General features: G+C 50.4%; 6 protein-coding genes across 45 annotated transcripts; 2 read left to right on the forward strand and 4 right to left on the reverse strand.

Moving 5' to 3' along the window:
* Positions 1-3,121: 3,121 nt before the first annotated feature.
* On the reverse strand, positions 3,122-17,094 carry SLC4A1 (solute carrier family 4 member 1 (Diego blood group)). Of its 5 annotated transcripts, XM_051640302.1 has the most exons (22): positions 15,644-15,778; positions 14,407-14,497; positions 14,182-14,278; positions 13,172-13,241; positions 12,929-13,029; positions 11,691-11,764; positions 11,338-11,515; positions 11,095-11,230; positions 10,695-10,836; positions 10,172-10,247; positions 9,424-9,608; positions 8,568-8,778; positions 8,253-8,456; positions 7,872-8,020; positions 7,201-7,395; positions 6,429-6,596; positions 6,099-6,188; positions 5,805-5,971; positions 5,441-5,694; positions 5,176-5,345; positions 4,528-4,701; positions 3,122-3,917 (listed from the first exon to the last, which is right to left on the reverse strand). In XM_051640302.1, exons 2-22 carry the CDS (start codon positions 14,422-14,424, stop codon positions 3,837-3,839), a joined length of 2,940 nt encoding a protein of 979 aa, XP_051496262.1. In that variant the 5' UTR covers positions 14,425-14,497; positions 15,644-15,778; the 3' UTR covers positions 3,122-3,836. The 5 variants fall into 5 exon arrangements, with proteins under 5 accessions (XP_051496262.1, XP_051496261.1, XP_051496260.1 ...); XM_051640301.1 differs by lacking the exon at positions 15,644-15,778 and adding an exon at positions 17,022-17,094 and having other exon boundaries at positions 8,253-8,778; XM_051640300.1 differs by having other exon boundaries at positions 8,253-8,778; positions 15,644-15,779.
* Positions 16,235-24,812, forward strand: RUNDC3A (RUN domain containing 3A). The gene is made up of 12 exons (XM_051640089.1): positions 16,235-16,313; positions 19,334-19,487; positions 21,324-21,439; positions 21,635-21,768; positions 22,344-22,429; positions 22,551-22,640; positions 22,753-22,833; positions 22,957-23,122; positions 23,338-23,495; positions 23,898-24,035; positions 24,193-24,299; positions 24,593-24,812. The coding sequence occupies exons 1-12, from the start codon at positions 16,235-16,237 to the stop codon at positions 24,733-24,735; spliced, it is 1,452 nt and encodes a 483-aa protein (XP_051496049.1). The 3' UTR covers positions 24,736-24,812.
* A 953-nt stretch (positions 24,813-25,765) lies between these two features.
* Positions 25,766-31,903, reverse strand: SLC25A39 (solute carrier family 25 member 39). Of its 3 annotated transcripts, none has more exons than XM_051640422.1 (12): positions 31,800-31,903; positions 29,783-29,891; positions 29,644-29,703; positions 28,991-29,035; positions 28,192-28,301; positions 27,998-28,065; positions 27,742-27,866; positions 27,399-27,572; positions 27,167-27,276; positions 26,807-26,888; positions 26,619-26,699; positions 25,766-26,545 (listed from the first exon to the last, which is right to left on the reverse strand). In XM_051640422.1, the coding sequence occupies exons 2-12, from the start codon at positions 29,877-29,879 to the stop codon at positions 26,427-26,429; spliced, it is 1,071 nt and encodes a 356-aa protein (XP_051496382.1). In that variant the 5' UTR covers positions 29,880-29,891; positions 31,800-31,903; the 3' UTR covers positions 25,766-26,426. The 3 variants fall into 3 exon arrangements, with proteins under 3 accessions (XP_051496382.1, XP_051496383.1, XP_051496384.1); XM_051640423.1 differs by lacking the exon at positions 31,800-31,903 and adding an exon at positions 30,559-30,635; XM_051640424.1 differs by lacking the exon at positions 28,991-29,035 and having other exon boundaries at positions 31,800-31,902.
* Positions 30,555-90,690, forward strand: MAPT (microtubule associated protein tau). Of its 23 annotated transcripts, XM_051640337.1 has the most exons (18): positions 39,292-39,361; positions 40,393-40,465; positions 62,182-62,270; positions 63,653-63,739; positions 65,102-65,188; positions 66,754-66,816; positions 69,527-70,411; positions 72,881-72,936; positions 73,908-74,087; positions 75,561-75,693; positions 76,239-76,289; positions 76,895-77,160; positions 80,257-80,349; positions 80,497-80,589; positions 84,013-84,094; positions 84,682-84,794; positions 87,003-87,150; positions 87,555-87,789. In XM_051640337.1, exons 3-18 carry the CDS (start codon positions 62,225-62,227, stop codon positions 87,557-87,559), a joined length of 2,388 nt encoding a protein of 795 aa, XP_051496297.1. In that variant the 5' UTR covers positions 39,292-39,361; positions 40,393-40,465; positions 62,182-62,224; the 3' UTR covers positions 87,560-87,789. The 23 variants fall into 23 exon arrangements, with proteins under 23 accessions (XP_051496295.1, XP_051496297.1, XP_051496293.1 ...); XM_051640333.1 differs by lacking the exon at positions 87,003-87,150 and having other exon boundaries at positions 87,555-90,690; XM_051640343.1 differs by lacking the exon at positions 87,003-87,150 and having other exon boundaries at positions 76,997-77,160; positions 87,555-90,690.
* KANSL1 (KAT8 regulatory NSL complex subunit 1) lies at positions 90,690-193,672 on the reverse strand. 8 transcript variants are annotated; one of them, XM_051640294.1, is made up of 16 exons: positions 193,639-193,672; positions 192,813-192,970; positions 172,449-173,832; positions 121,261-121,402; positions 116,240-116,344; positions 111,115-111,230; positions 109,751-109,943; positions 106,195-106,360; positions 101,225-101,410; positions 100,678-100,842; positions 100,211-100,362; positions 98,231-98,346; positions 98,092-98,149; positions 96,797-96,909; positions 94,192-94,438; positions 90,690-93,728 (listed from the first exon to the last, which is right to left on the reverse strand). In XM_051640294.1, the coding sequence occupies exons 3-16, from the start codon at positions 173,747-173,749 to the stop codon at positions 93,462-93,464; spliced, it is 3,327 nt and encodes a 1,108-aa protein (XP_051496254.1). In that variant the 5' UTR covers positions 173,750-173,832; positions 192,813-192,970; positions 193,639-193,672; the 3' UTR covers positions 90,690-93,461. The 8 variants fall into 8 exon arrangements, with proteins under 8 accessions (XP_051496254.1, XP_051496256.1, XP_051496255.1 ...); XM_051640296.1 differs by lacking the exon at positions 116,240-116,344; XM_051640295.1 differs by lacking the exon at positions 100,678-100,842.
* A 5,743-nt stretch (positions 193,673-199,415) lies between these two features.
* On the reverse strand, positions 199,416-230,186 carry CDC27 (cell division cycle 27). 5 transcript variants are annotated; one of them, XM_051640324.1, is made up of 19 exons: positions 229,962-230,186; positions 222,944-223,019; positions 219,012-219,159; positions 216,644-216,769; positions 215,622-215,719; positions 214,974-215,128; positions 214,650-214,864; positions 213,864-213,978; positions 211,124-211,257; positions 210,564-210,663; positions 209,936-210,143; positions 208,983-209,152; positions 208,108-208,260; positions 206,665-206,873; positions 205,900-206,017; positions 204,787-204,915; positions 204,120-204,194; positions 202,876-203,056; positions 199,416-200,823 (listed from the first exon to the last, which is right to left on the reverse strand). In XM_051640324.1, exons 1-19 carry the CDS (start codon positions 229,986-229,988, stop codon positions 200,741-200,743), a joined length of 2,520 nt encoding a protein of 839 aa, XP_051496284.1. In that variant the 5' UTR covers positions 229,989-230,186; the 3' UTR covers positions 199,416-200,740. The 5 variants fall into 5 exon arrangements, with proteins under 5 accessions (XP_051496284.1, XP_051496286.1, XP_051496285.1 ...); XM_051640326.1 differs by having other exon boundaries at positions 211,124-211,239; positions 229,962-230,185; XM_051640325.1 differs by having other exon boundaries at positions 208,983-209,155; positions 211,124-211,239; positions 229,962-230,185.
* Between the last annotated feature and the right edge of the window lie 759 nt (positions 230,187-230,945).

Genomic DNA, 230,945 nt, shown 5'->3' on the forward strand with positions numbered 1-230,945 from the left:
GAGGTTGTCCCTGCCCGTGCAGGGGGTTGGATCTAGATCTTGAAGGTCCCTTCCAGCCCAAACCATTCCATGATAGCAGCTGTCCATGCACTGCTGGTGAGCTCCAGCCACCTCTGTGCCACTGGCCCGGGTCTGCACGTTACCAGGGAGCTCCAGCTGGCTGGCTGCTTCCTACCAGGAAGCTCTGGCCATCTGCGTGGGCAGCTCCCCCAGGCACCTGCTGCAGGGCAACTGGGAGCAGTGGGGACCCCCCCGGGGATGCAGAATGAGTCCTGGGAATACGGGGTCAGAGCCTGGAGCTGCCTGGCTGTGCTGGCCCTGAGCAGCTGCCCGGGAACGGCCACAATCCCAGGATTTACACCCCTGTTAATACGGAAAAGGAGAAAAAACAACCCCCAAACCTGGGTGCACAGGCTGATTGGGGAGGGGGGGAAGAAGTGGCTTTTTGGGGCTTTAATTCCCAAGGGAAGGGTCAGCTGGATGGACAGACAGACGGCCCCTCCGCCACGTCCCACGGTCCTGCCTCCAGCTGGCACAGCCACCGAGGTGTGCCAGGCTGAGCAGTTAATCCCTCTGGTGAGAGCTTAAAAATACAAGAATATAGATACATTTATTCTGCATGGAAAAGGCCCTTGGCTGAGCTGGTTTTCCTGGTCTCGGTTTAGGTGGAATGTCGCTGTTTTTGGAAGAGGGAAAAACTGCAAAAGGCAACAAAAAGAAAGAAACCAACAGTATGTTTAAGAGACAAACAGGCCAAACACCTGAAAACTGGTATTTTAAATTCACTTCTTTTAACCAAAAAAGCCATTTGGGGTGGAGGGGGGGGTAGGTGCGAACACCCTGTGGTGTTGCAGTGAGATACTGCAACTGCATCTTCTTTTGGGGGTGCTTTTCTTGGCCTCCCCTCTCATTCAGTGCACAAAGTAACACAAACCCTTCCCCCTGGGTGTCCCCAGGAGCTCCAGGACGTGCTGGAGGGCAGCTTGTCCATCCAGTGATGCCACCAAACACCCCACCAGGGCTCCCCCCCTTCCAGGGGGGATGCTACAACACGACCCATCTCTCTAGCTCTGTCCTCCCCCCCCCTCCTCATTAGCAAACTTCTTAACTAACATCATATTTTTTTTCCCCTTGCAACCCTCACCCTGCTGCAGGTCCCTGCCACAAATCACCCCCCACTGGTTTTCCCTGGGTAAAGTCAAGCTTAAATGAGCTTGACCTAAATTTCTCCTTCCCACCCCCCCACCTCCCCCCTCCCCAAACCGGGCTGGATCCCGTGGCAATGACCTCACTGGCATCTCCTGGAGGATAAAAAAGCTCTTCCCGGGTGGAAAGGGAGCAGGATGGGGTGCAAGGAGATGCCCTTTCCCATCGTTTTGCAGAGGCAGGGATGGTAGGAGTGGGTTCAGCTGGTGGCACCCGGAGCCTGGTGGCACCCGGCGTGTCCTGCCCACGTGAGGCTGGCAGAAGGGACAGGCAGCTGCCAGAGCCACAGGCCTTGGGGCTGGAAAAACACCAGCCATGGACATCCCTGCCTGGAAAAACAAGGAGTAGCAGCCATGCTGGGCTTGGGGAAAAGCTGGAGATCCACGATGGGGTTGATCCCAGCCTTTGGGGGGGGATGGGCAGGAGTGGTGGCAGGTGGTGACCCCATAGACAGGCTGGGGACAAAGGGGACTGTCCCTTCCCGTGGCCCTGGTTTCAGAGCTTGGCCACGGGCAGGTGGCTTCCCTGGGGGCAGCAGCCCTGCAGATCACTCTTGTTAATGAGATTATGGTTAATCAGGGTCAATCGGGTGCCAGTGTGGTCTGGAGGTGGGGCTGGGGTCTGCTCTGTGCCCCAGGTGGGCAGTTCAGTGTGACCCCCCCCTCAGAGTGGGGACAGCCCGGCCAGGTGGGCAGCACCCTGGGGTGCAGGGTGGGGTGAGGGGGGCTGAGCTTCCAGGGATGGCCACAGGGAGCATTTGGGAATGCCAGGATGCAGCAAATATCCCAGGATGACCATTGGGAACATCTGGGAATGGCTGCAGGGAGCATCCTGGGATGGCTGTGAGGAGAATCCTGAGACACTAGGATGCAGTGAGCATCTCGGGATGACCATTGGGAGCATCCCAGGATGGTTTTGAGAAGCATCCCAGGATGGTTTTGAGGAGCATCTTAGGATGGTTTTGGGGAGCATCCCAGGATGGTTTTGGGGAGGATCCCAGGATGGTTTTGGGGAGCATCCCAGGATGGTTTTGAGGAGCACCCCAGGATGATAGAGCTGCTCTGAGCATCCTGGGGTGACCACTGGGACCACCCAGGCACAGCCAATGGATCCTGTTACTTTTGGGGGAGGCAATTCACTAAGGTGACATCCCCCCCCTCCCACCCCCTCGAATCCCCAACCAGAAAGAAAACCCCCATTTCCTTTCTGATTAACGATTAATTTCTTTATTAAAGCCTGATACAGAAATGGACGGGGAATAGAATTTAAAAAACCCCTAAAGCTTGTAACAATGTTTCTTTTGACCATATAATTAAGAAAACTAAACCAACCCAAACACGAGGCAGCCCCGGGCACGGCTGCACTTCCCCCCCCCTCCCCACTATCCCCCCTCCCACACTGATTTTGGGGTCCTCCCCACTCCAATTTATTTTTAAAAATGAGCAAATTCTCAGCCTGTTGGAGTGAATCCAGGGCAGGATCAGAAGCAGGGGGGATGCTCAGACAATTTGGGATCAATCCCAGTGGAAAAGGAACAAGAGGCAGTCAGCAAGCAAGGGAAAAATCCAGGAAAAAAAAAACAAACCTACATGGATTTAACTGAAAATCTAAAAAATGTCTAAGGAGGAATGATCCTGAGATTAATTAATGAGTGAAATGACACTGCTGGTCTGGTCTGTGGAGTTTAGGCCCTGACCAGGAATCTTTAAAAGAAGCTTTTCTAGAAAAATCTTATTTTTTTATAGAGTTTATCTATAGTTTCTTATATATATACACACACACACACACGGTGGGAGCACAATCAGCCTTTGGAAATAAATTACAACCTCCCTCCCCCCCCCCTCACTGACATCAAATATACAGATCACTCCTTGTAGCTGCTTTGGTTTGGTTTGTTCTTCCTCTTTTTGTGTTGTTTGTTTTTTTTTTTTTTGGGTTTTGTGTCGTTTTTTTTGTTAAGGTGCTTTTTTTGGGGAGCTTTTCCTTCGGATCTCACTGTCTGCCCGGGTGTGAACGGGTTGTTGTTCTTTGGGGGGGGTGTTTTTAGTATGATTGTCTTCGTGGTACGTATCTAACCCCCCCCTCTCTGGACTCTGCACACCCTGGGGATGCTGCGGGTGGTCGTTAGCACTGGGGGGTTGTTTGGGGAAGAGGAGGGTGGGCGGGGGGGGGGAGGGGGGTTCTCTGGGGACAATGAGGGGACCCTGTGTCTTCCCCCCCCCCATCCCCTCTGTGTCACCCTGCCTTCCTCCTCCCTCCTTTTCCTCCCGTTGCTGCTTGTCGTAGCCCCAGGTGGCCTTGGGGACAGGAGAGTGACATGGGACACCCTGTCATGGGGGTGGGGGACAAGCTGCGGGACCCACCCCCGTGGGACCCCCCCCCCCCTCCAGCCCGGGCGCGAAGTGCGGGCGAGATCACGAGATCCAAACTATTTTTTTAAAAAAATGGGGAAAAAAAACCGGGGGGGGGGAAGAAGATGATGAAAAAGGCTCCATTGCCGGGTGCACAGGTAGGGACCGGGGCCGTGTCCCCAAGTCCCCCTTTGTCACCACGGGGTGGCAGCGGTGGGGCTTGAAGCGGGGGGGGGGATGGGGGGGGATGTGGGGACGGGGGGGACGGGGGCCGAGCCCTTAGCTGGGCATCTGCACCTCGTTGTACACGTCTGTCCCCTCCTCCTCGTCAAATGTCACCACCGCGTCATCCGCGTCCAGCTGGAGGGACGGGAGGGGGGTCAGGTGGGGTGGGATGGGATGGGATGGGGATGGGGATGGGGATGGGGATGGGGAGAGGGATCGGGTGAGGGTGGGGACAGGAATGGGGATGGGATTGAGGACAGGGACAGTGACGGGGATGGGGACAGGGATGGGGATGGGGACAGGGATGGGGACAGGAACAGGGACAGGGAAAGGGGTGGGGACAGGGATGGGGATGGGGACAGGGATGGGGACAGGAACAGGGACAGGGAAAGGGGTGGGGACAGGGATGGGTATGGGGACAGGAATAGGGACAGAGACGGGGACAAGGATGGGGTTGAGGACACGGATGGGGAGAGGGACAGGGAGAGGAATCGGGACAGGGAGAGGGGTGAGGGTGGGGACAGGAATGGGGATGGGATTGAGGACAGGGACAGTGACGGGGATGGGGACAGGGATGGGGATGGGGATGGGGACAGGGAGGGGGATGAGGACAGGGAGGGGGACAGGTATGAGGATGGGAACAGGGATGGGGACAGGGATGGGGAAGAGGCTGGGAAGTGGGATGGGCACGGGGAAGGGGGCAGCACCGCGGTGTCCCCAGCCTGTGCCGGGGGGGGCTACGTACACATTTGAGCTCGATGTTGCTGAAGATCTTGGGCAGCAGGAAGCGCCGCAGGGGCACGGTGAGGATGAGGACGAAGGGCAGCGCCAGCGAGGCCGGGGTGGACTTCACCACCCACAGCAGCACCAGCACCACGATCTGCGTGAAGGTGAAGAGGTGCATCCGGCGGGTCCTCACCTGCGGGACCAGGAGCAGAGGGGGTCAGGGGGTGGGTCCAGCACCCCAAACCCTTCCTGGGGTGCTGGGTGATGGGTCCAGCACCCCAAACCCTTCCTGGGGTGTTGGGTGCTGGGTCCAGCACCCCAAACCCTTCCTGGGGTGATGATTGGTGGGTCCAGCATCCCAAACCCTTCCTGGGGTGCTGGGTGATGGGTCCAGCACCCCAAACCCTTCTTTGGGTGCTGATTGGTGGGTCCAGCACCCCAAATCCTTCCTGGGGTGCTGGGTCCAGCACCCCAAACCCTTCTCTGGGTGCTGATTGGTGGGTCCAGCACCCCAAACCCTTCTTTTGGGTGCTGGGTGCTTTGCCCCAAGGAGCCCAATGAAGGTCAGCACCAAAGGATGTTCTCTAGGGACCCCCAAGGAATCACAGGCAGCACCAGGGGGTGCCACAGCCCAGGACACCCCCAGGGTGACACGGGGCTCACTCACCCGAGTGACGTAGGGCTCGTCAGGGTGGTACTTGGGTGGCATCAGCAAGAGCAGGATGCGGTCAAAGAGCTGGATGCCGAAGAGGGAGGTGACCCCCATGTAGAGGAAGATGCCGAAGAGCACGGCCAGCGGGATGAACTTCAGGATGGGCTCCATGAGGATGGAGACGCCTGCGGGGGGGGGAAGGAGAGGTGAGGGCCAGCTGTTGGGGGGTGGGCACAGCCAGGCCTCGCCGCCCAGGGTGGGGGGCACCTCCCCAGCTCACCGATGAGCACGGCCACCAACAAGCCGCTGATGCGCTGCTCCTTGACCTCCAAGATCTGGGCCTTCTCACCGGGGGCCGAGGTCTTGCTCATGACGGTGAGGGCGTTGGCGTGGGTGATGGTGCGGACGGTGGTGGCGCTGAGCCAGGGCATGCCAAAGAGGGCAGCCACCCCCCCCATGGCCACGATCAGCAGCAGGTCCAGGTGGAAGCCTGTGCCCTTCACCAGCTTCCTCTCAGGTTTGCTGACGATGAGGCTGTTGGGGACAGAAGGGGAAGGTGGCAGGTCCCCTCCATCGCTGTCCTGCCAGGCACCCCCTCCCCAGCCCTCCCTTCCCTCCCTCTACCCCTTCTTCCCAGGCCTCACGTGGTGATCTGTGTCTCGAGGAAGATGAGGATGAAGACCAGGAGGGCGGGCACCACGGAGGCAAACATCATCCAGATGGGGAAGGGGGTTTTCTCCCCCGTGGGTTTGATGAACCAGCCCCGGGCCGATCCGTTGGTGACCTCCAGCCCTTTGGGGACATTCAGTTTCTGTATGGGAGCAAAGGTGGAGCAAGGGGACAGGGACAGGACACAGGGATGAGCACTCAGCTCCATGTCCCCTCGTTGGGGACACCTGTCATCCCCCCCCAGCCCTGCCCTCCCTCTGCTCCCAGACCTGCGTGTACGTGTCCTTGATGAGGAAGTCCACCAACGCCATGATGAAGATGGAGATGGGCACCCCAAAGTCCCCAATCAAGCGTCTCACCTGTGGGGACACCATGACCACACTAAACCCATCTGTGTGTTGTGTCCCCTCCACCAAGGGTGTTCCCCCACTCCCCCCATCTGTGTCCCCACTGGCATCAAAGACCTACAGAGGAGCATGCGATGAATTTTGCATGGTCTCAGCCAACCCCTTTTGGGAAACCAAGCCCCTGTTTTGCCCCCATCCATGGTCCAGTGGGGTGGGGGGACACCCATGCCACCCTGACCCCTATGTCCTCACCTTGCCAGGCAGGTAGGCACTGTTCTTGAACTTGCGGAGGAAGAAGGCCAGGAAGAAGGTGCCAGCCATGAGGACAAGGGACAGCAGTGCTGTGTTGGGCTTTGGCAGCTTGGGGTTGAGCAAGTGTTCATCACCATAGTGCTTCTTCAGGGGGTGCTGGCTGAAGATCTGGGGAGGGACAGGGACAGGGTGAGGGTGAGGGAGGACAGGGGTGGGGGAGTGGGATGGTTTCTTTCACACTCAGTTGGAAACGGGGCTGGAGCAGGGGTTGGGGGCATGAGAGGAGATAGAGGAGAGTGCTGGCTTTGCTGGGGACTGGGTGTCACCTGGGGTGTTTGGGGCTGTGGTGAGGTGCACAGGGGCACCTCAGTGTGGCGGGGTTCTGGGGTGTGATGGGGCATGTGGCCTGCCTGTCACCTCTCCAGCCCCACAAATGTCCTTGTGGGTACCCAGTGCATGGGGTGACACTGTCCCATGGCTACCAGCCACCCAAGAAGGGGCTGAGCCAGGGGATGGAGGGAGAAATCAAGGTTCCCTGGGCAGTTCCTGGGCAAAGACCATGTTTGCTGCAGCCCAGGTGGGACATCTGCCTGGGCTTCACCCCCCTGTCCCCAGGTCCCCCTGTGGAGAGAAACAGGAGTCAGGAAACCCTGAGGAAGGGGGAGCAGAGGCTGGGAGCTGGGCTCCATCCCTCCCTTCCATCCTTCACCATTTTCATGGACCACAACCCACAGCCCCCCCCCCCCCTTGCCCCACCGTGGGACCCCCTCACCGTGACAAGCTTGGAGAAGGTCTCGAAGATGAAGATAAGGGAGATGAGGAAGGAGAAGATCTCCTGGGTGTAGCGGGACAGGTAGCGCACCAGGAAGCTGCCCTCACAGGCCACCACCACCAGCACCAGTAGGATCAGCCAGAAGCCAATCCAGACCCGGCCCACGATGTACTCCATGCCATTGGCACTGCAGAACTGGAGACCCAGAGGGGATAGTCCTGTCATCCCCCTGGAGCCCCCAGCATGGGCACCCAGAGGGGCTGGAGCCCAAGGTCTCACGGTGGCCCTGCACTTCCTGCCCGGGGGCTGGGGACAGTGGCACCCCAATGTGGCTGGACTCCTGTGGGATCACCCCTGGCAGCACCCCAATGGTAGCACCTACTTGGTGTCCCCTGCCCTGATGTCACCCCTGCGGTGTCAGCTAACCAGGATGCTATCACCCAGATGGCACCACCCGTGCTGCCACCCCACCAGTGCCATCCTGCACGTGCCATCACCCCTGAGCCACCCCCCCACTCCCATCACCCCCATGTGCCATCACCCAGGTGGCAGCACCCCGTGCTTCTGCCAGGGCTGGGTTGGGGACACCACAAGCCTCCCCCCCGCCCCACACCACGCTGGGACCACCAGCAGTGGGTGGAGGGCACCCAGGGGTGCGGGGGGGCACCCACCGAGTAGAAGGCTTCCTCAAAGACCAGGAGGGGCCCCGAGAAGCCGACGACGAGGAGGGGCTGGGCGCTGAGGAGGCTGAAGAAGACACACTGCACGCAGGTGGAGATGAGCAGCTCCGACACCCCCATCATGCCCTTGGTCTTCTCACCTGGGTGCGGGACACACGCAGAGCCGGTGGGTGCCGGGGCACCCGCCCCTTCCACCCCACACTCCTCAGCACTGGGATCAGGGGGGGGCGATAACCCCAGCTCCCTCCCCCAGGAGCATCCCCGCGGTGCTGCAGGAGGTGACACCCCCTCCCCCCCGCCCTGCGCCCAGCTGGGGGGTGTCCCCGCCCCCCCGCCCCCCCCAAGGCGTCCCCAGCCTGTCCCTCTCGTTACTCAGCAAGCCTCCAAAGGTGACAGCGGGCGACAGCGCCGCGAAGTAGATGAAGATGACAGCGGCCAGACATTGGGGGCTGAGGGCGTCCTTGATGTCACTGAGATACTTGGGGTACCGGCGGCGGATGTCCCGGACCAGCCCCCCAAAAGGTCTCCCCGTCCTGCGCAGGGGGTCGTCATCCTCCGGCGCCGGCTCCTTCAGCCCTGGGGACACAAGCAGGTGGTGATGGAGGGACCTTGCGTGCAATGGGGGGGTTCCCCCCAGCCAGGGGGGTGGGGGATCCTGGGCGGGGGGTTGGGGGTTTCCCTCCATACCCAGGTCTTTCAGGAAGGTGTCTCCCGGGGCTGTCTCGGGGGGCTGGTAGCGGCGGCGGAGCAGCTGGTGCTGCAGCGGGACCAGCGCACGGAGCTGCTGCTCGCTGGGGGTCTCGGTGGGTGGCAGCACGATGCTGGCCTCCAAAAAGTCCTCCACCCCCTTCAGCAGGTCCTGGCGACTCTCAGCCAGGTAGGCGTCCCGGCGAAAGACCTGTAGGGTGGCCCGGGGGATAAAGGGTTCAGTGATCTCTGGGTGCTGCTGGGCACCAAGCAGGATTCTGAGTGTCCCCCGTGGGGATGGGGCAGGGTGGGGATAGGGGGTATGGGGGCATTGGGGCACAGGGGTCTGGGGACAGGCAGCAGGAGGACATGGGGGTATGGGGACATGTGGCTAAGGGGGGGCACGGGGAATGTAGGGCCACAGGAGCATGGGGACATAGTGGCTTAGGCACATGGGGACATTTGGCTCAGGTGTGTGGGGAGATAGGGGCACAAGGACATGGGAGAATGGGGCCACAGGGCCACAGAAGTGTGGGGACAAGGATGCATGTGGTGATGGGGACACGGGGACAGGCGTGCACGGGGACAGTGCGACCCAGGGGGATGAGGACACAAGGTGTGTGGGGACAAGGGGACACAGCAGCATGGGGACACAGGGGCATGAGCACAGCGAGGGAGGTGGCACAAGGTGGATGAGCCCTCTTAGAGGGTGCAGCCCCAGGGCTGGGGACTTCGGGGGTGCTCGGGGGGGGCTGTCATCCTGGAAGGCTGTGGTGGTGGCAGAGCTGGGGGGGGGGTGGCAGTGGTGGTGGTGGTGGCACCATTGGGGGTGGTGGCAGTGGCAGGTGAGCTGTACCCTCTCGGACATCATGGTGGCCACGGCGCGGCCGATCTCGTGGTAGCTGATGTGGGGGGTGTCGGGGCCCAGGACCACCAAGAGGAAGCGGACGGGCAGGGGCACGTCGAGGACACCGTCCAGCGTCACCGCCGCCCGCAGGCGCACGAAGGCCAAGGTCGGCTGCTCCAGGAAGGCTGCACAGCCTGGGGGGAGGATGGGATGGGATGGGATGGGGGTCACGGGGGACTGGGTAGAGGGACATGGGGACACAGGAACACAAGAGCTCCGGGATGTGGGGATATGGAGACATGGGGGACACAGGAGCATGAGGACATTGAAATGTGGGGACATGGGGATATAGAGACAAGGAGACACGGGGGTACAGGGACAGGTGTTGGGAGATGACACAGGCATGGGGACATGGGGGGACAAAAGGAATGGGACGGGGCACACAAAACATGAGGACAGAGAGGCACAGGGGCATTGGAGCATGAGAACACAGGGGCTCAGGGGTGTGGAGAGAAGGGATGTGAGGACAAGGGACATTGGGGACACAGGGCCCAGAGAGCAGCGCTGAGCAGCAGCAGGAGGCGGGGAGGGCTGAGGGTGGGGAGAGGCAAAAAGGTGCAAGAAAAGCAGCAAGTGAGCGAGCAGAGGACACCAGAGCCCCCCCCAGCCCCTGCCCACCACCCCAGCCCCAGCCCCACCACGCCCACCCCATGCCCACCACCTCAGCCCTGTGTCCCCAGCCCCTCTGACCACTCACCCACGAGGACCAGGGTGGCCTCAGCATCCTCAGGGACCTTCTCTTGGAGCTGGGGTTTGGTGGCCCCACTTGGGCTCTGTGGCATGCAGACCAGTGGCAGGAGTCAGCTGGCTGGCCTTGGTGGCTGTCCCCTGCATGTCCCTCTTTGTCCCCTGCATTTCCCTCTCCATCCCTGACGTGTGCCACTCCATCCCCAGTGTGTCCCCCTCTATACCCACTGTATCTCACTCCATCCCTGATGTGTCCCCCTCCACGTCCCCTTCCATCCCTGATCTGTCCCCCTCTGTCCCCAGTGTGTCCCCCTCTATACCCACTCTATCTCACTCCACCCCTGATGTGTTTCCCTCCATCCCAAGTGTGTCCCCCTGGACAACCAGCCTCTCTCACTCCATCTCTGGTGTGTCCCCCTCTGTTCCCTGCGAGAGGGGGCAGCAGCAGCCCTCCCCACACCCTGACCGGACCCTGTACCCCCAAACCCTGCACCCCAGTGCCCGTCTGCCCCCCACTCTGTGTCCCAGCTCGCCTGCTCGGTGCCCGCCAGCCGGCTCATCTCCAGGGGCTGGTGCTCCCGCAGCAGCGGCTGCTCCGCCTCTGCCCGGCCGGTGCCCGAGCGCTGGAGCTGCGCCGGCACCAGGGTCGCGACCGATTCGGCATCGCTGGGATGTCTAGAGCAGCGGAGAGGGGAGGGTTGTATGTGGCATCAGACGGGCCAGCGCCCCTGACCCCCCCCAAAAAAAACCAGTCCCATCCCCGCGGGTGCTTGGGGACCCCCAAACTGGGCTGCGAGGCAAAGCCGAACGGCCAAGGGGATTTTCCACCCCATGCCGGGCTCCAGCAGGACCCACCGGGGCCAGAGCCAAGCCAGACATCAGGCTCTGTGTCTGTCCCCCCTCCCGCCACGGGGCCACCAGCCCCAGCCATACTTGTGCTGCAGCAGCAGCGTCCTCAGGATGTCATCCCGGTCCTGTGGCTTGATCTGCCCCTCGTAGATCATCTGGTCAATGAGGACATGGGCAATGGCCGCCAGCGAGGTGGCCTCTACGTCAAGGAGCACGGCGCCTGTGGGGACACCGCTGTCACCAGCTGGCCGGTGTGGGGTCCTTGCTGTCATTCTGGCCCCAGCCGGGGGTCCCCACCACCGTATTGTCCCCAGCTGAGGTCCCCACCTTTGGCCAAAGCTCGGCGGATCTCCAGGAGGCTGCGGTAGGTCAGGAAGGAGAGATGGGGCTGTCCCCAGTGTCCAGCTTCCTTGAAGTCCTCCTCCAGCTTGAGCCAGTGGCTGGCCTCCATCCAGAACAGCTCCTTTCTGCTGTCCATGACCAGCTCATGCAGCTCCACGTAGCCCTGCAGCCAGAGCCGGGGTGGGAGTCAAGGTCCCCCCTGGCCACACCAGGGAATCCCCAGGAGCACCGGAGCTGCAGCTGTCCATGCCAGCACCCCTGGTGTCCCCAGGAGTTGGTCCCCAGGTGGCCACAGTCTGCCCGCCCCCGGGAATGGGGGTCCCTGGGGCAGCACCCACCTCATGGGTGTCCCGCCGGGACAAGAGCCTCCTGCTTCCTGCCGCCTCCAGGTCCACATCAGTCACCGACGAAGCTGCGAGTGGAGCCACCACCACTTTAGCTGGTCCCTCCCTGACCCCCCCCTGGGCTCTGCTGGAGGCGTCTCCCCCCATCACCCCCACCCCAGACCCACCTGGGATGTGTCCCCTGCTCCATCACCCTCACCTCAGACCTGGTTTGGACTCGCTGGACGTGTCCTTCACCCATTGCCCCATCTCAGCCCCAGCTGTGGTTTGCTGGATGTGTCCCTCCATCACCCCAGCTCCAGCCCCTTGCACCCCCCGCAGCCCACCTCCAGGACAAGGTGACAGTGCGGGGACACCACGGGGGTCAGGGTGAGGCTCACGGCCACGCTCTGCCCCACCACCCTGTCACCAGCACACCCCCAGCACCAAGCACTGCCCCTTAGACCAGGACAGGGACAGCACATCCCCGGCCAGTCAGACCCCAGGAGCTCGAGATGTCCCCATCCCTGTCCCCTGCCTACCTTCGCCCCCCTCCCCGCTCTCCCCACGGCCCCACAGCCCCAGCCCTATAAAGGGGGGGCCGAGCTCCACGCCCGCGGCCGCCCTGTGTGCACCGTCAATCCCGGAGCACTTCGCTTTTGCTGACAGTAAACACCGGCCCGGCCCCCGCCCGCCCGCAGCCACCCGGTGCTGGGGACAGGCTCACCCTGTCCCCCCCGCCCCACCGGGGACCACCGCGGTCCCCTTCCTGTCCTCGGCCAGTTCACCCAGCGGGGTGATGCCGCCGGACACACGTCCTGCTCCTGCTGGATGAAGGATGCTGTGCTGGTGGGACTGGGGACAGGGGGTGTGTGTGTGTGTGTGTGTCCCGGTGTCCCCGACGGCGCTGGCAGCGGCACGTGGGCACGAGCCTGTCCTCGTCCCGGCCGCTGCCGCCACCACCGAGCCGCCCGGCGCCGGCGGCGTTCAGCCCCAAGTGGTTCTTGTCCTCACCCCAAACAAAGACTTTATTTATCCTCAATCAGCGGGCGGTTACGGGCAAGTGGCAGCGGTCACCCCGCCGCCTGCCCCGACGCTCGGGTGACAGTCGCCCCTCGGAGCGCGGGGACACGGGGGTGGCAAAGCCGGGGCGAGCGGTACAACGAAGGGCTATGGGGGGGGGGGGGGGAGGAGGGGTTAAAAGGACAAGCCAGGGCTGGCTTTTGTCCCTTGATGTCCCCACGGTCACTCACGCTGCCCTACGCCACGGTGGCTGGCCTGTCCCGGGGGGACCCCGGCCACACGCCTCCTCCCCTCCAGGTCATAGCATCCCCGGCGGCTGGGCAGGTACTGCCTGCAAAACACACCCCGCCGGGACGAGGGGTCAGCGCCGGCACCCAGGGGTGCCAGCAGCCTCCCCGTGCTGATGCCAGCCGGGTAGGGGAGGGGGGGGGGGGGCAGCCGTGGGGCCCCTCCCCGAATTTGTGGGGACTCACCGCAGGGGCGTCAGCTCCTCGGCTCTGGCCCTCCACGCCTGCAGGGGGGACCCGGTGCCAGCGCCAGCCCCTGCGCAGAACAGGTGGCAGCGTTACCCCCTGGCTGGTGTCACCCCGAATGGGGACCTCAGGGGCTGGGTGCTGGGGGGCCAGGGTGGCCCAAGCACCCCCTCAGGGTGGCGGCTCTGAATCAACCAAGCCTCAGGCAAGGGGATGTTCTGGGGGGTGCAGACCCCTCTGAAGTCCCCTCACCTCCCTCTGGGGCTCAAGGTCATGGCCTCGAGGACCCCAGGTGTCTCCAAGCTCGGCCCCATCTTGGGCACCTGAAGCCCTCAAGCTGGAGGCTACACTTCAGCAGCTCCAGGGCTTTGGATAGAGGTGTCACTGCTTTTGGGCGATGCCACCCCGGGGGCTGCCTGTCCTGCCTGGCCACCCTGGGCTCTGAGTGAGCCCCCTGTCCATGCAACGACAGTACATCTGTGCAACACTGGCACATCTGTGCAATGCTGGCACCCATGCAGCTCTGGCACCCATGCAACGCCGGTGCCCGTGCAGCTCTGGTGCCCATGCAGCTCTGGCACCCATGCAACTCTGGTGCCCATGCAGCTCTGGTGCCCATGCAATGCTGGCACGCATGCAACACGCCTGTGCAACACTAGTGCCCTCACAACAGCTCAGTGTCAACCTGGCACCCCTGGGATGTGGTGCCCATGCAACACTGGTGCCCATCCAACATAGCACCCATGCAGTGCTGGTGCCCCTGCAACATGCCTGTGCTGCCTGGTGCCCATGCAACCCTGGCACCTGCAAAACTCTGGCACCCATGCAACACACCACCCTGAACCACCGGTGCCCCTGCAACATTGTCAGCCCCCTGTGCCACTCCCCATGCAATGCCAGTGCCACCAGCCAAGCAACACTGTCACCTCTGCACCTCTGGTGTCTGTACAACACCGGTGCCCATGCAGTGCCAACCCCATGCAACCCTGGTGCCCACACGTGCCACTCACTGCTCATTTCTCCCAGCGATATGTGGGAGCCCTTGATGCCTGGGTCCTCGTAGCCCTCGGGGTCCAGGCTCCTCCTCATCCTCTCCTCGTAGGCCTCCTGTGGGATAGAGACAAGCAGGCTCAGCAGGGACCGGCACCCCCAGGTCCTTGCCGGGGCTGTGCCGGGGACAGGAACGGGCAGGGGGAGCAGAGGCAGAGCCGGGGCTTGGGGCCGGGGGTCCCTACCTGGCCGGGCCCCTCCATGGCTCCAGGCTCGGCCCCCGCTGCCGCCTCGCTGCGTCCCGGCAGTCAGCCCGGCGGCACCATAACCCGGTCTCTAACCGGGAACGGGGGGAAAGGGAGAGAAAATACGTTAGGAGAGGCCAGGGCAGCGCTCGGTGCGCCCCGGGATGGGGGTTTATCCCCTGGGATGGGGCTGGTACTGGATGCCGGGACCATTCCCACAGCCCCTGGCCCCGTAACCCGCTCCCCGCTGGCCGGGAGGGGCCGGGGGTCCCCGGGGACGCGGTGCCCTGCCCTGTGCCATCCGCGGTGGGAACAGACGTCAGGCGACGGCAGATTCCCGGCAGCTTGCCACCGGGAACACGGCAGAGCCCCGGCAGCTTCCCACCGGGAACACGGCACCCTCCCCAGCCCACGCCTGCCCACGCACGCCTGCTGGTCCCACCGCGCCCCCGCACCCAGGGTCAGGTCCCGTGTGGACCCATGCCCAAGGACTGGGGTCCCATCTAGACCCTCACACATAGGTGGGGTCCTATCTAGACCCACGCACAGGGGTTGGGGATCCCACGCTGTCGCCCCCGGCAAGCCCCCGCCAGGCCCTTGGCAGAGCAGTGGGGTGAGAAAGGAGAAACTGAGGCACAGCGGTGCTCACAGGTGCCTCTGGAAGCGGGACGGCACGCGCACCCTGCAGCAACCCGGGGCGTGCAGGGGGGAGACCCTGCTGCCCCCCCCCCCACCTTCCCTCAGCACCCAAATCCTCTGCAGCCCCCCGGGCGGTGGGTGGGTGGTTGGAGGGGGGAAGGTGAAGCCGGTGTCTGCACCCCATCTCCCTGTGCCCCCCCCGGGATGCCCGTCCGGCCCCCCCGCAGCTGCCCCGGGGTCGTACCGGGGGAAAACCGCCAGGGGGAGCCCTGTCCCAGCACACCGCCCCCCCCACCCCTCCCCGGGGCAGCCCCGGGGGGACCCAGGCGTCCGGGCCCCCTGATCTCCCATAACCCCTCACCCCCCATGACCCCCCACCTGTCCCCCAGCCCACAGCCTCCTGGGGTGGTCCCACCAAGCTCCCTCCTGCCCCAGCCCCCTGGGGGGACGCCCCAGGTTTGGGTGGGGGGGACGGGTGGAACGGGAACTCCGGCTGCCCCCCCGGCACCGCGGCCCAGGGGGGGGTGCTCGGCGAGGAGGGTTGCAAGGTCAGGGCTTGGGAGGGGCTTTGGGGGGGACCAGCTCCCCCAGATCTCACCAGGGTGATGCCGGCGCTCGCTCCCGGCGGGGGCGGCGGGACCCGGGAGGGGGGTGTCACGGAGACCCCGTTGGGGCTGCGGGATCCCCGACGGGGACGCGGGAGCCGCGGCGGGGCCGCGGGAACCGGGACAGCTCCGGACCCGGCCTCCTCCTTCCTGCCCCGCCTGGCCCCGCAGCGTCGGCTGCCCCCGGTCCCCCCAGGCCGGTACATCCCGGGGCCCCCCGGCCCCCCCAGCCCCGCCGGTGGCTCTTGCATCAGCCCGGTGCTCCGAGCTGTGCCCCGCTGATAACGGCCGGGCCCCCGCCCCGCTCTCCCCACTGCCCCCCGCCCTGCCCCAGGGCCGGGCTGAGGGGCTGAGGGGCTGCGACGTGAGGGGCACCCTGTGCCCAGGTCACCCCGACCCGCCAGAGCAGTCCCTGTACCACCCGGCACCGTATGGAGCCCGTACATCCCACACGGGGTGTGCGGAACAAACCCCACCTCCCCGCTCCAGGCACTTCGTGTGTGCACAGTATAGAGCCCAAACCTCCCCCAGGATACCCCCCATGGGCACCATATAGAGCCCAAACCTCCCCCAGCATACCCCCCATGGGCACCATACAGAACCCGTATCTGCTGCACCACAACGTGCTCAGTATAGAGCCCATAGCTCCCACACCCGTGCATGGTATGGAGTCCATACCTCCCAGACCACACAGCTGGTGTGACTCGGGACCAGGCTGACACCTTCTGTGCCATATATCCAGTATGGCTCAGCACACAGCCTGTACTTCCCAAAGCACACATTGCACAAGCTCAGTATAGAGCCCATACATCCCATCCCATCCCTGCAGTGTGGCTGGGATCCCTCAAGCAATAGGCACCCAACGTGGCTCAGCATGGATCCCATACATCCCACGCCATCCACATGGCACAGCTGGACTCCCTCCTGCAGTGGGTACCACCACAGCTCAGTATGGATCCTATACATCCCATCCCATCCCATCCCTGCAGCGTGGCTGGGATCCTTCAGGCAGCAGGTACCCAACGTGGCTCAGCATGGATCCCATACATCCCACACCACCCATGGAATGCAGCTCAGCTCCCTCCCACAGTGGGCACCAGCCTCAGTATGGATCCCATACATCCCACACCATCCATACAGGGTGCCTGCGATTCCTTCCACAGCGGGTGTCCCCCCCCCGGGGCTCAGCATGGATCCCACACCTCCCTGGCCCACAGCATCTCCCAGCCCAGCACCCCCCCAACTGACAGCCCTACAGACCCCACTCCACGCTGGGGTCACCCAGGGCTGTTCCCCCCACCCCACCTGGCCCCACCGTTCCCCCAACCCCCTCGGGACACCCCGAGATGCCACCCGTGACCCCGCACCTACCCTTGGGGTGCCTCCGCGCCACCCCTGCCCGCGCTCTGCCCGCCGGAGAGAGCCCAAATGCCCTGAGTCACGCTCACCTCCCTAATCTTCCCCCCCCCCTCCTCGGGCTCACCCGGCCCCCCCGGGGCCCCCCGTAAACAAGGATTATCGGGGTGCAACATCTTGCGCCGTCGAGGCTGCGCCCTGCCCGTTCCCTGCCCGTTCCCTGCCCGCATCCCTTGCTCCCCCCCCCCAGCCCGGCTAGGCCAGCTCGCTCTCCCGGTGACCCCCCCAAATCACCACCCCCCCCACTATCTTGCTTACGAGGCTCCGGGTTTCCCTGCGGGGAATCCCCGGGAACCCCCCCGGGCTGTCCCCCCTCCTCCCCGCGGGTTGGGGTTTCTCTCCTTAAAAAAAAAAAAAAAGGGTGAAAAAAAAAAAAAGAAGGGGTTCCCGGGGAGGTTCCCCCCGCCTGGGTGCGGGGGGGGGGGAGGGCAGAGGGTGCGGGGTGGGGGGGGACACGGCCGGGGCTCCGTCTGTCCCCCGGGATCACCGGCCCCGGGGGGTGGGATGGGCAGGGCTGCCCCCATGCAGGGAGAGGGCTGTGGGTGCACACGTGTGTGTGTGTGCACATCTGTGAGTGTGTGTGCACATCTGTGTGGGTGCACCCATCTGTGTGTGTGCGCACATCTGTGTGGGTGCACACATCTGTCTGTGTGTGTACACATCTCTGTGTGTGTGTCTGTGCACATCTGTGAGTGTGTGTGTGCATGAGCACATCTGTGAGTGTGTGTGTGCATATATATGTGTGTGTGTGCACATCTGTGAGCATATGTGTGTACATCTGTGTGTGTGTGCACCCATGCTAGGTGCACATGAACACACACACCTGTGTGCATATTTGTATTTGCACACGTGTGTGCACACGAGCGTGCATGCGTGTGCCCGCTCCGGAGTGTGCGCACGTATTTGCACACGCGTGTGTGAGCGGGTTTGCAGAGCCGGGGCTGCACGCCTGGGAGTGTGTCCCCACCTTCGCAGCCTCCCGAGAGGGCTCCCGGCCCCCAGCCCCAAACCCCGGGATGTGGGGAAAGGCCTGGGGTACCCGAGCCCCCCCTCCTCCCCCCCCCCCCCACACACACCCCGGTCACCCCAGAGCCTGGGGACACCCGTGGGGACATCCCAGCTGCTCGTGCCCCGGCCGTGGGGTCGGGATGGTGCCGAGGGGACCCCCCGGGCTGGGCCCCGCTGGCCTGTCCCCCCCCTTGGGGCAGGGAGGGGGGGCAGCTGCGGGCTGGGCGCTCCGATAACGGCCCCGGCGTTATCTGGGGCTGCCAAGGGCCCCCTCCCTGCAGCACCCCGGGGGGTTTGGGGGTCCCTCCCCTGCGGGGTGTCCCGCTGCCCTTCAGCTGGGCGCGCTTTGCAGGGGCAGAGGGGGAGTGGGGCACCCCGGGGGGGCACAGAGGAAGGGGGGATGTGTCCCCAGGGTTGTGGCGTGGGGGGGTTGCCTCTCTGCTCAGGGTGACTCTGATTTATCCGGGTGCTGCGGTGGGGGGGGGGGACTTGGGTGCCCGTGGTATTCACCCCCCTTCCCGATTTCTCTGTCACATCAGTGGGGAAACTGAGGCACGGCACAGGAGGAAGAGCATTGTGGGGTTCCCCCCCCCCCCCCCTCGGCACAGCCAGCCCTGGGGGGGTGCGCTCCCCCACTGCCCCTGCTTTGGGGGGGGGTTTCCCACGCACCCCCAGACCCCATGGGGGGGAGTGATGCTCAGCATCCCCCCAAGGAGGGGACGTGAGGCAGGGAGGGGGCAGCCGGGGGCTGGGGGCGTGTGACCCCCCTCCCAGTTATCCTGGGGGGCTTCCCAGGGTCCATCTGCAGCCTGTGTGTGTGGGTTCCCCCCCCCCCCATAGCTCTGCCCACAGTGTCCCCACGGGTGGCAGGTCACGGCGAGGGGCTGAGTCTTGCAGAGAGAAGCCCCCCCACGAGGCGTGGGGGGGGGACACCGCTGCCCCCCACCTTCACTTTCCCCGTTATTTCCCACCCCCTTCACCTCCCCTAGGACCGATATATTTATATATATTTTTTGGGGGTGTGGGGGGGAGGCGGGGAGAGGAGCAGGCCCCTCATCCCTTTTAATTTGGGGGGGGGGGGGGGGGGGGGGGGGGAGGCGCACGGGCCCGTTGCCGTGGGTATCATCGGAGGAAAAAAGCCTGCGCGGGGTTTGGGGGGAGGGGAGGGGGGGGGGGGGGGGGAGGTGGAGAAGGGCGTGAGGGGGGATGGGGGGGGTGGGTAGAGGGGGGGGGTGAGGGAAAAAAAAAAAAAGAAGCAGGTGGCCCACGGGAGAAAGGGGCCATCGGCCGTGGCCTTGCGGCGCGGGGCGGGAGGAGCCGGCTGCGGGCTGCCATGGCTCTGGGGCTCTCCTCCAAGAAAGCCTCTTCCAGGAACATCGCCGTGGAGAGGAAAAACCTCATCACTGTCTGCAGGTGGAGGGGGGGGGGGGGGAAGGAAAAGGAAAGACCCTTTTGGGGTTGGGGGGGGTGGGGGGGTGGGGGGGTATTGGCCTGGATCTGATGGGGGTACCCCAAAATAACGGCGGGGGTGTGGGGTGAAGGTGGGGAGAAGCAGGAGCACTGAGGCTGGGGGGTGGATGGAGGTGGGGGGAGGGGGAAGGAAGAGGAGGGGTGGGGGGGAAAGGGTAAGGGGGGGTGGGAGGGCTGGGGGGGGTTCATCACACCCCCACCCCCCCCCCCGCGGCCCCTTCGCCCCGAGGGGTGGATTTATTTGTTGATGCTGGATTTGGTTGTTTTATTGGGGGGAGGGGGGGGGGTTAGAAATTGGAGCAAGGGAGGAGGAGGATGGGGATGCGGGGAAAGGATGGGGGTGGGCTTGGAAGGGGTGGTGGGGCCGGGGCGCTGGGGCTGGGGGGGCCTCGGGGGGTGCGATGGTTGCGGGGGGGGTTGGGGACACAACGACAACATGGAGGGTGCCGGGGGTGGCGGGGAGGGGCGGGAGGGGATGCGGGGGGGAGCGGGGAGTGTGGGGGGGGCTGGTGCCCGGGGCAAGCGGGGCTCCGGGGGGTGGGGGGGAGGGTTGAGGACCCCCCTGCGGGCGGGGGGCCCAGGAAGTGACGTCAGATCTTCCCCCCCCCCTCACCGCTCCGGGCGGCAGGGATGGAGGCGGGGATGGAGGATGAGGGTTGCCATGGTGATGGCCGGCTGGACCGAGGCAGGGGATGGGGGGACAGGGATGGCGTGGGAGGGGCTGGTGGGCCCTGCCTGTTCCCGGCCCCCACACACGGGGATGGGGTGATGCCCCTCCCCCACCCCTGACCTCTGGTCAGGACCTGCTTGTGTTGGGCTGTGACCAGAGCCTGGCCCCAGGGTGCTGGGGGGGACCTGAGGGGCACCAAGGCTTGGGGTGACCCACAGGTCCTGCTCTTGGGGTCTGGGGGACCCCAGGGCTTCTCATCATGGCAGGGGCACCTGCTGTCATGGCATCAGGACCCCCAGAGCTCCTTGCCATGGCATGGGGCACTTCTACACTCCACTGTCATGACATGGGGACACCCGGGTCTTGTCACTGTGGTATGGAGCACCTCCCAGACCTGCTGTCATGACATGGGGACCCCCTGGATCTCCTTGCCATGGCATGGGGCACCTCTAGATCCACCTGTCACGACATGGGGTCCCCCAGGTCTCTTTGCTATGGCATGGGGCACCTCCAGACCCCACTGTCATCACATGGAGGCCCTCCAGGGCTCCTTGTCACATCACAGAGCACCTCCAGACCCCTCATCCTGACACCAGGGTATCTCCAGACCTCACTGCCCTGCCACGAGCCACCTCCAGACCCCACTACCACGACGAGTCATCCTCCACCTGCCGTCACGGGGACCCCCAGCCTCACCCTTCCCCCCCTCAACATGCCCGTGACCCACAGATGGGGTGATCCCCACCTGCCCCATCCCTGCTGTCCTGCTGGGCTCAGCAGGTTTCACGTCTTGGGCATCTCTCCTCGGAGCACGAGCACCGGGCGGAAGGGGAAACCATCACCGCCCGCGCACGGCCGGGGAGGAAGGGGCCTTTGTTCGCCCTTCCTGGCCACTCGCACGGCGGGGGAGCAGCGGCCGCCCCGCCGGGATCCCGGGGGACACGGGGACAAGGGGGGGTCAGGGAGGCACAGCTCAGCCCACCGCCCTCTTCCTGCGCCGCAGCCAACGCCTGCAAAAGCGTTTTGCTCGCGCCCCTCGGGGGGTGCTGGGGGGGCTGTCCCTTCCCCCCCCCCCCCCCACCGTGTGACACCCGTGCCCCCCCCGCCAGGTTCTCGGTGAAGAGCCTGCTGGACAAGTACACGGCAGATCCCATCGACGACTCCTCCGAGGAGTTTGTTAATTTTGCTGCCATCCTCGAGCAGATCCTCAGCCACCGCTTCAAAGGTAACGGTGGCTCCTGGGGACAAGTGCCCGAGCAGCTCCTGGCGCGTCCCTGTCCCCATCCCTGCACCACACGGTGGATGGGGATGCATGTGGTGGCAGCTGGGAGCGTGTCCAAGCTCCAGCTTGGAGCTTCCTGGGCCGGTGGGGGTTGCCAGCACTGCAGCCCCCCCAGACACAGCCCCTGGGTCCCCGCAGGCCCCATCAGCTGGTTCAGCTCCGATGGGCAGCACGGCTTCTGGGACTACATCCGCCTGGCCTGCAGCAAGGTCCCCAACAACTGTGTCAGCAGCATCGAGAACATGGAGAACATCAGCACCTCCAGGGCCAAGGTCAGGAAGGTGCCAGCCCCAGCCCTGTCTTTATCCTTGTCCCCATTCCTGTCCCTGCCCGTTTCCATTCACACCCTGTCCCTGGCACAAGACCCCATCCCTGTTGCCATCTCCATTACACTCCCAGCTCCATCTCCACCTCCATCTCAATCCCATCTCCATCTCAATCCCGTTCTCATCCTCACCTTCATCTTCATCCTCATCTCCGTCCCATCCCATGTCTATTCCATCCTGTTCCCATCCTCCCCATTCCCATCTTTCTCAATTCCACTCCCGTTCTCATCTCATCCTCACCCCCCTCACATCACCATTCCCACCCCATCCCTGTCCCATCCCCTCTGTCCCCATCACCTCTGCCCTCCTGCAGCCCCATCTCAGCCCACAGGGTCACTGGTGTGAAACAGGAGCTGTGGGGCCCTGTGGGGGGATAATGGGGCCAAAAGCAGGTTCTGGGTGGAGACCACCCCCAGCAGGCAGGAACATGGTGGGGGGGGGAGCAGCCAAGGGTGGCATCTGAGGAGTGGCCGATGGTGGCCCTGGTCCTCAGGGTGTTCCCATGGGATTGTGCTTTGCAGGGCCGGGCCTGGATCCGTGTGGCACTGATGGAGAAGCGCATCTCCGAGTACCTGACCACGGCCCTGCGGGACACACGGACCACCAGGTGAGCAGCCTGGGCCACGGCCCTGTGCCCACCCCGGGGGGCTGGGGGTGGTGCCGGGTGGGACTGAGGGCTGTGTTGAGGAGCTGGAGGGGGCAGGTGGCACCAGGATTTACCCCTGCAGGCGGTTTTATGAGGACGGGTCCATCATGCTGCGGGAGGAGGCCATGGTGCTCACGGGGATGCTCGTCGGGCTCGGCACCATCGACTTCAGGTAGGGATAGGTGACATAGTGGGACATGGGGACCCTGCCCTGAGTGTCTCTCTCCCACTCCAGCCCCCTGGGGCTGCTCTGAATCTCTGCTCCTTCTCCTGCCACCCCTCAGCTTCTGCCTGAAGGGTGAGGTGATGGATGGGAAGATGCCCATGGTCATTGACTACACACCCTACCTGAAGTTCACACAGAGGTAAGAGCTGGGGTGGCCTCCCTGGGGTGGTGTCTCTCCCCCAACACCCTGGTGGGGCTCAGCTGGGCTCTCCCCACCCATGCCAGCCCCTTGCTGTCCCCACCGAGCCCCTGTACCCCCCAGGTACGACCACCTGAGCGAGGAGGAGGAGCGGGGCAGCGTGGAGAGCAGCACGAGTGAGGACAGCTCCCCCGACCACCCCTACCTGCCCCTGGTCACTGATGATGACAGCTGGTACAACAAGTGGCGCAAGATGGAGAAGAAATTTCGCATTGTTTATGCCCAAAAGGTACCAGGAGCTGGGATGAGACCACCTGGATACCCACCCCCCTGGGATGCTCCAGCCCAGAGCATCCTCCCACTGCATCCCTGCTTCCACAGCCTGGTGGCACCCACAGCCCTTCATGCCACTGTTGTCTTCTCCTTGTCACCCTGGGTGGCCCTGGGGACGTGGGGGGTCCTGATGGGGGGCAGCAGGGTGTTGCTGATGGTGGCCTTGCACAGGGGTACCTGGAGGAGCTGGTGAGGCTGCGGGAGTCGCAGCTGAAGGACCTGGAGGCGGAGAACAAGCAGCTGAAGCTGCGCCTGGAGGAGGTGATGGTGCAGAACCAGCTGGAGAAGAGGGAGCTGGAGGGTGTCATCCTGGAGCTGCAGGAGCAGCTGTGAGTGGGGACCTGCTGCTGCTGGGCCTGGCTGGCTGCGGGGGGGGTGTCATATGGGCTTTGGGTGGGTGCTGGGTCCCCAGTGCCCCATCGACCCTGAGGGGCAGGGTGGGTGGTGGTCCCTGGCATCCCATCTGCCCTGTGGGGTGTGACGGGTGGTGGGTTCCCAGGGTGCTTGTATGCCCTGTGGGACACAGAGGGTCCCCAGTGTCCCATTTGCTCCATGGGATGGGTGGCAGGTCTCCAGTACTCAGATGCCCCACATGTGCTGTAAGACGTGGAGGGTCCCCAGTATCCCACATGTCCCGTGGGACATGGTGGTTCCCCAGTGTCCCATCTGCTCCTGGCAGGTCCCCGGCACTCGTGGCTGTGCCGGGTGCTGAGCACCCACCTTTGCCACAGGACAGGGCTGATCCCCTGCGAGAACCCACAGCTGGCCCAGGCCTCCAAGGAGATGGTGACACCTCTGGTGAACCAGTGGCCCTCGCTGGGGACCCTCAACGGCAACGAGAGCAGCTCGGACAGCAAGTTCTACAGGAGGTAAACCCCCTCCAAGTGGGGCAGAGCCACCCTGACCCTGTGCCCCGTCCCGCCCCGGGGAGGGGGGTCTGCCCTGGCCAGGGGACAGGCAGAGGGGCTGGCCCTGGTTGCCGGGGCTGTGGTGGGCGCGGGGGGGCTCAGGGCGGTCCCTCCGCAGGAACAGCTTCGTGAGCACCGACCAGCTCTCGGCCGAGAACAGCCTCAGCTCCGACTCCCAGTGCCTGGGCGAGGGCAAGCGCGAAGGCGAGCCCTGGGGGCCCTTGGGTAAGACCCCCTCCCCACCGTAGGGTGCCCCGGGGCGGGGGGGCTCAGCATGTCCCCCCCCCCTCCCACTTCCCCTACCCGGCACGCACCCAGGCGCCTGGACCCCTCCAGCATCTCCCCTCCCCATGCTGGGGATGCTGTCCCAACAGGGCAAGGACACCCGGGTCCCCCACGGAAGGGTGGTCCCCATCCCCATCCATTCCCCACCCCCCGCGGCAGGGCTGGGCTGTCAGGCCGCGGTGCCCCCCACCCCCCCAATCCTCAGGACCCCCCCCCCCGCTCTGTGCCCGCAGGGAAGGACCCCACGCCCTCCATGCTGGGGCTCTGCGGTTCCCTGGCCTCCCTGCCCAGCTGCAAGTCCCTGGCCAGCCTCAAGTCCAACGAGTGCCTGGTGAGCGACAGCACCCAAGCCAGCCCCACCCGCAGCCCCAGCTGAGACCCCCGGCCCCCTCGCCGCCCCACGGCCCGGCTGCCCAGCCCACGGCAGAGGACTGATCTCGCCACCCCGGGACCACCGAGGGACTCGTCGAACCCACCGGAGAAGCTGGGGATGGGTGTCCCCTTCCCCATCTTGACACCCCCCCCCCTGGCCGGCACCTCGGCGCCCCAGCCTGGTCTGGAGCCATGGACCTGTTGGGATGGGGATGCCGGACCCACGGGAGCTGGGGATGGGATGGGGGGACACACAAACTGTGCTGTGGGGGGACACTGGGAGCGACTGCTGCTGGGGGGGCAGGGGAAGGGGGGGGCAGGGCCAAAAGCCCCGAGGTGTCCGTCTGTCCTGCTCATCCCTCGGGCACCCACCCGGGCTCTGCCTGCCCTCTAGTGCCCAGCCTCCCCCCGGCCCCCCCTTTGGGGACCAGCTGTCCCCCCCTTCTTGCAGCAACATCCCCACGACAGGGACAGGGCCCCCTCCTCCCCCCCCCTTTCCCATCCTCCCTCCCCGGGTTGTTTTGAGTGAATTTTGGTTTTTAATTCAGCCCCATCTGCCTGGTTGGAGCAAAAGGAATCAATAAACACAGCAAGCTGAGCTGGCCTCCGTGAGCTCCCCCGACCTGGGAAAGGGGGGAAAGACCCCCTTGTGCCCCCAGATCCCACCCCAAGCATGGATGCTGGGGGGGGAGGTTGTCCAGTGAGCCTCCTCCAGGCCCCCTCAGCAGAACACCAGGGCAGGAACATCACCTTTGGGCCAAAACAGGCCACCTAAGGGGCTGCCCCATCCACTGCTGGGGGTAGCAATGTGGTCCTGGAGTCTCCTCACCCCAAGGAGCCCCCCCATGTCAGGGTATTGGAACTGGATGATCTTTATGGTCCCTTCCAACCCAAACCAGTCTGGGATTCTATAAAAGCCCAGCAAGGACTTGGTGGCTGACAGCACCACGCCCACACAGCAGGGACACAGCTGTCACCCACGGGGGACACCTTCCACAGCCCTAAGATGTGGGAGCAGGGAAAGGAATCCCTGCCCCAAGAGACAATATTGCTTTTTATTTAAGAAAATAAAAGAAACTCCCTCCTGGAGTCCTGGGCAAGCTGGGGCAGCACCTGCCCTGGGCATGACACTAGGGCAGGACCTCACAGTGAGAGGGGCACGGGAAGAGGGTTGGTGCCAGAATGTCACCCCCGGGAGCAGCAGTGAGGTCTGTCCCCAGGCAGGGTCCCAGCCCAGGGGCCAGGGCCACCCTGAGCAGGAGAGGTCCAGAGGCTGGGAGAGGGTCCTGACGTGTCCCCTCACCATGGCAAGGGGATCCTGTGCGTGACTGGTGGTGAAGAGGGGCAGAGCCCAGGTTGGAGCAGAGAAGCCCTCGAGGGTTTGGTCCTCTCCAGAGCTCCAACTCCTGCCAAGGCTTCCAGGTCACCCCTTCCTCACCAGAGTGTCCATAAATTCAGCAGCATCCATCCAGCCTCAAGGGAGGAGCGTGGGGGACATCCCCCCCGTGTCACAGCAGCAGGCACCCGTGTCCCCCCACTCTGTGGCTGGGGAACCGGGGGGAGGCAGAGCACAACACGAAGGCACTTGGGCTTTGGCCAAGAGCTGAGTGGGGTTTGGTGCTCCCAGGGCCCAGAAGCAGGGTTGGCACTGTCCCCTGGGCCACCAGCCACATCCAGCCCTGCCCCAGCCCAGCCTCACAACCCGCGCAGCCGCCGCTCCTGGTTCAGCTTCTGGAAAAAGCTCTTGCCAAATTCGTAGGTGCTGATCATGATGGCACAGGCAGGTGCCACCTTAATGACACGGGGCAGGAAGCCTGCAAGGACAATCCCGTTAGCCCCTCGGTGACACCAGGAGACCCCAGCCCGGGGTGGGGGGCTCAGCCTTACCTGCAAACAGCCCCCGGGTGCCGGATTCGGCCCGGATGCGCCGCAGGAGCAGCCAGGTGGAGGAAGGCTTGGAAGCTGTGACTGCAGGGAGAGGGGAGTGGGTGAGGGTCTGGGGGTGCCCACCTACCAGAGGGGAGTCTTGTCTCCCTCCCGCCCCCCAGGTATCTGCCCAGAGTCTGGTCCCTCACCTGGGTGCACCTCATTGTCTCCCAGCTGGACCTGCCGCTGGGTCTTCACCACGTCGAAGGGCAGAGTCAGCACTGCAGCCACCTGTGGGACCAGGTGAGATGGGACCTCGCTGTCCCCACCCACTGGCAACTCTGTTGTCACCTCCTGGTGCCATCCCTGCCCCACCACTTGCTCCCCATGGGGCCAAGCCCCCTGCTCACAGCTGAGCGAGCCCCCCGAGTGGTGCAGACCCCAGGGTCCCAAACCACAGAACTGTCATGGTTGGAAAGCATCTCTGACATCACCGAGTCCAACCATCAACACGAAATAAACCCCCACAACCTCGGCCACCAGAGCAGGACCTGAAGAACCAAACTCACTGTGCCAGAGATGGCCCCAGAGGCAAAGCTGATCATGACAGTGGCCTCGTCCAGCCGGGCCTGCCTGCAGATCCACTCCCTCACCAGCTCGTAGTTAAACCAGTAGAGAGCTGGGAGGAGAGGAGAGACACCAGTGCTACGATGAGGCACCCCAGACACACCAACCCCACCACGGACAGGGCTGCTACTCTGGCCCATGCTCGTACCCCCCCCTCCCCATCTGCAGCCATACCTGAGAAGGGGACATCCCGCAGCACGGTGGGTCCCCAGCCCCTCCAGAGGGACATCCAGCCATCCTGAGCCACTGCTGACTGGATGCAGACCCCCAGCTCCCGGTAGCTGAGCTGCTGGGACTGCATCTTGGTGCGGATCAGCTCCAAGGGGCTGATGACTGTGACAGCACCCACTGCAACAGGGAGGACACGGGACATCAGCACCGGCTACTCCAGCAGCCACCCCAGAGCCAGGAGAGCCAGGCACCAAATGAGGGCACCAACAGCCAAGAGACCCACTGTGCTCTCCCAGAAGGATACCAGGTGGGCACAGGGGGGTCCCTGGAGAGGAGGGGTACTCACGCCTGGCGAGGGCCCCGGCCAACAAGGGGATGTGGTGCCCCCCACTCCCTGTCCGGGTGTGCAGGTAGTCCCGGAGCTGGTCATAGGTGGTGAAATAAATGACGGTGGCTGGCACAGCCATCACCCTGGCAAGGAGGAGGGGTGTGAGGGGCAGGCAGGATCCCCCCAGGGACTGGCAGGAGGTGTGGGGTGGATGCCCACGTGCCCAGGCAGGCATTAGCACCGATCCCCACCCCCAGGCAGGGTCCAAACTCACAGGGTGGGGGGCAAACCGCTCCACAGAGACCTGATGCCCTCGTAGCGTGTGATCTTCACAAAGGCATCCTGGGGAGAGGGAGGAGCACGGGGGAGAGAGGTTAGAGGAGGGAGAGGGGGCAAGTCCCACCCAGCAAAAACCCCCAGCCCCCTCTCTGGGTCCCCTGCCCCCCTGCCCGTGCCCACAGCCCCTACCAGCGTGCCGGTGAAGCGGGTGGGGGTCTTGTACCAGGCAGTGCAGCTGTTGCCGTTCTGGCAGACGTACAAATGGTCCATGAGCCCGTTGCAGTAGAGGAAACACTTCCCTGGGGCAGGAGACAGCAGCATCCCTGTTAGACCCTTCCCTTCTGCCCCCGTGTCCAGCTCCTTTGATCCCCCAAAACCATCAACTCCTCCAGGAGAGCCAGAGCCTCAATGCTCAAGCCTGGTGGGGACCAGCCTCAGAGCAGGGACAGGAGGGATAACCCTCCAACAAGGGTCTGACCACAGCCAGACCCTCGGCAGGGGACATTGAGCCCCACCACGGGGACAGGGGCATGGCAGGAGAGGTTTATGCCTCACTTGGGAGCCAGCTCCACTGGCCTGGCACAGTGGGGAGGCCAGCACAGCTGCTCCACGGTACTCCCGGGTCAGGCACGAGGACACCAAGCAGCAGGGAGCAAGTGGGGCAGCCAAGATCCAAGGGGACTTTGACATAGGGACACTACAGAGTGACAAGACACAGCAAGGACAGGGAGACCACAGCCAGCCAGGCCTGCTGCACAACAGACCCTCAGCAGACCCCCCCAAGGCAAGGACCCAGCAGAGACAGAGCAGGGCCAGCCCCAGGAGCAGCTGTGGGGCTGGGGACCACAGCAGCCCCCACACCAGAGAGGGATGTCCCCTCAGCTGGAGGAGCCTGAGCTGCCACCAGCAGGGAAGAAACTGGGATCAAGGCTTGGGAAAGCAAAGCTGCTGGTGGCAGGAGCTGCCCGGAGCCCCTGGGCGTACTCACATGTGGGTTGCTGAGCACCCCAGGGCACAGACTGTGCTGGACACACTGAAACACACAACAGGGACACGCTGAGTGGTGACACGGGGGACGTGCCACACGCATGTGCCACAGCTCAGAGCTGGGCAGTGGGACAGTTCCGTGGGTGAAGGGGCTGGATGCCCCCACAGCTGCTTCCCAAACAGGCCCTATTGTCACCAAACCAGCCCCTTGGGAGCAGCCCCAGCCTGCTGATCCCACAGGGAGGGGGACAGACTGGGGAGGGGCACAGCCCATGGGGTCCATCCTGCCCCATGGAAGGTGTGGGGAGCAGCACAGGGACAGGCAGAAAGGCAGTGGGGGGGAAAGAGGAGCAGCCAGGGCAGGCTGAGCCCTTTCACCCCACTCCCCACGGGCAGGGGGCTGCCAGGCCCCGTGCTGACCCCGCTTGGCAGCAGCACAGGGGCTCTGAGGGGGAAGGACAGAGCTGAGCATCAGCCCAGCTCCCCCAGCGGGGCCCCCCGAGCCTGTCAGGACGAGGGGCCCAGGGTAACCTGCCACCTCGTGATGGCCCCATGCTCTAGAGCCAAGAAATCCCTGTCACCAGCTCCACCAACCGAGACATCCCCAGGGGCTGCTGGCTGGAGACCCCCCCCCCCCAGCCCGAGTGGGGTTACCTTTGGAGAAGGGGGTCCTCTGGGCCTGCAGCCGGATCTTCACCACGTCCAGCGGCGTCACTGGAATGACACCCTCCCTCTAAGTCATGCTGTGCCAGCCCCCACGCCCCCCAGCTCCCCCCTGCCCCCTGCTCCTCACCGAAGAGGGAGGTGAGGATGGCCCCCGTCCCCGAGGCCAGCATCTGCTGCAGCGGCGTGATGCCCCCCCCGGGGCTCGGGGATGTCTTCTCAGCCATGACCCTGGTCCCCTGCAACACAGGGGGGGAGGGGGGGATGCTGAAGGCCAGGGGTGCTCCCAGGGGGGGGGTCCCTGCCCAGGGATGAGTGATGGCTCCCCAGGGAACACCCCCCCTTAGCATCCCTGTCCCACCAGCACGAGGACAGACGTCCCAGCTCCAGCTGTGCTATCGGCGTGGCACAGGGAGGCACGGCCCCCCCGTAATCATGCTGCCCCAGGGGGGGGCACAGAGGCTGCTCCTGGGGCTGGGCCAGCCCTGATAACACCCCCCACCCCCCCCCAGCCCCACTGCTGGCAGCAGGCCCAGCCTCACTGGTGGGGATGGTCCAGGCCAGCCTTGGGGAGGGAGGCTTGTCCCCTCCCTGCACTTGGAAAATTAAAGGACAAGAGGGAACAAGGTCCAAAGACCAGCCAGGCTGTGATGTCACCCCCACCCCAGCACTGCCTGAGGAGGCAGCAGGGCCCAAAGCTGTCCCTGGAGGGACAACACTTTGGGGAACCCCCTCCCCCTTGCACCGAGCACCCCGAAAAGGGTTCACACGTCCAAAACCTCCTGCTGCCTCCCCCACACCCTCCTGCTGCCCACCCCGGGGGGGGGGGGGGCTCAGGGGGGGCTTGGCAAGACTGCAGCCCCCGGGGCCAGCACCTCTGCCCTGGGGAAGCTGGGAACATCCCACCTTTCCTGCAGGAGGAGGACCAGGAGAAGCGAGCCCCGTGCATGCCTGGAAAACCTTCCAGGCTTCAGGAACCCACAGGTTTGTTGTGGTGGTTGTTTTGGTTTTGGTTTGGTTTGTTTTTTTTTTAAAGCCAGGGAATGCAGCAGCAGGGGGGGAAAAAAAAAAAAAGAGCCTTTCACCGTCTGACTCAGCAATTTTACAAGGTCAGAGGAGTCATAAATCTTGCAGTGATGGGCTTCGGGCTCGTTGGGTGCTGGGGAGCAGGGAACGGGTCCATCCCGGTGCCAGCCCTGCTGGGGGGGGGGTGGGCACGGATCCCAGAGGGGTCCCGTTGTTCCAGACCCAGGAGAGGAGCAGCCCAGCACCCCCAGCACGCTCCCGTTGGAAAAGGTCCTTCCCTCTGACCCGGCCCTTCCAGCAAACCCTGACACGAGGAGGAGGAGGAGGGGAAAAAACCCCAACAAACCAACCCCCGCTCTGGTTCCCACCGAACCGTGATTGAACCCCCCCCCCCCGGGGCACGGGGAGGGTTCCCCGGCCTCACCCGAGCTCTGGGAGCTGCTTTTTTAAAGGGAAAAATAAATAAGCCCCTAAAAGCGTCACCTGGAAGCCCCCCCCCCCCCCCCCGCGCTGGGTCCCTCGCTGTGATGCTCGGGGGGGAAAAACAAAACAGGGGGTGAGATGATCCCCTGGGGGGGCCAGGGGACAAAGCCCTCCCAGGGAAAAGGGGGGGACGGGCGCTGGTGTGTCCCCTGCCCTGCACAGCCCCCCCCGGCATGGCCCGGGGAGCCCCCCCCGGGGATGGGGGCACCCCCCGTCCTGCAGCCTGCACCCCTACCGAGGCTCTGCAACCCCCCCCCCCCCCCCAGCTTGGCACCCCTTCCCTCGGGGGGGGCCCCCCCAGCCCAGGGCTGAGCCCCCCCCCGCCGGGGTCTGCAGCAGCCCCCCCCCCCCAAACACTTGACCCACGTCCTCGGGGGCTGCAGCCCCCCCCCCCCCCCCCGGGGACCCCCCGCCCAGGCTCTGGGGTTTTGCAGCCCCCCTCGCGGTTCACAATCGTGTCCCCCCCCCCCCGGGGTCCCGCTCCTCCCGCTCCCTCCCAGCAAGGCCGGGACCCCCGGGGGGGGCGGGTCCGCGGCCACCTCGTACGACCCGCGGTACGGAGGGAAACCGAGGCAGCGGATCACAAGGGGGAAGGGGGGGGGGGATGTCACCGGGGGTCACCAGGGGCCCCACCCCACCTGCTCATTCCAGCCGCGTGCGGCGTTTCCCTCCGCCGGCTGCTGGGGGGGGGGGGAAGGGAGGGGGCGGCGGCGCCTTTAAGGAGCCCCATGGGCGCCTCGGCCGCGCGCGCCGGGCCGAGCGGCACTTCCGCCCGCGCGCGCGCCCCGCGCGCCCCCTGCCGGCCCGGGGGGGCGGTTGCACGTTCCACACGCTGGAGGTGCCAGGGTTGCACACTCAGTGCGGGGGCGGTTGCACGCTCAACACGCTGGAGGTGCCGGGGGTTGCACACTCAGTGTGGTGGTGGTTGCACGCTCAGCAGGCTGGAGGTGCCAGGGTTGCACACTCAGTGCGGGGGCGGTTGCACGCTCAGCAGGCTGGAGGTGCCAGGGTTGCACACTCAGTGCGGGGGCGGTTGCACGCTCAGCAGGCTGGAGGTGCCAGGGTTGCACACTCGGTGTGGGGGCGGTTGCACGCTCAGCAGGCTGGAGGTGCCAGGGTTGCACACCCGCAGCCCCCGGGGCAGCTGCTGCAGCCGGGACACCCGCCGGGCTCTGACACGAGCAGCGAAGCCGTCCCGGGCCCAGCGAGTGTGCAACATCCACCCGTCCCTCTGCCGGGAAGCGAGACCCCTGCGGGTGCAGCCCGGGGGGGTTCGGGGCTGGCCGGGTCGGGGCAGCAGCTGCCGGAGCACGAACATCCCCCCCGCAGCTCTGCGGGGAGGGTGCGGTGAGGAACGTCTGTGGCGCCAATGACAGCCCCGCACGGATCCTGCAGCCAAGCACAGTTTATTTGCATCCCTGCAAGAAGGGGTGACCTAAGCAAGCAGGCACACCCATAGCAAGGTGAATAACGCTTTATATTCCCTATTCCCCACGCAAAGTTCCCTCCTGTTTCCCCCCTGGCTGGGCACTCCAGGGTTTCCAGCCCATCCCAGGCTTCAAATTATCCTATAAGTTTCCCGCCCCTGTTTGCACATTCCATTCTAGCAGGTTACTTTTTACCTTTTAAGGTACAATTTTGACCTTTCTTGCCCCCTTGGCTGTCTTCCCAATTAACAATCTCCTGGTGTCATCCTGCCCTGAGGAGCAACATAGAAGTAGCTTTGTTCATCCTTATCTTGGGCCATAAACCCTTCTCCATGTTCAGATCCCCCAGATGGAGCCCAATTCAGTCCCTCAGTTTCTTGGGCTCTAAACCACTCTTGGAGTAATTGGAATGTGCAGATATCTCACTTATCTTAAACAAACTATTATGTTCCTAACACTAAAGTATATATATTTATGTGCTTAAACAAACTATATGTTCCTGACACTAGAATATATATATATGTGAACCAAACCCAACACTACGTTTCTAACACTAGAATGCAAAATCAACACTACATTTCATTTCTAAGAGTGGTGCAGGGTGGGTGCTCCCAGGTGCTGCCCAGCTCCTCCAGGGCGCTGCTGCAGGGAGAGGGGAGCACTGAGAGCTGCTCCCCCCCTGCTCCTCCTCCTGGGGTCTGGGGGTAGGAAGTTTGGGGGCAGCTGAGCCCTTTTAACCTGAAACAGGCTGGAGACCCTGGGGCCTGTATAACCCTGGCTGCCCCAGAGAGGGCTCGTGTGTGTGTTTATTTGGAGGGCTAGGGGTTGCACTTGGAATTTCTGGTTCTTTTCTGCTGGGAAGTGATGTGTTTGGGTTTGGTTTTTGTTTTTCCTCGCTAGTAAGCTTGAAGAAAGTGATGCAGTTCAGGCTGTGCTGTTGTACCAAGTGGTGCTGCCCTTGGCGTGGGGGGCTGAGGTGGGTGGTGTCTCCAGTAGCAGGTGGGTGACTTGGAGCTTCCCCTGGTGCTTCCACCTGCTCCTGTAAGAGCTGTGGCTTCACCTGGGGACTGTCTGGGCAGAGGCTAAAATTTTCTTGCGGCTCAAATTTCCTCTCTTGGTCCTGTATGGGAAGTGCCTGTGTTTCCTGCAGAAAGTCCCCAGTGGCCTCTTTCAGGTGGGTCTCATCTCTGGTGGTGGTTTAATCTAGAGGAGATGTTTCAAGCTCGCTTGCTCCTGGGCAGAAAGTGGCAGAGCAGGGTGATGAGGTGCTGTAATGTGAACTGATAACAGCAGATGGCTCCCCAAGCCCCTCGGAAAAACCTGGGTGGGCTTTGCCAGGGAGCCCTGCCCCAGGTGCCTGGGGCAGAAGAAGTGGGGCAAGACCACAGAGGGGCTCCAGCTGCTGTGTCCTCCAGGTAACCCGTGGGTTCCTGCTGCCTCTGTGTGCGGGTGATCCCTTCGCTGCAAAACATGTTCGTGGTGCTGCATGATGCAAAGTCTTCTACCTTTGGAGCAGGGTTGAGTCCTTGCCCTGCCTTCAAACTTCATAAATAGGCTGCACCGGTGCCTCCAGCCCTCTCTGCTCCCCTGTGGCAAGAACAGGGAAGACTTCAAGGACAGGCAATCTGCAGATGGCCACCAGCAGACTGCCCAGGGCAAGCTGAGGGCTTCAGAGCCTGCAGACACGGTGGTGGTTGGTGAATACAGCCCGTTTCACCCCAGAGTGGTGTTGCCTGTCTCTCTGCAAGACTGGCAGAGTTGTGCTGGCTGCTCACCCCCAGGAATTACGTCCCTGCTGGCATCTCTGAAGGCTGATGGAAGGGGCAGCTGATGCCAGGAGTCGTGATCAGGCTTCAGGCCTGGGTGCAGCAAGGGGCTGGGTTGAGGCTGGGAACACCCCAGGTTTGTGCTTGAGGGAGAGGAACTGCTGGGTGCACAGACCTAACAGGGACCCCAAATTCTCTGCAGGCTCTCACTGCCCTGTGGTGATGCCAGGTCTTACAAGAGTCTGGATTTTATCTGATGCGAAGCCTGGAATATAATAATTCCCCCAAGGCTGCATAAGTGAATACATCCTGTAACTCCCTAATGAGTCAACTCTGCCTCTTGCAGATAGGCAGGGTTTAAATGATCTGGAAAGCCTCTTGCAGCAGGTAATTTAGAAACAGAATAATGGTTAATTAAAAAAACATATATCCTTAGGGGTATTGGGTCTTCTCTGTTCTCTTGGTTGGTGTTGGGCTCTGTGCCTTCCATACTGCGTGGTGGAAAAGAAAAAGGAATCATCTTTTTCCAGCTGGGCAAGAGGGAAGTGTGTTAGATGATGTAGGTGCCTCGGTCTGTTTGTTTGGCCTCTCTGTTTGCTGAAGTGATCAGAGGGAAAGTGGTGAATTTGTTTTTCCTGTGCTTAGTGCAGCTGAGAGGCAAGGACCTGGCTGGCTCTTCTGCTGAGTCACAGCCTCTGTGCTGTCCTCACACCCAGGGTGTTCCTGCCTCTGATTTGCATCCTCACAGCTCTCCTGGCCTTGGTGGGGGATTGTGGGGGTGCATCGTGCCCCGACTGCCTGTGAAAATGAAACCTGAGTTGACTTGAGCTGGCAAGAGTCGTGTCTGGGTTGCAAATAACGTGCCTTTGGTTTCGACTTGTGAGGAACGCAGCCAGCTGAGCTCTAATCCCCTCTTGAGCTGCAGAGCTGGAGCTGGTGGGGAAGGTTTGTGGGCTGCCCTGGGTCATGCCCAGGGTGCTGCTGTTGCTGACAGTGAACAAGCAGGGCTGGGAAATGGCTTGTGTAACACCATAACTCCCTGCTGCCACCTCCACCAGGGTTACGAAACCCTCCTGGCTCCCTGGTCCTGTGCCATGGCCCTGCCCTGGCAAGCAAGTCTGTCTGGGACCTCCCTCAGGAAGAGGTCATCCCGTGGTCTGTCAGCATGTAGCATGGAATTGTTCCAGAAAGATCAATCCCATCTCCTTGCTGGAAAACACTTTGAAAGGGATTAACACATTTATTTTGTTCTAGGTGAACTTCAGCAGCCGGGTTGCAAAAGGGATCTGAGCAGGGCTGGAATGGCATGAAGCTAGGGCAGGAGCTGAGTGTTTATTTCAGCCAGGACCATTATGGTTTAGCAAAAGCCCTCCTTAATCTGAATTAAGTGACTGAAATGAAGCAGCCTGTGGACAGACAAGGCCCTGGGGACATCAGGCTCAAAACCACAGTAACCCAGAGTTCCTCACACAGTTGCAGGTCAATTCCCACTGCAGGGGTGAGACCTGAGAAATTGTCCTGTGTTCCATAGCACCTGCCAGGGGAAACCCTGGTATGGTTGTGAAACAAGTTAACAAGCTCACCTGTGAGGAATATGAGCCTTGGCTTATGGATGAAGAAATGGGCATGGAAGCTAAAGGCTTAGTGCTTTCCTAAAGGTTTCCTTTATAGTTTGATGTTAAAAATAGTGTCTTGTTTCCACCCAGCAGCAGAATGGGCTGAAAGGAATGGAGGGGAAGAAAGAGCCTGGACTAAGTTAGAATTGTAGGATAAATTCACAGGTCCTTATTTTCTTGTAAACAAACACAATCCCCCCCCAGCCCCGTGAACATGGAGTGGGCAGAAGAGCTCTGTGCAGTAATTCAAGTCTCAGCTTTATTCTGCTGTGCTTACAGGTAAGAAATTCACCTCCCAAGTGTTTCTCTGCAGTTCTTCTTGGCCAGTGCAGGAGCTTGTCTGTTACTGTAAAGCTTATTCCACTTGGGGCTTGGAGCTCAGCAGCACTTTGGGACTCCAAAGTGCTCCCAGCAGTTCCTGGAACATCTCAGTATTGCTGCAGCAGCATGCTGCATCCACCCAGTGCAAACCAGTGCGTGCCTGCTGGTGCAGGGAGTGGAGCTGGAGGACTTGGGTACCTGGGATGTCGTGCAAGATGAGTGTCTTGCTGCAGAGATGTGAGGAACAAGGGAGGCTTCTCCCAGTTGCTACCTCTCTGACATGGACATTCCTCCTGTGTTTGTGGCCCTGTAGGGTGTTGGTGAGGAGGAGAAGCCAGAGGAGGAACGGTCAGGACATGGTAAGAGTGGCTGTACCTGAACATCAGCTGGGATTGGCCACGGGTGCTTCCCAGCCCATGATTTCTGGGATCAGAAGGGACTCTGAGCTGGCGAGTTGAGAACCTGGGCAGGCAAATCTGAGCTTTGGGATGGCTTCAGAAAGCCTCACCCTGAGAACTTTGTGTTAAGAAATGAAGATGGGGAGTCCCTTTGGGTTTTGCTGTCTTTGAATGATGAAAAAGTCCTGCTGGAGGAGGCTCAGTTGATCTGCAGTCTCATGTTCCTGGTATATCTGTACTGCCTGTAGGAAGAGCTGCTGTTCCAGGCTTGGGCTCTGGCTGCTTGCACTGCAAGTTCAAATTGAGCTTGTTCCTTCTTCTTTCACAAGCAGAGATTCCCTTGTAGCACTGGAATGTTTATTTTACAATTCCCAAAGCAGTAGTATTTATTTATTTATTTTCAGAGAAGATTTGTCTGTCTACCCTGGGAAAATTCTCCAGCTCATTCATAGTGGGTACTTTTTAGCCAGTCTAAAGGTTTTAAAGAGCTGATTTAAAAGAGCTATTCCCCTGGTTTTAGATGCCTCACCTGTTTCTATTCACCTCAAAATAACTGTTGCTTGTTCATAAATCCAGATTTTTTCCCCCTCAATGACTGTACTTTGTACTTCTGCAATTATTGATAAAGGAGTATGATAAGGGCTTTGATTCTCCTCAGGAGTACAAGACACCTTTAAACCTTTATTCCAAACTGAGATGGATTATTCCCAGTCTGCTTTTAAAAACCCCTTATGCTGCAGGTTCCACACCTGTTTCTCTTTTTTTCCAGATTGAGCTTTGCCCTTTACAACCTGCCAGGAGCTTTTTCATGGACTGGCCATTTGGCCCTTGATTTACACCTGAATATTTCTCAGTAAATACTGCAACCTGGAGCCTGACAGAAGATTCCTCCTGTAGTTTCTCCACTCAATCCAATTACTAGGGATAGTAACCCTGTAACACAAGGCATCAGTGGCACTGAGGGGTCTCCACTGTGTCCATAAAGCTCCTGAGCACAGCCAGAACACCTTGCTGCTTTTCCAGATGAAGCAGGCAAGGTGGAGAGGTAGTTTTTGGGAGCACCATTTGTTTCTCCATCCTCTCCCTGCACTTCCAAATGCTTCAGGCTGGGTTATGGGTTGTGTTTGGCTGTGGGGAAGCCAAATGCTCCCCAGTGCCCCAGGGTGATTAACATGTTACCTGTTGACTCCTTCCCACAGGTGTCTGCTCTAATTAAAGCTGCCACCATTGTTCATTGTATAATTCTGACCTTTCTTGCCCCCTTGGCTGCCTTCCCAATCACCAAAGTGATCTACACCTACTGGTGTCATCCTGCCCCGAGGAGCAAGATGGAAGTGGCTTTGTTGGGTCTGATCTTGGCCATAAATCCTGCTCCATGTTGGGATCCCCCAGATGGAGCCCAATTAAATCCCTGTTTCTTGGACCATAAACCACCCCAGGTGTCATTGGAATGTGCAGGTATCTCACTTCTCTCTTAAACAAACTATTATATTCCTAACACTAGGGTGTATATATATATATAAAAAAGCCCCCAACAATGTGTTTCTAACACTAGGATGTGAAAACAACACTAAACCCTACACTAAGCTGCTAACGTTAGGATGCAAAACCAACACTACACTTCATTTCTAGCAGCGTGGAGCTGACCAGGGGGGGAAACCGCACCTGGATGCCACAGGCTGCAGCCCCTTGCCAGGGGGTGCTGCGGTGAGCGGGTGGCACCTTCGTGTCTGTGGGGGTTTGAGGAGAGCGGCTGAGAGCAGAGCTGGACCCGAGGTGAACCCGGCCCCCAGCGCAGGGATCTCCGTGGGACGGCAGAAACTGGGCGGGGGCCGGGCTGAGCGGGGCGGGGGCCGGTGCGGGGTCTGAGGCCAGTGCGGGGCTCGGGCCGGTGCGGGTATCAGGACAGTGCGGGGCCTCGGGCCGGTGCGGGATCTCGGGCCGGTGCGGGGTCCCAGGCCGGTGCGGCGTGTGAGGCCGGTGCGGGGTCTGAGGCCGGTGAGGGTATCAGGACGGTGCGGGGTCTGAGGCCGGTGCAGGGTCCCGGGCCGGTGCGGGGTCTGAGGCCGGTGCGGAGCTCGGGCCGGTGCGGGGTCTAGGGCCGGTGCGGGATCTGAGGCCGGCGCGGGGTCTCGGGCCGGTGCGGGGTCTAGGGCCGGTGCGGGGCTCAGGCCGGTGCGGGGCTCAGTCCGGTGCGGGATCTGAGGCCGGTGCGGGGCTCAGTCCGGTGCGGGATCTGAGGCCGGTGCGGGGTCTCGGGCCGGTGCGGGATCTGAGGCCGGTGCGGGGCTCAGTCCGGTGCGGGATCTGAGGCCGGTGCGGGATCTGAGGCCGGTGCGGGGCTCAGGCCGGTGCGGGTCCCGGGCAGGGCACGAGCGCCCCCTGCCGGGCGGGGCCCGCGCGCGCGCTGCCCGCAGACAAAAGAGCGCGGCGGCCCCTCCGCGCATGCGCAGAGCTCGCTCCAGGCGAGCGCGGGGGGGTGGAGGAGAGAGAGAAAACCGGGGCGTTCGGCGCATGCGCCGTGTGGCTGTGCGCACCCCCCCCCCCCTCCCGGCGCTCGGCGAAGGTTCCGGAGCTGGCGCGCGCCCCCCGCCCCGCCCCGCCCCGCCCCGCCCCGCCCCGCCCGCCGCTGTCACTGCCCGGCTCCGGTGCGGACACCCCGGCAGCGGCAGGTAGGGGCCCGGCGGGAAACCGGGGACGACACACCTCGGGGAGGGGGGTGCTTGTACGGAGGGACCTACCCCAGCCCACCCGGTGCTTCGGTTGTCTTCACGCTGAAAGCGTGAAACGGGTTGGAGGGGTGTGTGTGTGTGTGGGGGTGGAATTTAATCCACCCAAACCCAGCTGTTTCATCCCCAAAAACGTCCGGCCCCGCCGCCGGTTTGCCCGCTGGCCGCGGCGGGGCGAGGCGCGTCCCCTGCGGCAGCGCTGCCGCCCGGCTGCAGGTGCGGGGCGGGGTGGCCGGTCTGGAGGGAGGGAGGAGGAGGAGGAAAAAGGTGGATGATTTTCCTTTTTTTTTGCTCCGTTTTCGCCGTTTTTTTTTCTTCGCCCTGCGGCAGGTGGGGCCGGAGGGTTTTGCGGCAGGAGGGGCGGGCAGCGCCTTCCCGGCGTGGTGCCATCTTCTGCGAGGGGGGGGGGGGCGGCTGTGATGGCAAATAAAAAGATTAATTAATCAGTCATACAAATACCATGAGGAAAAGGCCTTTCAGAAAACGGAGCTGTCCACGCCCAGCCTGAAATTTTGGGGGTGGTGAACGTTATTGAGGTCACAGAGCCCCGGAGATACCTGGCTTTGTTGCATCCAGCGGATGCCCGGGGCAAGGGGTTTCGATGTTTGTGTTCCTAGTGTGGTCGCACAAGGTGGGTTCCCATGTTTGGCAAATCCCGGGTGTTTTCCAGCCCCGTGGGGTTTAGGGCTGGGTGGTGCTGCTTGCTGTAACTGGTGGTGTTGGTCCCTGGATGTCCCTCACACCTCACAGGTGTCCCTGGATGTCCCTCACACCTCACAGGTGTCCCCATCTTGTGCTGAAATTCATCCCTTGTCTCTTCAGGTAGTGCCCATTGTCCTAAAATTACACTAGGCAGGGTGTGGGGCTGATGCCCTTCTTGGGGGTTTGTCTTTTTTTCTTTCCTTTAGTTGCTGGGTATTCCTTTGCTTTAAGTCTTCATTTCACAGGTGTGAAAAGGGAATTTTTCTTCCCAGGTGTTTCCAGGCACACTGTTTGTCACACCTGCCCTGGAGCAATTAAACCCATCAGGAGAAGAAACCACTTCAGGTGAGGGATGGAGATTTCTGCCTGCATCCCTGCCTGCCATGTTAGCACAAGGGGAGGATTCAGTTAGGGAAGGTGACTTGTTTTTTAAGAAACCACCTAGAAATGCAGCCCTGTTGCTGGTTTGCAGAACGTGGCTGCCATCACTTTAAAGGGAGTTTCTCCTTCCATTTGCTGGTGGTACCACCACGCGAGGTGCAGCTCCATTTGCAGCAAGAGGCTGGTCTTGCTTAGAAACGGGCTCTCTGGAACCAGCAGCTGAGATGAGCTAAGCTGTCACTTCAGCAATGTGTGTGCAGCCTATTCCTGAGCTGTCCCTGTGTTTTATCTGGGTGGATCTGGGCAGATGTCTAATGTGTGTCTGAACGAGTGGAACAAAATTCACTACCAAGAATCACTAATTGGTTCTGTTGAGCAATGGCTGCCTTCTTCCAGCCAAGGGCTTTTCCCTTTGCTGCCAATACCTCAGATGTGGAGTGTTTAATGATTTTCCTTGTGCAGTTCAGTTTGATTTCATTTTTTTTTTTTTTTTGCATCTTTTTTCTCAAGGGGGTGAATGAAAATGGCTCTCAGGCATTTACAGGCTGCTCTTGATAGAAGAGATGTTAAAGTAATATTCTCTCTAGAAATGAGAAACTGTCTAACCTGGTTACACTGTGTTCCACCTGGACATGCAAAAATGCTTACTTTTTCTTCCAAGATGTGCAGTTAAGGAGAAAAGCAAGGTGCTGGTTGACTTAACTGTAGTGCATGGAGGTTTTCCAGGCAGCTGATTCCCACTGATAGTATTGCATGTTCTGATTCTTGCTCTAGATAGAATAATGGTGTTTGGAAGGAGGTGTGTGGCTGTGGCATGCTTCCCTGTGCCATCCCCTGGTGTTAGCAGAGGTACCTCATGCTGCTGAATGTCCTTGGAAATGAAGGCGTGTGCTCAGAGCTTTGGAATTAAGAGGCAGGTGGGGTTTGGTTTTTTGAGACCAGGCTCTGGGAAAACGTGATGCCTGTCCCATAGGTTGGTGTCCTCCATAAGGCTTGCTTGTGGCATGACAGGATCTTAAGATGGTTGAGTCTGGAGCCCATAGAGCTTAAAATGAAACACCTGGTGGGCTTTGTTTGGTTTAAAAGGTTATCAGGCCGTTGGTGTGTGTGCATGGAGGTGTACAATGCTGTGGGTCTGTCTTCATCTTGCACAGCAAGATGGCCAGAAGTTGACCCTTGAGAAACGTGAACTAAACCAGCTCTGCTTGATTTAATGAGTGAAATTGTGAAGCATGGTTGTCATAGTTTGAAGCCTTGAGATGAAGACTGTTTCTCTCTGAAAGAGAACCATTTGTTCAGCTCTGCTCTGGAACAGCTGGCTGCTGATCTGCAGCTTTCCAGGTGAACTTGTTGCAAAGGTCCCATGAGACACATCAAGATGTTGTGGTCTTTGCCTGGGAGAGCAGAGCTCTCAGCTGCTCTGGAAGGGGCAGGTGGCATTGCAGATAAGAGATGGATGTTTATCCTTCATCATCTGGGATTAGCTGGGGTGAGAACAGAAGTGACAGTATCTCTGTGTGCCCTGTGAGGAGCTCCCATGGAGATGAGATGGGTCCAGTCCCTTCAGGTGAGAAGATGGGGCTGTTAAGTGCAGTAGTATGAGTTTTGTGTCTCTCCCTCCCTCATTACTTGCCCTTTTCAAGTACTGTGTTAAGTATTTACAGATAAGGCTTCTAATTTAGTCTTCCTCACCCTACAGCAGTTCGTCTGTGTCACATTGATGGCCTCTGCTTCCAGCCTATTCCTTTAAACTGTCCCATTCCCTCTATGCTTGATGAACTTCACTTTCAGCAGGACCCAGTTGGACCAAGTAGGCATATTTATCTGTCCTGCACAAGCAGACCTGCAGCTTTCTCATTTCCTTCCCCAAAGCCATGGGGAAGCCTCCTCCCCTGGCCAGGAGAGGAGTCCTCATGGGATAAAAATGAGGGAACTGTGGCACTGCAGCTGCTATTTCAAGTTTGAGACTGGTGTTATCTAGTCAGGAATACTTGTAGCATGTCAGTGAGGTGGGTGTCTTAATCTTCTGCCTTCCCCCTTCCTCTGCTTCATTTCAAAGAACCATGTTCTTCGTTGCATGCCTGTCCTGTGTTGCATCATTGTCTTCTTCCAGGGTTTTGCCATGGGATTTGGCAGTGTTTAGGTACCACCTTGCTCCTTGCACATGTGCTAGGGCTCAGCTGGGCAGTTCTTCCTGTGTAGTAGAGGGGAGCAGAGCAGATTGCTCCTGGGTGACATTTATGTCCTCATTTGGAAGCTGGGCTTTGCAGCATCACAGGGCTGTTAGAAACAGCCATGTCAATAATGCTTTTGGGATGGTGTCTCTACTGTTTCTTCTGAAGGCCATACATGTCTTCATCAGCATGGGAGTAACCAATTGTCCTGACACTTCCAGCAGCAGGACTGTGATGGCTGTGCCAGTCAGAGTGTCTGTGTTTCTGTACAGGTGTTTGGCATTCCCAGGTGAGGTGCCAGTGCCAGGGTGTGTCCATGTCCAGACTTTCAGACAAATCCCTTTTGGTTTGTGAAACGTTGAAAATAGGATCACGAGGCAGTGTCTGAGGGGAGGTGCTGAGGGTGGCCGTTCCCTTTTTTCCCCAATAAGAACATTATTCAAAAGCTGGAAGAAAGCTGTAGATTCAAATTAATCTTGAGCAGAATAAGCTCATTTTGCCAGCCCAGCGTGCTGATGAGGTTGCTGGTTGTTGTCTCTGCATCTTTTGAGGGAGTGCTGCTCACTTAGCTGTAACAATGCTTTGACACTTGATGAATTGGTCAAGAAAGAATCGGGACACTGGCTTCCACCCAGCTCCCAGTATTTTCCAGTTTGCTTAGTTGGTTGATGAGGTCAGTTGGCTAGTAGGCTTGCTTATTGCTCCTTAGGCTGTGTGTAGGTGTGGGGCTGGACCACGAGAGTTGGAAGCTTGTAGTGAAGTGCCCTGGTGTGGTGACAAAGTTGTGGGTTCTTCACCTGGTGGTGCTGAGAGAGGTGTGTTGGGGCTGCCTCTGGAGCTGCTGGAACCCATATGGCACAGGTTTAGAAGGGTCAAGGCTCTGCACGCAGGTAGAGAAACCAGCCCCTGGGCAGCAGGGTGATGTGTTGGGCTTTCTGGGTGTGGGGCTTGCTCTAAGGTCTGCAGACCTGTGAAAAAGTGCTGTGAGCCCTTTCTTGGAAAAGCAAAATGGGCCTCTTGAGTTGTAATAGAAGGGCTGAGACTATTAAACAAGATCAGGGATGGTTGTTTCCTGTGTGTGCCTGTCCCTTAGCCAGGTAGAGAGACTCAGCATCCTGGCTGTTCCCAGCCTCTACTCAGAAGCACCAGCTGATGTCCTGGGAGAAGGACTGCAGCTCTCAGGGGATCTCAGTGCTGCACTTTGGGTTGGAGCTAGGCTGGCTTTCTAGGTTTTTCTGCTCATCCAGTGTAATCTCTGCGTTCTGCCTCAGGAGCTTGGTTTAACTCTAGTGTTTAGCCTCCAGAGGTGGGCTGGCTTGGTGTCTGGGGCTCACCCCAAGGGCATGTTCTTGCAGTTGGGGGTGTTCACCCCTAAAGGAGGCAGCGCTGGAATGCGTGGGTAGCCGGCAGGGCTCTGCCTGCCTGTGGGGACAGAAGAGAAAGGAGGTAACTGCACAAGTAATTTGAGCTGGATTGCTAATCCTTTGCAGAACAGTGCAGAGATGTTCCCACTCATCTCAAACGAGTCCTGGGCAGAGATCAGGGGGCTGTCTGGTGACAGGCAGCCCTGCCAAAGCCTTGTGGAGCACTAGGCAGGCTCAGCCTTGCCAGAGGTGCAGCTCTCAATTTGGGTCACTGCTTCTTCTTGGAGATGTGCAAGTGGTGGAGTGTCTGCTCTGTAGCTCATCACTCCCAACTGGCTTCTTAGCACAAACAGCCCTCCATCCCAAGCTGTCTTTGCAGATCATACCAGGATGAGGTGGATATAGTAGAGAATTGTGGCTCTTTAGGTAACCACTTGTGTGGTTTTTAGTGTGGGCATGGCTCTGCTGGGAGGAACTGAAGGAATCTCTGCATCTCTTCCTGCAGCAGGATGGATCCCCTCCATCTGCGAGTTGGAGCTTTGTTTCACACAGAAATCTGGTGGTTGTAGGCTGGTTTTTATAGTGCCTGTGGAGAGCATATGCAGTTTACACTGGAGTCTGGAGGAGGTGTATCTGTGCCTTTAGACTTGAGTGGATTTTCTTTGCAAGTGTAATGAGCCCTCCATGCTCCTCAGAAGTCAATCCACTGATTATTTTTTTTTCCCTTCCCCTTCCAAACAGTCTGATTAGTAAAGGCAGTGGCTCCTGTATTTGGTGTCCTTCCTTTAAATATCCATGGAAAGGGAGCACCAGGGGATACCTTCTGTTAAGCTAAAAGGATTATCACTGCAGTTGGGCTAATTATTTCCATCTTTACGGCCTCCACACTGTACCTGCCCTGACCTCTCTGCCTAGTTCAGATCCAGTATCTTTACCTCAGTGCTCGCTCTCTGCACTGGAATTGCTCCAGTGTGGCTGGTGGGATTGCACTGTCAGTGCCCTGGGAGTGCATGTGGGTTTGTCCCTGAGCTCCGTGGGTTTGTCCTGCTTCAAGTGAGCTGTGCCTGTGGTGATGCTCTGAGGCATAGAAGGAGAAAGGCTGATGTGAGGTTACTGCAGGATGAAGTGCAGTCTTAACAGACAGATTATACAAGTCCAAAGGTAGAAGGGCTTTATTAAACCCTGCAGGTCATGGGGAAACTTCAGCACTTACAAGAGAGTGGATGAAATAACTTGTATTCATAGTTTTGAACAGCCTGTGTGTGACTTTGAACACCCTGTGGCAGAGAGCTGCAGGGCTTTCTGCCACTTGTCAGCAGTTCACTTCATGGCTCCCCATCAGCTCCTGCCCCAGACTGTCTGCCTGGAAGTGCCTGATGTAATTTCAGATGGATTTCATCAGTGTGTCAAGTCACTTGCTGCAGAATGAAATTCCTTGCGGTGTTTGTCTCAAAAGAAGGTCTCTCATGATCCTTGAACACATCTAGCTCAGCAATGTGCATGTTTGTGCTGGCATGGAGATCCATTTTTGAGATAAATCAACTGTCTTCCATACATTGGAAAGAAGTTTGCTGGGATGCCCTCTTGCAGATGAAGTTGGAGAAGTAGGGATATGTTCAGAGTGGTAAAATTCTTCCCTACCTAAGAAACATTTAATCTTTTATTTGATCACAGCTGCACTTAGATCTTGGATACATTGGCTTGGTCTTACCATGAAGGTGTGTGTGCCTTGCTTGCAAGTAGCTCTGCTACTTTCTCTCAAATGTCACTTCATGTGAGCTGCTTGGTGCAGCGAACACATCTAGCCAGCTGTGCACGTTCTCAGTTGAGTTGAGGGCAAAGCAGATCTGTCAAAGTCAAGATGTGGGGCGGTGTGATGGGTGAGCCGTGTTTGTCTTGGCTGGCTGCTGTGGCTTCACGTATCCAGGTAGCAGGGTAAGCCTTTGGCAGAGGGTGACAGGGATTAATCCCCAGTGGTGGGTGCAGGGCCCATGTGAGCTCTCATCAGGCTGAGATGCAGCAAGATGTGAGTGGAAGGGGCACAAGAACAGGGGCAAAGAGATGGACTAAACCTAACTGGGGGCTGAGGACAGATGTGCATGTGTCTTCTCCCTGGGTCTCTGTCCAGGGAAGGGGCTGTTGGACCTCAGTGCCTGCAGGCACAGTGGTGGGAGGAGTGCAGGAGCAGGAGGAGGCTTTGGAGTGATCAACAGCATCTGCATGATGGCACCAGAAATACTTGTCCAGGCTGATAATGTGCTTGCACTTGGCTTCTAGGTGGCAAAATGCTTGTGTCCTGGTTTGCAGGGCTCAAGGTGAGCATGTCCATTGTGTGGGTAGTTTGAGGACACAGCAATGACAGAAGGAGTGTGCCAGATGAGACTTTCCCAGGAGAAGGGGTAATCCAGTGGGATGTACTTTCTGGAGATTGGTTTATGGCTTCAGCCCTTTGTGAACTCCCAGGCTTTTGTGTCAGTGCAGATTGGCAAGAGGAGCACCTGTATAAAAAAGGCAGCTTTTCCCTGAAAGCATACTTCATTTTGGTATGGTCAGAAGTAGAGGAAACCTAAGAGATGTGAATGGGGCTCGTGTTCCTTTCCTAATGCTGACCCACCTTGTACAAAGTGCTGACCAGCTCTGTGCAGGTGCCAAGTATTTTATTACCCTCCCACTGCAGCCCTGGATTTGATGGACTAAGAGCTGCTGGCACCAAACTACCTTTGTGGTTTAAGGTGAGACTTGTGAGGAAGGTGGCTTGTGTGGTTGTGTTACAGAGTGGAGCTTCACATGCTCTCTGCTGGTAGCTGTAGCTTGTGGTGTCAGACATCTGGTGTTAGTGAGCCCAAGGCTGGGAATTAATCTGGAGTCAGAATTACCTTTTGTGGTTCATTTTCAGCTGCCACTTAGTTTGAAATCAAGGGCAGGCTTCACCCTAAGCAAATTCTGCTTCTGAAGTTACTGCTTTATGTATCTTTATCTACTGCCTCATCAGCATGACAAACGATGCTGCCCTGGAGCTACCTGGAGGGCTTTGTAGAAGTAGCTTTTAACAATGGACATCTCCAAATTGGACACAAAACGATATGCTTTTCCATTGGCATCTTCTGGTGTAATAATGGAGAGCCTGACAGGCATGTGCAAGCAGAAGTAATAAATGTTGCTGTTGGTACAAAAATAAAAGCAGGTAAAGATCTACTGCCAGCTGAAGACCTGCTTGAGCTGTGGTGTTGCTTGTAGTCACTGTCCATCCATAAGCAAGAGAAAAGATTCAGAAAGGATGGGACTAAAATGAGTGTGTTGGACCTGTCCTGCAACAGAGTGTGACTCTTGAGGGGTTGTGGAGATGGACAAATGAAATGAAAAAAGGGCAGCTGTGACCTGGAGAAAGGAGTCTCCTCCAGTGCTCCCAGGTTTGCTCTCATCCTGAGCAGTGTGTGCATCTTGGGCACCTGCCAAAGCCAAGCACCATGCACACGTGTTGGCACGCTGTCCTGTCTCTTTTCCTTTCTCATCCATCTTTTCTGTTTCTGTCCTCTTTCCCTTCCATTCTAAGTCTTGCCTGGTGGACCCAGATCCATGTTCTTCCTGGGAGCTCCTTGGCTGAGGCAACTGGGGTGTGTCTGGTCTTTGCCTTAGGCAACTGGCTACTGGGTTGGCTGAGAGAAGATGAGGCCCAGCTCCCTTCAGGAGCACGTGGCTCCCAGCCTTGGGAATCTCTCACCTGCAGCACTGCTGAGCTGATATCACCACATCCTTCTTTTACAATTTTATAGCCTACTTTGCACCAGTTTTGCCTTTCCTGTATTTTAGTGTTAGCTGAATTACCTTGCCAGCTCCTCCCTTCCCTTAGGTTCCTGCAGGCGTGAGGGGAAGAGAATCATGAATACTATTTAATGTGAAGGCACTAATGCTTAATCTCTCAAATATGTTACTGCTTTTGTTGTGTCTAATAATAGGATCTATTGTCACGGCTGTCTGAGGTCCATGCTCCAAAGCATGTTTCATTAGTCCTCATGGAGGGGTGTTTGACTCTGTGGGTTTGTTTCCTCTATCAACATCCAAGAGCCTCTAATAAGGTGCCTGAGTTCTTAAATGGAAGAATCCTGTGCTGTGGTTGTAGCAGTGTTTGTGTGCAGGTGAAAAGCACCTTTGCTCATGGCAAAATAGCTTGAAGTGGCCTGGGTGAAATGCTCAAAAGTTCTCATGAGCTGGGCATATCTGAGTGATGCTGAAGGGAGATCATTGTGTGTAGCATGAGTTTTGGAACCAAGTGTGAATCTGCAGAGAGAAATGCCCTGAGTGCATCTCATCTGAAAATGGGCAGCTATGTAAGATCAGAGGTGGGTGAAGGTGTTGGGCCGTGCTGGGGTTTGCTTGGTGCTGCCTAATGTGGGTGTGAGAACAGAAGGCAGCATCTCCCAGGGGCAGGGGCTGGCTGCTCCTGCCTCCCTTGATAAGGAATGACAAAGAACCCTGGCTCTAGGTGTGGTCAGAGCCTCTTCAAGTAGTCTGCCTCTATTCATGATCTGCAATAAAAAGCAACACTACTGAAATACTGGGATCCCTGTTTATTCCAGAGTTTGAATGAGTGATTTAGAGAGAGCCTGTGACCTTACCAAACATGAATGGATCCCTCGTAACCTGAGAGCAGGAGCAATATTATTTTAAGCAAGAAGTAAGGCTCTGAAGCAGGCTGTCCTTTTAATCATGTCATATGTGTGACAGCAGAGCTGCATTTAGAGCTGAAAGAGGATAAAATCTCTGAGGAGACTGATTGCACCTCATTTATTTTTAACAAATGCACTAGGAAAAATTGAGCCTGAATTCCTAGACCTGGGGCTATCTTAAATTTGGACAGTTTCCACTCTTCATCCCTGTGGAAAGGAGGATGAGGCACCAACTGGGCTTTCAGCTAAGTCCCAGGGAGGATGAAATGCACATGGATTCTGATTTTTAAACTTGTTCCTCCCTTAGCCTTTGGGTTGGGAGGTGAAATGATGGTTTTACAACTCTGGCTGAATTTATGGTCTGGGTTCCCAACTGGACTGTCACTATTCATGCTGCCTGCATCTGCTTCTTGTTGCAAATCTGCTCAGTGGTTCGATAAAACTAGAATCAAGGCAAGACAGATTGCTACCTGATTGTCATCCCCAGTGGCCCAATCTGGGTGAAGACCAGCTGGAGAGAGACACCCAAGTGCTCAGTAGGGATGTGCTTTGTGTATAAAGGTTTTTATTTTCTCTTCATCCTTGCTGACTAGAAAATCCTTGTCTTGTGCCCCAGTGTGGTTGACTTGGTTGGCATGTCCAATTCCTGCCCTCCCTGTCGGGAAGTGGACAATGCACTCATTCCTAGGCTGTGCTCCCCTGCTGATGAGGGTGTTGTTTCTTGAGCTCCTCCACATTTGGATTGTTTTTTCCTTGTGCCCAGTCTGATACAGACTTAATTAAAAAACGCTGCATTCATTTTTAATAAATACTGTTGTGAACATTTTTATGGAACAGTTTTTCTACCGTTATGCAATAAAATGACAAGGGAGCTGAAAGTGTGGCAGAAATGCTTGATGAATGTCCTATTGTTTGTGTCTTTTGGCCTTAAAAGAAAAAAAATACATTCAGGAAACCCACTCTGATTTTTTGACCTGAAGTTTCTTAGTCATGGAAAGCAAAAATACTGCAGAGAAGCTAGACAGGTTAAATCACCTTCTCTGAGCCCTGTCTTGTTGTGTAGTGACTGCTGGGGTGAGGAGAAGTCCTGCTGAAGCCCTGAAAGCTTGTGAGATCTGGCATGCAGGGTTGGACTAGATTATCTCCAGAGGTTTCTTCCAACACCGACCATTCTGTGGTTGTGATCCTGTGTTTGTTTCTAGGGTAAGAAACCAGTGTGTCAAGAATGCATGACTCTTTCCTTCCCCTGTATTTATAGGGAGCCTGTCCTGATAAGGCATCCTGCTGCATTCCAGTGCTGTCAGTCACCTTTGGGATGCTGGAACTGGACACTGTGGGGCCAAAGGGTGTTTGGTGCCCAGTTTGGGTATCAAGTGGCTACAAGTAATGGTTTGGTGAAATAACTGGGCAAACTGAGCATCACTGCTTAATCCACCTGCCTGGACATGCTCCCTGCTCTCCCCCTGTTCCTGGCAGCAGCAGTGGAAGCCTCTCTGATGTATCAATCTGTAGAGCACTTCTGCACTGGTGATCTTTTCAGCCAGGAGCTCTGCAGACTTGAATCCTGTGGAAGTAAAATAGTGCTCCCTAGGAAAACTCCCGTGGCTTGGCTTCTTCCCTGGGGAAGGCTTCGTACTGCTGCCAGCGTGATGCCAGCCTCGGTGGCGTGGCAGTAGCTGAAGCAGATGGTGCTGTTGTCATCATTTTAATTTCTATCCATGTGTTGAAACAGTTAAAAATAACTTAAGAAATGAAGGCCCAATCTGAGAAGATACCTTGAATGTTTTCATCACCCTGAGTATCTCCTGCAATGTTAGCATCCACAGCACTTCCATGGTCCTGTCCCATCCACTCTGACTAGGATCACTTGCATTTGTAGGCTAGAGCTGTGGCATGAAGAATCTTGTGTATTTAATGTCTCCATTACTGTGGCAGCATTGAATACTCCCAGGCCTGCACAGGCTGTTCTGTCAGGGTGCAGTGAATTGTCAGCACTCTGAATTCAAAGGGAGAGGAGCAGCAGAGATGAAAGCAAGCAATAAACACAGACCTTGTGTCTCTTTAAAGCTGGAGACATAACCTGGAGGGGTTTAAGGTGCAGCTGGATGGTGCCTGGTGCTACCACTGTGCTGGTCTTGTGTGCTTTCCAACTCAGCTATGCTGGTGCTCCAAAACTGGGGTGAGATGAGCCATAGCACTACTGGCACACACAACTCCTGCTCATGAGGTGCTCAGTTTCTGCTGGCTTAGTGCCTTGAAGCACCTCTTGGTAGGGTGCTGGAGCAGTGCTGGTGCTGTAGAGGAACAAAGGTGGGACCAAGCAGTGCATTCGAGGACTGGCTTGTCCAATTGCAGCCTTGCTCTGCTGAGCTTGGAAGTAGAGACGTTGCCCTTTGAATCTTTCCACAACCAAAAACCAATGTTGCACTGACGTATCTACATTTTTCACCATATATTTTGGGTTCTTCCTGTGCTGCTGTGCTACAGCTCTTGGTTGAGATGGACGGGAAGTCCATTTACAGGTGTAAGTGAAGTTTCCTTCTCATTAAATTATTTTAATTTATGAGGTTTCTAGTTGCACATTGAGCTCTTTTTTCTTTTTTTTTTTTTTTTTTTTTTTTCTGTGTCAGCATCATTAGGGCCCAGCAGCATCTGCCTTTGCACAAAGAGAGGGAAGGGAAGAAAGCTGGTGTGCAGCCTGCTCACTGCTTGCACTGAGTCCAGCTGGCTAGAACAGCTTCAGGAAAGTGCAGGATGTGGCCCTTCCCAGCACAGGAAGGCTTAATCCTGCTCTGTGTCCCTGGGGGCCCTGGCTCTGTGCACTGCAGCAAAGGTAGATGGTGGCTGTTTTCTCCTACAGCAAAGGAAAAAAAAGATGAATGGAACTGGGAGGAAAGTGGCTGAGGGGGTTTCTCTCCTTGTAGTGAACTCTGCACATTTGGCACTTAAATGCAGAATATGAACTCTTCAGTGCAGAGTGTGCTGATGTTGTGTGCTCTACAGATGGCTCAGTGTTTCTGCCTGATCCCGTCTTCACACCAGGTTTCAGATGTTTCTCCAGCCCATGGCTCTGGTGCAGCAAATGGATGCTGTTGTACTGTGCCACTATGAAAGCCTGCCCAGAAAGGAAATCAGCAGAGCGTTGATTCCCACCCCAGCAGTCATTTCTGCTGGGTCCTACAGCACATGGCTGTGCTGCAGAGCAGTGGGTTGTGAAATGGAGACAGTGCTCGGGAGCTCAGGTGAGGATGAGGAGCAGAGCTGCTTGCAAGGAGTGGCTGTTCAGTAGCCTGCTGGAAACACCTGCATCTGGCACATCATCACATCACTCACTTGCTGGGCGGAATGAGTGCCTGAGAGCTCAGCTCCACCCTGCCTCATCAACCAGCATGGGTGTTCTAACACTCTCTTTGGGGGTGTTTGCTGTCTGGCTAATAAAGAGTGAGTTTGGGGGTAATTTTCAGCTCTTTGAGTGATAGAATTGCATTTCAGGAGCTCTTGGAACCCAAGAGGGGCATGACAGTGCTCAGTGCCCTCCCAAATTGTCTGTGCTCAGGGAAATGGGGGTGATCCTGTGTCTGTCAGCCTTTCCGTGCCCTGGGATGTGTTGTGGTACCCATTGGAGCATGAAATAAGTCCTGTCAGTTTGTTTCTGACCTTGTAGTAATGAAGAAAATTGTGATAACCATGAGAAGCTGCTGGCCATGCTAATCGTCCTGCTTGTGGTAGATTGCAAGTGGCCACAGACCAGATGAGCCCTGCCAGGCTCCTTCACCACCAACTGCCATGTGACAGGGACCTTCCTGGCTGCTTATCATGGGAACATCCTTAGTAATTGTTCCATGGGAGCAACAGAGGGGAGTGCAGCAGCCATCAGTGGGCATGGATCTGTTGGTCTTTCTTCAGGCAGTGCAGTCTCTCAGCAATGCAATTTCTTCCTCTTCACAGCGTAATATTTCAGCCAAGGTGAAGGAGACTTTTGATGGGACAGAACACTGTGGTGCCATCAACTGTCCTGATTCATGAAGACTCCAGCAGCATTTTTGGGAGCTTTCCTCTTTTCCCTCTCCCCATCCAGGCACACATTAGTTGTACTTTTCTGCTAGTGCTGGAAGGTACCACGCTAAGAACACGCTGACCTGTGTGCTGTTTTTCCTTCCCTGCTGGATTATTTTTGGTGGGAATGGGTAGACCAGGGGAGCAGCTCCCCCAGCAACTGGTGGGACTGTGTGAGGATTTTACCTCTTTGCTAGGCAGAGGAATTCAGCTTCATCTCAGCATGCATCACAGCCTTTGAAAGGCAGTGCAGGGAAATACTATGCTTCTACCATCTTCTGTTAAGTAAATAATGACTGGTACAAACCTGAAGGCTGCTGAGCCTGCCTTAAAACCTGCAGCAGCAGGGAAGATGCTCTGATTTCCAGCGAGTTGGGCTGAGCCTGGGATGGGAAGAGTCAAAGAGAATTAGCTGGTAAATAAGATCTCCCACCTTCTCTTTGATCCGCTCTGTGTTCAACTGCTTAAAGGCTTCCCAAGCAAGCAGGATTTTGAGGGAGGAAGGTATCTACCCATAGACCATCTTGTGGCTCTGTGAAATGCATGACTGCAAGATACTCTAGCAGGGGGCTGGGAAGAAATCCAAAGGGAGCCTTGTAAATCCCTGCCAAAGTGGCTTCTCTTCCTTCTATTCCTGAAGAGCCTGCTGAACAGACAGGGCAAGCTTTAAAACCACTGTTGCTTCCTTTTTTGCTGCTGTGTAAGCCCTGCTGATCAGAGCTTTAGTCTGGCTAAAGTTAGTGGACTTAGAGACAGCCTGATCTTGGCATTGTAGCATGGAATGAGAAGGGTGATCTGGAGAGCTGACCCCCCTGCCCCCCAGACAGTGGTTGCCCTGAAATGCCCTCCTGTACATGCACCCAGAAAGCTGGGTTAATATTTCCAGATTGCAAAACACTTGTGTGTGTTGCCTCAGGAGACTCCCAGCACAGTCTTGTGCATTTGTGCACAGCCTTGTGCACCACATTTGTGGTGCCCTTTTATTTGGGCAGAACAGTGAGATGCAGATAGAAGCATTTCTCATCTCCTGAGCCCAGCTACTCTTGCAGCTCAGGCCGTGGGCTGGAGTTGTGTGCCTGGATAATCTGGTCTCCTAATTGCCACCCTGCTTGGAGGCAGCTGCTGAACTGGGCCTAAGCTGATTTGAGATGGCAAATTCTGTTAGTTTAATTCTCAACAATGCTGAGGAACTTGTCAGCACGTGAGTATCACTTGGCTTTTCTCTAGCCATGAGCATGCCCTGGAGACCTTTGCCAGCTGGTCACCCACAGTTAGCTCATAGAGCTCTTGGCTGTGGAGAGGTTAGATTTGTAAGGGCTGTTTACAAACAGTTCCTTGAGCTCTTGTGTCTTTAAGTCCAGCTTTTTCATTCCTTTTTGGTGCTGTTTTTTCAGAATCATGGCATCTCATTGCTTGGGGCTTCTTAGCCCTCAGTGTTACCCCTCTCTCATTTCCCCATCTACTTTCCAGGCTGGGTCATATGTCACTAACTGGTGTGGGAGTTGTTTGCTGCCTGGCCTCAGGAACCTTCAGGTCTCACACAGGAGTGCAAGAAGCCAATGTGACCTGCCTTGCTGTGTTCGGGCTCCTGTGCCTCAAAGCTGTTCTGCTATGAACCCAAACCCATCTCACATCTTCATGGAAGGAGTTTTACCCCCAGGGAATTGATGTCAAAAGTTCCAGGCTCCCAAGGAATCATTTAAACTATAACATGGAAAAAATGAAGAAAGAAGAATTTTTTAGGCTATTTTTTTGGCAACTCCCTCCTGTTGGTTTAAGAGGCATTTGTCTTTGAACCTGAAGAAAGTTTTTCTAGCATCTTGATTAGATAACTTGAAACTCCAGGTAATTTCTCAGCTCACTGCGTATTAGGCAGTGCCTGCCGTTAATGACATCACCATTGATATTCCTTCCTCTGTCAGCTTCTTGGAAAAACAGTACTTGGATAAGTACACAAAGGACATGAAAAGGAAGTTACTTATAAATAATGAACAGCCTTTCAGGCTGCTGTTATTTCACAGGGCTGTCACTCCTTTTTAATTAAGATGGAATGATGCTTTTTTCAAAATCCTGTTTGTGTTTGATCATCTTTCAGAGGTAACATTTGGCTGATGTATGTTTGAATTTTCCTGTTCAGGTAACAAGAGTGGGTGCTTGCTGCCCTTACTGATTAAATAACAGAGAAGGAAGATGCTGCTGCAGCTGAGCACAAGACACAGTATCGGGGAGTCTTTAATCTGGAGTCTTTAATCTGCCCTTGCCTGGAAATGAGCTGGGTGATTGTTCAGCCTGGAGAAGAAGAGGCTCCAGGGAGACCTTGTAGCAGATTTCCAGTACCTGAGGGGGCTACAGGAGAGCTGGGGAGGGACATTTTAGAAGGACTTGTAGTGAGAGGACAAGGGGTAATGGATTAAAACTGGAAGAGGGGAGATTAAGGTGAGACGTTAGGAAGAAATTCTTCCCTGTGCAGGTGGTGAGACATTGGAACAGGTTGCCCAGAGAAGCTGTGGCTGCCCTGTCCCTGGCAGTGTTGACGGGCAGGTTGGATGGGGCTTGGAGCAACCTGGGCCGGTGGGAGGTGTCCCTGCCCATGCAGGGGGTGGGACTGGCTGCTCTTTAAGGTCCCTTCCAACCCAAACCGTGCCATGATTCTGTGTTATGATTCTATGATTTCTTGTACATTTTGTGGCTGGTGTGAAAGATGGAGCTGCTTGGTTAGACCCAGCCACGAGCACGAGTGTGCAAACTCAGCTCTCAAAGCATTGCACTCACCTTCTGCTGAATTTTCATGTTCCTCTGTTTTCTTACCAGTGTGTGGCTGGTAACCCCCACACCCAGCTGCAAACAGATCTTCCAACGCCTGGTTTATTTTGGGATTTGAGCGTATGGAAATTGAGCCATTAGTTCCCAGCCTCGTGATCCCTGGAGCTGCGCAGTTTGAATTGCTGAGACTCCCTCTTCCTCTGTGATCGGGGATAATTCCACAGCTGTGGAGAAACAGCGGCTGTGGGATTGTGTCCTGTCCATCCCTGGGCTGCAGTTGTAGCCCTGTGTGCTGCTGGGCCCACGGGTGAGTGGGGTGCAGCTGCTGACCCACTCTTCCTGGCCGGGCATTGTGGGAGCACTCATCTCCTGGCACCAGAAGGGTTGTGGGGACACGATTTTGTGCTCTTTTGTGGCAGCACTAATGATGTTGTCTGGCACAGATTATGCAAGGCTGAGTGCTGCCGAAGCACAGCTGTGTGGGCCCAGCATCTGCCTTCTTCCCCCTCTGCCACTGGGCCACTCTCAATAGGCTACGTTTTTTTTCAGCTCTAGCTTTCTTTACCTTTCATTGCCGAGAAACCTTTTGCTGAGGGATTAAGACTTCAGGCTGCCTGACTTAATTTGGGCTCTAAATCTTCCCAGGCAGAGAGTGCTGGTGGCTTTGTGTGTTTGCTGGTGGTTACCCTGAGCAGCAGCAGAATGAGGGCTCTGCTGGGCCTTGGTGCTGGTGTTGGTGTGTCCTGACTGTGCTCCAGGAAAGCATTCAGGATGCCTGTTAGCTGGCTGTGCAGGAATTGCTGCTGCAGGCTGGGCCTGGGGCTCTATGTGCCATGTGGCTTCCTGCAGCACAGAGGGCTCACCCAGCAGGAGGAATGTGCTGCTCTACAGGGGAAGTTTCTTTCCATCCCCCCCAGCTGGTTTATGGCCTATGAACAGGCCTTAAATGTGTTCTAGCTGGGAACTTCTCATGTATTTTGTTCATGTATTGATTTAATTTTCTTTTTTAATCCTCTTTTTTGTAGACTGTGGCCATTTCTTTGTGAAATAGTATTTTTAGCCCTTGTTACAGTTGGCCTTGGAGCAAGGCTGCAGTGCTTGTTTCGTTGGGACCAGTTTTCAGGTGTGTGGGTTGTGCAGGGGTGGGGGATTGCCATGAATTGAGCAGTTTTGGCTTTACTCTCCACAGTACCCCCCAGCTTTTATCTCTGCTGCCACACCAGACCAAACCATTTTATTGATGCCTTCAAGCCTGACAAACTATTTAGAAAATAATTTTTCAGGATAGGCGGTGGAAGAAGAGCAATGCTTGAACTTCTGCCTCAGTTCTGCTGGGCATGAATGTGGGATGGTGTCAGGGAGGTGGTGGCTCTGGTGTCTCCACTCAGGATGTTGCAGAGGAAGCAAGGTCAGGCTGGCCACAGGCTGGCACGAAGACCCTTGTGGATGATGGACAAAACCGCACTGGACCCTTGAGTGGTTTTGCAGGCCATGTGGGAATTGTCACATAAAGCTGATAGGCTTTACTGTCAGGTCTCTGCAACCTCCTGTGAGAGGAGTGATATTGCGTTCAGTATCTTTGCCAAACTCCACAAGGAAAATTAATTTTTTCCTCTTTAAATGTCTTGTGTACCTTGAGCTGACTCATAGCTTTTACTTCCTGACCTAAACTTCAGTGCTGTCAATGGCTGTTAAGGGTTTGCATCATTTCAATTAAGGTTTTTTCTTTCTGGATGTGTGGTCCTGCATGCTCTGAGCCCTTTGGGATGTTAATTGCTCTTCTGGCTTTTAGCCCCTAACATTTTGTGCAGCACAGGCCTGCAGGGACTGTTCTGGGGCTAGTTTCAGCCATGAAACGCTGTTCAAATGCTGTGAGCGTTGCTCCTCGTTACCACAATGTTGAGCTGAGCTGCCTGGGTCTTCATGTGCCACTGGAGCTGCACTCTCTCTGCTCCACCCATGGATCTGCAGATACCTCCAGCCCACCCTGGTTACAGCCAATTGGAATATCTGCACCTCTGAGAGTGGGGATGGCAATATTCAGCTCTGAAAAGCAGCTGGGGGTTTGGAGGCCACTGTTTAATAATCCTTAATCATTGAGAAAGCATCTCTAAGCCTGGGAGTGAAATATGCTGTGTGCCAGCCTGGGTCTCATCTTAACACTACTGCAAATGGCAAAGCAGTGGTGTTTGGTGGCAGGAGCTGCCTGAGCTCTCAGCAGTTAAACCCACATCCTGGACAAAGGGGATTTGTGCCCAGGGCCCTGACTAGGTTGCACATACAGAGCAAACACCAGAGGTACTGGTGAGCTGAGCCTGCATCGTCAGGCATCTACAGATTTCTACAGGGAAGCTGGAGAGGGACATTTTATAAGGACGTGGACTGATAGGACAAGGGGAAATGGCATTAAACTGGCAGAGGGGAGATTAAGGTGAGACATTAGGAAGAAATTCTTCCCTGTGCAGGTGGTGAGACCCTGGCCCAGGTTGCCCAGGGAAGCTGTGGCTGCCCCATCCCTGGCAGTGTTGACGGGCAGGTTGGATGGGGCTTGGAGCAACCTGGGCTGGTGGGAGGTGTCCCTGCCCATGCAGGGGGTTGGATCTAGATGATCTCTAAGGTCCCTTCCAACCCAAACCAGTCTGGGATTCTATGAAATCAGCCTGTTTCTCCTGCTCCTGTAAATAAAAACTTTCCCCCTCTTGTGTTGTACAGCTCACAGAGCCTTGATACAGCTCTGCTCTGGCAGGGTGAGCTGGGGGTTTGAAAAACGGGAGGTTTGGAGGAGCTGTTAATTATGGGATAGGCTGTTGCTTTTTAGATAGTGTCCCTGGTTAGCAAGAATAGTTCTGCTGGAAATGGATAAGATCCTTAGGAGGGTTTGTGCTTTATCTGTCACGTAGAGGGTGGTACCAAAGTTTATCTTGGTGCAGCTACCCTTGCTGTAATTACTCATTACTGAACCATTGCTTCAATGTGGGCCTGGTTTTAGACTTTTTTAGAACATTTTTTTCCCCTTAATGTTATGTTTTTCCCTAAGAGGGATTTCACTTTCTGCCACTTGAAAAACAAAAAGGATTGTCACTATAGGCTTATTTCAAAATTTAAAGTAGTTTTTCCAACGTGCAGTTTTCAGACCATCTTTGTTTAAAAAGTCTAATCTAAACGATGCAGTTTTAATAAGGTTTAAATTCTCTGTAGTCACATGAATTCATTACCTGAGTGAAAACCTGAAGCAAAGCTGAGACTTATCAACTAGAATAAAAAGGGGTTTGCATGTAGGCAATTCAGGTTTCCTTCTTGGTTTCAGCTGGACAGATGTATCCCAAAACCATGTGCTGACTGAGCAGAGCTTTTAGCTGACATCCATGATGGATGAAAAGGAAAGAAGGGAGAGAACGAAGTTCAGCATCCATTGGAGAGGCATAAAATGTCTTTATAGAGGACATTCCTGGTAAATAGGACTGTATGATTATATGGCCTATTTCACATTCTGTTGGGAGAGCTTTGCAGCTTAGAGATAATGGTGATGATGGCTCACTTGTACTTACCCATCAAATCTCTTTGTGCACTTAATGTTATTTATTTGCTTATCTGGTGCTGATGAAATTTCATCAGCCTTGTTGTAATGGGTTTAGATCCCTGCCAGGCCTTGGTGGGGGAGCTGTAGGAAATGCTCCATGAGCTGCACAGGAGGGGCAGGGCTTGTGAGGGAGGCATCTGTTGAGTGGGCATTTCTTCAGCTCAAAGCAAGGTGCTGTGGGAACCAGGCAGGAGCTGGACCCCCTTCCCTGCCCCTTGGCTCATGACAGTTTGAGGAGTTTTCGTTCTTCTCCACCCGTAACTGCTGCACAGGGTGGCTCAGGTGAAGTGATTCTGCTCCTCTGCCAGTTGAGCTGCAGACATGGCAGGAGGACATGGTGCTTCATCTGCTGGGAGATGCTTCTGCTCTCCACAGCAAACCCTGCATCAGCCCCCCAAAACCTCTCTGTCCAAATCAGTGGGCATCCAGGGTGTTTTGTGAGCGGCAGCCAGGTTTCAGATGCTCTCAGGGTCTCAGTTGTTTTTTTTGCTGGATCTTTGTGGCTTTTGGTGGTGCTTTTTTCCTTGTAAGAGAAAATGCAGCTCTTTCTCTCTTGTCTCTGAAAAATTAATGACTCCATCCTCCCCAGCCCATCTCCAGTCCTTCAGCTCTGAGGTGGCTGAATCCTGCCACACGTGGAGCTCAGTGGGAGCAGGGGCTGTCTCTGCCCAGCTGTGAGCAGCACAGTATTCAAGTCCTTCTTGCAAAGCCTGGACAGACAGCAGGATTGTCACCTTCTCTGAAACCCCTGGCCTTGCTTTGTGCTGAGAAGCCCCAGCTGTGGCAGGTCGGTGGGAAGCAGGGTGACAGATCTGTGAGCTGGCAGCCCCGTGAGCCTGTCAGCAGCTCCAGCAGCCTTTGCTGAATCATGGCTGGCTGCTGCTGTGCCAGGGCTGCACAGATGCTAAGTGCTCTGTTCAGAGGAAACGTGGAAGATCTTTGGCTCTGTCAGATCCTGTCCTTGGAACCCGCAGATGAGCCTCTGGTGGGGTGTGTGAGCTCACTAGCTGTCAAGCCAGGAGTCCTCCCTGGATGGTGTCCTAGGAAATTCTTGTCCAGAGGCAAGAAAGATACAAAAATGTATCTTTCCAGGGAGACTGGGGGAGACACTAATTGCTCTTCTCCAAAAAATCAGATGGGAGGAAGAGAGAAAAGGAGGCAAAATAAAGAAACAGCCTAATTTAAATCCGGCGCAAGAGATTTGTGAGTAGTTTGCCTCTGGGTCTGCAGTTGGGAAGCAGAGATGCTAAAATCTATAGATCTTTAGTGAAGTGAGCCTGTTAGGGACCAGCAGCTGTGAGTGGGGTAGGAACTGCTGCTCTCATCCACCTTTTCCTACTGACAGGGCAGTGTATGAGGAGAACTGTACCCAGAGCCGTGTGTGCCTTTGAGGCAGAGGTCACTTCTGTAGGTGGACACACATGCAAGTGCAGCACATTTTTGTGTCATTTTACACTTGTATTTGTGCCCAAGTTGCTTTTGTGCCCTGTACACTGGGTTAACATTGTATTTCAGTATTTGGATGCTAAGTAGACCTGTAAATAAAACCAAGGGGTGGCCAGATGAGACCAGGATATAATCAATGTGATCTTTTGATCTCTGGAGGAGGGCAGCCATATGTCCATGTGAAAGAGCCCACCATTTTATTTTTGAAAAAATTAGGTACTTCATTCTTTCCTATTTCATCCCTCCGTTTTTACAGGTGATTTCCTTTCAGGACAGGTTCTTGACCTGACTTGGTACAGTTCTGTCAAATGATTTTGTAGCTGTCTAAGTAAGAAGTTAAATTGCATAGTCATCTTGCTAAGGCTTAAAACACGCTGGGTGAGAGATCTGGTTACCAACATCAGTTTCTCTTGCCTAGTTCCATATATCCAGTTAGTTTATTGCCAGCAAACAAAACCACATGCATTTCCTTCCTTGCTGCTGGTAACCTGAGCTTCATTGCTGGATTCAGTGGCTCCTGATGGTCATGGCAAGTGTGTGATTGCACTAATAGCTAGTGATTAATCACTGCCAATGGCTGTAATTATATCAGCTATTAGGAAGTCAACTAAAAGCAATGTCTGTCCAACCAGCAAGGAGAATAAGGAGAAACATGGTCCTTGCTTCGCAGAAGCGGATGATGTTTGTCAGTGATTTCATTTCCTTTTGCACTGAGATGCACATTAGAAAAATAACTGAATTTTAGCACCTTTCTACTTCCACTCCAGTGTACAGACCTGTTTACTGTGCTTAGCCCAGGGAGTCCCTGCTCCAAATCCATCTCTGCAGAGTCCTGGTTTACTGATGTATCACTTCTGGGTTGCTTTTCAGATGATAGGTGTATCATTATAGCTGTGTGGCCCTGCTGGGTGTATCCACAGGGGCAGAAGGCATCCCTTCCTGCAGCAGCATCACACCTTGCCAGCAGACAGATTAAACTGGCAAGTGCAGGGTTTGGAATGTGCAGCAGAAGTACCTCTGCACTGTGTGGGCTCTTGGTGATCACCTGGGACCAAACTACCTGGGCAGTGTCCTGTGTGCACCAGCATGGTCATTTTGCTTAGGACGTCTTAAATTCTGTGGAATTTGATACTGCAGCTGGGCAGAAGTTGCCCGTGTTCATATTGTGATGGATGCAGTGCCTGGCAGATGCTTTTGCTTCTGCAGGAATGATTAGATCTTCTCTTTGGTGACAAGGCACTCCCTTTCCACTGTCCTCCTCTACTGGATGACCACAAAACGCGCTCCTGCTGGATTTGGAAGCACCAGCATTAGATGCTCCAGGGAGTATTTCAGCACTGGTGTGAAGCCCAATGTGTAACATGTACCTTAAGCTGAGAATTTCCTCAAGCACAATGGTGTTATTTCAGGGCTCATCAGGAAAATAGAACAAAGGAGGTATCTTCTTACAGTGGCTGAAACGGTGGTTGGTTGTTGTTGGCTGATGGCTTCCAACAGGATGTTTAATGCTCCTGGAAATTGGTTCACAAACCAAACGTGTCTGGTGGAGCAGTAGACGGGAACTCACCAGGTGAAGGTGTGTTTGGTCAGGTTTTGCCTGAGGGGTGTTTGTTTTCCCTCTCCTCTCCAGGTACCTTTGCTGAGAGACGGTGGAGCAGCGGCAGGACGTCACCATGATGGAGGATCACGCAGCCAGCCAGGAGAAGCACATCCCATCAGGTGAGCAGCTCCAGGAGGAGATGGGGGAAAGGACCTGCCTTGCCCACTGCTGAGGGAATGACTGAAGTGAGGAGAGCAAGGCCAGCCAGGTGTCCTTGGGGATGAGCAGGAGGAGCTGGTGCGTGTGTCTGGAAGGTTCCTGTGGATCAGGTGTCTGCAGCCAGTGGACAGTGGGGAGACCACAAGATGCTGTGATGTTCAGTCATAGGAAAATGCTGCTCTTGGATATCATTGCCCAGCAGGAGGAGAACAACAACCAGAGTCCAGGGACTAGTGATGATCTTACTGCTGCAGCTTTGCAAATTTGTGTTTCTGTGCTCACTCTTTAGTTTGCTATAAAAATACAGCACTGCTTTTATTTGGAGACACAGCTCAAGGATGCTGCTTGCTGCCTGCTTTTCTCACCTGCACAGGGAGAGGGGGGGGAACTGGTCAGAGAGCTCTGAGAGCAGGGGCCATGCAAGAGTCTTTTGCCTCTTATTTTAGACCTGCATTTCTCAAGAAGCCTTTCCTTTCACATTCCACCATGCGCCACAATTGGGATTGGAAACCCATATCACACCAGCAAACCTGGTGGGACTCACTCCTGGCTATGCTCCATCTAAACATCATCTTAATTTTCTTTTCTTGAGGTGCTTTGGACACAGCTTACACCAGATAAATGGATTGTCTCTGTCTTGGAGAGGATCCATAGCATCCATTCATGCTGGGTTCTGTAATGCATTTCAGTCTGACAGCTCCTCTCAGCTTGTAGCTTCAGCTTTGCACATCACAGGTTCCCAGGGATTTTGCTTGTGTTAGCTTGAATCTTCTTTTCCAAGTCATTTTCTTCAGTTCTCATTATTTGATTTGCTCACACTCCTTGCACAGAGGAGACTTGGGCCTCTTTCCCTGCTCTTCCAAAAGATGACTTTTGCAACCAAGTCTTGGCACAGTCTTGTGTTCTGCATCAAGCCCTTCACAGAGACTTGTGGTTTGCAGTGATGAGGGTGAACACATTGTGGGAGTGTTCAGCAGCCTGCCCTGGGAGGGAGGCTAATGGCTCCAGAAATGGCAGAGAGGGCAACAGTGACTCCAAAGTTGTGCATCTTTTCTGCTTTTGTTGCTAAGATCTCCTTTCCTGCTTGTGTCATGCTTTTCTGTCTCTAGCTGTACAGTTCACTGGGCTTTTCTTTTGCTGGTGGGTTTCTGCTCTTTCCTTTTGGTGGTGACACTGGTGCTTTTGGTTGGCATTTTCACGCTTTGCTTGCTTATTAGTTCAGGAGTTTTAGACTCCCCAGTCACAGTTTCTTGCTGCTGTGGATCTGAGCAATCAGACTTCATAATGCACAGGCCCTAATTTGTAGCCAAGGACTTGTTCTAAGTATTTGAATGTTTTCCAGGCTATCCCCTTCAGATTCCAGTCGATGATGGATCAGATGAGCCTGTTTCTGAAACATCTGACGCTAAGAGCACCCCAACTACGGAAGGTGGGAGCTCTTTGACTTACTGCTTTGAGACCATGATGGATGGGGTCGTGGTAAACCTTGCCAAAAGACTCGCCGTGCCGTGGTCTGGAGGGGTTTCTCAGGGGGAGTGTCTACACTCTTGGACAAATGGTCTTCACTAGTCTCATCACAAGCAATGTTTGCCACTGCAGCATGAGATGATGAGTTTTAAAGGTGGAGAGTGGGTTGGAAGGCAAGAGAAGGTGAAATTTTAATTATAGTTCAGGAAGTTGCCTTTGGTTTGTTTCCTGAAGACTTTTTACACAGTGACCATGAGCTCCTGTTAGCTCTGGGGAGCTGGGAGCAACCCCACATTGTTTGCTCCCAGGGCCAGAGGTCTGCAGTGTTGTGCTCCTCCAAGATACTGGCAGCATGTCCTGGTGGCTGTGTTTGCTTCCAGGGTTAGCTCTACCTAATATCTCTGCCCCCTCTGTATTTACGTGTTCATTAGTACAGTGTGATTCGTGCTGGAATGATGGGGGGGCCAGAGTCTATACACAAAACAAAACTTTGTGCTGATGTGAAGGTTATATTGGTAGGACTCAGGACACATCTGTGCTGCTCCAGGGTGTTATCTGAGTGCCATGTTTGTAGAAAAAACCTAATTCCAAAGTGGTCTGGAGATGTGTTCACTGTTTTAATAAACTGCACTTTTTGTGTTCCTCTGGAGGTTTTAATCCCAAATATCTGCCCCTTGGAGACTTCAGGTAAAGGCATTAGTCTGCAAAATTCATCTAAAAGGAAGATGGACAGAGATGCTGACCAGTTCCAGCCCTGTCCTGCTGGAGGTGTGGGCCAACTGATTCTTGGTGAAGCTGCTCTGTTCCTGGGAATGTGGCTCAAGAAGACAGTCCATAAAACCTGGCTAGTGCAGACTAGGATGTTGTCCCTCATTCCAGTTGGACTGGGACTTGTCATTGGGACATCCCTCTAGTAGGTAGAGACAGGTCTGTCTCAGAGCTGCCCAGAGTGTGGCACAGTCACAGTGCTTGGATGGTTTGTGAAGGTATCCCATGGGAGCTGTTCCTTCCTGCTCCAGACCAATGATGTTCCTGTGCAGATCAGGCACCAGTGACTGTCTTCAGCTTTGTATTTTCAGACAGTGTTTATGGTAAAGCCTCCAGCTGCATAAGGAATATGCTGGAGATGTGTGTGACAGAGGAGACAGCTCATTGTCCCCGTGGTCCTGGCTTTGCTGTGTCACACTTGGTTGTTTCCCTCCACAAGCACTGGCTCATGGGAGGGAGTCAGCTGCTTTTTTGAGCAAGAAGTCCTTCAGGCACGTCCTGGCATCCACAGGGCTTTGCCACTTGATGGCTGTGTGAAAGCTGCATTGTTTTTCAGATGCCACAGCACCTTTAGTGGAGGAAGGAGACCACGAGGATCAGGGTGGTGTCGAACAACACGGGGAGATCCCAGAAGGAACCACAGGTGAGGGAGACTAAGGTGCAGTTTCATCTCTTGATGCAGACAGGGCAGGGAGCTGGACTGGCTAGTGCTTAAAAAGAACACTGCCAAGCCTCTCACAGGCATGCTTTGCTCCTGATGCCTGCTTCTTTCTTCTCCATGGCCTGCAGAAATAATTCCTAGCTTACAATTGTCCTCTTGCCTTCTCCATCCTTGGAGAAACTCGCAGCCTTTTCTTCTCTTTTCCTCAGCTCCACATCTAACAATCTTTCTATCTGGTGTCCCTGTGGTGGCTTCACCTCCTGTCTCCTGCAGATTCCGGTCATCTCTGTCCCTCTGCCAGCAGCCCCATGTTGCTGGTGAGGTGAGGTGGTCACCAGAGGACCTTGCTGCTTGTCTCACTGGTGCTCTGACTCAAGCCCAGCCCCTGCAGTTGTCTCCAAAGTGGCAGGTGAAACCAGGCCACTGCAGCAGTGCTTTGGCTGCTGGTGGGTTTTAAGGATAATGCAGAGGAAGTGAAGTGGCTAATTTAGCCCGAGTGTTCTGTGGGGAATCACTGCATCTGGGCCTGGTTTTCCAGCCAGGGATGGTGTTCTTTCAGAGGTAGAGAGTGAGAAGGGAGTGAGCTGCAGCAGTGCAGGAGAGCAGAAGCTCCTGGGAGAGTCAGGTCTGTATCTGAAAAGTGAGTATGTGTCCCCTGTGTGGTAACCACTAGCTTTTCAAAGATGCATCAGGCAGGACCTGAGGAGGGTAATGGGTGGAAATGGGCTCTTGCCAATGTCCAAACACTGAAGCAAGCCCAGGCTCCCTCAGGCAGTCAGACTGTGTATCCCGTGTCCAGTTCCCAGGCTGCTGGTGGAGCCCTGGGCTGAAATGCAGTTTCTCCCCTGCTAGCAAGGATGAGCAGTCTCTGGTTCTGGATCAGACTGTACCAGGGAGCTAGGAAGAAGCAATGTGTCATGAACTCTGGAAAAAATGGAGAAAACAGAGAAGGTCCTAGTTTGCCTATAGAACTGTGATATACAAGGATAGTTGATTAAGCCAGTTAAAAGTACTCATGTAATAAATTGGAAAAGAGACAAACTGTAAATGTTGTGAAGAAACTTGTGCTTCTCCAAGGAACCAATATTCCTGAAGTGTCAGATTTGTATCAGACACACTTGGATTTGCTGCTGTCAAGTAGCCCTGGCAGAGGTCATCACAGGAAGCAAGGTAGTAGACACTTTCCTGGTGTCTTAACTCAGGTAAGAGTCAGGCATTCACATGCTGCTAGGTGGGAGTAGAAGAGGGGATATAAATGCACAAGCTTCCTTGCTCCTTAATAGCCTGTTTTCTGCACCTCTGCCTGAAGGAGCTTGTACTAACCTGCCACCCAGGATGTGTGAGTTGGTGAATCACTCCAGCACAAGCTCAATAAATCTCACTAAGATCCATCCATGGGTTGATTTCCTTTCTGATACTGCCTTGCTCATCATACAGCACTGATGGGCAGCATCAGCAGGGAGGTTGATTAATTCTCCAGACACACACTTAAACTTAATTGTTGTTTTGATCATGTTTTTCCCATTCTTTCCCTCCTCTGGGACCAGCTGAAGAGGCAGGCATAGGAGCCACCCCCAACCTGGAGGACCATGCTGCAGGAGATGCTCAAGGTTAGTGAATCATCTCTCACTGCTGCCCACACATGTGGCTGGTTTGCTGGTGGCTTGAGAATCTTCTTCTGGAGTGCAGATGCTCTGCACTGTATGAGCAGTTGTACAGTTCTCCCTGTTCCTGACAGGGGAGGGTCATACATGCTTTGAATGTTCCAACATACTCATTTCAGGGAACTGCAGCTTTCCATGCACCAAATTTCTCTTGGTTGGCTGAAGCCCTGGTGCTTGTTTGTCCACTTGCAAACCAGGGTGTCCTCCAGGCTGGAAAAGGAGTCACAGAGCCAGCAGACAGCCAGGAGGAACTGCTCAGCATTGAACAGTCAGTTTTGGACCCTGCATGTCACACATGGGAGAAGTGAATTGTTTCTCCAATTACTGTGTATCTTTCTAGCTTGAAATGTCTCAAACCTACTCACTGGTGATCTGACTTTAACAGGAAGGGTGGTGTTTTTTTCTCACCCCAGTCCTAGGGAATGTGACTGGCAAAGCCAGCTACAGTGGGCAGTGAGCATTTTTTGATTGTGTGTCAGCTCAGAGGAGTCAAGAAATGATCCAGGAACATCCTGGCTATCTGGAAAGCTTCTCCTGACCCTGCTCAGTTCAGACTTGACTGAAAACTTCAGGGTGGGATTTTCCCAAAGCACCCAGTGCTTTGACTTAGGTGTTCAAACTCACTTTGATATTGCTCTCTAATTCGGTGTGCTGGTTAAAATCTTAGTTAAACCCCATTTGTAAGGTAGTTTTCTGTGCAGTAGATGTAACAAATTCCTCCAGCTGCTTGGGCAGCATCTTTCCTCCTCACGGCTGTATTAGTGCATTTCCAGACATCCATGTCTTTGCCTTCTCAGCTCAGGGCAGAATTCAGGTTGTCTTTGCCTTCCATACACAGATGTGCACAGTTATGTGCAGTCTGCTCTCTACTGACAAAACAAAACCTCTGCTTGCCTGTCCAGTGGTTCTTGGACTAGCAACTCTTCTGGATTTAAAATAGTGGCACAACTACAAAAAAAAAAATCAAGACTGCTAGCAGGAGAGGGGTGAAGTTCTCTCTTCTGTCTGCCGTGCTCAGTCTGGTTCTGTTTCTCATCAGATTTTTAGCAAGACCTCTCTGTACTGTCCTGGGATCTTTCACTTGTCAGATATGGGGACACAGCTAGCTGGAGCTCTGATAGAACCTACCTAGGATGTTTCTAGGTTCTTATGTAAATTGTTACTTCTCTGAAAGTGGATTGAGTTGTAATAATGCTCTGCTTCCTTTTAATGGTTCTCTGTGATTCAGAAGAAAATGTGATTGTCAATCCACACACAGAGCCTTGGATATCTTTTCACTTCCATGTTGTTATTTTCCATAAGAAATTATCCATGACAGTCTGCTGGCTACTGCATGACCCCCCTCCAAGTCCTTGTGGTTATAAAAGGTGCTTCTTGAGGCCACATTTCAGATACTGCCTGTCAATAGGTGCCAATTTGGGATTTCTCTTAAACCACCATTTCTGAGGTCTTTATGTGGTACTTTCACTTAGCCATTATGGTTAAAATGGGGAGAACATTGATCAAATGTCAGTTCTTTTTCTGATCTTGTTTGTTGATCTAACAAAGCCACAAATGAAATCTCAGTACTGAAGTTCTCTCATCTAGCTCCATAGCTCACCTGATCAGTGCTCAAAAAGACCAAACAATATTTGAAGCTGGACAAGTTAATAGTATAAGATGCACATTCTTACTAGGGCAGTTGACTTTAAAGCAATTTAAGTGTGTTCAGGATGAATTCTCCATTGCTCAGTGCATCTTTACTTCACTTGAATGAATTTCTAACAAAAAAGCTCCAGCTCAACCAGAATATATGGCTTAATGCAGCAATTGTTGGGTGAAATTGTAAAGGTCTGTGTCATGCATGAGATCAGCAGTAGAACATAATTCTCTCTTTTACGGTCCCCCCAAAATAAGATCTGTGTTTCTGTGACCTTAAGTTTTGGCTCTTAAATGTCACACTTTCCTCTCTGCCCAAATGGTGGAGCCCTAATGAGTCTGAGTGGTTGCACAGTCCGAAGGCTGTGTGGCTTAATTGCAGTCCTTTCCACTGAGGCCATCAGCTCCACTGACAGTTGAAATACAGGAAAAAGAGAGAAGACATAGAAGTGCTCTTCCCCAAGCTCATCAGGAATAAGAATGTTCTGGAGAAGAAGGCAGAGATGGTTTGAGCTGTGGGAGGATATAACTGGTGCCATGGTCTGCATGGACATCTCCTGCAAAGGAGGAGAGGACTTGAAGGAGTCTGTAAGCCTGGGAAAGAGGGGAGGGTGTGGAACCTGTTTTGTTCTGGCCCTTGAGGCAAGAAGAGGTGGTCACTGCCTAGCAAACTGGTGGTCCAGTGGTGGTGTTAGATCAGAAAATGGTTGTATTCTTGGCTTCTGAAAACCCCTAGAGCTAAACTAGCTCTGAGACCAGGTCCAGCAAGGAATCTGGTCTCCCACCTGCTGTGGCTGTCATTGTTCCTGATTCCCATGGGGATCAGAGCTTCTTTCAAGGCCAAAACCCCTCTAGAAGTGAGTTGTCTCTTCAGTGGGACAATGTGGGACTTGCTTTTTTCCTCTAGATTGAGAGCAGAAATCTTTAGTCTCTCTTCAGCATTACATGTCTGACTACTCTTTGCCATGTCTGTGCTAATTCTTTGCCCATGCTTCATATCCTGCATCTTCAACTCCAGGGGAGCCAAGCTCTCCACAGCTACAGCCTGGCCCTCAGGAACGTGTGGGAGATGCAGTAAAAAGAGAAAGCCAACCCACAAAGCAGGTAGCTGGGGTTCTTCAGCAGCCTCTTCTGTCACACGAAATGAAGGCTACAAGAGCAGCTCCCACCAAAATCGAGGTCACCATTCCAATACCTCTGGATATGTACCAAAACTCCAGAGCTTCTGAAGACATCAGTGAGTTATGGGATCATCGAGGCAGAGAAGGCATTGGTGTGGATCCAGCACTGGGAACAGAGCTAGGTCGTGGTGTGCACCCTGAGGGGTTGGCAGGAGCAGGTGGCACAGATGACTCTCCTTTATGTACCAGAGCTCCTTTAAAAGAAGATGCTGGTGGATGGGAAAGAGATGAGGACCGTGATATTGATGAAACTTCTGAGCAGCATGTGCTTTCCTTGGTGGGACAGCATGTTTCACCAGGGCCTGAAATGGGCTTGTGTCCAGCAACAGCCAAGGAAGCTCTTGAAGAACATGCCATGGAAAAAAACAAGACCAAAGATGTCCTCAGAGACATACCAGGAGAGGCACTTCTTGTTGAAACTGAGTCACATGAAGCTGGAGAGGATCAGCGGGAGAGGAAACAGCCACTGGGGGGGAAAGAAGACACAGAGGTCACCCCTTCTGAAGTCATTCCCAAGAAAGAAGCAGAGCTCAGGGAGGGAGAAGATTCTAGACCCTTGCTAGAAGCAGCCAAACTCCCTGTTGAGTTAAAAGATGAGGTGGAAGACAAGGATGTTCCTTTGGAAGAGGCTGTGACAGATACAGGAGAGTGCCGGACGCCCAAGAGGAAACCCCGTGTCCCCAAGGCAGATCAGGCCATCAGTCACGTCCCGCTCCTGAAAGGTGTGTGCAACATTTGCTGCCCTGAGCTCACCTGGCTGGTGGTTTGCTCTCGACAAGGCTGCCTGAACCAGTACTTCAGCTTGCTGCCACCTCTCCAATCCTGCTGCTTGGGACATGGCCTGGACCTTTGCTGCAAACTGATCAACAAGGCGCCGCTGCTTCTCCCTCCCCCTCCTTCCCTTTTCAGTTTAATCCTGGGTGTCCTGGTGTACTTGCCAGTCCCTTATGCTTCGGTTTTGCGTCCCTTGCATGGTGCTGGCGTGTCCCTGATCATGCTTTGTTGACCTGTTTTTGGTTTGGTTTCCTTGGATCTGTGGGGTGGGCACTTTAACTCACACCTGGCACCTTCCCAGAGGAGATGAAGACCCGTGGACATTGTTCTGGCATGTTGGAGCAGGGCTAACCCAGCGTGCTGCAGCTTTGGTCCAGCAGGACACGTGCCATCTGGTTTGCATGTGTCTGATCCAGTAACTCTTTGCCTTTCCTGAAGAGGAGGGAGGAGGAAAAAGGCAAGTGAGATGGCAGATTTAACCATGGAAAAGGCTCCACATTAGTCCTGTTTCTTGTACTTTTCCCTTCAATATCTACTACTGACTGCTGCTGAAGGCCAGGTCGGAACCTTTGGCCACTACAGGCCATGTCTGATGCTCTTACAAAGCATCCTTCTCTGATCCCAGTCCTAGATGGCCTGTCCCTGGGTGGGCCAATGTGATGGCTGATGTGGGGGGTTCTGTGGGAGCTGCCTGTGTGGGGTCTGGCCCTTGGGTGCATCCAGCAGTGTGTGGGGCTGGGCTGGGAGGGCAGTCAGCCCCCAAACCTGCTGCAATCTCAGTCTTAGTTGTCTAGGAGGAAGGTCTGAGTTCACCCCTCAAAGCACAAGTATCCCTGCCAGCAAAGCAGCTCTTAGATGTTTTCTCTCTCCAAGAGCTCTTTTCCACCTTTACCGGGACTCGGAGGGATGTCACTGGGAGCCCTGCACAGTGGCCAGATGCAGGTTTTGCAGTGAGTTGTGTTAATAACCTGGGGCAGCAAGACATGCCTCAAAACCCAATGATGTCTCACCAGGTTGCACCTCAGCCCTGGCTGTCCAGGGCCTGGCCTGGGCTCTGCTTTTCATCCCAAAACCTGGCTTGGCTGCTTCCATTGCCTTGGAAATCCCACCTCTCTGGTTTGTAGCAGAGAGAAGTGTGCTCTTTGCTGCGTGGGGTTCATCAGGAAATGGTTGATGTAGCTTTTTCCATTGGAGCTAAGGCTCATTCTGTATTTCTCGTTGTCCATGACCTCATTAACCAGCAGGAAGCTTCACACACGTGCTGCAGGGCATCACAGCCTGGCTTGCTATCCCTGGCATCAGAGCCTGGAAGCCATGGCAGGTTGGGGATGCATTGCCCAGAGTCAACCAGTTTCTGATTAAATAGGAGGAATTTCTTTTAATTAATTAATGGCCTTTTCCTGACTTTGTGGCTGTTCAGCTCCAGCCTTGCTCCAGTCTGTAGTTGAAGCGAATTTGGGAAAGACAGTGCATGCAGCAGTTCTGGGGGTTGGCTGCAAGGATGGGTCAGGGTCATCCATGGGGGATTAACAACATTATTCATGTCACTGGGAAAGGGTTGACCCCTCAGGGCAAGTTTCCAAAACACTGGGGAGAAAATCAGCAGCTTTTCCTCCCAGATTAGGGAGGAATTAGCTGAAGACTGGGAAAAGGGGTTTTGTTGTGAGTGCCTTAGTACAAACATTACATCCTCCCTGTTTCTAATCTCCTAATTAGCAATCCTGCAGTCTGTTTCGCTTGTAGACTAATGCGACAACACACTGAAATATCGTCAGTCACTCTGTGCTTGATAGAGATCAAGTAGGACAGGAGCTAAAACCTTAAGACCCTGCAGGGTCTGACCCAGATCAGAGGCTCTGGGAAGGCAGAAAGCAGCGTGTCAGGAGAGATGGGGAGTAACAAGAGCCAGGTGTTTGCTGTGCAAATTTAACACACTGCACAACTTTAAATGAGATCATGGACAACCTCGTGCTGGCACGACTGGGGCATCCTTCAGTTTTAGTCTTTTTTGAATGTATTTCTTGGCATTGGGGTGTTTTGGAGAGGGAGATTGATGTTTAGGGTGGAAGGGAAGTGTTCCATCCTAAGTTGACCAGATGCTGCTGGAACTGAGTGGAGATGTGGACAGAATGGTCTCATACAGACCTTGTTCCACGTGTCTGGTGCTCCAGTGGTGACTAATGCTGCTGGTGCACAGGATAACCTAGTAACTCAGCATGTGTTTACAAGGTGGAAGTATTTCTGCAAGGAATGAGTGACTTTGTAGTGTTTCTAGGAGTAGTATTTAATTTAAAGGAGAGCAGGAACATGGAACACGCACTCAGCATGCATGCTGCTGTAGCACAGGCATCATCAACTCCCTAGAGTGTAATGACCAGTCCCAGAAAGTGTTAACTGTGTGTTTTTCTGTTTGTCAGGTCGTATTGACAGCAAAGACAAGGAAGGGACTGAAGCTGAGGAAAAGAAACCAAAGGTAAGCTAAAAATGCTAAAAAACAAAACCAGAGGTAATACTAGCCCACTGAGTGCTGTGCATGTTCCTGACTCCCTCTCCTGCTCTCCTGGACTGCAGTTGTGCCTCTTAGGAAACCTTGCCATTATTTTCCATTCTTCCATCTGTCTTTCAAGAGTGTTTTTATTTTTCATTCCTTCACCCTGATTTGGATGGTGCAATCCATGGTGGTCTTTGAGGGCAAAGGATTGAACCAAATCTAAACGAGACATGTAGCACAGGGTGTTGGGTGGGTGCTTAAAGAAATCATTTCCTCAGCCTCTGAGCAGAAAGCAACCAGTTGGCTTTACTGGGGCAAACTGGTGTGAAAGCAGACTCCAAACTGGGCTGGGCTGCACTGGGGAGAAGCACCATAAGATTGAAAAAGGCAAGATGTGATTAAAAAATTGAATTTAAATAATCTAGGCCTTGCAGATGCTTGTTCTGAGTGAGGAACAGTTTAATAGTGGGTAAATTCCAGAAGTTCACAAGTATCTGTCACACTTATTTGGAGGAGGTTTAGTTGAGCTGGTCATTAGCCTGGCTAGTGCCTGGAGGAGATAATGGACAAGCTGATGGACAGTTTAGTGGCTAAAGCATTAAAGATGAAGAATGTTGATGGTGCTGTACCTGCCAGTGGAGCACACACAGGCTTTGGAAGCAAACAGAGCAGTTCAGGTGGGAAAATGTGCTACTGGTGTGGAGGGTGATGGCAAGGACAGGGTGTCACAGGTGACACTTTCCCCAGGAAGGGGCTTGGGTGGGAGGGACAGAGCTGAGGTGCAGCCATGAGACCCCAACAGTGCTGCAGGGAGAGGGCAATACCAAACACCTGTCCCACACCCACTCCTGTATTGCACCTTCTAATCCTATTTATTGCTGGTGATCCCCTTTTGTTTCCCTCCCGAACTGATTTTTATTTTGTTCCCATTTTATTTTGTTTCCATGTTTAAGAAATCCTCACCTTCCACTGCCAAACCCCCAGGCGATAGACCCTCCATCCCCCCCCAACGACACACCTCCTCTAGCACAGCCCCTTCGAAAACACCCTCCAGCCCTGCCTCCACCTCTAAACGAGTCTCTTCTGTCACATCCCGACCTGCCAGTACAGGAACACAAGAAACAAAAGCCAAGGTAAGGAGATGGGATGTGAGAGAGGCAAAGCTGCCTTGGGCAATACCTTAAGGCATTCCTGACACTGCTTGGCTGGGCAGTCTCTCCTTGTCCCGTTCAGTGGAGAGGGTGGGTTTTGCTTCTTCCAGTGGCCATGGCCAGGCTTGGCTCCAATTTTGGTGTTTGAAGCAACTGAGTCCTTCTCACCAGCAGGTAGGACCCCTGCTCTGCAGCCAGAATTCCCATTGCTGGAGGGTGTTACCTGGGCTCCCTGAGGCGTTTCCAGGTCCCTTTATGCTTCTTGGTGCTCTGCTTTGCAGCTCTGTGTGGTGTTCTGTGGGTGCGTGGGCTGTGAACAGCAGATGTATTTGAGATGTGCCAGATCTGCCAGGTGCTCCACAGAGGACAGGGAATGCACACACATCCATGCCTCATTCTGCTGTGTAAAAAGTAGCTCGGAGTTCCCCTTTGTGGGGTTTAGTCATACAGATACACCCATGGTGAGGGAAAGGGTGGGAGATCCCAGGTCACAGACCTTGGGATATGTGGTCTTACTGTGGTAGGGATTGGGATGGCTCTGCTCTGGGTCCCTGCTGCCTTGGGACCAGTCGGCTTGGAGGACAGCTGAGAGAATTGAGGCTGTTCAGCCTGGAGAGGAGAAGGCTCCAGGGAGAGCTTAAAGCACCTTCCAGTGCCTGAAGGGGCTCCAGGAAAGCTGGGAAGAGACTGCACAAGGGCAGGGAGGTATGGGATGAGGAGGAGTGGATTAAAACTGGAAGAGGAAGATTTAGGTGAGACACGAGGAGGGAATTCTTTGCTGTGAGGGTGGTGAGAGCCTGGCCCAGGTTGCCCAGGGAAGCTGTGGCTGCCCCATCCCTGGCAGTGTTGAAGGGCAGGTTGGATGGGGCTTGGAGCAACCTGGGCTGGTGGGAGGTGTCCCTGCCCATGCAGGGGGTTGGATCTAGATGATCTTTATGGTCCCTTCCAACTCAAACTATTCCATGATTCTGTGTTTTTCATGAGCTTTTGTACACAGACCAGCATAAGAAGATGATAGTTTTGGGGAGGCTTTTCTGGAGGGTCAGCAGACAAATATATAAGCAGTTTACTGCAGTTTACACACCATGACGTGGCACAGTGGTGTGTTCAGGTGAGGATAAACGAATTGCTTTTGTTTGGGGTCTGGCACTGTGCTCCTGAATGAAGCCTCCGGTGTGGGCAGTGGATTTATTTACCTTCTGTACAAAATTCTAGCAGGACAGGAGAAACAAAATTAGAAAACAGAGAAAAGAGTTGCATGTTATTTCTTAACCAAGCCTGAGCGTGTGGTGAATAACGCAGCTGAAGCTGAGAGCTCACATGGGAGAGCAGCACGGATACTCGGCCAGTCCAGGAGTGGCTGTGCAAGGACATGTCTTGTGTGGCCCATGAGGAGTGACAGCCCATCCCTGGGCAGATCCCTCTACAACCAGCCTTTCCCCCTTGCCTCTCCAGGGCCCGGAGATGAGAGTTGGCACCAAGACGGCCACGCCGCGCTCCGCTGCCGGGCAGGCCCAGAGGAACTCCAGCAATGCCACCCGCATCCCAGCAAAGACCCCCACAGCCCCCAAGACACCTCCCAGCTCTGGTAAGTGATGGTGAGAGCAACGTGCAGCCACCTTCAAGGTGCCTCTGACTCTAGAGGTTCTGCTTTGGGGGTTGTGAACAAGGGGACATGCACAGCACTGAGAAAGGGCCTGGGAAGAGGCTGTGGTGATTCAAAGCTGCTCGGGCTCCTCACGGGACTGTGAGTGCACAGCTGGGGATGGTTCCTCTGGAATGAGCCTTTCTGGGTGCTACTTTCTCTGCTCTGTTCACACAGTTGACAGTGTGTAGGAAGATTTAGGCAGCTCCTTTTTTTGTTTTTTTATCCACCTATTCCTGTTCTCTTGACAATATTTCACAAAGACCAGGGGCAAGAGGATCAATTCTTCTATTGCAGGAGTGGAGATTAGCCCATTACTCTCAGAGAAGAACACCCCAGAAAGCATCAGACAGTGTGTATTTCCATTAAAATGGTGCATTTCAATGAACATATGTATGTTTTATACTTAACCAGAGCTGTATAAAACCTTAAATCAATTAATTTTCCAGCTTCATTATGTTTAAACATCTTTCTAATTAATTAAACAGGCAGAAAGGAGCAGAAAAAACCACCTCCTGCAGCAGCAAAGTCTGAGAAAGGTGATGTTTAAGGGTTTTATTTTCTTTTTTCATTTCTTTTCAGACTGGGGACAGTTCTAAGCTGCTGAAAGATCAGCCTGATTTAAATTTCATATAAGTTTCTAAAAATGCTTTCAAATTTCTAATAGAAAAATGGTTTTGTTTGAGTGACTTTTGTCTGTAATTTGTCATGCATGCAAATGTCATGTTTGGATGGGGAATCTTACCAAGGATACAGGCAATGAAGACCATCTTCCTTCTGAGATACTAGGAAATTGCCTTTAATCACAGTTTTGTCTCCAAAATGAAACAGAAGGAAGTGCAGCCACTTTCCCCCTGCTGATGGTCTGCACTGGCAATAGCTGGTGGGCCCTGGGATCATAGGATGTGTGGGGTTGGAAGGGATATTAAAAGGTCATCTAGTCCAGCTCCCCCTGCAGTGCTCAGGGACCTGCAGAACTAGATCAGGTTGCTCAGAGACTCATCAAGCCCGACCTTGAATATCTGCAGGGATGGGACCTCCACCACCTCTCTGGGCAACCTGATCAACCCCCAAAAGGTGGGGAAGGGGCTGCTTTCCCAGGTGGCTTATCCTGTCCTTACCTCCTTCTGTCTGCAAACTTCAGGTGAGCAGCCAAAATCTGGAGACAGAAGTGGTTACAGCAGTCCTGGCTCCCCGGGGACTCCGGGCAGCCGTTCCCGCACTCCTTCTCTGCCCACCCCCCCAGCCCGGGAGCCCAAGAAGGTGGCAGTGGTTCGTACGCCGCCCAAATCTCCAGCCTCTGCCAAGACCCGTGTCCAGCCCTCAGCTGCACCCATGCCTGACCTGAAAAATGTCAAGTCCAAAATTGGCTCCACTGAAAACCTGAAGCACCAGCCCGGAGGTGGCAAGGTAAATGTGCACTCTGCTTTCCAGGGGCCCGTCTGTAGGGACAGCGGGTGCTCACCGCTGCAGCTGGGAAGGCAGAGCCCTCCCTAGGTCAGCAGCAGCCCAGCTGGGGTCAGAGATAACAGCAGTGGGCAGGCATGTTTCAGCTCCTCTCCAGCCTGATCTGGTTTTGGAGCTTTTGGGGCTGATTGGGTTGGGTGCTTGTCTTGAAATTGCTTCCCTGGCTTAGTGCAGCACAGCTGTCCCACAGAGGGGACTGCAGAGAGCTTGTGATGGGGCTTTCCTGGAGTGGTCAGCAATGACATTCCCTCATGGTGTCCATTAGGGAGAGCAAGTTGTGACCTGCAGCCCTAACGAGGTCAGGGTTGTGTTTCTGACTCCTGTCCTGTGTGCTCTGGAGCAGACCCTGCAAGGCTGCCTCCATCTCCTCATTAGTGAGCAGACAGGGTGGTCTCCTCCCCACGAGAGTCCCAGGCTTGGCACGTGTTTCAGAACGTTGTGATTTTGGATCCAATTCTGTTGGTGAGGTTTTGGATTGTGTTCTGTGATCAGGTGCTGTCCTGATATTTGATGCAGTCTGGTGTGGCCAGAACTGGTGGCACTGTTACCCTATCAACCACTAGTACTTTTCACTCCTAGGGAGGCTGTTCAATGAGCAGCAAAGTGGTCTCTGTGCTCCACGTGCTTGGGAATGTGGGTCTGATGTTCAATCTTACAAGCCCAGCAGAAGGGAGTTGGGGTGAGGAATTGGTGTGAGCTGATTCCTCCTTGTGAGGAGCAGCAATGTGTGGTGACCCTGCTCCAGCTGGGGTGCTGGCTGCTCAGCACCCATCTGAGCTGCACTGTGTGGCTGTGTCCTGAGCCTGTTATTAAATCCTCCTTGTTGCACGGGTGGAGAAATGGAAGTTCCTGTGGCTGGTGGAGGCCTGGTGGCTCCTACACAGATGTGAAATGACAGAACTCCACATCTGTGGCCCATCTGGTCAGGAGTCCTCATGTGCTTCTGCTTGCCTGTCCAGGGGGAGAAATGCTGCCTTGCAGACCATGCTCTGCAGCTGCTAATGCAACAGAGCCATAACAATCCCCCCAAGTGCATTGCATGCCATTTTGTGCAAGGAGGTGACTCTGAATGTTTGACTTTGGCATGGGGAGAGGCTTTGAGATGGCTTCTCCTCACCAGCTGAAACACCAGTGTGCTTTTCCACTTCCTTACCTGCATTTTTCACCCTGACTGGTAATTTACTGGACAATGCACATCTTGCTTTGTACCAAATCCAGGGAGGCTCTGGAGCCTGGGTGGGACTGGTCATTGGTCCTGAGCAGAGCAGCATGTGTCCTTCCAGCTTGTCCTAGGCCCTCAGCCCTCTTGCCCACTTGGCACAAGGTTTAAGTTTTTCCTGCTGCCCCCACAAAATGCTGCTTTCCAGGGATTTTAGAAGGAACCCTTCCCTTTACTGTGAATTGGTTAAATTGGCTGCTTGTTCTTTTTAATCCAGCTTTTACCAGTTTTCTTTTTTAATTTGTTAGCTTCTCTCTCAGGCAACATGTTGTCTATTGTTGTCACTGAAAGAGTAAGAACAGCTGAAATTGGGGCAATTCACTGGGGAGAATGGCTGGATGCTCTGTTGGGGATTTTGTTGAACATGAGGCTGCCCTTAGCAGAACGATTGCAGCAGGGGCAGAAGGGGCTGTGTGCAATGGGTTTGATTTTTAGGGTGGCCAGAAGATGGGTCTGGAGCCTGATTTCCACGTGGATTTCATCCTGCCAGCCTAGGGAAGCAAAGGCAGGTGGGGCACATGTGCAGCAGTCAGCCAGGCCAGAACTCTTCCAGTGTTTCTGCTTTGAGCACTTCTGTTGTTGCTGGGTCAGTGAGTGCTGCTCTGGCAAAGCCTGGTCCAGCAGAACTGGGTCCTCATTTGCGGGGATAGTTGGTGTGAACTTGGAAAATGATGCTGGAGGTGTGTGTCAGCCTGGGGGCTTCTCAGGCTGCTAAACCAGGGCAGAGTGAGGAGCTCTCCTTGCAGCAGCAGGCTGGGGTCACACTGTCTCCTGAGGGAGCACAGGCCTTACCTGCCTGCTGTTTGTTTTTTTTTCCTGCATTTACCTCTGGTTTGTACTTAAGATAGGTTGTAAAGCCAGTCCAGTTCACACAGGGGGAAGAGCAGGGACTATTTTCATATTTGTCTTGTCTGGAATAGCTGCTCCTGTGCATGGGCCAGCTTAGCTACCCTTATCAAACCCAAACAGGGATAATGAGCCCTGAAAGGAAACAGCTCAATTATTTAGTCCAAAACTCTGTGTGTGTGGGGGAGAGAGCAGACAGGCCTTGGGCCTGGGGTGGGTGGGGTGGTGAGTTCAGCCCGGTGTGTGGTTCCCCTGGGACACCAAGCCATTCCAGCCTCTCTCCCACCTGAGGTGGTGTCAGGAATAGGCAGTAGAGCCTTTAGGGTTGGGCTGTGCTGCCGCTTTCATCACCCATCCAGGAGTTATCACAGTAGGCAGGGCCCTGCATCCCTGGCAGCCTTTGCTTTTTCTTTTTGTGACTGTAGAGGGAGTTTGAGCCCTGCACAACGCAGAGCTCAGGTGTCCTCTCCGAGGCAGTGCTGGACACACAACTCCTGCTCTCCAGCCTGCACCCCTTGGCCCGGTTTGCTTCAGCTGCTGGAATGTGAGGCCGTGTCTGTCTGTCTCAGAGAGGGAACATTCTGCCCGGCATGGAGCTGGGGCTGAGCAGGCACTTTCCTCTCAGCTCCATCCTTCCACTGGCTCTGCAGAAGCTGAGGCTCAGCCCACCTGATGCCTTCCAGCCTATTTACTGCCCAGCAAGTTCCTTGTTTTGTTCAATGAAAGAAAATGGGATGACCTGGCTTCTTCCTGGTGTTTCTGGCCTTACTAGCCAGACATATCCAGTCTCTAGCTAGACCCTGCCCACCTCCATCTTCAGTTTCCAACCTATGAGTAGACAAATCTCTGCAGCAAGCCAGAGATTCTCCTTTGCTCTTGGCTCTGGAAGGCAGGCTCCTGGTTTTAGTGATATAACTCATGGTCAAGCTGCAGATGGTCATGTTGTTTTTCACACTCTTTTCTGGCTACCAAAGGTGCAGATAATTAATAAGAAGCTGGACTTTAGCAGCGTTCAATCCAGGTGTGGCTCAAAGGATAATATCAAACACATCCCAGGAGGAGGCAGTGTGAGTACCTTCACACTTTGAATGCACTATAATAGTTCTTATTATAAGTGGCATGTTGTGTACACTAAACCACCAATGCTATCTGCAGCGACCCTGCCACCAGATAGCAATTGGTGACGTGCAATGACTCTTTTCTGGCTACCAAAGGTGCAGATAATTAATAAGAAGCTGGACTTTAGCAGCGTTCAATCCAGGTGTGGCTCAAAGGATAATATCAAACACATCCCAGGAGGAGGCAGTGTGAGTACCTTCACACTTTGAATGCACTGTAATAATCCTTATTATTAGTGGCATGTTGTATACACTAAATCTCCAATGCTATCTGCAGCAACCCTGCTGTCAGATAGGGATTGGTGACGTGCTGTCCTTTAACCCCATTAACCTCAAAGACATGGTTAGATCAACCCTAACAAGTCCTGTACATGCCCGACATGGACAGAACTAACTGACCCATGTGGAAACCATGTCTGTAACAAAATATCCTGTTAACCCAAAGGTTTTACACTACCTGGGAGGCTGGATGCCTCACTGTCTGCAGGCTGGGTGGCCTTTAGCAGGCAGTGAAGGAGTTGCTGATGCATTAGGTGGAATAGATTTATACAGCAAACACAGTCCTTGTTGCTTGATATACTGCTAAGTTGCACCTTACTCTGCACAACATGTGAAAACACAGGTATCCTGCCCCTTTCCATCAGGCAAATATGATCCAGGCAAATATTAAGCTTCTCCTTGCCCATGGAGGCTGAGCCTAAATTAATATGGAATTAATTGATTTGAACACTGCCATTCCCAATCATTCCCACATAAATAGCCAGACTCAGCTTTCAGTTACTGTGCCAGAAACCTGGAGAAACTCCATAGAGGTTGGTGGATTTACACCAGTCTCTCTGGAGACAAGAATTTGGGTCCAGGAAAGATGATGGACCAAGGAAGGAGCATCACTGAGACCCCAAACAGTGTGACCCAGAGTCTGTGATTGCCTGGTCTGTGGCCATCTGAGAAAGCTTTCTGGTACCTCTCAGATGTTCCCAATGGATTTTCTTGGTGCTGTTTTTGATCTCTGGGGATGCCCTCCCTGAGAAACTGAGCGTTGCAGAGGGCTTGGCACCTGAGCATTGAGACATAACTGGGTTTGCAACCTCCATCTTAAATTGGATGATATTCTGCATTTATTTAAGGGGTCAGAGCAGCTGCTTTGCAGAGGTCAGACCTCTGTGGAGCAGGTTCCCTGCTTGTTCTGCTCTGTCTTACCCCGGGGTCCTGCACTGGCTGGGCTGCCTGCTTACAGCAGGAGCTGGTCTTCCTCCCCAGTCACCTCTGCTGCAGCAGCACAGGGTGCTGAGCTCACCCTTCTCTCCACTGAGAGCTCACACCGTGGGTGAGCGTTGGCAGCTGCAGTGGGTTAAGAAAGATCTGGATTTGTGGCTGGAGGTTGTCACCCCTCCCAGTCTGTGCCAGCACTGCTGGGTGTGCTGGCTGACAGGGACAGCAGCAGCTCAGCTGGGAGCACAGCATGTGCTGCTGTGGCACGGGCTGTCCTGGGGGTCTTCCCAGAGAGGGGCAACAAGAGACCACCATCAAGAGATGGCCATCATGTCTCAGTCCTCCATGGCATTGCCAGCAGGGCCTGCCTGCTCAGCCAGTGCTGCTTCAAGAGGAATTTACTCTTGGTGCAATAACCTGGGGTTGGGATCTTTATTTGTTTTCCAACCCAGTGGATGCTCTTGACAGGATGATGTGTTAGGCATGACCACTGCTGATGCTGAGAGGTGGGACCCCCAGGTCTCTGGCACTGGTTTCTCAGGCAAGCAACTCAGTGCCCCTTTTCCTTCCTTGCTAAAATGGGGAAGACCCATCTCTGCTCCCCAACAGGAGGGTAAGGGTTTGTGGAGTTTAAAAAAAGGGAACTGGGATGAGAGCAGAAAGTGTTTCAGTTGCTGATTGCTTGCTCTGGAAATGGGATGTCTTTCAATCCCAGGTCCCAGTGGTTCCCAAGTTGCTCATAGCCCCTTTGGGGTCACAGCTGGGATTAGGAAGGCACCAGCTGTCCCTTTGGGATCTGTTACCTCTTGCAACTGAATCCAGCTCTCCTCCTGCCCAGTGCATTACACGTGTGATCTCTCCCCAGCTCTGTCTTGGTGTCTGTGTCTGCGATGTGCTCCTAGACCCTAGGGCTGCTTTTCTCCCCAGTCTCTGTCTCCACTTTCTGTCAAACGTGCCCTTTGGTTTGTCTGAGCATCGGAGACAAGTGGCTCGTGCAGGTGGGACGGTGGCCCAGGCCTCTCTGTTCCCCCCTCCTTTTCCTGGGGGGAATGTTTCTCAGTGGAGCACACAAGTCCAGCACCTCACTCTGAGGGTGATGGGGCCTACATCAGAACTGAGGGCTGCACCTTCACCCCAGGGGCCTTGTTGTCAGCACAGGGTGCTCAGGTTGGTGGGGAGCAGTGAGTAGGGCCAGTCCTTTGTGCTGGCTTTCAACTGTGTTGGTCTGGAGGCTGCCTGGGGGAGTCAGCTTCTCTGCAAAGCTGGCAGAGTGCTGGCACATCCTTCCCAGGATTGGTGAGAGCAGCATGTGCTCCCCTCAAAATCCAGGCTACTACTGAGAGCCAGACACTTCCCAGGGATGAGCCAACCTTGAGGTGCTGGTGATCCAGTTTCTCCTGCTCAGCACCACTAACTACAGCAACAGCTGATTCACACACAGGTGTGGGTCCAAACCCAGAGTCCAAGGTCACTTCTGGGGGTATGGGGATGTTTTCTCAACCCCTTGTCTCCTGCTGCAGCTGGTGTGTGTGTGCTGTGGTTTTGCCATCCCTGAACATGCCTGGTGGTCCCAGAGCTCTCCAGTCCGTGGTGTTTCCCAGTGTGGTGTTTAACTGCTAATGTTACACTAAACAGCTCCCCAGGAACTAATCCCTCTGTGTGTGTGTGTGTGTGTGTGTGTGTGTGTCTGGTGGGACCTGGTTGTCCCAGTCTTGAAACTTGAGGTGGAATTGCTGGAGCCCATGGTCAGAGACACAATGGGTGGCAAACAAATGAAAAAACAGAGCATAATATCATTAAATACTGTTGTGGTTCAATATATTCTAATTGCCATTTTAACTTTAATTATGTGAACTCCTACCAGATATTTAGACTTTTTTTTTTTTACTTTTTTTTTCTTTTAACCCTTATTTCCATTACAGCATTTTTCAGAAATGCATATTTTTGGTCACTCTTTTAAAAGTTCTGTGCACATTGATCATTTCTGTTCTTTCAGTTTTTGTGGACATAAGCTTTATGTTTTACACCAGAAAAGGTATTTATTTTTTATGTTTTCTCTCTGGTATATCTCCTCCTTTTTGGATGATGTGTATGCAAATCTTAATTAATTACCACTCCACTTTCTCTCTCACTTAAGCACTTTAAAATTGCCTCTACTTCCCCCCCTCTGTGGAGAGGTGATCTTGTGCATGCTGACATGTTAAGAGAGGCTACTGCACATGGGCATTAATGATCTCCCATTTCTGATGACAATTTCTTTTGTACTATTAATCTTCCTGGGGTTTAAACTGTCCTTTCCCTTGAATCCAGACCAGGTGCTGGTGTGTGTTGTGCCTCCCCCTCCCCAGGTTGCCTGTGGTGGCAAGAAGCTCATTGCCTTTTCCTTTCTTCTGTGGACAGGTTCAAATTGTTTACAAGCCAGTCGACCTGAGCCATGTGACATCCAAATGTGGTTCCCTGGGCAACATCCATCACAAACCAGGTATCCTTGGAGCATCTGGCAGCACTGGGTGCTGGTCCTTGGGAGCTCACAGGCTACATCCTGGTGTGCATCTGGAGACAGGGAGGGGAGTGCAGGGAGCAAGGGGAGGCACATGGATCAGTGACCAGAGCATCAGAGTGAGCCCTGGGGTGCTAGACACTGTTCCCAGCTCCATCACTGCCAGACCCTCTCCAGTCTGCCTGACTGCTTGGTATTAGGGGAGGGATCTGGTCTGGTCCATGGACACCTTCATCTGTGCCAACTCCTGGCTGGAGATGGGAAGAATTTAGGAATGAGTAGGAAGAACTGCTGATGTTCAGGGCAGTAAGGTTAGATCCCTACCCTTGGCTCTATAAAGCATGGGGTGTCAGTCAGCTCTGCACAGCATCCCTTGGAGAGTCTCTCTAGTCTGGTTCCCACTTGCCCTGGTTCCTAGGTTTCCCAGATCATCATAGAGTCTTGTGCTGCCATTGTCCTGCTCCTCACCCTTTGGTGGAGCCACCTCAAGCAGCAGCTCAGCCCCCAGTGCTTTCCCTCCAGCCTGTCCTGGCACAGGAGCTAATCCCACGTGTGCTCTTCTCTTCCAGGTGGTGGCCAGGTGGAGGTGAAATCTGAGAAACTGGACTTCAAAGATAAGGTGCAGTCGAAAATCGGGTCCTTAGATAACATCAGCCATGTCCCTGGAGGAGGAAACAAAAAGGTAAAGGGGCCCTGGGTGGAGAGCAGACACAGCTGAGAGCTGCAAGTGTCTGTCTGCCCTGTGGGCAGGTGTGGAGCCAAAGGGCTGTGGAAGTCTGGACTCAGAAGGTCCTGCTCACCCAGCTCATCTTTAGCCCCTGTGGCCTCTTCTCCCTGCTTGCCAGGCAGCTCCTCTCCACCAGCTCTTGATGTGGTTTGCTGCCCATGTTCTAGCATGGACACTGGAACAGGCTTCCCAGGGAGGTGATGGAGTCACCATCCCTGAATGTGTTTAAAAGAAATAGATGTGGTGCTGAGGGACATGATTTAAGCACTGAGCAGGTAGATTAGGTTATGGTTGGTGGATTTAGGTTATGGTTGGACTTGATGATCTTCAAGGTCTTTTCCAACCAGGATGATTCTGTTATTCTGTGAGGTGGGCTGTCCTTGTCCTTCAGAGGACAAAAAGAAAAGTGCCCTGCCTGGGGCTGGGCTGCTCAGCCCCTGCCCAAACACCCAGCTTGTCCCCCTGCCCATGGCAGGCAGAGCTGAGAGCTCCTGTGCTGCAGCTGCCAACCTGGAGGACATTTGGTGGAGAGCAGCCATGGCAGAACTGTGAGGGTGGCAGTTTCTGTCCCCTTCTCTGGCCACACAGATGAGTGTGAATGTTGGTGATATCCTCACCTGTGGTTTTCTGCTCTTTCTGCTGCTCTCTGAAGTCTGTGCAGAAACATGTTGTGGCTCCCACCTTCCACATTAAGGGGTGTCACCATCAGCAACTGCTTTTGCTCTCTGCCTTGCCAGGTACTCCCAGGGGAGTGGCACAAAGCTGGCAGCTCAGGGCACTGCAGAGGTGTTGGTTCCCTGATGAAAGTGGAGCATTAAAGGCTTAGCTTTATTTAGAAAAGGTGACTTTGCAGTAGGCTGTCACCTCAGGAGAAAGCTGATCTCCTCTTACTTCAAGTCTCTGTGTCCCAGCTGAGACTGAGGATGCTGTGTAGGGGCTGGTGCACGTTTCAGGGGACTTAAATTGAAAGACAGAAGCTAATCAGGTCAGGTGAAATACTGAACCTTGGGTGAGCTTGTCCTGCTGGGAGCTTTGATGGTGACTTCTCAGTAAGTCTTAGCTAAAATGTGTCTACAACCTGGTTTTGAGGACAGCAAGGTCCCCTGCAGGGGGCCAGGAGCTCAGGTAAGCCCAGAGGTGAGACTCCAGCCTGGTGACACAGGTGGTTGAATTCTCTGGGGAAAAGTGGTTTTAATCTTGCTTGTTTTTCAAACACCTTTTTTTTCTCAGTGGGAAGGGAACATCCTCTTTCAGCTCCTGTATTTGGCACTTTGTTCTTGGCCACGTTTTCTCTGTGCACCTCCCAGCTCTTCCTGGCCTCTGCCTGAGGGACTGCTTGACTTCCTTACCCTTCTCTCGCTGCTGCTACGCATCAGACCGCACTGTGCTTCACTAAGCCTGTTTTTATGATCACTATGATGGTTCTTTCATATCCTGGCACATCCACTGGGCCACAGTTTGAAGAACTTACCCTTTGGAGGGGGAATTTATTTGCTCTACCCAGCAGTGGTATCACCTGCCTCAGCCTTCCTGCCTGGCAGTTGCCCACACTCTGCCTAAATCCACACCTAGAGGAGGTTGTTGGTGTCCCTTGAGTTCAGAAGCTGCCTCAGATTGCTTCCCTTGTCCAGACCATTCCCACCTTGGCACCAGGGGCCATCCTCAGGCAGTGCTGCCCCGAGGTGGGACACTGTGTTGGCAGGGAGGGGACAGGACACAGCTGAGCCCCATCAGCCCTCCACACAGAGCATCTGTGGGTGGTTCTGCTGCCCTTTTGCCTTTCTTCCCTGTGTCTCCAGTCCCCTCCTTGCTCTGCCAGGCAAAATATTTGGACACAGAGCCCACAGCTCTCCAGGCTGAATTGCTGGGTGTCCTGTGGGAATCCGGGGTGCTCTGTGCTCTGCCAAAGTACCTGTGCCAGCACCTTTGCTGCCAGGGAAAGCTTTCCTCCCTGCCTCCAAAGGCAGTTGCTGTTCTTCCTATGAACCAGTGAATGGCCTCGTTTTTCAGATCTTTTGCTCCTCAGTTTTCTATTTCTTTTCTTCAATTTTGATCTTTTTTTTCCTTCTGGTTGACATTCATTGGATCTTGGGTTTTTTTTTTTTGTTGTTGCTGATGCGTTTTTTTGCACCTCACCGCCCTGGGCGGTTTCTTCACCTGTAGAGAGAGAAAGGCAAGGAAGACAAGACCCATCCCCAGGCTGCTCTGAGCCCGAGCCCAGACCCTGCTGGGCTCCAGTCCCTGGTGCTGGAGCCACCCACCCCCCTGGAGAACCAGCCCCCAGCCTTGCACTGGGCTGGGGAGGGCACCAGTAAGTAGCAAACCCTGTCTGCTTCCCCTCCCCTCCCTGGCCCTTGCTGGGAGAGAGGGAGCAGCACTTTGGGCTCAGCTGAGCTGTGGGGCATCCTCACAACCTGTGTAAGGGTCCCACCCCCTCCCTCAATCTCTGCTAGGGGAGTGGGAGCAGCCCAGGTTGTGCTGGGACTCACCACCACTCCTGGGAGCTTGGGAAGGACCTGGCAGCATCCCGGGATGCTCCAGTCCTGCCACCCCCTCCTGGATGTGACGTTCCTGATGCCTGGGAGCACCGGGTGTGTGTGTGGGGGTGATAACAAACTGAGCTTTCCTCCCAGCTGCACAACTGAGCAGCTTTGCAGGTAAAAATCTTCTCCAGGTGTTGCCTGCACCCTCACCCCTCCATCTCTGCCCCTGCAGATTGAGACCCACAAGCTGACTTTCCGTGAGAACGCCAAAGCCAAGACCGACCACGGCGCCGAAATCGTCTACAAGTCCCCGACCATCTCCGGGGACGCCTCCCCGCGCCGCCTCAGCAACGTCTCCTCCACTGGCAGCATCAACATGGTGGACTCCCCCCAGCTGGCCACACTAGCTGATGAAGTGTCTGCTTCCCTGGCCAAGCAGGGCTTGTGATCGGGGGCACAGCAGGGCCCAGATGAGAGAAGACAAGGAAAAGGAAAACGAAACGAAACAAAAACGGGGAAAAAAAAAAAAAAAAAAGGAAAAGAAACAAATAATAATCTGGCCTTCTTCCTCTGTTCCTTTTACAGCTGCTTCCCCATCCCCTAACTGGTTAATGATTTAACCTGCTTTTACTGTTCATTCAGCTCTAGCTCCAGGACTTCAAAATCAGTGACACTATGAGGTACAAAACCTCCTCTCCCCCTGCTCCTCGGAGCGCACAGCCCATGCCTGCCCCCCACTCCCTCCCCTTGTCCCCCCCAAACTCTGCGAGGTCCCTCACTGTCCCAGCCCTGCCCAGGGCCACCTGCCTTACCAGGGATGCCCACTGCCCCAGGGAAGTGGGGAGGGGGCTTTAGGGGGCAGCCACAGCATGACATTGACCCGAGCACCCCCCAGGGCAGTGGGAGCCCCTCATGAAGGGGCTGGGACAGTCCCACACATTACCCTAACAAGTCCTGGGCTGAAGGGCTGGCCTGCAGGCAGCACAGGCAGTGGGTGCTGCTGCCAGGGACTGCAGGGAGGTGCCCTCCCTTTCTGCATTCCATTTGCCTGCTGATTTGGAAGAAACCTTTTGTTTTTTACCTCTGAAAGACGAGATGTGTATGAAGAGAACTGCCAGGTACCCCCTAGCCCTGCTCTCAGCTCCGGCAGCTGGAGTACCGGCCAGGCCGGGGTGTCCCACTGCGGAAGGGGCTGTGCTGGAACTGCTGAGTGGATGAGTAGAGGCTTTTCCCTATTCCTTTGGCAGCCCCTCGTGTTGTAGAGTAGATTTGTCTGTATATGCTTGGACCGTGCCAGGGTGATTGTTTTCCTAAACGAGCATGTGTTTTAAAAAAGAAAAAAGTAATACGCTGTAAGTAGTTTTGAGCTGTCCAGCGAGGAGGGGCCAAGGGGGGCTTGGCTGAGCTCTGGGTTGTGCCCAGACCTGGCACTGCATGTCTGCCAGGTGGGCTCAGAGCCTCTGCCCTGCTCCCTGGGGAGGGCTGTGGGCTGAGGGGGTTGTGTCAGAGGTCCTGCCCTGCTCCCCAGGAAGGGCTGTGGGGGCTGTGTTAGGGCTTCCTGGCCCTGTGCTCTCCTCCCAGGGCCCAAGGATGTGGTGTGTGGGGCACTTGTAGCTCTCCAGGGCTGGGATGGCCCCTGGAGTTGGGTGCAGCTTGTAACATTTTTGGGTTTTGTTTCTCCCCCCTCTCCCCCAAGGTCAGCCAGTGATGGGTGAAGTGGCAGCTCCAGGCTCTGCTGGGCTCATGCTGTTGGCAGCAGGAGGAGACAACCCAGGAGGGCACGAGGGGAAGGTGTGAGGAAGGTTGTTTTGGTTTTGTTTTTTTTCTTATGCTGGTGTGGTGGCAGCTTCCCCGGGTCCCATCCTGCACGTGGGGGGGAGGCCTGAGGCTGCTCCCTGGCACTGATACCCCCCCCCCCCCCCAATCTGCACTCTCCTGGTTTGGGTTTGCAGCCCCTCGTGGTGTGTCCTCCATACAGCCCTAACAACCCGCCCCAGCCCCACACTGGGGAGAAGAGCTGATCCACTTGTGTTTCTTTCTCTGCTTGTTTTTCTGTGGACACCCAGGGAGTGTGAAGGGGTGGCCCAGGGCTGTGCTGCACCTGTGGTCATCCCTATGTGCCCGTTACAACCAAAGAGGCTGAGATGCCACCAGTGCAGCTTGCTGTGTGTCCCCTCCCTGTCCCCCATCCTCCCCCTCTCTGCCAAGAGCCACCAGCCCTGCAGTGGGGACAGAGCTGGCAGTGGGGGCAGAGGGGTGCTCAGGCTGTGCTGCAGGGAAAGGGGCTGAAACTGGTGTGAGTGGGCCAGCAAGGGGGTCTTGCAGAGGCATTGGTTGTCCTTCGGGCACAGGCTGGGTGCTGTTTCAGCAGTTAATGGGGTGGAGCAGCAGGTTCCTCCCTGGACAGGCCCCACTGCCACCTGATGCAGGAGCCTCTGTCCTGTGGCTTCCCCAGGTTCTTCTGCTGCTCTACATGGGCTGGGGGGGCAGCTGGGGAGGCTGGTTTTGGTCTGGGGAGGTGGCAATTTGGGGCTGGAGAGGGGAGGGTGTCCAACCCTTGTCTCTGCAGCCCCAGGAGCTGCTGGTCCAGCACAGCCACCAGCAGCTCCTCCCTGGCTCAGTTACTGATCCTCAGCCTCTGTCCCTGCCTGGCTCGGGTGGGATGTGGGAGCCCCAGGGTGGTTTTGTCCTCTGGAGCACGTGGGAGAGCCCGGGTTCATCACCCCAGTTAACCCTTCTGGGCTGCAGGATGGTGCGTGGCTGAGCCCTGCCCTGTGCCACCCCCTGGGACCTTCTGTGCAGCTCCGGAGGGACTCCAGGCCAGGGCTGAGCTTGTCAGCAGCCCCTTCCCCCTGCACCCCCTTCCCCCTGCACCCACCCCCTCATCTCACCTCCCCCTCCCTGGGGGGAAAGCCAGGTGTCCCAGGACAGCCCTTGCCCTCCACTGTCCCCTTCCAGCAGCCCGAGCCACATCCCCAGCCCCAACCCCACAGGCCTGAGGGTGACCATGAGCAGCTGGACCCACTGCCCCCTGGCTTTTCCTTTACTCCACACACACGCACCTCTTGGTCTGAACAGGGTTCAAACCGGCACCGAGTCAGAAGTAACCGAACCTGTTTCTGCACTCAAAAAAATATAATATTTAAAAAATAATAATAAAAATGCTTGTGACATGGAACTTCAGCATCAGCTGCTGGTGGTGCTGGCAGCCCTGCTCCCATGGGAGGGGAGGGAAGGTTTGATCTCAGTGTATCATTCTAGCTTAGCTTCTGTCTGTGGGTGTCCATAGTGTATCGTGCGTTTTAACAACTGGTTTACACTGTTGCCGTAAAAGTGAATTTGGAAATAAAAGTCATTACTACAAGAAACGGCGCCTCTTTCGCGGGGTGGGGAGGGGATGGGACTGGGCCCAATTCCAACATCCTGGAGCTCTTTGCTCCGCCACCTTCCCCAGGCCTCTCCCACCACGGTTTGCTTTGCAGATTGGATTGTTCCTGCCCTGGCAATTACTGGGAAGGAACCTGGTGCTGCCTCCTACTTCTTTGATAACCTGGTTAATCACCACCTGGCACCTTCCTGTTCTATATCCACTGGGCAACGAGGAACAAAGTATAAATTCCCTTATCTTGGAAATTTAAGAGCACCCAAGGAAGTCACCTCCCACCATGGGCTGACATGGACTAGCCAGGAGGGCAAACAGGGACCATGTGCCTGGGTGTGAATCAGCAGTAACTGGTTAAACCTGAGAATGTGAAATAAACCCAGAAAATTAAACCAAAATTAGAAAAATAAACCCCAAAATTAGAAAATGAACTCCTTACACCCCCCCAGGAGGGGCTGAGGGAGCCACACGAGGCAGGACTGGTGGCCCAGGAGCTCCCAGGGAAGCTCCTGTTGCTCCATCCCACATCCCAGACCCCACCACCGCTTCCTCTTTTCACCCCCCCGACAAGAACGTGGGAAGTCACCTTGGGAAGGACAAAAGAGGCCCCAGAAAAGTGAGTTGGGAGGGAAAGTGACCGAGCAGAGGGAAGGGCCCCTTGCCCAGCGTGTCACAAACACCTCACAGGGAAATTTCATCTGTTTTAATTTTTTTAATCTTTTCTTCTTTTTTTTTTTTTCTTTTTATTTTTTTTCTTTTTTTTTTTTTCCCTGTTTTTTTTTTTTATATAAGCACATCTGTGCTTTGCCAACAGAATCAAGACATTAACAAAGATCAGCTTCTCGGAAGAAAAGCATTTCTATATAACAAGGACATTACACAGCTCAAAGCAGGAAAAGAAAATATTTACAAAATACAAGGTGGTTTGTTTGGGATAGTGGGTTTTGTTGGGGTTTTTTTTTTGTTGGGTTTTTGTTTTGTGTGTGTGTGTGTGGGGTTGGTGTTTTTTTTTTTTTCTTTTTATAATGCTAAAAGGGTTCTTCAGAATTTTCAACCTTATAAATAGAAAAGCACTTAACGCAGAGGGAAATGGGAGCCTTGGTTTTGTGGTTTGTTTGGGGTTGTTTTTTTTTAAGAAATGACAACAAATCCTTTAAACCAGAAACAGAAACCCCCCCCAAAAAAAAAACCAACCCAAACAAAACCAAAACCAACACTAGATCATGTTGAAAATTGTGAAAACCCAACCATTAAGCAGTTTAGCTACTATTTCTTTACGATTACAAAATGGAAAAAAATAAAATAAAATGTCCTTTGTATTTTTTTCTTTTTTTTTTTTTCCTTTTTTTTGTGTTTTTTTTTTTTTTTGTGGGTTTTTTTGGTGATGTGATTATACATAAAGACAGGCACGATGCCAGCGACAGGACAGGGATCAAGAGCCACACCCTGGGGGAGCAGAAAGCGTTTACAGGTGGGAATGGTGTGTGGGATCCGGGAGTCACTGCGGGTGTGGGAGGGAGGGAAGGAGGAGGGAACAGGAGGGAACAACAGCGAACTCGGATTCAAAAGAAAATACCTGTCAGGAGGCAGCACAGTCGGACCAACGGGAAATGAAACAGACTGGACGCCAGTTCTGGGTGTGCGGGAGCGAAGCGGCGCTGGGGGATCCCCGTTCCCCACCCTCCTTCCTGCTCTTCTCTCTCCTTTGCTGGGAATAAACCCACCTGCAGGCACCATCCAGACCAGCTCCCAGGATGGGACCCTCCCTCTGCTGCTCTTGGTGCTGCCCTCAGCCCAGCTCCCCGACCCTCTGCGGGGACACAGGGGCCAGGCTCCAGCACTGGTCACAGACCCGCATTTCCCAGCTGGAAGCTGCTGCCCTGTCCCCAAAGGGATTGTCCCTGAAGTGAGGTGGGACTCCTGCTCCAGGCTGGGAACGATCCCCCCTCCCTGCCTCCCACCCAGGAGCAACACCCCAGGTGTGAACCCCAGCTTCCCAAACCCCGCTCCTCCCGTGCTGTGCGTCCAGCGGCTACAAGGATCCTTCCTTCTCCTTCCTCCTCCCCCGGGGGACGGGGCAGCCGGATCTCGGCACCGCAACCGGGCGAGGAGGAAGGAGGCAGAGGGAGGCCCTGGGGGCAGAGACCAGGGGGGTTCAGACTCACCCTTGGGGATAACCTGGAACCACAACCTAGGGAAGAAAACCGCCAGAGGGTGGAAGTGCAGAGCGAGCTCTGCACGTCAGGACAGCCAGCCCAGGTTGCAATCCCAAGACACCACTTTTCACCACTAATGTCACTCCAGTAAAACCTTTCAGGGAGAGGAGGGCAGCAGGTCAAGAGAAAAAGACACCCTTTTGCTGGAGAAAAACTATCCCTGAAGTCTGCTAGTCAGCTAAATCCTGTGCTCTAGTTTTATACACCTAAAGAAGGGGTGAGAGGAAAGGGGGGGGGGGTTGGGTCTGGTGGGCTGCTCCCCTCCCGAGGCTTCACTCCACTGGGAGGAATCTGGGGGGTCTTATTCATGTGACAAGGAAACATGGAGAAGGAGGAGGGAAGAAAAAAAAAAAAAAAAAAAAAAAAAAAAAGGAAAACAAAAAAAAAGAGAAAACAAAAAAAAGTTTCTAAACTCCTTAAATTCACTAAAAACTGTGAAAATTCCCGGCAGGATGTTTGAATATCAAACGCAGATTTTGGAAGCTTTAATGCCAAGAGTTAGTTCTGTGTGTTGGTTTTGCTCATGTCTTCCCGTACGTCTCTATCTGTGCGCCGGCCGCTGGGCTGCTGCTGCTGCTGCTGCTGTGGAGGAGGAGGAGGAGGAAGCAGGGGTCACCAGGGGGGGTCGGCTCTTGAGGCTGGCCAGGTTGGGCAAAGCAGAAGTGCCATCGGTCTCCCGGGAGGATTTACTGCCCGACGTGCGGCGGGTGCAGCGCGACAACCGGTCCTGGGGGTCGGATTGGTCCTCGCACTCTGTCCTGGGGTCGTACGAGAGTGGGAAGGTGCGTCGCTCCCAGGGCTGCACGGCCTAAAGGGAAGAGACAGCAGGTTATGGAATATCCTCTGGAAAAGCTCTTCTGCTCCCACTCCACGTGTGACTCCGGCTGCCCGCGGCGGCGCTCGGAGCAGGCAGCTCCACGGTGCAGACGTGGCTGCCTGAGCGCGGGAAGCTTTGCCACACGTGGTGGGGACACGGCAGCCTCCAAACTGAACCAGGCCCTGGAGAAACATCCTGCTGCCCGTGTCCAACAGCACCACGCTCTGCATCCCGTCCAGCCCAGCGCCTGGGAGGGACCCCCCACCTTCAGGCTTCCAAGCTGCCTCCCCACAGCCAGGAGGAGAAAACAGCCCAGTCTGAGCATCAGCTTTACCTTTAATCCCTGCCTGCAGCAATGGCTGCAGTGACACCCCCAGAGGCAGCACTTGGGACTTTCCTGCCAATCGCTGGGAACAAATCCAGAGCTGAGGGTCCCAGGGGATCCAGCACCCACCTGCTCATCCAGGCCGGCCTCGGGCGTGGAGCAACGTGTGTCCTCGCTGGAGAGGAGCCGCAGGGAGTCCCGGGAGAGGGGGGTGAGGGGCGCCGAGAGCAGCTCGGGGCTGATGGGGCTGCGCGGGGAGTGGGTGTGGGACAGCTCCGGGTGGGAGTGGCAGTTGCCCACCTCAGGGGATGCTGGCTGGGGGGTCGAGGGGTTCCCCAGCTGGGGGGTTGTCCGTCCATCTGTCGACCTGTAGGACCTGGGACAGGGAGGTGTCTGAGCGCCTGGTTTCAGTCCCAGCCACACTGCCACCCCCAGGGGGGCCCAGGCCACCTGGTGCCACCCACTGACCCCTCCCACTGTGTCTTCCTTGGAGCAGCCACGGGGACTGGGGACAGACAGGCAGGGCATGTTGCAGCCCAGAGGTCAGACTCATCCGGGCTCATCCTTGTCCCATCTCCCGTCTCAGTGCAGTTTGGCAACACTGACACTGCTCCCCAAGGCTGCACATCCCACACAGCTCCCGCGCCGCGAGGGCTGCACAAACACCACGAGGAGAAGCCACCCTATGAGATCAGACACTTCACAATCCGCTTCTCCAAGTGTTTCCACCATCCACGTGACACCAGGCAGCTCAAGAACCAGGCGTAGTGAATCAGTGACACTGGAAACGCAGCAAGATCAACAGTTGGGCATGGGAGGAGCCCTGTAAAACCCCGAGACTTCAGAAGATTGAAACCAAGAACTCAGAAGGTTGGGGCACCTACACAGGTTCCCTGATCAAACACCCACAGGAACCTGCCTGGAGGGCCCACAGCAGAGTGCAGCTCCTCAAGATGAACTGCGACAGCAAGTGGCAATCAAGGGCCACCAAGGATCAGGTCCCAAAATCTACTGGTCAAAGTGTTCACCAAAAGACACAGACCCAGCCCCAATTAGACTAATGAACCAGCTACACCAGCAGCAAGTTACAGTCCATCAGCCGAGTCAAGATGCAGCTGAAAAGCTGCTGCAAGAAAAAACCAAACTGTGCTGTTAGACATGGGAGGCAGGAAGACCAGACGACGCTCAGCAGATCTGCTGGAGCAGATGACAAAGGGGGAAACAGCAGATGACATTTAAGGGAAACGAAGAGAGTTTCCCCCAGTGTTTACTGGTATTGCCTGCCCCAGGAACCACTACAGGCAAGAAGCAAGGTCCTGGCTGAATGACAGCAACAAGAAGTCACCAGGCCCTGAGGGCTCCAACCATTTCTATGGAAAGACCAAGAACAACCCCTGGATGGGAACTGAGGGATTGAGCAAGGATCCTGCTGAGGAGGAGCAGGACGTGGTGAAGGCCAAGCTCAACTTCGCCACGTCACTCTTGGCACAAACACAGCACATCCTGTCCTGGGTTGTGCTGAGGAACATGACCAGCAGGACAGGGACACTCCCATCCACATCTCTCCCTGCTGGGGACCTGCCCTGGGATTCCCCAGCTCTGGGGGAATCTCCATCTTTGTAAGCATTCATGCCATGGCCAGACAAAGCCATGGCTAGACAAAGCCATGGCCAACATGGTCTTGTGCTGGCAAGAGCCCTGCAGGAGGCTGGACCAGAGACTTCTGTCCTTTCCCAACAGCAATCTACACTCATCAAGTCTGAATTCCCCTCAGTGACCAAGCCAGGACCTCAACACAGCATCTTTCACCAAGGTCCTGACAAGAGGGTCTTTGGAGGAACAAAGTCAAAGTGAAGTGCTGCTAAGAGATGAGAAACTGCATGAAGAAGTTTGCAGAGAAGCACCAAAATGTCCCAGACTCCACCAGCCCTGGGCCAGGCAGCTGCAGATGAGGCAGCAGCTGCACAAATGGGGAGTCTGACAAATTTGCAGAAGTTCCTGCAGAAATGACCCTGAATGATCACACACCCAACAGGGCTGAACCAAAACCACAAGCAGAGGAGGAGGGGGGCAGGGCTCTGCAGCTGCACTTCAGCTCTTCTGGCCCAGCAGAGAGGGGCTCAAAACCAGACCCACCACTGGAAATCACATGGAGAAGATACAACCTCTTCTTCTGCAGGTTTATGATGAGCTCAGCAGCTGGAAGCTGCAGTTTCAGACACCTCCTCACGAAAGATGCTGCAGAAAGGGAATCGAGGGCCAAGTGACCAGAGGAAGGTGAGGACACGGATGGAAAGTGAGAAGAAATAGCCCTGCTGAAGCCATCGAGCAGAGATGTGACACTGGGAACAACCACTGATCCTTGCTCCGGCAGGAGGGATGTCCAGCTCAGCCCTTGTTTCTTCTCCAGAGTCCTGAGCTGGTGCACCAGCCTCCACTCCTCTACAGCACCCAAAGTGCCTGAGAAAGCAGAATCCCAAGGGATGCTGCAGGAGTTGGGTTCTCTGCAACTTCACCAGTGTGTAACTTCACCCCCCCCCCCAGGTGGGCTCCTCCAGCCGCTCCTGCGGGTGGTGCCCGAACTTTTCAAAACCAGCACAAGCTTTTAACCATTTCTGATGGATCAGGCAACCCAATAAAGCCTCCACAACCAGCTCCCCAAGAGGACCCCGCTGTTGGGAACGACGTTTTGGCCGAGAGACACCCCCTGCAGCCCTCGTGCCCCGGGCTGTACCTGCTGCCGCGGCGCTGCGGGGGGACGCTGGTGCTCCAGAGCCACCGCGCCCGCTCCATCTCCTCACACTTGCCGTGCCGGGCGGCGAAGGCCGAGTCCGATAAGTCCTCGATCTGGAAAGGGGAGGGTAAAGGGCTTGGTCAGAGCTTTCATGGAACGGTCTGGGTTGGAAGGGACTTTCAAGATCATCCACTTCCACCAGCCCAGGCTGCTCCAAGCCCCATCCAACCTGCCCTTCAACACTGCCAGGGATGGGGCAGCCACAGCTTCCCTGGGCAACCTGGGCCAGGCTCTCACCACCCTCACAGCAAAGAATTTCCTCCTCATGTCTCACCTCAATCTCCCTCTTCCAGTTTTAATCCCTTCCCCCTCATCCCATCCCTCCCTGCCCTTGTCCCAAGCCCCTCCCCAGCTTTCCTGGAGCCCCTTCAGGCACTGGAAGGTGCTCTAAGGTCTCCCTGGAGCCTTCTCTTCTCCAGGCTGAACACCCCAACTCTCCCAGCCTGTCTCCACAGCAGAGCTGCTCCAGCCCTTGGAGCATCTCTATACCCTCCTCTGGACTCTCTCCTGGAGCTCCATGTTCTTTTTATGTTGGGAGCTCCAGAACTGGACCCAGTTCTCCAGGTGAGATCTCACAAGAGCAGAGTAGACATGGACAATCCCCTCCCTGGCCTTGGTGGCCACACTTCTGTCTTCTTCTGATGCAGCCCGGGACAGGGGTTGGTTTCTGGGCTGCCAGCACTCATGGTCAGCTCTTGTTGAGCTTCTCATCAACCAACTTTCTTCTAGGAAACATGCATCTATGTGCAGTTTTTCCAGCCTGAGCTACACCTTGTTGAACCAAGTCTGCATAATTCAGGAAGGGACTGAGCTCTGGACACCAAAGGAAAGCTCTTCTCCTGGGGTCAGCACTCCCAGAGGATCAAGGACATTCCATCATTATTCAGTTTAGCTAAAATAACAACTATTGCAGCATGACTGGTCATGATTTCTTGATTAGACCATTCCACAAAAATACTGTTGCCCAGAGAGGTCTCCTGACAGCAATGAGACCTCAGGCTCAGCTGTACCAGCCAGTTAACCCAACTCCTGCCCTACCACATCCTGCCTGAGAAGGAACCAACCCCAGCCTGGTTCCTGCAAGGAAACTGTGCCATTTTGTTGGAACCAAGGAAGAGACTCCACACCTCCCTGCCTAGATCCCTGTGTCCACTCCCTTCTGGTGTCCTCCATGGATGCTGTTCAGTTGTCACTAACCCCATCCCACATCAACTGGGAAATGAAACCCTTCCTACCTCCTCGTTGTCTTCATCAGGGTTGGCTCTCAGAGCACTGACGTCCACTTCACGCCAGCTGCAAGACACAGCAGAGGGGTCAGCCAGAGGGACAGCCTGGGAGGTGACACCCTGCTGGGCTGGGGGTCCTGGCACCTACCTGGGTGTGAGGATCTCCTTGTACTGCAGCTTCTCCACCCGAGTGGTGGCAGCGACGGACATGGGGATGACAATGTTGTTGATATCGAAGGAGCTTTCACCTCTTCTCCTCCTTGGCTGCAGGAACATGGAGGCAAGGACCAGGTGAGGAAGGTTAGGTCATGTTAAGTCATTGGTGTTGAAAAAGGACACGGACTCAAGGAACGGCCTTGTATGACCTTTGGAGACTTCAGAACCAACGAGCAATTTGTATCAGTTAGAATAATGGAATCATGGGATGGTTTGGGTTGGAAGGGACCCTCAAGATCATCTAGATCCAACCCCCTGCATGGGCAGGGACACCTCCCACCAGCCCAGGTTGCTCCAAGCCCCATCCAACCTGCCCTTCAACACTGCCAGGGATGGGCCAGCCATAGCTTCCCTGGGCAACCTGTTCCAGCTCTCCTGCTGGAAGCCCCTCTTCCCAACCAAAAATGCTCAGGTACAAAAAAGGGGCTGTGGTGTCCCTGTGGACACTGAAGCAAGGTGAGCAAGGGCTCCTGAGCTCCAGCCACCACCTCCACCCTGGCACCAGCCACTGCACAGCCAGGTGGGTCAGGAGGTTGATCTGGCTGATGAACTGACCCAACAAAAAGAAGTCTCCCACACAACCCAACCCTCTACTGCCAATGTGAAGAAAGTTCTGAGACCATCAGGGGAGAAGGAAGAACCATCCAGGATGGGAACAGCCCCCGCTGCTGGTGTCCCTGCAGGGGTGTAGAACCACCACTCCTGACACTGAGATAGAGGAGGAAGGTGAAGCAGCCAGCCAGGAGTTCATCTTGGGTTAGGACAGCTGCACATGGAGCCTCACAGCTTCCATCTCCATCACACTTTTGACTGGAATGGATTTTCTAAGTCAGAAATACACTCCAAGCTTCTCTACTGAAACCTGGTGGAACACTGGGTGCTCTCCTACCATCTGTCTATCCAAAAAACCTCCCCCAAACCCATGACAGCAGCACTGCTGCTAGAGTGACATGAATCCTTCTGGATCAGCTTGAATCACAAACGTGTCTTCCCAACAGTCACCTGCAATTTACCATGTTCTCCACCTCCTTTATTGAGGGAACCCAACTGGCAGGGACCTGCCAGGGCCAACCCCCAGGACTCGTGTGAGGCTGGATGAGGATGGAGTGGGTGGTCAAATACTTCCATGGCAACAAAGCAACTCCAACATGTCACTATCAACAGTCATGCCTGAAGCCAGAGACCAGACCAGTGTGCCTCCGCAGACAGGATGAGTTAAGCAACTTCTGAAGCTTGCACACAGGTGACAACTGAGGTCCCAGCCACCACTGCTGTCCCTGTTGTGACTCAGTCCCAGCCCAGTGTCACCAAGGCCATGAAGGGAAAGCCATCTCAGTGGAAGCACTGCTGGTGCTCAGCTCTTCTGCTCCTCTTCCTGGCATCCCTAGACAACTTCACAAACCAAAACCCAAACGCGGAGACAAGCCAAGGGACTTCTGAGAACAGGAGCGATGACCAGCAGTTCCTGAGCTGACAGTGAACCTGTCAGGGCAGCTGCCTGGCTCTGCAGAGCCAGCATCAACCCAGGAACCAACCAGCAGACCCAAAGTCAGAGGATAAAAATAGGGTCAGCAACCCTACCACCAGCTGAAGCCAGGAGTGAAGAGAAACACAAAGCACTCTCAAGCCTGAGATGCTTGAACTGCTCAAAAACTGAGACCCCATGATGGAGCTGAGCTCAGAAACCTCTCCATAAAGGCACTAGATCATGGAATCACAGGATGTGTGGGGCTGGAAGGGACCTTTAAAGGTCATGTAGTCCAGGGATGGGGCCTCCACCCCCTCTCTGAGCAACCTGTTCCACTGCTTCACCACCCTCATGGTAAGGAACTTCTTCCTAAGATTGGAAGATGCTTCCTAGGTACCTACAGGAAGGAAGATACTTAGAGGAAGATCTTTCCTAGATACTTACAGCTGTGCTGGAGGTGCCCTGTGCACTCGTGCTGGCTGGAGCAGAGCCCTCTGAGGAGGTGGAGAGTTGCCGAGCTATGGGGCTGTGAGGTGTGGGGGTTGCAGCTGCTGACAAGTAGCTTGGGCCACCAACGTCCGTGTGATGCTTCAACACTGCACAGGGGGGGGGGGAGGAAACCAAGAACGACATTAGCAGAGAGACAGACCGAGGAGGGTGGTGGTGGTGGATAGAAAAGGACCCTGAGCACCAGGCCAGTGCTGAGGAGAACTTGGCGTGAAAGAGAAGCACGTCCTGACGGTGGCTGCCAGCTGGAGAGGCCCTGGGGGCTGGGGGAGAAGCGGCTGGAGGGCACGAGGCGTCGCTGCGGTGGTGACAAGGCCCAAAGCAGAGGGGTCCCCCCTGCCAGGAGGCCAGAGGGGGAGAGAGGCTGGATGTGCAGCAGAGCCCAAGCTCCCCGGGCATCCTACCTTCGCTCCTCTCAGACGAGCAGTCGCGCACTCGCTTTTTGTCCCAGGCAGGAGGCTGGACAAGCGGGCGCTCGGGCGCTGCCTCGGCCTTGGGCGCGGCCGAAAGCTCGTCTAGGGGTGGTGGCCTGTGAGCCTTGTCTGCTGGGGTTTTGTGATGTGAGCGCTCTGAGGAGGGGAACAGAGAAAGAGCTATGAAAGGCCAGTTGGCACCTCTCTTTCTGTTGGCACGGGAGGCTCGGGCAGAGCTCTCCCAGCTCCGTAAAGCCAGGCAGGTTGGGCTCAACACCCTCTGGGCGCTGGAGATGAGCTCGGGGCTGGAGGAGCTGGAACTCTGCTCCTGAGAGCAGCCTCAGAGCAGCAAGAGGTCCCTACAAACAGACCAGCTCGCACTTCACACCCTGCACACACTTCGCTTCCAGCCCTGGCCTCATCCCTAAAAGCTGAATTTCAAAGGGATCCTCCTCCTCTCTCCTCCCAGGTTGCAGGGCTGTTGGGTACAAGACCAGGCCATGTTCCTGCAGATGGTGCAGGCAGGGAGGACACTTACTGGCTGCAGTGAAGAAGGAGTTCACCAGCTTGTGGCGGTCCTTGCGAGCAGGGTCAGACAGGCTGCTGGTGGGCATGGGGGCTCTGTGCTTGAGCGAGAGCTTTTTGGGAGGTTTGATTTTCTCGTAGGGTTTGTTCTGCCACTGAGACTTCAACATGCTCTGGAAGTGCAGGCTGGTCGGCACATCTGCAGAGGGACACCAACAGGGCATTCCAATTAACTCCATGGTGCACCAGAAGCTGTGGTACCATAATCCTCTCCCAGTCCCCCAGGAAGAACAGCCCTTCACAAACATACAGGCATTGACCTTAAAACCCAGGCTTGGGAGGACCTGTAATGGTTGGACCCAACCTTTCTGATCAGAAGGTCTTGGAGAGAAGTGAATTCCTACAGTATTCACAGCACAAGTATCTCCTGGCAGGAGAGTGAAGCCTTTACCACTGGAGGTATCTCATGTCCTGCCATCCCAGATCTGACTTCCAAGAACCTGAGGTATCTCAGCACATCAAACCTACAGAGCTGGGGGCCAGAGGAGAGAAATTCAACTGAAATCCTCAACCCCAGGTCAAGCCAAATGTCAACCAAGTCCTGTGTGATGTTCATCTCCCTGACGTGGCACCTCATCCAGAGGTGGAGGGAGTGAGCACACCTGAGAGGCTCCAAGAGCAGCAGCCCCACGGGTAAGGATCTGGTAACTGATGAGTTTGGAGCCTCAACTTTCTGTACATGGCACCAATCAGGGTCACCCAGAGTACCTGTCCCTGTCTAACCCCCCATCTCACAACAAGAACATGGGTGCTGCCCCAGATGTTACTTTTGCCCACATTCCTGGAGCTGATTCTCCCAAACCCCACACGTGTGTGCCCTCCCGACCTCAGCCCAAACACAAGACTGTTCAGTGTATTTCTTGTGCCAACTGGCTAAGGTCAACCATTAAAACCATTAACTGGAGTAGCAAACCACTCCAGCCTCAGGAGTCCTACCAACAAGTCTTCCTCACACACTCACAGCTTCCAACTTCAGATCTGATCACCAAATGCTGCTGCCCAAGTCTCCTCCATTGCCCAGTTCTCTTTGGAGACCAAAATTCTAGCTTGGAAAAGCACTGAAACCTTTAGTTATCAAGAGAACTACTGAGAAATGACTTTATCTTCTCCAGCTACACCTGTAAGACCATTATACACCAGCACTCCTGGGCTGACATGTCACCCCCAGCACAGACTGTTGCCAAGAGGGCACGCAGCCCCACGCGAGCTCACACTGCCACAACTAGGAGCTAAAGGCTCTGAGATGAGCACCAGCAGCACGAGCATCCCTCCCCCACATCTCCTAAGCTTACATGACATTTTCACAAGGACTTTGAAGCCACCCTGAGCAGAGCTCAGAGCTGAGCAGAGCTGAACCTGCCCAGGCCCTGCACAAGGGATAAAGCTCCTTGCTCTGCAGCAGGGGCACGGAGGCTATCAGGAGCTGCTGTGGGATTCAGAAACTGCATCTAGATCATCTCAGAGGACAAGCTGAATTGATTCAAGCCCTGCCTGCAGTCTCAACAGCTGGTATCTAAACCCCTCAGAAAATTCCACAACAATTCCAGGGCCTGGAAAGCCCCAGCAGATCTGGGCAGGCAAACAGGAGAGAGCTGGCAGGGCACAGGATGGAGTTGGCTGTAATTACTGGGGGGAATCTGACTCAGGAAAAAGCCAGGACAGCTGAATTTCCAGTAACTTGATGGTTAAAGCTCTGGTTTAGCCCCATCCCTTTGCTAAGGAAGAGCCATGACAGGGTGACAGCAGCTCTTTGGCCACCACATGTGGAGACATGTCCCAAAGAGCAGAGAGGGGCCAGGTTTTCAGGACGCTGCCAGGGAAGCTGCAGCCCCACGTGCTGAACTGGTCTGATGTTGGGAGGACGGGCCCTTCTCTGCTTATTTTTTGCTTTCTCATGAAAATTCACCCCACCCCAGCAGCCCACACAGCTGTGGAAGGAGGGGACAGGTTGAAGGGAGGGGGGGGGGAAAATGCAAGATAAAACATTGTCAGCACAAATTGAGTTATTTGCTGGCTTGCTACTGTCCTGCTGTCAGCACCAGAGTCTGTGCAGCAAGTGACAGCGTCACTATTATTCCTCCTCCTCCTCCTGGGCTGAGCAGTGCAGACCTCCCGGGGACCAGCAGATGGCAACCGGACTGAGCCCAGGAGCCCGGCTCATCCCCCCCTCCAAGGTTATTACATCATCTGAAAATTCCCAGCGAGAGGTCGGATGAGCCAGGGAAAAACAAAAAAAAGAGAGGGGGAAAAAATAATAATCTAAAGGAAGGGGACAAAGCTCTTGGCAAGCACAAGTTCAAGGGGTTAAATGTGATGCCTGCAACCCGCTTGCCAGAAGAAAAAATGATCTTTTTGCTCCTGCAGGGCCTGGCAATTTTGCCCTTGGCAAAAGGTGCCGGAGATCCCGGCTGCTGGCAGTGGAGAAGCCCCGGAGAGACTCAAAGTGAAAGTCAGCACATGCTCCCAGCTCCACAGCCAGCCTGCAGCCAACAACCCCAACTGCTTCCCCAGGAAGTCCTAACTGAGCCTCTGCCCACTGACCCAGCCAGCTGGCTTTCAAGGTGAGCCCCCAGAATAAGCAGAGAGTTGTAGAAAGGTTTGAGTTGGAGGGACCTTTAAAGATCATCCAGTCCCACCCCCTGCATGGGCAGGGACACCTCCCACCAGCCCAGGCTGCTCCAAGCCCCATCCAACCTGCCCTTCAACACTGCCAGGGATGGGGCAGCCACAGCTTCCCTGGGCAACCTGGGCCAGGGTCTCACCACCCTCACAGCAAAGAATTTCCTCCTAACATCTCACCTAATGATGTGGGAGTAATGATGGCAACTTGGGTTAGTGCTCACAGGAGGCAAGACACCTCGGTGCAGACCAGCAGGTTCCCTCCCTGGCTTCATGTTGGGAGAGAAAAGCAGCCCCATCTCCAAGCAGCAGCCCCAGAAAAACTATATTAAGCACCAGTGAATAACCCAAATTCATCTAAACACAGGGATTTCTGTACAGATGTTTTAAGCTCCACACTGTGTAGTTTTCAAAACAACGCCTGTAATCTCATGCAGCCAGAATGGATCTTTCAGCCTGTGAGCTGGTTGCAGCTGACTCTAGGAAAATGAAACTTGAATATGGGATTAAATTATTTGCCTGGTGGCCACGCTGCAGTTGTGCACAATGTTTTCTCCCCACTTCCCAGGCTCTTCAGCTGAACACCCCAGACTGAGGATTACAAATGCTGTGAAATCAGGAAATAAATTTCTGCTTCAGTTCCTTCAGCATTCCTTAAGAGAGATGTGTCTTTGGAGGGGGTGGGGATTTAGTTTTTAAAAATAGCACCAATTTACTATTTTAGTCTGCTTTAAATACAGTGCTAGTGAAAGATGCCAGATGAATTGTTCCCAGCCACTCCATGAATTTCCTACCATCACAGGAAGTTCGTGCAAAGCTGGAATTGAAACCCAAACACACACACATTGGGTTAAAAACCAGGGTTTGAACCAGGACAAGTCACTTTAGATCATCAGGAGAAGCAGAATACACACCTTCCCTTCCAGCAGCCAGGCCCTCCTGTCCTGGAAAGGGGACACTAGGATTGATATACTGCCTGGCTTTCCTGATAAAAAATTCCAGACTGTATCATTTATGGCCCAGTATTTTATGATCAGAGGAAAAAGATGACAGATGGACACCAATCTCACTCAAGGCCATAGTTTTTGGTCAAAGAACAGGCTTGTATTATTTAATTTGGCACCTTAGGAAGGAAAAGACACTGGAAACTACTGCTTTTCCCTTGGGAAAAGTCCCTACACACAAAATCTGTGAACACTTCACAGTCAAGGTTGGTTAGTTATTCCTCTCAGTGATGATTAACCCTGAAACAAGTGTCCCAAGAGGAAGATCCCTTCTTACTGCACCCTCTGAACCATGGAAGATCATTTACAACTCCTTAAAAGGTCAAAAAGAATTCCTGTGACTTAAACCAATCCACAAATAATTTCATACAGATGAACCATCTCTGTGGAAGAAGACATTTCTCGAGTGGTTTAAAGCCACCCAGACACCAGGCAAAGACCCAGGGCCCAGCACAGACTCCCAGGCACCTCTGGGTTTCCCCACCCCAAGAGGGGCTGCAGGTCATGTTCCCCTAACCCAGAGGTTCAGAGCAGAGCAGTCCCTGGGTGCAAAGCTTTCTCCAACCATCCTGCTCCAGCAAATGCCCTGCTCCTAGAAATACCTGCAGATGAACAACCTTGTAGAATCATGGAACGGTTTGGGCTGGAAGGGACCTCAAAGATCATCTAGATCCAACCCCCTGCATGGGCAGGGACACCTCCCACCAGACCAGGCTGCTCCAAGCCCCATCCAACCTGCCCTTCAACACTGCCAGGGATGGGGCAGCCACAGCTTCCCTGGGCAACCATTCCCGTGTCCCACCAGCCTCACAGTGAAGAATCAATTTCCTCCTAATGTCTCATCTAAATCTCCCTCTTTCAGAAAGTTTTAATCCATTCCCCCTTGTCCTCTCCCTCCCTGCCCTTGTCCCAAGTCCCTGCCCAGCTTTCCTGAAGCCCCTTCAGGCACTGGAAGGTGCTCTAAGGTCTCCCTGGAGCCTTCTCTTCTCCAGGCTGGACACCCCAACTCTCTCAGTCTGTCCCCAGAGCAGAGCTGCTCCAGGCCTCTGGAGCCCATCTCCAGCCCGTCTTTGTGGCCTTCTCTGGCATTGTCCCAACAGCTCCATGCCCTTCTTATGTTGGGGCCTCCAGAAGTGGTCACAGTACTCCATCTTGGTCATGCCCAAGCAGATCTACACTCCTCTAGACACCCAGGATGGAGGAGCAGGCTCCAGAGCATGTCCAAGCACCCCTTCTCACCCACCTCAGGACCCAATTTGCCAACAACCCCCTGAGGCAACTCCACGGGTGCTTTGCTCACCGTCTGGGAATGACAGGACAGGATGGATACAGGAGTCCAGCTGGGAGAGGCGTTCCAGCAGAGGGGCATCATACTGGATCTCCAGAGTGGCCGAGCCGCGAGTGCCGCAGAGGGCACACGAGGGGTTCAGGTCACAGCTGCACCGGGCCAGGCTGTTCCGATGGACCTGCAGAGAGAGAGAGAGAGTCCCTTCAACACCTCACAGCCTCCTCACACTTGGGACAGCTCACAGAAAACACCCCAAAGGCTGATTGATTTTTTAATACCTTGTATAAAACCTGCTTGTTTAGTCTGGACTCATAAAAAGATGCTTTCACTTTGCATCAACACAACTGAAAACTCTTACTCACCAGCACAGACGGTTTAACAGCTACTAAATTTGACTAAAAGTGTTTAATTTTATCTAGGTTGAAACCTCATTTATAAAAATCCATGAGGCAGAACAATTCAGTTGTCAGAGGGGGTGGTGAAAAAAGCCTTTCTGAGTTCAGCTGGGCCAGAGAGCCACCACTTTCTGCCAAGAGCTGACACTTCCAGGGACACCTTCACAGGGTGAAAAAGGGAGGGTTTAAACCTTGTTTCTTAAACCAGGACAGACTTTCCATTCACAGATTTAAAGACTTCATATAGACTTCTATTTATATAAAACCACTGCAGGCAAATGCAGAACTGGATGTAAATCCCATACAGAGCAAGTAACCCCATCAAAATGGAAGGATGTATCCAACTGGATCCTGCAGAAGTCTCTTCTGAGCCTAATATTATTAAAATAATTTCCACTAATGACCTGAATGATGGAAGAGATAATACCCTTAAGCCTTAGCAAATAACACTAAAACCGGGAAAGGCTACAAGGCCTTTGAAGGAAAGAGCTGGAATTATCTAAAATAAATAAAATTTAATTCACTGAGGAAAAATTCAACAAGTGGGTGTTTTCAGTGACCAGAGAGGTAACTGAGCAGCTCTGCCCAGAGGATCCAGTGGTGTCGTGGGTCAGAAAATGAGAATGAACACCCCACAGGGCTTTATAAACAGGGTGGTTGTGCAAGACACGGGAGGTAATCCTGCCACCCTGCTCAGCATTGCTAACATGAGCTGGAGAGAGAGCAGCACCCAGCTCTGGGCACATTTCAAGGAGTGTCTGCAACAAATGGAGAAGAAAAGAGCCAAAAAAAAAATTACAGAAGAAATATATATATATATATATATATATATATATATATATATATATATATATATATATACAGGTCCTATGTGCAAAACCAGAAAGCCTCATGATGTGTTCAGTGTAGAAGTCACCCCATTAAGAATTACCATGTCAACTTTCACACTTCAGGGAGAGGTTCTGAAGCAAGGAGGGGAGCTGACCAGTTCACCCTAGGACTTGGGCTACTGGTTAATGATTGAAATGGCAGCCAAGGCAGCTTGTATTAGAAAGGAAGGGTTGTTTGGTTTTGCTTTCTGAGAAACAAGAGCAGCTAAGCACTCCAACAGCTTGCCTAAGGAGGTTTAGACAACTGTCTGGCAGTGTGAGGATAAAGCAGTCTGCTCTGGGACATGGGGATGACTGCAGGAGATCCCTTCCCATCCTGCTTCCAACCCAAGGCAGGCTACAGACCAACTCAGCCTTTAAGCCCTTTTTCTTTCCTTGAGGAGATCTCCTAACTAAAAAATTCCAAGTGATGTTGTATTCAGGTTTTGTAAAACAGAAGGTACAGCTATGGATGATCTCTATTGAAACAGTGAACTCTAAAGTTGTTATTTCTGGTCATAGTGACTTAAAACCACTTTGTGTTAGATGGGAATACTGTGGTCAACTGGACACGGTATCTCTGGACAACGACCATCACTCAACTTTCTCTCTAATATCTAGGGAAGCCCACAGAAATGCTCTGCTCTTTGGTACATCCTTCATCCCTTGGAACTGCTTTTCTGCACTATCTCTCATTATCAAATGTATTTTAAGAATATGGTCAATAATTAACACAGAATTCCTGCTTCAAACACTGAGTGCACAAGTCAGCATCACCAGTGGGAAAGGTGATGAACTTCCAAATCACTGAAGATCTTGAAGGCAGCCACTGCAGAGGTCTATCAGAAATACCCCAGGTAAAACTGCAGATGAGTAATAAGTTAAAGCTAACTCAGCTGAGCAAGAACCTACTTTGCTCAGAAAAATGTTGCTTTTTGAGCTTTTCTTTAAAACTCCAGCACCCACAATGTGAAAACCCCTGGACTCTTGTGGTAAAGCTTGACTTGAAACATTCTGACTCAAAGGTCAGTAGTGGATTTGTCCCATCTATGGTTCTGCAATCATGAGAGCTGCATGCACAAAAAGGTTCTTATTTCCTCAATTCTTGCCTATCCTCCATCTGACAGTTTACAGCATTCCCAAGAGAAATGAAACAGAAGGAAGCATTGCCCTTCCCTCACACAGGGAATAAACTCTATTTTCACTGAACTGGAGTTCTGCAAAAGGGCAAGGGAAGACTATGTGGAGAGGAGTGTAAAATAAAAAACCTGTTGGAGAGGGTCCAGAGAAGGGCCACAAAAATGATCTGAGGGCTGAAGCAGCTCTGGAGCCAGGCTGGGAGAGTTGGGGTGTTCAGCCTGGAGAAGAGAAGGCTCCAGGGAGACCTTAGAGCACCTTCCAGTGTCTGAAGGGGCTCCAGGAAAGCTGGGGAGGGACTTGGGACAAGGGCAAGGAGTGAAAGGACAAGGGGTGATGGTTATAAACTGAAAGAGGGGAGATTTAGGTGAGACATCAGGAAGAAATTCTTCACCATGAGGGCAGGAAGGCACTGGAACAGGTTGCCCAGAGAAACTGTGGTTTCCCCCTCCCTGGAGGTGCTCAAGGCCAGGCTGGATGAGGCTTGTGCAGCCTGGTCTAGTGGGAGGTGTCCCCACTCACAGCAGGGAAGTTGGAACCTGATGATCTTTAAGGTCCCTTCCAACCTTCACCATTCTATGATAAACAATAAATTAAAACAAACCCAAGAACTGAGTCATGGCATTGAGTGATTTCCAAACTCAGGCAGTGGAAGTGAACACGATCACCCTGGCAGGCCTTTTGCAAGACATCCCACAGATGCCTGGTCAGACAACTGCAGTTTCTTTGAGCAAGTAGCAGCAAGTTCCTGGGGCTGTGTTAATTCATGTGCTCAGAGCTAAGATTTCCTGATACTTGCCTTTTCAGAGCTTCCTCAGACTGTGCCATGTTGAACTACCTGGCCTGAATTCACCCCAGGCTGGTTGGTTTTAGAAAAGCAAACCCACATCAGAGTTCAGCATCTCCTCAGGGACAGCTACTAATAGTCTTCCAACAAATTCAAAGCTTCTCCTTAATTTCTCCTCTTCTCCAACAGCCTTTGCAGCCTCACTGTCCTCCTCTTCCTCCCCATTACTTTTCCCCTCTTAATAATGACAAAACATTCCCCAAACAGGGAGACCTCTTCATGCAAAGAGCAAAACCCCACTGGACCAACACTTAAGTACCCCACCAGGCTCTTTGGTGTGGAGTTGTAGCCACAGGGTGCATCAGAGAAACAGCACAAACCTTTTTGGAAAGGGGCATGATGCTGCTTGGCCGAACGAGCCGTCGCTTCTTGCAGCTGAGCACCGGGCGGGTGCGAGCGGCCACGCACGTCCCATCCGAGGAGGAAACCATGTTCAGTCGTTGCTTTTTATGCAAGAGCTCCTCAGCTTCCTGGCCATCTCCCTGAGCATGTTCTGCCAGGCCAGGCTGAAGACTGCCCGAGAAGAGAGAAGCAGAGAGAGAAGCAGAGAGAGAAGCAGAGAGAGAAGCAGAGAGAGAAGCAGAGAGAGAAGCAGAGAGAGAAGCAGAGAGAGAAGCAGAGAGAGAAGCAGAGAGAGAAGCAGAGAGAGAAGTGAGAAGGAGAGGAGAAGAGAGGAGAGAACAGAGAGAAGAAGAGAGAAAGTAGAGAGAGAAGAAGAGGAGAACAGAGAGAAGAGAGAGGAGAGAAGGAGTTATTCATCCAACCAGCCCATGTTACCGAGTTCATGATTCAGACCGTAGCAAGCACTCTGAGCTTAAAGTGTTGCAGTTTCATGAGGCAAGAGCTTTTATTCAAACCAACTCTCATTCTTGCTTTTACTTTGGCCACTCTCCACACTCTCCCACCACTGAACCTTTGACAAAATAACCTTTGGAAGTTCTGACCAAAAAAATGGCATGTAAAGCTGGACACAGAGCAAGATCAAAACCACTCTAGCCTTGAGCAGCTTTAATCCTGGAGTTCAGCTGCCCCCAGAATTACAGCTCAGGATATTTTAACAGGTTCTCATGAGTCTAGCAAGAGACAGAGAACACATGATTTTCTAGAAAAATATTTAACCTAATGTAAACTTGATTCTGATTAATATTTGAGAATTAAGCCTTCAGAAAGGTTCAACCCTGAAATCACCATTTACCATAGAATTTCTTTCCCTTGTTTTCATTTGCCCACTTCAAGACGTTCTCAACAAAAACCAGCCTGGAGAAACAAAGAATTTTGAAAGTCTTGCTCCCCAAATCAATGGGATTTGGGTTCCTCAGTATCCCCAGAGGTTCCAGATACTTCTCCAAAGTAATTGCAAGTGGGCCACTAGTACCTCTGAATCACAGAATTATAAGTGTAAACAGTTTTGAACATGCTCACTGCTTGGCTGCCTGCAGGGCCTGTCCATGTAAACACAGCTCAGTTTGACACCATTTTCAGAGGAACAATGCATCAGAAAATCTCAAGCAGGCAATCTCCTCCAGAATGTTCCTAAGCATGATCTCCTACCATACTTTTTCAAAAAAGAAACCATTTACACCATTACTAATCTAGTTACTACCAACCAGCATGGCTGGTTTCCAATGGGACTTTGCCAAGATCATAAAAATCAAACCCTTCCCCTAATATTCAAGCAACTTACGTGTTAATAACTCCATTGACAGGTCTTGGTGCTCCACAGGGCTTGGTGGGATGGGATTCAGGAGTATTTGCAGCAGAAATACCCAAGTTCTCGAGTGGCTGGGATCCAGAAACACTCTAAGAAAGGATGAGAAAGATCATTAATTAATTAAAAAGGCTTCTTAAGTAGCCACAACTTTCTTATTCCCAGTTTCTAGTTGAAGATTCTGTGCCACAGCTGCAGATTTCCATGCAGGACTTCAAAATAAAGGTTCAGAAGTCACTGTGAGACTGGAGACTTAAGGGCTTGTTTGGGAGCAGCTCTGGCAAGAGGATGGATCCATGACAGAGCTTCAATGCAAGGACCAAAGGACTTCAGTTCCCCTCAGGCAACCACTAAGGAGCATGAAAGGCTGAGGTCTTTGAGGAGATTTTAGTATTTTTTTTCTCTCAATAGTGCAAACAAGTTCATGGCCACCTGTAAACCTTGCAGGCTCTCCTGCAGCTGGATGCTGTGCTTGGAGCCACAGGGCTGTAAGCTCCTGTCTGAGCACTCTGGGGGAAAATGGGAGGGGAGGGAGAGGAGAACAGACTTGCAAAACTGAATTTGCATTTTAACTAAATACCTGTGCAAACATGGCCCAAGCAGCACTTTAAAAAGTCTAGTGAATGAGCTGTGGTTTGGGGTATGAGCAGGACAGCTCCACGAAGCCAAATCTGCCCAATGAACACCATGCTGGAAACACCTTTTTGGCAGAGGAAAAGGGAGTAAAAACTAAGCTAAAGACATGGAGCCTCCCAGCAGCTTCTGCCTTGGGTGTGAAATACAAACCCCCTGGCTCTGCAGTGATCAGCAATTACTGCATCCCCACTGCCCTGCAAGTGACCTCAGCCTGGGGGACTGTCACTGTGCCTCCCAAGGACATGCTGGTTTTGTACCTCCTGCCAGTGAGGTTCCTGCCAACCCCAGCAGATGCCAGCATGGTCTGGTGTGTTATACCCCTGGCACTCATCATCCCCAGTCTCATCCTTAGAGACCCTTCTTTTTGGGTCTGTTGGATCTTTTTGGGTTTTTTTTTGTGTTTTGTGTTTTCCCAGACATGCTCCTTCTCGCCCTCCCCAGAGTTCAGAAACTTCATTTCCCCAGAAACTTCATTTCTTCTTTCTTGCAGCACTTCCTACACTCCCTGCCCATGTCTCTCTAGCTGGGTCTCCCCCCTGCACAGCCAACGGCAGTGGTGTGCTTCAAGTATTAGTAAAAAAGACCAAAAAAAAAGGCCTGACTTCTCTCCATAGGTGGTTGGTCACCCCCCCTGCTCGTCACATTCTCCATCTCAGAAGTGCTGCATTGATTAAAAATCTTCCCTGCAAACATTCCCCCAACTTCATGAACTAAACTCAAGCTATGGTGGGGCTGGTCTAACAGTTTCCAGAATCACAGCAACCTGACTCACCAAGGGAAGAGCAATTTCTACCACCACACTGAGCTTCTGCCTGTTTAAGGAACTGTGCTGGGTGTTCTACACTTCTGCTAACCAAGATGTTTCTCCCTGGGGGCGTGTGGAGCAGGGACAGGACCCAAACCAAGGGGCTGCTCTGATACTGCCAACCCAGACGTGGGGCAAAGACCAGATGGTGCCACAAGTGTTTCACAAGCAGAACGTGGCACCCCATGAGGTGAACTCGGTGCAGGAGCTGAAGGTTTCCCCTCTGGTTTCCCCAGGCTTGGCAGGGCTGAGCCTTCCCATGACGCTCCTGCTGGAGGCACCCACGGTTCAGGAGGGTGGGTACCCATGACTCATGAGCTCTTTTGAAATAGGGTATTTTATTTTCTTCTGCAGAAGGAGTCTTAAAGGAGGAATCTCTTCTGCAAGAGTGTCTCCAGCTTGGTGGTTCAAGAGAGTGACCTCTCTGCTTCCTGAGGAGGAGCTGGAAAGCTTCAATCCAAGGTCCATGTATCAGGAACAGCCCTGGCCCACCTTATCACGCTGAAGAAGGGGGTACCCCAACAAGGCTCTGAGATGAGCAACAGGGGCAGGAGTAGGACTGTCAGGACTGATGCCTCCAGTGTCCAGAGAAGGGCAGAGCTCTTGCACCAGCTCCTCCTGGATGCACCTCTCAGTGTGGTGCCCTTCACACGATCTGGCTGGGCAGCCAGGCTGGGATCCAGAGGAGCATTCATCACAGCAGGATGGCATTGATGCTCCAGACTGAGCTCTTCTTGTTATCAGGAAGTCTTTAGGACACCTAGGACTCTTGTAGGGCTTCATGACACTGCCTGTTGCACATGAAACCAGGAGACTGCAGACTGCCAGGGGCTCTCATGACAGTAGAGAAGTTGTGTGCTGGCACACATGACCCAACACCAGGAATGTCCTCTATGTTCCAAAAAACCCAAACAAAACCAGGCAGGTTCAGGCCTTCACCTGTTATTACCAGGTATAAACCCCCAACGCAGGGAAGAGCTTCCCTGAGACAATCCCATCAGTATCTTCCCTCATTTATTATTAACCATTTTAAGTGCACTCCCCTTGCCAGATGAGCAATACAAGCAATGAACCAACATCAACAGCTAAGTTATTTCTTCAGGGCTTCATGTAATTCCCATCCTCAGGCAAAAATAGTTATTCACGTCCTGAGCTTCCAGTTCCCAACAGACATTCCCAGGCCTTCCCTCCACTGAAGATGGGATTAGCTCCTCCAAGGGATTATCAGCCACATCCCACCTATCAAGGATGGGAGGAGGACATATGGCTGAGGACACCTATCCTGCATTCATGCTGAATGAGATCCAAAGAGGAGCTGGAGACAAGAGGGGATGGAATCCTCCCCTTCCTGCACGTTGTGGACCTGTCTCTTACTCTGCCAGTTTAAGGAAAAAAAAAAGATTAAAAAAGCCTAATTCTAAGCAGTCCAAGGAGTGCCAGAATGATAAGCACCTCTCCAGAAGAGGCCCAAGAGATACCCTTCCAGTAAGTGTCCTAATGCAACAGGAATGGTCTCTGGGCTAATCTCTGGCTCAGAGCAGATCAAGGCTCTGACTCAACACCCCACCCTTATTAGCAAGCCTAATTAAGCACAATCCCTCAGGCAGCAGGGTGCAGAAGCTGGGTGCCCAGAGGCAGTGTTTCTGGTGGCTGACACCTCCAGCAGTGCTGCAGAGCAGCAGGCAGGGAGGGATGTGTGTGTCCACCAGCAGCCACATGTGAGAAGGAATAAAAAGTCTTGTTTTGGGAGAAGTTACTCTCCAAAATGGCCAGGAGGGCTGCAGGAGTAGCCAGAAGAAGGTGGCAAGTAGGAACCTATGGCCTGCTTTAACCCAAAAATGTTGTTCTTCACTGCTCTCAGTATTATTTGTGCCACTGTTACCTCCAAGACCTGGAAGAGGGATGGGATCTCCACCCTGCCAGTGCTGCAGTAACAAAGTCCTTGTCTGAAGAGCTTATACCCAAGTGAGAGGGATGGGAAAAGGGACAAAGCAGGACATGAGTAAACACAGCAGCAGTGAGATGACTGTGAGCAGCACAACCAGACAGAACCAGCCAAGCAAGCATTTTCTTCCCCATACATCAGGTATCTACATTTTCTATTCTCTACATAGAGATGTTGTCTGAGGCAATGTAAAAACATGATTGTGTAAGTAAACAGATGATGTCTTGAGTGTGTAGGGACAAAGGCAGGTGGGACAGAGTCCTTCCATCTGCAGATTCCCAGGTGGAAAGGATACTCATGTCAAATAAACATCCTGATTTAAACGCAATAAAATATTCTTCCTACCACTGTTAAATTTGATCATTTATCTCTGTTATCAGCCTGTGAGTTACAGATTAGCTCCCAAACAACAGCCAGTTCATCAGTGCAGGAGTGAGCTTGTTCCTGAATCAAACTGAGCATGGAGCCACTGCTCTTGGAATTCTCTGAGCTCTTTTTGGGTTAAAGCATGAGAAGGGTGGGGGGACACAACAGACAGGCATCATTGCTCAAACCCAGACACTGCGTCATGCCCGTGACTCAATCATGATCTGGAGCAGCCCCTGTCATCCCAGCTCTCCAGCCTCCCCTTGCTCCTCCAGCCAAGCTCCCTTTCCAGCTGAAGCACCATCTACCATTTCAGTCGTGAGCAAAACCTGTTCACTGCAGCAAACTGCACAGCAGAGTTTTGGGCTGACCTAACCTGCTAATTGAAGACTGAAATTCCAAGCACACATCTGAAAACCCGTGTCAAGTGAGGGGACATTTTATTACAGCCACTTGTCATAACCCCCTTTGCAGTCCAGCATTAATCAAAGATCTCACAGTATTTCACTCAGTATCAGGAAAACTCCCACAAAGTCCTGCCAGTGAGAAAACACTCAAAAGTACAATTTTATGGTCACTTCTAGTGAAGTTTTTTAACTGTATCAACTACGTTGACTATTGGGGTATGAACCTCAAGCACTCCTGTTGCAGTGAAGTTCTTTTCCTCCCCAAAAGCAGCATCAGGACAGAAAAAGCAGGAATGCTGCAGCTTGGCAGCAGGAGCTGGAGCCACGCAGGGACCACCCTTCTCTTAGTACTACACCACAACTTCAAAATCCTTGATTTTTATACATCAATCTGTCCCACAGGATCAAAAGTAATCACAGCCAGGCTGAGCAGTACGATCAAGCCTTTAGTCTGTGCCCTACATTTCTGCATTAAATAATAAATACCTGGCACTCTGCATAGTTTCCAGTGCATCTCACTGAAATCATCAGTTCTCTTTCCAAGGGGTAGCACTCAGGCAGATATTAATAGCCACATCCTTAGAAGCCTTTGCTAATTGTGCTGCTCTCAGTTCGAGTTACTTTTTTGCTAGAGGGAAAGGATTAGTTAGGATTTTTAAGCTTCATAAAATGCTCATGCATATTTAAAAGGTATCCCAAGGAACTGTCTTCTAAAAGGTGTTTAAAGCCTATTGTTGATTAACCCCAAAATAATCTGGGAGGGGAAGAGACCAACAGACTGGCAATTCCCAGGTGATGTCCCACAGAGAGGTGCTTCTGCAGGAGGCCAAACACACGGTTTGAGCACCTCTCTCCACCACAGCTTCAAGGATGAACCTTCCCCAGCCAAAATTCAGGCAGGTGAAGGATCTGGACTCAGGCACTTGTGCTGCTGGCACTTACCAGCCGGTCAGCCCCAGGCTCCAGCTTCACTTCAGCACTAACAGGACGGGATGCATCATCTACTGCAGGATCAGGGGTTGATGCTTCACCAAGAACTATCAGCCCCTGGAAGAGAGGGAACAGGGATTAAGGGGGGGTCCTTGGGTCAGAGCAGGGAAACTGCACATCCATCATCCCCACACCCCACCTTGCTGCATGACAAGCCTTGCCTTCCCACTGTGTTTTTCAGACGATGCCAAACCCAACCCCCTGGCTGCCTGAATTTTCGTGACATCTAAGCTGAACCTGGAGGGGGAAGGACAGTGGTTGCAGCCAGACCACATGCCTTCAGCCCACTAGCAGTAGACAGCTCCCTCTCGGGCAGCAGTGCTGCCAGGCTGGTGCTTTCCCTCCCCAGCCTTCCCCTCCCCAGTGAGCTGCGTGCCAGCAAACCCAGGGAGAACATTTTGCTGTAGAGCAGGGCAGGAAACCACTGCTTTCACAGGACCAACTGGAACTCACCACCACAGCCAAGCAAACCATTTTGAGCAGGTGCCAAAACCTGACAAACTTCTTACTCTGAGCAGATATTTTTTTTTTTTCCAAAAGGAGTGATACTCACAAAATTCAGTAAGGAGAAAAAAAACACTGATAAACAAGCTATTGGTATAAACCTAGCAGGACAAAGCACAGAGGCAGAGCACTGACTGCTTCATCAGGCTGAACATTTGTTGTCCTGATTATGTTTTACTCTCAGTGAAGCTTTACTCTCAAGGCAGGACTGGTTTTTCTTTGAACAACCCCATGTAAAATAAAATCATTGCAATTCTGCATATTCTGAGCTCTATTATAACAAAGCAGGCTGAAATGTGCCAGGAATTAAGAGAGCTGGTGGAACCTACAGGCTATGAATATAGTCCAGGACAAAGACAAGCCAGAACAAGTTTGCATTTGGTCAACGAAGGAGCTATGGAAAGGGCTGCTCAGATTAAGAACAGGCAGAGCAGTCATCTGAGAACAATTCTGGAGGTTGCACCGTGTGTCACGAGAAAGTGAGCCTGGAAGGGAACCTGGGACACGTCATCTAGAGAGAGAAGAGAGCTACAAGGCTTCCCTCTATGTCCACAAAGTCAAATCTTACATGACTGATTATCTTCTGCCTTGACACAAATCTTTGCTACAACAGACCTGTGGCTTTCCAGAAAGATCCTGGTAGCCCACAGTTCAGAGATACTTTATTGAAAAACAGTTCATAAACTAAATACAACAGTATGTGGCCTCTGACCAGCAATGAGGAAGTAACCAGCTTCTAGAATAAGATGATGGCAATTTTCTAGAGTTTTCTAACATCCCAGAGAGGTGTTTAGTGGGTAAGAGAGGCTCTCAGTCTAAACTCAATTAAATACTGTTGTGCTTTTCCTCTTCTCTTGACAGATCTCCCTCCAAGAGCAACCCATCACACCTCAGCAAAGAGGTCAGTCACGTCCAGATGTCAGGTGTAGGAGACAGTGGACATGAAAAAGGGGGAAACTGGGACTGAATGCAGAACAGGAACCAAGGAAACTGCTTCTCTTTGATGCTCTGGGAGGCACTTCTCCTTTGCTCAGCAAGAGAATGAGATGGGGAAGCATGAGCATCAGGAACAGAAACAGCCACCAAGAACTTCTGCCTTCAGTTTAAAGGAAGAGGATGAAGGGAGCTGCTCCACGCCTCAGGAGGGAGCAGTTACTATTCTAGATGCTGTGGGTATTTGTTTAGAAGCATGTCCCTTTACTGGTGACTCTGAAGCAGAGGCAATGCTGAACGGGGCCTTCCCAGTGACAGGCACAGCTTTGGTTTTGTGCCCTTACACACAAGCTGCCCTGTCTGAGCCCACCATTCTCCACAGCATCTTCCTACTGAGGGTTGTGCTGTCTGCTTTGCCTCTAAGAGTTTTAAATCCCCATTATTTTTACACTTCTGAAAAACAGAGAGGATTTAGAAGGGCAACATCACATTCCCAGCTCCCTTTATGGAAAGGGAAAGGAGCAGCTCATCTTCTTCCAAGGTCACACAATACCTGCTTTTCACCAGCATTCTCCAAAACAAAGGAAAAAGGAAGGCTCCCTCCAATATTTATGGGCAAGTTTGCTGCTTCTATACTCCCCATTTTTAACACTAATGATGGTATTAATGAGAAGTCAATCGTAGAGGTCTCAGATAGAGACAGATAGGGAGACAGATCTCAGATGTCTCATGGTGCTGTAATAGTCAGCAGCTTCTGCCAAGGGACTGAGTGAGCAAGAGGGTTGTGACACCCATTAATGTACATCAGAAAGATATTGAGTGTCCTCAACAGCCCTGCAGAGGGAGAGCAGCACCTCTTACAGTGCCCTGAGCCCCACATACCACTGCAGACACAGGAAACTCATGTGAGAGCTGCAAATTCTTCCAGCAAGAGGCTCCTCCTCACTCCCACCCCACCCATCACGTGTTTCTCTTGACTTAGCAGCTCCAGGCAGAGCACAAGCCCTCCCCTCGGGACAGGCTGCACAAACAGCAGAGCAAAAGCTTGAAGGGAACACAGCAAACCCATCTGGGATGCTCTGGGAACAAGCTGAACCCGGGTCTCCAGAGATGATGTGCAAAACAAGCCCATCTTTAAGGAGTTTTGGTCACTCTATCTCGCCCAAGTCTGCCACTGCACAAAATTCATCCAGATTCACCTCTTATTCCATCTAAGAGTGAAACTCGTACAGATACAGGAAAAGAGAAAAAAACCTGCTGTCTGCTCCTTTCCAAACAGAGCATCTGCCACCCACACATGCAGAGAGGTGCAAAGACTCTGCATGGGGAGAACCAGCACATTGTCACACCCCATCTCAAAAAGGCCCAACAAAGCACATCTGTGAAAAGAAAACCACCTTATCGCCTTCAGGGACATCCAGTCCCTTTAATTAACTTTCCACACTCTTTCAAAACCAACATAAAATGGAAGGCTCAACAGTCTGCTATTTTTAAGTGCCAGAAAACACAACTAACTTTGAACACCCGCTCACAGGTTTGTTGTTTTCCTCCACATCTCACCAGGCTCCAAGTGACATGACCCAAATGTGCTGAAAACACAATTACTGCTGAGGACACCCAGGTAGCAGTACCTTCAGAACAGAGGGCTATTTTTGCCTGCCTGCCTTTCCTTCTCTTGCAATTTGATAAAGCAATGCATCTTTCTAAAAGGGTGCACTGGGATGTAAACTTTAATTATAAAGGTCATTAACCTAAACAAAATAATAAAATAGAAGAGCAACTTTGAATTCCTGCTGCAGCCACATTTTAACCTCATTATGGCCAAACAAGCTGGAGTTATGTTGATAGAAAAAAACAAGGTGTCTCCAAATTCTTTAATTATTGTCCTTGTACAATTTGAAGCCAAATTAATTCCAGCAAGACTCTGGTATTATTGAAACATCCACTTCTCTAGTCTCCCTTTACTTGTCCCAAGCTGCTTTTCTGAATCTTACTCTGAGTTTTTCTTTGGTGAAAACAAAGCATGTTTCATCCTTGAGCTCAAAAACACCAAGACAATGGCAGCTGGGTGCAAGCAGGGATCTTCATGAAGTCCCACCAGAAAGATGGGATATTTGATACTCACTTTCTTGTTGAGGCAGAATAGCCACTACCAAACCCTCAACATCTGACCTCTTCTGCCACTGCTCTACCTTAAATTCACATACTACTGCAGTCATGGAGTTTTTGTTTGAACAAATCAGAGCAGAGGACATCCTGTTTTCTGAAACCTCAGCTGGACTTTTCAACTTTGACACAGCACCATGATGTTCTCCTTTCAGCCCTGGAGACTGCAACCTTAGATAAAAACATGTGATGCCTGTAGCCATGATCAGGCCATTTCACAAGTCTGTCAAGTTGTCATCACCTGGTGACAACACTGACTCTTCCACTTCACTAATGAGTTTTCCCATTTCTTCCTTCACTTAACTTTCTTGCATATAAATGTTTAGCAATTTTGTATTTTATACTGAGAAACCATCTTGCATGGTTGGCTTTCTTAAGACAGGAGGAAGGTAGTTCTTTCTGAAACGGGTTCATTAATTTGACATAGAGGCCACTTCCCAGAAGCCTTTTTCTGTTCCCACCTCAGCCCTGTGTTCTGTTCAGCAAACCATGCTCTTCCACCCAGTCATTTAGAGCCCTCACTCACTCAGTCTGTTTTTCTTCTTAGCTGCATAAAGGTCCAGTCTTCCTTCCCCTGCCAGTGTTTTCTACCCACCTGGAAACCCCTCTCCCCACCAACCCCCCCACATCCTGGGAAAAGCCTCTGCTGGACTCTGAATTGCTGAGGATCTCTGAGTTGATGCAACACCACCAGCCTTCCTGCCACGAACTCCAGACATTCCTCCCCCTCCAAGGCCTGACATTTAGTCGTGCATGCCTGAACAAGTCTCAATAACAATTCCTTCCTCATCCCTTCTCTGCTCTCCCCCATTCTCCCACCATCTGAGAGCAAGTCTGCAAAAACTAATTCCTGCCACTGAGAAAGGTCAGCTCCCAGAAACAGCCTTTTTATGATACACACTCAATTTTAAGCCCCTGCTATGTGACAGGATCTGAAGCTGATTTCCACCAGTTCCCTCCCTTCCCCAGTAAGTCTCTTGTTAAGCTGTTCCTTATCCCCATCTTCAGTCCCAAAAAGAAAGACTAGGAAGGTTTTTAAAGAAAATAAATAAAATAGAGAAAGGCTCCAACAACAGGGAACAGCAACACGTATCCAAAAGCAGGTCTTGTTCAGTACCCAAAGACTGACTTTAAAGTAAGGTATTGCTCTCTTCATGTCACCAAACTGAACCAGGGAGAAGAAATTACACTCAGCCCATGCCAATCAGCACTGCAATTAGTCACAACTGTGCGCTGTGCTCTTTGAGAGATGCAAGTGGAAAAAAAGCATCAGACTTTGCACACACACTCTCCCCTGCATCAGAAAAAAAAAAAAAAAGGAGGCAGACAGAGCAAAATCCCACGTATCCAGAACAGGTCCAGGTCCTCACCTTATTGGCTCTAATCTGCTTGTAAATGTCCGTTTGCTGCCGGATTCGATATTCCAGGTCCGAGACGTGGGCTTGGAGCCAATTCCAGCGACTGACGATGGCTGCACGGTCTGCTGCCCATCTCCACTCTGCCCTTCGCCTCCTAGAAAAACAGAGAGAAGAAGGGGGGGGATTATTTGGAGTGAGATTTTCATGATGCAGTCCAGAAAAACACCCCGGCAGAACTGACAGCTCAAGAGCTACGCACTGAACAACCGATGCCATCCAGCCACTGCTGCCTCCTACCAACCCAAGCACAGGTGTGCTGGGGAAGCCCTGCCTCCCTGCCTCCCCAGAGCAATATTCAAACAACTTCTGGTGCCCAGGGACTGAAGTCCTGCCTATGCAAGTTTTAAGACTCTGTTCCATGCTTAGCTGAACCAGCAGCTCTAGCCCTACCCGGCCACACCTGCCAAACGCACTTTCCCAAGTCTTGGAGAAAACCAAACCCATCTGCTCTGCCTTCCTCCACTTAACCCCTTTAAAAATAAACCCTCTGTCATCAGGAACAAAATACGCCAGCATGTACCACGTGGCCACAATCAAAATCAGTGGGAAGTTTCATAACACACCATCCCTGGATTTGAGGAGTAACCACTGTTTGGAGATGAGCAACAGAGCGAGCAGCACCTCGCACAAGCTGCTCCCCTGCAATGAGGTGTTGCAAAGGAAAGCAGGCACCAGTGAGCTTGAGTTCTGCATCTGATGGCTTGACTGAGCAAAGGAACATCAGAAAATGAGTGAATGGCTCCTCCTGCTCTCTGGGGCTCAGAGGTGCAATGTGAGAGGTGGTGGGCATGTGTGCATGCAGGGGGGAACCCACACACTTGGAAGCTCTTGGCTGATTTCCTACCTTCTTCATCCCTGCTGTGAACATAAAGCACAGTTCTCCAGGAGCATAAACATGCTTTCACTAGTGCAGGGACCACACCTTTGCATTTTTAGGTGAACTGCTACAAAAACACCCTTACTCTACTACCACAGCCCAGGGCAGAAAGGAACACAGAGACATGAGGGTACGTCCACATCCACGGCTCCATTTTCCCACATGAAAAGCCATAATATTAGGAAAATACACTCTCAGCATCCTGATTCCAGTGGACAAATATGCCAGAGAGGAAGGAAAAAAATACCCAGAGAGGAAAGAAACCACAACATGGTGCAGAAACAAAGCAAGAGCACAAAGTGCATGCACAAATCCAGTGCCACCGCACAAAGCCTCTGCTGCATCTGGATGTTTGGCAATTAACAAATTAATCACAAAATAATTCCCTTTGCCCATATGCCCCTCCCTTCTGTAGCATTTCTGAACCCAGTGAGAGCAGACGGGGCAGGGGAGTCACAGCAATGTCCAGATTTTTCTTCCAAAACCTAACCAAGGCTTCTTCTGCTGAGATGAACCTGTTTCAGAGCTGAAACCAGTCATCCCAGCAGCAGGTGGTAAATGGGATGTGCTGCTGGAGTAGCCCCAGCTGCAGAGATGGGAGGCAACAGCACTGATCAAGCTTTTAGAAAAATCTACACCTCCTCTACATCTGCCTTTCTTTAGGTGTGCTGCTACCAAACACACTTGCCTAAAACAGGACGAGGGTTATAACAAGTTTCAAATCAACTAAGAGATGTAAAAGAGGAGGTGGCTCCTCTGAATCGTCAACAAAACCCACAAATTCACAGAATCATGGAATGTTTTGGGTTGGAAAGGACCTTAAAAGATGATAATCTAGATCCAACCCCCTGCATGGGCAGGGACACCTCCCACCAGCCCAGGTTACTCCAAGCCCCATCCAACCTGCCCTTCAACACTGCCAGGGATGGGGCAGCCACAGCTTCCCTGGGCAACCTGGGCCAGGCTCTCACCACCCTCACGGGGAAGAATTTCCTCCTCATGTCTCACCTCAATCTCCTTCTTCCAGTTCTCTCCCTCCCTGCCCTTGTCCCAAGTCCCTCCCCAGCTTTCCTGGAGCCCCTTCAGGCACTGGAAGCTGCTCTAAGGTCTCCCTGGAGCCTTCTCTTCTCCAGGCTGAAAACCCCAACTCTACAGAGCAGAGCTGCTCCAGCCCTCCCATCACCTCCGTGGCCTCCTCTGGACTTGCTCCAAGAGCTCCACGTCCTTCTTATGTTGGGGGCTTCAGAACTGGACAGAGGGAGAATCCACTTCCCAAAAACCCCTTTTCTACCCTCCATTGTCATGGATTTTGTGCCATTCAGGGAGAGATCCCTTGCAGGGTGGTGGGACCATAAAGCTTGCAAAGCATTATCCTTCTTGGAACAGAGTGAAGCATGACTGGGCTGGAGATGTGGCTTAGAGCTGCATGCTGGGGTGACGCTGGGGTGGTGCTGGCAGCTGCTCAGCCCATTGTAAACCAGATTAACCCTCTGGTCACTGCCTTGCTGGTGGCATACATCAGATCTCTACCCACCCCCATGCTCAGCTGCCTTTTGTCTCCAGCTCTGCTGACTGTAACCTCAGTGTGACCGATGGAGAATTAAGATCTGCCCTTACTGTGGCATCCAGCTACAGTAAATACTAACAATTCCACCAAACGTAAGGTCAGCGTTGATCAAAATAGAGAAGGCACTTCACACAGGGAAATACTCCAGCAGGAAGGACTTAAGCTCTTAAAAATGCTTGGAAAATAGTCTTGGAGAGGGCTGGGAGGGCTGTAGCTGTCCCTGCCCATGCAGGGGAGTTGGAACTGGATGATCTTTAAGGTCCTTTCCAACACAAACCATCCCATGACTCTGTGATTGCCCCCTGGACACGTTTCTCTGAGCATTGTTGCTCTGACTCAATTACCCACAAGATCAGCAGCGTTTTCATCTGAGTTTCCCACAAGACTTTCCAGAACACATTACTTCTCTGCTGGACAAGTTGCAGTGAAATTCTACCACATTCTTACTTCAGAAGCTAAGAACAATTTGACTGGAGAAGAGTTTTTTATTATTATTATTATTATTATTATTATTATTATTATTATTATTATTATTATTAAGAAAAGCTCTGCAATGGCTACATCTGCTTTTATGGCACCTTCAGAATCTGTGGATGCAACAGACTATCTGGACCCCTAGAAAACTGAGGACTCTGTAATCAGATCTCAGCAGTTTGTTCTCTGGGGATCCACATAACATTGGGAATTGGTTTTTAGACGTATCAAAAGCAGCTGAGAGCACCTTCAAGCTGCCAGATCCTTTCCTTGCCTCTGCAACATTACAAAGCACCCTGGCCTGCTGGAACAACCCTGCTCTCCTCCATTAAATACATCTCATTCTTTTGCTCAGATGACACAGAAATTGAAATTAAATATAAAAAACACCTTACACCCATTTAGATTCCTCAGCACCAGGGCAGCACAAGCAGCAGCAGAACTGCTCTTCACCTTAAAATCAGGACACATCCTACCCCGTAAACCCCACTGGATTTAAACCAGAAATAAACCAAGAAAGTGCAACACAGGAATGTACACTTCACCCTCTGACACCCTGCAGCAGAGGTGGAGGAGGGGAAGAGACATAATGATGGCTCAGCCACACTTTCCAAAACAGTATTGAGCATAGTGTGGCCCTCTATATTTAGAATTAAACCTTTTTCAGAGCCTGTTCAATTACACCCTTTACTGCAATGTGCTGTCAGCCACAGAAATGTTTTCCTCATGTAGATCAGCTTTTGGATAACAAATCCTGTAGCTTCTTTAGCTTTAATGTCTATGCAAATGATTGCAAGAATGGCTTTCTCAACTACCACTAGCAAGCAGCACGATGGACAAAATACAGCACTGAAGTCACCTGAAACCAAAGCCAGCCCCCCTGCTCTGGGTGGGGAGAACCCACTTCCTTTCTTTCTAAACATTAGGGGCTTTAACATGACAAGTAATACAAGAGTTGATTGCACTTGTCTGGGATGGGTTTTGGATTAAGCTGAAAGACTGGCTGCTGAGAGTGGTGTTGATGCAAATGGGCTGCATGGCTTGTCTGGAGAGGAGGCTTGTGTCTCAGGAGGCAGAGCTGGCACAGGGGCTAACGTGAGCAGCAGCAAAGCAGATAAATCCTGTGTCCTCCAAGGGAAACAGTTAATCCTGCTGCTGCTGCACGGGCTGACTGCAAGTGCCTGCAGAAAACAGGCCACAGAGGATGGCACAGGACAGCCCCTCCAGCTGGGACAGGAGGGCAAGGCTCATGAAACAGCACAGAAAATTATTTAGAAGGCTGATTATTTTAAAGAAAATAGCAATTTCCCAGGTAGACTCTTTCCCCTTCAGCAGCCCAGCTGCTGTGACACCCAGCTTGACCAACATGGACAACGTCCTGCACAGAGCAGCAGATGCTGCTTGTTGCAAATCGTGGCTGTGCAGCCTCAGCTCTCCCTGCATGGAGGGAACCTGCCCGGAAGGTGCCCAAGAGGGAGGCTGGGATGGAGGAGGAAGGACAAGCAGGGAGCTGAGCCAAGCTTAGCCCACAGGGTTATAAATACCATGGGAGGCTGCGGGGTTTCATGGGAAGGGAAGAACAGGATCCTTCTCCCCATCTGTGGCAGAAGAGCTCAAACCCTGCCCTTTGTGCCTGTGCCCTCAAACTGGTGCTGGGCTCCAGGGGTGCTGTGCCCACCTCTCCAGCAGAAACGCTGCCCAGCCTTTAGAAAACTACAGAAAGTAACTTTATCAACATGACAAATCCTCAGAGGTAAACACTTCTTCCTAAGAAACAGCAGTTTGTTTAATACGACTGTAGAAGGGCAGCAGGGGAGGAAATAAATCCCATGTTACATCAGCCCAAGTCCCTGGGATGGGCTCCAACCCTTCCCTAAGGAAAAAACAGGCCATTGTGGGTTAAAAATCACTTCTCCTAAATGACAAAGTGAACTCCAGAAAACAAACCCCACCAGCCAGGTGCTCCAGCCAGGCAGCAGTGTTCCCGTTTCAGGGTCAGAGAGGTGACTTGCCCTGGCTGGCCGGGCAGCCAGCCCCACACCACAGAACTTGGCTTTGGCTGCTTCAGAAAGGGCTGTGTGCCCTCATTTTATTTTATTTTTTTAATAAGCAATATAAATAGAGCCCTGCCAAGGAACATGGCAACACCTCAGCTGCCTTTCCATCGGTACAACCTGTGCTAGGCCCCGTTCGGTTGTCTCAGCAGTTGTGGGGCTGTAAAAGCTGTACAAGCTCCACGTAGATAAGCCCTCCCTGACACAAGCTCCACTCTGATACCTGCTCAAACCAGGCCGACACATAAAAACCAAGCCAAAGTTGTCCACAAAGCACTTCTGGGTGCAGATGCACAAAGATCTTCCCACTCCCAAGAACAGCACACCTGTGCCCTTCTCCCACGAGCAGGTTTTACATGTTGCCTTAGAGGAATTCAGGCTCCCTGGAGCTCCCTAGTTTTGTACCAGCAAGTTGTATGAGACACATGTTCATTTTGCTTCTCCTGGACCTCAGAGAAGCTGTGTTGCCTCCCTCCACGATACAACCAGTGGTGAGAAGGCCCCTGCCCACCATCAGCCCAACTTGCTTTCTGCTCAGTCCGTGCAGTGAACACCAGCAAGGTGGGCAGGGACAGCACCAGCAAACCCAGGGAATTAGAGATTAGCAGAATTATTTCCCACCAGGAGACTGCCCTACTAAAGGCCCAGCTGCAAAGTGAACAGAGCAGATTCGCCAGCTGCTGCTCCCCCATCCTGATAATGACACAGAGCAGCACAGGAAAATGAAGTTAAGACATTTCAGATTGGAAAGTTACAGGCTGGAAGGGAATGACAGATCAGAACCACTTTTAGGAGTCTGCAGTAATGAATGAGAAGCAGCTGCTGAGGTCTGGAGTGAGACACCTTCTGCCACCCAGAGCACCTCAACCAACCCAAATAATCTTGCTGTCATATAAGGAATGTCATGCTAAAGAAAAGGGTCGACGTCAGAAGAGAGAAATGGGACAGAAACACCAAAAAAACTTTTCATGCAGCCAAGCAGCCTGCATGGGGAACAGGAATGGAGATTCACTGTGCAGCAGAAAATCTGGAGAAAAGGAGAGAAGTCTGGAGAAAAGGAGGCTGAGGTTGGAGAGAGGTGGGGGTTGGTCTCTTCTACCAAGGAACAAGTGATGACAGGACTAGAGGAGAAAGTCTCAAATTTCACCAGTGGAAGTTTAGATTGAGTATGAGAAGAAACTTCTTCACTGAAAGAGTGATTAAGCACTGGAACAGGCTGCCCAGAGAGGTGCCAAATCACCATCCCTGGAGGCATTTAGAAGACCTTTAAATGTGGTGCTGAGAGACATGGGTTAGCACTGGACTCCGTAGAGCTGGGTCTTGGTGGTCTCAAAGATCTTTTCCAACCAGGACAGTTCCGTGACCCCGAGGTGCAGGGTGCTCTGTGTGCTGAGCAGAGGGCAGGGAACTGGCACACCCGGGCACACCATGGATCTGACTGTCCTCAGCTGTGCCTCTCCCTGCCAGAGCAGATACGGATGAATGGTGCAACACCAGGCAATAGGCTGCACATTTCCAGGCACCTTCCACGTGGTTCCGGCTCCTCCACTACTTACTGGCAAGTATCCAGGGGCTTTTCTGTCCCCTGAAATGCCATCACCTCCCAACACAGAGGCCATTGCTATATTTACTCTCCCCCTTCCTATGCAGCCTTTGATGGAAGAAATCATCAAAGAGCACCAGGTCTGGTTCAAAGCTCCAGATTTCGAGACTTTCTCCCAAAAGACACACAACCTCAGTCCTCAGGCAAGCTGTGTTAGCTGATCTCCTGTGATCATAGAAAGGTTTGGGTTGGAAAGGACCTTAAAGAAGATCATCTAGATCCAGCCCCACCCCTGCATGGGCAGGGACACCTCCCACCAGCCCAGGCTGCTCCAAGCCCCATCCAACCTGCCCTTCAACACTGCCAGGGATGGGGCAGCCACAGCTTCCCTGGGCAACCTGGGCCAGGCTCTCACCACCCTCACAGGGAAGAATTTCCTCTTCATGTCTCACCTCAATCTCCCCTCTTCCAGTTTAAAGCCATTTCATCTAAGAGGCTCAGCACAGCATCAGGACAGACCCCAAGAGGTACAGCACAGGACACTGCTTGAATAAGACAACTGACCATCTGTTCACCAAATAGGACTGCAGTACTGGGAATCAGGAGACTCTTGCCAGATGACCCACTACTGGGGCTCCACTGTGACAATCCTGGATGTGCCATGCTGCAGGGAGAAGGATTCAGTGTCTCACACCCAGCCAAGACACCGCAGAACTAATGTTTGACTATCTGAGGGGAAAGGAAGAGAGTGGAGACTGTCAAACAATCTTCCATGGAGCCTCCTATCAAGACTGTCTGAACAGAGCTGGTTCTTCATGGAGAACCTGATCCACTCTTGTGCTGCATGGCCAAATTCTCCTTTTCTTGGCTTGTCCGAGCCAAGTCCCCACACTGACTTGCTGGAGCCCCACCCCAGCACACCACATCCTCTCCCACCAAAGGTATGGCTCACACTGAAAACCTGAGATTTTTCCAGAGTTGTTGTCCATGTTCATCCCCTGTGGCCCTACCAGGCTTCAGACCAGTTGGGGGAGGCTGTCAAGAAAGCTGGCTAGGTGCTAGTGGTTTGCCATGAACTGCTTCTAACATCCCAGCTGGCTGGCTCTGGATTGATAACCACCTCTTGGCCCCCGTATGGCCCTTCACAAACTTGTCCTCTCCTCAAGGAACCAAGAAAAAATACACGTGTGAGATCTCACCATCAGTTCCTCACATCTCTCAGGCTGCACCAGCCAATCTGCAACTGCAGGAAGCCACAGTCCCATCCTCAATTTTGATTCTGCTCCAACATCTCTGCACAAGCTGCCTTCCTGTTCCCAGCTCTGCACTCAACTCTGCATCCCACCACTGCCAAAATCCTCAGAGTTGCACATCGTGCTTCACTGAGAGCTGCCCAAGTACCAGCTCTTGAAGCAATTCTCTGCTCTTAACCAGAAGAGGGATCTTGCTGCCAAATACAGCAAATAACAACGGGGCAGACTAGATCTAAGGTCCCATTTCCACCTGGGACAAAACCTGCCAGCAGACCACAAAAAGTAGTTTCAAATGGGACAGTTTATGACACTCAGCTGTCAAGTGCATTAAAGGGCAAATCACCCAGGTTAATTCTGCATGCTTTCCCTGCATTACCTCCCACCAGGCAGCAGCCCCAGGGCAAAGTTTAGTGACTGCAACGCAATGCTTCATGTCCACACTGGTGCAGAGCCTGCTGCTGAACAACAGCCAGATGCCAAGAGACGTTTCCTGGTTAAACCAACTCCTGCTGATTCACCGGAAACTGAAAAACATCAATATTAAACTCAGGTTCCAAAGAGCTCCCCATCCCTTTTCTCTGCTCATCTTCTGAGGGACTCAAATGCCAGGACTGAAATTAAAGTAAAACACTGGGACACGTGCTGGCAGAGCCCATGTTAGGGACACCTTATGTACCCTGGAAACCCAGCACAAGCCCAAGCAAAAAAGCCACATGCTCTGCTCACACACACAATTCTGGCAACAAAAATCTAAGCATCAACCCCCACAAGCACCACACAAATGCAACCTTCTCATTTGCTCTCATGATCTTTAATTGTGCCTCACTAAAGAAGAAAGAGACTGGCACCCAATTCAGCTGATATTTTCCAGCTTCCTGCTCCTGTCCCCATCTATTCTTCAGGTTCATTCCTCAGACCACCAAGCCTCTATACTTTTTTTTTTTTCCCTTCATACCAGTGAAAAATCAGATCTATGGGTGGAGCAAGAGTTAAACTCTGCCAAATCCACTTGCATGACAGCTCCAAGGGAGGAAGAGAAAATCCTACCAGAGCTCAAGAACAATCTCATTAGCTGATCATAACATTTCTGCCTGCAAAGAAGCCAAAGTGAACAATTTGTTCAGCTGAACACCCGCCCCCACCCTGTGGACAGAAACATCAGCTTCTGAAGGGCTCTTCTATTCACAGCATGTGCTCAGCACTCATCGAAATCTAGTTCAAACCTCAACTCGGTTCATTCATTCCCGTATTCAGGAAAAAAAAAACCCAACCAACCCAACAAACGCAAGACCTCTAGAGGCTGGGAGTAAAGAGTTATTTCCACTGTTCCTCACTGAAAAACCCCCACTGCTCGGGGGGAATTGGTGAGTACAAATGCAAAGGCATTTTTGCTGCTGAGTAGGGGCTAAGCAAGGATGCCAGGGCTTCTGCTCCAGAGAGAGGGCAGCCCTGGAAAGCTGCCAGCAGCCCAGGGGCCACGCATCATTTGCATTCCAATAAAGCAGCTCACAACTGCCCTCCTTTTTGATGAGGAGGAACCATCCAAACCACTCCACCGGCCACAGCATGCAATGCTTTGTCTACAGAGCAACCATCACTCGGATCAGGCTATGAAAAAAGGTTTGTTTTGGCATCCCTAGTTCATTTCTATTAAAAAAGAAAGAAAGAAAAAGAAAATAAATTGGCCCAGGCCAGCCATTAATGCTTGAAGTCCTGCACAGAAATCGTGGCAGGATGAGACTGCACGGCCTGTGGCAACCGTGGACAGCAAATCCAGATTTCTAATACTCCAGTTGCAGAAGGGGTGTCCAGCCCACGGGTCCCAGCATCCCCCCAACCCAAGGGATGCTCCACACCCGAGTTCATTGCTTTGAATTACCCCCTCCTGCTGCTGTAGCCAAAACCTCTGCCCCAGGTCACTCTCTTGGGGCAGTTTTCTCTCCCCAAAATATCCCCAAAACCCTTCCTAGTGGAAGTGCACCCCAAGGATGCAAGAAAGTGGTTGGATGGGTAAAACTACATCCACAAACAGATGTCCAGATGGGGAAACAAAATAAGGAAATGAAAAATACCAAAGTGAAACAACTGCCAAGGCAGGGGGGGGTGGAAGGAAGAGCAGGGGAACATCAATCCCTCCAACCTGCTCATGGCACAGAACAAAACAAAGCTACCAAACCACCTTCCTGCCTACCAAGAGATTTTGCTGGGATTCAAGACAATTTCAACTACTTTAGAAGCTGGATAACAAAAATATACTTGAATCCACCCTTTGAGAAAGAAGTTTTTCCCCTGAAGTAAAACGTCAGGGGATTACTTACGTCGTTGATCATCATCATCACCATCTATACACCTCAGCATCAGCCTTATCTTAACAAGATTTATACTTCAAGTGCAAATTGTTTCAGAAAGTGTTCTTAGAAAAGGAAGTAAAAAAGCCAATCTATTCAACTATCCTTCTTCCTTTAAAAGTAATACTTTGAAAAATCATATATGCCACCTACGGGGAATCCCAGTAAGTGGGCAGGGAACAAGCCAGTGAATTGTATGGAGATACGTGCAGGCACATGGAGCAAACAAACTGTGCTTGGTTTCTCATCAGTAAACTGAAAGTGTTAATTTTATTTACCTCCTGTTTTTAGCTCAGAGTCACACTCCTGGGGAAGCACCACCCCCATCACCTGCACAAGCCCGTAACGTTCTCGCCCCCCCGTGCCATGCTCAGGGCTTGGCTGTGGTGCAGGAATGGAGTTCACATCCAGCTCCAGAGCAGCTCAGGAACACCAGCAGCCCAGGGGGAAGCACCACGCAGCCCCAGGCATCACACAGGGCACATGGCTGGTGTGACAATGGTACAACACCTCATTCCCTGTAGCTCGGAGAGCACCAACCACCTCCTCGGGCTTGGATCCTGCAGTGGTGACTCACAAGGTGTCGGTGATGCTGAGTCACTCACCCTGTCTATGCTGGTGCCTTCTCAGTCCCATCCAGAATCCTGATGGAAACCCCTGAGAGAAACACCCAGTAGCTTTCACCGGAGCCTGGAACTGGGAGAATGGTGTCTCTAAAGGAGAGTTTTTAGTTTTATGAGCTGGAAGGATGCAATAAACATCTTCTGTTGGGATGGTGATCCCAAATACTCTTCAAGACCACCAGCAAGAGCATCTGTGGGATTTCAGACACCAGCTCCCAAGCAGGGTCAGCACAGTGTCCATACATTTTGTCCACACAACAGCAGCTCCACCACTGTTCCCATCTCATCTACAGCCCAGCCAACAGGAACCAAACCATGGCCAGGTTCAACTCAGGTATGAGAACAGATCTCAAGGGACAGAAATATTTAACACCCCTATCCACAGAGCCAACCCAACTGCATGACTTAGGTAACATCCAACAGGGTGACATAAAGAGGAAACCTTCCAAACAGGAACAAGGGAGCCAGTCACTGTGACAACAGGCAACAGTGGTAGACAATAAGGGGAGATGTTTTCTCCCACCTCCACTTGGTTCCTGGCACAGACCATGCAGTGGTTTGGACCATGCCACAGCTGCCTAGGACAAGCATTTAGAGACCTTCCTACTGTTCTTGAGAACTTGTATTCCTGTGCCTCAGTTGCCCTGCAGCAAAGGCTGCAGTTGCTCCTTGCTCTTTTCCTGGGCAAGGAAGTCACCGCAGAGACCACCAATGGTTCAGTGCTGATCTTCAGCAGGAGTCTCCTGTCAGCACTGTGCAGATGGGCAATGCCTCTACCTTGTCAACCTTCACTCAGCTTCTTTCCATTAATGGGTGAACCCCCAGGGATGTGGAAGGATGAGGGAGAAACACAAAGACTAGAAACCACCACTTCAGCCCTGGAGAACACTCCAAGCTTTTCTTGGTCTGGGTTTTTTGTTTCATCATTGTTTTTCATAAACTTCAAGGCACCCTACTGATGTTCCTCTCTACCTCATTCAATCCCCGAGACCAATGCAGAGGGGATCTTCCCCACATGCCCAACTCTCCAAGCCAACACACACACCCAGATGAGGTTCCAGCCCTCTGCTCCCAACCAGCTCACTTCACCCGGGTCCTGTGACGCTCTTGCTCCTCTGCTGCCATATCCCTACCCCTCAGGCTTGCTTAATCTCTGGCAGCTATCTCAAGGTGTCACCTGTTTTAAAAGGTCCCAGTTTGCCATGAAGCCCAGAAAACTCCCCAAAGATAAGGGCTGTGACATGGTGTACCCATTAACTATGACACGATCTCAAGGACCATCATTACCCTGATGATTCCCCTTTCTGTTGAATTCACAACCAAGGCACACACACTTGGCCAAACAGAAATCAAACAGCTCAGCCCAGCACCAGGCTCTGCTCAGCCTCAGAACTGGAGCTTAGGTAGTTTTTTCTTTCCTAGTTTCCTGAATCACAGAATCACAGCATGTCAGGGGTTGGAAGGGACCTCCAAAGATCATCGGGTCCAACCCCCCTGCCATAGCAGGACCAAAACCTAGGGTAGACCACTCAGAAAGGCATCCAGATGGGTCTTGAAAGTCTCCAGAGAAGGAGACTCCACAACCTCTCTGGGCAGCCTGGCCCAGGGCTTTGTGACCCTCACAGTGAAGAAGTTCTTCCTCATGTTGAGGAGGAACTTCCTGTGCTCGATTTTGAATCCATTGCCCCTGGTTGTACCACAGGGCACAATACTTTAAGATCTCTGCTGAAATTCTTCACGCTGGTTGCCAGGTTTGAACTTCTGTGATACTTCAAATCCAAGTGCCCCAGATCTTTATGCTCTGACATTTATGCAATGCCCCAAGCATTTATGCAGCTGATTGTCTGAAAACAGCCTTTCCATGCATGAGCTTCTCCTCAGCCCTTAGTAGCAACAATTGTCCTGTGACAATAGCCTAAAATTCTGATTTTATTCTTTCAGCTCTGCCAATGCAAGTACTTTGGCCTGTGCCTGAATCCTGTTTCATAGAATCCTAGAAAAGTTCAAGTTGGAAGTGACCTCAAAAATCATCTAGTTCCAACCCCCTACACAGGCAGGGACACCTCCCACCAGCCCAGGTTGCTCCAAGTCCCATCCAACCTGCCCTTCAACACTGCCAGGGATGGGGCAGCCACAGCTTCCCTGGGCAACCTGTTCCAAGTGTGGGGAGAAAGAGCGAAGGTGGGGGAGCAAACTGGGGACAGGAGGTGGGCATCAGAAGAGCTTGGAGATGAAGACCTGGCTGTTACACCAGCAAAACCAACTCTCCAGATGCAGAGCAGAGCAGCCAGCTGAAAAATACTTCATAAAAGAATTTGTTGGACATTTTTTCAGTATAGTTCTTCACATGCTCACAGGCAGCTCTGCAGGCAGCAGCAGAGCTCACGCTGCCAACCTGCAGAACGTGCCTGATCATCATCATAACAGAAAAGGCAAAGCAGTTTGTTACCCCTGCAGCTCCACCCAGGAGCAAGAAGGTAAAACTAAACCACCCACACAAGGTGTGACAATGCACCTTCAGTTCATTAGGAACTTTTCCCTTAAAGCTCTGATTAATATTCCATACTCAACAATAGGGACTAAGCCCCAAGATGCCCTCCTTTTCTGCCCAAAAGGCCTAAAATAGGATTGCTCAAGTTCACAACCAACTTCCAGGAGCATAACCTTCTTTTCAGTGAGTAAGGCCCTTTATCAATGTTATAATTTTGCTTACAGCAGCTTCCTAACAGGTCTGGGCTGCACAGGACAGAACAATCACTACCTTTTTTTAGATCTGTATTTTTCATGAGAGCTGCACTTCTCTCATTAGAGAGCAGAAAGGGGCAGAAGCCATAAAACAATGGGAATTTTGCTCCTCTTTTTCTCATCTTCACACTTTACGGTGGGATTTCTTCAAGAGATTTACAACCTTCCTTTGGCAAACTCAGGATTTAGGGACCAGCAACTCCCCTTCAGAGGATCCGGAGCACGGGAACACAGGCTGGCTTTACCCTCCTCACTAATGCATCAACTACAAGAGTCCAAGTAGTTTTCTTAAATTTCTTTAACAGAAGAGGTCCTGAAATACTTGACAAATTGCACACATCACAACCCCATCCTAAAGCTCTGCTTGCTGCCAAAGCACCAGAGAAGCACATGCAGGCAGATCCACTGCCAAAAGCTACACGCCAAGCATCCCCCAAAGCAGCCCTGCAGAAAAGCAGCATCCTCTCAAGAAAACATGCTACAATCAGTAAAAGCTGCTGGGAAAACCACAGTCAAGAAACACCTCCTGGGCTGGGACAGGCAGGGCTTGCAGCAGCAGTCAGTGTTTTCCAAGAAGTTCTGCTTGAGCAAACAAGCCACTTCCCAGCTCCTCGACTCCTGGATAGTGAGGCACTGAACAGGTTGCCCAGGGAAGCTGTGGCTGCCCCTGGAGGTATTCAAGGCCAGGCTGGATGAGGCTTGTGCAGCCTGGTCTGGTGGGAGGTGTCCCTGCTCATGGCAGGGAGGTTGGAACCTGATGATCTTTAAAGCCCCTTCCAACCCAAACAATTCTATGATTCACCCACTACCAAGATACCACCCTCACACTTGGCAGCACAGGACGATTTGACTTTTTGGATTGCTGCAAACCAACCTTCCCTGAAATGAATGCAGTTAAAACACAAAAAAAGAGAAGGAAGAGGGTGTTCAGCATCTTCAATTCTTCAAACAAGAGTTCAGTGCACAACAGAGAGGAGACAATCACAGCACAGAATAAACCATTTGAAAAGTTATTACACTTGTTCAACAGCAAAGCCCTTTGTATGTGTGCAAATAGAGGAGTTTGGGGGGGGAGCTCTCACTACAGACCATTAGTGGCACAATCTCTGGGGAAGCAAGAATAGAGACTATGCAAATCAGGATCTATTGTTAAAAGGGAAAATTTATTTCACATTCCTGAGCAGCAGTGCTCCTGGAGCATAACAATTGCTGAGGCCCTTCTGCTGAGTACTGCACATTTTTATGCTCCACAGTAAATCAATATTCCATAATACAGAAACTATGTTAAATTACTGCCAGTGTGAGGACAGCAGCTCCCAGCTCCAGTTCACCAACAGCATGAATACAACACCATGTCAGAACAGGACTTATACAGGACATGCTTTTCATTGTTCAGAAGAGTTTACTTAAGGCAGAATTTATGGAACTCTTCTCCAGGATGTTCAAACCTCCCGGGTCAGACCACAAGGAGAACAGCACTGGCAAAGGCACTTTCCTGATCGTGCTGCCCTCAATTTCATATAAACAAGTGCAACTACAGTCGTTCAAGCTTTCCATTCAGAAAGCACCAACAAAACTATCTCATGATACCTAAGAAAAAATACAGTTAACCTTGAACTGGAGAACTCCTTGAACCCCCCTGCCCCAGCTCTCCTAGCAAGAGCTGAGCACTCCTTCAGTATCTACCAGGCAATGGAGCTGGTGAGGATCCACTACAGGCTAACACAGGATGCAGACATTTGCCCGAACTATTTTCACCTAGTAACTTCTGATCCCCACCAACCCAAGCAGGATTGAAGTAAGGAGCCTAACAAATAAAGCACACTTTGGTTTTCCTCTTGGTTTAGCTTGCAGGTGATACAGAGTCTTTCTCCCTACAGGCACCACACTTACTAAGTAACTGATAGACCAAAGGAATGAGTTGCACTGATACTCTCCAGTCTTTCTAGGAATGAAAATGCAGCTTCAGCCTCTTCACTTTTTATTATGCAGCCGTTAAGACCTGAGGTCAAAGGGTGTTTTGTCACGGATCACAGGGAGGGAGGCTGGTTTTGTTTAACTCCACAGGTTTTGCAGCCCAAGATCAAAACGAAACTTCAGGAGAAGTGATCACACTGAGGCAGGCTTCTTCTCTAGGCCTGGGAAATTTCTGCACTACTGAAATGATCTCACTCTCCTTATCTGCTCTTTAACGTCCTGGGACGACAAGGAGAGAGTTTTGCGAACACGTCTCAAAATGCAGAATTCCAGTACAAGGTTTTTCTTCATAAATACAGCTCTGAGCACCACAAAATTAAATTGCTCTGTACTTGAACCATGAAAGCCTCTCCTTAAGGTGGTGGTGGTTTTTTTTCAGTCTTCCTCACTGCTCATTAAAGCAGGTTTTTTAAGTTCACACTGAGGTAGAAATTGAGAAAAAACACATTTTGTTTGGACCACGTAGTAAACATTAGGACAATATAGGTAGAAGGCAGGAAAAATTTGCAGCTGAAGCAGCAGCTATCATCAAAACCCAATACATCTGAAATGGGCTGGGCAGGGAGGAAGGGCGAACTAATGGATTTTAGGGAACACAGAATGAGCAAACAAAGGCAGCTCTGATGCATAACAGAATCAGCAGCACAAATTCACCCATCAGGTGCAGTCCCAAGGCTCCCCAAGCTCCCTCCTGCCTTCTTCCAGGGGGGAGGGAGAAACAGTCTGCTTCCCAAGCCCATCCAGGAGAGCTGTGCTGCAGGAGGCAGAGGGAGCAACCTGCACGTACGCAACCGCATCGCGTGCCCACTCGCTCTGGCTTGCCCTGATTTCCAAGCCTTCAAACCAAGTTGCTTCCCAGTGGTAAGAAAAATCAAAGTATGGCTTTTTTTGTGTTGTTGTTTCTTTTTTGGCCTGAAGCACAGGGCGGTCATCCCTGCTCAAAGTAACAGAAGCACCAGGTCTTTTAGGAAAAGAGGACACCCACTGAATAAAGCTGCAGATAACCCCTCTGTAGTCACAGTGTTCTGCTCCTCCGCAGAGGAGGTTGCACGACTAACTTGTACCTACACAGGCATGCCCTAACACAGTCCCCTGGAAGACAAAGATTTCCTCTTTAGTCTAAAATAGAGAGAGGATAAAGCTACACCTCAATATTAAATCTGAAGGTCATTTATTCAAGGGAAGGGGCAGCCATGCTATTTCTGGCATCAATCCAAGAGAAGTTTCCTCTCTCAACCAGAAGAGCCCTTCTAGTTAACACAGAAATAACACATTTCTGGCCTCCAAGCCCTTTATCTAAGAAATGGGATAAAAAAATTCTGGCTAAAGGACTACTACACAGTACAGAAGCGTGAAAAAGTCTAGAGAGAAGTGGAAAGAGAGAGGGAGAATGACAGGAGACCGATGTGAATCACGCTACATTCAGTTTTGCCTGGAGCTACAGAAAAAACACAGCACAAAGAAGCCAGGGAGCTTAGGGGTGGCATGAGCAGGGAGAAGGGCATCTGCTTCTGGCCACTCAGCTGTGGACAAACAGCACAAGAGATGGAAGATGAGAGGGCATAAATCAAGGAATTAGCAATTATGTTCCCCAGCACAGCATGCAGAAAGGTTTCACAGCACTGGATGAAATCCAAGACCAGGATCCCAGTAAGGATGCAGGGGTAGCTGCTGGGTTTGGGGTGGATAAGCTGGGGTCACAAGTGGGAAGGAGCTTTGAGCAGAGCTGTCATGGAGGGGTGGCTGAGGATTGCCTGAAACACAGAGCACTCAGAGGCTGCAGAAATCAAGTTTTATTTCCATTAGGAGAGAAAAAAAGGCACAATCTGCATTGTTCAACCACGTGAAACCCCTTCTGTAACAGATGCTCCAGTGCACAAAGGGCTGAAGAAACACAGGATTCAAACATCAAATGGGAGACACAAAAGAGCATCTCTGCTTTCCAAGAAAGGACCAAGCTCTGGCCAGGTTCAAGAATCTTCCAGAAAGGCAACTCCAGCCACTAACAAATATCGCTAATGAAGGGTTTTCAGGAAACTTCTCATCTCATCTGCATGCAACAAACCCACACATCGTGTCACTTCCCTCTGCTAACACTTGCCACAGCTTTCACACCAGCAGACGTCTGTCAACACCCGTGAATTTCTTGGGCATTCCTGGCTCCTTTATCAAATTTTCCATCAAATAGCTTAGTTAATGAATCTGAAAGTCCCTCTGCATGATCCCATGGAGCACAGTTTAAGAACTATTTCAGCCCTTACTATCTTCTGAACATGTTCACCAGCAGCAATTAAAACTGAGCAATTTCTAAGAACAAATTACTGATTTATCTAGCACAAGACTGCTTCAGGCCAGACCAAAGCCAGGCAGGGCCCTGTAGCTGTTTTGTGCATTGCTGTGATCAGTCTTTCCCATCTCAGTCCCTACAGACGCACCACCAGCTTCACTGGGAGCTGGCAAGTTCAGGGGAGCAGGTCATACTGGCAGTACATACATCTTACCAGTCACATATGCACTTTGTGCTACACCAACTTTTATTTTGGCCTCTTCAGGACAGCTGGGACAGCAGAAAGGAGTATTTCACCAACCACAGACCTGAGGGTAGGATCAGAGCCACTTCCATGGGGCTACAGAGGTGTGAGGGCTGTCCTGTACGCCCCTCCCAAGTGGCAAGGCACAGGTAAGAGGTGGCACACACCTCAGCTGAACAACAGAATCTGGATGAACTGCTAGGAAGTGATGGAGGCAGAAAGGACTGAAGGCTCCACTTGGCAAGGAAAGGCTGGGAGCTGAGTCATGGGGGTGGACATCCTCTCCTCCACCCCGGCTGGATGTGCTGCCCTTTGGCCCAAGGACAAAATGCGCTCAGCACAAGAAACTGGGAGTGAAAAGGGGGAAAAAGGCTCATGCTTGAGCTCCACCTGTCCCCTGGACAGAGTTCAGTCTCAATGCTCTCAACTCTCTATCCTTCAACAGAGCTCAAGGCACTGTAAAAAAGGGACCTCCCCCGAAACATAGTTTTATCCACAGGAGGCCCCTGCCACTCGCCGTGGGCTGACAAAGGCCTTAATGTTGAAACTTACAGACACCCTCTTTATTTTCCTGAAAAGAGTACGGGGGTAATTCAAACCCTGAGAGAGCACACATGCCTTAGAGGGGGAAGGAAGCAAGGGCTGAATAAATCTGCAGAGAGCTCTTTTCTGCAGGGCCCAGAAAAGTGGGCACCCCCTTGCTCCTATCAGTTGCGAAGGGTAAACAAGCAACCTCTCAAAACCAGAGAGTCTGATGAAAACAGTAAATGCTTAACTGCAGCTTTTCTGCAATTGTCATTTATAGTATGTTTACATCTTCAACACAGAAACAACTGTTAGGCAAAGGTGAGTTTCTTCACTCCAAGTGTCACCAAGGAGCGAGGGGGACATCAGCACAGCCTTAAGCACTTAAGTGCTGCCTGTTCTCTTCCCAGACCTGCCTCTCAGAGCATTCTGAAGATCCACTTAGTTTCAGACCAGTACTTCAGACAAAGGAATTCCATCATATGAGCTGCAGTTCAACAACTAAAATCTAAGTTCCCCCCACCCTTCTCTTCAGACCATGTACAGGTTGCACAGCCAGGGCTAAAGAGACCACCAGCACATCCCCAACTCCACACACAACCACCACTCCTACATTTCTCCTGGTCTTGTTACAGCTTTTCATAAGACAGCACTACCAGAAGGACCCCTATGGAGGTTTTATTTTAGTATTTAACTGAAGTTTCACATGAAATATAGCTTTTCTTTCAAGTATATATATGCATGTACAAACTTTTACCTCGCTTCCCCTCTGGAGTGCTCAGAAGGGCACAGATGGATGATGTGATTGCTGAGGGCTTTGAACACGGGCTTAAAGTTAACAGGATGGAGAATCAAGTCTTGGATTTTCTCTCCAGTTCTTCTGGTAAGACATCAGCACCCCAAACTCCTCAGATGTCAACTCCCTCAATTCATGACCTGTTCACATCTCTGAAACATACTTTCACTCTATTACCAAATAGTTTCTAGGTCTCTGGTCGTACTTTAGGAAGGGGAGACAGGTTTCAGATGATAAAATCTAGATAATGCAGAGTGTCCAAATACATAAAGCCACAAGTGTGCAGGCAAATTTCTTCTACAGAACCAAAAGGCATCAGCTCATGAGAGGTCTATACAGAAGGGATGATCTATCACTGGAAGCAGAGATACGGAATTAACTCCAGGTGAGCTCCAAGGAGGAAATCCACATCTGGGCAGGAAGAACAGACAAGAAGGGTGGGAAGCTGACAGCACTGTGTGTCTGTACCTCCATGGTGAGCTACATGGGACTCAAATACTTGAATTTATTTACTACATCACATAGGAAAAACCCTCCCTTAGGGAGCAGGACACTGCAGAGACTTGACCCATGGCTGATGTGTGTCTCCTGCAACATGGCAGAACAGTGGTGAGGAGGAGGATGGTCTTACAGTTAACAAGGCTCAAAGCTGGGACTCCAAGTCCTGAATCTGCTGATTCTCTGCTCCATCACAGATTTGCCTTTTGATCCTGGACAAGTTACTTGACATCTCCTTCTCATCTATAACATGGCCAGAGGAGTTCTGGCTCACCTTCAAGAGGAGCTGTTATCTGTGGTGTATTTATTGTTCCAGGCAAAAGACTGCTTTGTACTGGAATGGATTTAGTATCACAGAAGAAATTCCACTGTAACCATCAACTTACTACCTTCTTTCTTTTAATTAAACACATGCAAAAAAAAAAAAAAGCTCCCTCTGATCAAGACAGCACACCCTCCCAAGCAGAGTGGAGGTCAGAGAGAAAAAGCAGAACAAAGGGAGGTTTTCCACCCTGTGTCATCACTAATCAGATGGTCACCCTCTCCAACTGCCAGGGCTGGAGCTTGCAGGCAATTATACCTCTTCTAAAGCAAAACGTGTGGCTTATACACACACACACAAGTTTAGAAGTGATTCTACAGACTTTATTTCACTTTTTGAAATTAAAGAAAAAGGCAAGGGGTCAGCAGCCGGTTAACAATCCACTCCTTGTAGTAACTTGTAGTAGACAAGCTATTGTTTGAGCTTTTTATTAGTTCAGCTACACGAGGCATCTCCTATGCAAATCTGGGGAGCAGGAATGTGCAGCCATTCGTGTGTCACCACTGGTTACATGCTCCTGGACACTTTTTTTTTTCTCCCCTTGTTCCCTCCCTGCAGCTCAGGTTCTTCCCAGAGAAGCTTTCACTATTTCACAAAGCTAAGGAAAGGACACGCTTTGTTCAGCAATTCCTTCTGTCCCCTCATGTTCCATTTTCTTCCCTCAATGTCTCCAGAAAAACAATTAAAAGAAACCCAAAAGCTATAGCTATTCCTCCCCTTTAGTCATCTTCAATGTTTATTAGCACATCTGACCTACGAAAGAAAACACAATCCAATCTATAACAGCCTACATCAAGGAATATTTTATCTCAATCCCTCCCCCAACCCTTTTTTTTTTTTTCTTTTTAAATCCACCCTTCCCCCAGAGCTCCGATTTCACAGCAACCTTGCCAGCTCGTGCATCAGAGACTGGCCAATAATTAGTTTTCAAAGGAAGTGGCAACATTTCCTAGATACACTTGCTGAGAAAGCCCCTGCACGGCAGGGCCAGGGAAGTCCAGTAAGTTTTCAAAATCCTGCCATCCCTTCCCAGCCACCTCTGCCTCTGGAACATTCAATTATGGGGAAAAGGAATGAAACAACATATTCTTTGGAAGTAAATGGATAGAAATGTGTGAACAAAGATCCTTAACCTCAGATGCAGCACAGAAAAGACAGATCTCTTCCCCACCGTGCAGGCAGGAAATTGAAAGGGAGCTGCCTTATCAGCCCTGCTCTGTGTCCTCCTCCCTCTCCCTCTGTTTTTTCCTTTCCTATCTCGAGCAGAAAAGCATGGACAATATAAAACCCTTTCCAGAACAAATCCAACCACACTGCATTGTTCCCCATGTGTATGGCATCATCCAACCCTGACTGTCTAAGTTTTTTTTCAGCTATTTATACAAGGCATGAAAAGAACCCAAACTCAGAATCACCTTGGTTGGCAAAGACCTTTTAGATCACAGAGTCCAACCATCAACCTACCATTGACAAGTTCTGAACTAAACCATGTCCCCAAGTACTATGTCTGTATGGCTCAAATACCTCTAGGGATGGTGACTAAACTCAAAGCACTCCTTCCTGCTACAGGAGCTGTGAGGTGGGATGTGAGGTCCTGCACAGGAGCACAAGTGTATTCAGCTCCATGAACACTTACTACAGAGAGATCTGGGGGACTGTTGGCAATTTACTGTTGTTTTTTTCTGGAATATGCAATGAAGAGCAAGAGAGGAGGCACATCAATGCTGGTTACGACTGCAGCAGCATGTTCCATCACAAGGCTGCGTGCTAAAAGCAATCTTCCTGCTTCCAGAGCTGGCTCTTGGGCTTCTGCAGTTTGAGACCAGCTGCAGCAGATCCCAGCCTTAATCCTTCAATGTGAGAAAGGCAAGAGCCTCAACTGCAGGGGATGACTGGCTGCAGCCACCCACTGACAGGTGTGGACTCAGGAACCTGGACTGGTGACAGAGCCTTAATGCTCCCCTTCATGCCAGGCATTCCTGGGACAATGAAATCACTGTCCAGAGCTTTGTAAATAAAGTTCCTCTTTGTGAAAGTTGAACTCAGGCAAGCAAGAGCTGCAACCCAAATCCAACCCCACCTCCTGGCAGGACTTGGACAGACAAATCCCAACCTCCAAGGCTTCAGCTGCAGCTCTGTCCTGCCTTGCCACTACCAGAAAATTCTCTGCACAACCCAGCTTTGAAGCCAACACCACATACATTCAAAATGACACCAGAGGAAGCCCACCAAACCCAATGGGTAAGTTGTTGGACCTGACAAATTACACAAAGAGGAAGAGGAAATAAGTCTGGTCGCAATTCGAACACTCCTCTGCAACCACTGCATAAAGGGGCTGTGCAAACACACTTCAGAAATAGGTCAGAGAAACGAGAAAGCAAATGACAGACAGATGGCACAGAGAAAGGAGACAGGGAAGAAGAAGGGGGCAAGAACATCAAAGCCAAGAATGAAGAGTCCAAGGAATTCTTCAATGAAAACCTGGTTCAGTTTCATAGCCCTGTGCTCTAAAGTCAACAAGTAGAAAACACGAACTGAAAAAAGTCTCTTTCCCTGTGGGCAGAGGCCCCATAGGTGGAAATCACATCTCTGAGCACAAGGTGCTGTTCCCCCACCAGCAACTCAAATTGAGAGGTGTCAACGTCTTCCTGGGAATGGAGCCAACGTGCACTTACAATTATGGTCTAAAGGACAGCATGAATTTAGGGCACACTACCTTTCATCTTCAACAAAACTCCTGCTGGTGCCAAGATAACCTTTGTGCAAACTCTCCAACTATCACCTGCATGCATTAAAGGAAATTCTTCTGCCAGCACATTCAGCTATCTGGCAGAAAAAGGGAGGTCTTGGTGCTTCATCTCATCTTCTGACATAATCCCAAGACACCCTTCTCCCTCCAACTCCATTTCAGTGTCTTCTGTAAACATTTGGGTTTTTCAAGCCTGAAGCTCCACTTCTGTAAAAAAAGAAAAAATCCTTTTCTTTTTAGTATTTAATTGTTTAATGTCAAGTTTTTGAAAAAAATCTTGGGTGCTCCATAGCTTCTTCACCAAGCCAATTGCATGGTTCTCATACACACAGAGCAGACAAACCACATCCTAGATGATGAGCAACTGAAAGGGAAGACCAGGAACAGGAAGCATTTTGAGTCGTTTCTGCTCAAACAACAAAAAAATCTAAATAAACATTGACTGAAGGAACAAAAAGTAGAAGACTCATCACTGACAGCAAGATGGTTTTCTTGTACTGACAGCAAATGAAAGGATTAAAACACACTTAGCACTTCTGACCATATTTAGCAGACACAAAATAATATGGGCCAGAATTACAATATTGGGTTTTTTGTTGTTTTGTTTTTTTTTCTCTAAAGGGAGTGAGTTGAAAAGATGCTTTAAAGGACTTTCTGATCACTCAGCAAAGACACTGTTGGAATTTGATCACCACTATGAAATCTTGTTAAAAAAAAAATAGGAAAAGGATCCACTCACAAGCAAGACAATATTAAGTCACCACAACAATGGACTAAAAAAAGCCATCACATCGTTATTCCAATCTGAGCTCTCTTCAGATGGCAAGTGGCAACAAAATCATGTCCACAAATACTGGTATTTGCTACACAGCTTCCCAACCCAACGGGAAGGGAAGGAACAAGAACTGATGGGCTACAACATCAAACTAAGCACATTCAAGCCAGAAGTAGAGTGGTTTTGAAAACCCATTCTAGCTCAAGCAAACAGGAATTTACTCAGCTGAATCACCCAGCCTCTACAATGATCTCTTACAAAAATTATCTCATCTGGCCTTATGATCTAAAGCTACAGGGAAAAAAGTGTTCTTGACACCATTTCTCTACGCTTGCTTTCCTTCTTTTCCTGCCAGGTCTCTCAGTATCATTTTGTCTCCTTCCAGCAGCTTTTCTGTCCCACTGCCCAGCGCATTGCGCTGCTCTATCCATCTCAGTCTTGTCCTCTCTTTTAAGTCCAGCCCCTGGAAGATCAAGATGTATTGTCCATGCACACTGTGTGCTCATCCAAGGAACATTTAAGCAGGAAATATTTTCACTCCCAGCAATGTATCCCAACCATCAGTACCCAGAAAGTACTAAGAGTATTAAAACATTCAGCTGTGCTTTGACGTGGTATTTTTGAGAGACAGAGCCAAGTGTTTGGATCACTTCATGGAATCAGCTCTATTGTGGAGGCTTTAATCCAAGGATTTCACTCTAGTTCCCATTAAATTCTCCCTCAAAAAGTACAGAGAGTAGTGACATGGCCTCTCCACTGCCCACTGCTGAACACATCAATGAAATTAGAATTTGAAAGATGGCTGGAAAAGGATCAAGAACTGCAGCTTCAGCAAATTTCCATAACTATCGGTTGCCTAAAAGCACATCTCGATTATACGTTACCCAGATGGCAAGGAGCCAGCAGAAAGCACTGACATCAGATCCAATGTATGCCACCTTCTTCAAAGAAGGCCTAAATATGAAGAAAAGTGGCAGGCAAGACTCCATTCCTTAGGCATATTTACTACTTGCCTAAATTCCTACTCCATCATCTGTTCTCAGCAGCTCGTGGAGGGCAGAAGTGGACACCACAGCTCAGCTCTGCACTGATCATCATCCTACCTCTCCAAGCTGGAAATCCTGCTGGAAGGGGATGTGATTTGGGTGGAGGTTACATCTGCTCACACATTATTAAGATGACAATCAAGAAACTAATTATGTTTGGGAAGTCACTAGTCATTGATAGCATGTCGGTGTGCTACCTGGACAGCTTCAATCAGGTCTTTTAAGTTGCGTGTGGGGGTTACAATCCTACAGCCCCATCCCTGGAAGTGCTGAAGGGCAGGCTGGATGGGGCTTGGAGCAACCTGGGCTGGTGGGAGGTGTCCCTGCCCATGTGGGGGGATTGGATCTAGAAGATCTTAAAGGTCCTTTCCAACCCAAACCAGTCTATGATCCAGCCACATGCATGGGGCGTCCCCAAATGTCTGGGCTGAGTTAGAACTGAAATACAACTGAGCTCAAATGTAGCTCAGTTATAGGTCCTTAAAAGCAATCCTCCAGCAGCTGATTGTTAAAAATCTTACTGGAAATATCATTTAAAAGACCTGTATCAGGTAACCTGTAGGTATCTGATTTATTACAGGTGATCTAAGCAGGGAGAAATTCAAATACATAGTTAGAAATCAGGAAGGTGAAACAGACTTGGAACAAGCACCTCTTCTTAATAAGCAATCCCAGTGCTTCACCCCAGCTGGAGTCATCCTCCCCAAGTCCCAGTCAAAACTAAATGAATCATATACCAAGAAAAGAGCAAACAACCGAAAGTGTCCGAGCTCCAATTCACTGGAGAATTTGATTACTCAGATTGTCCAGCAGTTAATGGAAAGACAGGCATGGTGTGACAGAGGTGACACAGCCAGACGCTGCTGGAGTCCTCCAACAAAATCAGTGTTCAGTTTTTTCCTCAAGTACACACAGAAGAACAATCTATCACAAGCATCTGTCTCCCTTTCAGACCGTTGACAAAACCAATAGCCTTTTAAAATGTACTTAGTAATAAAAGAACTTTTTTCAAAAAAGAAGAAAAAATTAAGCCTCTCTATTGATTTCATACAGCAGGGAAAGAACAGGCTGCACCCATTTTCAACTGTTAGCTCAGAAAACACATGTAAAACCAGAAAAACCATTATCTAATTGCAGCAGCACAGCATCTCTACATCTGCTCACCAGACACTCTGGATTAGGCTTTACTCAAAGGTACAGAAAGTGGGACAAAGGCAGGGGGAAGGAGGGGGTTAATAAATGTCCAAATTCATTATGCAGCAATTCTGTTCGACCACCTATTATTCAAAGATGAAGAGTGCTGACCATGTTCATTTTCATCTTCCCAAGCCTCCACAAGCTCCTGCAAAACCTGTGCCTGTCTTGAGACAAAGCAGATAAACCCCGGGGCACTGAATAAAACCTATGATCCTTCTCTGCACATTTCTGTGCTTCTCCTGGTTATATTTTAATTTTTTTTTAATAGGACAACATCCCCTATTTCAAGATTGAGAAACTGTAATTGCTTCAAAACAGCAAAGAATCCTGGAGTAACTATTCTAGACTTCACAACGCTGGTGGGAATACAGCCCTTGGTGAACACAGCTTCAAAAAGCAGCCTATGCCCTCTTCCTCTTTCAACTCTCTAAAATAAGGCTTAAGAGGAAATCTGCCAAGACACTGAAGAATAAGGCCACCTGTTCTGCTGAGTGAACTAAAGGAAGCAACAATAACCCACTAGCAAAAGCACAAAGATAAAGGTTTGTAAAGCTTCACCGCAATGCCGAGCGAGCCGGAACAGTTCTCAAGGGTGTAACACCCTGAAACGTGTCCTCTTGTCCCTGGGAATGAAAACACCCCATACCTATCTGATTCCCCCCCAAAAAAAACCCAGTGATGTGGCCTCTGGGGGTCTCAACAGAAGAACCTGCAGAGTAACTGTGTTTACTTCAACCGTTTTGCTTCCCAATTCAGTCCTTTGGTTGATTAAGTAATTACCGGTGGTATGGTAACGAGGGCAGGCCAGCTCCATGGCTTCTGGAACATGGTATTACTGCAGGGAAGCAGTCAGATCTGGTGCCTGAGCAGAGTGAGTGGAAGCAAGAGCTCACTGTTACCTCGTCATTTTACTAGAAATGACACCAGCTACTTGGACCCAATTACGACCCACATGAATATTTAAGGACTCTCACCAGAAGAATCAATCCAGTGCTCCGCTCGAATCACTTTGGAGTATGAATCACTTTACTGATCTGACCAGAAACTCAGTGACCACTGGGTTTCTGGTCAGATCAGTAAAGTGATTCATATTCCACAGTGATTGGAGTTTTCCTCCGCTACCCAGAGGAACCATCAGCAGCTATTTTTAGCACCCTTTGCCAGCCCATCCTACAAGGTGCTCCTAGTCAACATGACAGGGCCTGTGCAGATCCCAGCCTGCTCTCCAACCTATGGAAATATCAGCTAAAAGGAAGTTTAACTAACCTAGGATTTAGGCTTTAATGTTTGTGTAGTGCTTTTGAGATGAAAACACTACATGTGCTAAGCATTATCATCAAGTCTAAGGAGAGCAGACTTGGCTCTAGCAGAGATACTAGAATTACATACACACAAATTAAAATGTTTGGATCCTTTCCAGAGCAGATCATTCTGAATTTGTCTTTCTGCTTGTCAGTACACAGCTACACAAGTGTCTGCTTTTGGTAGACATGGGATAGAAATCCACACAGCCAAGTTTCAAACCTAAAACTAAATTAAATAATACCCAAACCCATTCCTGCATGGCAGAAGATTACCCTTAAAACCTGAAATACAAAAAAAAAAAAAAAAAGGCAGCTTAATTTTGGCCACAGGACACCTGCAGAGCTTGAAAAGTCTCAACTTTATGGCCCATAAAGTTTTTTGACTCCACGCTGAGACAGCACACTCCTTCCAGGAGAAGCTTGAGTGAAAAGAAAAGCTCTAAAATGTTTCACCAAAACATGACATATAAATTGGAAATATTTATATAAATATTTGTGTGGTAAGCTTCAAAATTAGGCTCAGACAAGAAGCAACCAAAGCAGTTCACAAGCTTAGATAAAAGACACGGCAGCTTGATAGAAAGCCACAGCAAGGCAGCTTTCTTCAACAGAATACTCAAGCCCAGGTCTCACTCCTGCATGAAGAAGCCTCTAGATATTGAGCAAGGTGTTCCTGGAACAGAATTCAATCTTTAACCAAAAGTTTATTTTCCTCCAGATCTCACGGTATATCACTGAGGACTCATTTATCAAATGCCTTTACAGAATTCCTAGGACTTCACAATTTTCTTACTCTTAATAAAGAACAGCCTGGCTGGAGTTGTGAATATTGTCCTTGTTGGTGAGATTGTTAAGCCTCAAGATCCAGGACTGGTATCTTGAGTAACCCAGTGCCTGGGAGCCTACAGAGCACTGGGACACCAGGCTGAGGCTGCTCCTGCAGTAACACTTCACCATTCTCTGTCTTACCGTGCTGTTTGGGAAGGGGAATAAACAAACCTTGCCACCCAGGGTACCAAGAGAAGGCAGAAAATACCAGGAAGGATGGGATGCCATCAGCTGGAATGAACAGGTTTCTTCTGGCACGAATGCAAGACGCAGGAGGGGACTGCAAGTTTCAGGGGATTAAAAAAAAAAAAAAAGGAGTTTTGCTGCCATATAGGAGGGAAATTCTGCCCTCCCACCCTCCCTTTATTTTAAATAAAGTAGAAGAAGAAATTCTTTCACAAAAGGTGCAGTTTGGCAATCTCCCCCACCACAGAAGGACCCCCTCCCTTTGCTCCCTCCTTACTGGGAGCAGCTGGGCAGAGCTGAGCTGGAACCACAGCCTGGAAAGCTCAGAGCACCTCACTGCAGGAAGGGAGCAGGAGAAGAAAGCCAGGAGGTTTGCTGACTAACGAGGAGCAGCTGGAGAAGCCAGGCAGTGTCTGGGATGAGCTGTACTCCTCAATTTCACAGCTGGAGGCTGGGAATGCACTGTGTGACCGGCCATGCGGGGCCCAGCGGCGCAGGGAGCAGGAGACAAGCCGGTACCCGTGGGCAGGTCCAGAATCCTCAGCACATCAACAAGCCAAACACACCTTGCAACACACCCAGCACCTACAGCTCTCCAAATAACAGCCGATAGGATCAAACCCAGAGCTAACCTTGGTCTAAGGGTACAACGGTCAGAGGGTGAACACAAGGAGGGACAGGCTGAACGGGACGAGCAAATCCTGGAACGCGTTTCCGACACCAGTTGGAAGAAAATCCGGAGTAGAAAAATGTGACCTTAAAGAGGAAACTTCCTGCTATCAGTTAGTCTGCCTTAATTGGAACTACCTGTTCCAACAGGGAGGGACATTAATCAATTACCTCTCCCATGTTTTACTTTTCTTATAGTCTTCTCAGATATTTTTAATATGTATGCAATATATATGTATCTCTCTATATAAAGACATGCTAGCTCCACTGGAGCTTATAATTATACCTAAAATAACAAATCCCCTAAGTTTCAACTTAAAATATCACAGCACAGAAAACAGAAGGCCAGTTTTAGGTGACAGGCACTTTGCTGATTACAGAACCTTTCAAACACACTCTCAGTTCTCTAATAAACTAATCACCAAGCAGTGCCCAGCTCGGAGCAGCTGCAGCCCTGGCCAGGGCCACGCAGGCAGAACAAGGGTGAACCACAGGCACTGAGACACCAGCAGTGTCCCTGGAGAAGAGGCTGAGCAGCTTTCTTGGAATAACAGAGGTCGAAATCCACCATTAGGATTTATCTGTGCCAGGAGGACAAGAGATAGCCATATGCAACAGGCCTGTGGTTTTACTTATTAATCTATTCAAGAGAAGGGTGATATTTAATGTTAGAAAACAATATACCTGCACATCTCCATGCCAACATCCAGCCTCTGAATTTCCACCCTTGGGCTCGAGCAAGAGCTTTCAGAAGAGCAGGGGAGCTTGTACCCTTGAGCAACTCTCAGCAGAGCTGAAGCAAGGCAGAGCATGACGTGTGTTCCATGACGTACAGAACCTGCCTCTCACACTGCCCCATCCTAAAGACATGTCAAGACCTCATCCCTGCATGAAAATTGCAACAGAAGAACACACACAAGCCCCTACTGAGCAGCTGGGAGGCTGAAGCTTATACTCCAATATACCTCACCACAACCGTTTCACATGTTTGAGTCCCAAGTTCATGATCCAAACCTCTACTACTGACAGAGGGAGCCATCCTTAACCTAATGAGAACAAGAAGATGTTCAAATATTTGCAATCACAACAAAAAAAAGCAGTTGCCAAGGCCATAAATCACGGCTGTGAGAGTTACTGAGATATTAACACTGACTTTCCTAAAAAGGAGGAAAGGGTGTGCACTAGCAAAGAACATGACAGCTTTTATACATTTTCACACACACCTCATTATGCAAGGCAGACTTAATGGTCTGAGCATCCAAGTGCTCAGGCTGTTTAAGCACAATTCTCTACAGAACAACTTCACTACAGACCTTTTTGAGTTTAAGAGGGGAAGAGGTGCGAAGTAAAATCTTCCCCACACAGTAAGAATGCAGATATCATGAAGTCTTTCTCCCATATGGATTCTCGAGTGTCCAATACGGAAATTTGAATGTACCAATTAAAGCTTTTCTTCTTTGCTGTCAGAGTAACTGGAACAGATGCAGGGGACTGGCTCTACCCAACACCTCCCAGTACTGCTGGGGAAAGAAGGTGAATGTGTAGCTTTAGGATATTTGGCAAGACACGAGCAGGACATAAAAGCAATTTATTTAAAAAATGATCACAAGCACTTGCAGCCCTAAGGAACCATCCTCCCAACGGCAGCATCCAAATCATATCCATGGTCCTTCCTGCAGAAGACAAATTCACCCTGTATGCATGAGGATGCTCTTCCACACAGCAACGATAGAAGTTTAAGGGGTGTTTTAAATTAGCCATATACAGATGATTAAGACTCACTCAAGAGGTTTTCCTAAAAGAACACAAACCATGGAGTTCATGACACCCTCAGAACTGAGCAGCAGCTATTATTTGAAGTTGGCTAAGCAGCACGACCACCAGAGGATCAGAGCAGCACTGGGACACTCAATGCGGGTTTAGATCTTCCCTGCTCTGTTGTTCTTATGCAATAGGGCTCCAAAGGGTCCCAGCCTTCCCAGAGGTCAGGAAGGAAGCCAACATCTGATCAAACAGTGTATTAACCCCTCCCATCTCTTCCAAAGGCTTTTCTTTCTAACACAGACTGAAAGAAGAGTCTTTTAATACACTGAGCTGTGCTGTTCTGCAGCGCACGAGAAAGCATTTGCTGCTGCAATGGAAAGACACTCAAAGAACAAGCTAAAACTTGTCAAGACTTTCTTAAATGTACTCAAATTGTTTCAACGACCAAAGAGCCCGCAAATGTGGCCTGTAAGACTGCAAATCTGAGAGCTCAAACAAAGAGAAACTTGTGCACTCTGCTCTACAGGAGCTCGACACAAGAAGGGTGCTCAGCTCAAGCACTGTGAGCCTTCCAGACCTTTCCCCAAGGTGCCATTCCTCATCCTTCAGGGGGAGGGAAGTTAGACCTGCATCAGATGTAGAACAGAACCATTGCACTCAGTGAAAGGAGCTTAATCTGGAGATTCCCAGGAGGTTTGTATCTCCAGCAGGGGTTTGTTGAATTAAATTCACTGCTGCTCAAGTCCAGCAGCCCGACACACCATGCGCTTCCCAACTCCTCTGTAAGCTCCTTTTTGAAAAAGGAAGATGGAGAGAGTACACATGCACAACCCCCACATGGAAGCTCAACTGCTATAAAGGGAGACAAAGTTTTATTATGTCTTCCAAGAGTTCAGTCTCCCAGGACCTGTAATAAAAAAAGCTTGACAAAACCACTCAACTGCCACCACCACCCTCCTCCCACAAACTCCCATGCAAAGAAACACCCTGGTCTTTCTCAACTACCAACTTCAGATTCAGAAGTTCCCAGGCAAAGGAATGGGTTAATCATCAACTTCATCTGAACACCCTCCAGAAAATACCACCCGTGCGATGGCTTTATGAAACCTGATTTTGACAAGCAGTATTTCTTTGCATCGAGATCCCTGCTTTGGACTCCTCAGAATCAAAGAGATGTCCAATCTTTTAAGTGTCTTGTCACCCAGTGTTAGAGCACAGGCAGTTGGCAGACATGGCATCTGAGACCATGAAAGAGGACTGGCTAGATGAACGTTGGGGCTTGTTATATGTCAAGTCAAAAGGATGCACAGAACTTGCTCTCCCTCAAACATCAGAGCAATAACAACAACAAAGGATTAAAAAATGGACAGAATTTTAGTAGAATAAATTTCAGCAGCAGATTGTGATTGTTAACTATAAACATAGTTCAGTGACTGCAATAAAGAATTGCAGAGCTACAGTCTAGGTGATTTTATTTTAAGAAGCATATAACTTCAAAGCAATGAGATATGTTCTGCTATGAAGCAGCACTGAACTTGGCTGGCTTCCCTTCCCTCTCCAAACAGAAACAAAGGAATACTGTTCTTTACCAGCAGACAGAAAATACTGGCACATATTTTCAGGGAGACACCTGTTAAGACTAGAAAAGCTCACACAGTGCAGCAGAGCTGCCCACAGCAGAACCTCAGGGTTTCACGAGGCCAAAGCATCATGACAACACCATGGGGAGGGCTCCAGATGCCACCAAGCTTCTTTTTGACCCAAATGGTTGCCTGCTCCTTCTCAACACGGTTGAGATCGTTACACAGACAGCAGAGATGTTTCACATTCACCAGGGAAGAGCTACAAGGGGATGTTCAGCTACATTTTGTAAATAAACTACCTCCCAGGGTAGCACTTTCCCCTTATTTCTCTAAGGAAAAAAATAATATCCTGCAAAACCCACTTGGGCTTTGATCAAGAAATGCCTGTACCCATTCTACTTCAAAAATAAGTTTCTGCAAGGAAACTATGCTGACTACTCCTGCTAGCAGCCTGCAGAAGCACCATCCTTGAAGAGCTCTGGCAATGGACCTACTTGTTACCACTGCAACTTGAGACACAGAACACATGCAAGAAATAGACCAGCTCTCTTTCGTAGTGCAATACCACGTACTTCATAGTCTCCAGCTTGGAGGGGAAAATAGAGGGAAAGAAGTAAAATAAAAACTGAGGTATGGCCCATGAGAGCTCAAAAGCAGCAGCTGCCAATTTTGAGAAAAAAAATCTTTCTCTCCTCAGAGTCACCAAGCCCAGACTTCCATCTTCATAAGGTGGCAAAGAACTCATGATTTGTATCCTGATATACAACCAGAACTTCTAAAAAAAGCTACAAGAAGTCTATTCTATCTTATAAATGAAGTCCTAGAAAAACTAGTCACTGCACTCAGGTTGTTTACTAACAACAAATATACTTGCAACCTGTTAATTACCCTTGAAAGCTTATTAAGTAAAGCTCATAGGCTGTTTTCTTCTTGAGACATGTCCCACCTTTAAAAGCTACTTCTAGAACCACCCTGTGCCTCTGCCATAGCATGTTACAAAAAATATAATACCAGCAGTGCAGGAGCTAGACTGTGTTGCTCTATTACCTGCTTCCAACAGCAAGGCAGCAAACTCTGACATTTGGAGCTACAAGGTCCACTATTCAAATGCTATAGAAATGGAAAGTATAAGTCTGACAGCAAGAGAATAAAAAAGGTCTTAATTGATTCCACCTTCAGCGTTCTCAGGAATTTGACCAACAACCACACAGCCCCACATGAACAGAGAGCTGCTTCACTCTATGAGAAATCCATATTAAAAATTGCATGAATCTGTAAGCAGCCTTTCTGGACAGCACAAAATCCCACCAGCAGCTTTCACAGATTCACAGAATGGTTTGGGTTGGAGGGACCTTCAAGATCATCTAGATCCAATCCCCTGCATGGGCAGGGACACCTCCCACCAGCCCAGGCTGCTCCAAGCCCCATCCAACCTGCCCTTCAACACTGCCAGGGATGGGGCAGCCACAGCTTCCCTGGGCAACCTGGGCCAGGGTCTCACCACCCTCACAGCAAAGAATTTCCTCCTCACATCTCACCTAAATCTCCCCTCTTCCAGTATCAATCCATTACCTCTTGTCCTCTCACTACAAGCTTTGCAAAGAGACTGCAAGCTCCTGGGAGTCTCTCGGATCAAGGCAAAACATCTTCAAGCCTGTTTGCAAAATGCTGTTGACAAATTCATGCAATAACAGATGCTCCACTTGCTAAGCAAGTTTTGGGTAAAGTCTGTTTTGAGGTTGGGTTTTGTTTTTCTTCGGAGGTGGGGGTTGACAGCTCTATCTTCAGCTTGTGGAGGTGAGATCAGAGGTGGCTCAGCCAAAGCAGAGTGAGCTGCAGCAGGGCTGTGGCTTTGATACCAGGCTAGTTTTGACAGCAGCACTTATCAGAAAAGTGGTAAGAGAAGTGACAATTAAGAGAAACCTCAACGAATTTCCAAAAACTACAAGCTACAAATAAGGACCACCTGAAAGGTCACAGAAGACTACTGATCTCTCTCCTCCAGCAGGCTACCAAACCAACCAAGAACTCAGCCATGTTTACGTGTTTTGCATCCTGTTACCCACATGAAGTCAGGACAGGTTTTAGAAGAGGTGTTAGCCCTTATGTTACAAAATTTCAAACAACCTCTCATCAAGAGGAGTGAAACCTACCACAAAGAGCAGATCCTCCTAGTTCTTATACCTTCTTTTTAAAGCACACTGAAACAGCTGCAGGAGCAGAGTTATGCAGTCCAGCCCAACTCCCTCTGTGCAATAAAAATATTGACATGTAGAGAAAGAGCAAGACTGAGTTTTGGATTTGAAGATATAAACCAGGTGGCATTTTTTGGAGATTTGGCTGCACTATGAGCAGCTCCTCACACATGAAGATTTCCTATTCAAATTCTCAAAATATGCTTGTTTTTACCTATTCATCTATACATAAACTTCCTGCTCCTCCTAAAACCTGCTTTAATCAAATTATATTCTGATGACATAAAAAAGAGCCTTCAGATTTCCTCCCTGAAGCCAATTAACTTAACCATACCTGTAACTAGGGAGATCAGAGCCTCAAAAATAAACTGCTGGGATTTAACAAAACAAAGAGACTACTTTAAAAGAAGCTCCTTGTTTATCACACACACACTGTGTCCATACACACACACTCCAAAATGCACAGACATCTTTCCAGGCTTTCACAACTCACTATAAATGCCTAACAAATCATTCCCAATCCCCTATAGTCCAAAACACAGCTAAAAAAGGGACTGTACATCAACATGAGAAAAAGAAAACAAGATCATTTTTACTTTTTACAGATTCAGCTACTGCTTGGTAAACTTACTGGCAACCACATTTATTTCTGTGACAGGGTTCCTGCAGCCTGTTTCTGATTCCACGTGAATTATCTTTTAGATTCCTCTTGGCCTGTTTACACATCTTTATGTAGCCACAGTACTTTAACTCATTAAGTGGCTAATGATTCCCACAAAAGAGCAGAATGCTTCTGATTCTTTATAAAAAAGCTACACAGAATGTAGTAGTAATTTAATCTCCTTTAGATAGAGATTCTGCAAGATGCCTTCTATGTCGAGGCAGCAAGCAAGAAATCAAAATAGTGAGTTCACAGCCACATTTCTGGTTTTCACATTGACTGAAAATCCATAGACTGAAAGAATAAACTGCTGCCTTGAGCAATTTCCTACCCACAGAAGTGTATTCTTCTTCGGTGTCACTAAACATTGCACTGATTTCGAGCAACTCAGCTGCTTTTAAGAACAGCAAAAAATCCAACCAACCAAACAAAAAAACCACACAACACGAAAAAACTCCAAACCCTTTCTTGCTGGCAAGGTGAATTACTGGAAGGCTCTTTCCTTGTCAAGGACAATGCAGGTTTGTACCAAGCAGACGTGGCAGGTTTGCCACCGCTACATTGCTCCTCCCTGTTGGTAATGCAAACAGGGGAGTCCTCAACCCACAACATTGGAGCAAGGGGCTGGATGGGGAGGGGAGAGGCAACCATCCATGAACAAGCTGGACAGGATGACCCCAGTGCTGCCCCACATGAGGAGAGGACAGGCAACAACCCAGGGGGTCCCCTGGTCACCACATGCATGTTTTTCAGCTCTCTACCTCCCTAAATAAAGCCCTGTGATCTGGGCCACCTCAAGCTGGTAACCCCATCAGGTTTCTACAGCCCTAGGAACCCAACACCAGCACGTCAATGGGATTCATTTCCCTGCTGGAGCTTCAAGCAATGTCATCGAAGGTGCCTTTATCACAACGTGAACAACGTTGCCCATGGCCAGATACCATGCTCAGCAGATACCCACCTCTGTGGTCTACAGAGCAGGAGAGATGCTCTTGTTCTACAGAAGATTAGAAAACAGGGCACAAGGTGGGAAGGGATACCACAGGAACAAGAACTAGTCAGAAAACACCAAGAATTGAATGATTTTATGCTAAAAGAGATGGCTCTATCTTAACTGTATCCTCCCTTTTCACCTGGATTTCCCAGAGCCAAATCAAACCACTCTATTTGTACCACCCCCACCCCTTCAGAAGTGGTTTGTGTCACACATGCTGTTGGCTGCTCCACCAGGAATTTATTTTTCTTGGATAGATTTTTCCCCAGCCCTTTCAGCAGGTTCAGCCAAGACACACTCTCTACTTTAGGACTTTTGAAAAGGACTAGATAATGTTTACTTCATGCCAAGACACCAGGCATGCAACATGGAAAAAAAAGGCTCTGTAGAGAAGAGCAAGCCAGTTCCCACCTTCTGAGCAAACTCCCCTGCAATCCAAGTACCACATTTTTGGAAGGATCTCATGCTCAGACTGATTTTATTTGCATCCTGTGTGAGGCCTGCAACAAATAACCAAAGGGGGAAAAGAAATAAATATTGGTCTGCTTCTTTAATTTGGATCCTTTGCCATCACCAGTGTGATATTTAATATCAGGCTCTGATTTGCAAGAATAGATTCTTCTAGACGATGGGATATTTTTAGAAGATGTTTTGATTGGCAGCATTGAAACATCTTGTACAAGAGGCAGAGCTTCCATCATCACCCCAACCCTCCTCAGTTTTCTCAGAAAACTCACCAAATCAGTCTCCCCAGGAGATTTTTGTAAGAGGGGTGTTGACTTCAGGAGGGTTTGCTGTTCTTTTGGGGGAGAGGGACAGGAAGAGAAGGCAGCATCATCTCCCTTCCAGTCACTGCTTTCCATGAGTTTTGCTTTTCTAGAGAAGCAAATACACCAATACCTGAAAGGGGGAAGAGCTGTTCACAACAGCATGTAACAACAGGATAAGGAGTAATGGTTTCAAGCTAGAAAAGGGTAAATTTAGGATGGACATTAGGAGAAAGTTCTTTACTACGAGGGTGGAGGACCACTGGAACAGGTTGCCCAGAGAGGTGGTGGAGGCCCCTTCTCTGGTGACATTCAAGGTCAGGCTTGACAGGGCTCTGAGCAATCTGGTCTAGAAATGTCATCCAGTCCAGCCCCCCTATGATAAGCAGGGACATTTAGAGGTCCCTTCCAACCCATTCTATAAAATACCATTTTTTAATTTTATTTTTTATTTACAAACAAGAGCAAAGCATGTCACCCTGACACATCTTCAAGCCAGAACAAGAGCCAAAAAATGGAGTTGTGGCAACTTTCAGCCAAGCAATCCATGAAAAAAGGCAGCGAATGAAAAGTTTGTAGAACTGCATCATCTTCCAGATATTAATGCTTGATAAAATTTAAAAAGGTTCACACAAAGCAAAGCACACAACACAGATTCTCAACCTATTGGGATTTCTAAAATCTGCTGCACCATTGTCAGACTGACAGCAGGTTCAACAACCCAAGATCTGATGCATAATCACACTGTGAACAAGACCACTGCCCATCAGAGCAAATTATACTGGGCTGAACCTGAGACTTAACTGCTTCACTCTTCTCCTGACTCATGGCAACAGGATTTGCACAAGACAGAAGAAAGCATCAAACACATGAGACATTCTCAAATGCATTCAAGAACTTTGCAGCCAAGCATTTCACAACAAAAGCCAACACAAAAGTAATTGTATCGGAAACAAAGAGCCATCACTGCCAGTTGGTTACTATGTGGCCTCAAAGGGTCCCAAGTGGGCTGAACTGCCAAACTACTACGTATTTTCACTTCCCCAGACCCAGAGAATTCCCAGCTCTGGAAGAGATATGACTTTTTTTTTTTTTTCATTAGCCTAGCTGGGACGAGCTGTGGTAAGAATCAGAACCTTAATGCAGCCATTGTACTTCAGTACCACCACCCTGCTCCAAGGGCGAGAAGTTCACGACAAGTAGGAGAGATTATGGAATGTTTTCACCCCAAAAAAAGAAAGACAGACCTTGGAACAAAGGGAAAATGTCCCTCTGATATTATTGTACAATCCCTTGCAACAAACGCCAAGACTTTCAGAGTGATAGCAGCCAGCACTGTGCTAACAGGCAATTACAATTATTATAAAAGGGTGTATTTAAGTGAGGGGTTTGCATGTATTTTTTTTTTACATTCTCCAAGATATTTCTGTGAGGCAAGAAACAACCTTTCTTTTGATTTCTCTACCCTAATGTGTGTCCAAAACTGATCAGAGGTACGATGGAGATGATTAATCCTCGAGGAAGTCGGGCAGCTGCTGCTCCTCATGGCAGAGGAGGAGGAGGAGGGGGGTGTGCTGCCTCCCTGCTCCACTGCATTGTAGGAGACAACAGCATAAGCCACAGTTAAGCAGATAATCACAAATTCTCAGAACCTCCTTTATCTTGCCAAGCATCAGCCAAACAAATAAAGCAAGATGCTCTTGGACCAGTTACTCTCAGGAATGAAGGGAAACACACGAGAGCTCCATTACTTCAATTAAAGCTCCCATTTTTACCAGGTCAGCAGTTCTCAAGGACAGCAAGGACTGGCACACACACACATCCCAGGATTTCTCATCTGCCCAAAAACCCCCATCACTGGGCAATAAACCTCCAACTCGCTTTAAAACTCCAGTATCTACAGGACCAGAGGGGGAGAGTGGAGAGGGGCAGAAATTATGGGAGAAAAGGCTTCACTGAACATGGAATTCTTGGAAATTTTGTTTTCACTCTTTCAAACTGGAGGGAGGATTACATCATTTTCTCCCAGGTCTAATAAATTTAAGTGAAAACAAATATTTTTCCAGTAAGACTACTACAGCAAGACCCAGGACAGGAAGATTACTTTATGTACTAGTTTGACTAGTTGAGAAATTCAAACACCTACATCAGAGAGGGGGGGAAAAAAAAAATCCTACTAGAAAGCTCCAAAAAGGGAGGGAGTTTCATTATATAAAGCAAACATTTAAAGTAGCCAAGTGCTCTGGATGCACATGGTTGTTAACAAGCAGACAAGAACTAGATTAAAGTGATTTTGAGGAATGCTGCAACATCAGAGGAAAACAATAAAGAGAGGATTCCTATGGCAGATTCACCAAGTAACACTCAGCTACAGCAACAGACTCTCATTAGTGGGGACCACTTTGTTACTGCTACAAGAGAGAGAGAGAGGATGTTCCCCCCCCAGAGCTGAGATCTTGCAGCCACCACTTGCTCTGAGCATCACAACTGAAAAGCTTCTGGGAATTTCCCACCAAAGCCTTCACAGGCACAAGAACAAGGAAGGAAAAAACCCACAGAATTTTCTCTCTGTCCTCTCCACGACTTGCATCACTGAGCATCCAGCAGTTTTCAGATACCGTCTTTGTAGGTCATGGGAAGGATAGAAAAAGGAAATGAGGTGCAAGGCAACTAGAGTTCTTGTGCACTCCAACTGCTTGATCTGAGTAGTGGGTGAACCTTGGACCAAAAGAAGCTGTTGCAGAAATTACTGAAGGACATGAAGTGGCAAACATGTACCTACTGCCCATGGGGGAGAGGGAAAAAACAAAGGGGAAATTAATTCATGTCAACATAGGGGAAAGAAATTAATACACATGGAGAACTCAAGCAAACAGTTGATAATTTTTTACTGTCTTATACAGTCATCAAAAAGCTTCATCAACCCATTTCAATTTATCACAGTGCTTGTCCTAGCACACAAATTCACCTGCTCTAGCCCAAGCAAACATTGGTAAAATAAGCAACTCAATTTGCAGAGCAGATAATCTGATTAGGGCTTACCTGTACCCAGCCTGAAGAGGCATTTGGTTTCAGGAGTTTAACATCACCAAAGCATGCCTGGTAACAGCAAGTAAGGGGGGGGAAGGCAGATCTGTGCCATGACAACTAGAATGGGTTACGAAAGCTTTTCCTCTACAGAGGATACTATTTTGAAAATCAATGTTACCTCACCAGCCAGCACACAGGAGAGTTAGCTGCAAAAATAACTAGAGCTCCTTATATTAATGAGAAATCCTTACATTAAAAAGCCCTGGATGTGAACACAAGAGCAGAGCTGATGTAGGAGTGAGAGGAGGGGCACTAGGGCACGTCTGACAAGTCAAAGATTCACACAAAAGGGTGATCGAGTACAGAACTGCTGTAACCAGAGACAGATGTAATTTCAGCCTGTTAGTAAGAATTCAAAGAACAGCTTATATTCATCAAAAAGCAGCTGGAAAAAAACCCAAAAAGAACCCAACCAGCAAAGTTACACACTTCATAAGCCAGTTTAAGATTTAATACACAAAACACTGTCAATCAAAGCCTTCAGGTAAGACTTTCTACAAGTATCATTTATTAAAAATAGGTTTAAATAACCAAGAGTTAAGTTGTTTTGGGCTTTTTGCCCATTTCCAGAGGCAGGGAGAGGGGGATGGGAGGCAGAGTGAGCGAGGGCTGGATATGGAAAGCTGTCTTTAGGCACAACATGAATCATCAGACTGATGAATTTTCTTTAAGTGGCTGACTACTACTCAGATTTATTTTCTTTAAAATGGTAAGACTTTGACCAATACATGACCAATGATCCATTAGATGACACTCAGGTGTGTATATTATGCTAAAAAATACTTGAAAATTAATCTGTACCAATTTAATCTGCCTTGACATAGGAAAAGTGGTTAATCATAATGCCTTGAAAGATTTTCTAATGTGGTTGTTCCTTCGAATGATTTTCTGCTGCCTCAGTACCAACAGCATCTTCCCTTTGGACTATCAGAAATTTCTGCAGATCAGAGAACTACCTACAACACAGAAGGAGCAGAAGGAGAACAATTTTCTTGTTTTAGTCTGAGACAGTATAAAGCCAATACCACAAAATGTTGCATACATGGAGCAAGAGCCCTGCAAGTGTTCTGCATTCAAAATGCAGATTCACAGAAGGCCAATTGTCTCATTTTTTTGAAATGGCCAGCACTGGAATAGCACAAGTCACACGGAGAAGGGCTCCAATTCACACAAAAATAGGCAGATTTAGCTGGTGCAACTTTTATTCATGCTACTGTCCCAGCCTAGGAATAGCAAGGGCTGCAAAACAGAAATATTTACCCCTTGGTCAGTGGGATGTGAGCCTGCAGCAGAAAAAGAGGCCACTAGCAACATGGAGAGCTGTTACCTCTTCACATCAAACCACCCAGATGAGGAACTGGGACCACAGCAGTTAAATTTTGTCAGAAGCACAAGATCACCAGCACCAAAGCCCTTTTGAAGCTGCCTGGCTGGCTCAGCCCTCACCTCTGGGTCAGCCCCTGCCCCAGTTCCATGTGCTGGTTATTCCTTGGTGCTGACACCCACAGCACCCAGGACAGGACATTCCCAAAGGAATGGTGACAGAGAGACTGCAGGTGAACAACAAACATCCTGCCCCAGGTGCAGAGCTCTTGTGCCAGACTTTCTTCAAGAGGGTGCATGGAAGGGACACCCAGGGCACCAGTGGCTGCTGCACCCACCTCTGAACTCATTAACCTCCTTTCCATGCATTTTTAGGGCTAGTCACTGCAGGTGATAGCAGCACACGGTGCTTGTACCACCTAAAACACAGGAGCAAGTTTAAAAACAACAAATAAAAGGCCAGGGTGCAAGGCACGGAGGTTTTTTACAATGTGGTATCTCTACCTGCAATGCAACGTACCTTTATGCGGCAGAACACAGCGAGAACTGAAGTCCACAGGCACACACAGCCCCACGAGTGACACTGCTCATCCCACCACAGGGCTCAGTGCCTGTGAGCTCACAGAGAAGGAACAGCAAGGTTTGCAACATCCAGGTGCCCAGGAACCAGCCAGGTCCACAAGCTGCTGCACTGAGAGATGTCCACTCCAATGGGCAGAAGAAACACCTTAACTACTACTCAATTTCTGATGCAGACACCAGTCAAGGGCAGGGCACAACCAGCTGTCACCATGCCCAAGCTTCGCAATTACAACTGAGAAAAATCAGGAACAACCCTTGCTAACCTCCAGCCAGCACCTGGCTGCACCCAGGGAGCACTGACAGTGGTGGAGACCAGCTCATGGCAGCTCCTTGGCCACAAGCTATTGGGGCACGGCCAGAACTCAAAAGACTTAATACCTAACAATAATAAAAAGATTCAATATCTAACTTGATAAGAGAAAACCACAGAAGGGAGACATTCACACACAGATATTTAAGCTGATCTGGAAAGTGGGGATTTCTTGCTAGGGTCCTACAAGTGATTTAATTGCAAAAACACCTGAACCACATGCCTTTTGCTGCCCTTCACTGCCTCTGTTCACCAAACCGGGCATAAATATGAGGCTGCTGACCCACAACTCTAATTTAAACAACACAAATATCCCTCTCTAAACCCTTTTTCTCCATTAAACAGGGTTTTTTTTCTGATTTATGCCTATTGCATCTACATAAAACCTCTCCGCTTATTACTCCAGGATGGATTGGATTTGATAAATGCAATGCAACGTCACCAGCCCCCCAACACCCAAAGCTCAATATTGGTCATTAAGCAGGAGCCACCAGGGAATTCACTAAATGCAGATTGCCTGTAAAGCTCTATGAGCTACTCTAGTACAAAGGCTTCTAAATGCAGACATCCAGTTTTTAACCCAACTAAGCTTACAGAGACTCCCATGAATACAAACAGGGCACTGGCTCCAAACACGTCACCAATACCATAAAAGAAGGAAACAAGATCAAGCTGCACATGGACTGGGACAAAAGTTCTTCTAAGATCAAATATTTTTTACCAACAGTTGGAGAACAAGTGACACAGAGCATTTCCAAAGCCTTACCTGTAGTATCAGAGAGGAAAGACTTTGTGGCCAACATTCCCAAGATGACTGAAGTCCTCTCATTTTTGCTGGCCAAGAGTTCAATCTACAGATGGCTGTTCACTCCAGACAACACATTAAATCACTTCCTTCTACCTTGCATCCATTTTTTTTGCTCCCAACAGAAAATACAATTTGACTTCCCTCCGATTCACACTGCCTGACATTAATATTTTAAGGTCTTCCTTTATACAAATAAAATCCCTGCAACATTTTTTACAACATCGTTATGTGTTACTATGGAAACTGCTAAAATGTCACAGACACAAGAGCTTAAAGCTCTGCTGTATAAGGAGCACCCCAATCCTCCTTATTTCCTTCTTTTGGTGATTTGAGGATCAAGTGTTTTGAGTCTAATAAAGAAAAAAGGTCACCATGATAGGGGTGGGTGTGTTTCTTTTCTTTGTATTGTTTTAAATTACTCTTTTATTAGGCAAGCCACCAAATGAAGCCACATTTCACAAACCCACCCTGTTGGGAGGCACTTCTTAAAAAGTGAAACAACTATCTGACAAACTCAGTGTTCTCAAGTACTGCATGGAGATGTCTGAAACTGCAGTGACTTGTGTGTCCAAAACTACTTCTTTGCTCCCACTTCCCAACTGCTCCTAAGCAAGAGACGGCTCAAATGACATATTTTACACAGTAAGGATGCATGTATTTAAGAGACAAAGGGAGCTGTAACTCTTTAAAATGGGCTAAAGATCTTAAAATTAAGCACTTCTGGAAAGAGCATGCTCATGCTCATTCATAAGACAGGACAAATTAATCTGCTTCAGAAGTGTCACGAGCGGTGCCAGCCCAGAGCTGCCATCACTATCGCAGGGAACATCTCGTTTTGCCATTAAGGCATCATGGTTGTACATGAGCACCAGGGAGAAAACAGCCATCTGCCAAGGTGTTCACTGACCTGACAGCTTACAACAAACAGAAGAGCTTTAAATACATCCCCGTGATGACCTCCTTGCTTGGGTACAACAACCAGCCACAGACAACTGCTGTAACAACAAAGTTGGAGGCTGCTTTTGGGGAGGCCACCTTCAACTTGACCCACCCGTAGGAAAATGTTTGAGACACCCCATCTTGGAAACAAAACCAGTGAACTTAAACTCTCAACAACAAACACAAGTCTCTGACTGTCCCCTTCTAAACACTCTTTCACTAAAGTATCACCCTCCTCACTGCTGATGTGATGCAATTTAATGCACGTTCCACACACAAATCCCAGGCACCATTAACAAAATCCCTAACTCGGCGCACCCGTGCCAGGTACCCTTCCCATAAATAGCTTGCTCAGTGCTGAGGTCAAAGCTGGAGCAGGCATTCCAGAAAGTAACCTTATCACAGGGAAGGTCGGGTAGGGGGTGGAAGAAAAGAGCTGGATGTTAGGTTAAGCAAACCATTTCGTTACACCAAAGCACACTGGCAAACCTTTCAAAGGCAGAGAGCCACAACCAGAGGGTGCTGGAGACAACTCCAGTGCAGTGGAGAACTGAACCATTCCCAGTTCCCATCTGGATCCAGACACAAGGCCAACTGCTGCACTCAACTGCAATTCAAGTCTCTCTTTCCACTTCCCAGCTGAATTATTAGTCAACACACAGGCCCTAGTTTGATTTTTAAGTCCTTCTCTTCATTCACAAATCCCGCAAGTGAAACCTAAGTCAGTTTTTAAAGTTCTCTTCCACCTAAAGCATTTTAGCCAAGGATGGCTCAGTGATGCCCTTCGCTTCTCCAAAGCCTTTGAAACAAGACACTTGCAAAATGCACCATACCCAGGGTGTGCCCAAAACACACTCCGTGGAAAAATCTGCTGGGGTAGTGCCAGTTTAGCAAGGAAAACATTTTCCCCCAGCTGGAAAAGCAGCGCAGCGCTGCTGCTGGGCTAGAACGGATCTGCTGGGGGAGAGAACAAAGGAGGGGGGGGAAGCCCATGTTACAGCATTATGAAAGCCAGTATGTCTCAGAAAGAAAAAGCACATCTGTGAAGCACACCTTAAGAATCTCTAAGTTAGTGTTTGCCATTGCTTCAGTTATAATCTTAGCTGTATTTTAATTTTTGGTCTTGTGCCAGTATGAACAAGAATAAAAACACGGCTCCATGCTGTAGCTGCTTACAGATGCACAAAAGTCTTTTTCTCTATCCCCCACGCTGGTAGATTGACTTCACTATTACAGACCAACTCCAAACAGATCCACTTCCCCTTGCTCAAACACTAACTTCAGTTTCACATGAGATTGTAGGAAAGCAGACAAGTTGCCACACTCGCTTTTTAACACCAGTTCACACTCACAAACTTCACAAACATTTTTTTCTGCTGCTCCAGATACTGTGACAGGCTTTTTCCAATGAAAAAAAACAGTAAATATTTATGTAACTCTATCCAAAGATTCACCCACAAGTCCTAAATATCTGAACTAGAGTCTGTTCTTACTCTCTGCCCTGCTTCGTAAGAGCAGGAGAGACCAAGTGTGGTTTACTGGTAGTGCCAGACACCAAATCATTTCCAGACCTGTTTCACACCCCAGACCAGCCCCACAGCCCAAGAAACAGGCAGAGAAGATCTGACTCCAAAAAGAATAACCCAAAACCCTGCAAGAACATTAAAGGCATCTGTTAGAAAGATGTAGAAAGATGCTGTTTGCATTCAACAACCCCACACCAAATTCAAGCACTTTCCTGCACCACAGCACCTGACTCCAACGTTACCCTTCACTCACAGACCTAACTCCAGGTGTTGGTTCCCTTCTGCTCCCTCTAAAACAACTGTCACTCCAGCCCAGAAGGATAAATTTAACCCAACACATCAAACTCCCTCTAGGATGAAAGCCAAAAGCACCACATCAACTGAGCTTAACTGAGTCCTGTGGATGGCAACACACCCCAAAACCACCTAACCCCCCTTCCAGACACCACTGAGGTCTGCATGAGGATTGAGACTGGAATCAAAGTGAGAAACAACCTACTAGACACCCATTGCATCCATAAAAGGTGTACTCAGGCTAACATTTCTTGGAGAAATAACTGACTCGTTTTTCTTCAGATCCTTCTCAAGCAGTGTTCTCATTTGCCCTCTTTTCTAAAAAGCAAAAGGGACTTGCAGAGTGTCCTACTTACTCTGGATACCTGATTAAGCATTTCTGAACAATGAACTGCTCTCTGCTATTCTGCTTTCAAATGCAAAGCAAGAGCATGTTCAGGATTTGCTCACTCTTCCCAAATGAAGGATGCTTGAGGGACATCTCTCTTGACCAGCACATTGCTGCTGAGCAACTCAGGTACAACACATGCAAGTTTTCATAAATAGCTGAAAAACAGGAAGTTAAGTAATGTGTGTCAGGACCTGCACATAAAGCTAGAAGTCAAGAACAAGAACACCACCACAAAAAGCCAAGCAGGCAACTGTAAAAGTCAGGAAGAGTGAAGACAGACTTTTAGGAATGTTCTGCATAAATCAAGAGTTAGTGGAATGTGTTTGTGATCATTTGGAAAAGCTTCCTTAGTCCCCACAGTGTGGGATTTGCCACCTGAATTACAGCTCCATGAAATCACGGGCCTGAGAAATGTGATTTAATAGCCCTTGAGATACAAGCTTCCATATCATGCTCTTGAAAAATATAATGAAGGGAAGAAAATCTGAATTTGTAATTCCTATTTCTCAGTCAACTGATGATAGAATCTCCCACCAGCCCAGGTTGCTCCAAGCCCCATCCAACCTGCCCTTCAACACTGCCAGGGATGGGGCAGCCACAGCTTCCCTGGGCAACCTGGGCCAGGGTCTCACCACCCTCACAGTGAAGAGTTTCTCCCAGATGTCTCACCTAAATCTTCCCTCTTTCAGTTTAAAATTATTACTCTTTACCCTATCACTGCCCTCTCTGGTGAAATGCCCCTTCCCAGCTTTCCTGGAGCCCCTTCAGGCACTGGAAGCTGCTCTAAGGTCTCCCTGGAGCCTTCTCTTCTCCAGGCTGAACACCCCAACTCTCCCAGCCTGTCTCCAGAGCAGAGCTGCTCCAGCCCTCTCATCATCTCCGTGGCCTCTTCTGGACTCTCTCCAGGAGCTCCATGTCTCTCCCGTGCTCCAGAGCTCAACGCAGTGTTCCAGGTGCTCAGGTGCTCACCAGAGCAGAGTGAAAGGGCAGAATCACCTCCCTGGCCCTGCTGCAATGACCCCTCAAACAACCACTGCTGCAAGTGCCACACACATCCCACTCCACCACAGGGCTTCAAAACTAGCACCATCAAAAGCACATATTAGTGAGAAACCTTTATTACTACCCCAAGACCAGCAGTTCTGAAATCCAAGCAGCACAATCTGACACAGTCCAGGGGAGGAGTCAACACATGGTCTCCAAGGCTGTGAAATGATTCACTCCAACACCAAAGTGCAGAGGTGTTCAGATTTCCCACCAGTAAATGGGGATAATTAAAGTGTGCTCAGGCATCATGGCCATGGGCATCATACCAACCACAACTGAACAACTGCAGGTATTGTCTGAGCCTTGTAAAGTGTGCTGTGAGAAGTTACTCACTAGGAACTTCACTTGACTCCCAGCAGCTTGGATGTAACTGCCACCGAAACAGTGACTTTCCAGATAAGAAACCTGAATGAAAACGTAAGTTCCAATTAAATATTTGTTTTCACTACCTTCTCACCATTTTTTTCCATGAAACACAGACTGCAGTTGGGGATTGCAGACACTAAATCACACACCACTCACCAGCTAATGACCATGTTCTGCTCAACACAAGTAACTAATCAGACAAAAATTGACAAATTCTGATGAAACTAACCTACAGAGAAACACAAGACAACCAAAGGACCCAACCAGCTTGAAAAAACCTACTACTACAAAGATGCATGAGTCACATGAAGTATTTCCTACTTTTATGTATTAGCACAGGGCCACAGAAACACCAGAACTTGGATGATTGGCCACATCAGGCAGAGCCCACCAGCAGCCTTCCAGCACTCGGAGGAATTCTCACGCCCTGCTCCAAACCACCTTTCCAAACAGCAGTTCCTGATCCTACCACGCTGACAAACAGCATGTGGGGCCTTTCACAGCAGCACAGGTTTCACAGATGCAGACAACTGCTGCATACAGTCACACCCAGACAAAGAAATTCAGTCCAATTCTGTACCAGGGAGGCTCTAACCTGCCTTCACCACCACCAGAGGCAAAACTCACGTCTCCTAACTCTGCCACTGCACACCCTGAAGCCACAGGTAAGAGGCTGCTAGCTGTGTAGAGCTGTGTGTTGTTCATGTGAGAGCAAACTGGATGCAATGTGATGGTCCCTGGTTCACACAAAGCTAAAAATGCAGCACAAACCAACCCTGTCTGCACCAGCTGCCTTTCCCCATCAGCTGCATGAGAACTAAAGGTCTTGTTAAACCAAGCCCATGGCTGGCAGGGCTTCCCAACAAAGGTGTAACAAGCACCTCCCTGCTTTGTTTATGCATGACATGGTGGCCTGGTTATGCACCTGAATGACAGCACCTTCCTGGGCAGCAGGTCTCCAAGTGCTTCAAAAGGAACTAAGAAGTTCCAACAGATCCCAAACGCTACTGGAAAGATGCAATTCCTTCAGAAGGTGCTGCTCTACAGCCAAGATCAGGCAGGCCAAAACAGTACAAATGCTTCAAAGTCTGTCCTTGACCAGATACTGATTCTGGAATGCCACCATGCCAGAAAAACTCAAAGGTCAGCTCTTATCTAAGCATGATGCAAACAAGCCTTTGTTTCTTTTGCATGCTTCTACTTGAACCCCAGAGGCAGTCAGTGACATGGCCACCTACAGCAAGCAAGCTAAAGACACACCATTTGTAGCACAACTCTCACTGAAGATCTAGAAGCAAGCAAGCAACTTCTTGGGGGAAGGCAGGGGCAATACCAAGCCAAGAGATGCTGACTGAAGGATGAGACAGAAGTTTTACACTCATGAAGATATTCCATCTCGCTATCAAAATTAAAATAATCAAGGCAAAAGTCTTCCCTTTAATAAGCAAAGTTAGCAAGCTGCAAAATCCGGCCATACTTGTGCAACCCTGCAAAAAAGCCTTTGCAGTTCTGTGCTCACAGGAACGTAAAACAATGGTTCTGTACAATACACTGGCCCAAGGCAGCTTCCCAGTGGAAAAGTCAGCTCTTCCCCTTCCTGCTTCTCAGCACTGCTCTGAAAAGAATGATATTTAGAAGTACTCAGATGGTTGACTTCAGGAGCTTTGCTAACAAGCACAAATGTGCATTCAGCCTCAACTCCAGTAATGCCAGAGCTCGTGAGACCCAATGTCAAAGCACTCATGCCAACAGGACAGTCAATGCTGGGAAGACTAATTACTAAATACCCACAGGCATCAACTTGAAACGAGGTTTGGTGAGCCTGGCCTAGATGCCAGTGTGCATACACACCAGCTTCTGAACCTACTGGCAACAGAAGGATCATTCTTTTTATTAGCTTCAAAATCTTGGGCTTTTTAGGAGTACTCAGGAGGCTGGGGAATGTAAAGGCATGACTAACACACGGGGCAGAAAAGTCAGCAAAGAATTTCACGCATCATGTCTCTGAATACCTCACTTCCCCTTGGGATTAAGATGAGTGGCAAAGACATTTCACTTTGCCAGACAACACATGAATCTACGAAACCCATCTATGAAACCCACAGTATGGGAAACTTAGCATTACTTTGGATAGAATTTTAATCAAATGTCTCCTCTAATAAACATAAGAATACTTAAAAATGCAGTATTACCACTAATCCCAACAGTAAAGTTTGCAGACATTATAGAACAGGGATAAAGTTATTAAACTCTCTAACAGCACAAGAACCCCTTTATGTCCAGCCAGCAGGGATCACATGCTCAGCTTCTAGCTCTGCACTGGGAGAAAGCCAAACTCGTGCCACGTTGAAGACTTCACAGACAGAAATCCCTCCCATGCTAACATCCTAAAACATGATGTGACATTTAGCTGGAATTTAATATTCAAGAGCTGTAACATCTGTTCATCAGCACTCATCCATCTGACTGTGGTTTTGGAGGATGCTGAAGTTACAAACACTGTTCACATCCACCTACCCAGTTCAGCAGGATTTGTAACACGCAGCACTCGATCAGCCAGTAACGTGACTTTAGACCCCAGGTAACAAAATACAGTTATTTCTCCACAGAGATCTGAACAAATCCCAAAAGTATATGGAAAAGTCCTGGTGACTATTTCCAGGCTTGATGGGAAAGCTGTCCACATTCTAAACAGGACCCCTGTGACTGCTGCAGGGAGCTGTTTGTCGACTGTACTTCCCAGCCTGAGGTTTAAGCTCAATAGGTCCATCAGGGTGGAAGAGATCATCTACTGATGCAAGCAAGATTTTACACAGACCAGACACAGAATATGGACTTTTAAAAAGACTTGTGCAAAATACTAAGATGCACTTCTAGGGAAAGACCTCGGGTTTAGAAGAAAAATTTCCCTTCTTCCTTGACCTGTCTCAAGACCTTTTGCCTTGATAAGGATCCTCCTCCACACACAAACTGACACCTAATACTTCTGCAAACAGCATCCAGTTACCAGCACCATGAGGCTGTTGTCGTCATTAAACACAACTCACAGGCAAGAAGAAAATTCCCAACAATCATTTTCCACACTAAAAAAGAGAACACACACTTCCAAATCCACTGGCACTTGGACCAAATCCTTTCAGAGGCTTTTTTCCAGGCAGATAGTTTGGCCAAATAATAAAAACTCCCAAGTATGCTGTCAGCTATGAAGATTCAGACTGGCCTTACTTCACATTAACTGGTCTACTATGAGGATTCTCATTGTAAAAAGACAAACAGGTCATTTTAAGGGACAGGTCCAACACTTCATGGAGAGAATATATAGTATTTGGGGTTTTTATCTGCAGCATGTTTGCACCATTCCAGCCAGCACTACCAGGACCTGCTGCTCCAGAAGAACATCAGCAACTACCGTATGCATGAACAATTTTATCCTCAACGTTGCATGTGCTGCCTGAACTAGGAAGCATGCTGCAAATCACACCACACTAGTTTTAACAATCACTTCTTTGATCTAAGCCCATCAAAAGAGAAAAGCCTTCCTCCAAAATCCAGATTTTTCCTTTCCTCTCGCTCTCCCCCCACCAGAGGTAAGCAAAGCATGTCTGCTACTTACAGTGGTACGTGGGGTTGTTCTGGGTCTGCTTTGGTCAGTTCCTCTTCTTCAACATCAGACTCTCCTCCCGAGCTGCTGTCAGTGACATCCGAGTCAAAGGCTTGCTCACTGGATCTCAAGTTGGCCATACCACTGGCTGTGAACCTCTCCAGTTCTTCTGATATTGAATCACTCTTCAAGAAGCTGCTCAGGCCTTCTGCAGTAACTGTCTCACTTGCAGCTTTCCTCAAAGCTGCTTCTGCTTTCCTGGTCAACATCAGCTGGCTTCGATGCCTCAGGGGGTCCAAAGTCGGAAGCTTGCTCAGAGTTTTCTCCAAGAAGCCACCCAACTGCTGCTGGATGTGTCTCTCCACCTGCTTTGCCTGCACCACCTGCAAGCGTTTCTGCAGCCTGCGGGCTCGGCTCTCGATGTCCGCCTGCCGCCGCAGCAACGCCCGCGTCCTCATCTCCGAGTCCAGCGCGCTGTGGTGGCCAGCCAACAGAGGTTTCTGCTCCTCCAACCTACTGCTCCCAAAGTCAGAGCGACTAGCAACGCTGGGCAACCTAGTCTCTCCACTGCCACCCTCGAGCACCCGCTGTTGCTCCGTGGAATTAAGGGAAGATTTGTTTGCAGTGCTATTATTGCTAAATGGAGTCGTGTGCTCTGCATCAAGGCTTCTGTGTGGAAGAGTGCAATTGGTCAACCCGGTCTTCAAGTCCCCCAGTTCAGAACCTCCTGCGTTATAGTCAACAGCCTGGAGGGCTGCAGAAGGAGGAGCACACTTCCCACCATTGAGAGAACTAGAGTTTTCATGGTCTTGACTGGTACTTTTGGCCAATTTCTTGGCCAAGCCATTTACAGGCGCTTGCGGGAGAGGTGGCTGGCTATTCGTACTCATGGTTTTTAGATTCTCCAAAGTGAATTCCAACACCGGTTGCCTCCCCAACAGATCACTTGTTTTCAAGAAGGACTGAGATAAGAGAGTGTGAGATTTAAGGACTGTCTGCTTGTTGAAGACTCCTTGCAGCTTCAGAGGCTCTTTTGAAGGAACAGATGTTACATCCGAGCAGAGGTAAGAGGCCACCAGCGGCTGCAGCTTGCCCAACTCTTCCTTCGTGGGGTTGTTTCGGAAATCTAAACTGGGATCCTCTGGAGCAATGGCTTTCCTTTTGGTGCCGTTGGCAGCCAGGAGGATGTTGTTGGCGTTGCCGTTGCTCTCGGCACTGCCAGGTGACAAGGTGGAGGACGGGGGAGCCAGCTTGAATCGGATGTGGTGAGCTTCAGCTGCTGCGTCAGTGAGAGCGGGCGCCATCGCAGCCATTCAGCACAGAGAGACGGGAAGTCCAGCCTCTCCCGGTGCCGAGGCCAGCTCCACTGCCTCCCACTGCCTCTCCCGAGGGCAGCCTACAGAGAGGAAAAAGAGAAAGTCAGACACTGCACTTTGAGAAAATAAAACAAGACAAAAGCAGCGACTTGTCGACGCGACGCCTTGTAAAGCCGCGCAAGCGCCACGTTCAGCGCAGCGTCCTCCCTCTGTGACCACCACCAGAGCCAGCTGGGCACCAGGAAGGTAAAAATCAAAGTACCAACATGCAAGCTGGTCCCTCAGGATCTCCCAGAGCTACTGCCAGTATGGAACTACCATCCTCATCCTTCAGTCCATCCACCAAGCACACCAGCATCCACGTAGGCCTTCATGAAGGGTCTGTGTCCCTCCCATTCCTCAATGCCACCAGCTCACCAACTTCCAACTTTAAAAGTCACTGAGCTATGTCTATAAAACAGCTTTCACTGCTTCTGCTGCCAAGTCGGGTGCATCAGAAACGACAAGTTAGAGCTGGAACATGTACTAGAGGCAGGACTTGAGGGGAACAAATCTCCATATGCTTCAACTCCCTGTGTCAAAGAAACCCCACCACCCCACACCCACTGGCAACCCCCCAACTTCCTCGAGAGCCCTGGAGTTGAAGTATTTTCCCTGGCGCATATGAAACCTGCTTTCCCAGAAGTCCATTTCCAAATAAGCCAGGTGCTTTCCGGCGTTAGCAATTCCCATTTCAAGAATATGGATAAGGATTAACCCCCCCCCACACACACACACACACCCCATGATGGAGCAGTTCTGTGCTCTATTACAGCAAGCTGTGCCTTAACTCAACTAGGTCAAAAAAGTTAAGAGAAATAACCAAAGACCTTTCATTCATATAATCACCTTCAAGTTTCCGGTCATTCATCTACTTTCTTTACCACTAGAAGTGTCAGTGTTTTTTAATGTTTTGTTTGGTGGTGGCTGTTTTTAAACAGCACTGGCATAACCCACAGCACAGGCTGTGCTAACATTGCAACAGTTACTTTATTCCCCTTTCTACTGCAAAATGCATCCAGCACTTTCACAAGCTCTTTCAATGTCAATTTAATAACAAGAAGTTGCCCTGATCTCTTGCCTGATAAGCCAATCCTCTAACTTCACATCAATTTGCATAAGCTTGCTGTAGCTGTTCATTAACACACCCCAATGACCAAATTAATATACCACTTTACAGGAAAAGTGAGGACTATCTACAGTTTGAATATGTTGAATGAGCAAAATTTCACAGCCAGTTTTGTTTCCAGCCTCATTCAGCTGTACCACAGTTGCTCCCCAGTGTCACACCAGGTGCTTCCTACTAACAAGGGACCACAGAGACACATGAGGGCTGAAAAACACTCAAATCTGAATTTTTGTGAAAAGTCAGACAAGCTAGAGAGACAAATCCATGGCCCTCATGGAGGAAAGGCCTACTACGGGACAAGCTCAAAGCTACTTGCTCTGTTTGGTTTCCACTGAGCATGCACATTGGCCAACTGGCAGGTCCTTCACCAGGTCTACCATTGAGACCATCTGCAGTCTTGTTAACTCACTTTCTCTCCAAACCCAGTTCGGTAACACAGAGGAAGAAGACAGGGCAGAAAGAACCTGAAGCTATTTTAACAGAAGTACAGAAACACCAGAGGTGGGTTCAGACTTCAGAAGTGTCCTGTTGGTAGAATTCAGCATATTTTGTAATCAACTACATCTTTTCCTTACTGAAAAAAGGATTCTGCATGCCTAAAAATTTACTACATATCAAAAAAGGCCTTTAGTCACCATTTGGGTCCATAATAAAGACTTAACATGGTGACTCAAGGGACAAGAAAAAAAAATAAGAGGAACTTGGAGGGAACTTTCCACTTGTTGCTAAGACACCCTTGGGAGAGGAGGAAGGAAGACAGTCAGAATAAAGGACTTCCTCCATTCCAGCCTCCTACCAAGATCTTCACTAGAGACATGTACACTTGGATGGGCTGTTCTCAATGGGCACTCTTGGCTCTGCAGAAACACACTGGTCTGTCTCCCAAAAGAAGGCTCTGGATCCCTGCTCTTCACCTCAGTCACCACCACAGCACAGAGAGATACCCAGAGCTGCTTAGGAAATACTGAAAAACCTGCACTTGGTGCTGAATGCCATGATTCTTGAGGAATACATCTGCACTGCAGCCATGTAAGAGCCCAGGCTGAAGGGTATTTAGAGTGTATTTGTACATCATCAGCTTCAGTTAAATTAACAGAAGTAGAGAACAGAAGCAAAACTTTCATACTGCTTTTTCTTCAGGTTAGCAAACTCACTGTAAATAGAAAGCCCTCCTTGGCTTCACTTTTAGTTGGGTGGACAGCATTTAAAAGCCTAGAATGTCTCCCTTAAGAAGAAGGCTGTGCTCTAGTAGCTTAAAGGTGACCTCCACCACTGCATGCATGATTTTATTTAGGTCCTTATAAACTCTCTGCATGCTAGACAGTACTGGTTTAGAACTCTGCTCTCCTGAGCAACCTGTGGAAAAATCATTAAGCAACAGTTGTAAGCATGTTCCCCCCTTCTGTTTATAAGTTTTGGCTGTCATTAATACCATATTACACTTGGCAGTAACATCTTCCTCACAAGGAACTGGGATGTGAAAGGGTGGAAAGGCATCTCTGAGGTAACCAAAGGAAGGAGGAATAAAGACAGGAAAGGCCACTCACACAGACACAGTCTGAGGAACTTTCAGAGAATTCTGAGAATCCTGAATTCAAATAATTCCAAGAATTACCCTGAATCTTTTGTCTGCCACAGGGACTCAAACCACACTGGCAAGTTCTCCCTAACCTGCTACCACCCACCAGGATTAGTCCTGATAGATGTGAGCACCCACAGGTCCCTTTTTTCAGCATTTCTTCTCCAAGGTTCTATGACTCCCAGAACTTGAGCCAACACGTGTGTGACCAAGAGGCTTCTCCTCCAGCAGAAGTCCTGCTGGCAGACAACCATCAGAGTAACTGGATTATCACTTCAGTTCCACCACTGCAGCACAATCTCCAGCCCTGCCTTCAACAGCCACAGCCAACCCCTCTTGGATCTTCCCAAGTGAAGTTCAGAACAAGGAGCTTCTTCTGGAAGGCCAACAAGGCATTTACATGTCTTAAGCTAATACTCAAAATCCATAAGCACATTCTTGATTTTCACCTTAAAACTAGAGCACTGCCAGAGCAGTTAGCATTAATTAACAGGAAAGATGAAAGGCTCTAGTAAGCAGGTAAAAACAGGGTAATGGTAACTCACCCATCTTCCCTCCCTTCCTAAGGAGTGCACGCAAGGCCAGTGAGCAAAGAAAGTCACCAGGCCTACTCAGGTAGCTTCACCCAAAATTCCACGTCAACTACACCAATATTCAAACTCTCATCACTTTTTTTTTAAAGCATAGAGCAGTGGGAAGAGTAGGAATAAGGTCAAGGCAACAAAGGCACATTAGAAGAGGCATGAGGAATACATCCAGGCACATCATGCCCTGGAGCAGATATTGGGTCACAGTAGCCCTGAAAATAACCCTTCAGCATGCTGACTTACTCAGATCATCTGCTTTTAAAACCCAATTTTACAACCAGACCTTGAAGGCAGAACTAAGTTTCTAAGCACATGATTTTGTGCAACACCTCAGAAAATAAGCCCAAAAATTAACATGGAAAGTTTTTGCTCTCTGAAATCTTTGTGACAAGTTTTTCAGGGGAAGAAACCAGGCACCTGTGCTCCCAGTGAAGTTCATGAGAAGATCAGGGGAGCTCCAAGTCTTGAACATGGGAAGTATCAACAGCCTCTCCTTTGCCCACCCATCTAAATACTCATTCCATTTTCATCTCCAAAAGGGCTTTCCATGCCTTCCCACCCTCCTTGCAGACACAAATGCACCCATGGTCACCTTCTCAGGCCATTGAGCCCTGCAGGCACCTGGCTACCTCTGCCTTTGAGCTCTCCCAGCAGTGCCTGGTGACACACACATCCACCTTGTCTATTTATACTCCCCAAATTACAATTTAAACCCCTGACATTGTATCCAGAATTTCTGCACACGCTGCCCAGCTTCATCAAGTGCCAAACCACACTGAGACTCCTCTTTATAGTGAAAAGACTGTCAAGCCTCCCCACTTCCCCAGATCTCCTAGGAGACACTCACCCAAACCCACCTGAGCACCCTTCTCCCTCCAACTTGCACAAGAAATGAAGACACAAGAGGAGATGGGTGGTCATGAAAAGCCTAAAGCTCAACACATGTAAAGGACAAATAATCTCTGCATTAGATGCAAGCCCCCCCTGCCCCCAACTGACTACAAATCTTCTCTACCTCCAAAGCTCTGCCCTGCCCAACTCACAGGTTTTCCAGAGGATCTGTACCCAAAGGTGCTGTTGCAGTAAAGGTAAAGCTACCCTGAAGGAAGTGAATATAACACCAGTTCCCACTTCCCCTCTCCTCCCCCACTCTGAATCAAGACTGCAGCCAACTCTTGAATCTGTGTGGTTACAAATGTCTTACAGAAAAAAACAACAAAACATGCACAACAAAAAACAAACCAAACTTGCTAGAATAAAATCCCTCTCTTGTTTCATTCTGCAACTGAAATCCATCATATGTGCTTCCAACCTCAGCAGTCAGAGCAACTTCAAATGCAGGTACTCAACACATCAATACCTTGAGCCCTAGAAATATTTCCCCCCTCAGAAATGCACATCTACCAAAAGTTACACCTATTATGCATAACAGATCCTCTACATGCCTTTTGTTATCACCTTTCAACATTTTATAGTTGCAAGACAGATGTTTACCAATTTAGAAGATTTGCATGAGAAGTAACTCTCAAAGCTTTAAGGAAACGTGACGGGCAAGTACAGGATGATAAACCTATTGATAAGCCAGCTATCACATGCAGTCTGGCAGGCTGTACACTATCTGACCTACATGTGAGAAACAGGCTTCTTAAAAATAATATTAATGAAAGAAAGCTTAAGAACATCCACAAGAACCACAGATTTTTAAAATACAAACATTACTACCTTCCACATATATTAACTCCACAGACTCGTACCTAATCTCTCTGGGAAATGCAAGAATTTTAAGAACAGCCCAGGGAATGGTATTTATGCACTGGAACAAATAAAAAAAAAATATTGCTGAGCTCCACTTTTACAGCCTTTGTTTCCAACCAGAAGCCCTCAAGATTCAACTAAAAGCTGCTGTTTCCACTTGCTGGTCTGCACAAGTGGCAGGGTCTTTTGGTCAACCCCAAACAGCAACGTGAGGCCTCCTTCTTTGGAAGAATTTTCTCTTATGCCTGTGCCTTTTCATTGGACATGAAGAAACCAAATCAGTTGCATCATCTGAGGTAGAGAAGGTTTTCTCAATAGGATGTCAGAAAGAAAAACAAAAGCCACAAAGCAGGATGAATTGCACCCAAAAAAAGTCTGGAAAGTTGTATAATTAAAAGCAAGAATGCCTTCACCTGGAAAAAGAAGTTGCTGGAGATAAATATACTCATGGCTGTTAAGTTACTCTTCAGAACAAAGCTGCTGTTTACAGTCAAATATAAAGAAATGTCGTTTAAAACACAACACTGGGACATTTGGACAAAGCAGCAGTCTGACAAGAGACAAGAAAAAAAAAACTTTAATTGTGAAATCCAGGTCTCCCTCCATCCAGTATCAGTGAGATTTTGTTTTTCTTTTGTATAATCTGGGCAAGTTGCCCAGGAAATATGAAAACCTGAACTCAGGACTCAGGGAGCAAGTTAAACAAAAAAGAAAATTGCCTTTTGATTTTCAAGACACATTCTCATTCACCAGGTGCTGTCAGGCCAACCTTTGCTCAAAAGCACAGGATAGTTACCAGAACTTTTCAACCCCCCCACCCCATTAATGGCACCACCTTAATACTTCATATTTTAAAAACAAGGCATGGATTGACATTACAAAAAGTCTTTTAGACTGCTTTGTGTTAACTGGCCATGTCGTTGAGAAGAAATAACAGAATGGAGAGGAGCAGAATGAAGTGTCTCCAATCACTAGATCCCTGCCCAATCCGCTAGACTCGTCTCCAGCTGAGTTTAAATACCTTCTTTTGAATGGAGTTCATAACACAGTTCTCCAGGACATGTATGCTCAGCTAACTGCAGACCTCAGCTTTTATTGCTCCTTGGATCTCAGAGGAGAGAGAACAAGCCACAAAGACTGCCATGGCAGCAACTAAAAACAAGATGACATGAACTCCCAAGCAGAGATACTCATTTAATAGGTGGTGATGTTCAATCACACATCACAGGTTCCTTTTTATGGGCCATAATTACAGCCTGAACTCAGGTTTGCTGTTTCTCATTTAATGCAAGGCAACTTCTCAGTCACCTTTCCCACTGTATCCTCTGTTGCTACAGACCTCAACAGGAAGTTATAAAGATTTCAGAGCGGACTCCTAACGCTTGAGAGAGCTGAAAATAAGAAATCTATAAGGTCCATCTCCTGCTAAGGCCTCTGAGGCCCAAAGTAGCCCCTGATACAGAGGGATATATTTCAATCAAACTTTTTATGAAGTGGCTACTTTTAAAAAGTATTTGTCTTTCCACCAAATCTGCAAAAAGGAAGTTTGCAGCAAGAGATGAAGGAAGAGAGGAGGTTGGGGCCTGCTCAGGGTGACAGCTACTCCCATTTCCTCTCTTCAGAGGCGATTCTGTTACCCTTTTTTCCTCATGTCATTAAATAAACAGCACAGTGTCATCATTAAATTCAGATTTGTGCTGTCAAAACTCTATCCTCCAGAATTAACTCTTGGTGACTATTAGCATATCCCATTTCTCTGTCTCATTTTCTAAACCAAGTCACACTTTGGCAGCCATCTGCTAACAGCGATTTGTGGCAGGGGGAGACACAGGTTTATCTTCCAGCTTTCTCTGAAACCTGCACAGGACCTTCTCCAAACCATCCTCTTCCAAAAACACAAGTCTGAACTCAGGACGAAGAGGACACGCAGAGGGTTTAATGGAATTATGTTTACTCAAGTCCTGCATCACCAGGCCTCTTGCTGATTGGAGTATGACAACTTCTTGCCCAGCTGAGAAAAACCAGAGAGCCTTTATTCCAACTTAAATGATTCGCTACAGAAAACTGCATCCTTGAGGACACAGCTAAGCTGCTATTTACAAGGAAGGATTCTCAAACAAAGCAGCAATGCTGAAGCCTTTGCTGCTTTTCATTCCAGATAGACATTGTATTCCTGGAAGTTGTGAGCAGGGACATGGTATTTATAAAATGCAGGAACGGAAATGGTGCTTCTCAGATCACCTGCCATTCTGACTGCTTAGAGGCTCTTTGTGATGAAATTATAAACACTTTGAAGAGAGGTATGCATGCAAAACTTACTGATTAGACCAAATAATAAGTATGTGATCCAGCTCAGATGCTTCCCCTGAATTAAACTCACATTTAGGCCTAAGTTGACCCACCTGTTTCCCACACAGCCCAGTAACAGTCAAAAAACTGCAGAATCAAGTGTTGTTAAATGGGGGTAGGCAGATCTCTCGCTGACCTACTCTCAAAAAACAGTTCAAGAAAAATATAATCTTCTAAAAAATGAAAATTAATACAGAAGAGGGGGTGGGGAAAAGGCCCATAAATCAAGTATGTGTTCCTCTCCCTTTCTCCCCCTGCCTCCCTCAGCTTTACCTTCTCCCAGCCTTGGTAGGACCTAAGAAGTCATCAGGCCTTATCTTTACTTCCCTATACATTAAGTCTTATCCTCCCTGGAAAAGTCTTTTGAGGTCCATAAGGACACGCACCACTCGCTGCCTGAGCAGAAAAAGGGTGGAGTGCTGAAACTCCAGAGACAGGCTTTGTTCGGCGTGTTCATTAGATAATGGCAGACAAAAAAAACCCCACAGTTATAAACAGGGCAAAAGGAAGTGACTTTGGTCAAAGAGCTGCTCAGTTTTCACCCCTGACTCACATGATGTCAGAATTTCACCAGTTCTCCAGTTACCGGATGATCTCTGAGAGCAAATGAGACTCAAACACAGCATTAAAAAAAATAAAAGGAGTAAAAAAAAAGGGGGGGGGAGCAAAAGAGAAACACACAGCCACATCTTCCTGGTCATCTGCTGCTTTATCGCTTCTGAGGAGGGAACACAAGTCACCCCCATTGCTAAATCATTACAAATCAGCTATAACAGTATCACAACCGAGTTCCACAATTAACTGCTCCTGCAGCATATCAATCCATTAAGCCCTACACAGCTGTGCTACCTTGGCAGTGTGGCCACAAAAATAAGAGAAAAAAAAAATACCCATCCCCGGGCTCTCCCGCGCCAAAAAAACACGCCACCCCTATCTCCTCTGAAGACACCTCGGGAAGGACAAAAAGCGTGTCCTGGTCCCATCAGGGGGTTCCCCAGCTTTGCCTTCACAACCCCCAGGTCGACTCGGCTCCATCTCCCCCTTCAGCGATTCAAAACGCTGCCCGAGTTCTCAATTAAAGAAATATAATCAGGGTGCACGGCGCTGCTTCCCCTGCCAGAGTGAACATCCAAGAGGGCTACGGCTGAGGCAGGGGAAGAACACCCGAGGTTCCTCCATGAAAACAAAGGCTATAAAAAGGACAAATATGGTTTTGAAGAGAAAACGCTTCCCTAGGAAGGGCTCCCTAAGCACGGCAGAGGTTCAGTGTCACCCAGACAGACACGTAACACCTCTCACTGCCCCCCCCCAAAAAAAACAGGGTCTGGGACTGCACCCGACTTCCCCTACTTCCCTACCTTGGAGAAACGGGCTTTTTAACCTCACCTTATTTTTAGAGGCACAAATCACACTGTACACAACACATGACATGATGTAACCGCCAGCACGGAGATGGCCCAAACCAGTTCAAAAATAATAATGGTCAGTCAAAACAAATAAAAAACCTGCAGTTCCTCCCATATCCTGACTGGTTTCATGGAAAACTACAGTTTGTCATTCAAGTGCATTTTACATAACAGGCAATATAATCTATATAGTGCCGAGGGTTTGATCCACCTGTACATTAAATTTAAAGAGCAGAGAGATGACAGCTCTGTTTGTAAGGAGGGTCTGGGGTGTTTTGGTAGAAAATAAAGCTCTTTTCCAATCAATTTGGCAGCTGTGTTTTTTCCTCTGACCCGACCCCTCGTTTCTACCCAAAAGGAGGCAAATTTCTCTCTAATCAAGCACGGGAAGAAGCTAATCCCGTGATGGAAGTAAACACAGGTACCGATCAGGGAAAGGATTTTGGGATAGCCCTGCTTCTTCCAGCTTGTTGGGAGGAAAAACAATTCCCGGATCGGCGGTGGGGGCGGGAAAAAAAAAATAAAAAAATCAATCTATAAGAATAATTTTTAAAAGCAGCCGGAAAAGTAAATGAAGGAAAATGGCTTAGCAGCTCAAAACCAAGATGAAAAACTACGCTATTGTATCTCCCGGAGAAGGGGGAACGCAGCACCGTGACACACCGGCGGTTCCCGCAGGCAGCCACCGGTGACAGCGCCGGGAACCCACCGGGACACCGGGATTACCGGGAGACCGCGACCTTCCATCTTTTCCAGGCGGATTGGGGGCCGCAGGAGCTGCTCCCCTCGGCGCGTTTTGCAAGCTTGAGGTTATGCAATTTTTATTAAATTTTTTATATATATATATTTTTTTTTCTGTTTACTTTTAAAACTTCGCGTGTCCTTCCCCCCCCCCCCCCCCCCCAACCTCATTCCCCCCCCCCCGCAGGTTAGGGAATGGTGATTCCCCCACACCCTTCCCTTCCCCCCCCCGCCCCGTTCCTCTCCCTCCCGGGGGGAGCGGGGCCGGGCTCCGCCGGCCACGTGAGGGGCCCCGGCCCGGCAGGACCCCACCGGGACCCCACCGAGACCCCACCGCCCACCCGGGCGCCTCCGGGACGGAGATTTCAATTTAAAGTGGCGCTACCCCCCCCCCCCCCCCCCCGCCCGGGGGAGCCGCAGCACCGGGGGCGGCGGGGGGGGAGTGTGTGGAAGAAGCAGGGGGGGGGGGGACCGGCGGGTCAGCCCGCCCCCGGTTCCCCCGCACTTTCCCCCGGCACCGGGGAGCGAGGAGGGGAGGTGGGGGGGTGGGAAAGCCGCCTCCCGGCGGGCGGGTAAGTTGGGGCGCGGCGGCCGCCCCGCAGCGGGGCCCGGCGGGGCGCGGCGGCGCTAACAAAGGGGCGGCGGGGGAGGCGGCGGGCGCGGAGCGGGGCGAGCGGCACTTACCACGTGACGAGCGGCGAGCGCGGTCCGGGCGGGCTCGGCCCCCCCCCCCCACAAAACGGGCGCAGTTTGCAAAACAAACCCCGAGCGAGGGGCAGCCGCGGTGCCGCAACCGGGGAGGACGCCGCCAACCCCGGCTGCAGCCCCGGCGCCCCCCCCCGCCTGCTCGGGCCCGCCCCGGCGGCAGGGGGGATGGGCTCGCCCGTCTCCCGCGGAGGGCGCAGAGCGGCGGCCGCAGTCCGGGTGAGGGCGGGCGGGTGAGCAGGGGGGGGGGCGGGGGAGCGGGCCCCCCCACCCCCGGCTTGGAGCGCTGGGCGGCGGCGGGGCGGGCCCGGCGGGACGCGGCGGAGCGGACGCTGCGGCGCTTTTCTTCTTTTCCCCGCTCCCCCCCGCTCCGGGCGAGCGCGGCGGCGGCGCGGCTCGGAAAATGGCGGCCGGGCTCCTTCTCTGCCCTCCCCCTCCCGTCAGCCGGAGAATGCACCGGGGGAGGGGAGGGGGGGGGAGGAGTGCGGTGGGGAGGGTGCGCCGCAGCGCCCCCGCCGGCCGCCGCGCGTATCGCACCCGCCGCCCGCCCGCAGCCAGGGGGCCCCGCCGAGCTCCCGCCAGCGCCGCGCCGCAGCGCCGGGCGCCCGCCGCGCGGAGGAGCTGCAGTGCGGGAGGGGCTCCCGCCGCCGCCGGGGATGGGTGGGACGGAGCGTGGGGTGCGGGGAGAGGGAGGGGGGATGGGGGGGGGGATGGGGAGGCGGGGGCGGGGCGGACCCGCCGCCTATTGTCCGCCCGCCGCGTCCGCAGCGGCGGGAGGCTGCGTGTGCACCGCCGCCCGCCAGGGGGAGCGCGCTCCCGCAGGCGCGCCCCGGTTCCGCGGGGCATGCTGGGAGATGTAGTCCCGCACCCCCGCCACGTGCGGCCGCGGGGCCCGATCCCCGAACCCCCCGGTCCCCGAACCCCTCGATCCCCCCGAACCCCCCGAACCCCGAACCCCCCGGTCCCCGGCAGCGCGGGGCGCGGCGGGAGGGCTCAGAAACTCGCCCCGTGTGAAGGGTTTTCCCTCCCCCAAACAACACTTCTTCCTCCATCTCCGAGCGGAAAAACTTCCCCTGTTTCAAGCGCTTCCCCCAAAAAAAAAACACAAAAAACCAACCCACAACAACCCGTCTCACTTTCCCATCTCCACCTGCGCTCCCGGGAGCTTTTAATTGGCTCGTTTTGCCCCCCCCGCCCGGTTCTTTATTCTCCAAAAACTCCACATTAATCCCATTTATCTCCTGCCCGGGGGGGCGGCACTGCAGGAGGGGGACACACCGCACGACCCCCTGCTCCACCGAGGGCTCCCCTGCTGGCAAGGGGGGGTCCGCGTGCTCCCAGCAGCTCTGTGCAGGGGGGGCCACAGCCCCCCACGTCCAGGGCCACCAAAAAGGCTCCCTAGGAAGTGTCACCGGGGTTGGAAACCTGGGGAGCGGCACCCGCAGCCACGCGGGGTTCCTCCCAGCCCCACGAGGACGTTTCCTCGACAAACTCCATCTCGCCACGCACCCAGGACACGCCGAGAGGCAGCAAAGAATCAGCCCGGGGCTGCAGAAGCCGGTTTCACCTCTTTGACCTTCGATTTTTGCCATCTGCAAAGGGGGGGGGGGGTGACACCGACCGTCCCCCCGCACAGCTGGAGCCAAGGGAGGCACATCCACCCACACCACAAAACCACTCGTGTTTCTGCCCGGCAAAGGCAGGTCTAGATGTCAGGTTTTATTGGCTATCCTACCCTAAAAGCAGCACACGACTTTCCCCTCACTACAGCTCTGCTGCCTCTACAGTAGGAAGGCAGGGATGCCAAGGAAAAAGGTGCTTTAAGCCACCATTTGTCTGCAAAAGGGGGAAAGCTACAGCAGTGCCTGCTGTTCCACACCATCAGAGAGGAGGGCTTGCCCTGGGGACTTGGGTTTAGAGCAAAAAAAAAAAAAAAAAAAAGAACAAAAAAATCAAGTTGAGCTTCTCCACTGCAGAGTTAGGTAAGACCACAGGCAGCACAGGCATCCTGATCTGCATTATGCAGCACACGCAGACAAGTTTCCTTGCTCCTCTTGCTTCAAATCCCACTGCCCCACAAGGGGAAAAGCAATGCTCCCCTCCTTTAAAAAGCACTTGGAGATGTAGAGTCAAGATACTATTGTTTTTTTAAAATCCTGTGGATTGATTTAACAAATCACACCACAGCTTGGGGGGGGGTTGGGTCGGAAAATCCACAGGGAACACATTTCATCAGTTTTTCTAAGGGCCTCTGTGGCCACCTAGACCTGCAGCCAGAACTAGCCCAGAGGCCAGAGTGACTAGGTCTCTGCTGACCAACACAGTGCTCAAAACTCAGCTCATACTTCAAGTGTGTCTCAAGAAAAATGTCCAACTAAGCACAGCAGTGAGACCAATGCTGGGTTTTCTGCCCTAGCAGGGAGCTGCAGAAATCCAGCTCTGCTCCTGTGCAGTCAGTCCTCCCCTCCCAGATGGCCATTCCCCATCCCAACACACACCACTGACTCCATTTCAGCAATTCCATGCAGTAAATTAAAAAAATAATAATTAGTCTAAGGACCTTCAACTGGGCTTTAAGTCAACAAAGTGCCAAGGAGGACATCAGGACACTGTGTTAACAGCAGAGAGCTGGGTCACCAGGAGAATAAATTCTGTTCTTAACACAACAGAAATTGTGCTTCTGAAAGGTGGTCACTAATAAACTCAGCAGCTTCACACCTTCTCCTGATCTGTTCCTCCCAACCACACTTGGGACAGATCTTTAGGAAGCCAGGACACAGGGCTCTACAACAGCACACAAACCTCTGATACTATTATTTCAATCTATCTTGAATTCTGTTCAACTAAAAAGCAGAAGTAGCAACAACAGCCTTTTTCTCCTGGAACAGAAGAGGGAGGGCAATCTCTCGTGGAGGAAGTTAGAAGAAATTCCTGTGCAATAAAGTCTCTAATCTTTTGCTCCCTCTGCACTGCAGAACTTTTCTGCTAATTGAGGCAAACCTCACCAAGAGCTGAGATCTGGTACAGATCTGGATCTTCCTGCAGCACAGACATATCTACAGCTTTCATCAGCCAACCTGATCTGGAGATGATGTAGCAAAAATTGCTGTGCAGTCTAAAATAATACAACACTGGCCTTTTTATAGCCCTCCCAGTCTCCATTTGCCATCCAAGCAGTGCTGCAACATCTCCTGCACCAGCCACCCTCTCACAGCTCTCTCACTACTCCTGAGGTGCCCCACGTGAAGAAGAGCAGCTCTCCCCAGCAAACCCACATTTTTACAGCACCAACCTTTACATCTCTTTGAAGTCACCTTCTTCCACAAAGTGTCAAGAACAGACAAGCCACAGGGTTTGATACACAGGGAGTGTCACATTCCCAACTGCTCACACCTGATCCCTACCTTCCCTTTCCCACACGTGCTCATGACTTCTACCTATTAATCCTCATGACTTATTGATTGTGCCTCAGGAATTTAACAGTCTCTACACAGTAAATATCCACACGATTGTACATATAGTTATATCAAACATGCTAAGGGAGATTTCTGAGCTTGCAGAGATGCTCAATGAATTTGAGAAACATCCTCAAGGGCAGAAAAGGCAACAACCCCCAAAGAAGAGAGTGATGAGACTCCCTACAGACAGAGCTGCAACTTTTGCATCCTCATTTGCAACCTCATGAGATATCCTAACACAAAGCCACAAATTCAAATGTCAGTGGCCTCAGAGGCTTCAGAAGATGCAAGACTCATTTGCTTTGACACAGATGAACTTTAGCAGCAACAAAAGGCCCTTTGCAGTGATAACTGTTCTTCTGATATTCTTCTTCAACATGAGAGAAAGTGCCCAGTGACATGAAGGCACTTCTTAGCTGTGACTGACACAGCACATCCCAGCCATCCTGAAAATGCTCACTAAGAAGGAAAAAAAGGAGCAAAGTCCTTAAAAAACAGAAGGTAAAGCCTCATGAAGGCAAACAGTGCAGAGGCTGGTAGAGCTTGGTGGCCTTGGTACTTCCCTGATCAGGGAGGTCTCTATTCTACTCATGTATCCTAAGCCTGAGCTACAAACCTGGATCTTCCTTGGGGACTTGAGATCGATGGATTAAGTTTAAGTTTGCTTGATATAAACAGGAAATTAATATACTACTCACTAAAAAAAAGCCAAGTGACCCATGTAAGAAGCAACACTGCTTGTCTGAAAGCTCCCTTGATGGTTTAGATCAAGTCAGTTGATACAGACATTCCCAATTTCAAGGACAACACGCATCCCTTGTTCTCATCTTGGAGAACATATTCTCCAACATAACATTCTCCAACATATTCTGCTCTAGAACATTGGTCCCTCTCAAGGTCACAGCTCTGCTGGCACCCAGGCTAGGGGGAAAATTATTTTAATCCGCTGCAAAGTTAAGGGACATTGGTTGTCATGACCAAATAAGCCATTTTGAATCAATTCTTGTTTCCACTGCCAAATGTATTTCAATGGTTTCCACCGTGAAATGTATTTCTATGGTTTCCATAGGGATGACAGGCTGGGAGTGTAAGACTATTTAATGAAGGTAACAAACAAACTTAATCAATGTATTCCTGAGTCCCTGCCAAAGACATTGGTCTCATCGTGTCATGCCAAAAAACACTCAAACACTCCACATTGTTGCTTCAGACCAACACACACTGTACAGAAGAGCCTGACATCCTGAAATCCTCATGGAAGTTTCTATTTGTACCAGTTTGGGGAATACAGTGAAGAATTCCCAGGAAGAAAGGCAGGCTGAGTACTCACAGTACAGCACCCTGAATTTTTAAGCTGTTAGTCTAAGTTTTATCAATTTGCAGAGGGTAAAACACCCAAATCTATGTTGAGTTGTGTATCACGCAGGTCCCCAGGAGCTGCCAACATTATCATGTTGGCTTAGAACCATTCCAAAAATGTGTATGAAACTCCAAAAGAAATCCAAGAGTAATCCTCAGATCCCATCACTTTTCTTGGGTGTTTGCTTAACAAACACCACGATGGCAGGAATTAAGGCCATGCTTTTTTATGGAAATGGGAATGTTTTGTGCAGAGTCCCTATTTCATCCCAGACCCTCAATGATGTGAGCAGCAAATTAAAAGACTAATTAGTAACTGAATTAAGGAGGTGATAGCACACTTAAAAAGCTGCATTCCTTCCATGTTATAGGTAGTTATATCATGGAAAAGAAGGAGGAAAACAAAAATTAAAGGAGAGGAGAGGAAAATGGGGTCCTGCACTAACCGTGTCAAAGCTCATGCCCTACAAAGTCATGAGAAATGAGCTAATTGAGTTTTAGTGGACAATCCTGTCAAATCTCAACACTGAAATAGACCTCATGGATTTTTTTTATAGTTACAGCATAGACATTGCAGACTTGTGTTTCCACAAGTAAGGTTCAGTTCCACTGTGTGACTAATAGCTTAAGGAAAAGTTATTTCTGCTGCACAACTCAACCCTTCCTCTGTCCTTCAGATGGAAAGTCTTCAGGTACTTTCCTTTATCCATAAGCCATGGCTAAGGCTCCCAGAACATCTTAAGATTAGATTTGCACCAAATCCTGCACCTCACACTCCCCCTCATGAGTCAACAGCAAGCGTGAGACCTCCTAAGGCCAACCTCCTGTCACCCTGACACTGGGACACCCAACCTCTGCCACAACCAAGATTAACACTAGTTTTAAGAGCCTCTGTTAATTCATCATAGTCTTCTTTTTCACACAACCTTCCTCAGATCCACTAGCAGGAGCTAGTTTCTAGGGCACTTGGAACAATTCTGTTGCTGTTTGGATTTCCAGACCTAGGGAAAAAAAATTACCACTCCATTAGTAGCTGCTTATAATTCAGTTTAATCCCCAACTGGAGCAGCAGTTTAACCAGACAGAAACACAGCTGATAACCAGGATATTGGATTATTTACTCTTCTGGTCACGCTCAGGAGTCATCTAGCATCTTGAGATCAGAGCTGTGCTCTGAGAGCTCCTGTTCCAGAGACAAGAAGACCTGCAAGTCTCTGAGTCCCCAGTTTCAGGGCTTCACACAAATTCCTCAGTCCTGGCCAAACCCACCTGCCTTCAAACCCTCTGCAGCACAGGCAGACAGGTGATAGGTGGAAAAAGCCAAGTCCCTACATGCTCTCCTTATTCATGATACTTCCTAGGACAAGACTAACACAGGAGAATTAGTCCCCACATGACTGCAGGGAAACAGCAACAAAAGCAGGAAGGCAGCGAGTCCCACCACCACAGCCCAGAGAGCTTCAGAGGAGCAGAGGCTGCATGTTTCTTCCTGTGCCTGTCAGATGTGAAGGACCAGGCAGACCTTCCTGCTCCTCTGCTTTGAGAAACCCTCCCCTCTCCTTTGAGGAGCTGCAGGTAAAGAGCTTTATAAAATGTAAGGGCTGTGCTGGAGATGTCCTCGTCTGTGACAAAACAAGCATGGCAAACTGTGACAAGAGTATTAGATGCTCGAGTCTGAGGGCAAGTCAGGGGTACAGGACACAAAAGCACTCAAGTATGTACTAATAGGAGGTTTAAAGCAATTGGCACGGGAACAGATGACACAGTCACAGACTAAAAAAAAACAAGGTCCAACTAGATCCTCACCACAAGAGGTCAATGCCTCCGAGCAAAGGTGCCGAGCGGACGTGACAGCCCGACAGGACAGGCAGCACATCCTCCTCCCTGCACCCTCCAGCAGGGTTGGCTATCCTTGTCCCACTGCCACAGCTCCTTCCCCTCGGCTCCTGCCAGCTCCTGGGAGGCAGAAAGGACCCAGCATTATCCTCCCATCTGCCCATCCCTGGCCTTCCCTGCTGGGGGAAGCAGAGCCCTTTAGCACCCTCCCAAAACCAAAGCCCAATTCCCTCTCCAGGCTGCACGGAGCAGGCACTGCCTGCAGCTTCCCCAGCCAGCAGCACCACACTCACACTGTCTCCATTTCACAACAGCTTAAGACCTCTTAAACTTTACTTTTTTACTCCTCCAAGTTTTCCAGATTGAAGCACGAGGCTAACGAGTTCACATTTGGAATCAGAATCACAAAATCATATAATGGTTTGGAAGGGACCTTAAAGATCCTCCAGTCCCACCCCTGCATGGGCAGGGACACCTCCCACCAGCCCAGGCTGCTCCAAGCCCCATCCAACCTGCCCTTCAACACTGCCAGGGATGGGGCAGCCACAGCTTCCCTGGGCAACCTGGGCCAGGCTCTCACCACCCTCACAGCAAAGAATTTCCTCCTCAGGTCTCACCTCAATCTCCCTCTCCCAGTTTTAATCCCTTCCCCCTTGTCCTCTCCCTCCCTGCCCTTGTCTCAAGCCCCTCCCCAGCTTTCCTGGAGCCCCTTCAGGCACTGGAAGGTGCTCTAAGGTCTCTCTGGAGCCTTCTCTTCTCCAGGCTGAACACCCCAACTCTCCCAGCCTGGCTCCAGAGCAGACCATCCTGCTGGACACAGCAACACCACTGTCAATTGCCATAAACCCTCATTAGTTGAAATACACTCCAAAATCCCAGGGCTGACAGCACCCAAGGGCTACACAAGCACCCACAGGGGTGTCAAGCTCCACAAAGCCACATCCTAAACCCCCATTTAGCCAATACACCAGTGTGTGGCACCTGGGAAATAAGGCCCAGTTTCCAGTGGAGCTTATCTCCCAACTTCCCACCAGTTCCAGCAGGAGGTGAAGGAACAGAGACTTCCCAGAAACGTAGTGACAACCTCCAAAACCTGTAACAGGAAGTTTTAACTCCTTTTTTAAAGCCCATGTAACAACTTACTGTTACTATGTGTACAAAGAATAAGAGCTTTTACTGTTGTAAAGGCCAACTGGAGATCAGATACCAGAGCAGATTTGTCTAAGGTCAGTGTGAAAGGATTGAGTAAAGATTTTTGGGTTTCCCATTACAAAAGAATTTGTCTAAATTCAGCCTCCATAATTGCCCTAAAGTCAGCCTGCTTTGGCTTGTAGACTTATGAAAAGAGGGAAATATCCTTCCCTTTAGATTTTATTCAGCTTCACAGAACTTGGTTGCTGGACCTAAGGTGCTGAGGACACAGTTCTTAACCTGTAATAACACCAGCAAAGTGAGAGATGACTTTTGAAAAGAGGCATCAGCAAACCCTCACCACCCTCCACTCCACACCCAAAAGCACTAAGGCCTCCTCACACATGGGGAAGCCAGAGGCTTGGAAAGGTGAGCAGGAAAACCTCTGGTTTTCATGGGACAAAGCCAAGACCACTCTGACAGGTACACACAAAACTCTTTTCACGGTGTAAGTACATATATAAGACGTTATATCAGCAAGGAAAGAGGACCCGATTGATGTAAACCTTGGGTTTAAGAGCAGACAAAATAAGGGGGAAAAACCAAAGTAGATTTGTCTTTCCCTGGGCAAGTCCCACCTTGATGTCTCAGTGCTGCTGCGTGCAAGGACAGCTAATACCAGGAAATACACACACACGCTCCCAAGAGGAGGCTACACATCTCCTCCCTGCACAGGGGCACTGCAACAGTTTGGGAGAGCAAAACCCCTCGTACAAACACAGAACGAACCCACGTTCCCAGCCACGCTCCCAGACCTCCATCTTAAAACTTACACACCTGCCGAGAAGCGCCGTGCAGGGCTCCAGACCCACCCCCTCAGAAACTGAACCACCACCTGGAAACTCTGACCTGGCAGGGCTGGGGGTGCCCTGAGCTCGGCCTGGCCGCGCCGGGGGGCACCAGGGGCGCCCGCGGGGTGGTCGTACCTTGCGGGGCATCTTGTCCAGGCCCATCCTCAGCAGCGGGGTCCGGGTCAGGCGGGGCACGGCGAGGAGGCCCCTCGGATCCTTCCAGCCTCTCCCGACACCCGCGAGAGCTGCAAGTTTCTGATTTATGTCTTCGAGGAGGGAGAAAAACCCAAGACCTGAGGAAAGAAAAGGTTGTCAGGAGAAGTGTGGGGGGGTGTGGGGTCTCACACACACACACACACGGGGGGGTGTGGGGTCTCACACACACACAGGGGGGGTGTGGGGTCACACACACGCACGCACGGCCCCGCACGCCGAGCCCGCCTCTTCCGTACCCCATGTACCTCCATCCCGGGCCCAAAGGCCGGGCCAGGGGTGCGGGGAGCGGGGGCTGCCACCCCTGAACGCTTCTAGCGAGGCCCCCGGCCCAGCTTCGCTTCCCCGGGCTAAAATGGAGGCTCGGGGCGGGAGAGGGGGGGGGGGGGGGGGGGGGGTCCTCGCTCCGCACCGAGCCGGCCCGGCCCCCCCGGGCAGCGCGGCGGGGCGGAGCTCTCCCCGGGCCCTGCGGCCGCCCCCCCCCCCCAACCCCGCAGCAAGCCCCGGCCCGCAACTCCCCGAGCGGGAGGAACCCCCCCCCCCAAGCCCCGCCAAGCCCCGCCGCGGCCCGGCTCCCGCAGCCCAAGTTGCGGGACGGCGTCGGTGGGGAAGGGGGGGCCGGGCCACTCGGCCTGGCTGCGCCCGCAGGCGGGGGAGCGGAGGGGGGGGGGGGGGGGGTGTGTGCGGGGGTGTCGGCCCCCTCGCCCTGCCCCCCCCGCCGCCCCGCACCGCCGCGCCCCGCACCTACCTGCGCCCTCCGCCAGCTCCCGCGGGGCCCTTCCGCCCGCCCCCGCGCCCATTGGCTGCGCGCGGGGCATGGGCCCTCCCCATTGGTCAGCGGCGCGTCAATCAGCGCCCGGGGGGGCGGGGCCGAGCGGTGATTGATGCGGTGCCGCGGCTCGACCCCTGCCCGGCACCCCCCCCCGCACCCCGCGACCCCCCGCACCCCCCGCCCAGCCCCCGCCCGAGCCCCCGGGCTGTTGGGCCGCCTCCCGGGGCAGCCGCGGGGCCGCACGGGCCGCGGGACCGGCGGGCGGCCTGGCCGCGGGGGAGCTGCGGGGTGAGGAGGGGGCTGCGGGGGGCCCGGCTGCCCCGCGGGTGACCGCGGATCGTCACCCACCACGGGTGCGGGAGGTCTCGCGGGGCACAGGCCACTCGTGAGCCGTGGGCGACAGGGGGTCCCGTACGGGACAGAGGAGCCCTGACCCACAGGTGACACAGGGTCCATGTCCCACAGGTGACACCAGACCCATGACCCACAGGTGACACAGGGTCCCTGTCCCACAGGTGACACTGGGCCCGTGACCCACAGGTGACACAGGGTCCATGTCTCACAGGTGACACCAGACCCATGACCCACAGGTGACAAGGGTCCACGTCCCACAGGTGACACTGGGCCCGTGACCCACAGGTGACACAGGGTCCCTGTCCCACAGGTGACACCAGGCCCACACAGGTGACACCAGGCCCACCAGCTGCTCTTCATTCTGTTGTTTCCTCTCTTGCTTTTTACTTTGTCTTTCAGCTTTTATCCCAGGGATGGGCCGAGTTTCCCTCCAACAAGAGGCACGACTCCACCTCCCGTAGGCCAAGGAGAAGACAAACTCCTTTGCTTTTTGCTGAGGTTCCTTCTGTGCAACAAGGGTCCCCGTTTTCCTTTGGGACAGCAGAGAGGATGTTCGAGGTGCTCTGGATACACCAACAACAGCATCAACCTCAGGGATGACACCCTGGGCCTCAGTGCCCTGTTCCTCCCAGGAATCCCTGGGATCCCACATCCAACATCTGAGCAAAGGTGAGTTCTGCTGGATGGATCCAAGGAAGAAAGTCCCATTTCTGACTCCTGAAACAAGCTCAGCCCTGATGGGTTTTAGCTGTGGGTTCTTGCCCCTGCACCTCCTCCAAGTCCAGGTAGGTCCATCCACAGGATGATGGACACCACAACACCCTGAGGTGTAGCTGAATTCACTCATCTTTGAGAGGCAGGAGACCCCCTCCTCTGTCAGAGGATCACCATCCACACATGATTTGATCCAGTCTTTTCCCCTGCAGCAAGTATCTTCAGTTTTAAAATACAACATGAATTTTTCCACCACCACTCCTGCTGCAGGGTGGATGGACACGGGAGGAACTTCTGGCCCGACCCAATATAGTGGCCAAACTCCTCTAATTCGAAATAAAACCTCAGAGACACCCTGACCCAACACCCACCTCTGCCTCTCCTTCCCTGGGGAAGGTGGGTTTCCTATGGTGGTTGCAACCAGGCTGTTTTTCCTGGTTATCCAGGAGAACCCAGAACATCCCCCAGGGATTGCCAGGAGCAGCAGTTTGCCTCAACAAAGTGCTTTAAAAGTGGGTGCAAAGTGCCCTCCACTCTGGGTCTGAGAACCACCCACCAGAAAGTGCCTTTTTCTAAATCTGCTGAGACACACGAGGAACCAAGAGAGGCAGAAAGTGGCAAAGAAAATCCTCTGGCCTTCTTAAATTCACTTTCCCCACAACAAAGACTTGTTGGTGTTCCACACACACGTGGAGAAACTGCTGGATGTTGAAACAGCAGATTTTTAACTGATGAAATGTCTGGATGTAAAAATTGTCAGAAAGAAACTTGTGGCTCCTTCCTGGACGTGGTTTTTCTGGGGTGGTTTTGATGGAATTTACCTTCCAAAGTGTTGTTTTCCTGATCTGGGAAGCATTTCTAATCCTTCCTTTCAGGATATTTGAAATCCTTCCCAACCCTTAAGGCCAAATAAAATAGTCTGGGCCAGGAGGGCAGGTTCCAGATGAGAATGGGCCAGAGTATCACATGAGGGGGGGGCTGGAGCCCACAAAGCCCCGATGGATGGACGAGGAATGCAGTCAGAGTCATGGATGTTTGGACACCAGTGGACACAGAAGCCACCAGTGTCCACGTTCACCTGTGCCATGAGGCTGCAGAGGAGCAAGGGTTGCTGAGCATCACGTCTGCTGAAGCCCTGAGGAACCCAAAGCAGCTCCAGATTGGCCCAATCCAGGGTGAATCCAACTGGCTCTGGAGGGGGGAATGGTCACCCTGCCGTGCCCGCTCCCCTGATCTCATTAGTCTCACCTCTCTGCTGCAGCTGCTGCCACAGCTCCTCAGTCTCCTTCATCCTCTCCTCATCCATCCTGCTTCCACCTCCACCAGCTGTTCAGGGTCCAGCATTCCCAGTTTGTGGCTCTGCCCAGCTGGAGGTGAGGACACAGAGGTGTCTGCTGTCTGGGTCTGTAGCTGCCACCCCAGGCAAGGGACCAGGTCCCCTCCTGTCCCTGCTGCCTCCTGCTGTGGAATCACAAAGTGGGGAACATCTCCCAAGGTTTATACAGGAGCAGGACCCAGAACTGAGAGATCAGGTGCTCCACAAACACTGATTTGAGAAGCAGATCAGTGAAGGCAACAGGGAAAGTCTTATTCTCTGTAATTTCAAACCCTGCTCCTCTGAGGATCAGGAACATGGGGCTTCCTGCCTTAGAGACCCTGTTCTTCTGCTCCTTTTTAAGAAACTGAACCAGTTCAGTGTGAAAAAATGAACCAGTGCCTGCTCCAGGACCAGGACTTGCTCAAATAACCTCACTACCTGGGACAAAGGGACACATAACATAGAGATGATGCAGCAACAAAGTCACTGATGCAAACAGGATGAAGCTCAACCCAGTAACTAAGTTGTAGGTGTTTGTAAAGACCAGCTGCCAAAAATATTCCCAAGCTGGAACTCCTGAGGTGCTCCCAGCTCTCAGCCTTCGCTGTGATTCAGGCACAGAATGAAGCGTTCATCTTTCAAGTCACATTTCATGAGGGCTTTGCCTTTCTCTGGAGGCACCCAAAGCTCAGCCTGCCAGCAGCAAAGCTGCGTTTCACCACTAGGAAGCGTCCAGCCCAAATCCCGGGGGGCTTGAGCAGAGCCAGAGAAAACTAGAGCCCAGACACAGGAAAAATAACCCTGCTCTCCTGTGGAAAGCAGAGTGGGAAATCGGTTGTGGAGCAGGGAACTGAACCTGTGCGTGGAAACGGGCATCCAAGTCCAGGAGTCAAAGAAACAGGAGGGGAAAAGGGGGAGGTAACTTGGTGTGGGAAAGGGTTAAATGCAGGGTCACTTTTACAGCCAGATTTGGCTTTCAAAAAATTACTGGATTAGGTTAATATAGTGGGTGAAAGGGAGGGTTAGAAGCTTGAATCCAAGAGGAATTCCTGCACAGCCACAAGCCTGGTGAGCTTTCCCTCCAGGTCTGTGATGGTTTCTCTGCTGAGGCACCAACAGCTGCAGCCACAATGTCACAGCATCATTGGATTGTTTAGGTTGGGAAGGACCTTTAGGACCATCAAGTCCAACAGGTAACCTCCCAAACTGCCAAGCCCACCACTGAACCATGTTGTAGACTCACAGAATGGTTTGGGTTGGAAGGACCTTAAAGGTCATCTAGTTCCAACCCCTGCATGGGCAGGGACACCTCCCACCAGCCCAGGCTGCTCCAAGCCCCATCCAACCTGCCCTTCAACACTGCCAGGGATGGGGCAGCCACAGCTTCCCTGGGCAACCTGGGCCAGGGTCTCACCACCCTCACAGCAAAGAATTTCCTCCTCATGTCTCACCTCAATCTCCCTCTTCCAGTTTTAATCCATCCCCCCTTGTCCTCTCCCTCCCTGCCCTTGTCCCAAGCCCCTCCCCAGCTTTCCTGGAGCCCCTTCAGGCACTGCTGTTATGGAAGGCAGAATAAAAACTAAAACAAATAATCTCCTCCATACCTGGGAACTCACTGGATCTCCCATCGACCTGCAGGATGTGAACTGATAATGAAACATTTTTTGACATGTCTCTGCCTGTCCCCAATACTGGCTGTAACATCCCACCCCTCACCCCAAATTCTCCAGCCCAGGAGCAGGTGACCCCAGCAGCAGGACAGAAACCAGCCCCCTTCTACTCCAAGGTGCATCCTCAACCTTCTCTCCAGCTCCTCTGCCCTCACCCATCTCGTGAAGGATAAATCCCAACACTGACCCAAAGCATCTGGGGCTAAACCTGCTTTTAAAAGCAGTTTATTTGGATTTCCCACATCCTTTAATGAATTGCAAATATACTAACAGAAAAGACTTGTTGGGTTGTTTGTTTGGTTTGGTTTTTTTTTTTTTCCTCCTAAGACTGTACAATTTTGGAAATAAAAAATCAGGAAAAGGAAAAAAAAAACACAAAACCAATAAAGGAAAAAGACAAATTCCATGGTTTCAATATAAACAGGACCCACCACACCCACACTTTGCATTTTCCCATAGTTTAGTTGTAAGAAAATGACTGTTCCCCAGTTCTTTTCAGGGAACACACAATTTGCTCTGCCTTGGCTGTTTCCTGCCCCTCTTCCAGGAGAGCCAACATTTTATTGATTAAATACTCACTTTATGGAGCTCTTGAGAAGGTCAAGTTGGCAGCATCAGGTTAAATGTTACTTGAGATTCTTGGGAGAAAAGAAAAATCACTTTAAGGTAGGATGTAAATATAAATGAGTATTAAATCCCCCAGGGAGTGTGAGGACCTTTGTAACATCCCAGCTGGGTTCTCAACCCAGCTGGAGTCTCTTCCCAAGGTGTTGAAAGTTTTAGGACAATTGTTGGCAATTTTTTGAGAACAAAAAGGGAAAAAAAGCCACTTTATTTCCTGGATCTCTGGCTTCCAGTGGAAGCAGCAGCATTTGTTATGGAGAAGAATTGACAGCAGCACCTGTTTAATCCTGCTTTTTGCTTAGGAAATATGTTGGGAGCCAAAAGGAAGCCAATTAACATGTTAATTGGTGGCATCCACATGAACTTGCCTGCAGACCTTGTGCTGAGGTGCTGCTTGGAAGCTCCTCCTTGGGATGTGCTGGGAAGCTGCAAACACTGGGTGGCTGGAGGAGAAAAACAGGCTGGACAGGGATGGACAGAGGGAGCTCAGGAGCAACGTGGGGGGATTCCAAAATCTGTGGCAGATGCAGATCAGCTCCTGGGAGGAGATTTGAGCCCCGTGTCTTCCTCGGGGAAGACTCACCAGGACAGGGAAGCATCCCAGCAGACCCATGGCCACAAAAAGCAGTGCCAGATTGGGCACAAGTCAGCTGAAACGTGATTTTCCAGTCAGTTCATCCACCTTCCAGACACAAGCTGATCCCAAGTACATGGCAGAGGCACAAAGCTCCTTCAGTATCATTCCTCAGAGTTTAGAAATTGCTTTTCATGCCATTAGGGGACTTTAGGCCTGTTTTTTTCTCACTGCTTATCCTCCTAACTCTCAAAAGAAACCCCCAAATCAGAGAATTATATCTTTGCTCAGCACTTGGGGATTATTTTTCAGATGATAAAAGTGTCCATGGGGCTCATGACCAGAGAAGAGCTGTGACAGAAGATGTGCTAGGGTAAGACAAGGACAGAATGTAAAAAAAAATGAAGTTCTAAAGGCAAAAAGACCCCTAAAACCCAATATATTAAAAAAAACCCACAACCCAAACAACCCCAAACATGAAGACTGTTCACAACAAATATGGTGCTATGAAATTGGTATCATTCCCAATTTATTATACATCAATTGCTCTTTAAAACTGCTTATACCAGATACTTTCTTTATTATCACTGCATCAAGGGCACCAATTGTTGCTACAGAGAAAGAGAATTTGGGACTCATTAATGTGAGGAGCTTTCTTCTCACAGAAGCAGCCTCTATGGAAGAGGAAAGTGTTCCTAGAGTGAGAATCTTCAAGAACAGCTTAAAAAAAAAACCAACCAAACCCAACAAAAAAGAAACCCAACCCCCCCCCCAAAAGACAGATAATTGCACATTTCTGCATCCTGCTTGGACCACACTTTACAAACCAGTTTCTAAAATGATCCTAATCTGAAATAATTGATGCGTTTGGACTGTAAGGTTCTGATTGTATTAAGGCTTCCATGGTCTTCCCAGTCTCTCTGGAGGAAGGGGTTGATGTTTTCACATGACAGCTGTGGCTACATTTCTCTCTTGATCTGCCCTTTATTCATTTTTATTCTTAAAGAGAGGAAGAACAAAGTCAAAGGGTGTGTGAGGAAAAAAAGAAACAACCCCAAAAATGAAGCAAGGTGGTGCTGCCTTGTCTCTTTGACACCCAAAGTAAACACTGACCTTTCAGAGAAGGAGGTGAATAAATTAATTCTGTTAGAAGGTGAAAGCATGGAATGAAAGCTTTGATTCTGCACTGTGATTCTCCTGCCATGTTTCCACCAAGTCTGCATTCTAAGGAGGGACATGGGGCTATGTTGTGTGGTCTGACACACTCCCAGCCCTGTGCACTGTTTGTTCACTGGAGACACTGCAGCTTTAAGGTCACGTACATTCCTGGCATTTAAGTGACACTACAATAGGCCAAAGTCTTCTGAACAGCCTGCATTTGTCAACACTGTCCTTGAAGAACTTGGAAATGAGGTTCAGCACTCTGCTCACCAAGAAAGAACCAAACTAAGACACATTTCTGGAAAAAAAAAGAACAAGACACTGCTTCATTAGTACCATCCCCACATCTACTGGTGTTTCCAGCAAACCACAAGGCTTTTCTTCCATGATATATATTTTTTTTTTCCAGCCAAGGGGAGTCCAAAACCAGCATTTCCTCCTCAGTCACGTTCATAAATGTGTAAGAGCCAATGAGTCAGACTCAGTAGCAGCTGAATATTGCACTGCCATTAACTCTGTGTCCAGTCTGAGTGGGACACTCAAGGTGTCAGTGGAGAGCAACGACAATGCTGGCTCAGTGATGTGAAGACCCAGGATGAGAAGGGAGGGGAGAACACAACAGGACCAGTCACACACTCAAGCTCAGATTCTGGCTTCTAGAGGTTAAAATTCATCACTTTCAACTGCGTGGAGCTGCGTGTCATCTGCATCAGTCATGCTGCTCTCCTGGGACTCATCTGTGCCAACTGGAAAGAGAAAGAAACACAAAGTGGTCAAGCACTCCCAGGCTGCTTCAGGGCAAAGATTCCCCCCACAAACAGCACTGAGGGGTTTGGGTTTCTCCTTGTCCTGGCTTCATCCTGGCTCAAACCAGGACACTCCTCAAAGTGCTTTAAAGCCATGTGGGTTTTCCCTTTTTCCTTCTCATACACGGGTTCCTGCCAGCCTAAAGAAATCCAAAGAAATGTCCTTGGGAAGGAATTAACCTGCAGTACAAACTGATAAAGATGCCACCTTAGCCCTCTTCTGCTAAAAACCTGCAATCCTGGACACCCAGTTAGGGATTGAAAATGGAAGGAGCCAAAACTGCCTTGGGAATGATTTAACCTTCCCACTCCTTCACACACCCCAGCTCCTGAAACGCCCACACTAGTTATCCACTCTGGCCACACCATTTATAACCAGCCTCTACTTGCCCCCTTCTTCCCTGACAAAGAACTGAGTCAGGTCCATGGCAAGAAAAGTGCTTTGCAGATGTTTCTGATGCTGCAGAATTCCCCTGGGCACTCAGCTCAGAGGATGGCCAGCCCAGAGCTTCCAGGAACACAGGATTCCTACTGGTTTTTGATTAAAGGCAGGATAAATGTGGATGTACTGAGAAGAGACCCTACAATATTTCACTTCTGTGCTTGTTAGAATTACAACTAAGGTAAATATCTAATGGTGGTTGGTTCTTCACACACAGGAATGAACTTGAGTCTGCTTCCCCTAGGACAGTTTAGCATATTGTCAATTCCCAAAGTTGTTCCCTGGAGAAACACAGATGCCTTTTATTGCTTGAATACAAACATTTCACAGGTTTCTGTGCAATGGACACGAGGCTTTATTGCCCAGAAGGGCTCACACTAGCCCATAAATCCATGCCCCCTACCCCAAGTAGTGCCTGAATTGACCTTTTCTCAGGGATTGTGGAAGTCATTGAGCCGAGACTGTGAAACTCTTTCTACATGTTCTCTGCAGAGGCAGGGAAACTGCTTCCACACAGCTTGACACTGCTTTATTTTATGTTTATTTGTAATATTGAGTTTTGTGTGTGTGTGTGAGTTATTTCTTTATTTTATTTTTAACTGCTTTGGTGTTGCTGAGAAGTTGCAGAGCTCTGTCTCCATCTTCTGGTCAGAAACGTGCTCAGGCCCCAGTGAGACTGGTCTAAATTGAGCCCAAATTCAACAGCACAGAGAGAAAAAAACCCAGAACACCTGATCCTTCAGGAAGTGCAGGATCAATTTCCAGTATCCTAAAGCACACTGTGAACAGGATCAATCATCATCAACATGATACACAGAAGGAAAATGTGACAGCTGGAGATTGAGGATTGCAGCTCACAACACATCTAATAAGAATCCCAAACCTGCTGGCTTTTCTTCTTTGAAGGAACAGAATTAAACTGCCTCTTAGTATTTATTTTCTGTCACTATTTCAGTCTGTAGCAAAGTGATCAATATTTGTGACTGTTCCTCACAGAGCTACCCCTGCCTCCTGGAGTTTTAGCTCAGAACAAAAAGCTGAGAGAGAACTGAAACCCAGGCCATTTTTGTGGATTATTCCCAAATATAACCAGGAGTGTTTTATTTTCTCTGGATTCAAATCAAACTGCTTCCATGACCTTCATCAAAAGTTACCTTGTAGGTTTAGCAGATGAAATATTTTATTTTTACCCAATATCCTGTTTGTTTAACTTTTGACAAAGGCTCAGTTGCCATTCAGGTATCTTGGAATGATGTGATGCTTCTGTGAGGGAAGACTTGCAGCTCTGGGAACATCTTGCTCTCCTGGGACACTATTGGCCAACCATGGTTGGTAGGAATTTACAGTAGTCATTATTTCTGTCCTACTCCATCTATAGATTCTAAAGGAAAGTCATGGAGGAAGCATGAGTGAATTCTTCTCACTGAAGAGCCCCTGGAGTTGCTGAGCAGCCAGGTGGAGCAGGGAGTTTCCCCTCATGAAATCTGGGATTCTTCCCACCACCTAAGTGGAAGGGTCTCCTTGAATGACAAAGGGTTGGAAATACAAACCTGATTCATAGGGGTAACATTCACTGATTTGCTCTTCTTGAGTGATTGGCTCCTCATCATCTGGAAGGTAACGTTTGTCAATGGCCTCTTTGATCTGGTTATTGGCTCCTTTGGGATCTAAGTCCATTGCCCATGAGAAATTCATTAGGGCCAAATGTGTCTGACCCAGTTTTTTATAAACCTAAACGAAAAGCAGAAAAGGCTACACTTACATGAAGTTGTTATTTGAAAGTCTGGACAACAAACACCAAACCAGAGTGAACTGATCTCTGATGAAAACCAGAGGGCAGGTATGAGAGAGCCCTTATACAAGTCTCAGGGGAAACAGAAAAGAAGTGTAGAAAGAGTGAGCAAGTGTTTCTATTTCCAACTCAGGGAGATGAAAATGAAACCAGCAGCTGACAGATTCAAGTCATAAGGAGGTGGACCTTCTTTATGGATATAAATATAAGCAGGGTGGTGTAACAGCTATTAGTGTGCATGTCTGGTTTCAGCTTCCCCACTCCTTTAATTCCTTGAGTCACTGTCACCCCAAATCCACCCAGCAATTAATTTATCTGTGTTAAATGCTTTCACAATTTAAATGCTTAAGTTTGTCCAGACATGGAAACTCCAACATCAATTTAAGATCCAGCTGCTCCTGGACAAACATCAGCCAAAAAAATTCAGCACAAATCCTTTTACCTCTTGCCATCCCTGGGGCTTGGAGCAACCTGGACTGGTGGGAGGTGTCCCTGCCCATGCAGGGGTTGGATCTAGATGAGCTTTAAGGTCCCTTCAACCCAAACCATTCTATGATTTAAAGGATCTCCATCAATCACATCACTGCCATGGTATCTATCATTCTATTGAATGAAGCCTTGACACAAGTGCATTGTCAGAGAAAGATCTATGTGTGCACAACCCCTCTCTCTCTTCTCAGTGAAGTATCTTTATCAGGATCAATTTCTTTATAAAATTAATTACCTTTCAGGTTTCAGTGGTGAAATCAAAGCAGGCAAAGACTAACACTGGCTTGGGTTGTTTTTACTCAGGGCTGTTTAAAAGGGAGCTGAAGGCTTCTCCAGTAATAACTGTCTCTTGCATTTAAAAGCTGATAGATGATAAAGCTGTGGGCAGGAAATCTTATTTAAAGTTTTGGGAATTTTTAGAATATTGCTCCAAGTGGAAGCAGCCTGGTGACAGATACCAACTTTGCTCATTAGGCCTAAGTTTCTGCAGCAAAGGACTTAGGTTTTACCTACCTTTCCTATTAAAAAGTAAACAAGAGACTCTTTGGGAACAATCTGTTTCAGTTCTTCAAGTTCTTGTAAAGCAGACTAAAGAGGAAGGAAAAAAAGAGGTCAGTACAAGCTGGCAGTCTGCAACCAGTCAGTCAGGACATCACAACTGTAATTTAGCACTAATGTGAAACCAAAAAAACCCTAATTCTGTCATTTACATCCAGTATAGTCCACCAAGAACTAGAACCATCTCATGAGAAGCTTCTAGAATTCCTTGTATTAGTTTCTCAGTTAAAAGCCTGGAGCTTGTTATAGCCCCACAGGTACAGAAAGAGCAAGTTTATTTGGCTTTGCTCTCCCATCTAACAACTCTGACATGAAATGCCCCAACAAGGCACAACAGGGTAGAAGACAAGAAGCTGACAGGGGTTTTACCTTGAGCCCTTTCTTCAACACCCTCACTTTCTGAAAAAGGAAGAACACTGGTGTGTTTTGTGCTGATGTCCTGCCCTCAAAACTGTGCTTTTGAGAGGTTCTGGTCTCAGATACATGTCTGTGGACTTTTCCAAGTGATGACTAGAGATATATTGGGCATTTGAAGCCCAAAATGTTTAGTCCAACTTCTGCTTTACTTTTAAACTAATCCTTGACTCTCAATTTATGGTTGTCTATAGGTACTAAATCTTACCTTGTATTTTTCATTTGCAAACAATACAGAAGCTCTATGGAATTTGCATAGTGGGTTCTTGGGGTCAATGTTAATAGCTTTGTTTAAAGTATCCAAAGCCTTTTCAGATTTTTTCAGTGCATGCTGGACCTGTTGCAGAAAGAGAGAACAATTTGAAAAAGGAAAATAACAGCTCACCTGCCAGACAAACACAGATCCATTTGGCTGCATTCACACAATCTGTTCCTTTAAAATAAAAATATTTAGCTAATTCTAGATCAAGTGTTACCAGGCATTTTCTTACAGGAAGATGACTTCCCCTCAGAAGGTTCTCCCCACCCAGTGGCTTACAGAAATCATTTCACCTTTGGCCAGGAGTGAACTCCACACCCTTCTCAACATGGAAGTGAGAAGCAGCCACCATCCCTGTGGAATCTGACACAGCTTTGCTGCCACAGGGAAGGGGAATGAATGCCAGCAGGTGACCACCCATCCCACTGCCACAGCCTGAGGTCTCCTGCACAAAGACCCAAGAACTGCTTCCCAACTTGGCAAGCAAGCACTGGCTTGAGTGAGGCTGCTGCTTTCTCAGGAATGCAGGTGGATAAAGGACCAAGATGCTCAATTAGCTTTGTAAATGTAATTAAACAGATGCTGGCTGAAGTGACTGCCTGGTGCTTAACCTCCACTTGGCATCAAGAGGCTTCAGTTGTCACACCTACAAGTGCCTGGAAGGAGGGCAATGTGGGCAGAGAGCCAGAGCAAAGCTGCACACAACTGAAGTGCTGCTCCAAGTGCATGCAACAGCAGCTTCATTTCTTATGTATCAAGTATTAACAAACCCTAGAAATACCCTGTTCACATTTGCTTCACACCATCTTGATCTCCATAGCACTCCTGTTTTGGCTGACCCACCAACATGACCCCATAGTATCATTTCAGTACTAAAAGTAGTTTAGAAAGAGGAGGGTTTGTTTTCTGACACATTAATACTCTGGTTATTAGTTCACTTCCAATTCCTTGAAATTCCCTGGGATTTTTTGCTTAAAAAAAGTTCAGCATTCTTTTTCTACTGCAAAAGAAGAGAAGCAGATTCAAACACAGCAAGGACAGAGTGAAGTGCAATCTACTTACAACTCCAATGTGACACAGTAAGACTGAGCTCTGAGGATTGATATCAAGTGCTTTCTGGAAATGCATTTCTGCTAGACTGAATTTTTCCTGTTTGTAATAAATCATTCCCAGCCCATACCTGCAAGCAGAAAAACAATTCTGTTCATTAAGACTCTATTCTAAATCCCAACTGACTTTCCTGAGTATGACCTGGCAGAAACTGCCTAGGGTCTTGTCAACCCCATCCAGGGTGGGAAATGATGCCTTGTGGGGAAAAAGCTATGTCTAAAATAGTATTTTTTTGTTCAGTTGGGTAGTGTGAAGAATTGATACCTGATACACAGGAGGACTGGCTAAAAGAGCTACAAACAAGAGGCAAAATGTTTCTCAAGGTGAAGTGACCTCACTAGCAGATCTGACTTTTACTACTTTAGATATTTTGTCCACAGAAAAAGCTGTAAGAAACTGACTCTATCTTAGGGCAGATCTCATCTGTCCAGCTGCAACTGAAGATCACTTAGACACATGAGGAGTGCTGCAAAGAGGAACAAAACAACTGGGGTAACAGAGCCAAGATCTGTGGAAACCAAAAAAGCTCCCATTTTTTGCTCCTTGGGAAATTGAATGTTTATGAAACAGATGAAGCCAACATGTTCTGCAGAAACAGCTCTGCTCCCTCCTTGCAGTGGTAGGGAAGCAACAGCAGTGACAGCATCTGGGAGATGTTCTCTCCAAGAGAAGTTCTGGATCACATGCAATAGGAGAGGGGAAAAGAGAAACACCTACCATGCGTTGTAGTGTCTGGGGTTGACTCTGATGGCATTTCTGAAACAAGCTAATGCTTTGTCCAGTTCTTCTGTCAGCACAAACTCATGTCCCAGCAGGGTGTAGGCATAAGCATAGTTTGGATCAACTTGAATGGCTCTCTGGAAGAACTTGATGGCAATGTCATGCTCTCGTTGCAGGCTGAAGCAGTTTCCAGCAGCACACCAAGCCTAGGAAAACCAGCAGTGCCAAATGAACAAGCTTTTTACAGCTCAGTTTGAGCTGAACTGATTTTTTTTCCCCCCATGCTCATTTGCACAATTATACATAAACTTCCCCCTCAATTTAACAATAATGATAACAACAACAACAACAACAAAACCAGTTGGTTAAGTCTCATTCCTGAGAGGCAGACAGGCCTAAACACACCTTGGAGTCAGACAAGCTGAAGTAGAGAAATCAAGAATCTAAGGACACCCAAAAATTTGTGCAAATGAGGTACTTTGATGACTAATGACTAAGGCTTTTGAAGCTGTTGAAAAAGATAGAAATAAAAACATCTTGGCTATTTCAGAATCCTGAAGGGGGAGAGGATACATTCACTTTCACTCTTCAGCTCCCTCCAGCTGGCAAATTTGGAAACCTGCAGAGTGACAATTTTAGCAGCAACCTCCTCTTTCCCTCCTGCTTAGATTGTAGAGCATCCCAGCCCAGGCTCCCTTGCTTTCCTAAATTTTCAGCATCACTTCCAAATCATTTGACTGTTCTCCACTCCCTGTATTAGAATCTGTACTTTTTTCTCTCCAGCCTTCCTCTCTGCCACTACCAACTGCTTCATTGGTTTGGATTTCCCCACTATTAGGAAAGGTAGTAAGACAACAGGATTCTCTCCTCCAATTAAAAAACAAACAATATAATTGACAGTTTCCTTAACTCTGTTAAGAAGACATTAATAAACTCACACATCTATTACTTTTACAAGATGTCTGGCTTTTGCATATCATGACTTTGTTACCATACACTCTGCAGTTTAATGGACTTGGTGAAGTGTTCTGTTGGAAAACAAAAACTAGAGCAAAAATGTTCTAAATGCCAGTGAATTAACTGCAGCAATTAAAAGGTGGCACAGGAAAAATATATTCTTATCTTCACACACTGGCAGCAGTAGAAGGGACTGACTCACCCATGATCTTCCTGGATGGATGGTGCCAATACAAGTGTAAATAACCATTAAGAGATAAGGTGTTTCACCCTGTTCCATTTAAGCTGATATTCTAATTTTAAGAAGCCCTTTCAGGCATCATCAGTTCAACAGACAATCCTGCCACCTCCTTCTCCACTTCTGCCCTGCAGTTCCCACAGGAGAATACACCTGAACTAGATGAGGGTTCAGAGCTTTGCTCCAAATCCCTGATTTTGCCACCTACAGTTTCCCATCTCATTCACTACCACAGCATCTTATACCTCTGGTGAGTTTTTATCCATGTCTGTCAAATCCTTTGAAAGAACTGAGAGTGCAACATCTTTCTGCAGATGCCACAGAGTAGTCGAGTAGATCTCCATGCCTTCCACTCTGTAGTTCTCAATCCTCCTTACTTCTGAAAATATTCTCTCAGCCTAAGAACAGAAATTAAAATTAAAATTCCACCCACCAAAGCAGAGCACACAGGTCAAGGTTAGACCCTCGTGGCCAAGAAGGCCAATGACATCCTGGGGGGCATCAAGAAGAGCGTGGCCAGCAGGTCAGGGAGGTTCTCCTGCCCCTCTGCTGTGCCCTGGGGAGGCCCCAGCTGGAGAACTGGGCCCAGTGCTGGGCTGCCCAGTTCCAGAAGGACAAGGAGCTGCTGGAGAGAGTCCAGCCCAGGGCACTGAGATGCTGAGGGGGCTGGAGCATCTGCCTGTGAGGAAAGGCTGGGAGAGTTGTGCCAATGTTGCCATTCCTGAGGCTGCAAAGCCAACGAGCTCATGGATGTGATCTACATTAACTAACAAGGGTGAGCAGAACTCCAGCTGTTTCACTGCTCTGATTTATAACGTTGCAGGAAAATTCCATCAGCACAGCTGTGAGTGCAGGTGGGGAGAGAGAGGGAGGAGACCCCAACAGCTCTATGCAAAAGGAAACATTAAGAGCAATTTAAGTGCAACTTAAATTGCTCCCCAAGGAAGCTCAATGACTCTTGATGCAGATTAAATATTTATATCCATCCCAGCTATACCTTCTACATTTATCCATTTATCCCAACTGTAAACTTCCCACAGTTGTTGCAGGAAGTCTGCAGGTTTGGGGCAAATTATTTCAAAGTGAAAAGCATAAGAACCAACCCAGGCCCAGTTCTTACCTGCATGTATTCTGCAAGCTCAAAGTAAGCTCTCCCAATTTGGCACAGCACCCAGCCAGTGTTGTAGTGGTGGGATGGTAAATGGCTCAAAATATTGATTGCTTCTTTGCAGTTGTAGGAACACAAGGCTAAATAACCTTTCCCCATGTCACGGAGAAGACTCATCAAACCTTCTAGGAGAAAAATACAATAAATAAAAAGTGGGGGGGGGGGGGGAAAAAAAAGACAGCTGAGATTTAAGAATCCCAACAGTTCTTCATGTTGGGAGGCACTGCCACTGAATTCATGGATGAAATTCTTTCAGGAGTGTAAAAGCCTGTGTTTGGAAACTCCTGAAGGAATATTTCATGACAAAGGTTAAAAGTCTGATAGTAACAACTTCTTCAGCCAACAGCAGAGAAACTCTGCAGTTCAGGGCAACTGGACTTTTGCATTTACAGCAGCTATTCAAACATTGTTAGGCCTGAACACAGTTTCCACATGTCTGGTATCCATGGATACATCTTCTTGCTGCCTGGAAACATCACTGAGCCAAAAGAGAGGAATTCAGCAGTTTGCCTAGGGTTTTCTGACCATCTGAATAAAGACTCAAAAGGGGAAACATGAAAGGAGAACAGACTTCATAAACCAAATTTGGAGGGAAGGTGACTGGGTTACTCGTAGCTCCTCTGAATCAGTTTCCAAGGATCTTGCCTGAAGAGATTTTAATCACTAATAAAGACCAGAGAAGATAAGTCTTCTTAAAACCTGCCACTTTTTACTACTTCTTCACAGGTTCTTTTTAAGTTAACTAGAATAAACTGAATTAAATGTCCTTATAATTATACAAAGGTGGCAACTGCAGGCTAAATTACACAAGAAAGAAACAGTGGAAAAAAACCCTTGTTTTCATTCCTTAACACAGATATACATGAAATTTTACTCTCCTACAGTCCAAGAGTGTTCAAACAGACCTGCTGCTGCCTTCTGTAGAGTAAAAGCCTGGATCTGTGGTGTGACAGTGGAAATTTTCCCTTCTGAAATGATGGAAGAGTCCAGTTTGGTGATTTCCAAACTGTCATTTAAGTTGGGTTGAGTTATTCCTCCCTTATTTGTTTTACTTTTTGTTTTTCTGTTGGGAATCTTAGGTGGAAACTTCATTTTTAATTTTTTGCTGTTTTCCTGCAGGTAAGAAGAACAAGAGTTACACATTAAAAAGGTCTTTGAAATTCCACTAAACTGGAAAGTGTAGAAGTTAAATTTACGCCTCTTTGTAGCCTTACCAATGATGCCCAGCTGTTTGACTTTTAATTATACAGTAATTTCATTGAATATGTTTAGTGGTTAATTTTTAAACAAAGGGGTTTTTTTTGTTCATGAATCACTTTTTTGTTCATGAGACTCTTCTTTTTACTATTTCAGCTGAGGACTCAAGAACTTAAAACCAACATACTCTGGCATCACGACGCGTTTCGTACAACCAGATGTTTCTGCTCATGCAGAACTTGTTCTGAAGCTGCTAGAAATGCTATGTAAATGGGGAAATGAGCAGCAGCACAGGTAAGGAACCCCCAGGTTTGCCCAATCCATGGAGTTTGTTACCTTTGTTGTGGAGCTATCACTAGTAAACAGGCGAGAGCTTCTTCGAGGCAGCGCGTTTGGTGGAGCAGCAATTGTTGGGCTCAATACCTGAGGTGTTGTACTGAAAACAAAACAGTACACTCAAAACTCAAGTTCTTCACACTCTCTTTTTAATAGCTTTTTTTTTTTAGCTTTTCTAGCTTTTTTTTTTTAATAGCTTTTATCTTCATTTTAAACACACATGCTGGAGTCAGCACAGCTATTCCCACGTCAAGAGATGAAAATAAGAAATCTGCCTGGTGCAAGTTAAGGATGTGGCAGAATTTCTTTCCAGCTCCTTGTTAATTTATTGATGAAATGGTTTAGCTGCAAAGGAGATTTAAAACAGAGTCCACCCACCATGCATGAGCCTCCTACTCAGCCACTGAAGTTATTTTACCTAACAAAACCCACACTTCTTCCTCTTCCCAAGAGGAACTCTGCAGGAACATCCGCACAGGATGGGCAGAGAGTCAAATCCCTTCAAGAACAGAGATACAAAAGGTAATACCAAGATAACTTGGGCTTTTTTTTGTCCCTACCTTGTCTGTGGGCCAGAGCTCTGTGTTTGTGCAACAAGAACTGGAGTGACTTCCCGGCTGTTTCCACTCTGGGAGAAGACAGACTTTGTCCCAGCTTGGCTTATCCTGCTGACAGTCTGCACAACACGAAGTTTCTACAGGTTTGTTATTATGCCACTAAAAAGCCTCAACCTCTGCTCTATCAAACCAAATCCACTCTTATCAAACACTACACCAATGAGGTCAGACAGACTCTTTCAATAAAGGGCGAAGGTTCCTCCCACCCCAAGGAGCACATCTCAAAAGCTTTGCTCGTTCTACCTGTTAAAATGCCAATCACACCAAGTTTACCAACTTGATGCAGATGATTTGAAAGATACAAAATCTCCATCTAGTGGCAATAAAATGTATCTTAAAGGGTTCTTGAATTATGACATTACAATCAGATCCAGAAGCCAGGCAGCCACCTCAGGGAGGTGCACACTGTACAACATCTGAGCCTGCTGCTCAGCTTCAGCACTCCTGTCCAGAGCATAAATCAGTATTTCACAAATTAAATTAGTACTTCACAAATGAAATCATTGCTGCATAAACCTTTGGAACAGACACAGAAAGAAACTGCTTCATCCAAAAGGGACCTGCATTCTGCAGTTAACAGACAGACCTACAGTCAGGTTGTCACAGAGCAGCACATTCCTGCTTGTCAGCTGAGTCATGGTGTGCAAACACTTTTTCTACAATCATGTAACATGACTTAGCAGCATAACATGGTGTTAAATCTTCACGTGTTTTCTGAGAACTAAAATGTGCACTTGGATGCCCACCCTGGCACAGCTGAAGTGTGGGAACTTAGAGCTGAGATAACCCGACTGTGAATCTGAGACCCCAGAACAAGTTCAGATAGAAAATCACTGTCTGAGGTGGGTGTAGGGCTCTTGTCAAGGATCCAGAACAGGGCCTCTCCTCCCTGCCTTTTAAAGAAAGCTGACACCCTGTCCTTCTGCCCACTGCAGGGTCACTGACATTCAGTGTGGAAGCTTTCTTTAAAAGGAAAGGATGGTGGAAAACTGGATGGTCCTGAGCAACTACAGGATGGGAATTGGATCAGCCATGGGGAGCAGCCTTCCAGCAGGCTGTGTCAGCACAGACCAGAACCAAGCCAACACCAACAAAAAAGGACTAAGAACTGAGAGAAAGTGTTGCAGTAATGTCCAGATGACATCCAGATGATGTCCAGAGACAGGACACCATCATAGCTCGTGCAGTGAGATCCCAGACTTCCCAGTCACAGGCCAAAGAGGGGAAAAAAAAGGAAGATCTGCTCACTGGTTTTTACTCTTCTATGTATCGGGGCAGTAAGACAAACAGTTTTTAACAGCTCCCAAATTTCACTCACAGAATGGCAAGGCCAGCTGAGCACTGATTTGTCCAGAGCATCAAATGTGGAAATTCAAGTTCTACTTCTGGAGAAATTCAACATTATTACTTGCTCTCAACATTATTACTTGCTCTTACTTTATGAAGCAGTTGGCCACCTATAAAACACTAACATCCCTCATGCAACTTCTAGGTTTCCTAAAAATATAGGGGAAAAATCCTCAGTTTTTTTGTTTTTAGTTTAAGAACAATTTGTTCCTTTCTGTCATCAACATTCCACCTCTCATTTATCACTATGGCAACTATGGCAGTTTCTTCCAGAGTAAAAAAAGACAGTTTTTAGCTCCCTCTACACAAAACAAGAGTGAAATGGCACCATTCTTTCAGTCAGCCCTCCAGAGAACACCAGCAGGATTTTGAGTACTTTGGTCTGTAAACTAGAATTCCAGAACTGCTTCAGCTCACTTGAGGTTCCAGCATTATTTGCAACCACCCCTGAAAATACCTTAATTTTTTAAAATGTAAAGTGAAAACTCTAAGTTTGGATTGTCTTCAGACTGCACTTGCAGACTGAAAAGTTAGGAATCATTTGTTGTTTAAAAGCATCAGTGTTTGCACACCCTGATGGCAGGTGGACAGAAGGTTCAGCACCTTCCTCAGGTTGTCTCCAGCAACACCAGCTAAACACTCTGCACATCCCTGTGCATCCTGGGTGGGGAAACAAGGGCTTCTTTTCACTGGAAATAAAAGACTGTTGCTCATCAACACTGAAGTTGAGCAAACAAATCTGTTTTGCTAGCCAAAGCATGATAAGCTAAAATATTTACAACACAGATGTCTTTCCTTGAGATATGGTCTATTTTTTTTTGGTGCTGCCTCACTTGGTTAGCTGAAAACTTCCCAAATTAAAACCCTTCCAGGCTTTAGAAACAGTTGTTTCAATGTAACAGAAATTTTAACTAGCACTTCAGAAAAGTCTAAAGAAGTTTTCTCAGGACAACACTCAAACCAGTTGTAGTAGTTAAATTACAATGCCCCCTCATTAGTCTATAAATATACCTGAGCTGGTGACCAATTTTATTTTGTTGTATTAAATAGTTGCTATTAAGGGCTAAGTTGTTAGGTTGTTTTAAATCGCTTTGAATACGAATTAGACATAAATTTATTTCTCACTTCATTAACCCAAACCATTTTCACAACTAAAGGAGGCTGCAATCAACCCCACTCAGACAAACTGTTTGTTTTTCCAAACTAATTTTGTCAGCAGTGGATAAGTTGGGTTCTCCTCCCTGTCAGCACAGCTCAGGATGATGGATTCTTCCTTCAAAGTTCACTGCAGTGTCAAATTCCTAGAACAGCAATCACATTCTAGACCCCAAGATACCTTCTTTGAAGGAGCTCCTGTGGATGGCACATCAATTACAGAGGAAGAGTTTGTGTAGTTTTGTAAATATGATCCATCCCCAGGGCTTGGAGTTTCCAGTGGCAAAATTCCAAAGCTGAGAACAAAAGGAAGAGGAAGGGTCAAGGTCTGGATGTTAAAGCTTGAGAGCTGGCCTGGTTAAAACAGACCCAGAGGGGTAACTTAACCCAATGAAGTAGTTCTGAAATAAAGTTAACCCTCTAATATCTTACTATCCTCCTCTACAAAAGACACTTGAATAGAAAGTATTATTTTTCCTGAAATTGAAAAATACATAATCACCTTTTGCCTGCACAACTACCAACATAAACAGACCATCCAAGCGTTAATGACTTGTAACAGAACACTGTTTAAATAAGATGGCACCTAGGATGGAGCATTTATTTACAAGCTCTTTCCAAGAGAGCTGTTTTTCAAGTCATGCTCTTAAAAAGTTAGTTCAAAGCAGAAACATACTCCTTTAAAGATTCTTCCAGTGTGAGCATCACAATAAACAAGACACTGAACCAACACTTCCTCTCTTCTAATAAAAATTACCAAATGTTTAAAGAACAGCAGAGATGGGACCAAAAGAAGTTATTGAAGTTCTTTAGCTTTTGCTTCTGCAGCATTATTTATTGTAGTATAAATAATATTAAGACATGTGAGTAATGCTGTGCAGCACCAGACATTTTCCCTCCTTCAAATCAAAAGCAGCAGCATCAACAGCACAGCTGGAGACAGGAATTGTCTATCTCCAGGCCTTACCTTGGAGTCAGTGGGCTCAAAGCTGCAGGTCCCCCCAGTAAACTCCTCCCAGTTTTTGGTTTATTTTGAGCCTGTTTAGACAAGATGGCAGTTCCTGACCCAAGAGGGACAGCATCTGGTGAAATGACAGCTGAGTCAATGTAAGACATAGAAGAATCCGTGTTCAAGGAGGAATATTTTGAGTTGGAGGATTCTAGGTTGATTCTGTTCAGCTCCTGAAAAATGGAAGGCAGCTGTCAGCCACTCCCAGTTTAGCTCCTAATTAGCATTGTTCAATTCAGCTGGAAAAATTGCTTTCAGTGCAATGATTTTAGCCAAACTCACAATTGTGTCTTGTGGTGTTTCCATCAGGACAGTCTCAGGCTGCCTGTGGGATATGTTGTGGTTGGACACCAAGGTTGTGCAAGTGTTGGGCAGACAGCTGCTGAAGTTCTGTAAAGATGTCAGTTTAAATGTTTGGTCAGGGTCTGGTTTTTCACCTGTAAGATGGGAAAAAGATTTAAATGGTTAAATGATTTGACACATGGAATATTCAGGCTGAAACAAGGAGAGGGGATAAAGTAACTTAAAGGGTGCTCTCTCATTTCATTGTTTGAAAACCCCTTATGAAAACCCACAACTAAACCCCAGACAACCAGTTTTATTAAAAAACAGACTTCAAGTTATTCTCAGAAGCACAGTTTCTGAAGGCCTACTAACTGTAGGCTGGAGAAAAACAGTATGGTTAAATCCCAAACAAGTGAGTATTGAAGATGGGAAAAAAAAAAATCAGACAAAACCTCTAAAACCCAAGTATTTAAAATGCATTATTGCTCCCAAACCCACCCCCAAAGAATTCTGCTCACATTTTCCTTACTAGAGCTGGACAAGGAGTAAAAAGAAACCTTTCCACACAGTGATGGCAAATCAGAAAGCTTGACATAACCAGAAAGGTAGAAAAGATCTTCACTAGTAAAACCCCAGCAGACTCACCTATTTCACAGAGTGATTCAAAAGGGGACCAGAGGAAAGGATTTAAACTAAGGCTCTTTTGGTAACATTCTGATCCTTTGGCAAGCCGGTCTGTCTTGCTGCAAAAAGAATGTTTAGAGGGAAAGTTCAGAATAAAGACTTTGTGCCCAAGGTAGCTTTCCAGAAGAGGAGTTGAAAAGCAAAAACAAGTGGAGAGTCACAGCAACACTCCTCATTTTTTCAAGCCACTGAATAATACTGAGTTATTTTCAGGTTATTTGACATATTTAGACACGGATGGAAGCTCCTCAGACCTGGATCTCAAAGAGGAGTTACATAAACTTGAGGATTTTTGTTTCAGGAAGATGCTGGTCTCTGCAACAGCTTTTTAAGGTATTTGTTTTCACAAACAGCAGCCTGATTGCTAGCCCTCCAAACACTTTAAATAACTATGGATAATCATTTTGCATAGAAATTAGGGGCTAAATTGAACATCTAAGTATCTGGCTACCAAGACAGCTTCTTTGGAAATAAACTGAGAACAGGTACTCTAGGGAAGACTCCAAGAACTCCACTATTCCCATTCAATCTGTTCACATTTTTTGAAGCCTTTCTTGTATCTAGGCAAAAGCAAAATGTTGAAATTTGGGAAGTTATTCTGACTGGCAGAACCTTCATCTGAAGGTTATAGCCACACATCTGCTTTACAGACACAGAAAAATCATAATAGCAACACTGTGACTGAGGCCCTGAGAGTTTCTTAGGGAAGAATATAGAACAAACCCAATTGAACTGCATGATTAACAACCTGGAAAAGGGGAATTTGTGTTTTCAGTCATAATTACTGGGTGAAAGACCAACCATTCTTGCATTCCCAAGTGAAATGGTGTCCACAACCATCTACCTGCACCCATCATATCCCAAAATATAACCCACAGACACGTGTACCCTGTGGTGACTAAAAATATACTTGACTAAAATTGGGCTCAAATAAAAAAAACAACCCTCAAGCTTTATTAGACAAAATAAAAAAGCAACATTACCAGTAAACATGGCCCAGTAAGGAGAGTGTAAAGCATGCAGAGTCACCAAACTCCATAACAATGTCATCATGGCTTTTCTGTTTATTCAGCACTCCACCAGATAAGATCTGCTCTCCTTCTGCAAGTCTTTGTAAAAAAACAAAGAGGTTTAAAGGGGTTACAAGGCTCACAGAACTGGCAGGCCAGTGTTTTCACCCTGCTGCAAACAAGAGAAATCCACTGTCAGTGTTCACAGGCTTCAAACCACATCCTAACTAGTTCCTGCAGGTGAATTGCCAATAAGTGATGGATTCCTCTAGGAACACAGAGGTGTGCAGCACTCTGAAGCCAAACACCTCTACTGGGGGGGTGAGAAAAACAAAACAAATGCCAAACCCCACACCACTCCAAAACCAGAGACATGTAACACAACAGGACTTTTCCAGAAGCACCTAATCATTGAATAACAGGCTGGTTTGGGTTGGAAGGGACCTTGAAGATCATCTAGATCCAACCCCCTGCATGGGTAGGGACACCTCCCACCAGCCCAGGCTGCTCCAAGCCCCATCCAACCTGCCCTTTGACACTTCCAGGGATGGGGCAGCCACAGCTTCCCTGAGCAACCTGTTCCAGTGCCTTACTGCCCTCATGGTGAAGAATTTCTTCCTGATGTCTCACCTAAATCTCCCCTCCTCCAGTTTTAATCCATTCCCCCTCATCCCATCCCTCCCTGCCATGGGAACCTGCAGGAGACCCTGCTGCAGGACCAGAAGCCATGGGATTCTGGAGGAGACCCTGCTGCAGGACCAGAAGCCTCCTAGAACACCAGCACTGCTGCTCAGAGGAGCCGAGAGGGAAGGGGGGGCATCCCAGGAGCCACAGGCTGTGGAAGGGTAAACACACACACAGACACTCTCTAACTTTCCTGCTGGCCTCAACTCCCACCCTTTTACTCCACTGATTCCACCCCTTTCCCTCGGAGGGTACATTTAATAAGACTATGTTGCTTTTGAATTATTTCCCTGATATAGACCTAGCCTACCCCTCCTGAACCTTGGTCCCTCCGTTTGTGTTAACCCTTAATAAACCAGTTAACTTGTCAACTAAGCATTGGTCTCAGTAACAACTGGTGAGCCTGGTGAGGGTGGTACTCTAATTTCCACTCTAAAATAAGGTCCCACAGGGGCTGTTCCTCTGTGAGAAGCAAACCCAAGGTGTGAGTCCTTGGTCTCATTCCAAAACCACTCCACACTGGAGGGGAAGTCACAGAAGCATCCTGACTGCTGGTAACCCCCTGGCATCAGCTTGGGACAGACTTTACCTATTAACAAGCTAAGAGAGCCCTTATTTGGCTTTGCTGCCCTACTAAGAAATAGACCTGTAAGACTCCAGGCACTTGGTTAAGAGCCAATCCTGGGACTTGGCACAGATTTTGGATTTTAACACCTTGTTTTCTTGCAAGAGGGGCTCAAAAGAGGAATCACATGGAACGGGCCACTCACTATTAGGCTTGGAAATGGCTTTATACAACTTCTGGGATGGGAGGCATTCTTCTGGCATTTAAGACCAACATCTGCACAAACAAATCATCTCTTCTTGCCTCCACTTGAAATTAAGAGTTGTAGGTGGATGCTTCTATCAGTTTAGACCATTCCCACAAGAAAATAAGGTACATCTGTATAAATGGGCTCATAACTGTAACAAAAATGACAGTTAAACACATTCTAAGGAGTAGATTTTTAAAATCTCACCTAACTGAACTCAGTTCAGAAGCTGATGTACTACATGCACACAGCAGACTTTGTAAGAGCAAGGGAGGGAATGATCAGCTTCCAATTTATTCCACTGGGACCTTTCCAAGTAGAACATTAACATGATTTCCTTTTCAACAGGAGATGCAAAGAAACCTGTATCCTAATAGCTCCAAAAAAGAGTGTCAAAACAAGGTATCCTTGCTACTCTAAAGACGTCAAAGGACTTGCCTACTAAAGAGGGTATCAAAGACTAAGAGATCTCTAGAGAGATCTGCATTTTGGTTCCATGGCCATTAAATTCATATTGGAAACACTGCATGGAATAAGCAAAGTATCAGAGAAACTCAGACCCAAAAAAAACACTTCCCAGGCTGTTCTCCTTGGGTCATTTCAGGAGTCAGTTCTTTCTCCCCCTACACAAGCCTGACAACTCCATTGGAAGTTACTCAATGCTTCTTAGAGGTTTCTGCAATATGGGCTCATGTTCATTAGGTCCAGATCTGAAAGCAGAATGAACTGAACTTATAGAATCTTTAGAGCTGAAGGACCAAGGAATTCCCAGTTTGTGCAGTATGACAGGTTCTAAAAAAAATGAACACGTTTGTAACCCTGGACAGAACAAAGGGTTTACTTACTTGCTGAGGTCAACACAGCATTTTGCAAGCAGGTATTTACACTGAGGTGTAGTGCAGCTGTGTCCCTTGAGGAGCCTGTAAGCTTTGTAGGCCTTTCCTGAGCGGTAGTAACACGTTGCCAGTAAAAACAGGGCTTCTTCTGAATGTACTAAAAACCAAAATGACACAAAGAAATCATCAGTTTACCATTTTCATAGAAGGAATTTGGGAACAGGGAGTAGAAGGCAGCTAGGAACAAGACACAAGAAACCAAGCATTGGTATCAGAGAAGTTAATTACTGAAAAAAGTGCATTTCTTTGTCAGCCTGTAACAAACTTCCACACATCAGTCTCTTGTAGGGTCAGACCAGCTCTTGGCACCTACTGCTATAAAAGAACTTTGATCCTTCTGCCTACCCAATCTAAAGAAGTGATTAGCCAGCTTGTTGTCAAAATAACAGCAAGACAAGTGAAGCAGTCATCTCCAGCAGGAGAGAACTATTTTAACAACTTGTTGGTCACCCCAAGACGTGGCTCAGAGTATTGTCACCCCTGCAAGTCACTCCTCACACCAGTACATGACCACTGGCCCAGTAATGGCCATCAGGAAGTACAGGAACTTCCTGGAGGAAGAATAATTTCAGCCTAAATAATCATTTTAATTCTGATTTCAACTTTCCTTTTGCTGTTTGCAATTTTACTTCTGTTGTTTTTCTAACACTGTATCTTGACATAACTTGGCAGAGCAGATTTTTCTGATTTTAATTAATCAATTACCAGTCACCTCTACCCCAAAATTAATTCTTGTCCTTTTCACTCCCTACATGGACTATTTCTCCAGAAAAAATGAAGTTACCATTCAGATGTGTTATTTTATATTAAGAAGTAGTGATGGGGGGACCTTAGAGCACCTTCCAGTGCCTGAAGGGGCTCCAGGAAAGCTGGGGAGGGACTCAGGACAAGGGCAGGAGTGATGGGATGAGGGGGATGGATAAAAACTGGAAGAGGGTGTTTTAGGTGAGACATGAGGAGGAAATTCTTTGCTGTGAGGGTGGTGAGAGCCTGGCCCAGGTTGCCCAGGGAAGCTGTGGCTGCCCCATCCCTGGCAGTGTTGAAGGGCAGGTTGGATGGGGCTTGGAGCAGCCTGGGCTGGTGGGAGGTGTCCCTGCCCATGCAGGGGGTTGGATCTACATGATCATCTTTAAGGTCCCTTCCAACCCAACCAGTCTACGATTCTATGAAATCCTCTCCCCAAGCAGAGTTCTCACAGGTTTCTAAATTCTGAATGAAGTAGCCAAGTCTAAATAGAGAACAAGAGTAATCAAGACAAACATTTCTCTACAGCAGAAACTGGAAGTATTTAATGTGTGCTTCAACACTTCTTCCACTGCAGAGATGAATTATGTACCATGCCAAGAATGTACTATTCAAAGAGCTTGACTTGGCATCCAGATTTAAGACTGAGGTCAGAATTGTCAATTTTACTTGTGATTACAGCATAAAGGACAGAGCCAAGCCCTGAAGGAAATTAAAACCTTACTGTAGAATTATCAGCTCAAGTTCTAAACACTAGAAAATGCACTTTCATGAGGCACTGGTGAGCATTCAAATGCTGTGGTGTTAATTTGAGCATTATGTTTGTGTGAAATAACTGTATGACTTCATTTTAATCCCATTTTTGGGTTTTTTAAGCAAAAAAAAGGAGAAGATATCCAGTGGTATAACAATCTTCCCCTATTCTTATTACTTCCTCAAATGTTACACTTGGATTACCCTTACACAACTTTGTATTTTACATCAAAGAAAGGTTGTCTAGAAAGACAAGCAACTCCAATCTCCAACCAATTAAGAATTACACTTTCTTTTTCAGAACACAGTACCATGCAGATGGAATTCAGCATTAAAAGAGACAATTCTGATGTTTGTTCATCTATACACATTGAACTTTTCAGAAAAGTCAATATGGGCATCATCCAAAGTTCTCTTTGGGCAACCTGCTCAGATTCTTTGCTAGCCCAAACCTGACTATTTTGTGTCATCACTCAGACAGTGACAATGACAAAGGGAAGACCCAAAGAAAGAAGGACATTTTATTAGTCTTATGCTAAAAACACCAGAGGATCTTTTAGAAAATTCAAGTTAAATAAATTCTTTCCTCCACTAATTTAACACATTTCAAGAGTTCTGGGTAACTACCAAACCACACACGTTCCCACAAGAACAGTAATTGCAGTTGGACTTAAAAAGAACTTCTCAGAGTAAAATCCCTACTGACACCACAGAGCCAGGGTATTCAAGTTCAGCAGTTTCTACCCTGCAGAATAACTACTTATTTTAACCAGAAGCCAGATGTTTTGCTAGCAGTTAATTGCTTGAACCAAGTGACAGCATGCATGCTGTTCTCTCAGCACTGCTAGCCACTGAAAAAAAGCTGTTTGAAGTACCCTTGCAGAGTTATTCTACAAAGATAACACCAGCATTGTCATATTTTTCTCCTGGCTGCTGCAAAAAGTGGATTTTCTTCCTTTCTACATCCAGGGCAATTACCTTCAATCCAGCATTTCCCTGCCTCTCACGATGTGCTGTGCTCAGCTGACATGTCATCCCTAAAACACTGGGTTTTTTATGCACGTCTAGATTGTAAGGTTCCATAATCATCTACACAACACTCCTCCTTTGAGCAGTGAAGGAAGATTCCACATTTCATAGGTAACCTTGATATGAGGGGAAAAAAGCCTCTGTTTCTCAAAAATTAGTTCTGTGCTTCCAGTGTCAAGAAGTGCACTGTGGGCACGTCAGGCAAAACACTGAAAGCAAAACATTTCATTACAAACACAGAGCACAAAAAGCAGGTTATCCAGTTTAATTCACATTATAAGGTGAAGTTGTTTAGCATGAGAAATTATATTATGCTTATATTTTAGCTTGAGTTGTGTTCTTTTTTCATGTTAGTGACCAGGGGGCAATACCTCTCAAAACAGAAGAAAATTTATCACCACCAATATTGAGGAGAAAAGCAAAAAAAGAACAAAGAGCTTATCTGAGGCCATAGAGGAAAGACTAAGGAAGAAGGACCAGAACAGAAGAAGGAAACTGTGTTTGAAACACCCAGGAGAAGCGTGGATTTGTGTTAGTGCTGCCTCCTCAATATCCAAGATATCCTAGACCTGACAGCATTCCAATGAAGTTAAGAAGAATCCAACAGGAGATACCTATTCCATACCTTCTGATTCTCCTTGTCTCCATTTTACTACAAGTTTCTTTCATCACAAGAGTCTCTCATCACAAGGCTCTCTCTCTTTCAGTTAACTCACCAATCAACATCTGCAAACAGGATTATTAACTGACAGCTTTCAAGATCAAGACAGCTTCTAGAATTTGTGCACTGCACCTGCCCTTGAGTACCTTTGGAACAACATGCAATGCTTAAGGTTATTAAAAGGCTCTCTCCCATTTGATAGCATACAACAGGTCATTGTAAACATCATAGAATGGTGAAGGTTGGAAGGGACCTTAAAGATGATCACGTTCCAACCTCCCTGCCATGAGCAGAGACACCTCCCACCAGACCAGGCTGCCCCATCCAACCTGCCCTTGAACACCTCCAGGCATGGGGCAGCCACAACCTCCCTGGGCAACCTATTCTAGTGCCTTCCTACCCTCATGGTGAAGAATTTCTTCCTGATGTCTCACCTAAAACAACCCTCGAGATTTAAACAAACAACTCTGAGGTTATTTTTTCAAGGAGGTTTTACTGTAAACCAACATTGCTGCTGTTACATGATTTGATTTTCCAGCCTAATTGCGAGGCATTCTTCCGCTTTCCCCCGAGCAGAAATTTAAACTTCATTATCACAACAACAAGAGTAAATCAAAGCAGGCCTAGAGGGTCAAAAAGATCTCAAATCAAAATTGAAAAAAAAGCACCAATTGGATATTTGCAAAGTACATACCTTCTGCATATAATCGTTCTGCAAGGAACACTGCATCCCGATAAGCATAGTGGTTAAGTGCTTGCCATATAGCAGCCTGCAAGACAGAAAATTGGCTAAATTTAGAGAGAAGCTTTAAAAAACACAACACTGGTTAGCTCTTCTTGCCAAAAAGTTTTAATTGTGGTTTGCTGCAGTCATAAGAAGAATGGAGAAGGAGAAACATGCAGGCCAATTTCTAATTGTTTCAACTGCTTGCAAGGAGACTGAAAAATCCTCGCACCCAAGTCATGAACCAACCCAAGGATGTTGCTTACCAGTTACCACACACAACCAGTTACAACCCTCACCCAACATGAACTGAAATAACAGCAAGTGTTTCCACTGGTTACTGAGATTTAGCCTGGTGCATAACTGCAAATGGATTATAGCAAACTACCACCCAACAATGACACACCAAGTAAAAGTAAGAACAGACTCCCCCTCAGCTGGTTCCCAGAGTATATCCCCTTGTGCTCTTCACTGTGCCCAAGGAGGGGCAGGGGAGGTAGGAAAAAACTTGGGTGCCCAACCCATTTAAATGGCATTATACATAAATCATAGAATGGCTTGGGTTGGAAGGGACCTTAAAGATGATCATCCAGATCCAACCCCCTGCATGGGCAGGGACACCTCCCACCAGCCCAGGCTGCTCCAAGCCCCATCCAACCTGCCCTTCAACACTGCCAGGGATGGGGCAGCCACAGCTTCCCTGGGCAACCTGGGCCAGGGTCTCACCACCCTCACACTCAAGAATTTCCTCCTCATGTCTCACCTAAATGTCCCCCAGAAATCCCAGCAGTGTTTGAGGCTGTCAGTACAAGACTGGTATTGATCAAATATGTACACCTTTATATATAAATATGGCATCCAGCATTTTCCTTGAAGGGATTTCCGTGTTTCCCTATGAACCAGGACGAACGTGACCCACTGCTTTTTGTTGTGGTGTTTTGTTTGGTCTTTGCACGTTAGCCAGCACTCTTCTGCCACTAATTAGGCTTGTGAGGTACCACAAAAGAACGAATGCAACGCAAAGGAGATGGACAAATGGAAATATACAGACATACTTGAAGGCAACCTATTTCTCCAGTTTGCTCACATACCCATAACTTGGCCAAAACCAAGTACTTCAGGGTACTGTCTTCCCTTTCCATAAGCACCAAGCTCAAGAGTTTGGGACTGTCAATACTTGTGCAGGCCTGAAGGATGGCACTGCTCCAGTGAGACTCACAGCACACGTACAGACCGGGGTGCAGACCACACACAACATTAAGGTCACTGTCATAACAACCTGCACAGCTGTCACCATCAGCTGGCCTACAGCCAAGAGCTGTCCACCACAAGAATCAGGTTGGGAGACGCAGGTTTCACAACAAACTCCTCGGCCAATTTTCTTCAGCTCAGATTAAAAGCTTTCTGTTATCTCTAACAGAGGGGTAGGAAAAATAACTCCTTCTAAGATCTGTCCAGCTTTCCCTCCCCACCTGTTACAAGCAGTGGTGTGCATGTTTATCAGGGTTTGTGGTCTGAGGTTAATGGGTTGGTCTCAGGATGCTGCTCCTTCCCATCCAGCCATTTTGCTCAAGCTCCAAAGGAGATTCCCCTGAGCAGCAAACAGCCATTTTGCATGAATTTTGTTACTGCTGATCCAAACAAGATCTGAACTTAGGAACTTGAAGCTCTGTGATCTAGTATTTCACAGAATCACAGAACTGTTACGGTTGGAAAAGACCTCTAAGATCACCAAGGCCAACTGTCCACCCAGGAGGAAGCAAAAATCTATTTCCTCAAAATTCAGTGGCAACACAAGAATTTCATTGAATGGCTTGGGTGGGAAGGGATCTTAAAGATTATCTAGTTCCAACCCCCTGCATGGGCAGGGACACCTCCCACCAGCCCAGGTTGCTCCAAGCCCCATCCAACCTGCCCTTCAACACTGCCAGGGATGGGGCAGCCACAGCTTCCCTGGGCAACCTGGGCCAGGCTCTCACCACCCTCACAGCAAAGAATTTCCTCCTCATGTCTCACCTAAAACACCCTCTTCCAGTTTTAATCCCTTCTCCCTCATCCCATCCCTCCCTGCCCTTGTCCCAAGTCCCTCCCCAGCTTTCCTGGAGCCCCTTCAGGCACTGGAAGGTGCTCTAAGGTCTCCCTGGAGCCTTCTCTTCTCCAGGCTGAACACCCCAACTCTCCCAGCCTATCCTCACAGGAAAAGTGCTAAATAAACAGAATTAGCTTCTGATACAGTATCAGACACTCCAAAACTCAAACAAACAAGAACTAAAGAAATGGTGCCCTGTGATGCTATTCCCAGCAGGAAAGGCAAGCGCCAATTTAATCTGAAAAACCACAACCCCACCAGCAGATTTACATGCACCATATGCTGCTTCTTCCAACACAAACTTGACAAACTCAGGGTGTGAAAAATGTGTGAGTTCTCTTCACAAGAAGCCTGCACAGTTGTCATGAACTGTACACACCAGACCTTCCAATTACTATATAGAATATCACACAGAAAATCTCTAGAGAGATCCTGTTTTCTCCTACCAGCAGGTCCCAACAAAGTCAAGAGGTAATTTTAAGCCCATGTGAAAGTACATAAAACCAAATCCTTTTAATTTGATTACTATAATTCAAACACATTATTTCTTTCTGGTTGCATTCCACACTCTAGATAAAGTTTAGCTACACTCTGCCTGACTTGATTACTCCCTTTTACCTTGAGAAGCTCCAAGGTTGTATCATTTTTTGTGCCCTGCAGGACAGTTCTAAAATCTTTCAGAATATCCCCAAGTTTGAGCCCCAGAGCTTCCTTTTCTCTTGCTCTCAGAAGCAGCTCTTCCTTGACCAAGTCACAAATCACACTCACAAATCACAATCCAAGTTGTGCCATTAAAAATCATTTGTTTACAGGGATGTAACTCAGTGTGCTCACAAAACAAAGGGGTGTGTGTGGGGGTGAAATCAATGTCACTTGACTTCTCCAATAGAAGCAAGCTGCCAGAAGCAATTTTGCCAAAGGCTGAGAGGAGACACAAGTGATTTTTGGCTGTATTACAGCCACATTATAAAAGTTACACTACATACTGGCTCAAATAACAACTGTTGCTGAGCAGAGACCCAGTGAAAGCAAAAAGTCAGCTACTGGTGTTCCTGTTTTGTACCAACTGTCATTTTGGAACCCAAAAGGTACAAGGTACACCTGTCTCCAACAGATGAACACTGAAGACTGGATCCTTGCACACAAACTCCTAGAAGAGCAGGAAGGGAAAAGGAAGGTGACAGGGAACCAGATCTATGCAGTAATTATTTTCTCTGAGAACAGATGTCTAGATGTCTAAACAATTGTGCCTCAAACTACCAAAGAAGATTCCTTGTGCATCTTTTAAGAAGCAAGTTTTGGAGAGAAACATCAATGTCTCTATACAGAGCAGTATATCTAGGCATTCAGTCTGTTCCAGCAGAAGTTCAGTGCATCTACACAGCTTTAGCAGCACATGACAACTGGTAAATCACACCAGAAGAATTGTCTGAAGCAAAAACTTTGGGGGCATTTATCCAGTAAAACCTAATTAATCCCAAAAGCCTCAGAGTCAGACAACACAGAACAACCACAAATACAATCCAAAAGCAGTTTTAGTTTCCTTCCTATGGTAGTTTTCAAATCTGAGATGGAACCTGTCAAGTGAGAACCAAATAAGCGTCCTCAGAGGTGTGCAAAGCAATTGGTTGCAGTATCTGTTCTGGGGGCTACAAACAAATGTGGACAGGAGGCTTGAAGTGTTTAAAAGATCAAGTCTAGCACCCTTGGAGATCAGATAAACCTCCAGGTCCTGGTCTCCATTTTAAATCCTCATTAATTTGCAAATGCAAAGTGAAAAGGGAATTCCAAAACCACTATACCAGGCACAGCTCTGTGGCAAAGCACCCTTGGAGAGCAGAGCAAAGTGAAAGCAGAATCAGATCCATCTTCTCTCCAGAAAATCCCATGCATTGTCCAAGTGTCACTTCCTAACTAAACCAAAGAGGTTTAAAAGATGGGTCTTCTCTTCTGACGGTTATGGAGCCTGGGAAATTATTTTCAAAGCTTTACAGCCTATTGACTTGCTAAACAGCCTCTATCATGATTTAAGACTTGTTCAGGGTGGGCAGAGGGGAGAGGTCTCTGTGACAAGCTGGGCCACATCTACTAGTTAAGCAAACCCTGCCCATCAAGGAATCAAGCCTTGGTATTGAACCTTTGCAGCCATAACAGCAGCCCTGGAGTTCAAGTGGGTCACAGCAGATGATCACCTTGAACAGCTACATTCCGAGGGAAGTGTATGCTTGGCTTTCCAAGATGTTTTTCAGAAATGTTTGGAAAACTTCCAGGATGTTTCTCAGCACACAGGATACAGGGCTTTATGTTTGAGCTGGAGAGTTTTAGAAAGTTCAGTAGAAGTCTGTTGTCTATGTGAACTCTGGCTCTTTTATTCATCTTAAGGGGTTTAAAAAGTTATTAGGAATCTAACCACTGAATAAGATGACTTTTGGTTAATTTCATATAATTAAAGCCCAGTATTTATAAGGCAACATACAGGCAGAAGCCTCTATTTATCTGTCACACTTTGCATATCACAGCTGTAAAGATGACAGTTTTTCCTGGAATGCTAAACCCTGCAGACATCTGAAAGGCTGCAAGGGAACAAACAGACAGGAAAAAAGTCTCTGCAGTGACAGAAGTGGGAAGTAGTGTCAGCTTTTCCAATCATATTGTTATAAAAAACAGAAACCAGAAAAGCAGAGCTAAGAGCACAGACTTGAGCTAAAATGGGAACTTCATCCAGATGTGTAGGGCAAAATGGAGACCACTCACTGGAGACATTAAGAGAGTGAGGAAAAAAAAAACAACACTGCATGACTTGGAAAGCTGCTATAGAACATCAGTCCAAGCTCTACACCACGGAGCTGTGGCACAGAGAGGACTTCAGCTCCAACAGCAGATCCAGGCAGAACTCAAATGTTGACTGTGTTTTGGATGGTGCATTGGTGATTCCCTTGCCTTTAAAAGCAATAATATGAGCAATGCCACCACAGAGAAACCCAAAACTTACCAGTATTGTTCTAAGAAAGGAGCAACAGCAAAGCTAAGAGCAGCAGAACCACTGATACAGGAATTATTTGGCATCTGAAAGCAGGAGGCAGAATCTAAATAGATATATTAGACACAGAAAAGCCTCATCCAAACCTCCAAGCTGGTAAGAGCTTGAGAATGGAGAGTGACATTACAGACATCTTTACCTTTCTGAAAAATGAAGGCCAGACGTTTCTATCAGGGAACTCTCAGATTAGCAAGTATTTTCCACTTGGTTAGTCTCATTAGCACAGGACCAGAAACATTCAGTGTTGTTTCCTGTTGGTCACTCTGCAGTGCACTCATGCTTCCCTTTCTACTGTGATCCCATGTTTTCCTAGAATGCCCGACTGCTGCAAAACACCAGTCCAGCTCCAAGGGAAACAGCACTGGTGCAAGCACAACCAGTGCAGAAGGACAAGGTGGTCGAAAGCAGTTCCAGGACCACACTGAGCCTTGCCCTCAGAGTGGATGAGCAGAACAATGACACCAAGGACACAAGCCCCAGGCTGCAGAAGAGCCACCACTGCCACCATCTTACACAAAGTCAAGTCAGCGAGGTGGTCTTGCACAGGAGTTGTCTTTCCTTCCCTCCTGCCTTTTCAGTAAAGGGAGAGAGGAGAGCCAAAGGCAAGAATGTTCACTGTGTTCGTTACAGAACACAACAAGCATACAACGGTTTGGGCTGGAAGGGACCTTAAAGATCATCCAGTCCCACCCCCTGCACGGGCAGGGACACCTCCCACCAGCCCAGGTTGCTCCAAGCCCCATCCAACCTGCCCTTCAACACTGCCAGGGATGGGGCAGCCACAGCTTCCCTGGGCAACCTGGGCCAGGCTCTCACCACCCTCATAGCAAAGAATTTCCTCCTCATGTCTCACCTCAATCTCCCTCTTCCAGTTTTCATCCCTTCTCCCTCATCCCATCCCTCCCTGCCCTTGTCCCAAGCCCCTCCCCAGCTTTCCTAGAGCCCCTGTAATGTACTACTCCCCTACTGTATTACCAAGAGGTTCCTAATATAACTGGAACTCCCCCAACATCCTGTTCAAAAGCCACAATTTTTTTAAAAAGGATGGTACCATGAAGAAGGAAGTCAAATTAATAAAGATCACAGAATAGAGCAATGGGCATACAGAGAAGGTGGAAAGAAGAAGCAACTCTCAATTCTGTGATTCATGTCTTGGGGATGGAAAGACTAAAAACAAGAGCAGGAAGCCCATCAGGGTAACTGCAGTGAGATTAAAATATGGCAGAAAAACGAAATTTATGTTATTTTCTCTCCTAGGTTCCCCATCAATCTGAAGATACCAACTCCTCGGGAAGAAGGAACGTCCTTCATTTACACAAAAGCTGCAGAGCTCAGCACGCCGTGAGCATTTAAAAACGAAATAGCAGCAAATACAGGCAGGGAAGTGAGATGGAAAAGCATCAACAGGTCTCCCCGGGGACGTGCGGGGGGAGCCGAAAGGGCCTTTCCTGGAAGCCGACTCAGCTGCGGTGCCCCCGCAGCCCGACCCCTCCTGCGGGGAGAGCGGCAGGGGCAGAAAGGGCGAGGGCAGCTCGTCCCAGAGGACGGGGAGGGGGCACAGGAAGCGGTGAGGAAGCCCAACAGCCCCACAACCTCCCGGGGCAGGAGGGTGGAAGAGCCCGGGCTGGCAGCGGAGCGCGGCCGGAGCGTCCGGGGCACCCAGGGCCCGCAGCCCCCCTGGGAACGGCCCAACCGGAGCAGGGACCCCCCCCTTCCCCGCCACAGGAGAGGGCCCAGCGGCGGGCAGGCCCCCCCCGGGGGGCGGGACGGCGGGGCCGGGTCCAGCCCCCCCCGCCAGGCCCGGCCGGGCCTTGGGGCCTGAGCGCGGCGGCGAGCCCGAGCCGCCCAGGGGTCGGTACCTGGACGGGTTCCTGCAGCACCGTCATCCTGCTCTCCTCGGCCTCCTCCTCCTCCTCCTCCTCGCCGAGCCCGGAGGGGGCAGCCCCGGCCCCGCCTCAGTGCGTGTCCCGGCAGCGGCGCGGCCCGGCCCGGGCGCTGCTCATTTAAACTCCCAGCGACCGTTACCGGGGCAGGCGGCGGGGAGGGCCGAGGCCGCCCGAAGCTGGCGGCGGAAACACCCGAACCCTCTGCCGGAAATACCCGAAGCCCCAGGCGGAAAGAACCGAGCGCCAACGGAAAACAGCTGGGAACGCCCCGCCCCCTCCCCCCCCCCCCCCACCTCAGCAGGCAGGCGGAAGCGTCCCGGCTGACGGAGCCGCCCGAGCGGAGCCGGAGATTGCCGAGCGGAGCCGGAGATAGCCGAGCGGAGCCGAGCGGGCCGGGCCGGGGCGCTGCGGGGACGCGGCCCCGCGGGGTCTGGGGTCCGGGCTCCCCGCGGGGTCTGGGGTCCGGGGTCCCCTCGGTGTGGGGCCAAGCGGAGCCGTGCAGGCCTGTACCCGGCCTCAGGCACAGCCCAGCTCCTGTCCCCGGCCCTCACCGGGGGGTCGTGACGCCCCCGGGCAGGTACAGCCGAGATAGGCAGGAGTGAAAGGGGCCGGTGGGGGTAGCGGGCCCGGGGGGTGACCTGAGGGGCACAGCTGGAATCTGGTGAAGGTGGCGATTGCTCTGGCGTGGCCCCGGGTGAGCTGTCTTCCCGCCCCGGGAGCCTGGAACCGAGACGCACCAGCAGTTCGCGAAAGCCCTGAGCCAGCCCTCGGCACCCTCAGAGCCCCCCCTTCTGCAGACCCTGCCCTCGGCTCCCCGCAGCACAGTCCCCCCAGCAGCACAGCCCCCCCAGCAGCACAGCCCCCCCCGCAGCACAGCCCCCCCAGCAGCACAGCCCCCCCAGCAGCACCACGGCCCGCGGGGACACCCGCACGCGTGGGCTCCGCACCCTCCTCCTG

Source organism: Apus apus, chromosome 25 (genome assembly GCF_020740795.1).
Source record: "Apus apus isolate bApuApu2 chromosome 25, bApuApu2.pri.cur, whole genome shotgun sequence".
Taxonomy (NCBI): Eukaryota; Metazoa; Chordata; class Aves; order Apodiformes; family Apodidae; genus Apus; species Apus apus.

What these genes read in the sequence shown, in the direction of transcription:
- SLC4A1 (XM_051640301.1), bottom strand. An exon ending in TCAAGGACACGTACACGCAG is followed by an intron (nt 5,972 to 6,098) that starts GTCTGGGAGCAG and finishes GCTCCCATACAG; the next exon opens with AAACTGAATGTCCCCAAAGG. An exon ending in GTTGGTGGCCGTGCTCATCG is followed by an intron (nt 5,346 to 5,440) that starts GTGAGCTGGGGA and finishes CCCCCCCCGCAG; the next exon opens with GCGTCTCCATCCTCATGGAG.
- RUNDC3A (XM_051640089.1), top strand. Translation starts at nt 16,235, where the DNA reads ATGGGCACCATACAGAACCCGTATCTGCTGCACCACAACGTGCTCAGT. An exon ending in TCAGCACCTCCAGGGCCAAG is followed by an intron (nt 21,769 to 22,343) that starts GTCAGGAAGGTG and finishes TGTGCTTTGCAG; the next exon opens with GGCCGGGCCTGGATCCGTGT. An exon ending in CTCGGCACCATCGACTTCAG is followed by an intron (nt 22,641 to 22,752) that starts GTAGGGATAGGT and finishes GCCACCCCTCAG; the next exon opens with CTTCTGCCTGAAGGGTGAGG.
- SLC25A39 (XM_051640422.1), bottom strand. Translation starts at nt 29,879, where the DNA reads ATGGCTGAGAAGACATCCCCGAGCCCCGGGGGGGGCATCACGCCGCTG. An exon ending in CATCCTCACCTCCCTCTTCG is followed by an intron (nt 29,704 to 29,782) that starts GTGAGGAGCAGG and finishes GTGTCATTCCAG; the next exon opens with TGACGCCGCTGGACGTGGTG. An exon ending in GGCCGGGGCCCTCGCCAGGC is followed by an intron (nt 27,573 to 27,741) that starts GTGAGTACCCCT and finishes TCCCTGTTGCAG; the next exon opens with TGGGTGCTGTCACAGTCATC.
- MAPT (XM_051640335.1), top strand. Translation starts at nt 62,225, where the DNA reads ATGATGGAGGATCACGCAGCCAGCCAGGAGAAGCACATCCCATCAG. An exon ending in CTGAGGAAAAGAAACCAAAG is followed by an intron (nt 72,937 to 73,907) that starts GTAAGCTAAAAA and finishes TCCATGTTTAAG; the next exon opens with AAATCCTCACCTTCCACTGC. An exon ending in ACCAGCCCGGAGGTGGCAAG is followed by an intron (nt 77,161 to 80,256) that starts GTAAATGTGCAC and finishes TGGCTACCAAAG; the next exon opens with GTGCAGATAATTAATAAGAA.
- KANSL1 (XM_051640289.1), bottom strand. Translation starts at nt 173,749, where the DNA reads ATGGCTGCGATGGCGCCCGCTCTCACTGACGCAGCAGCTGAAGCTCAC. An exon ending in AGCAGATTAGAGCCAATAAG is followed by an intron (nt 116,345 to 121,260) that starts GTGAGGACCTGG and finishes CCTCTCTTCCAG; the next exon opens with GGGCTGATAGTTCTTGGTGA. An exon ending in TGTCCTGTCATTCCCAGACG is followed by an intron (nt 101,411 to 106,194) that starts GTGAGCAAAGCA and finishes GTCCCTCTGCAG; the next exon opens with ATGTGCCGACCAGCCTGCAC.
- CDC27 (XM_051640323.1), bottom strand. Translation starts at nt 229,988, where the DNA reads ATGACGGTGCTGCAGGAACCCGTCCAG. An exon ending in AGAACGATTATATGCAGAAG is followed by an intron (nt 219,160 to 222,943) that starts GTATGTACTTTG and finishes TTTGGTTTTTAG; the next exon opens with TACATTCAGAAGAAGCCCTG. An exon ending in TACTGTGTCACATTGGAGTT is followed by an intron (nt 204,916 to 205,899) that starts GTAAGTAGATTG and finishes TTTCTGCAACAG; the next exon opens with GTCCAGCATGCACTGAAAAA.